This window comes from Canis lupus, chromosome 1, assembly GCF_048164855.1.
Source record: "Canis lupus baileyi chromosome 1, mCanLup2.hap1, whole genome shotgun sequence".
Lineage (NCBI taxonomy): Eukaryota > Metazoa > Chordata > Mammalia > Carnivora > Canidae > Canis > Canis lupus.
In genome coordinates, this window is record NC_132838.1 from 110,167,918 (window position 1) to 110,436,008 (window position 268,091).

The 268,091-nt window shown below is 51.9% G+C and overlaps 15 protein-coding genes and 2 long non-coding RNA genes across 40 annotated transcripts; 11 read left to right on the forward strand and 6 right to left on the reverse strand.

The window, feature by feature from the left end:
• The first annotated feature begins 21,628 nt into the window (after window positions 1–21,628).
• NANOS2 (nanos C2HC-type zinc finger 2) lies at window positions 21,629–22,705 on the forward strand. Its single transcript, XM_072811724.1, has one exon. It carries the CDS (start codon window positions 21,692–21,694, stop codon window positions 22,106–22,108), a length of 417 nt encoding a protein of 138 aa, XP_072667825.1. The 5' UTR covers window positions 21,629–21,691; the 3' UTR covers window positions 22,109–22,705.
• Window positions 22,706–32,765: 10,060 nt separating this feature from the next.
• On the forward strand, window positions 32,766–41,745 carry MYPOP (Myb related transcription factor, partner of profilin). Its single transcript, XM_072774193.1, has 3 exons — window positions 32,766–32,832; window positions 33,108–34,136; window positions 38,977–41,745. Exons 2-3 carry the CDS (start codon window positions 33,437–33,439, stop codon window positions 39,696–39,698), a joined length of 1,422 nt encoding a protein of 473 aa, XP_072630294.1. The 5' UTR covers window positions 32,766–32,832; window positions 33,108–33,436; the 3' UTR covers window positions 39,699–41,745.
• Window positions 41,746–43,377: 1,632 nt separating this feature from the next.
• Window positions 43,378–45,860, forward strand: IRF2BP1 (interferon regulatory factor 2 binding protein 1). Its single transcript, XM_072774183.1, has one exon. It carries the CDS (start codon window positions 43,700–43,702, stop codon window positions 45,452–45,454), a length of 1,755 nt encoding a protein of 584 aa, XP_072630284.1. The 5' UTR covers window positions 43,378–43,699; the 3' UTR covers window positions 45,455–45,860.
• Window positions 45,861–54,085: 8,225 nt separating this feature from the next.
• FOXA3 (forkhead box A3) lies at window positions 54,086–62,098 on the reverse strand. 4 transcript variants are annotated; one of them, XM_072774207.1, is made up of 3 exons: window positions 61,889–62,042; window positions 58,379–58,576; window positions 54,086–55,851 (listed from the first exon to the last, which is right to left on the reverse strand). In XM_072774207.1, exons 2-3 carry the CDS (start codon window positions 58,385–58,387, stop codon window positions 54,868–54,870), a joined length of 993 nt encoding a protein of 330 aa, XP_072630308.1. In that variant the 5' UTR covers window positions 58,388–58,576; window positions 61,889–62,042; the 3' UTR covers window positions 54,086–54,867. The 4 variants fall into 4 exon arrangements, with proteins under 4 accessions (XP_072630308.1, XP_072630314.1, XP_072630306.1 ...); XM_072774213.1 differs by having other exon boundaries at window positions 58,510–58,576; window positions 61,889–62,041; XM_072774205.1 differs by lacking the exon at window positions 58,379–58,576 and having other exon boundaries at window positions 61,889–62,098.
• Window positions 62,099–62,901: 803 nt separating this feature from the next.
• On the forward strand, window positions 62,902–100,434 carry SYMPK (symplekin scaffold protein). 3 transcript variants are annotated; one of them, XM_072774217.1, is made up of 27 exons: window positions 62,902–63,043; window positions 66,688–66,811; window positions 67,354–67,419; window positions 68,855–68,908; window positions 69,000–69,073; window positions 71,597–71,723; window positions 72,684–72,933; window positions 74,929–75,099; window positions 76,341–76,580; window positions 80,301–80,455; window positions 82,747–82,897; window positions 84,106–84,310; window positions 85,629–85,779; window positions 86,642–86,877; window positions 87,840–87,921; window positions 88,169–88,282; window positions 89,362–89,509; window positions 90,601–90,761; window positions 92,458–92,566; window positions 92,824–92,924; window positions 93,435–93,525; window positions 94,235–94,336; window positions 97,924–98,111; window positions 98,962–99,138; window positions 99,325–99,420; window positions 99,674–100,012; window positions 100,187–100,434. In XM_072774217.1, the coding sequence occupies exons 2-27, from the start codon at window positions 66,707–66,709 to the stop codon at window positions 100,319–100,321; spliced, it is 3,828 nt and encodes a 1,275-aa protein (XP_072630318.1). In that variant the 5' UTR covers window positions 62,902–63,043; window positions 66,688–66,706; the 3' UTR covers window positions 100,322–100,434. The 3 variants fall into 3 exon arrangements, with proteins under 3 accessions (XP_072630318.1, XP_072630319.1, XP_072630325.1); XM_072774218.1 differs by having other exon boundaries at window positions 62,920–63,031; XM_072774224.1 differs by lacking the exons at window positions 62,902–63,043; window positions 66,688–66,811; window positions 67,354–67,419; ... (3 more) ...; window positions 72,684–72,933; window positions 74,929–75,099 and adding an exon at window positions 75,756–75,933.
• Window positions 86,018–92,376, reverse strand: LOC140603753 (uncharacterized). The gene is made up of 2 exons (XR_012006747.1): window positions 91,239–92,376; window positions 86,018–90,928 (listed from the first exon to the last, which is right to left on the reverse strand). It is a non-coding gene; the product is annotated as an uncharacterized lncRNA (long non-coding RNA).
• A 145-nt stretch (window positions 100,435–100,579) lies between the features above and the next one.
• Window positions 100,580–122,956, forward strand: RSPH6A (radial spoke head 6 homolog A). Of its 4 annotated transcripts, none has more exons than XM_072774247.1 (7): window positions 100,580–101,424; window positions 104,368–104,605; window positions 111,789–112,556; window positions 113,651–113,795; window positions 114,527–114,644; window positions 118,981–119,249; window positions 122,820–122,956. In XM_072774247.1, exons 1-6 carry the CDS (start codon window positions 100,760–100,762, stop codon window positions 119,216–119,218), a joined length of 2,172 nt encoding a protein of 723 aa, XP_072630348.1. In that variant the 5' UTR covers window positions 100,580–100,759; the 3' UTR covers window positions 119,219–119,249; window positions 122,820–122,956. The 4 variants fall into 4 exon arrangements, with proteins under 4 accessions (XP_072630348.1, XP_072630351.1, XP_072630341.1 ...); XM_072774250.1 differs by lacking the exon at window positions 122,820–122,956 and adding an exon at window positions 119,604–119,802; XM_072774240.1 differs by lacking the exon at window positions 122,820–122,956 and having other exon boundaries at window positions 118,981–119,379.
• Window positions 121,162–128,311, forward strand: DMWD (DM1 locus, WD repeat containing). Of its 2 annotated transcripts, XM_072774274.1 has the most exons (5): window positions 121,162–121,636; window positions 122,820–123,002; window positions 125,209–126,477; window positions 127,343–127,417; window positions 127,765–128,311. In XM_072774274.1, the coding sequence occupies exons 1-5, from the start codon at window positions 121,196–121,198 to the stop codon at window positions 127,810–127,812; spliced, it is 2,016 nt and encodes a 671-aa protein (XP_072630375.1). In that variant the 5' UTR covers window positions 121,162–121,195; the 3' UTR covers window positions 127,813–128,311. The 2 variants fall into 2 exon arrangements, with proteins under 2 accessions (XP_072630375.1, XP_072630380.1); XM_072774279.1 differs by lacking the exon at window positions 127,343–127,417 and having other exon boundaries at window positions 121,163–121,636.
• A 1,060-nt stretch (window positions 128,312–129,371) lies between these two features.
• Window positions 129,372–140,149, forward strand: DMPK (DM1 protein kinase). 6 transcript variants are annotated; one of them, XM_072774280.1, is made up of 15 exons: window positions 129,372–129,805; window positions 132,079–132,170; window positions 132,455–132,538; window positions 132,629–132,724; window positions 133,296–133,444; window positions 133,782–133,875; window positions 134,540–134,746; window positions 134,831–135,094; window positions 135,770–135,855; window positions 137,119–137,230; window positions 137,931–138,142; window positions 138,237–138,334; window positions 138,500–138,546; window positions 138,833–138,918; window positions 139,256–140,149. In XM_072774280.1, exons 1-15 carry the CDS (start codon window positions 129,646–129,648, stop codon window positions 139,413–139,415), a joined length of 1,947 nt encoding a protein of 648 aa, XP_072630381.1. In that variant the 5' UTR covers window positions 129,372–129,645; the 3' UTR covers window positions 139,416–140,149. The 6 variants fall into 6 exon arrangements, with proteins under 6 accessions (XP_072630381.1, XP_072630386.1, XP_072630398.1 ...); XM_072774285.1 differs by having other exon boundaries at window positions 129,471–129,805; window positions 138,829–138,918; XM_072774297.1 differs by having other exon boundaries at window positions 129,471–129,805; window positions 134,831–135,079; window positions 138,829–138,918.
• LOC140603758 (uncharacterized) lies at window positions 137,489–139,440 on the reverse strand. The gene is made up of 2 exons (XR_012006752.1): window positions 138,974–139,440; window positions 137,489–138,405 (listed from the first exon to the last, which is right to left on the reverse strand). It is a non-coding gene; the product is annotated as an uncharacterized lncRNA (long non-coding RNA).
• An 822-nt stretch (window positions 140,150–140,971) lies between the features above and the next one.
• Window positions 140,972–145,090, forward strand: SIX5 (SIX homeobox 5). Its single transcript, XM_072774234.1, has 3 exons — window positions 140,972–141,844; window positions 142,721–143,523; window positions 143,775–145,090. Exons 1-3 carry the CDS (start codon window positions 141,039–141,041, stop codon window positions 144,392–144,394), a joined length of 2,229 nt encoding a protein of 742 aa, XP_072630335.1. The 5' UTR covers window positions 140,972–141,038; the 3' UTR covers window positions 144,395–145,090.
• Window positions 145,091–145,315: 225 nt separating this feature from the next.
• Window positions 145,316–171,193, reverse strand: MEIOSIN (meiosis initiator). Its single transcript, XM_072784059.1, has 16 exons — window positions 171,166–171,193; window positions 169,208–169,447; window positions 167,523–167,887; window positions 166,303–166,373; window positions 160,437–160,563; window positions 154,968–155,079; window positions 153,204–153,341; window positions 151,995–152,234; window positions 150,972–151,080; window positions 150,038–150,138; window positions 149,410–149,565; window positions 148,946–149,136; window positions 147,846–148,010; window positions 147,525–147,769; window positions 146,591–146,680; window positions 145,316–145,980 (listed from the first exon to the last, which is right to left on the reverse strand). Exons 1-16 carry the CDS (start codon window positions 171,191–171,193, stop codon window positions 145,812–145,814), a joined length of 2,547 nt encoding a protein of 848 aa, XP_072640160.1. The 3' UTR covers window positions 145,316–145,811.
• Window positions 169,233–184,223, forward strand: FBXO46 (F-box protein 46). 4 transcript variants are annotated; one of them, XM_072774341.1, is made up of 3 exons: window positions 169,276–169,365; window positions 180,343–180,667; window positions 181,234–184,223. In XM_072774341.1, the coding sequence occupies exon 3, from the start codon at window positions 181,312–181,314 to the stop codon at window positions 183,163–183,165; it is 1,854 nt and encodes a 617-aa protein (XP_072630442.1). In that variant the 5' UTR covers window positions 169,276–169,365; window positions 180,343–180,667; window positions 181,234–181,311; the 3' UTR covers window positions 183,166–184,223. The 4 variants fall into 4 exon arrangements, with proteins under 4 accessions (XP_072630434.1, XP_072630442.1, XP_072630458.1 ...); XM_072774357.1 differs by lacking the exon at window positions 169,276–169,365 and adding an exon at window positions 178,383–178,401; XM_072774347.1 differs by lacking the exon at window positions 169,276–169,365 and adding an exon at window positions 178,482–178,917.
• Window positions 184,224–188,594: 4,371 nt separating this feature from the next.
• Window positions 188,595–196,448, reverse strand: QPCTL (glutaminyl-peptide cyclotransferase like). 3 transcript variants are annotated; one of them, XM_072774385.1, is made up of 7 exons: window positions 196,163–196,448; window positions 194,925–195,068; window positions 193,677–193,958; window positions 192,064–192,225; window positions 191,877–191,976; window positions 191,292–191,408; window positions 188,595–189,349 (listed from the first exon to the last, which is right to left on the reverse strand). In XM_072774385.1, exons 1-7 carry the CDS (start codon window positions 196,343–196,345, stop codon window positions 189,204–189,206), a joined length of 1,134 nt encoding a protein of 377 aa, XP_072630486.1. In that variant the 5' UTR covers window positions 196,346–196,448; the 3' UTR covers window positions 188,595–189,203. The 3 variants fall into 3 exon arrangements, with proteins under 3 accessions (XP_072630486.1, XP_072630471.1, XP_072630477.1); XM_072774370.1 differs by having other exon boundaries at window positions 195,568–196,298; XM_072774376.1 differs by having other exon boundaries at window positions 192,064–192,216; window positions 195,568–196,296.
• SNRPD2 (small nuclear ribonucleoprotein D2 polypeptide) lies at window positions 196,076–202,011 on the forward strand. Its single transcript, XM_072774397.1, has 3 exons — window positions 196,076–196,592; window positions 198,347–198,526; window positions 201,744–202,011. Coding segments are annotated over exons 1-3 (357 nt in total). The 5' UTR covers window positions 196,076–196,590; the 3' UTR covers window positions 201,919–202,011.
• Window positions 201,750–214,608, reverse strand: GIPR (gastric inhibitory polypeptide receptor). 2 transcript variants are annotated; one of them, XM_072774362.1, is made up of 14 exons: window positions 214,533–214,608; window positions 213,188–213,315; window positions 212,697–212,796; window positions 212,143–212,250; window positions 210,973–211,076; window positions 209,763–209,866; window positions 209,418–209,562; window positions 208,549–208,708; window positions 208,279–208,339; window positions 207,890–207,959; window positions 207,684–207,772; window positions 207,454–207,592; window positions 205,474–205,515; window positions 201,750–205,377 (listed from the first exon to the last, which is right to left on the reverse strand). In XM_072774362.1, exons 2-14 carry the CDS (start codon window positions 213,257–213,259, stop codon window positions 205,171–205,173), a joined length of 1,401 nt encoding a protein of 466 aa, XP_072630463.1. In that variant the 5' UTR covers window positions 213,260–213,315; window positions 214,533–214,608; the 3' UTR covers window positions 201,750–205,170. The 2 variants fall into 2 exon arrangements, with proteins under 2 accessions (XP_072630463.1, XP_072630462.1); XM_072774361.1 differs by having other exon boundaries at window positions 201,750–205,515.
• A 7,473-nt stretch (window positions 214,609–222,081) lies between these two features.
• EML2 (EMAP like 2) lies at window positions 222,082–247,613 on the forward strand. 4 transcript variants are annotated; one of them, XM_072774403.1, is made up of 22 exons: window positions 222,094–222,444; window positions 225,191–225,409; window positions 225,501–225,624; window positions 225,796–225,900; window positions 227,781–227,809; window positions 228,001–228,130; window positions 231,585–231,734; window positions 232,236–232,305; window positions 232,408–232,518; window positions 233,578–233,673; window positions 234,563–234,697; window positions 235,533–235,632; window positions 238,312–238,466; window positions 238,614–238,739; window positions 240,606–240,737; window positions 243,208–243,275; window positions 244,143–244,231; window positions 244,468–244,565; window positions 245,005–245,092; window positions 245,561–245,656; window positions 246,738–246,868; window positions 247,201–247,613. In XM_072774403.1, exons 1-22 carry the CDS (start codon window positions 222,273–222,275, stop codon window positions 247,324–247,326), a joined length of 2,550 nt encoding a protein of 849 aa, XP_072630504.1. In that variant the 5' UTR covers window positions 222,094–222,272; the 3' UTR covers window positions 247,327–247,613. The 4 variants fall into 4 exon arrangements, 3 of the variants coding, with proteins under 3 accessions (XP_072630504.1, XP_072630514.1, XP_072630529.1); XM_072774413.1 differs by lacking the exon at window positions 222,094–222,444 and adding an exon at window positions 224,139–224,163; XR_012006784.1 differs by lacking the exon at window positions 244,468–244,565 and having other exon boundaries at window positions 222,082–222,444.
• Window positions 247,614–268,091: the final 20,478 nt, after the last annotated feature.

A 268,091-nucleotide genomic window follows, 5' to 3' on the forward strand; every position in this document is an offset into this window, starting at 1 on the left:
AGGAGTCACAGAGACGCTAAGTAACTTGCCTGAAGTCGTCCAGCTAGTGAGCCGTGAGCGGGAGTTGAAGTCCTGCAACCTCCTTCCCGAGCCTCTGCTCTGATTTACTAAGATTCAAATGCTCCCACGGACCCCAGGAGCAGACACAAGGTAACAAGCAACAAATGCACACAACGCACACTCCGACTGAATGAATGATCCCCTCACCCTGTCCACCTTGCCAGCGGTGGGACTCCGCCACTCGGCCTCCCCACCTTACAAGCCTGGGGTCCTCTCCTGACCCCAACAATGACAGCCCTTGCTTTGTCCGGCTTTCCTGGCACAGATGGGGTCAAATAACCAAAGTTTCTAGCCACTGAGCATGAGACCCTTGGAAAGACCCAGCATGGACTTCAGAGTGTCCTTGACCCCTGAGATTGGGTTAACTTGGAGGGAGTCCTCACCTAATAGTTAAGAAGAGATACTTCAGTCTTGTCACCCTTCCCTTGTCATTGACTACCTACCGGATCATGGAAAAGGCTGTCTCTGGTTCTCTTTTTTCCCATTTATATAATGGGGATCATGAAGGACCTTTATGGGTTGTTGGCAAACACTGAGCTGTTTATAAATCACTTAAAACAAAGCCTGATACAGATTAAGGGCTCTGTTGGTGCTAGTTATTAGGAGATGTGAGTCTCAGTTTATCTGTCTGAGGGGCGTGGCATGGACCAAACCAGTCTGAACCTGAGCACCCAGTGAACCCTCTGAAACTGCACACAAAACTGCATGTGTTTACCTACCCCTTTTGATTAGATCCCCCAGTGGGCCCCCCAAATGGTAAGAGAAGTCCACAGAAAGGCACCAAGAGGTATCTTTCTCTATAGCAAGGGATCCCTAATCCTATCACTTTCTGCTTATAACCCCTGCCCTGACCCCAGGCTTCCCGTGTAAAATCCACACTACCTGCTGTGGTCTGCAGAGTCCCACTCCACTGGCCAACTCATCAGTCTGATCTTGAGGGGACCTGGATTCAGCCTGGCTGGCTCTCCTTGCCCACCCCTCCCTCCCCATTCCTGGTGGTCTTCTCTCTCTGCTCATCAACACACCAAATTCTGTCTTGCCTCAGGGACCTTCTACATTTGCTTTTCATCTTCTTTCCGACTCAACAGCTGACCTAAAATAGCCACTCAACTTCACCTCACCCCAGAGTCTCTAATGAATATCCTAATTTAGAGTCTTTATAGCAGGAACACCATTCATTCATTGATTTCAACACGTCTTTATAAAGTGTAGGTGCCAGATGCTGTTCTAGGCAACACACACAGCAGTAAACAAGACAAAAGTCGTTGCCTTCAGGAGGCTCACACTCTGAACCTCTTAACTATTTGCTTATTTGCTGGTCTGTTGTGTTCCTCCTGCACTCCACCCCCAAGTAAAATGTTTACTCCTTGAGAGCAAGGAGCATTTCTGTCTCCTGCTCTCCAAAGCTTTTTAAAATGTTAAAATGTATCCTAAACAGGATCTTCACATAGTCTCAAAGTGTCATTTCAGACATTACTTGGTAATTCCAAAGGGGAGAAGGCACCTATATAGTGGTGAGATCCGAACACCGCCTTAACCAAGGCATGTGACACCTCTCCCCACACAGAAGGACAGGACCAGGATAGCACTTTTGCACTATGATTGTATGAAATGCATGCATCTACTCACGAGGAAAAATCAGACAAACCCAAATTGAGGGACACTACCAAACACCTGGTCTTTTTTTTTTTTTTTTTTTTTTTTTTTTTTTAGTATCAATCTCATGGGAACAAAAAAAGGCAGGAGAGTGTTCTAGATGAAAGGAAACTGAACAGACATTATCACTAAATGTAGCATGGATCCTGGATTTAGGAAAGTGAAGCTAACAGTATAAAACACATTATTGAAATGGTTAGGAAAATTTGAATATCTATATTTGATAATAGTGGTCTATTTATATTTTAAGTTCCTTGAATTGGATCACTGTACTACGGCTGTTTAGGAGAATGTACCTCCTGTTAGGAGGTGCATGCACATTGAAATATGTACCAGTGTCATGTGTCATAATAATCTAGCAAGGGCACCTGGGTAGCTGAGTTGGTTAAGCATCTGACTCTTGGCTTCGGCTCAGGTCATGATCTCAGGATTGTGAGATTGAAGCCCCTTTCAGGCTCTGCTCAGAGGGGAGTCTGCTTGAGATTCTCTCCCTCCCCACCACCTGTGCTCTCTCTCTCTCTCTCTCTATCTAAAATAAATAAATGAATCTTTAAATAATCTAGCATATGCAGGACACGTGGTAGAACAGAGATCAAATGAGAATGGCTATGTGTCAGGGGCGCCTGGGTGACTCGGTCAATTAAGCATCTCCTTTTGGCTCGGGTCATGGTCCTAGGGTCCTGGGATCAAGTCCCACATCGGGCTTCCTGCTCTGCAGGAAACCTGATTCTCCCTCTCCCTCTTCCTGCCACGCCCCCTTCTTGTGCTCGTGTTCTCAATCTCTCTGTCAAATAAAGAAATAAAATCTTATTTTAAAACCTTATTAAAATAGAGAAAGAGAGAGAGACTGGCCATGTGTCAATAACAAGTGGAGGGTTTAGCTTCACTAAACCATGTTCTCCACTTTTGTGTGCGTATTACTACTCTGCTCAGGCTGCTGTAACAAAATACCATAGACTGGGTGGCTTAAATAATGGAAATCTATTTTCTCATAGTTCTGGAAGTCCAAGATCAGGATTCCATCTGCTTTGGTTTCTGGTGAGAGTTCTCTTCCTAGCTTGCAGACAGCCACCTTCTCTCCTTCTCCTGGTGTCCTTATGTGGCCTTTCCTGTGGGCTCATGGGGACAGAATGATTGACAGAAAGAAAGAGAGTATGTTCTCAGTGTCTCTTTCTCTCTAAGGACACCTCATCCGATTAGGGCCCCACTCTTACTGTTCTCATTTAACCCTAATTACCTCCCCAAAGATCCCATTACCAAATACCATATGAATAGGGTGGAAAAGGAACCACAATTCAGCCCATAACAATGTATGCTTGAAATTTCCGTAATCAAAAGTTCTTCAGGATAATTTTCAAACACTGGTGTGCATTAGAATCACCCAGAGTGCTGGTCTAAAATGCAGCTATCAAAATAAATAAATAAATAAATAAATAAATAAATAAATAAATAAATAAAATGCAGCTATCGGGGTTCTCCAGGTGGCTCTGGGTTAAGTGTCTGACTTTGGGTCAGGTCATGATCTCAGGGTCCTGGGATCAAGCCGAGTATTGCGCTTTCTGCTCAGCAGAGAGTCTCCTTGTCCCTTTCCTTCTGCCCCTCCCCCTGCTTGCACCCTCTCTGTCTCTCTCTCAAATAAATAAAATCTGAAAAAATAAAATGCAGCTACTTGAGGATCTATCCTCAGAAACCTCTGATTCTGTGGTGTCGGAGTAGAGGCTGCATTTTTAACAAGCTCCCCAAGCTCCTCCTGATGACTCTGGGATAACCATCACCTTACTCCACTCCTAGCCTTGGAGAAATAGTGCCAAGAACTAAAATCCAGGAATTAAGGTGCAAAGCAGTCTTGCTGAGAGCAAGTCAGTGGACTCTGGGGAGCTACATGTATCCCCCACTGTTACTTCAAACATATTTCAGCCATTCTATCATTTCATCCGTATACTCCATGCAGGGAGTATTTTTAAAATAAGGGCTTTTCGGGGGCTGTCTGGGTGGCTCAGTCGGTTGAGCATCTGACTCTTGGTTTCAGCTCAGGTTGTGATCTCGGGGTGGTGGGATGGAGTCCCCCCAGAAGGGCTCTGTGCTCAGCAGGGAGTCTGCTTCAGGATTCTCTTTCTCCTTCTGCCACTCCCCACCATGTGTGCTCTCACTCTCTCCCTCAAATAAATAAATTATTTTTTTTATAAAAAGAGCTTTTTAAAACATCATGAAGATACAATGATCACACCTAAAATTTTTTAGAATAATTTCTAATACCACTTCATAAAACTGCTATGTCCCCCAGCATGTTTAGACTTTTAAGAGGAGTTGTTTTGTTTTTGTTTTTAAGATTTTATTTATTTATTCCCGAGAGACACAGAGAGAAAGAGACACAGGCAGAAGGAGAAGCAGACTCCCTGCAGAGAGCCTAATGAGGGACTCTATCCCAGGACCCTAGGATCATGACCCAAGCCAAAGGCAGACGCTCAACCACTGAGCCACCCAGGCACCCCAAGAGGAGTTTTTTTTAAGTGTCTTTTCTTCTTTAGTAATCTCTCCATCCAATGTGGGGCTCGACCTCATGACCCTGAAATCAAAATCACATGCTCCTCCTACGAGCAGCCAGGCACCCCAAGGAGCTTTTACTCTTACCGTGAAGAATTTTTCGTGGTGGGAAATTAGGCCAACGACTACAGACAGCAACTGTTCAATCTCATGAAAACAGAAAGTTATCCAAGAAAAATGTAGTCATAGCATACTATAAGGCTCAGCTGGGGACAGGATTTTATGTAATCATAATAGGGTAGGCATGAATACTGATCTAATAATAAATCCGGAAGCAATTCTTCAGTGAGGAAGGAGAGAGTAAGTGTCCTAGGGGGAGGGGGTGTGTGTGTATGAAACCCTATCACCTTCCAAACCAGTGGAAGTCAATGGATAACGTGAAATAGAAAAATAAGGGGTAGCAATTTAAACACATTATCTAGAATCCTGGGAGTAAAACACCAAAAGAAAGGATACAAGAGTTCAAAGCATTTGGTAAGAATAAAAAATAAATTAAAATAAATAACTGACATACAATGCACCAAGGGTCCTTAAAATGGAGTGTCCAAAGAGTCTCTCTGAAGGATGGGGGTCCTTGCATCATAGGGTTGTGTGTTTGTATGTATTTTGGTGAAGGAGCGGGGTGCTGGAATCTGGAAAGGGAAGGGTTCTCTGAGATGAGGCAGTGGGAGTGGGAGGAGGCAGGGCCTTTAGGATTTGTGAAGATCCCAGCATAAGTTCAGGAGACTCTCACTCCATCACCAAGAAAGCTCAGGAACCCCCAGGGAAGGCTAGACTATTGTCCTAAAAGGAAACAGGGCACATTCCATTTGGGTCAAAGTTGTCCTTTACAAATGTGTAGCTAAACCCCTAAGGATGGTGAGGTACCCTAGGGCAGTTAACTTCCAGGCTAGGAACTGTGAGGAGAGGGAATGGGGGAGGGGGAGGCAGACCTTGGCTGAATCCAATGGGAAGCTGGATCCCATTGAAGCATCAGAGACAGAAGAGAAGGGCAGAAGTGACCTGAGAGGAGCTTATGGAAGCTACCCACAGTGGGGGGGAAGTGCAGGTACAGACCAATATGTCAGATCCCATTTGTAATCAGAAGGGAGGATGGTGCCCCCCCCCCTTTCGACAGGTAAATGGTTAAACTCACTGAAGTACATCCATGCCATGGACCACGACTCAGCCATAAAATGTAATGAGCTATTGGCACGTACAACAGCTTGGATGAATTTCCAGAGAATTGTGCTATGTGAAAAAAAGCCAGTCCCAAAAGGTTACGTACCATATTATTCTATTTCTGTAACATTCTTGAAACAACAAAAATCACAGAAATGGAGACTAAAATATGTTGCCAGGAAAAAAATAAAAATAAAATATGTTGCCAGGGATTAAGAAGAGGGTAGGAGGCAGGAGAGAGGTGAGTGTGTTTATAAAAGGAGCAGCCAGGTGATCCTTGGGGAATGGAAATGTCTGTATCTTGATTATGGTGGTAGATATGCAAAACCTACACGTTATAAAATTGCATAGAACTAAACATACACACACATAGATGGGTTCAAGTAAATGCAAAATTTGGACAAGATCAGGGGGTTGTATCAATGTCTGCATCCTGGTTGTGGTATTATATTATTGTTTTGTATTATCATTTAGGCAAACTGATTTAAGAGTACACAGGATTGGGACACCTGGGTGGCTCAGTGGTTGAGCGCCTGCCTTCAGCTCAGGGCATGATCTCCAAGTCCAGGATCGAGTCCTGCATTGGGTCCCTTACAGGGAGCCTGCTTCTTCCTCTGCCCATGTCTCTACCGCTGTCTCTCTGTGTCTCTCACAAATAAATAAATAAAATATTAAAAAAAAAAAAGAGTACACAGGCTCTCTATTATTTCTTATGACTGGATGTGACTCGACAGTTTATCTCAAAATAAAAAGTTTAATTTGCAGGGGCAGCCTGGGTGGCTCAGTTGGTTAAGTGTCTGCCTTCGACTCAGGTCATTATCCCAGGGTCCTGGGATTGAGCCCTGCATCCAGCTCCCTGCTCAGCGGGGTGTCTGCTTCTCCCTCTCCCTCTGCCCCTCCCCTTGCTTGTACTCCCTCTCCCTCCCTCTCTCAAATAAATATTTTTTATTTTCTTTAAGATTTTATTTATTCAAAAATAAAAAATAAAATAAAAATAAATAAAAGATTTTATTCATTCATGAAAGACACAGAGAGAGAGAGAAAGGCAGAAACACAGGCAGAGGGAGAAGCAGGCTCCATGCAGGGAGCCTGACATGGGACTCGATCCCAGGTCTCCAGGATCACGCCCTGGGCCGAAGGCAGTGCTAAACCACTAGGCCACCCAGGCTGCCCAATAAAATCTTAAACAAAAAGTTTAATTTTACAGACGCCTGGTGGCTCAGAGGTTGAGCGTCTGCCTTTGGCTCAGGGCCTAATCCCGGAGTCCTGGGATTGAGTCCCGCATCCAGCTTCCTGCATGGAGCCTGCTTCTCCCTCTGCCTGTGTCTCTACCTTTCCTTCTCTGTGTGTCTCATGAATAAATAAATAAAAATTTTTTAAAAGTTTAATTTTAAAAAAATCATTTATGAGATGCAAACACAGGATAAAAACCTGCAGAGTTTACCGTATAAACAGAGATACAAAGGTGCTGTATCCTCAGAGTGTTTTCTGGGCGTACACAGATGGGTTTCACATTGTGGCCGCCAAAGTCAAGGCCCAGGGCCTGGCCAAGACAGGAAGTAGAATGAAAAACCCTTCCATATTAAAATGGGACCCCAAAGTGTCTTTCCAAGTTAGGGCAAGCCAGATCTGAACCTGCCTCCTTGCCCCAACTCCAGGAGCAACAGCCCTGATACTGAGCAAAGCAGGTGAAGGAAATTTTCAAAAGTCCCTGAGAAGTTGTGACCTCAGAATGACTCCAGAACAGATGGACACCCCTGGGATAGATAACTGGGTGAGTCAAAGAACATTAAGGCAGAACTGGATCGGAGGTGGCTCTGATTGGAAGGGTTGTCCCAGAGCACGGCCAAAGCAAACACAGCCTCTGGCGGTATCACATCCCTATCAGGACTAGGGGAAATCCCACAATTGAATGTAAACCTCAGTGATCATCAGTCAGAAATAATCACGTCACAAGGAAATACTACAACACCAGCAAGAGCCAAGAGAACAGAGCAGGTGTGGCCAGACTTCAGGTGCTAGAAAGATTAGACGCTGATTTTAAAGATTTATTTATTTATGATAGACATAGAGAGAGAGAGGCAGAAACACAGGCAGAGGGAGAAGCAGGCTCCATGCCGGGACCCCAACGTGGCATTCGATCCCGGGACTCCAGGATCGCACCCTGGGCCAAAGGCAGGCGCTAAACCGCTGAGCCACCCAGGGATCCCCCTCGACGCTGATTTTAAAAGTTACACTTACCATGTTGAAATAAGGACAGGCCCCCACCTGCTGGGGGCCATCTGCTGAGACAACATCTGCTGAGAATTAGGAAACTATAAAAAAGTGATGGTTTTTTCTAAAGATAACCAGACAACTAGAAATGAAAAAAAGACAAGGGATCCTGGGTGGCTCAGTGGTTTAGAGCTGCCTCCCACCCAGGGTGTGATCCTGGAGTCCCCGGATCGAGTCCCATGTTGGGCTCCCTGCGTGGAGCCTGTTTCTCCCTCTGCCTGTCTCTGTCTCTGTCTCTGTCTCTGTCTCTCTCTCTCTCTCTTTCTGTGTGTGTCTCATAAATAAATAAACAAAATCTTAAAAAAAAGAAGAAGAAGAAGAAGATTGGGGGATCCCTGGGTGGCTCAGCAGTTTGGCACCTACCTTCAGCCCAGGGTGTGATCCTGGAGTCCCAGGATCGAGTCCCGCATAGGGCACCCTGCATGGAGCCTGCTTCTCCCTCGGTCTCTATCTCTCTCTCTCTCAAATAAATAAATAAATAAATAAATAAATAAATAAAATATTTTTTTAAAAAGAGATAAAGAAAAAGAAAAAAGACAAGCACTGAAATTTAAAACTCAACAGGTGTGTTTAACAGCAGAATGGACACAAAAGATGAAAAGGCAGAAGAAGTCATCCAAGACATAGCATCAGGAAAGGGAGAAATGGAAAACACCGAGGGAGAGAGAGGCTAATAGATAGATAATGTAGGGAAGAGGAAAAAAAAATGTAGGGAAGAGGTCTAACACATATACTTAATGCCAGGCCTAGAAGGAAAGGAGAGAGAGAATAGGGCAGAAGTAATACCTGCAGAATGGTTGAAAATTTTCCAGAACCTATAAAAGACATCAGATTACAACTTGAAGAAGCCAGCAAATCCAAAACAAGACAAAGAGGAATACACACATTGAGAACTCATAATAAACCTGTTAAAAAGCAGCCAGGGAAGGAAATAGATTACTTTCAGCGAAAGTAGATTGTTAAACTGGAGGTGACTTTGGGGCACCTGTCTGGCTCAGTCAGAAAACTATGCAACTCTGGATCTTGGCGTGGTGAGTTTGAGCCCCCTGTTGGGTATAGAGAGTACTTAAATAAATAAAACAAAAAAACCCTGGGGGGGCACCTGGGTGGCTCAGTGGTTGAGCATCTGCCTTCAGCTCAGGTCGTGATCCCAGGGTCCTGGGATCAAGTCCCATATCTGGCTCCCTAAAGGGAGCCTGCTTCTCCCTCTGCCTGTGTCTATGCCACTCTTTCTGTCTCTCATGAATAAATAAATAAAATCTTTTTAAAAAATAGTAATGTTAATGTCTAGTGGGGTTAAAATAAAACAGAAGAGGGGGATCCCCAGGTGGCTCAGTGGTTTAGTGCCTGCCTTTGGCCCTGGGCATGATCCGGGATCCAGTCCCGCATCAGGCTCCCTGCAGGGAGCCTGCTTCTCCCTCTTCCTGTGTCTCTGCCTCTCTCTCTCTCTCTCTCTCTCTCTCTCTCTCTCTGCGTGTCTCTCATGAATAAATAAATAAAATCTTTAAAAAATAATAAATAAAATAGAAGAGGATAGACTTAAAATTGCAGACAGAAGTAACTCATATATTGGGAGCAAATTAAGTGGAGTTAAAGTGTTCTAAAGGCCTTATATTATCCAGAAGTGGATGAAAGTTTAAATACAGAATTCAATATGTTAATTATGCATTTGTAATTTCTAGGATAACCACTGAAAGAACAGAAACACATAAACTCCAACTTGTGTTGGGGGTGCGGGATGGGAATTTAATGATTAAGAAAAAAATACCCTGTCAAACAAACAAACAAACAAAAAGAGGAGAGAAACAGACAAATAAAAAGTACAAAATAAAATGGTAGGGGATCCCTGGGTGGCTCAGCGGTTTAGCGCCTGCCTTTGACCCAGGACATGATCCTGCAGACTGGGATCAAGTCCCATGTCGGGCTCCCTGCATGGAACCTGCTTATCCCTCTGCCTCTCTCTCTCTCTCTCTCTCTCTCTCTCTGTCTATCATAAATAAATTTTTAAAAACCTTTAAATAAAAAAATGGTAGATTTAATCCCAATATCTTAGTGATTATATTAAATGTAAGTCGATGAATAGGTAAAAGACAAAGACTGTCACACTGGAAATTTTATATGCAATAGCTCACTGGATATGACTCAATATATAAATGAGATTTTCTTTCACAAAACTTTCTTTTCTTTTTTAAAAGATTTTATTTATTTATTTGAGAAAGCACAGAGGGAAAAGGAGAAGCAGAACCCTGAGATCATTTAACTGACTGAACCACCCAGGCACCCCAGACCTCTTCTTTTGAAATAATTATTTTATTTTATTAAAGATTTTATTTATTTATTTATTTATTCATGAGAGACACAGGGAGAGAGAGAGAGAGAGAGAGAGAGAGAGGCAGAGACACAGGCAGAGGGAGAAGCAGGCTCCATGCAGGGAGCCCAATGTGGGACTCGATCCTGGGTCTCCAGGATCACGCCCTAGGCTGTAGGCAGTGCTAAACCACTGAGTCACGGGACTGCCCTGAAATAATTATTTTATTTTTTTTAATTTTTATTTATTTATGATAGTCACAGAGAGAGAGAGAGAGAGAGAGAGGCAGAGACATAGGCAGAGGGAGAAGCAGGCTCCATGCACCGGGAGCCCGACGTGGGATTCGATCCCGGGTCTCCAGGATCGCGCCCTGGGCCAAAGGCAGGCGCCAAACCGCTGCGCCACCCAGGGATCCCTGAAATAATTATTTTAAAGTAGGCTCCACACCCAGCGTGGAGCCCAACACGGGGCTTGAACTCACAACCCTGAGATCAAGACCTGAGCTAAGATTAAGAGTCAGATACTTAACTGAGTTGCTCAGGTGCCCCGAAATAATATTAGATTTACAGAAAAGTTGAAAAGACAAAGCAGAGAGCTCCCATGTATACTTACCCAATTTCCCCTAATTTTACACAACCACCTATGTTTATCAAAACTCAGAAATTAACATTGGCACAATACAAGTGATAAAACTAAAATTTATTCAGATTTCACCAGTTTTGACAACAATGTCTTTTTTCTCTTGCACTATCCATAATCTTTTTTTAAAAGATTTTATTTGTTAATTCATGAGAGACACAGAAAGAGAGAGGCAGAGACATAAGCAAAGGGAGAAGCAGGCTCCATGTAGGGAGCCCGATGTGGGACTCGATCCCAGGACTCCAGGATCACGCCCTGAGCTGAAGGCAGATGCCCAACCACTGAGCCACCCAGGCATCCCTCTCTTGCACAGTCCAACCCAAGATATCACACTGTATGTCATCTTTATCTCTCCTTTGACTCCTCAATCTGGCACAGTTTCTAGGTCTTTGCTTATTTTTCGTGACTTTGACATTCTTGAAGAGTACTTCGTTGAATCAGGTATTTTGTTGAATAGCCACCATCAATTTGGGCTTGTCTGATGTTTTCTCATAATGACTGTAGTTCTAGATTTGGGGGGAAAAGATCACAAAGGGATGATGCCATACTTATCTATCATATTATATACATGATATCAATGTGACTTCAGGGGACATGTTAACTTTGATCACCTGGGTAAGATGATGTCTACCAAGTCACAATATTCTAAAGTTACTATTTTTCGGGATGCCTGGGTGGCTCAGGGATTGAGCGTCTGCCTTCAGCCCAGGGCGTAATCCCATGGTCCTGGGGTCGAGTCCTAACTTGGGCTTCCCACTGAGCTTGTGTTCTCTGTTGCTCTCTCTGTCTCTCTCTCTCTCTCAAATAAATAAATAAAATCTTTAACAAAAATAAGTATGTCTTTAAAAAAATATGTTATGACTCTAACAAAAATATTGGATTTTTGGTACTTTAAACTCTAAAGCTGTACCAAATTACCAGAATGTTGAAAAGCTCCGTCACAATCACCACCAGAGTTCCCATTCACCTTTCCTCCAGTTCCCTCCATGTCCATCTTGATCTACTCAGTTTTTGCTCTGTCTAGAAGTTCTGGGTGGTAGCAGTGAAAAAGTGGCTCAAGATGAGGCTGGAGAAAAACTGAGAAACTATTTCTTGGAGTAAGAGAGTCAGTGATGTATTGGAAAAAGCCCTTGGCTGGGGTAGGTTCCTACCTCAACCCTCCCCAATTCTGTCGTAGTTTTGTTCTCATTCATTTAATCCCCACAAATTGCCCTGATCGTCCAGCTCCATGTAGGGCAGTGCTAGGGGCACAGCTGTTATCAAGACACTCTTGGTCTTGCACTCATGCGGCTTCCAGTCCTGTGGGGGAGACAGACTGGTCTCCCAGACAGTAATAACCTCGAGTAAGTAGGGCTGGAATGGAGTGAACACAGGGGGCTGCAGGAGCCCCAAGGGGGCCCCTGATCCAGCCTTGTGGTCTCAGAGGGCTTTCTGGAAGAGGGAGCATCCAAGTTGAGATTTTTTTTAAAGATTTTCCTTATTTATTCATGAGATACACGCAGAGAAGCAGAGACATAGGCAGAGGGAGAAGCAGGCTCCCAGCAGGGAGCCCAATGGGGGACTCAATTCCAGGACCCCGAGATCACATCCCTAGCCAAAGGCAGATGCTCAACCACTGAGCCACCCAGGTGCCCCCAAGCTGAGATTTGAAGGAGCAGTAGAAATTAGTGGGCAGGAATGTTTCAAGCAGAGGGAATAGTATATGCAATGGCCCAAAATGGAGAGAAAGCCTTGAGTGTTTTCTAAAGCTCAGATATGACCATGACCTTCTCCTGCTTACAGACCTTCCTAGGCTCCCCAGGGGCCTTCTTAATGCATAGTTCAAATTCCTTAGCTTGGCATTCATACATTCATTCAACATTTACCTACTCTGTGCTCTCTGATGAGTGTAAAGATCAAAGTAATTGCTAATATTTGTTGAAACAGCTACTGTGTGTCAAACACTGTTCAAAGCACACATTGATTAGCATGTGTTAACGCCTCACAACATCCTTAAGAGGTGGGTACCTTACTTTTCTCCTGTTCAAGATATAGCCAGATTGAAGAATTTGTAACAGCGATTGCAGGAAGTAGAAGAGCTGGATTTGAACCTGTGACTCCAGAGCTCATGATGGCTCTGTGTTGACTCACCCAAGGCACGGGCTGTGGGGAATTGTGAAGACCCATTACGTTCATTCATGCATCTATACTGTCCATGGTATACCAAGCCTGGGAATACTGTAGAGAATATTAGCCAGACACTGCCGTGTGAGACTCACACTCTAGTAAACTAGCTGATGTTAAACTAGCTGATAAACAGAGTAATGACAGAGTAAGGAAATGAGGGCAAGACAGGGGACGGGGGGGTGAGAGGGTGAGCTCTGTTGAGACTATGGCCATTGAAGACTCATTTGGGTTTGGGCCAAGATTTGGATAGAGCTAAAGAGCTGGTCTCAAAAAAAAAAAAAAAAAAAAAAAAAAAAACAACCACAAAGGTGAGTGGGGAAGAAGAGAAGTTCAGGGAAGGGAAAACAGAAAGTGCAAAAGCCCCATGGCACATCTGAGGGTCAGAAAGAAGGCCTGGATGAAAAGAGAGAGATTGGAAATGAGGTTTGAGAGATCACAGTAGAGGCCGTGGGTGCCAGAGGGGATTGTGGATATGGCATTTAGGGACCTGCAGGCCATGGCAAAATTTTGGGACTGAATTCTGAGGTTCACAGAGAATGAGAGAAAGTTTTAAGCAGGAGCGACAGAACTTGATTTGCATTTTAGAAATCTTATTCTGTTGCTATGCAATAGTCAACATCCAACCGCTTCCTTCTACTTCTTCCCTGCCCACACCTGCCCAAGCCTCCATCACTTCTCCCCCAGACTGAACCGGGCTCCTGGCATCTACTCTCAACTCCCATAGTCTTTTCCTCCACCCAGCAGTCAGAGGGACCCATTAGATCTTGAATCTAATCATGTCCCTTCTCTGCTCAGAAAACCCCACTGTCCATGGCTCCCACCTCACTCAGAGCACAAGCCAGATTTCTTACAGTAGCCCACAGGGCCCTGCATTAGCTCTCTCTTTTTTTTTTTTTTTTTAAAGATTTTACTTATTTATTCATGAGAGACACACACACACACACACACACAGAAAGAGAGAGAGAGAGAGAGAGGCAGAGGGAGAAGCAGGCTCCATGTTGGGAGCCTGACGTGGGACTTGTTCCCGGGACTCCAGGATCACGCTCTGGGCCAAAGGCAGGCGCTAAACTGCTGAGCCACCCAGGGACCCCCCTTGCATTATCTCTTACCACCTACTCCTGCTCTCCTTCTCAATCTACCCAAACCACAATGTTCTTTGAATACCTCAGTCATGCTCTGACCTCAGGGCCTTTGCACTGGCTGTTCCCTCTGCCTGAGACTCTCTTCTCTCCCCATATACCTGTAAGACACACTCTCTCTCTCTCTCTCTTATTTTTTTAAGATTTATTTATTTACTCATGAGAGCCACAGAGACACAGGCAGAGGGAAAAACAGGCCTCCGCAGGGAGCCCAATGTGGGACTCGATCCTGGATCCCAGGATCATGCCCTGAGCCACCAATTTGTCCTAAGACTCCCTCTCTTACCTCTTCCAAGAGACCTTCCCTGACCACTGTCTGTCTCCCTATCCCCGTTATCTTTTTTCTCTATAGGACATAGCCTTACACAATATATTATCATTTGTCTGCCTTATTTGTTATAATATAAAATTCCAGCTCTATGAAGGCAGGCGCTTTGGTGTGTTTTGCTCATCGCTGTATCTGTAGCACTTACAGCAGTGCAAGACACACATTAAGTAATCAGCAAATATTTGTGGAATGAATGAGCAAATAGTCTCCCATCGCTGTGCCTCTGCATAGCACTCGGCAGTGAATCTTTAGTGAGGGAATAAAATTAAACATAATGGCTAAAGCTCGCTATGTATGTACCTATGCTAATGACTTTAGCTGTGTCGTCAGCTGTCGTCCTCAAAACAGCCCCATAACAGCAGGTCTGCAATGATCTCCCTTTTGGTCAAACGGAGGAAACAGAAGTCCAGAGAGGGGACATTACTTGCTCAAAACCACACAGCTGCCAAGTGGCAGTGCCAAGATTTCCCCAAGGCCCTCCGTTTGCAGCGGCCACACTCCCAACCACCCGACTGCGTATCTTATTATTCTCATTTTCTGTCTCTTGTTTCCATCGTTCTCTGCTGGAGCCTCTCTCCTGCAATCACTCTGAGTGTGAGGGCGTCCCCCTCCTCTCTCTGCAGACCTGCATTTGAATCCAGGCTGACTGGACATCGGTGAGAGATGTTGCCTCTCTGTGCCTGTTTCCTGCTCTGTAAAATGGGGATATTAGAAGACTACTTGCCAGAGTTGTGAGGAGGCTTCCCTGAGATGCCACAGGCCAGTACTTAATAAATAGAGATCGTGGGGTGCCTGAGTGGCTGAGTGGTTGGGCCTCATCTGCTTTTGGCTTGGGGCGTGATCCCGGGGTTCCAGGATCCAGTCCCTCATCGGGCTCCCTGCAGGGGGCCTGCCTCTCTCTCCTTGTCTCTCACGAATAAATAAAAAATAAATTAAGGGCAGCCCTGGTGGTTTAGAGGTTTGGTGCCTGCCTTTGGCCCAGGGCGTGATCCTGGAGACCTGGGATCGAGTCCCACGCGGGCTCCCTGGGTGGAGCCTGCTTCTCCCTCTACCAGTGTCTCTGCCTCTCTGTCTCTCTCCCTCTCTCTCTGTCTCTCATGAATAAATAAAAAAATCTTTAATAAAATAAAAGAAATATTTAAATAAATAGAGATTGTGAAGACAATGACCTTGACTTCCTTGGTCCTGGGGGAATCTCTTTCACCTCCCCATCTTTCTTTCTTTTAAAAAAAAAAAAAGATTTATTTGAGAGAGAGAGAGAGAAAGAGCAGGAGCAGGGGGAGAGGGCAAGCAGCTTCCCCTGCTGATGCTGAGCAGAGCAGGAGCCACGGTGGGGAGGGGGGGCGCTCCATGCAGGGGCTCAGCGGGGACTCGATGCCAGGACCCTAAGATCATGACCTGATCTGAGGTCAGATGCTTTGAACCCACTGAGTCGCCCCGCCTCCCCATCTTGGTGTCTGCACAAGGGCACCTCTTGGTCCCTCTGGGAATCCCTGCCCCCTCTCCCCATCTCCCCCACTTTCTCGGGGTCCCCCTCCTCCTGACTCCCCCTCGCCCCGCCCAGCCCCTCTCTCTGGACTTCCAGGCACCAGGCTGAGAGGGAAACTCACGAGTAAACAGGGCAGCCTGGAGTCTGGAGAGTGGGGCTGCCATGGTGGGGGTGGAGGTGGCCATGGAGTAAACAGCATGGCTGATGAATTTCTCATCAGTATCATCTCCCACTTGCCCTCAGCCCCAGCGGCTCCATGGAAGAAGGCTGGTCTGGGGAGGGATGTGCTTCAGTTACTGTTCCAGTAAAACACCCCCAGGAGGGGGAGGAAGGGTAGCCATGGCCCTCATAACAGAGCCCTAGGAAAAAACCACTGGGGAACAGGGTTGGGGGTGAGGGGGCACAGAAGAAATAATAAAGAAAAAAAAAAAAACAGACTTGCAAGCAATAGAATCTGAGAGTCTCCAAACAGCAGGTGCCATGATTAAGGGGAGTCGCAGAACCTCCAAACCTCTACCTCCCCGTAGCCACCTCACACATGCAGGGGATGCCACAGCTTCAGGGGTTGGCAGTGGGTCCCCGCGTCCCTGTCCACACCCAAGGACTCACATCTGCTGAGCGTTGGTTCCCAGCTGTGACTTCATGGAAAGCGCTTCGTGCGGAGACCCCTGTACTCACCCTGGTTCCTCTTTCTAGGAGCCCTCTTCTTCCATATGGTCGATTCTGGTCTCTTCTGCCTTCAAAAAGGTCCCATCGATGGTCTCACGTGTTCTCCCAGTGGGAAAATCTGTGTGGCTCAGCTACCCCTGTCTTTGCCAGTTTCCCACCTGATCCTACAATCCCTACACCTGGCATGTCCGTCCCCACTCCCCTGCTTTCTGCTAACCAATTTGCAGACTTTCACAGGAGTCGGAGGATGTCCTGGGTTCGGCTCCAGGACACTTCGGCTTCACTCACTGTCCATATAACCTTGGACAAGCCCCTTGGCCCCTCTGAGCCTCCCGTTGCTCATCTGTAAAATGGGGCTCTTCATACACCCTACCTTACAGGGGTGACACAGAACATGGTGCTGACCTCCAGGAAGTGCTCAGTTGGTTAAGCATTGCCCTTAAAATTACTACCTTAATCGGAGCGCCTGGGTGGCTCAGTTGGTTAAGCATTGACTTTTGGTTTCGGCTCAGGTCACAATCTCAGGGTCATGAGATCGAGCCTTGTGTCAGGCTCCCTGCTCAGCATGGAGTCTGCTTCAGACTCACTCTCCCTCTGCCCCTACCCCCACCTCTAAAAAATAAATAAATCTTTAAAAAAAATATTGCCTTAACTGTGTCTTAATTATCCTGGTTAACATTTTTTTTTAAGATTTATTTATTTATTCATGAGAGACACAGAGAGGCAGAGACACAGCAAAGGGAGAGGCAGGCTCCATGCAGGGAGCCCGGTGTGGGACTCCATCACAGGACCCTAGGATCACGACCTGAGCCAAAGACAGATGCTCAACCGCCGAGCCACCCAGGTGTCCCATAGCTACCATTTAATAAACACATCCAACGAGCCAGGTTCTGTGCTATTTACAACCACAACTGGAGTCTGTTCTCTGGGGCATGTCCTGGCATCATTCCCCCTTGACAGATGAGAAACTGAGGCTAGGAGAGGTTAAGTAATCAGCCCACTTGGCAAGCAGGTGGTAGAGCCAGGCTAGAACCCAGGGCTGGTTATTGAGCATTTACCTGTGATGCTGTCCACCAACTAACCTGAGGTGTTTCATGCTCAAGTGACCCCACTGTCTGACCCAATGATGCCAACACTCTAGAACACAGAGGTCTGATTCACTTCTTCAGGGAGGTGAACCAGCAGAAAACTTCACAGCCTACTAGATAACCAGGGGTGTACTTTTATTTACAGGTTTCCAGAAAGTGCTTGGTGTGCACATGAATCCAGGGACCTTCACCAGGAACCATGACTTAAAGAACTGAATCTTGAATCCTTCTCATCCAGAGGTGTTTCTACATCTGCAAAATAAGAAAGTGGGGCAAGCTAGACCAGGTGGTCTGGAAGATCCTATGGAACTCTTGGATGCATTCATTTATTCATTCATTGTGTTGTCAAGTATTTATTGAGGCCGTATAGGGCAGTAGTTTAAGGGAAAGACTTTGGACTCAGGCAGACCCAGGTTGGAATCCCGGCTCTGCTGCCTGCCAGCTGTGTGACCATGGACAAGTCACCTAACCTCTCTGAGCATCAGTTGCCACCTCTGCAAATCATGACTACTAATAGCACTTAGCTGAAGAAAATGATGAGGGTTAAGTGACTTGAAATGCATACATGGCCTTGTTGGGGACAGCCTCAGCCCTGCCTTCAGGGGCACACAGTCCAGAGGGAGAGATAGACCCATTCCCAGTCAGTGGTAACTCAGAGTGGGCAGAGCTGGGACACCTAGAGAAGTTGACCCAGGGATTCAGGGTCAGGGGGGTCAGGAGGCCTTCCTGGAGGAGGAGACATTAGAGCTGAATGGTGACCGCCGTTGTGAGCACTCAAGATACAAGAGTCACCATGTGAAAACTTATCATTGGTCTGTGGACATTTAGAGCAAGAAAACAGAACATGGTCCTGAGACCTTCATCCATCGATTCATCTTTTTTTTTTTTTTTGTAAGTAATCTCTACACTCAACATGGGGCTCAAACTCACAACCCTGAGATCAAGAGTCGCGTGCTCCACCACCTAAGCCAGCCAGGAGCCCCCATTCATTCTTCTGGTTAATATCCCCTGCTCTGCTCAATGCCCAGCCCTGCACTGCACAATGTTGAGGCCACATTGCCCAAGACAGCCCTGGCCCTGGCCTCCCAGGGCTCACAGGTAACCACTGAGGACAGAGATTGAACAATTCATTATCTAAATCATGACTTCAAAAGGAAATGACAGAAACCTGGGAAATCATATGGCAAGAAAACCTTTCCCATGACATTGATGAATTTCCCCCTTTGTTGCCTCCCAACCATGAGCCCATCCACAGAAAAAATACATTCACTCAATAAGCATTTATTAAGGGGTGCCCAGGTGGCTCAGTCGTTTGAGCATCTGCCTTTGGCTCAGGTCATGACCTTGGGATCCTGGGACCGAGCCCCACATCAGGCTCCCTGCCCAGAAAATCATTTATTAAGCTCTTTTTTTCGCGATGAACTGATTTTTATTTATTTTTCTTTTTAAAAATATTTTATTTAAATGCAATTTTATTAAGCTCTTTCTGAAGGCACAACATAGTGTCTGCCATCAGGGTTTCTTAAGTGATTTGTTCAGACTTTGCTTCCTGACCAAACTGAGACAATGTGAACTGATGGGGACAGCCCCTCTGCCCCTATTCAATCAACAGCAAACAGAGTAGTGTCCTAAAACACATTTCTCCTATGTCCTTCCCCTGCTTATACCCATCAGTGGCTCCCTATTACTCTGAAGGCAAAGACCAATGGGCTGACTTTGGCCTATATCCCTGGTTCTCACTCTGTGAGACCCAACATTTGCTTTATCTAACATTTTGAAATGTCTCTCTGATGTTCTGAAATAGGGGGCATCTGGATGGCTCAGTCACTTAAGCATCTGCCTTCGGCTCAGGTCACGATCTTGGGGTTCTGGGATTGAGCCCTGAGTCGAGGGCTGTCTTCTCCCTCTCCCTCTGTGATTTTTCTCTCTCTCTCACTCTCTCTCAAATAAATAAGATCTTAAAAAAATAATATTCAGAAATTAAACTCATAGGTACTATAGCCCATGAACACACAGGTTGTATTTTTAAAAATTAATTTTGTGTCCTAACTGAACTCCAAAGGGGAAATAAAAGCCATTTATAATAAAATAATAATCTATTCTCATGTATGCATGCTCAAATAAGGCCAATCTAAAGCACATCTCATTAGGCAGATACTAGCATCTCTGTGTCGACTCCTACAAATGAGACAGGAGCAAACTGTGTTGTTTGGACAGTTGCCACAATCAGCATAGCCTCGGGTGGTGGGGCTTCTAGAAATAGTGAATAGCTCTGAATAACAATGTACACAGTGGTTGCATTCCAGGAAAAGGCAGTGTATCTGAAAATACCGTAAAAGCACTAGTGTTTATATGCAAGACACAGCTGGGTTCTAGACTTGGATCATCATAAATGGGTTTTCCTACATATATGGGTGTCCAGTGGGACATTGGGTGGCTAAGTGGGGCCCAAGAGCATGCGGATTGCTGAGGTATCCGGCATCTCTAGTCCATGCCCAGTAAATCCAGCCACACTGCCAATCACTGTGACAAACCCAAAGGACCCCACCATTTCCAAAACATCCCCTAAAAGCAATCGACAGTCTGATGGCTTCCAGCCTGTGCACACCAGGATGGCTTATCTTGAGATTCTCACTCTGTTCCGTCCACTCCACCCACCTCGCTGTCCCCAAACTTCAGGCCTCCATGTCTCGTGTTCTTCTTTTTGGAAGATTCTTCCTTGTGCTCTCAGCTTCTAGGCCACTTCCCCCAGTCCAGTCTCCCTTGGCGTCCCCTGTCTATATGTAGTTCAGTGGTTTGGGTCTATTATTTTCTCATTTGTTGGCTGTTCCTCAGCCCCCAACCCCCGCAATGGACTGGAAATAGGCACCAGATTAGTGTCGTCACTGCTGACCAGCATCCGACCTAAGGAGCCTCGATGACTCTGCACTAGACAAATGTCAGGGAGACAGAGGTTAGTGGAAGAAGAATTCCTGGAGGTGATGTGGGCAAGAGGCAAGGCTTTTCTTAGCTGCCAACCTCAGATAGGATTTGGGACAATGCACAGAGCCATGGTGGAGCACTCTAAGTGAGACTGTGCCATGCCATGGGCCTCTGCTACCTCTAAGATCAATTCCCAGCATTTCTAGAGTGAAAATGAGTGCAAATTCCAACTGTGCCATCTCCCTCCTGAGTGAACTTAAGTACATTCTTTAACCTCTCTGAACCTCATATTCTTCTCTATAAAATGTGAGTGATTATGCCCACCTCCCTGAGTGGTTATGAGGCTCAAGTCATGTTCATAGATCTCACGTATAAAACATTGAACACCGAAGTGTGCGCTCAAAAAGTATCTGTCGAATAGAGGGCTCCCAGTTCAGGACCTGGGTCAGAGTCCCAGCTCCGTGGCTTGCATGCTCTGTGACTCCAGGCCAGCGAGTTTCCCTCTCTGAGCTTCAGGTAACTCAGTCTATCCTGTGGGGCTCTTAACTGTGTTTCCCGCATAGATGTTGTGAGAGTGAGATCAGATCACACAGGTGCAGCACAGTAGGGCTCCTGGTAAGGACCTGTCATTATTATCCGGAATGTAGGGCGCCTGGGTGGCTCAGTGGTTGAGGGACTGCCTTCTGCTCAGGGTGTGATCCCGGGGTCCTGGGATCGAGTTACGCATAGGGCTCTCTACAGGGAGCATGCTTCTTCCCCTGCCTACTGCTCTGCCTCTCTCTCTCTCTCTCTCTCTCTGTGTGTGTGTGTGATGAATAAATGAATAAAACCTTATTATTAGGAATGGTTCTGGGGTATAGGGCAGCCCCCAGCCTTGGGGTAAATGAGGATGGGGAGCGAGGGGGCATTTGCACACATGGAACTTTATGGAATGGATAGGGAAATTGAGGCCCAGGGAAAGGAAGGGTCTTTCCAGAAGTCACAGGGTAGCCTGGAAGCAGAGCAAGGACCAGAGACAAGGGGAAGGGCCTCCTTCCGATCTCCATGGGGGATTACAGTCAGATGGGGATCCTGGGCAGGGAGTGGGCCCTTTAAATCTTAAGCTCCACCTTTGTTTAGAAGGGTCTTTGGGGGAGTATAAAAGGGGGTGCAGTTCCTCTCTGCTCCAGAAAAGCACCTGCTGCTCCTGCCCACTGGCCCCAGAGCCCTGGCCTTCCTCTAGCCACCCACCACCTCCGCCTGGGAGCCATGCAGCTGCCAGCCTTCGACATGTGGAAGGACTACTTTAACCTGAGCAAGGTGGTGTTGGCACTGATCCAGAGTGGGGGGCAAAGGCCAGAGGCCCAAGGGAATGGGGAGCCGAGACCTGGGCCCCAGCTGGGGCAGGATCAGGGTGTGGGAGGGCCGGGGGCCAGCCGAAGCCTGGCCACCCTGTGCAATTTCTGCAAGCACAATGGGGAATCGCGCCACGTCTACTCCTCACACCAGCTGAAGACCCCAGAGGGTGTGGTGGTGTGCCCCATCCTGCGGCATTATGTGTGTCCCTTGTGCGGGGCCACCGGCGGCCAGGCTCACACGCTCAAGTACTGTCCGCTCAACGGCGGCCAGCAGTCTCTGTACCGCCGCAGTGGCCGCAATTCAGCTGGCCGCAAGGTCAAGCGCTGAGGATCAGGAGGTGCCTACCCCCCTTCTACCCCCAACCCTCCTGGTTTGGTCCCTGCCTAGTCTCTGGACCCTCCCCCTGACTCACCCAGCCCTTTGGAACTTCTGGCTCCCAGAGCTACATCCCTGCGGGATCCTGAAACAACAGGCTGCTGGGGAGCCCCGCCAGCTCTGCCCCCCGGGGCCTCTCAGGCCTGGAGCTCTGTCCTGGGGGTGTCTGTGGATTCTTGGTGAGGCAGGACTGCTGCCCTCTGGACTGCAAGGCCTGGTGGCTCCTTCTGGACCACCGTTTGTGGATCTTTAGTCTTTCTGGGGGCCAGTGTCACCAGCAGCCCCATGATCCCATTCCTGGTGGACTTCTTGGATTATTGGACCTAGAGGACCCAGCGTGCTCTCCCAGGCCCAGCCTAAGAACTTGGAGAGAGTGAACGAGACTGGCTTGGACACTCTAGCCCAAGAACATCAAGATGTGATTCTGACTTGAGACCAGCTTTGTCCACCTGCTTCAGCCACCACATGTGAACTCATGGTTTCACCGTGGACTTCCCTGGATTGTTCCTTCCCAGCCCGGGCAGCCCATCCACCGGGAGCTGGGGACAGGAGGAGGCATGCGGCAGGAGGCAGGGAAGGGGGGGGGCGAAGGGGGGGACCTTGTCTTGGAAGGCTTATCTGGGAGTGGAGAGCTTGGGGTGCGCTGCTGACATCCTTCAACTCCCCCTGGTAGACCTTGTTGTTCATTCTGTTTCACTGCACTCCCGCCCCCAACACCCCCAACCGCAAATCACCAATGGGTGTTTCCCACAGCCGGAGGGCGGGCAGCTCTCCACTGCCTCCCACCCACCTTTCAAGGTAGTTTGCTAAAAGTCTTTTTTCTTTCTCCCAGTTTTCTTTTTCATTTTTTTTTTCGTCCTCCAACATTTAATCAATGAAGCTCCGACAAGAAAGGGGTTTTAGTGCCCAGATGGGAAAGGCAACTGCCTAGATTTTATTTTAGGGGCAAGGAAAAGAAAGAGCCCCGGTCAGATTTTTAAGTTGCTCCGTTTTTGGCTCAGGGCTGGGCCCTGGGTGTTCAGCACTAGTGAATAAAGAACGTTTCTGGTTGTCTCTGAAGTCACTCTGGTTCTGTCTTCTCACCTGGAGGCTGAGGGAAGGAAACCACGTCTGCCCCAAGGCATGGAAAAAGGGAAGGGGTCTTGGGGTCCTTTAACATGCCCCTCTTCATGTCTCCACGTCTCAGCCTCCACCTTAACCCCAGATTCCATTTTTTTTTTTTTAAAGCTTTTATTTATTGGGATCCCTGGGTGGCTCAGCAGTCAAGCGCCTGCCTTCAGCTCAGTGTGTGATCCTGGAGTCCCGGGATCGGCTCCCACATCAGGCTCCCTGCATGGAGCCTGCTTCTCTCTCTGTTTGTGTCTCTGCCTCTCTCTCTCTCTCTCTATGTCTCTCATGAATTAATACATAAAATATTTTTAAATTATTTATTTATTTATTCATGAGAGGCAGAGACACAGGCAGAGGGAGAAGCAGGCTCCCTGCAGGGAGCCCGATGCAGGACTTGATCCCAGGGCACTGGGATCACGACCTGAGCCAAAGGCAGACACCTAACCCCAGATTCCTTCTCCATGTCCTTCTTGGGGTTCCCCCCTCCCACCCTGCTAGACCACAGGTCTTCCAGGACCAACTTTATGGTAGTTCTTAAATTCTACTCCCAGACGCTCTTTGGAGAGGTGGTGAAAAATATGGTCCCTAGCCCCTTGGAAATGCCCATATGCACAAAATGTTGCTTATAACATCAGGGTTTCTTTTTTTTTTTTAAGATTTATTTATTTATTCATGAGAGACACACAGAGAGAGTCAGAGACACAGGCAGAGGGAGAAGCAGGCTCCATGCAGGGAGCTTGATGTGGAACTCGATCCCAAGACCGCAGGATCACACCCTGAGCCAAAGGCAGATGCTCAACCGCTGAGCCACCCAGGCACCCCTAACATCAGGGCACCTTGTACCCCACTGGTCCACACATATTTACTAGGCGCCTATTTTGTGCCAGGCACCTTTCTAGGCATGGATGGGTATATCAGTGAACAAAGCAGATGACACTTCTGGCCTCATGGAGCTGACTTTCTAGTGGGGTAGGAGGTGCACTGACCATCAATCAACAAACACATAATAAAATGGTGGATGATAAGTGCTCTGCAGGAAAACAAGGTAGGGTGAAGGGATGCAGGGAGAAAGAAGAAACTATTTTCCACAGGGCAGTCAGGGAAGGCCTTTCCGTGGAGGTGACATTTGAGCAAAACCCAAACGAAATGAGGAAAGCAGAGAATATCTGGAGGAAGGGAATTCCTGGCAGAGGGGACAACAAATTCAAAGGCCCTGCAGTGGCAGGAGGCCAGCTGTATGGTAAGAGTTAAGATCAGAGAGGTACATGAGGTGGGCAGAGAGTTGAGGATCTTGCAGACCCTGGTGAGAACTTGACCTTCATTGTGCATCCTCAGACTGTGCGTGGCACCATAGACCCCTCCCTATATATGCTAGTCACATAGAGAACCAAAGACCCCAGTTAAGGATCTCTGCTCCCAGGTTCTTTTCCAGAAACACAGCTCTGTCCACAGTAGAGACCCCTCCTCCAAGTTAAACCAAATGATACATAACAAGAAGATGCCCCAACCCCGGAGCCATGGTGTTCCCTGGGCAGCAGGTTGAGCCCCAGAAGAAGAGGGAGCTGCATGGAGCAGGAAGATGATGGCCTTTCAAATGGACCGATGGAGAGCTTCATAGTTTAATAAAGGGACCCCGTCTGACAAAGTGTGGGCAGCAGGTACAGAAAGCGACAAGTGGTGGTACATGCAGTATTTGGGGGCATTACAATGAGTGGAGGGGTGCATGTCAGACCCCGAGAACTGAGGGAGAAAGATACGAGGGTGCATCTGGAGTGTGGAGGATGGGAGGCTCTTGGAGACATCCATGAGCGCCTCACAAGGTTGAAGCATCCTGGAAGCTTCTGGACACCTGGGATGGGGCTCAGAGGAGAGAGCTGGAGATAAGCAATTAGTGGTTGTCAAGCTTGCAGGTTTTGTTTTTTTAATGACTTAAGTCATTTGTTCAACAGATAATTGAGTGGCACGGTAGATGACAAAAGGGAAGAACATAAAGAAGCCAAGGGAACAATGGACCCTGACCTCTATCACCTCCAGCACCTCACACCTGCAGAGCTCCGTGCTCCTCTGCCAATGGCTCCTTACCTGCAGCTTTCTCGTGACCTCCACACCAGATTTAGACCCAACTCCCCACTGAGCCCAGACTTTCAACGAGTCACAATATCCTGGCTGCCTTCCTTAGATGCCCAGGGTGAAGGGAGTTGTCTGGATGACATGCAGGGGTCTGGTGCAAATCTTGGCTGGGGGTAAGGGGTCAGTTAGGACATGGTGAGTATCAGGTGCTCAGGGGGTGTTATAGGTTGAATTTCATCCCCCCAAAAAGATATTTTGAAGTCCTAACCCCCAGTACCTCAGAATGGGACCTTCTTTGGACATGGGGTCATTGGAGATGTAATCCTTTTAGATGAGGTCATACTAGAGTATGAGGTGCCCTTAATCCAACTTGACTGGTGTCCTTATAAGAGGAAAGTAGGGGCCTGGGTGGCTCAGTCGGTTTGACATCTGTCTTCGGCTCAGGTCATGATCCCAGGGTAGTGGGATCAAGTCCCGTGCAGGGTTCCCTGATCAGCAGGGAGTCTGCTTCTTCCTCTTCCTCTGACTCTCCCCTTGATCCCCACCTGCCTCTGCCACTCCCCCTGCTCCTGCATGCTCTCTCACTCTCTCTCAAATAAATAAAATCTTTAAAAAAAAAATAAGAGGAAAGAGGTACACAGAGGAAGACAGAGGCAGAGATTGGAGTGATCCTGCCACAAGCCAAAGAAGGCCACAGAGCTGCAAGAGGCTGCAAGACGCAAGAGAGATCCTCCCCTAGAGCCTTCAGAGGGAATGCAGGAATGCCAACAGCTTGGTTTCAGGATTTCTAGCTTCCAGAACTGGGGGAGTACATTTGCGTTGTTTTAAGCCACACACTATGTGGTATTGTTATGACTGCCCTTGGAAACTGAGGCATCCCTAAAAACTAATACACAGGGGCACCTGGGTTGCTCAGTGGTTGAGCATCTGCCTTTGGCTCAGGTTGTGATCCTGGGGTCCTGGGATCAAGTCCTGCATCGGGCTCCCTGCAGGGAGCCTGCTTCTCCCTCTGCCTATGTCTCTGCCTCTCTCTTTCTCTGTCTCTCATGAAAAATAAATAAAATCTGAAAGAAAGAGAGAGAGAGAGAGGGATCCCTGGGTGGCTCAGCGGTTTAGCGCCTGCCTTGGGCTCAGGGTGTGATCTTGGAGTCCCAGAATTGAGTCCTGCATCGGGCTCCCTGCATGGAGCCTGCTTCTCCCTCTGCCTGTGTCTTTGCCTCTGTGTGTGTGTGTGTCTTTCATGAATAAATAAATAAAATCGTAATCAATCAATCAATCAGCTCATGAGAAGGCTGGAGGCGGGGAGCCACGGGCAGAAGTGAGAGGCACATGGAGCTCTGCAGGTGTGGGTACGTTGAGCCAGGATGCAGGAGGGCTGGCATCCTCTAGCATCTCCTCCATCTCCCATGAACACAGAGACAAGGCAGCTGGGCAGACGGTCAGCACACAAGGCAGCCTCCCAGACTCAGGGCAAGCACACAAGGGGCAGGGTGGTCTGGGAGGGCAACCAGAATCTTCTGCTCTGGGGCTTCATGCACCCACTCTGTGCCTTCTAGAACAGAAGAGAGGAGACAGAGGCTGCACTTCATGCAGAGAAGCAAGTGCTTAGAAGTGACCTCCTCCTTCCAGAACCACTGTGGGCTTAGGAGGGGAGGTTCTATACCCACTTCCGCTGGGGAAGGAGAATCAGATCCACTAAAGATGGATCTAGAACCCCCACAGTGTTCTCACTGTGCCCTGAAGTAGCGCAAGCCTGAGGTTGAATCCCTGAAACTCAGGTTCCCACCGTATGCATGGTGCCTGCCAGTGTCTGGGTCTCGGAAATTGAATTTGGGCCCCGTGGGAGGTCCACGTGTCCTGGTGAGCTGGAACTAGAAGTTAAAGCTGATTTCCACAGTTGACCAGAATTGGGGCCATTGTGGAGGATTTTATACAAAGGACAGGAAAAGGTAGCTCTGTTAACTAAAGTATTAACTTTAATCTGCATTGAGCATGCCAAGAGATCACTTTTTGGGTTTCCCTTCCTATTGCTTTATGTGTCTTTCATTTGTCCTTTTGGTCTCCTCCCGCCTTCTTTCTCTTCTCCTTTCTTTCTTCCTTCTGCCCTCTCCCGTCCCACCCTCCCTTCCCTCTCCTCTGTCAGTCATTCTGACAAATGCAAACCTTTCTCCCAGACTCCACTCTCATCATGCACCCCTGCCAATGCAATACCCACCCAGATGTCTCATCATGTTCAAAACAGAAATCCTATTGGCTCGGAATTCACCCAGAATCTGACCACCTGCCCCCAGCCCACTACTACCTACCTGATCCCCACCATGACTGATAAGTTTCCTTGTCCCTCGTGTCCCTGCTTCTGCTCTTGACCCTCCAGAGTACATGTCAAATCCCAACATAAGTGATCCCATTAAAAACAAGTCTGCTTGTGCTGCTCCTCAGCCCAGTCCTTCCATGGTCTCTGTCTCACTATGTAAAAGCCCAAGTCCTGGCCTCTCTCTGGGCTGGAGGCAGGGAGAGGCCAGGACCTCTTCTTCTACCCACTCTTTCCTCCCTCCCTCTTCCTTCAATGCTCCAAGAATATTCCTGCCACCGGGCCTTTGCACTTACCCTTTCCCCTCCTTGGATTGCCCTTGCCCCAGAGAGCCACATGGCTACCTTCCTTGCCTCCTGCAGTTCTTTGCTTACATGTCACCTTCTCTGTGAGGCCTTCCCATGCCCACACTCTGGATCTTTCTTACCTTGTTCTACTTCTCTTTCCTCCTAACACCTTCCACCATCTAGCATGCTTTACTGCTCATTTATTATGTCTGTGGTTACAATGGTCAGTTTCATGTGTCAACTTGGCGAGGCTACAGTCCCCAGCTATTGAAACACTAAATCCTGGTGTTGCCATGAAGGTGTTTTGTAGATGTGATTAAAGTCTATGTTTAGTTCACTTTAAGAAAGATTATCCTGGATCATTGGGATGGGCCTGATCCAATTAGTTGACAGGTTTAAGGAAGAGAGCTGAGAACGTCCTCTCTTAAATTCAGCTCCTTTCACTTTTTACTGCAAACGATAGTGAGAAGTCCATTTCACATCTTGATTCAACACGCGCACACACACACACACACACACACACACACCTGGTGCAAAAGTTTCACAAAATAATAATCGTAGTAATAATAATAGGACAATTATTACACACTAGGAACTGCTCAAATACTTGATACCTAGTGACCCATCACAGTCCAATGAGGTGGATTCTGAGGTTAACCCCCACTTTCTGGAGAGGAAAAGTAAGGCCTAGAGAGGTTAAGTCACCTGTCCAAGGTTACATAACAAGGAGAGGGAGAATTTGAACCCTGACAGGATGCCTCTGGAGTTGAGCAATTTCCACTATCCTGAGATGCATCTTATCTCCATACCGCGCAGTCTCATTTTTTCCTATTCTGCTTTATTTTGTTTCTTTTTTTTTTTTTTTAGATTTTATTTATTTATTCTTCAGAGACACACAGAGAGAGAGGCAGAGACACCGGTAGAGGGAGAAGCAGGCTCCATGCAGGGAGCCCGACATGGGACTCAATCTGGGACTCCAGGACCACACCCTGGGCTGAAGGCAGTGCTAAACCTCTGAGCCACCTGGGCTGCCCTATTTTGTATCTTTAATAGTTGTTGCATCCCATTAAACATTTTTTCAGGACCCACAGTTTGGAAAACATGTCTTAGAAAGGCTTCCCTGATTTATGCCCCATCGCAGGGCCTTGCTCTCTGACCTCCTACACACACACACACAAACACACACACACACACACCCCGGGGTTCCCCACGCCTCACCTCTGCCCACAGCTCCCTGCCTCCAGCCCTTCTCATGAGCTCCACAGCCCCCCAAACCAGTCTTCTTTGGTGTCACCAGCATCCTGGGTGCCTCATTTTGATGCCCAGCATATTAATTTTCCCCGAGTTGCCATAACAAAGTATCACAAACCAGTGACTAAAAAAAAAAAACAGTGACTAAAAACACAAAGGTAGGGATGCCTGGGTGGCTCAGCGGTTGGGCACCTGCCTTCTGCTCAGGTTGTGATCCTGGAATCTGGGATCAAGTCCCACACTGGGCTCCCCTTGGGGAGCCTGCCTCTCCCTCTGCCTCTGTCTCTGCCTCTGTCTCTGTGTCTCTCATGAATAAATAAATATTTTTTATAAAACCCCCACACACAAAGGTACTCTTCTCCATTCTGGAGGCTAGAAATCCAAAATCAAGGTGTTGGCGGTGTTGCGCTCCCTCTGAAGGCTCTGGGGGAGGATCCTTCTATGCCTCTTCTCTTGCCTCCTTGCTTTCTTCCTTGTCTCCTGCAGCCTCAGCTGCCCTGGGCCTTCCTTGGCTTGTGGCAGGATCACTCCTAGACCAGAGTACTGACGGTCACCTAGAGGGCTCCCTTCCTCTCCCCAGACCGATAGTTACATGCCCTGTACATACTACCTCTCAGATGTCTTCCAGTTCATTTCTACCCTTTGCACCATCCCTGCCTAGTCCCCTCCTCCCCTCTTTCTATCCCCTTTCTGCCCCTGTCCCAGATTTCTCCTTTGAGTCTAGCCAATAATCTTCCCCTTCCCACCTATTCTCTATACAGCTGAGTGGGGTTGGGGGGTATCTTTCTAAAGCACGAATCAGACCGTATCTTTCCTTGCTCAGAACCCACGGCCTGTAGGATTGTATTCAAGCTCCTTAATGTTGCCCATAACGCTCAGCAGGGGCTGTCCCGGACCCCTGGACTCTGATCCCTCATCAGACACATGGTGGGACCTCATATAAACCCAGCCCCGCTGAAAGTCAGCTTGTTACCCACTGTGTACCTGCACTCAGAGAAATGTGATCAGAGAAAACCCGATCTCACTTCAATTTCAACACCAGTAACCCTGAATGACTGGGTCTATTGTCTGTTTCCCTGGGTACTCACTCATTCTTTCAACACTTTCTCCTGTCTCTTCCCTAACCTCAAGACCTCCCTGTCATCTCAGACCCTTCTTCCTACTCTCCTGAGACAATCTAAGGAACTCCTCTCCCCTCCCACTATATTGTGTGGCTGAACAGCCCTTGCCCCTTAGACTACCCTCCACTCCTGCCCTCGGTCCCACTCACCATGCCCATTCCAGGACATTGATCCAAACACTCTCCCCTCCCTCATGTGCACCATCAACCTCCCTTCTTCTGAATCATCCTAAATTGGCCTACAACATAGTATTACAATTCCTATCTTACATAAACCTCTTAAGATCCCAGGCCCCCTTCCAGTAGACCCCTTTGCTGGGCTAGAAAGGATCATTGAGGCTGGCTCTCTCCAAATCTTAATCAATCAATAAGCCCTTTCAATCAATCAATCAATCAATCAAAAAACCCTCTCTTTTCAGATTTTATTTATTTATTCATGAGAGACACACTGAGAGAGGCAGAGACACAGGCAGAGGGAAAAGCAGGTTCCGTGCAGGGAGCCTGATGCAGGACTCGATCCCAGGACCCTGAGATCACCACCTGAGCCAAAGGCAGATGCTCAATCACTCAGCCACCCAGGTGCCCTGATTTATATGTCATTTAATCACTGACATCTCCTAAAGTTGTATCTCAAGACTGAACCTTTCCTCTAAGTCCAGTCTCAAATATCCAACTGCCGATCTGACAATTGTCCTTGGTTGAGTGAAGGGCACCTCAAGTTTGGGCAAACCTGAACTCTCGATCCTCTTGCAGCTCTGCCCATCTTTGCTTCTAGTAGCTCCAACCTTCCTGTTGCTTAAGTCAAAGATGTTGGAGTCATCCTGGACTCCCTTCTTTCTCCCACTTCCTATACCCAACTATACTTCACTTCACCTCCACAGCTACCACCCCAGCTGGAACCATCACCACCTCTCTCCTGAACCATCTCTCTCCTCAACTCAGCTTCCACTCTTGCTTCCTAAATTCAGTTCCCCCAGAGGAATCCTATTAAACCAAGAACAGTTAGATAGATCATGTCCTTCCTCTACTCAAGGGTCCTCCTGTGACTCGAACTCCTGTAAAGGCCAGTGTCCTTACAGGGACCCATGAGCCCTATGCCATCTACCTCCCTGCCCTGCCCTGCCCTCCCCATTGGCCTCCTCAACGTTCCTGGAACACAGGAGACACAGTCCCATCTACCTCCCTGCCCTGCCCTTCCCACTGGCCTCAACGTTCCGGGAACACAGGAGACACAGTCCTGCTTCTGGCTTCACCGGGTCCCTCACCTCCCTCACGTTGTTCACTCAAATGTCACCTTCTCAGGGAGGTCTCCCCTGGCCACCTTATTTTCAAATTACAGACATGCCCACAAGCACCATACTCCCCAACTCTGTTTCCTACCTCCATTTTTTCCGTAATACTCATCAATCACCTCCTCACTTATGTATCTTATTTATTTGCTTATTGTCTGTTACTCCCGACTGTGAGCTCCATGAAGGCACAGATGTTTGTCTCTCGTGTTCACTGCACTTGGAACCACATAGGTGCTCAGTAACTGTTTGTTGACTAGATGAATGAAGCGCCGTTTGTTGAATGACCTTGAGGACTCCTGCAAGATGCAAAATGCATTTCTCGGCCCGACTTAACTCCATCATCCTTTCCTCCAGCTCACCCAACCCGTGTTCTAGATTCAGTGCTGCCTCCGAGCATGCTTTAAGTCATACCTGCGCCAGGATCACCCTCCCCTGCAGACTCTCCCTCTAAATCCTTCCTCCCCGCTCCATGACGTCAGTGTGTGGACGGGCTCCCCTCTCCCACCTCCCGGCAATGCTGGAAGGTTGACGGGTTGCCCTGGTTACTGCACTCGCCCGGGGTGGAATATCCCCAGGGTGCCCCGCCCCAACGGGTAATAGTTGGTTGGCGGATCCAGAGCAGCCCCGCGCCGGGGCAAGTACCCGCGGGCGGCAATCGGGGTTTCGTACGCCCCCACGCCACCCACGCCGTTGTCATGGAAACGGAGCGCTTCCCTCCAGCGCCGTCTCCCTCCCCTTTCTCCTAGAGAAAGATACCCAAGTATAGTAAGAGGGTTAGGTAGGAAGACTGTCAGAGAGGCGAGGACGCCGCTCGTTCTCAGCGACGAGCTCTCCACTTCTCCCACCTCCTCCAAGGATTGCTACGCCTGCGCAGACACGGAGCCCCTGGTACCAAAGCGAGGGGGAGCGAGGGCGCGCATGCGTGGACAGTTTTGCGCGTACGCGGCTGTGGCTTCAAGTGAGGGAACCTAACGCCGCGCTAATGTTGCGCCTGCGCAGCTAAGCCCGGCTCGAGGAGGCCCTTGGAAAGCAATTCTGCGCTTGCGCCGTGGGAGGGGCGTGAAACTCAAGCGGTAAGGGCGTTGGGGGCTGACTGGCGCTAGGTGCGCCTGCGCCGTGGCTCTTGGGGCGGCCGGGGGCGGGGCCCAGAGGGGGCAGAGAGAGGAGGGGGGAGGGAAGAGGCCGCAGAAGCCCGAGCCTTGACCGACGGGCAGGCGGGGGCTGCGGCGGCGCCGGTGAGTGACCCGCGGCTCGACTCGGTCCCCATCCTCCACGACCCTCACTCTTCCTGGAGTCCCCCATCGCCTCCGTTGTCCCCTCTAACTCCCGGACCCCATTTCTCCCGGAGCTCCTCTTAATTCCTGGCAATCCCCAGAGCCCCCACAATCCCCGCATACCCTAATCCCTCGTATTTTATAGTCCCCGCGCCTCCACTGTCCTAGAAGCCCCCAGTTCACCGTTAATCCTGGGCATCCCTTCTGAGGACCCCTTCTCAATACCGTTCTTACAGACGTCCTATTGCCCCGGAACCCCCAAAGCGCTCCTCTGCTCCAGATCCCCCTTCTTGCTGCATCTCTCCTTCAGCATCTCCTGACCCCCATCACCCCCATGCTGCTTCGACCCCCGAGACACCCTCATCGCCCCTCCATTTCTCATTCTCCTGTCCCCCCATTCTCCTCTAACTCCTGCAGACACTCTCTCCTCCTTCGCTTTGCCTCCTTTCCCTCCACCCCTCCAGACCCTCCCCCAATTTCCGTCAACTCCTCGGCGTGGCACTTTGCGCCGCGCGAAGCACCGGAGGAGCGCTCGGCGGGTGTCAGCTATTATTAGGCACTCCGAATGTCCCGCGTGGCTCGTCGCCCCCAACCACTCAACGCCGCAACCCCTGGCCCCGGGGACACAGGAGGCGGTGTCGGGGCGGCCGGGGTGGGGCGGGCGGCGCGCGGACGCCGAGCCCCCGCCAGCGCCGTGCGCCCTGTGCCCGCAGCGCCGGCGCCCCCCCATGCGCCAGGCGGCCGGACGGCGGCGTCGGGGGGCGCCATGGCCTCGGCGGCGGCGGGCGAGGCGGAGGAGACCACCCGGCTGCGCAAGCCGCGCTTCTCGTTCGAGGAGAACCAGATCCTGATCCGCGAGGTGCGCGCCCACTACCCGCAGCTCTACGGCGCGCAGAGCCGTCGGGTGAGCGTGGCGGAGCGGCGGCGTGTGTGGGACGGCATCGCGGCCAAGATCAACGGCATCACCAGCTGGAAGCGCACCGGCCAGGAGGTGCAGAAGCGCTGGAATGACTTCAAGCGCCGCACCAAGGAGAAGCTGGCCCGCGTGCCGCACTCCACGCAGGGCGCGGGGCCTGCCGCCGAGGACGCCTTCTCGGCGGAGGAGGAGACCATTTTTGCCATCCTGGGGCCGGGCGTGGCGGGGCCGGCAGCAGGTGCAGGGGCCGAGCAGCCCTCCGGGGCCGCTTCCTCGCAGCCGCCCGCCCCGAGTGCCGGCGCCCAACGCTACGTGCTGTCCGAGGACCGCAGGGACGACCGACGGGCAGGTGAGTTCCTTCCAGCATCACCTTCCCCAGAGCAGACAGTCGCAAAGTCAGCCGCGTGCTCCGCACTGTTCCCCAGCCCTTTCCGTGGCTCATCACATCCTCACTACAACCCTGTGCGGTGGGTGCTGTAATTATTCCCATTTTAAATATGGGGAAACCGAAGCTCAGAAAATGCCCAAAGTCCCACAGCTCATGATTGTGAGTCATGAATGGAACGCAGACTTAAGAGGTCTGGCTCCAGAGTCCACACACCCAGGATTCCCAGCACATTCAAGATTTCATTAAACGCAACATAGGGTAGTGACGATGGAGGCAGACTGTCCAGGCTTCAGTCACAACTTTGCCACTCAGCTGGGTCACTCTGGGTAAGTTACTGCAGGTCACTTTCCGCCTCTGTAAAATGTGGATGAAAGAAAATAGTCCCTACTTCAAAAGCTTGTTGTGAAGATTAGATGAGTTAATATGTGAAAATTCCTTAGTACGGCTGGTGTCTCCTGCACAAGGTCATGCCATGAGTAGGGGAAGTGTGGAGAACAGAGTACAAAAAGTTCCACTTAGCCTTGACTTTGGATTATTCTTTCTTCTACAGCTATTTCCCCAACCATCTGCCCTGTGCTGGGCAGTGCTGGGGACCCAATGGTGCCTGAGACATCCCTAGCCCTGACCTCCTGGGGCTGAGCTGTGGGAGTCCAGCAGGGGCACCTGACCCAGACTGGGAGGTGAAGGAAGGCTTCCTGGAGGAAGAGACATCAGAGACACAGAGCAAGAATGAGGAGCTGAGGAGTGTTCCTGGGAGAAGGAACAGCATGTACAGTGGCTTTGAGACAAGAAAGCTTAGCCAGTTTAGGAATTGAAGAGTTTCCAATTTAGGGGAAGGGGAAAGTGAAAAAGATTGAAGAAAGGAAATGTTTTTGAGAAGAGGTCAGAAAAGTCAGCAGAGGCCAGACCATGCAGCAGCTTCTAGGCTGAGGTGAGGGTTTTATCCCAAGTGCTGTAAGAAGTCACCGAAGGGTTTTGAGAAAGAGAAGGTCATGGAAGTGATCAAACAAGTTCAGGACTATGTGATTCAGAGAGGTTCATTCACTTACCCAAGGTCACACAGCAAGTAAGTAGTAGAATTGGGACTCAAATACGAGTTGTGTCCAACTCACAGTGCATGCACTTAACCACTAGGCTAGACGGCCCGGAAATATCAGGAATGATTGATACTGACTGAGAGTTAATGCATATGCCGGAATTAGATCACCGGCAGTTTGTAAGTGAAGGTCAGCACTTTAGACTTTTTATCTTCAGGGTGTTTGGGAGGCCTGAAAGCCATTTTGGGCAGGAGAGAGAGACACAATCACTTGGGACCCTTGTTATCAGTATGAATGTCAAACCTCATCGTTTCTGTGAAATGGCCACATTGAACCAGAATGGAGATGGCAACCTTAATTTTTTTTTCAAGAGTTGTACAATTATTGTATTCATTCATTCATTCAACAAATACAAATTGAGCACCTGTTGCCAGGCAGGCATAGTGGTAGATGCTGGGGATACAGTGCGGAAAAAGGCAATTTCCCTTTCCTTATGGAGCTGGCATTCCAGTTATTGGAGACAGACCACAAACAAGTAGCCCCCAAACAGATCATATACCAGGAGATGATTAGAACTAAAAAGAAAAGGGGTACCTGGGTGGCTCAGTGATTGAGCATCTGCCTTCAGCTCATGTCATGAACTCGGGGTCCTGGGATCGAGTCTTGAATCGGGCTCCCCGCAGGGAGCCTGCTTCTCCCTCTGCCTGTGTCTCTGCCTGTGTGTGTGTGTGTGTTTCATGAATAAATAAATAAAATCTTTGATTAAAAAAAACTAAGGAGAAAAATAAAGCATGTGAAGAGAATAGTGAGTGATGAATGTCGGGGCTGCTATATGTAGGGTAGTCAGGGAGGGCATCTTTGAGAAGGTGGAATCTGAGCAGAGACCTGAAGAGAGAAACTGAGCCAAGCAGCTATCTGGGAGAACAGCGCTTCAGCTAGAGGAAACCACACATGCAAAGGCCCTGAGGCAGGAACATGCTTAAAGTGTCCTTGATTGGAACCTCACACAGAGATTACCCACCGTGTAAACTCATAAAAGAGGAACTGCTGTGATTGAAGGACTGGAACCGTGTCTGGGGCAGCCTGAGGCATCTCTGTTGACACTAGAGGGAGACCTAAGGATAATTTCCCTCTCACCCAGTATTTGAAAAACAACAACAACAACAACAACAACAATAACAGCATTGAAGATTTACTGTGTGCCAGGCACAGGGTTTGCCAGGCAGAGGCCTAAACCCTGTGCCTGGGGTGATTCATATAATCCCTATGATGGCCCTCAGGGAGATGTTCTGGTTATTGAGTCACTTGGTCCTTTGCTCACTACATACCTATTTACAGGTGGGGAAATTGAGGCCCAAAGTTTGCAAATAAATCCTTTTAAATCTTGTCATGACCCTTCTGTGACCCCCCATGAGCACAAAGGCTGGGCCACTTTCTATTGTTGAGTAGGCTAGAAGAGCAGTATTGCAGAGTCGCTGCAGTCCCTACACCCCTTATGAGGGAGGCTCACTGCCCTTGGGCCCACAGCCTGGTCCAAGGAGTGGCTAAGAGCATGGGTTCAAATCCCTCCTCTCCCATTCACTAGCACTGTGACATCTCTTGGGGCTTCAGGTCTCCTCATCTGTAAAATGGGTTAATAATGACAGCACCTACCCCCAGAGAATAGCTAAGAAGAAGCACCAAAATACTATAGGAGGAAAGCTTAGCTGGTTTGCCTGGGGCTGAGCCAGGAAACTGTCCAACAAGTGTTAGCTCTGGTTATCACCTCTCTCCCCACCTCCCCTGCCTCCCCCACCTGGCTGGCCCAGGGAGGCTGGGCCCAGCATTTAAGTCTAGAGGTGGCTGGCTGTGTCTGTGACAGGAGAGCTGGGAGATCAGATTTGGCCTTGGAGCAGGAGACAGGCTTCCCTGAGGAAGGAGTATCTGAGCTGGCCAAGAGGCCATGCAATGGGGCTGCTCCTGGTGGAGGGAACTGCATGTATGCTGGCTCTAAGCCAAGGAAGAGGGACAAGAAAGGGGTAAGAGCTGAGGCCTTACAGCCTTAAGGAGGGGCTGGACTGATCCCCCGTGGGTTCTGGGGGCCTGTGGGCGGGTTGCAGCAAGGACCTGGGGCCCAGTGCCCCAGTCAGTGCTGACTCCCTGGAAGCCACAGTTCCTTTTTCATTAAATAAAAAATTTTGTGCTGGACATTATTCTAGGCGCTGGGTAAACAGCGGTGAACAAAACAAAGCCCTGCCTGATGGAGCTGACATCAGGAGAAGGAGACAGACAACAAACACAGAGCGACCCCATGCCAGGTGGAGCTAAGTGGTATAAAAGAAATCAGGTAGGGTTAGGAGAGAGAAAAGGACAGAGACGGGAGCTACTGTAGACAGAAGGTCATGGAAGGTCCTCCCAAGGAGGCCACATTGGAGCAGAGGAGCTGAGGGAGGGAGCCAGGCAGGTATCTGGGGAAAGAGTTTTCCAGGCCAAGGAACAGCAAGTGCAAAGGCCCTGAGGCAGGAGCAGGCCTCTTGTGTTTGTGGGTTGACAAGCAGGCCAAGGTGGCTGGAGCCTGGTGAATGCGATACAGAGGGGAAGGGTGCAGATGAGGTCAGGGAGACAGTGGGGTAAATTGTGCAGAGTCTCGGGGGCCTCGAGGGCTTTGATTTTACTCTCAGAGATGAGAACCCCAGGGAACTTTTGAGCAGAGAAAGACCACCCATTTAAAGCATGAACAATGCAGTAGCTTTTCACATATTTATGGAGTTGTACAACCATCACTATCAATTTTAGAACATTTTCATCACTCCAGAAAGAAACCCTGCCTCTCTTAGCTGTCATCCCCAGCTCTGCCCAGCCCAAGGTGACCACTAATCTACTTTCTGTCTCTGGTAGATTTGCCTGTTTTGGACATTTCATATAAATGGATCATAGGCTATGTGGTCCTCTGTGGGTAGCATAGCTGACATGTTATTTTGGTGGGACGTCAGTAGTCCCAGGTGGGAGATGCTGGTGGCTGGACTAGGAGGGGCCGTGGAGGTGGACAGAACAAACAGGTTGGATGTTAAAATAGTTTGAAGGCAGAGCCAGTGACATTTGCACATGGACAACAGTGTCCTGGATGAGAAAAGGAGTGAAAGATTTTGGCCCAAGTGACAGGAAAGACAGGAGCTGTCATCAGGGGAGATTGGGATGGCTGAGGGAGGGGTGGGAGATGGAGGACCAGGAGCTCGGCTCTGGGCCAGAGAATTTGAGGCCTGGCTAGATGACGGAGGGGGTATGCTGTGTACACAACTGGAGGAGAGGTTTCAGGCTGGGCCAGGAAACCTGGGAGCCTCTGTTTGCAGACTGTACAAGTTCCTGAGCATGAATGAAATCTCGGGGGAGAGGAGTCAGGGAGAAGCGCAGCAGGCTTGGGGTTGAACTGGTACAGACACAGCTGAGATAGAACTCCTACCACCTGATAGGACAGAGCCCAGCTTATGCAGCCTGAGAGGTGTGTGATGGGGGGAGTGTCTAGAGCGTTCAGAGCCTTCTAGAATGTTGGTGCTGACTGGCTCAGCAGGGGACTTCCAGGACCCTGTCTCCACTAAGGCTGGCATCGGCCACCAGGTGGTCCTTAAATATATTGACTCTCTCCCCTGTGTTCTCCTCCAAGGCTTGATTTGCCTTGGGTTTTGAAAGGATGGCTCTGGGGCCTGGGTGGGTGGGAAGTGAAAAGGGGAAATCAAGATGGCAGTGGGGGGGTCACTGTCACCTTACCTACATCTCTCTCTCTACAGATACACCAGCCCACAGCAAGGGGGGTTCCAGCAGCCCTGAGCAGTGGGCCCGGCCCTCCTGCAGTCCCCAGGAAGGTGGCTGCCCCCCACCGAAGGAGCGTGAGTCCCCGCCCCCTCCAGCCCTGCAGACGGTCCAGTTGCCCCGCCTGGCCTTGTCTCCACCGCCCCCAGCCCCTCCACCACCGCCGCCGCTGCCACCACCACCCCAGGCACCTCAGCAGGTGCATGTGGCACCCTCGTCCCCCAGCCCACCACCTCCTCCACTGCCAACACCCACGCCCTCGGCCCCAGACCCCTCTCTGGACTTCCTGCGGGCTCAGCAGGAGACTGCCAACGCCATCCGGGAGCTGGCTGGCACCCTTCAGCAGGGACTGGCCAAGCTGAGTGAGGCCCTCAGCGCCCTACTGCCTCTTCTGCCCGGAACCCCAGTCGACAGGCTGCCCCCACCCCTGCCCCCACCCCCACCCCCACCCCCACCCCCCAGGCCCGTCCTGCCCCCACCTACCCCCAAAGTGGAGATCACCCCTGAGCCCGTATCTGTGGTAGCTGCTGTGGTGGACGGAGCGGTGGTAGCAGCCAGGGGGGTGATCATTGCCCCTAGGAGCGAGGAGGGGACCCCCCGGCCACCCCCAGCCCCGCTTCCTCCCCATGACTCACCCCCACACAAGAGGAGGAAAGGCTTTCCTACACGGAAGAGGCGGGGGCGATGGAAATCTCCGTGAAATCTGCTGTTGGGTTTGAGCTTGTCTGGGCTCCTCTGCCTGCACCTCCTCCCCCCAGCTTAGCCCAGTGGAGGAGGGCAATGCACCTTCCCCATCTCAGCTGCACCCCAGCTCCCCTGCTGCAGGGGCACAAGCACCCCACTCCCTATACTAGTTAGTGCCTGATTCTCAGGGGACCTCGTTGATGGGTGCCCCGGCCCTTTCTCCAGTACAGCGCTGTCTGCCTGGCTGCTTCCCTGAACCCTAACTTCTAAGCCATCAATTTTACGTTATTTATTATTGCCCTCTGTGGGTTTCGGAGGGAACCTCTCGGGTCTGCACATAACCCCCTTCCCTAACAACTCCTGGTCTTGACTTGAAGAGAATTGACCCGTAGTGGCCTCCTCGCTTCCCCGATCCAGACTTTGGAGGGGGTGGGAGTCTCGAGACACATCAGAATATGGATGGCAAAGGATATAGCAGTCTATACCCTAGGGAGGGGGGGTGGAGTTCTCATGGGAGGTATAGGTGGGGCCCTCTGCCTCCCATTGCTGTGTCTGACCTCCAGGGCCCATCCCCCTCGTTTCTCCCCCGTGGTGACAAGATATGAATAAACTTATTTTTAATACAATTACTTTGGGCTCCGAGACAGGCCTGGGGTTTCAGCACTGACGCCTGCCCCACCCCTCCATGAACACGTGGCATCCTCCCCTTGAAGTTGGAAGCTGGCCTTTCCTGAAAGCCATCGAGTCCTGTTTTCAAATCTTACTCCTACTTACTCATCCTTCTGACACCTCTAAGTGTCACCTCCAGGAGAACTTTCTGGATATCCTCCTCCAGGCTAGGATGGGTCTGCCTCAATTACTGTCTAGTATCCTGTGGTCCCTAACTGAACACATGCCTTTATCCGTTTAAAGCCAGTTCCTCCATCCCCACCCCCCAGATTCAGGAAGGCAAGAACTGGTTCTCTTTTTTACTCCTAAACCTGCTGCAAAGCAGAGTAGCAAAGTAGCTAATAACCACCACCCTGGATCCGGTCCTACCTGGCCCAGCCCCTGGTGCCACCCTGGCCAACTGTGTGGGCCTTCTTTTTCCTCATCTGTAAAATGGGCACAAAAACGTAGGAGGCTACAGCTGCATTCCATTGTCATTCTTCAGGTCTCGACTCCAATATTCACCTCCTCAGAAAAGGCTTTCCTGGCAATCTCTACCCACCCCATCAGTTAGGCAGGGAAAATCCAGTTAAATAATCATTTGAGTAAACTTAAATTGATTTGTCTGCCTCCATCACCAGGATGAGCCTTGTCAGGGCAAGCAAGGCCTGTACCTAGCTCAGTGCTGTGTCCTCAGCATTGCCCAACACAGAAGAGGGTTGCATCTTTGAGTTAATGGGCAGCTCAAAAAGCAGGGTTGCCATGTATGGTGCTCCTTTCCTGGGCCAGGCACCATGCTAAACATTTTTACTGGTTTTCCTTTAAACTTGAACCTGCCCAATGAAAAGCAGACTCTCCAGGGGTCTCTGTTTTTTTCCTGAGAAGTTTAGGGACTTTCCCTAACCTTGCCAGCGGCCAATCCCAATTCAGCCACCTGAAGCTGGACTCTGGCCAGAACTCTTGATCCCCCCACTGGTGTTTCCTGAAGAATGGCTTAAAGGCAATTCTAGGAGATATGTGGATAGCCTTTTTAATGATTCTATATGGTGTGTTAACTTGATTAAAATGTAGCTAGTACCCCAAAACTGCAGCTAGTACCTAAAAAAACCTACACTTGTGCACATAATACAGACATACCTCGCTTTATTGTGCTTTGCTTTATTGCACTTTGCAGATACTGCTTTTTTTATTTTTTACTAGTTGAAGGTTTGTGGCAACCCTGTGTCAAGCAAGTCAATTGGTGCCATTTTTCCAACAGTCGCTCACTTGTGTCTGTGTTACATTTGGTAATTCTTGCCATATTTCCAACTTTGGCATTATTACTACATTTGGTATGGTGCTCTGTGATCAGTGACTAAAACTCAGAGCTCAGATGACGGTTAGCATCTTTTAGCAATAAAATATTTTAAAATTAAGGTATATATGTTGTTTCTTTGGACGTCATACTAGCGCACGCGCATAGCGTAACCTTCACTTTTAGACGCGCTGGAAAAACCGAGAAGTTCATCTGATTTGCTTTGTTGCTAGATTTGCTGTATTGTGGTGGTCTGGAAGGAGCCTACAATATTTCCGAGGTATGCTTGTATTTCTTAGGATGAGGCAAAAGTAATCCGTTTTAACGCCTTTACACACACACACACACACACACACACACACACACACACACACACACACACACACCCCACCTCAGGGGAGTCAATTTCCAGAAAATAATCCAGGTGGTAAGTGAAATTGTGAAGCTGACACTGATTGGCTAGCAAAATCAGAGCTGCTAGGATAGCAGCAGGATGTGGGAGAGGAAGCAGACAATCCAATTAGTTTGAGAACTACTAATGAATGCAACTCTGACAAGCCATTCAGATATTTTTTGAGCGCTTATCCCAGCTTACAGAGAGCAAGAGGGTGATGGGTGTTAGAATCTGGAGACTTCTCTCCTCCCCTCCCTAACTCTTCCTGCCTGACTCGCACCGTTCCCGATGCTAGTCCGGGGGATGATGCGGGGTGTCCCCAAAACCTGGTTGGTCCGATCAGGTAGTAAGCACTCAAGGTTGTAGAAAAATCACCCCCCACAACTCTTGCTCGCCATCTCTGGCCTCTTTCTCTTCCACCAAATTACCGAGCCGTAGAGGATGAGGATTCCCTCAACCTGGTGCTCCCCCAAAAAGTAAAGCGCCCAGAAATTGAGCCGGGGGTGGGAGACAGCGGGAATGGGGAAGGCCTCCCCTCCACCTCCCAGACAGCGGAAGTGCGTCAGTTTATCCTCCCGGCAGAGCATTTTGGGAATTGTAGTGAAGCGGTGGCGGGGAGGCGGGAGGGAGAAACACCGCGTAACCCTTTGTAGACCGGAGCGCGCGGCCGAGCCGGAACGGAGTTCGAGGGCGCTCCACCACTCTCTTTAATAGATGAGACGACTGAGGCCAAGTCCTGGCCCAGAGGCCTCCGTTCTTCCCCTCGCTCCGGCTGTTCCCGGCCCAATTCAGAGAATGCTACACAAGACAGCAGGAAAACGAGGTGCCAAAGCAGAACCCTCCCTCCCCGAGTTGCCAGCTTTCCGTCCCCCCTACCCTGCAACCATCCAATCAGAGCCCCTCCGCCCCGCCCCAGAAGCTGCTGCCTCCCTAACCAGTCATTGGCCCACCTTTGATGGGCGGGGAATCGGGCTTCAGAGAGAGCAAGACTTTTGCCTGAAGGTGCACAGCAAGTCCGATCCGACTCTAGACGCCCGAAAGCTTGTCCACTTCCTACCATGTCTGAATCCGGGGTAGCTCTGACCATTCAGATATCATCTCCGCTCCCAAGCCCCAGTGCCCCAGCTCCTCTGAGCACGCCGAGCTCACCGCCGGGCAGCGTCGAGCGGTAGGATTTGCGCGGCTGAGAGACGGCGAGCCCGCTCCTCCGGCGCCAGCCGTCCCCTTTAAGAATCGGCCCCGGCGGGACTACGTTTCCCAGAAGGCTTTGCCGGCGCGTTATGTAACTTTCCCTGCGAAGCGGCCTCTGGGGCAGAAGGAGGTGGAGGCGGCGGCGGCCGTTGCAGCGGCGGCGGCGGCGGGAGCGGCGGGACCCCGAGGCGGCGGCGCCCGCGGCCCATCGCGGGGCCGGAGCTGTGCGCCTCGGCCGGGAGCCCGGAGCGGGCGGAGGCGCCGACGTGCCTCCTACAGGCTTTTCAAGGAGGCGGGAGTGAGGAAAAAGGCTTAGGGCCCAGGGGGCGGGGAAGGGGGGCCGGGCCTGGATCCGCGGGGAGGCCGAGCCGGAGAGGCCTGACTGTGGCTCGCGCGGTCCCCGGGACGCGAATCGAACGTCGGGCGGCGCGGATCGAACGTCGGCGGCGGGTGGAACGCCGGGGCTCAGCGGCGCGCGCGCGCGGGGGTCATGGCGTCGGTGCAGGCGTCCCGCCGCCAGTGGTGCTACCTGTGCGACCTGCCCAAGATGCCGTGGGCCATGGTGTGGGACTTCAGCGAGGCTGTGTGCCGCGGGTGCGTGAACTTCGAGGGCGCGGATCGCATCGAGCTGCTCATCGACGCTGCCCGCCAACTCAAGCGCAGCCACGTGCTCCCCGAGGGCCGCTCCCCCGGGCCCCCAGCCCTCAAGCACCCGACCACTAAGGACCTGGCTGCGGCCGCCGCACAGGGGCCTCAGCTACCGCCTCCGCAGGCCCAGCCCCAGCCGTCAGGGACAGGCGGCGGCATCTCGGGCCAGGACCGCTATGACAGGGCCACATCGTCCGGCCGCCTCCCCCTGCCTTCGCCCGCCCTGGAGTACACCCTGGGGTCCCGCCTGGCTAATGGGCTGGGCCGGGAGGAGGCCGTGGCGGAGGGGGCGCGAAGGGCCCTGCTTGGCTCCATGCCCAGCTTGGTGCCCCCCGGGCTGCTGGCAGCTGCAGTGTCTGGCCTGGGAAGCCGAGGGCTGACGCTGGCACCCGGCTTGAGTCCTGCCCGTCCAGCTTTTGGCTCCGATTTCGAGAAGGAGAAGCAGCAGAGGAATGCGGACTGTCTGGCAGAACTGAACGAGGCCATGCGTGGCCGGGCAGAGGAGTGGCACGGGCGCCCCAAAGCTGTGCGGGAACAGCTGCTGGCCCTGTCTGCCTGCGCCCCCTTCAACGTTCGCTTCAAGAAGGATCACGGGTTGGTGGGGCGGGTGTTCGCTTTTGACGCTACCGCCCGCCCGCCGGGCTACGAGTTCGAGCTGAAGCTTTTTACCGAATACCCCTGTGGTTCTGGCAACGTGTATGCAGGAGTCCTGGCCGTGGCTCGCCAGATGTTTCATGATGCTCTGCGGGAGCCGGGCAAGGCTCTGGCCTCATCAGGCTTCAAGTACCTCGAATATGAACGGAGGCACGGCTCAGGGGAATGGCGCCAGCTGGGGGAGCTGCTCACCGACGGGGTCCGCAGCTTCCGAGAGCCCGCTCCTGCCGAGGCCCTGCCGCAGCAGTACCCGGAGCCAGCCCCTGCAGCCCTCTGTGGCCCACCCCCGCGAGCCCCATCCCGGAACCTGGCGCCCACGCCACGCCGTCGCAAGGCATCCCCTGAGCCCGAGGGTGAGGCGGCTGGCAAGATGACCACCGAGGAACAGCAGCAGCGGCACTGGGTAGCGCCCGGTGGCCCATACTCCGCCGACACCCCCGGTGTGCCTTCACCCATCGCCGCCCTGAAGAATGTGGCGGAGGCCCTGGGCCACTCCCCCAAGGACCCTGGCGGGGGCGGGGGCCCTGTACGCGCTGGGGGTGCCAGCCCCGCAGCCTCCTCCACCGCCCAGCCTCCCGCCCAGCATCGTCTAGTGGCCCGCAATGGTGAGGCAGAAGTCAGCCCCACGGCAGGGGCAGAAGCTGTGAGCGGGGGTGGTAGCGGCACCGGGGCGACCCCTGGGGCCCCCCTGTGCTGTACCCTGTGCCGGGAGCGGCTGGAAGACACCCACTTCGTCCAGTGCCCCTCAGTGCCCGGACACAAGTTCTGCTTTCCCTGCTCACGGGAATTCATCAAGGCACAGGGCCCTGCCGGGGAGGTGTACTGCCCCAGTGGAGACAAGTGCCCCCTGGTGGGCTCCTCTGTCCCCTGGGCCTTCATGCAGGGCGAGATCGCCACTATCCTTGCTGGAGACATCAAGGTTAAGAAAGAACGGGACCCCTAGGCCACCACTGTCACCAGTCTACTGCCTCCCACCCCCTTGCTACCCACCGCTTCTGCGGATAAATTATTCCCTCTCCCCCAGCCCAGTGCTACCCCCACCTGTGTACATACCCCCTTCCTCATCCCAGATGGGTCCCCTGGGGTAGATGCATTGAGGGTGGGGGGAGAAAGCTTGTGGCTTCTGTTCGAGGGGGTGTTTGGGGTCCTACGGCCCCTCCAGTATCCCTCGCCCCTCCTTGGCTTGGCTTTGCTGCTGCTTGTAGTTGGGGGAGAGGTGCCCCCCTCCTCCTTGAGAAGGGGCCTCCTGAAATCTCGCTCTTTATAAACAAAGCAAAAGCATTTTATTGCCCCCCCTCCCGCCCCCTTTTCCTCCTTCAATAAACCGAAAGATGGTTTTTTTTTTTTTCCTTCTTGGTCCCTTAGTTGTGTGAGATGCTGCGCCCTCTCTGGGACCGAACTGGTCCTGCAGGGAAGGGACTTTGCGTTGTAGCCTCCAGGTGGCGCCCTTCACTCAGGCGGGCCCGTTGACTGTTTTTAGAAAGGCGGACCACAGCTCAAGCGTGCTAGCCATCTGCCCATTTTCCAGATGGCAGAACTGAGGCCCAGAGCACGGGAGGCTCCTTGCGTGGGAACCAGAGCCAACCTAGGGAAGGAGGTTTCCCTTCCAGGCCAGCCCCTGTATCTGCCCAGGACGTGAGGGTACTCCGCGCCCTCCAGGAGAGGGGAAGGAGGCATCAGGAGGCTTCCTAGAAGGGAAGGATAGTGAGTTCTTGCTCAGAGGCAGAGAATTAGGCTACATTGCTTAGGGGGACTGACCTAGGAGAGGAAATTTACCTCTGTGGGGTACCCTAACAGGATTCCTGGAAACAAGGGGACTGCTTCCTGCCTCTGGTGGTGCCCTGAACTGTGCTCCTCGCGCCCATCTTGGGAGACCAGTCTCAATAGTGGCCACCCTAGGACACCGTGACTGGCAGGGTAAAAGGCACAACCCTTGCGGCCGGCCGCCTCTGATGTGCGCGGCCTTGTCCCGCACCTGTCCCGATGGGCTGATCATTAACCAGGACTTCCTGCTCTCTGGCGTCAAGAGGCGGGGCCTGAGCAGCCTGCGGCAAAGCACGGGTTAAGGGGAGGGGGCCGCCCCAAGAGCCCAGCCCCCACCCCTGCAGTCTCCCTCTGCGACCCCAAAGTGGAGATTGCGGGAAGGGGCGATTCGGGGCGCCAAGGCCAGCAGATGGACGGAAAGATGGGGGAATGATAGTGTGTCCTGTGACCGCGCAGCACTGGCACACAGCCCTGAGACCCCAGACTGCCCCACATCTCAGGAACACAGGTGTCCCACCACCTAAGTCTGGAAGACCCTATAGTCTTGACTCATCCTCTTAGCTACCCACGTGTCCCACACATATCTGGCAGATCCACATGTCCCAAATCCCAAATATTAGGGACCCGGAGACTTTGTCCTCAACATCTGGAGGACCCTTAACTTTGAACCCCCAGTTCTTGGGCTGGAGGGAGGGGGTGCTCCCATCCCCTCCCCCAGCCATCAGGCCTCAGGTGTTGTCACCCCTGGTACTGCCAGCCTGGGCCCTGGGCTGGGCTGGGAAAACCAGCCCTGATTAAATATACCAGGCGATAAGCCTGGGGCAAGGGAGACACTGGCTGGAGCTCCAGGCCTGGGCACCCATCCCCAGCAATCTTGTGGCATCCCCCTGCCCCAGCTCTGCAGACCCCAGCACTAGGCAGTTTCCCCCCATTCTCAGGGCCTCCAAACACCAGGACCCCCTGGTGAGGGCTGAAGAGCTGGGGAGGACACCTGGTCCTTTAAGAACAGCTGGTGTGGGAGGGTGGGCAGGGGAGTCACCCCCAGCCTGGCTGGTGTGTATTCTAGATAGAGGTTGAGTTAACCATTAACAGAACAGACGGTCTGACCTGTGTGGGTGTGAGGGGCTGGATCCATCCCCCCTTCCCCCCTGTGCCAGAGTGGGGCCAGAGTGGAGGGGTTCTGGATTTATTGGGGGATCAGTGAGTAGATGAAGAGACTTCCCAAAAGGAGAAATGGACAGGGAGACCCAGGGAATGATGGTGAAGGTGGAGAGGGAGAGGTGGAGTAGGAGCTATAGAGATCAGCTCACTGGAAGAAGACAGAGACCCAGAGGGGGACAAGAGAGCTTGAGAGACCCTCCGAGATGGAGGAGATGCCGTGGACACAGAGATGCAGACAGACTTTCAGAAAAGCTAAGTAGAGAAATCCCCAGAGAGGTTCAGAGACACTGAGATGCACAGATGAGAAGCCAAGAACAGGGACCTCGAAGGAGGGAGAGAGAGGAATTGAGATCGGAAGAAAGAAAGACTGAAATCAGGGAAAGGTATGGGTTTGAAACAGAGAGTAGAGACATCCTCAAACTCAAGTCCTAGGAGACTGAGAGAAAGAACGCAGATCCATGAAGAAGGGCCAGGCTGGGTCTGACTTGATCACTTGGTCCCCACAACAAGGCCTGGCTCACTCCCACTCATCCCCCAGGTCTCAGCTCAGCTGACATCTCCTCCAGGAAGCCCTCCTGGATCCCCAGGCTGTGTCAAGTGTCATTTCTGGGTTCTCACAAACCCTGCATTCCCCTATCCCAGCCCAGCACATTCTGGATTATCCCTGGGGAATGAACTGTCAGCCCCATGAGGGCAGGGCCAGGGCTATCTCAGTCGGCGCTCTGAACCCAGCATCACCCAAAACAGAGTTAGTTAAAAGGGTGGATAGAGTAATGTGCTCCTTCCCTTCGAGAAATATTCAGCATTCTTTGTGTGACAAGCACTGCGGTAGGTGCTATGGATACAACAGGGAACCGAATGCAGCCCCTCCTCTCATGGAGCGAACATTGGGGTAGGAGATACAGACAGATCCATAAAATGTGACAGCCACGGAGTGGTAAGTCCTAAGGAGAAAAAGTAAACTGGGGGAAGGGGATAGAGAGTGATGGAGGTTGCTGCTGTCAAGAAGGAGGTAGAGGAGGTCTTGCTGAGGAGCTGACACTAAACTGAAAGAAGAGAGGAGGGAGCGAGCCAGGAGGAAATCAGGGGGAGTAGCAGATGCAAAGGCACTGAGGCAGGAGCCTGCTTGGTTTGTTCCAGCAGCAGCCAGGTGGCCAGTACCACTGTGCCAAAGGGGAGGGATGAGGTCAGAAGGGGCACCTGGCTGGCTCAGCCAGTAGAGCGTGCTACTCTCGATCTCAGGGTGGTAGGTTCAAGCCCCACGTTGGGAATAGAGATTAAAAGTGAGATTGAAAAAAAAAGAAAAGAAAAGAAAAAGAGGGATCCCTGGGTGGCGCAGTGGTTTGGTGCCTGCCTTTGACCCAGGGCGTGATCCTGGAGACCCGGAATCGAATCCCACGTTGGGCTCCCAATGCATGGAGCCTGCTTCTCCCTCTGCCTGTGTCTCTGCCTCCCTCTCTCTCTGTGTGTGACTATAATAAATTTAAAAAATTTAAAAAAAAAAGAATGAGGTTAGCGAGGTGGTAGGGGAAACTCGGGGGGCCTGTAGGCCGTGGTTAGGACTTCAGATTTTATTTTAATGGGAATGGGTAGAGGGTTTCATGTACTAAATGAAGAGAATGGAGGAAATGGGACAGAAATAGCCAGGAATCAGCTGGGGTGGACAGCATCTCATTCCCCCATGTCTGGGGCTTCCCAGACAGCCTAGCACCTGGGCCCGACAACACTGTGTGTCCAAGTGAACAAGCCCCAAAGCAACAGCGCAGAAGTCAGAATGACATTAGGTGGATGGACAGACTCCCGGAGAGAAGCCAGGTGAGGACCCGGGGACGCCCAGGGACAACAGACGCGCAGCTGAGACAGTCAGCCAGCCGGCTGAGAAGTCCCATTTCTTCCCCACCCGGAAAGCTTCCCTGGAGCTGGAAAAGTCCCCAGGCCCCCCTGCCCGCCTCGCCCGTGGCGTGCCCACTCACACCTCAGGCAGAGGAAGCTGGCAGGCCCCACAGGAACCTTTCTGTGGGTGGGGGGGGAGTGGAGGCGGGCGGGTGGCAGGGACGAAGGGAGAGGAGTGGCGGGCGGGCAGGCAGCGGGCAGCGGCTACACAAAGGCCCCAGTGTCTGCCCCTCCTGCCCCCGGGTACAGATATAAATAATATGTGCATATACATTTATATATATATATGTATGTATATATATATATATATATATACCAGCGGGCTGGGGGTGGGAGGCTGGGGGCCACACACTTCCCTAGGGGTCCGGGGATGGCAGCAGTCTGCTCCTGTGGGGGCTGGGGGCTCCGAGACACGCAGAGATGAGCAGCCAAGACCGACAGACACAGGCCGAGAGGGACACAGTGACAGGAGAGAGAAACTTACAAAGCGTGGAAAGAGCAACAGAAAGACCGAGACCCAGAGTCAGAACCCAAGGGGCAGGGGGAGAAGGCTGACTCCAATCCAGGCAGATCAGGAGGTGAGGGAGGGGCACCTGGGGGCTCCGTGGTTGAGCGTCTGTGTTTGGTTCAGGACATGATCCCAGGGTCATGGGATCGAGTCTGGCATCGGGCTCCCAGGAGGGAGCCTGCTTCTCCCTCTGCCTATGTCTCTGCCTCTCTCTGTGTCTCTCATGAATAAATAAATAAAAATCTTTTTTAAAAAGGGGGGTGGGAATTAAACTTCACTGCAGGGAAACAGAGAAAGTTGGACGTAGAGGGACAGTGACAGAAGGCAGATGGGGGTCATTCCAGAGAAAGGCGAAGCCGCAGAGTGACTCAGGTGAGAGGAAGTGAGGACAGCAAGGAACAGATAGAGAGAGAGAGAGGCCAGGAGATAGCCAGAGAGAGAGAAGCAGATGGAGAGGCAGACAGGGCCAGCCGAGGCTGGGGGCTTGGGGGAGGCTCGTGCCCATGGGTGACGGGCGGGTGAGGGCACATCTCCACTTTGGGGGCAGCACCTGTGGGACTCTGGTACAAGCCCAGTCCTGGCCAGGCCAAGGGGCAGGGAACGGAGGTGAGGGAGGTGGCCCTTGGGTTCCGGATCTTGGTGTTTACCTGTGGCAGGCATTGCAAACAGGCGCCCAGCCTGGCCCACGGCAGGCGAGGGTGGGATGGGCTGGGCCCTCGTCCTGGCACCAGTGGGCCCGACACGCCCACCTGTGGCCTGGGTGGTGAGTAACGCACACGGCGACACCTGGGTAGATGGTGACACATAAGGGAACAGACATGGTGACAAACAGGGACAGATATAGGCAAACCCAGAGTGACAGAGACATAAACAGACTCACAGCACCCAGTGACAGAGACACTGGAGCAGACACAGTGACAGACACACAGGAATAGACATCAGGGTACAATGATAGGCAAACATGAGGTTAGGCACAGAGATGCAGTGACAAGGCACAAAGAGTGACAGAGAGGACACAGTGACAGGCAGGCACATACGACACACCCTAAAATGCTGACCAGAGACACAGCACGAGTAACACATAAGCCTGCGACACAATGATCCTGACATGCTGACACCAAGATAGATGTGTGACATCCAGTGACACAGATACACACAGACACACTTGTAACCCCCCTGGACTGCTGGCTCCTGGGGGTGCTTCCCTCCTCCTGTTGCAGGTTGTGGCAGGGAATAGGGCTGACTCCGAGGGAGGACTCAGGACCCCAGGGCCCTGGCTGTGCTGTCACCCCTCTCATGCTCTAGAACAGCACAGTGATTAAGGGCACTGGCTCTGGGCCAGACTGCCAAGGGTTCAAGTCCTAGCTCCCCCGCTACACTACCCCTGTGACCTTGGGCAAGTGGCTTCACTTCATCCTGCCTCAGTTTCACCAATAATATATAGGGAGTGGGAAGGATTGAGTCAATCCATTCTGTAAGGTGCTCACACAATGCCGGGCAGATGAGAAGCCCCAGTAGCTATTATTATGAATATTCTTTTAACATTATTCTCACACGCCTTCCGATGTAATGGGACCTCTGCCCGCAGCTGGGACCCTGCCCAGGCCCTCTGTTTCCCCACCCATGGGCCCCTCCCTTGGACTGTGTCACCTCAGGCCCACAGGCTCTGTCCAGCTTCACCTGTCCCAGCCCTGGCTTCTCTGTCCCCGTGGCTATCCCTCCGTCCCTGATCCCTGGCATCCTCTGGTCTGTCCAGGCGTCCCACGTCTGAGCGTGGTATTTTTCCACGCTGGACATCAGCCGGCTGTCCCTGGGGTGGGGGTCACACCTGCCCACGCCAGCCGAGCTGGTGGCCACCAGACACCCTGACGGATGGCCCCACCCTCCCCCCAGGACCCTACAACAACACCCGCCCCTCCGGCCACCTGAGGTCCCTACTGGGGCGGCCTGAGGCCCAAGCCTGGGGACAGGAAGCCCCAGGCCTGGCCGCCCTGAAAGCCTCTTTCAGCCTGGGCCTCCTCCCGCCACCACCGACTCCTCCTGCGGAATAATATTTGGGCTGTTGGCCGGGGGGCGGGGGCCAGATCCGGAGGCCGCCTGGGAGAAGCCAGAAACCGCAGGGCTTCCTGCCTCGGGCCGGCCGACTCCGGGAGAGACCCCCAGGCCCGAGGGAGGGGGGCAGGCGCCCGGGGAGACTGAGGGCCTTTCTCTCGGCCCCAGTTGTTTTTTCCAGGAACCAGGAGGAATTCCCCGGCCTGCCCAGGACAGCCGAGGCTGGTGGGACGGCTGACGGGGAGCCAGCACGGCAGGGGGCGGGGGGTGGTGGTGACACGCAGCCGGGCAGGGCGGGCACAGCGACAGAAATAGAGGGCCTGGCCTGCGAGGTGGCAGGTAGAGGCAGAAACTCAGGAACTGGAGACCAGAGAAGGAGGAGTGAGGCTGGAGATCCAAAGGAGTGGGGGTGGGGAGGGTGGGGGACAGACCCGGGAAAGGAGTCACAGTCCCCAAGAGAAGGAGGGAGCCACCCAGGGCCCAGAGAGACGGAGGGACAGAGTCCAAGCAATGGAGTGAATGAGAGAGAAAGCACAAGGCCGACTGTCTAAGAGGTAGACTACAGAGGATGAGCAAAAGTGTTCAAAAAAGCCAAGAGACAACAGCCCAGCCCAAAGAGAGGGCTAAGGACAGAGTGACACAGAGAGAGGACACTAAGAGATAGAAATATGGACACACAGAAACTGGGGGGAGACACTGCGCACACACTCGTAAACAGGCAGCCTTTGGTCTCTGAACGAATGTCTGAGGAACAAATGAATGAGCCACTAGAGAACCAAGGACCGAGAAAGGCAAACCCCAAAGAAGGAAAGACAAAAATAAGACCAAACCTGCCCACCTGCTCTAGCCTGGCTGAATGACGCTGGCCCAGTCCCCTCCCTTCTGAGCCTCAGCTTCCACTCTGTGAAGTGAGAGGCAGGGTGTGCACACCCTCTTCCCCCCAGAGCCACGCGATTAGAGCATCTGAGCACCTGCCACCAGACTCGGGAGCCTAGGGAGAGACCTGGAGGAACAGGGACACCCAGACACCCACCAACCCCCAGAGGCCCAGAGCTGCCAAAGGAGGACCGAGCTCCTTCTCCACACACCTGCCTGCAGAAGAGACAGGGGACCCTCCACACAATAGTGACAGGCATAATAGGAGGGCACAAGCGGACTCTTTTAAACATACAGGCAGAAAAAAAAAAAAAACATACAGGCAGATGCTGACACAGAGGTACACAAAACACACAGCGACAGGCAGGTCTGTGACACCGACTGAGCCACATAGAGATTCCTGGAGGCATCAGGTACGCAAACTGACATATGGAGACGTGCGCCTAACAGTGTGAGACCCACAAGGACCCAGGGGTAGGTGTATAAAGAGAACCACATGCACAAAACAGTAAGAGACGGACGCCTGGTGGCTCAGTGGTTGAGCATCTGCCTTTGGCTCAGGTGGTGATCCTGGGGTCTGGGGATCGAGTCTTGTACCCGGCTCCCCGCAGGGAGCCTGCTTCTCCCTCTGCCTGTGTCTGCCTCTCTGTGTCTTTCATGAATAAATAAATAAAATCTTTAAAAAACAAAACAAAACAAAAAACAGTAAGAGATCCCAGGACACCCACAGGTAACACCCAGAGTGTGAACAGACATAAAAACCCACATGATGGAGCAATACAAAGCATAGGTAACACTCAGGGGTAACAACAGGCAGACCCCAGAGACCCCAGTGGGCACAGTGATATCCTATGACCAACGGAGGCCCACACTCCCCCACCCAGATAAGCCCCAACACACACACACACACACACACACACACACACACACACACACACACACAGTCTCCTTTAATTAACACCTTGTTTGTGCCTTCTCCTCCTCCCCAGTTTAACCAAAAATTAAGCAGCCCCTGGGCTCCTCGGGCCTCAGAGCTGGAGGTGTGTGTCTGGGGAGTGGGGGTGGGGAGATGGCCTTGGTCACTGCGGAGCCACCTCCCCCTGCTGCCCTGGCCCCACTGCTGCGGGGGCTGCTATCTGTGAGCAAACTGTCCTTGGGGTCAGGGACAGCAAAGAGCCAAAGGTCAGGTCGATGCCTCCCCCAGCCCTTCCCCCAGAGGCAGCCAGCTCTTAGGGGCAGGAAGGAGAGGGGACAGGGACACAGCAATTCAGGCGTTCAAGCCCCACAGGGCCCACCCGCCAAGGAAAAGAGACATTCAGCAAGAGGCAGAAACAGTGCCTTTAATGGTCAAACACAGCCAGTATCCCGCTTCCCAGGCAAGAACCAGACTTCAGTAGAAGTTCCCCACACCCTAGCCAGTCCATTCTGGTTTCTCCGGGACCAGAGGGGGGAATGGGCTCCAGAAAAAAACAAGGAGTATTCTCACCTCCATCCCTCACTCAACTCACACCAAAGAGACGGGGATGACAATGGCCAACCCAGGGGCTGTGGGAGCTGTCACAGTGCACAACGGTATACTGGTTATGTCAGCCAACCAAGATGGTGGCCATCATAGCACCCAATGTGCCAAAAGGAGATGTTATGCAGGATGGTGGCCAACTTGGTGTCTGGTACACCAAGAAGTCCACCAAAAAGGAAGTGATTGCAGCGCCCAACGGGCCAGAGAAGATGTCATTGAAATGATATCACCATCGCATCCAAAGGGTCAATCAAGAGGATGTCCATCGCCATGTCCAAAGGGCCTACTAAGATGTCATCCCAGATGGCGGCCATCAGAGTGCCCAATGGATGGATTAATCACATCAATCAACATGGCAGTCTTTGTAGTGCCCAGTGGGCACACCAAGACGTCAACGGCAGTTATCACAGTACCCAAAGGATTGACACGATGCTCACAGAGACAGCAGTCACCACAGTAATAGACCAACCAAGATGTTAACTGATGGGACAAGCAAAGTGTCACCAGGAGGATGAACCAGGCCCCAAGCGCCTGATGGTGTGAGCTACAGCCATACCCCGCCCACCATGCTCCCACACCCCTGCTAGGATGCGTTAAGCAGAGAGCGGGAATAGACACCCTGGTAGTACACCCCAGGCTCCCCACCCTCTGCCCCATAGCCCCCAAACCCCACGTCCAGTTTAGGAGGTGCTGGTGTCTGTTCTGACATCAGATTGTTGATGGAGAAAGGGTGGTTGAAGTTGTAGGGTGCATCCAGCTTCAGCTCCCCCGGGAGCTCCAGGCCAGTGAAATAGGGTGTGGAGGAAGGGGGTGAGCCACAGTCCAGAGCCCCCACATCTTCCCCGCCGGGGGCCTCCGGCTCAGGTGGTGGAGGCTGGGGTTGCGGGGGAGAGGTGACCTGGGCAGCAGGGGTGGTGGCCGAGGCGGCGGCCCCTGCACTGTTCTTGGAGGTGGAGGTCCCGCCAGTCCCTTTCTTCACCTTCTCTTCCAGCTTGAAGCGCTTCTGGCGGCGCAGGTAGCAGCCATTCTCAAACATGTTACCTGAGCTGGGGTGCAGGGCCCAGTAGGAGCCCTTGCCCGGCTTGTCTGGGGAGCGCGCCACCTTGACAAAGCAGTCGTTGAAAGACAGAGAGTGGCGGATGGAGTTCTGCCAGCGTTGCTGGTTCTCCCGGTAGTAGGGGAAGAGGTCCATGATCCACTGGTAGATCTCGCTCAGGGTCAGCATCTTGCCCGGCGCCTGCTGGATGGCCATGGTGATGAGCGAGATGTAGGAATATGGCGGCTTGGCGTGGGCCAGTGGCCGCCGGTAGCCTTTGGGCATCTCCTTCCCCGGCACCAGCCCCGCTCCCGGGCCCCCATACCCCGAGCTGCTGCCCCCACCACTGCTGGCACCCAGGCCCGGGAAGGTGGGCCCCAGGGGTGCCGCTGGGGCTGGGGGCGCCAGGGGTCCTGAGGGCAGTGGAGAGGCAGGGAGCCCCCCGGGGGGGTAGGGAGAGCTCAGAGGGTTCAGGGTCATGTAGGAGTTAAGGGGGGCCATGCTGGGCACTGGGGTCACCGGTGAGTAGACCTGCAAGGAAAGAGAGATGGGGAGAGGTCAGTGAGCTGCCGCTCTGCTGGTCAGCAAAGGGTTACCGGCCCCCCTGCTATGTGTCCATCTGTCTGTCTGTCTGCCTTGCTTCTTTTTTTTTTTTTAAGATTTTATTTATTCATGAAAGACGCAGAGAGAGAGGCAGAGACATAGGCAGAGGGAGAAGCAGGCTCCCTGTGGGGAGCCTGATGAGGGATTTGATCCGAGTACTCTGAGATCATGACCCGAGCCAAATGCACATGTCCAACCACTGAGCCTCCCAGGCATCCCTGTCTTCTACAAGTCCCTCCCATCCTTACCTCTGTCTGTAGATGGCTGTCTCTGGAAGTCTCTCTTCCCCATCCTCGTGTACCCCATCCCTGACTTCATCCTTCATCCCCTATGTTCCCATATATTGGAGCTCATGCTTCAAGTGGTTCTCAAAGTGTGGTCCAGGATGCCTTGGGGAATCTCCAAGACCCTTTTAGGGTGTCCAGGAGGTCAAAATTATTTGCATATAATGCTAAGAAATTATTAGCTTTTTCATTCTCTTTTTCTCAGGAGTGTACAAGTGAGGCCACCGGACATGTGACATTGCAACAGACCAAATGTAGAAGCAGCCACAAGAATCCAGCTGTCTCCTATCGAACCAGACACTGAAAAAATTTGCCAAAAATATAACAGTGCCACTCTTCTTGTTAAATGTTTTTAAATGTAGTTATTTTATTTTATTTTAATTTTAAAAATAGGCTCCATGCCCAACATGGGGCTTGAACTCACAACCCTGAGATCAAGACTTGCATGCTCTACTAGCTGAGACAGCCAGGTGCCCTGAAATATAGTTATTAATAAAACAAAATATTTATGCAAAAAATTGTTAGTTTAAAATGACTTAGTTTTAAATTAGTTTAAATTGTTAGTTTAAAATTAAGAATCTGCCTTCGGCCCAGATCATGATCCTGGGGGTCCCAGAATAGAGCCCCACTCCTCCTGCTCAGCAAGGAGCCTGCTTCTCCCTCTCCCTCTGTCTGCTCCCCCTGCTTGTCTTCTCTGTCAAATAAATGAATAAAATCTTTTTTTTTAAGATTTTATTTATTTATTCATGAGAGACACAGATTTATTTATTCATGAGAGACACACAGAAAGAGGCAGAGACATAGGCAGAGGGAGAAACAGGCTCCATGTAGGGAGCCCGATGTGGGACTCGATCCCGGAACTCGGGGATCACCCCTGAGCCAAAGGCAGACACTCAACCACTGAGCCACCTAGGCGTCCCAAATGAATAAAATCTTAAAAAAAAAAAAATCAATCCATATTTTAAAAATTTCTCAGTTTTAATTTCTAATGCGGTAACTTTTTTTACACGCAGTAACGATGGATAGACATAATTTACATGAACAAAAACTGTTTGGGGTCCTCAATAATTTTTAAGCATGAAAGAGGTCCTAAAATTGAAAAAATTGAAAACTCCTGATTTATCTAACCATCTCATCTACACGGGTACTCTCTATCACTTTTCGGACTATAGAATTACAGTTGTTTTAGATCAGAAATGTTTCAGGATATGGGGACGCCTGGCTGGCTCAGTCAGAAGAGCATGAGACTCTCGATCTCCCAGATGGTGAGTTCGAGCCCTATACTGGGTGTACAGCTTACTTAAATAAATAAAAGTCTAAAAACTTTTTAAAAAATGTTTCAGTCTGAAAAAATTACATTTCAACCTAATATATATCATCTCGTTACTATGTATCACTGAATCTAAGACATCACTATTTGTTTTTTTTTAAATATTTTTATTTATTTATTTATTCATGAGAGACACAGAGAGAGAGGCAGAGACACAGGCAGAGGAAAAAGCATGCAGGGAGCCCGATGTGGGACTCGATCCTGGGTCTCCAGGATCACACCCTGGGCCAAAGGCAGGCACTAAACCACTGAGCCACCCAGGGATCTGACATCGCTATTTGTAAGCTGCGGTGTTAATTTTAAGTACCAGTAAGCAAGGGGAAAAAAACATTCTCAATCCCTGGACACTGTTGACTGTAAAACCCATCCCATTTTCAGAAACGTTCAAATGAAAAACATGCATCTTAGCTCAGTGAAATACAGAGGCATTGCTAGGTCTAAGTAACCCTCTCTTCTTTCATCCATTGAACAAATATCTGTTGGCCACCTACTTTGTGCCAGGCCCTGCTCCAAGCACTTCACAGGAAAGGTCTCCCTTTCAACCTTTACAACCAACCGCACCACAGGGGAGGTGCTATGATGACACCCATTGTATAGCTGACCAAGCTGAGGCCCAGAGAGGTCGTCCAGGGTCAGACAGTAAGGAAGGGGCAGGACTCTGAATTTAGGCAGTCGGGCTCCAGACCAGCACTCTGGATCACGCTATAAAAGCAGTGACCAAGACAGACTTCAAGACCTGCCTTCACAGACCTGACAGTCTAGCAAGAAATGAACAAGATAAACACGGAAAACAGAAAGCATGGTGGGTGGTGTGTATTTACCCCTCGCTGTGTGTATTTACCCCTTCCATCCACTGTCCACCATCCTCTCTCCCCTAGTCCACCAACTGTCCTGCTCCTTTCCCATGAGGGGCTCTTGTAGCACTGCAGGGGGGAGCGGGGAAGGTGCTGCTATATTTCCAGTAGGAGCCACCTTTGCTATGAGTCAGTGGGTCCTGTCTCGTCCCCTGTCACTGTAAGGGTCTGCGGCTCCCAAGGTCCTGAGAGAGAAGGGAATTGCCAGGGTCACGCAGAGTCAGGGAGAGGTGACAACCAACTCTAGTCTGAGCGCAGACAGAGAATCTCTCTCTCTCTCTCTCTCTCTCACACACACACACACACACACACTTCCAGGGAGTTCTTTTGTCTCTGGTCTCGAGTCTCCCAGCTGGCTCCATGTGTATCTGTCCATCTCTTTCCCGTCTCAGTACCTCTCCGCTCCTCCCCTCTACTCCCCAGTCTCCTTCCAAGCTGCTTTTCCCAGCCCTATCTCTCCCCACCTCTTTCTTTTCTTTTTTTTTTTTAATTTTTTTTTTTTTTCATACAGAGAGAGAGAGAGGCAGAGACATAGGCAGAGGGAGAAGCAGGCTCCATGCACCGGGAGCCTGACGTGGGATTCGATCCCGGGTCTCCAGGATCGCGCCCTGGGCCAAAGGCAGGCGCCAAACCGCTGCGCCACCCAGGGATCCCTCTCCCCACCTCTTTCTTGCCCCTCTGCTTTCCCTCCTTCTCCTGTCTCTCTTATCTCTCCCCAAACCCCTGCCGTTCCCTCCTCATGACTCTCTCAAACCCCATCTTTCTCCCCCCACCATCTCTCCCTGTCTCTCTCTGCCCCACTCCCCTGCCATGTCTCTTTCTTTCCGGCACTTCTCTGTATCTCTGTCTCCTGGCCTCAGCATCACCGTCTCCCCAGAAGCCTCCCACTAAAACTGGAGTCACAGCTACCCCTCCTCCGTGCACTGGTATCCCCACCACCTTGGCGGATTGTACCCCCTCCCCAGAATAAGGGAAGCGGGTCTTTCAGAGCTGAGGAGAGGCAATGCACTCAGGGGCATCCACAGAGAGTTCCTAAATCCCTCTGTGACCCCCACTCCAATGCTCCAACCCCATCAGGCTCTTTTGTATCACAGAGGAAGGGTGATTGGGACCCCACAGCTGTCCTTTTCTGGGTCCCCACCCACCCGGAAGTCCTCCTTAAGGTCTGACCTTAAGCACTCCAGCAGCCCTAATCCACCCTAGGCTTTCCCACGCCCCAGGGCTGGGATGAACCCCCAGTGTCCGGGTGTAAGCCGGATCTCCCCTGCCAGGGCGGGGCTGAGATTGGGGGGGAAGCCCTCAGGGGATCTGCACCCCCATACCAGGAGGCTGGACTTTCTCTCCTTTCATTTCCTTATTGTTTCTGGGGGAGGGTGTGACAGGGAGTCCGGGAAGGCAGTGTGAAGCCAGAAGCCTCCTCCCAGTCCCAGTCCTGATCCTGCAGCAGCCCCTAACACTCTGAGAGGCTTCAGAGTTCCCATTTCTAAAAGGGGGGAGCTCTTGGACCAGCTGATCTGTGAGAACTGGAGCCCAGTGGGGACACCCCAGGGTGCTAACTTTCCAATTTCCTTCCTGACAGGGAGCCTGACCGGGGGTGTCAATCACCCCAGCAGGAGGGTGCTGTGAGCAAGAAGCAGTTTGGGGACCCTCTCAGTTCTTAGTTACTGAGCGAGTGCAAATGTTTCTCTCCCTATTGTTCAGACTCAGGGGGAGAGGAGGTGGCTCAGCTGGTGGGAAGGCTGGGGATACCCTATTTCCATTTCCGACACCTCATATGTTAACTTTTTCTGAAATATGCCCCCAAATGCTAATCAACTCTAGACGGTCCCTCAATTTCTGACACAATTTCCGTGCAAATTATTAAATTTCACCCTGTGCCCAGATAGTGACTCCTCCATCCTAGACCCGCACAACTTACTTCTTAAAGATGTACCCCAACCCCAGAAACACAGATCTGTAGCTGGTCTTTTAAAATCATGGCCCCAGGCTCTAACTCTCTAGGGGTTCAGCTAGGATTCCCCCCCAACCCCACTACCTGGGAGCCTCCACTTCCAACCAGGTCTCTGCCTTCCCCACCATACAAATGACACCTCCAGCAGTTCCAGCTCCAGTTCTCAGCACTCTCAATCCCTTCCCTGGTCGGCCTGCCCCACCCCACGTGCACCTCACACCTCCACAGCCCCAGGACTGGCCCCTCCCGGGCACTTTGCCAAGCCCCGCAGGCCTGGGGAACCAGGAGTCCCACCCCGAGCTTCAAACCCCAGCCCCAGAACTCAGGCACAGTGGGGGCCCCTGTAAACACCCAGATCTCAGAATCCGTGGAGATCTCAGACATTCCAGTCTCCTTCTGACTTGAAAGAAGCCTAAAGTCTCTTTCTAAGTTAGGAACCTAAATGTCTGGACCCCCCTAACCCTCCTACCCTCCCCTGCCATTTCATAATCTTGACGCTTGAAAGAACCAGCTAAGAGGGAGCCCTTGCAGCAATAGGACTGGGAGTTAGACTTGGGGAAGGACTTTCCGTCTGCTGAGGTGAGGGGATTAAGATCCACTCCGCCCCCTACTCCAAGGGCGGCCTTGTCAGAGATGGGACAAGAGAGGACATTAGCAATTACTGGAGATTACTGGAATGGGGGTGGTGGTGGTGTGAAATCTGAAACCCTCAAGTCTCCAACAGGGAGTGTCCCTGCTGAGGGTCTCTAAAAACAATTAAACCACTGAAGTTCAGTCGGGAGGGCTAAGGGTCATGAATAAGGATGGGGGGTGGAAATTGACCTCTCTCCTGACAATGCTGTTGCTCACATCTGCTCTCAGGCTCCCAACTCTGATCCCATCTGGGCCCCCATCTATCTGAGCCCCAACTCTTACCCACCTGTTATTACAGTTTCCCAAGCCATGTTTCATCTCTGAGCGCCTCTATCTCTTAACTCTGAGCACCAATACCTTTTTCTGACTCTTAGATCGCCACCCTCAAGATGCTTATGCCCAACCCCAATTCTGATTTCTACCCCCAGGACCCCTCATCTTTAACTATATTCAACCCCTGGGCTCCCACCTCGGACTTTCCTTAAGGGTGACCTTTCTTTTCTCTCATCTCCTTGTTCCAGGTCTTCCCTCCTCCACCCCTCTGCTTTTGGACCCCATTTCCCAATCCCCCAGCTCTGTCCCCTATCCTGGAACTCCGATTCCTATCTTTGATTTTTTCACTTTAATCTCTTGGGTTTGAGGTCCCCAACACCCAAGCTTCACGTTTAAACTATGACCTGACCCTTGCCTAAATTTTTCCGTTTGAGCCCTCGCTCCAACCAGCCGAAACCGCACTCCCATGCCTCCTTCCCCCATCCCTGACTCCTACACCTGGTCTCCGTGTCTCTGGTTCCTCTGCTCCTCAACAGCATCGGGACCCCCATTTGATCCCACACCCCATCCTTACCCCCATTCACGCTCGCACCCTGATTCCTGCCCCCCACTTCCCGCTCCGCCATCCCCGAGGACACACCTCGCCCGCCTCCGGGTAGTAGCTCCACTCGGCCAGGTCATGGGCCTCCATCTTCACCGAGCCCAGCATCCCCCGGGCCTGCGCCCCCTCCCGCCCTCGCTCCGGCCCGGGGGGAACCGAGCGCTTCAGATCTCTCAGCCGGCACGGCCCGAGTTCCGACCGCTGCCCGCCCGTCCGACCGCCCGGGGTCCCAGCCGTCCTGGGCGCCGCGGGAGGCGGCCACGCTTTATAGCTGGGACACCCCCACCCCCCCACCCCCCGCCCTTGCCCGCCCCGGGCTCCCCTCCCGCCTCCCCGAGGGCGGCGCGCTCGGCCTGGGGCGCCCCCTGCGGGATTGCGCGGAGACAGACCTCAGGCGCCGGGAGCCGCAGCCCGAGGCCGTGAGAGCTGGAGGTGGTGGAAGAGCAAGCGAGCCACGGGTGGGCGACACTGCCCATGCTAAAGTCCTCCCCAAGGGCAGAACCCTAAGGCTCTTCTGCCCCAGCGGGTTTCATTATTTGGACAGGAGTGGGCCAACAGCCAGAGCCCGGCATGACCGAGACGGAGGAAAGGGGCCTCAGAGCGCAGGGGACTCCAGAGGTCCGTATGCTACGGTGAGGACCATAAGAGACCCTCGGCCCCACATTCCGATTGGACGGACTGGAAGACTGAAGCTTCCGACAGCTGGAAATGCTCCAGACAGCGTAAATGGCCAGGACCTAAGGTGGAGGGGATCGGGAACTCTGCTTAGACTCCACTGGGGCAACAGGCCACCTCCAGGACCTCGGAGCTTCGCTGCCCGGACTCTCCGCTCGCTCTAACACCAGCCGTCCAGGGACTCAGAACCACCGTGTACTCCATTTCCCAGAAGCCTCTGCCTCCCTTTCCGTCCAGTGCCTCTGGTAAAGGACTACATATCCCCTAAGGCTTGGCGTTCAAAGGCCGGAAATAAAATGCTCCCGGGCCTCGTCGGGTAGGGGCGGGGGGGAGGCGTAAGGCCTCTAGCGCCGCAGGAGGTAGGGGAGGGGGCGGGCCTCAGTGTGGACTCCATTTCCCAGCGGCCCTGTGTGCGCAGCGCGTGCGCAGTGTCCCGGCGGCGAACGGAAGATGGCGACGGCGGCGTCTGTGAAGAGGCGCTGCTGAGGGGGCGCGAGGGGGACGGAGGTCGGCGCCGCGGTGAGCGGGGGGCGGCGTGGGGGCCCGGGAACGAAGGGAGGAGGGACCCTGACGCGGCAGGGGCGCTGGCCGGCGGGTTGGGGCGCTGAGAGGAAAGGGGAGCAGTGACGTTCGGGACCCCAGTTTCTTCCCCAGCTCAGGACCCTCCCGTGGCTCCCCAGTGCCCTCGGGGCAAAGTTCCAACGTGGCCCCCAAGGCGCGTCCGCCCCGCCGGCCCCGGCTCGGCCTTTCTGCTCGTTCCTCACTCCTCACAGCTGCACTAGCCTTCCGGTTCCTCAAACTCGCCACGCGCCTTCCCGCCTCAGGATTTTTGCACATGCTGTCCCCTCTGCCCGCAACATCCTTTTACCCATTCTGCCTGGCTAACTCCCATTCATCTTTCGGGTCTCGGCATCAACGTCACTTCCCCTGCAAAGCCCTCCTTTCCCGCCCTCCGTCCCGAAATTCGCCTCTTAAACGCTCTCATAGGTCCCTGTGCCTTTCCTTCATGTCACATGTGGTCTGATTTATCACTGGACCTTTATCTGTGGGGTTTTTTGATTAGGTCCTTGATCGTGAGCTCCACGGGGACAGGGGCTTAGAGTATGTGTTGGTTATCGCTGTGTTCCCAGCACAGCGCTGGTCACACTGAAGACACCCGGTTGATGTTCGTAGAATGAATGAAAGATACTTCTGGGGTTACTTCGTGTATGGGGGGAGTCGTCATACTCCCAGGTGGGATTGGTGTAGTGGTACTCCGTAAGGAGTACACCGGGAGACAAGGGGAAACAATGGTAGTTGGTAATAGCAAAAATGCTATAGACACCCCAAATGTTCTTTAATCGAGAGACTGGCAGAAAAAAAGCTGATAACATCTACATAATAAAATATGCAACTGTGAAAGGAAATGCGGGGTTTCAGGGAGGGAATCACGAAAATACCTATACACTGTGATTAACCCACTATGAGTGGGTTCCAGAATATATTCAGTGAAGACAAATGAAATAGAAGGTAGTGCCTATTATATGCTCCCTTTTTTACAAAAGAAAAGGGAAATGTAGATATACTTTTTTTTTTTTTTTTTAAGGATAAACCAAAAAGAAGAAGGGGAAGAACACAGGGTTACAAAAAAAAAAAAAAAAAAGTAGATCTCAATGTATGATTGTCATGGAGAGAGTGGAAAGGTTGGAAAGGTTGATCATGAAAAGGTTCATTATGTTCTGATAAGGGACAGCAGAATGCTGGTTGTCAGGTGACCATGCCTCTTGGCTTGCACAATAGATCTGGGATAGAGAAGGAATTCCTTTCAGAGAGGCGGTCCTGCACAGTGATGAGGAGGATAGATTCTGCAGTCCTACTGCTGCATCTGTATCTTAGAGGCTCTGAGCCTTCAGTCAAGTGACTTTACCTCCCTTGCCTTCAAATTTCCTCATCTGTAAAATGGAGCTTAAAAACCATACCTGCCTCAAAGAGTGGGTGTTGTGAAGTTTAAATAAGTTAACATGTGGGGTGCCTGGGTGGCTCAGTTGGTTAAGTGTCTGTCATGGGCTCAGATCATGATTCCAGAGTCCTGGGATCGAGGCCTGCATCAGGCTCCCTGTTCAGTGGGGAGCCTACTTTATCCTCTCCTCTCTGCTCGTGCTTTCCTCTCCCTACCTTTGTCTCTTTCAAATAAATAAATAAATAAAATCTAAAAAAAAAAAAAAAAAGTCAGCATGTGTATTAGAATTGTGCCCAGCACATATTCTTAAATATTAGCTATTATTTTTCAAGCATTCTAGAGCCAAAGGGGGGGGGGGGGATCCTGAGTCCAGTAATTGGGGAGGCCCTTTGACATTCACTCAGATATTTATTGAGTACTTACTAGGTGCTAAGCACTGTTCACATGATGGAGATCTTGAAAGTGAACAAACACACACAAATCCTGGCCTTCATGGAGCTTATATGTTGATGATAATAAATGTGGTGTAGAAAAACAGAGTAATAGAGGGAGAGGGAGACGGAATAGATGGAGAGGGAGACTGCCCAGTTAGGGCAGACGTGGAGCAGAGACCCTAGAAGAAAGTGAAGGAGTCCTCATACAAAGTCCTAGGCCTTGGTGAGGATGATGTCTTCGACTCTAAGCAAGGTGTAGCTGTGTGAGGTGACAAGGAGACTAGGAAGAACACTGTTGGATACTCATTCAGCAGACATTTGTTGAATACTGTGTACAATATATTGCATTCCTTTTTTTTTTTTAAGATTTTATTCATTTATTCATGAGAGACACAGAGAGAGAGGCAGAGACACAGGCAGAGGGAGAAGCAGGCTCCATGCAGGGAGCCTGATGTGGGACTTGAGCCCGGGACTCCAGGATCATGCCCTGAGCCGAAGGCAGACGCTTAACCACTGAGCCACCCAAGTGTACCCAATATATTGCATTCCTTTTAAAAGGTACATCTTTTTCACCCTCCTCAAATTGTCTTTAACAGTTTAAGCAACACCCTTCAGATATTTTTCAGGAGTATGTACGTAAAAATAGTAGCTGTATTGATCTTGTGTTTATTTTGGTATACTAACTCATCTATTCTTCAGAATAGTCCTGGGAGGTAAACACTGTTGCCATCCCTGTTTCACAAAAAAGGAAACGGACCCAGTTCATTTTGTGTATACATACACAAACTTGACAAAAATGGATTGAGTTGCTGTATTCTGTGATGCTATAGGCTGTCACAGACATCTTTTTATGATAATACATTGACACTCGCCAGATTTTTTTTTATTTTTCCCCCTCTTCTGCTTTTTGCTTTGTCTTTTCAGGGTCTTTAAAAAAATACGTGTGTATGTATATATCCCTTTATTAAGAAGGGAGCATGTGGCAAACATTGTCTTCACTTTGCGTGTTTTTACTTAATAGATGCTGGAATCCACTGTTCTAGCAATGTATAGAGATTTTCCTTCTTTTTTCATCCCTCATTCCTTTTTACAGTTGCATAGTCTTTTATTATGTGGATTTAACATGGTTTTTCAGCCAGTCTGCCTGTTTGAGAATGCTTGAGTTGTTAATAGTCTTTTGCTGTTAGGAATAATGCTGTAATGGATCCTTATTAAATAGTTTTGCCAAATGTGACTTTGGGGACAGATGCCCTAAAGTCTCTCCTTCCCCCATCCCCTTTTTAAAAAAGCAACTCCATAGTATTCCAGAAAATGGCTGAAATGTGATTTATTTTTAACTAGCCTTTTCTGTTGTGTTGAATACTTAGCGTGTGGAACTCTGTACCTGGTATTCCTCAGAGCTATGTTTTAGAAAGCTTGATGTCCTGACTGGTCCAGAGTACAGTCCAGATGGCAATATGAGGCACTGAAACCAGCGAGGTGGCTGCTGTGTGTTCATTTGTTCAGTCATTCAGCAGTTGTCTGTAGTCAGCCTGCTATGTGTAAAGTACTAGAGGTGAAGCCTGGTACTCCACGAGGTACTGCCTCTGACCTGGGAGACATCAGTCTCTCCCAAATTATAACCCCTACATATACAGTCTAAGACAGACTCTGGGATGGGAGAGGGGCTTCAGAAGATCCCACAGGACAGGACAGAATGGAAAGGAGAGTTGCGACCTTTGTGGATGGCAGAGTGAAGGTCCACCCTATCCACAGGGTCCCAGAGCTTGATCTATCCTCTTTTTCTCCAGGAAGTACCGGACAACAGCCATGGCAGGCAGCAGTGGAGATAGTGTCACTCGGCGGAGCGTGGCATCACAGTTCTTCACACAGGAGGAGGGGCCGGGCATCGATGGCATGACCACCTCAGAAAGAGTGAGCAAAGAGAGAAGGGCTTAGTGATGCCTGGGTGGTTCAGTGGTTGAGCATCTGTCTTTGGCTCAGGGCATGATCCTGGGGTTCTGGGATCAGGTCCTACATTGGGCTCCCTACAGGGAGCCTGCTTCTCCCTCTGCCTATGTCTCTGCCTTTCTCTGTGTGTCTCTCATGAATAAATAAATAAAATCATTAAAAAAAGAGAAAGAGGGGATCCCTGGGTGGCTCGGCAGTTTAGCGCCTGCTTTGGCCCAGGGTGTGATTCTGGAGTCCTGGGATTGAGTTCCACATCGGGCTCCCTGCATGGAGTCTGCTTCTCCCTTTGCCTGTGTCTCTGCCTCTCTCTCTCTCTCTCTCTTTTTTAAAGATTTTATTTATTTATTCATGAGAGACATACAGAGAGAGAGAGAGAGAAGGGCTTAGATGGGGAGGCACAGCCCCGGTCTTTGGGCATTCCGCCCTCAGTTGCAGGGCCCACAGGGTGCCAAATTGGGTGGGCTGGCAAAACTAGCACCATCACCTGCCTCTCCCCCTCCTTCCAGGTGGTGGATCTCCTGAACCAGGCAGCACTGATTACCAATGATTCAAAGATCACAGTACTCAAACAGGTGAGGAGATGGGGTGATGCTGGGCTAAGCAACACAAGGGTAGGGGTGGGAACATGTGAAAAAGAAGATATTGCTATAACACTAGTGTCCACATTTAAGATATGCTTACTGTGGTGTCCGGTGCCATACAAGCATGCTGTCATTTAATTCTCACAAAAGTGGGGCACCTGAGTGGCTCAGTGATTGAGTGTCTCCCTTTGGCTCAGGTCATAATCTCAGGGTCTGGGGATGAGTCCCACATCAGGCTTCCTGCGGAGAGCCTGCTTCTCCTTCTGCCTTTGTCTCTGCCTCTGTGTGTCTCTCATGAATAAATAAATAAAATCTTAAAAAAATAAAAATAATAATTCTCACAAAAGCTCTGTGAAGCAGGGTAATTTGGTGCCCAATTTCTACAGAAAGCAGCAGAGTCTCAGAACTTAGAATAATGAGCCTTAGGTCAGTATGCCAGAAGCTAGTTGAACTAGGACTTGAATGCTGGATTCCAGCTCCAAATCCTATACTCTTCATCCTTATATTTTCTCTCTGCCAGGTTTCTGTCTAGTGGGAAAGACATGCAGGTTACCACACAGTGGGAACAAAGTGGACAGGGCTGGGATGGAGGAACCCAGTTTTGCTGTGGGAGTCTCGAGGGGACTGCTGACCCAGCCTAGAGCTGGGGAGTCAGGGAAGGGCTTTCTGGAAGAGCTGGAGAATAAGGAGAAAAGCAGGCTAAGTGAGAAAGGGAGAGTGTCTTGAGAGGAGCTTATGCAAAGGCAAAAGAAGATAGGAAGACTTAGAGGGGAGGGGCCAGGTATGGTTCAGACCAGGAGGCAGGTGCAATTCAGAGGTCAGATTGCCTGGGTGAGAACCCTAGTTCTGCTCCTTGCTCATCGTGTGGCCTTGGGTAGCTGACCTGACCTCTCAGCAGTAGGAGCTGGGCATGTGCTGGCACCAGGCTTCTCTGAGGACATCTGTTGGAAGAGTTTATTCCAAAGAGCCTGGCAAGTCCAAGGACATCAGGAGATGGGTTCTCTCTGTCATGAAATGCCTGCTGAATTGCGGCAGTGTGAATGGGGAATAGAAACAGAAGGAGAGTGGAGAGAATTGATGGATGAGTCTCAGGAAGGAATTCGTACAGCATTTCCCTCTTCTTTAGCCCCCTGGTGTATCATGTGCTCACTACCGTTAGGGCCCTGCACCTTATAGGGTCTTCTTATTAAAGCCTCACAAGAGCCCCATGAGTTAGTGTTTAAGATCCCCCATTTTATAGAAGAGCAGACAAACTCAGGGCAAGCCACTTGCCAGGACCATGGTTGGGAGTGGCAAAGCCAGGATTTGAACTGAATTTCTCTGCTGCCTACCTCTATGCTGTTTTTTCCTACATGCTCCTATCTGTACTGATTGGAGCCTGGTTTTATATGTGTGGCTCTCCTCCTCATCCCCAGTGTCCTTCCAGGTCCAGGAACTGATCATCAACAAAGATCCTACACTGCTGGACAACTTTCTGGACGTGAGTGACCAATGAGGGAGAGAGGGTGTGAGTATAGGGGTAACGGGATGGATCCTGGTGCAGTCCTGACCCGCCTTCCTGATGTTGGCAGGAGATCATCGCTTTCCAAGCGGACAAGTCGATCGAAGTGCGCAAATTTGTCATCGGCTTCATCGAGGAGGCATGGTACGGGGTGGCTCAAAGGGAGCCCCTGGGAGTGCTCCTGGTGGAGACAGCCTCTTCAGCTCCCCTCCTGGCCCTGCCCTCTGCTTCTCGGACCCATTTTCTCTCCCATGCACACTGATTGCTCAGCAAATATCTAATAAGGTCGAAATCTTGGAATCATTCGTGATTCCTCTAGTTCCCCCACACTTCATATCAGTCCTTACTTCATATCAGTCCATACAGTTCTTACTGAGGACGTCCTCATATCTATGTCCTCAGTAAGGACTGTTGGCTCTACCTTCTAAATTTAAACAGCATCTGACCATTTTTCAACCACTTCCTTGGCTGTTAAGGTGCTCCAGGCCACCATTACCTCCCACCTAGATGGCTCCAGTGGCCTTCCATCTGCTTCCTCTGCTTACCTAACCCTCTCTCTTCTATTTAATTGAAGAGAAATGCACATAACACAGAATTAACTATTTTTAAATGAACAATTCAGTGGCATTTAGCACATTCACCCATCTAGTTCCAAAACATTTTTATCCTCCCCAAAGGAAATAGCAGACCCATGCCCTACTTCCTCTCACAGTAGCCGGAGTAAGCCTACTAAAATGTGAATCATCTCTGCACTCAATTCCACTGGCCCACTGTCTCACTTAGTTTGAAACCCAGACTCATCCTCACTGTCACCTCATCCTCTGGTGCCCTCCCTGATCTTCACTTACATCCTCCGTCCTCCCTCTTCCTCCTCCAAAAACACTGTTCTCTCAGCTTTCTGTACCCGCTCAAGGGATGCTCACCCCAGGGAGCCACCTGGCTCACTCCTTCACTTCACTCTGGTCTTCCTCAGCAAGCTTTTCCTGGCTTTGCACTATTCTTTCCAGTGTTCTCACTAGTTGAGATTACCTTGATGCTTCCCTTCCTCACAAAAATGTCCGCTCCACGAGAACAGGCCTTCTCCATATCATAGACCACCATATCCCCACACCAGAATGGTGTTGGCACACAGGAGCAACTTAACACATATTTGTTGAACAAAAATTTTAACGATAGTAGTGACCACATGGAAAGCTTACTCTGCCATGTGCTGTGTTAAATCCCTTCCTCTGTTTTCACCTGTAATCTTCACAGCAGCCTTGGGAATGGAGGGTTTGCTCTCCTTTTAAGGAAGGAGAAACTGAGGCTCAGAATGATAAAGTGACCTGTTCAAGCTGAGTCATTTGTTCATTCAACATTTTTTGGATGTTTTGTGACTCAGAGAAAGTAAAATATTTTGTTTTCTCTTTGTCAGGCACTGTACTAAATGCTTCACCTAGTTTGTTACATACTTCAATCTTAAAAAATAACACCATGGGTTAGTTATGTGACCCGTTTATCTAAAGACAGCACTGTGATTCAGAGAGGCGAAGTGAGATTCTTAAGGCCACACAGCCAGTATGTGGCAGGGCTGGGATTTTGACCCATATCTGTAATGCCATTGCCACAATTTGTAATCTCCACCTTTAACTGGGAGAATTTGTGATAAATTTTCTGAGTTTGAAAATAAAATAAAATGTTCAACAGGTATGTGCCAGGCATTTATGTCAGGCTTAGGAAGACAACAGTGAGTAAATACAGATATTGTTTCTGACTTCATGTAGCTGGCAGTTAAGGTTCTTTTTTTTTTTTTTTCTTAAGATTTATTTATTTGAGAAAGCACATGCACACAAGCAGGAGGAGGGGCAGAGGGAGAGGAAGGAAGAGAATCTCAAGCAGATTCCTTGCTAAGTGCAGAGCCTGACTCTGGACTCAGTTCCGTGATCCTGAGATGACCTGAGCTGAAATCCAGGATCAGTCACTTAACCGACTGAGCCACCCAGCTGCCTCGAGTTTCATTTTTTTGGCTGATCAGCTTAGTATTTAACTTCAGATTGTAGACTGTTGTAAAAATTACATTCATGATCTGAGTTCTAGGTGTGGACTTCTTGAATTTTTTTATTCATTGAACAAATATGTATTTCATTCTGCAACAAAAAATTGAGACTCTGCTCATATGACTAGAAAGGGTCCCCCACTTGCAGAGCCCTCAGACTGAAGTAAACGAGCGAACAAAACTCAGAATTGCATAAAGCAAAGTGCTTGAAGGTGATGACAGCTAATATTTATGAATGCTTTTTGTACCATTCCAAGTACTTTACAAGTATTGATTCAGTGTTCACAGCAAGCTACAAGGGAAGTACTCTCCTAAATGAGACAGTGGGTTTGTCTGCATTCACACAATTGGCTGGCAGTCCTGCCCCTGATGTGAATAGCAGGACCCTACTGGAGTGAAAGTGGGCATTGCAGGACAAACTCGAGAGAGGCTTCATGGGTGGCTGTGAAAGTGCCAAGCATTCTCAGTTTCTGGATGTGCTGACCAACGAGACAGATGCTGTCCCTGACCCTGCCCACCTCCACTCATCTCCTGACACACTGACCCCGATTTCCCTTTCCTTGTGGACCGCAAGCTCCCGTCACATATCCAAAGACCACCTTGACCTTGGCCTTTTTTCTCTATTCCCCCAGCAAACGAGACATTGAGTTACTGCTGAAACTGATTGCAAACCTCAACATGCTCTTGAGGGATGAGAATGTGAATGTGGTGAAGAAGGCCATCCTCACCATGACCCAGCTCTACAAGGTGGCCCTACAGGTAAGCAGTCCCTCCCACCTGGGGGTATCCCAGTCTGACAGGTCTCTTTTTTTTAAGATTGTAGATTTTATTTATTGAGAGAGAGCATGCACATGTGGAGCACAAGTGGAGGGCAAGGGAGGGAGAGGGAGAAGAAGACTCCCCGCTTAGCAGGGAGCCCAATGTAGGGCTCTACCCCAGGACCCTGAGATCATGATCTGAGCTGATGCTTAACCCATTGAGCCACCCAGGCGCCCCTGACAGATCTTACTTACAGCCTTTTCAGTTATATGGGGACAAGTCTGTTAAACCAGGGACAGATCAAATTCTTTATGGGCAAAATGTGCTATTGATCTTTGGGAACAGACAACAAAGGGATCTAATATCCTGATGGTCAGGGAATTGCCATTAATCTATCCTTCCATCCATTTATCCATTCCCCAAATACTTCCTTTGTGTCTCAGATGTGCTGGGTCCTACCTTTGTAGGTGCTCACAGCCCAGTGACAGAGGCAGATGCTTATCAAAGAAGCATAGAAGCTTCAGTATTAAAAAAAAAAAAAAAAAAAAAAAAAAAAAAAAAAAAAGAAGCTTCAGTATTGCACTGTAGTGAGTACTATACCGAAAAGCACACACTGTGGTATGGTGTTCATTAGCATTAATGAAATGAATCCTTTTAATCCCTGCCACCATGTTGTGACGTCAGTATTGTTATTCCTTTGTCTTAAGATCTGAGCTTCTTCACTCTGGATTGTCACTGTCTGTGAACCTCGTAAAGGCAGAACCAGACCTGTCTTGCTTACCCCTGGGTCTTGTCCCGAGTATCATCTAGCATAGGGCTTCAGGCAGAGTTGTAGCTCAGTACATGTTTCCCAAATGAATTTATTCATCAGTATTATGGGTCTTCTGCGTAGTGATAGAGTTGGCCATTGATGTCTTGTCCCCTTCTCTCTGTCTCCATTCCTCCTTGGCTCCCTCACAGTGGATGGTAAAGTCACGAGTCATCAGTGAGCTCCAAGAGGCCTGCTGGGACATGGTGTCTGCCATGGCTGGGGACATCATTCTGCTGCTGGATTCTGACAATGACGGCATCCGCACCCACGCCATCAAGTTTGTGGAAGGCCTCATTGTCACCTTGTCACCCCGCATGGCTGACTCAGAAGTGCCCCGACGCCAGGAGCATGACATCAGCCTAGACCGCATCCCTCGTGACCACCCCTATATCCAGTACAGTGAGTGCCACTCATCAACTCGTCCCATTTGTCAGTCACTAACTATGCTAACTTCCTCCCCCTCCTCTCCCTTTCCTTTCTTGGTTTTTCATTTCTGAAGACAGTATATATAAGACATTGATTAAGAGGGCACCTAGGGGGACACCTGGGTGGCTCAGCGGTTGGGCATCTACCTTTGGCCCAGGGCGTGATCCTGGAGTACCAGGATCCAGTCCCATATCAGGCTTCCTGCATGGAGCCTGTTTCTCCCTCTGCCTATGTCTCTGCCTCTTTCTCTGTGTCTCTGTCATGAATAAATAAATAAAATCTTTAAAAAAAAAAAAAAAAAAGAGCACCTGGGTGGCACAGTCAGTTGAGCATCTGACTTGGTTTTGGCTCAGGTTATGATCGATTGAGCCCATCAGGCTCCATGTTCAGCTGAGTCGGCTTGAGATTCTTTGTCCTTCCTCTCCCTCCCCCTTTACTCCTCCGAGTATTTTTTTTAGAGACAGAGCATGTGCATGTGTAAGTGGGGGTGGGCAGAGGAAGAGAGAGAGTCTTAAGCAGGCTCAGTACCCAGTGCGGAGCCCAAGACAGAGCTCAGTCTCACAACCCTGAGATCATGATGCAAACCAAAGTCAAGAGTTACCTAGGCACCCCTTAACAGTTTTCTTAGTTGCAAATTATAAACATATATATGTGTATACTGAAGTGTCAAGCAAAACATACAGAGTATGTGTAAGGGTGTAAAGGGAAAATACCACCCCCCAGTTCTGCTTCCCAGAGTTAAATACCATTAAGAGTATATGTCTTTCCAGACCTTTTCTATGCAGGGATGGATATTTTATATATGTTCATAGACCCTGTGATTGTTGGCTTTTTTATTATGAAAAACAAGATCCTGCTTTATATTTTCTGTGGAGAAGTTTAGAGTGGCTTATGTTTGAATCCCTGCTCTAACCTTGGGCAAGCCACCTGTTCTCCCTGAGCCTGTGTCTCCATTGGTAAATTGGGATTCATGATTGTGGCATCTACATGGTGGTATAGGTATGAGCATTTGGTAAGTCAACATGGTTGTCATGGTCAGCTATAAACGTTAGCTATTCTTATATATTGTTTTTTCCACTGAGTAGTATTATCTTTTTTTTTTTTTTTTAAGATTTTATTTATTCATGAAAGACACAGAGAGAGGCAGAGACACCGGCAGAGGGAGAAGCAGGCTCCCTCCCTGCAAGGAGCCTGATATGGGACTCGATCACAGATCCCAGGATCACGCCCTGAGCTGTAGGCAGACGCTCAACCGCTGAGCCACCCAGGCATCCCTTTTCCACTGAGCAGTATTATCTTAAGTGACATCTTCACTTATCAAAGTCATGTTCAGTTGCCCTACAGTGTTCCATAGTGCGGTCATATCTCAGCCTGTTTTTTATTTGCTATTTTAAATAACATGGTATCCAGTATGTTTTTGCATAGAAATCCTCAAGAAAGATATCCACCAAAGTTGTTAAGCATTAACCTTTGGGGGCCAGATCAAGGGGAGTGGTGGTACAAAAGACTTTGAGTGCTTTGTCCATGTGTACGTATGCATATCTTTGTATTCAGAGTTTCACCTCAACATCATTCGGATGATCAGATTCCTATAGTTCGATATTTAAAATCATTTTTAGTCTTTACATTGGAATCCCATGCTTTGAGCATCATCTCTATATTTTATACTTTTTTTTTTTAAATAAGCTCCACCACACCCAATGTGGGGCTTGAACTCATGACTAATCCCTAAGATTAGGCTTCGCATACTCTTCCTACTGAGCCAGCCAAACACCCCTAAATATTTATACTCATTAGTGGACCATCTCATAGGACTCAATCTAAGTTTTCTGTTTTCCCAGCCCTTCCCAACCATCCCAGCCCTTCCCAACCAGAAAGGTCTTTCTCCTCTTGGCCTCAGCACTGCTCTCTCCAGAGTTCAGTGGAGAAAGACCCCCTGCTAACTGGTACTCTTCTGTCCCTCATTAGATGTGCTGTGGGAGGAAGGCAAGGCGGCCTTGGAGCAGCTGCTCAAGTTCATGGTCCACCCCGCCATCTCCTCCATCAACCTGACCACAGCTCTGGGCTCACTCGCCAATATCGCCCGCCAGAGGCCCATGTTCATGTCAGAGGTGATCCAGGCCTATGAAACCCTGCATGGTAGGTTGGTCCCCTCCCTGCCCTTTGTCCGCTGGCCAGTCTGTTCTTTCCTGAGAAAACGTGAGCCAGGTAGTGGGTCCCTGAGGGGTTCATCAGTCTAGTCTGGATGCAGGAGGCATTGTTTCGGCTAGATGGGAATCTTTTGGAGGCATGGAACAGAAACCTGGTTCGAAGTTGGCTTTAATATTAAGGTATGTGTGGAGGAAATGGCATGACGTCTGCAAAATACTTTAAAATATTCTAGCCTTCCCTCACCCCAACAACAACAAAAAAGAGCAGGAAGGATAAGTATCCCAAAATAAGCAAAGTGTTGATGGGTACCTGGTTATTTCTTACAGTCTTTTGTGCATGTATGATAACTGAAGTGTACGGGGTTTAGGTGTGAATGTGTGCAGATCAGAGATCTGTCTCCATTTCTTGGCTCTTATTTTCTCCTTACAGGCTTTATTCTGTTCTGTGTCTCTTTCTTGGGGTAGCAAAGATGGCCCCCGATAGCTCTAGGCTTCCATTCCATCCACTTGGCAACCCCAAGGGACAGAGTGTTTCCTTCCCAGTCATTCCAGCAAAAGTCCAGAGGCTGATGCCTATTGTTCCTGATTGGCTGAGAAGACATTGGCAGCTTATCTCTGAACCAATCACAAGGGATTGCTAAGGGATTGCATTGTTCTTACTGGCCCTGAGTCTCTTGCCCACTTGAACTGAGAATGGAGCCCCGGTGGTTCCCTCAAAGGAAAATGGAAGCATTGTTGGCCGAGGAAGGAGGGAAGGATGCCGGGCAGGCGAAAATACAGGCATCCTCTTTCTCTGTGGAACAGGGAAGGCTTGTTCATCAAGGTGACTGTTAGACATTGGAAAATCATTCTGGTGGCAAGACCAACGAGGTGCACTGTTGTAGCAGTTCATTTGGGGCATTGCAGAGGTGAAGGTGGTGATGATAGCTGTCCCCAGGGGAGGCATGCTGGAATTTCCAGACCAGAGATGTGGGGGAGGTGAGGCTTCATGTTTAATAAAGGGTGGGTGAGCTTCTTCTTTGTTCTAAGGTTGACTAATCCTGATGGAGACCTCTTGAGGGTTTTAAGCATCAGCCCATACACGGGGAAGGCTACACATTAGACCTAAGAGCAAAGGAACTTTTCTAGGAGACCCTGCAGCTACCGCCCAAGCTGGGGCTTGGGCAGTAGTACCTGCAGGGCCCCATAAGCTATGTCCACAGAACAAAGCTCCTGCTTCTTTCCTCGTAGCCAACCTGCCCCCGACGCTGGCCAAATCTCAGGTGAGCAGTGTGCGCAAGAACCTGAAGCTGCACCTGCTGAGCGTTCTGAAGCACCCAGCCTCCTTGGAGTTTCAGGCCCAGATCACCACCCTGCTGGTGGACCTGGGCACACCTCAGGCAGAGATCGCCCGCAACATGCCCAGTGGCAAGGATGCCCGCAAGCGGCCCCGAGACGACTCGGATTCCACACTCAAGAAGATGAAACTAGGTGAGCTAAGGAGCTCGTCCAGGTGTCCCAAGAGATGGTGTCAGGGACTGACTACATTTACGATGTTCAGTTATTTACACTAAACTATGAACTTGACCTATATTGTATTAGTTAATATTGTGTTGTAAATTAAAGTGTATAAATATGACATAGCAGGTATCAGAATAGCATCACCGAAGTGTGTGATATACATGGAAGTAATTATGAAGTACTACACTTATGTTTTCTTTCAGAAGTACCAGAGTTCTCAGAAATATCCTGTTTTTTTTATAATTGGATTTTCTTTCTGAAGTAATTTCTTCTTTTTTTTAAAGATTTATTTATTTTAGAGAGCATACGTGGAGGGTTGGAAGAGGGGCAGAGGGAGATGGAAAGAGAGAATCTCAAGCAGACTCCCCATTAAGTGCAGAGCCTGACTCAGGGCTCGATATTATGACCTGAGCCGAAACCAAGAGCCAGACACTTAACCGACTGAGCACCCAGGCGCCCCTGAAATGATTTCTTAATGGTTGCATTATTTTGTCAATAGTATCAACCATGGCAGCCTTCCTTACTCCACAACTTTCTAAATCACTGATACTTGTTTCTAGAATATTTATGAGAGAATTGTTTTTTTTTAATTATTATTTTTTAAAATAAGGAATTTATTTTTATATAAGGAGTGAGGTGGAGATCTCTCTCTCCCATAATTAAGCATGCAAAGCAGAGTGTTCCATACCTTAATATATTTAGTACTTACCTTAGGGCTTCTTCCATATTGGCACTTAGGAATCTACTGCATCCTCTTATGGTGGTATAATAGTCTGTAGTGCATGTAGATCACTTTAACCAGTCCTCCTGTTGATGGACATTTCATCTGTGTCCTTTTTTTTTTTTTTTTTTTTTTTAATTTTTATTTATTTATGATAGTCCCAGAGAGAGAGAGAGAGAGAGGCAGAGACATAGGCAGAGGGAGAAGCAGGCTCCATGCACCGGGAGCCTGATGTGGGATTCGATCCCGGGTCTCCAGGATCGCGCCCTGGGCCAAAGGCAGGCGCCAAACCGCTGCGCCACCCAGGGATCCCCTTTTTTTTTTTTTTTAAGTGTAAAGGTTGCTATAGTATCAGAGTCTTGAGTGTATGTCCAGTTATAGGACAGATTGCTAGTAGTGAGATTGGTGAAGCAAAAGGTTTGTGCATTTAAAGCTGTTTTTTGCCCACCAATTTTATTGCTGTATTTCTTTAAACTTTCTATTCTGAAGTAATTTTGAATGTGCAGACATGTCACAAGAATAGTACTGAAAGCTCCTACATACCTTTGACAAAGTGAGGCTCACAAGTCACATTCATCACTCCCCCTTAGCTTCACTAATCAGTTCCTCAGCCTTCTGCTTCATAACCTTGCAATTGCAAAGAGTCCAGGACCACTGTTCAGTAAAATGTCCCTCTGTGTGGGTTCATCTGCTCTGGCTTCCTGACTGGATCTAGGCTCTGCACTTGGAGCTGGAACACTGCCAAACTCATGCCCTGACTGCTGCCTCTGTGTGGTGTCAAGGGGGCACATGATACCAGTTTGTCCCCTTATTGGTGATGGGAGCTTTGATTGCTTGGTCAAAATAGTGTCTATCAGGTTTCTCTAGTATTAAATGCACTTTTCCCTATCATAAATACTAAGTGGGGAGAGATACCTATACTGTGTAAAAATACCTGATCCCCTTCAAATTGTGACCCAGTGTTTTTAACATCTGTTACTGCTCTAATGATTATGAGAAGCTTTCCTTCTGCATTTATTAGTTGGCATTCTGTAAGGAAGAGCTTTCTTCTCTCTACTTTATTATCAGTTAGACTTGTGGATTCTTATTCTTTGGGTTGTTCCATTACTCTTGTTACTCATTTGGTGCTCACATTGCCTCATGTATAGCTAGGGGGAGCCTTTGAGCTGGCTGCTATGACCCTTTGATTTGTCCTGTAAGTTTTTTTGAGCATTTCTAATTTTCTAGCATAACAAGATACTCTGGACTCATCTTGTACTTTCTTACTCCAGTCTTGGAATCAGCCTTTTCTCTAAGGAGCCCTGGTTGCATTTATTTATTTATTTATTTATTTATTTATTTATTTATTAATTATTTTTATTTTTTTTAAGATTTTATTTATTCATGAGAGACACAGAAAGAGAGGCAGAGACACAGGAGACACAGGCAGAGGAAGAAGCAGGAAGCCTGCGGGGAGTCTGATACAGGACTTGATCCCAGGACCCTGGGATCATGCCCTGAGCCAAAGGCAGATACTCAACCACTGAGCAACCCAGGTGCCCCAGCCCTGGTTGCTTTTAAGGATGAAGTAGTTTCAGAAACCAAGATCTGAGCACCGGATGTGCCCATTGCTACTGGGTACATAGAAATTCTTGATAGCCATTGCCAAACTGTTTTGCAAAAAAAAAAAAGCCACACCACTGTATATAACCCCAGAGGTGTGTGAATGCCAGTTACCCCATTCTTACCAGTCCTGGATGTTCCATAAACCCTCTGGGTATAAACAGTATCCTAAGTTTAAATTCATTTTCTTGTACATGTTGGAGTCAGGCTGCACATCACTTTACATTTATTAGTCATTTGGGTGTCTGTGAAGTGCCCATTCTGTTCAACCTTTTGTAACTGAATTATATATGCCCTTGGTCTTGGTTGATGCTGGGTATCAAGTTTTTATTACATGCACTGCAATTTTTTTTTTTAAGAGACTGTATAACAACGGCGCCTGACTGGCTTAGTCAGTAGAGCATGAGACTCTTGATAATGGGGCTGTGAGTTGAAGCTCTACTTCATGCCCTCCAAGCTGGGCATGGAGCCTACTTTAAAAAAAAAAAAATTTTGGGCAGCCCGGATGGCTCAGAGTTTAGCGCCACCCTCAGCCCAGGGCCTGATCCTGGAGACCCAGGATCGAGTCCCACGTCAGGCTCCCTGCATGGAGCCTGCTTCTCCATCCGCCTGTGTCTCTGCCTCTCTCTCTCTCTCTCTCTCTCTCTGTCTCTGATGAATAAATAAATAAAATCTTAAAAAAAATTTATAACATTAGATCATATTTTTGCCGTTATCTACTTAAATTATCACCCTATTAAACATTCCAGCTTCAAGAAACATCTTTGTACGTAAAGCTTTTTCTCTGTATATTATACCTTTGATGTATATTTATGAGTGGAGTGTTTAGTGTTTATCTAGAAGTTGTCAAAAAGGTGTGCACATTTAAAAGTTTGCACTATGGTCAAATTACACTTCCAGAAGGCCATACCAGTTATATTTCCATAGTCTATACCCCTACTAACAATTGTCACTACCAGTCTATTAATTTTTTTGTCAATCCCGTGGGCTTACTGGGTTGTCTTTACATTTTCCTGATTCCTGGTGAGGTTGAGCAGTATTTCAAAGATAGAGGTTTTTCAGCAATAAAGCTTAGTGAAATTGTTAGGTAACCTTTTCATCTTCTTGGAGTTTAGTTTGAGCAGCGAGGCTGGTATGGCTTATTTCCATTTCCCAGATGAGAAAAGCAAAGCCTGGAGAGGCAGGTCATTCCCCAGGGTCACACAATGCTTTGATGGCAGAGCACGGCTGTGGCCCAGGTCTTTGCTCACTGCACTCCTGCTTGCTGAGGCCCCCTGGGGGGGGCAGGGACTCCCTGGGCTCCCCTGGAGGGGAAAGGGCATATTACTCACTCTGGCACCAGCATCTTGTCTCCTTCCCTCTCCCAGAGCCCAACCTGGGGGAAGATGATGAGGACAAGGACTTGGAGCCAGGCCCGTCAGGAACCTCAAAGGCCTCAGCCCAGATCTCAGGCCAGTCAGACACAGACATCACAGCCGAGTTCCTGCAGCCCTTGCTGACGCCTGACAATGTGGCCAATCTGGTAAGGAGGGAAGGGGGCTGTTTCCCACAGGGCAGGGAGGAAGGATTTCTAGTCCTTTTGCTGCCCTTCCACTCCATACTGCCCACCTCCTCCAGATGACATTGGTCCCAGAGCACCTCTCTGTTGTTTGTGTTAGGAGGGTGTGGTCCAGTGGGCCCTCTCAGTGTTGGATGGACCTTTTCCCTGATCTTTCCTGGAGATCACTTGTCACCATCCCCTGGGAGTCCCTCTTTGGATAATCTGAGTCCCATCTGAACCCACACCTGCCCCCTCCTTTGAAGGGACAATATATTAAGTGGAGAGCAAATCCCATGACTTGTTTTCTAAGTGGTGTGGGATTGGCATTGGTGGGACAGGATGGCCAGTGTTTTCCTTAGATTCTCAAAGATAGCCAGCTCTACAGTGAAAGAACTGCTGGTTTGAGTTGATGGTGGGGACAGCAGGGAGGGTGGTCTCACGTCAGTCCTCACACTATAGCAGCACCCAGACCTTTGCATTGGGTGCTCATGGACAATGTCTCTTCCCATGTTCAACAGCAGTCTCCCGTAGCCCTCCCTTCTCTCTGCCTAGAGGCTCCACAGTGCTTAGTTGTCAGGTGAATGAAGTGTCAGGAATTTTGTTGCCAGGGTAAAAGGAGTTTTCTTTTTTTTTTTTTTAAATTAATTTATTTATTTATGATAGTCACAGAGAGAGAGAGAGAGAGAGAGAGAGAGAGGCAGAGACATAGGCAGAGGGAGAAGCAGGCTCCGTGCACCGGCAGCCTGACGTGGGATTCGATCCCGGGTCCCCAGGATCGTGCCCTGGGCCAAAGGCAGGTGCTAAACTGCTGCGCCACCCAGGGATCCCCAGAAAGGAGTTTTCTACCCCATTCAGATCTCTTTGGTGAGAGCTCCAGGTCTGGAAATGTGTCTGCCCCCTGCATCATTCCTCCTTGGAAGTTCCACAGGCACCACAGACTCATTATGTCAGAACTGAATGTTTGGAGTTTCTACCCATGCCTCTCTGCAGGCCCATGGCCCTCTCTGTTCTTGGCATACTAGTGTCTCAGGTCCCAACTCAAACCTGGGAGTTGAACTCTTTGCCTCCCACCAGTCCCTCCTATCTTCTCCATCCCCCAGGGCCCCTGCCTGCTCCCTGGCTCTGGCTTCCACTCTCCCTGTGGCAGCCAGAGGCATCTTCCTAAAGTATAGGTTGTGACGCTCCCCTTCCAACCCTGCTGTGGCTCTCTCTTTCCTTCCAGATAAAATTTGGATGCAGCTTGCCTTAGGCCCTCTTTGATGATGCTTCCATTAACTCTTTGTATCTTGTCTGTCCTCATCACGCTGTTTTCAAATTATTCGCCTAAAGTTCTTAACAGGATTCTTTTAGTTTTATCATGCCTGCTGTCTCTGTAGTAGTGTGCAGCTCCTTTGTCCTTAATATTGTGTCCTTAGCACCTTTTTTTGTTGTTCAATCTCGCCATCAATTTGTTTGTGTTTGGTCATTTCAAAGAACTGGCTCTGAAGTTTTGATGATACTCTTTGTAACCTCTTCTGTTTTATTTCTGTTGTCTTTATTCTTTCCTGCTGCTCTCTTTGGATATTTTACCCCAGAATTTTAAGTTAAATGCTTGGCTTAATAGTTTTTGGTTGTCTTTTCCAGTATAAGCATTTACGGATCTGATTTTCCGTCTAAGAACCATTTTAGCTGCATCCCGCACATTTTGATTTGTAGTGATTTCATTCTCCCTGTTCTAATTAGTTTCTTATTTCAGATATATATTTATACCTTGGGAGGGATGCAGGGAGTTCGAAGTGACCTTTAGTTACCAATTCCTGACAAAACTGGATGGTCTCTTGTTAGGATACCTTTTTTTTTTTTTTTTTAGTCAGTTTCTGGTTCATAGGACATTCTTAACTGAACTTGCAGTCTCTGGGTAGGGTGTCACAGCTGCTCAGCCTTCCCCCATGCTGCTCTAATGCCTGGAATCCATAGCCCGCTCCCACTGTGAGGCATCACCCTGTGCCAGTCTGAAACTGGCCCTCCTCTCCGTTCTCAGCCTCGGTGCTGCTTCCCCGGAGAGCCAAAGCTGCCTCAGCCCTCCTGAAGCATCTTGTGGCATCCTTTACTTTCCTTCCTGGTGCACCACACTGCTTGTTTTCTCTCTGACTTCCCCAGAAATCTGAGCCCCACAGGAGCAGGCCCAGGACTTTCGTAGTCTCTGCCATTTCCCCAGCCTTGGCCTGGGTGGGGAACAGATCCTTGTGGAGTCCATGAGTAAGGAAAGGCTCCTCTCCCTGGGCATCCTGCAGGTACTCATCAGCATGGTGTACCTGCCCGAAGCCATGCCCGCCTCCTTCCAAGCCATCTATACACCAGTGGAGTCCGCAGGCACTGAAGCCCAGATCAAGCACCTGGCTCGGCTCATGGCCACACAGATGACAGCTGCAGGACTAGGGCCAGGTGAGTGTCATGTGGAGCTGACCTGGGCCAGGGGTTCGCACAGTGAGTGCTGGGTTCTCCTTACTGGAAGGGCATGGTGCTACCTTACCTCCTCATGGTGGTACAAATGAAACTCACATGAGATGGTAGGTGTAAATAATTCCGGTCCCTTAGATATATTGAGTGCTTACGATTTTCAGGCTCTGGGCTTTGAATCCAGCAGGCCTGGATTTGAGGTCTCAGTTGAACCAGACTACCTCAGCCACTTAATAAGTGTGTGACTTTGGTCAAGTTAACTGAACCTCTCTGTGACTCAGGTGTTTGCCTATGTTAACAATACTAGTGTAGTATAAATTACATACAGAGAAACACAGCTCTTCACTGTACATCTTAGTGAATTTTCGTAAAATGAACACTCCCACATAGCCACCACCCAGATGGAGATACAGATCACTTCCATCTTTCCAGAACATTCCTTCTTACTCCTATCCAGTCAGCACTTAGAGCATCCCACCTCCTGAGATAATCACTTTTCTGCTTTCTGTCTCCCTAGATTAATTTTTCCTGAACTTCATATAAATGGGATCATAGAGAGTCTGGCTTCTTTTGCTCGGCATAGGTTTTTGAGATGCCTGCATGTTGTCATGTGAACCAGTGGTTTATTTTGTATTGCTCAATAGTGTTTCCTCATGCAAATAGGCCATTGTTTGTTTATCCACTCTCCTGTTGATTGACCTGTGGTTCGTGTCCAGCTTTTGACTGTTGTGAATGAAGCTGTACAAGTGTTTGTGTATAAGTGTTTTTTGGGATTTGTTTGGGCTGTGGGGTGGGGGTGGGGGGTTGTTGGGATTTTTTGTTTGTTTGAGTATAGTTGGTGTATACAAGTTTTGGTGTACATGTGCCCTCCTTTATCTTGAGTATATACCAAGGAGTGAGATTGTTGGGTCATAGGTTAGGGTATGCTCAGTGCTACTAGAAACTGCTCATCAGTGTTCCACCATGGCTGTGCTGTTTGATACTCCCGCCCACAGTAAATGGCATTTCTAGTTTGAGCCCTGGTTGTATGCAAAATGAGGATAAAAAGTATGCCTGTTTCAGAATGGTGATTTGCAGACTTAAATGAGCTTTGTGTGTATAAGGCTTAGACTAGAACCTAGCACACAGGAGGTCCCTGGATGGGAGCAGAGGGGTAGAACATTCCTGGAGCCCGTTTGCTACCTCCCCCTCAGGTGTGGAACAGACCAAACAGTGCAAAGAGGAACCCAAAGAGGAGAAGGTGGTGAAGCCAGAGAGCGTCCTGATCAAGCGGCGCCTGTCAGCCCAAGGCCAGGCCATCTCCGTGGTGGGCTCCCTGAGTTCCATGTCTACTCTGGAGGAGGAGGCGCCCCAGGCCAAGAGGAGGCCAGAGCCTATCATACCTGTCACGCAGCCCCGGTGAGTTCCCTGGCAGGTGCAGGACTGAGGGCCTGGGTTTTATTTATTTATTTATTTTTTTATTTTTTTTTTTTAATTTTTATTTATTTATGATAGTCACAGAGAGAGAGAGAGAGAGGCAGAGACACAGGCAGAGGGAGAAGCAGGCTCCATGCACCGGGAGCCCGATGTGGGATTCGATCCCGGGTCTCCAGGATCGCGCCCTGGGCCAAAGACCGGCGCTAAACCGCTGCACCACCCAGGGATCCCAGGGCCTGGGTTTTAGTGTGTACACTAAGTGCATGTGTGTGTGCATGTGTTAAAGACAGACTGACAAACAGATAAACAGGTAGGGCCAGATGAGGATCTGTCTGATTCCCGAGTCAATGCCATACCACGAAACCTTGTCATTTTCTTTTCCATAAAAATACCTCCTTATTTATGTTTAAAGTTGGGATGATGGTATCTCTACGGATCAAGGGAGAATTAAATGAGTTCATAGTGATAGGTAATAAAATTAGATAATCCATGGGGATCCCTGGGTGGCTTAGCAGTTTAGCACCTGCCTTCGGCTCAGGGCATGATCCTAGAGTGCCGGGATCGAGTCCCACATCGGGCTCCCTGCATGGAGCCTGTTTCTTCCTTTGCCTGTGTCTCTGCCTCTCTCAGTCTCTCATGACTAAATAAATAAAATCTAAAAATAAATAAATAAAATTTTCCTTTAAAAAAAAAAAGATAATCCTTGAGGTTGAAAGTGAATTTGATGTAAAATATTTAGCATGATTCCTATATGCTAAATGCTTTATATACTTTATACAGGATGACAACAACCGGTAGTACTACATGACATACATGCTACTGGTTGTTGTCATCCTCCTCTTCATTATTATCCAGCTTAGAGACCAAAAACTCCTGCCAGTCCCTGCCCCTCCCCAACCAAGACCTGCTGTCTGGGCCTGATCCTGAACTCTGAGCTCTCCATTCCCCTCACTCCCTCCTCCAGTCACATGGGCCCTTGGTTCTCCTTGAACAGCCAGGCAGGTCCCTACTGGAAGGCCTTTGCACTTCCTGTTCCCCTGATATTTGTCTGTCTTGTCTGCTTGCTTCATTCAGATCTGCACTTCCACATAGCCTCCTCAGAGAAGTATTTCCTGAGACACACTTACAAAAACAAAGTGGCCCTCTTCTTATTACCCTATTCCCTGCCATGCCTGAGTCACAAGAGAATTAGAGAAGCAGTATAGTGGGGGGTGAGGTTCTCTATATGGCCTGAAGTGGGTCTGGGCTCCAGAAAGGATGTTTTCAGTCACCGTCTCCCTTTCCCTACTCTTTCATGTAGGCTGGCGGGCGCTGGTGGGCGCAAGAAAATATTCCGTCTGAGCGATGTGCTGAAGCCCCTCACAGACGCCCAAGTGGAGGCTATGAAGCTAGGCGCTGTGAAGCGGATCCTACGCGCGGAGAAGGCCGTGGCCTGCAGCGGGGCGGCCCAGGTGTGCTCCTGTCTCCCTAGCCCATGCTTCCAGACCCTCTCCCCATGAGCCTGCCTCACAGCCCAGGGAAGAGACAGCCCTGGGCTCAAACCTCCCAGGCTCTGGGTCCCAGCTGGGCTGCCCACCAGCCTTCCATGCCTCTCTTCTGTCCTCCTCCAAACGGGGGCAGCAGCAGCAGCTTCACACAGTAATGAGGAGGAGGAAACATACGGACGTGCACATCTTTTGCTCAGCGTGGGGCTGGCTGCCCAGGAGAGCCCTGCAAGTGAGGGCTGCTATTGTGTTCTATCTTCCTGGTGGTAGATAGTGTTCCTCTTCTTCTGTGGATTCAGATGGACCAGGTCTAAATCCTGATTCTCTCATATGCTGGCATTGTAACCTCAGCCAAGTGACTTTCCCCCCATATTCCCCCCATTTTTTGAAGTTTAATTTTAATTAACCAAGAAGTATATAAAGATATCCTCTCTGTTAAAAAAGAAAAAAAAAATTTCCAGGCCATAGAGGCCCCATAAGTCTTCTTTGGCCCCCACCTGCATCCCATCTGCTGCCTCAGAGGTGACCAATGTACAAGTTAGGGGAAGCCTTCAGGATCTTTCTCTGTGTACTTAAGTATATAGATACTACTTTTACAAACTCAGTTTTATTCTATGATGATTGATTTCCATACGTACCTACCCATTTTTTCCCTCCCACACAAATGAGACCTACGGGGTATAAGATTCTTCAGCTTGCCTTCCTTGCGTAACCCCCAGGTCTGCCCTGGAGGTCCCTGAGCCTGGGCAGGAAGATGTGCAAGGCACAATCATGAGGTGCCTGGGATTGCCCAGTGCCACACCAACACATACACCCACTCTCCTGTCAGGTGCGCATAAAGATCCTGGCCAGTCTGGTCACACAGTTTGACTCGGGCTTGAAGGCCGAAGTCCTGTCCTTCATCCTGGAGGATGTGCGGGCCCGCCTGGACTTGGCCTTCGCCTGGCTCTACCAGGAGTACAACGCCTACCTAGCAGCCGGTGCCTCAGGCACCCTGGACAAGTACGAAGACTGCCTTATCCGCCTGCTCTCCGGCCTGCAAGAGAAGCCAGACCAGAAGGATGGGTGAGAGGGACAGTCCTGGCTCTCCTGTGTCCTGCCTTTCTTTTGTGGTTTGATCACCTCCCTCTTCACCAGCCAAATCCAAGTGTCCATCCCCAAGACTCTCTGCTCTCCCTGCTCTCTGGAGACACATACAAGGCAGATTCCGGGTGGGCTCTGGGGCCTACTCCCTGGGCTTATTCTCAGCTCTGCTGGTTGCCCTCTGAGCCTCCATTCCTGTAGATAACAGTGCCTGCTTCATAGGCTTGTTTCTGAGGTTGGCTTCTCCCCAGCCCCATCTCACCTGAATTGCTCCTGTAGCTTCCCTCCTTGTTCTCAACCTCCTGCTGATCTATCCATTCGCAGCAACCTGGGTGACATTTTAGAATGTAAATACTAGTTTACCCACTAAAAACCTTTCCTGATTCTCCACTCTTAGGATAAAATACAGCTTTCTATCTGTGCTCTATGAAACCTGCATAACCCAATTCCTACCAACCTCTTTACCTTCTTTTTCCACTCTTCTACTCCTCACTTCCCCCCCCTTGAACATGCCAAGTTCAGAGCTTGGCAGTTCCTGTTTCTGTACCTGGAATGCTCTCCCCACAATTCTTTGCATGACTGGCTCTTTCTCATCCCTTGGCATCAACTCAGTGTTACCTCAAAACAGCGGTTTTTGTCCACCACATCAGAAAAGTGGTACCTGTCCTCATGCTCCATCATTCTCTCCCATTGCTGTAGTAAATGACAAAAGTTAGGAATCCCCATTTTGACAAAGGTGGGAAACTGAGTTTCAGAGAGAGAAAGTCTCTGCCTAAGTCCCCCAGCTGGCAGGGCTCGAACCCTGCTCTGTTTACCTCCAGAGCTCTGTATCCAGGGGGTTGAGCAAGCTGTATGTGACGGACAGCCCTGCCTGCTCCGAGCTCCAGCAGGATTGGGAAGCTTCTCTGCCTTGCAGCCTTTCCCTACCCCTTCTTTTCTGACAGGATCTTCACTAAAGTTGTGCTGGAGGCACCACTGATCACCGAGAGTGCCCTAGAGGTGATTCGCAAGTACTGTGAGGATGAGGTGAGGACAGCCAGCCCATCTCCCTCAGGCCCTAGGATCGTGATGCATGCAGGAGTCCTGCGGGAGGGGGCGGGGGGCACAGGCCTGTGTTGGGGGTCTGCAGAGCACACGGCCTAGACTTGTGGCAGGGGACTCGGTGAAGGACCCAGTCCTTCTGTCCAGTACCAGATATGAGGGAGGCCAGGGAGATATCCCAGAGGCACACTGCAAGTGGACTAAGCTCTGGTTTCCCTCTCTTCTGCATCAGAGTCGCACTTACCTGGGCATGTCCACCCTCCGAGACCTGATCTTCAAGCGCCCATCCCGCCAGTTCCAGTACCTACATGTTCTGCTAGACCTCAGCTCCCACGAGAAGGACAAGGTACCCCTGCCACCCTATGCTGGGCCATACTCAGCCTTTCCTCTGTCCTGAGCACCTAGCCCAGCCTCTTCCACATGCCCCTGAAAGTCCTCTCTGGGCCTGATGCCCTTCCTGCAATAATGTTTTGGTGGTGGATATTTTTTCATTTATGGGGGCAAGAAGCTGCCTAGGATACATATATACACTCATCCTCCCAGGGAGAGCAGTCGCATTCTCCCTCTTACTCCATGCGTGTTGGGGAGCCCCTTTAAGGCCTGATGCTATGCTGGGAGCTGTGCTGGGACCTTGTCGGGGAGCTGACAGGAGAGGAGCTGTGTGGCCCATTGGTGAGCAGTGAGGACACAGCAAGCTCATGGGGTGGAGCAGCATTAGAACAACAGCACATGCAGCTGTGGCAGCCCTGGGGAGGGGCCTGACCTACCTGATGGGGGGATGAGCAGGGGTGGGGTTTAAAGGCTTGTGGGGTGCAGGTGAGCCAGGACCTGAAATAAGAGTAGATGGTTGTGGCTGAACAGAGCCAACAAAATGTGCACATGCATGTGATAGAGAGGGCCCTTGACCCATCGCTGCCCAAGCATTTTGCCACCTCCTTTCCTGGTGTCACGGGTCCATTCATCCAGCAGACCCCTCACTGCAGACTCTGGCTTGGGCCTTTGGTGCTGCTGGAGACAAAGCAATGCCCAGAGACAGTCTCTGTTCTCAGGGCTCTTGGCAGGTGATGTCTGAGTAAAATGGGATATAGCCAGTGACAAGCATTCTGGGCAGGGGGATCCTTTTGTGCCAAGTCTCAAAGCCAAGGAGAATGCTGTCACTTTTGAGGAACAAAGGAAAGCTCATTCTAGTTGGAATGTAGCAAGCAAAGCAAGAGACAGTAAGAGATAGTGCTGAGCAGGTAGGTTAAAGTGATGCAGGGCCTGATTTGGGCCAGGAAACTTCTAAGCCAGCAATCAGCCTGTGGAACAGGTAATTCAGGTAGGCTAGACCTTTCTCAGTCTTGGGCTTGTTTTCCCACTGGTCCTGCCAAGCTCAGCATGGCAGTCTCCCTCTACTCCACCATCTTGCCCGCACTCTCTCTTCAGGTGCGTTCCCAGGCCCTACTATTCATCAAGCGCATGTATGAGAAGGAACAGCTGCGAGAGTATGTGGAGAAATTTGCCCTCAATTACCTGCAACTCCTGGTCCATCCCAACCCACCATCCGTGCTGTTTGGAGCTGACAAGGATACAGGTTTGGTGCAGCTTCATCAGATGTGTATTGAGCACCTGCTGTATCCCAGGCTCTGGGCCAAGTCCTGGGAATGGAGCTGGATTGAGGCTGAGGCAGCCAGGCAGTAATAACCAGAATGAGCAGGCCTAGGGGCTGTGAGAGTCCAAAGGGTTGTCTCACCCCATCCCCAGAGGTCAGGGAGAGCATCCTAGGACATGAGGTGGTGGATTGAGAGCCAGAGGACAAAGGACAAATAGGCAGGGACAGGGCTCCAGGAAGGGCCAGGCATAGGCCTGTTCCTTCAACAAAGCCTCAGGTCCCCCAGAATTACAGGTGGGAAGACCCAGGCCCCAGGGGAATGGACCATTAAACTGGAAGGTTCAGGGGTGCCTGCCTGGCTCAGTTCGTGGAACATGCAGCTCTTGATCTGGGGGTCATGATTTCAAGCCCCATGTTGGGCATAGAGCTTATTTAAAAAAAAAAAAAAAAGTTAAAACCTAGAAGGTTTAGGCTATGGCGGGAAGCACAAGGCCTTCTGGGAGAATAGGAGCCCTGGCATAGCCTGAGTGCCTGGAAGACCTCCCAGGAGAGACCTTGGTTATGTGGGTTGAGGAGATAAAGAGAGTGGGGTTGGGCAGCAGCATTTCAGGCAAAGAAGTGATATGTGCAAAGTGACCTGTTGCAGGCTCTGGGGAGACTGTCAGAAGTAGGATGTGGCCAGAGCACAGAGGCCCAGGGATGGGGGCCACCCCATACAGCCTCTGGCACATAGAGCAAGATGAGGCACTGAGACTTTATCCTGGGCATAGGGTAGTCATGGGAGCATGGAACAGGAGAAGGACAGGGTGAAAACTTCACTTTGGAAAGATTCCTCTAGCTGCTCTGTGAATTGATGGTTAGAGACTAATTGGGACATCAGAGCAGAGGCTCCTAAAAGGGGAGCAGTCCCGGTCTCACCCCATTTTCCTGATGATTGGCTTCCTGCCCCAGAACAGTTTGCTTCCCAGGCTGCCTCCCTTTTGTTCCAGCCCCTGCAAAGAAGGGACAGACAGTAGGGTGGGAAATGGTTCGGAAGAGAGTGGTCCCTGATTCCCCACCCCCTGCCCTATCAGAGGTGGCGGCGCCCTGGACCGAGGAGACCGTAAAGCAGTGTCTGTACCTCTACCTGGCTCTCCTGCCTCAGAACCACAAGTTGATCCACGAATTGGCAGCCGTGTACACTGAGGCCATTGCTGACATCAAGCGGACGGTGCTGAGGGTCATTGAACAGCCGGTGAGGCCCCTGAGCCCACCAGGCTCTGCCCCCCACCCCAAGGGCAGGGCTGAGGCCCCAAGTCCAGCCCTTACCCTGGTATCTCCACCTTGGCATGTGCTAAGCACCAGTGGTGGCCACTCTGGGCCAAGCAAGTTAGTAGCTTATGGGTGGTCCACATGCCCCATCTGCTGATGAAAGAACAATCCTGCAGTTACTAGCCTGGAGTTGGACAGACCTAGGTTCACATTCTGCCTCTCACTTTGTTTTGTTTTCTTTTTTTTTCTTTTCCTTTTTTTTTTTTTAGATTTTTAAAAATTTATTCATGAGAGACACAGAGAGAGAGAGAGAGGCAGAGACATAGGCAGAGGGAGAAGCAGGCTCTCCACAGGGAGCCTACTTGGGGACTCAGTCCCAGGACCCCAGGGTCGCTCCCTGAGCCAAAGGCAGACACAACCACTGAACCACCCAAGTATCTCTCTGCCTCTCATTTCTCACTGTGCAAACTGGCACCTCCTCGGGGAAGGATAATTCAGTCCCCCAAGCTTGTTGCAGGGGTTCCATGAGCTCATATATGTAAACATTCATGTCACTGTCACCGTTTATGAGCTGGGATTCCATTGCTTTGCCAATGGGAATCTTTAGTTGTCATTACACAAGTCCCTCCTGCTCCTCTCTCTGGAGCCACAAGGTCACCCGCATGAGAAGCAATTCTTCTTGCAAACTGGCACCTGAAATTCAGACTGTCTACCCTTCCAATTTGCAGCTAGATTTGAAACATTTTTTTTGTATTTCTCTGTTTCTGCCTTTTTATTATTATGGAAAATTGCCAACATAAAGAAAAGGAGAGACTATGGTATGCTAACCCCCAAATACCCACCAACCAGATTCGGCGGTGTCCTATCCCTCTTTTCAAGGTGAGCCCACCAGACTGTGAGCTCCTGGAGGGCAAAGACTGCCAATTCCATGGACCATTATAAAACCTCTGTTGACAGAGGAAGGCATGAGCCCTCAAAGCCTGGCTGTGCTTCCTGCATTTCTTGCTCACAGAGTGGGGCAGGCTGCAGACACAGGTCAATCCCTGATCTGAACAAGCTGCCATGCTGGGTGCTGGCTGTCACTGATGGCTTTAGAAGCCTGAAAAGTCTTCACCAAGGAATTGGAGGGCAGTTTGGGCATTAGAGGTCGAATTAGGTCAGAGGTGACAGAAAGGGCCCTGCCTGCTAAGTAGGCGGCCAGCACTGGTGAAGGCTTGGGAGCTATAGCCAGTCTGTGCCCTGTGAGATGGGGTAGAAGCAGCACAGGTGCTGCTGCCCTGCTCCTCCCTTCCCTGCATTTCCTCCAGTTCTCTGAACCCCGACACCAGTTCCCCCCCACCCCAGATTCACTGAGGTATAACTGACACGTAGCCTTGTGTTAGAGGCATAAAGCATAATGTTTGGGGATGTGTATATATTATAAGATGACCACAGAAGATTAGTTAACATCTAATTAGTTAACAAACTATAGTTTGTTTTTTTTTCTAGTGATGAGAACTTTGAGATCTCTTTAAAGAGATCTACTCTTTATGTTTCCAGTTCTTGCTTCAGAGTCCCATCATCCACCAGCCACCCTGCCTCTCACACCCGGGCCTCCCTGAGTTCTCCCCTTCGGCCCCCTTGTCGTCCCCACATCACCAGCCCCCTCCCCAGCCTGCCATCCCTCCCTCTCTCTCTAGATCCGAGGAATGGGCATGAACTCACCAGAGCTGCTGCTGCTGGTAGAAAACTGTCCCAAGGGGGCAGAGACACTGGTCACACGATGTCTACACAGCCTCACGGACAAAGGTGCCATCCCCCGGGACCCCCACCTTTCATCCTTTCCTCCATGTCTCAGACCTTCCCCACGTGCCCTTCCCAAGACCTGGCCATCAGAGCTGCTGCGTATATTGCTAAGTGCATTTGAGAAACTAAGGGCCAAAGATTCCTGCTCTGAAATGGAGTTGGCCCTCCCCTTCCCTCGCACACGGCCACCACCATTTCTCCTTCCTCTTGGTGCTCACCCTCACCCCACCTGTGCCTCCTGCTTACTCTCCTGCCTGCAGTCCCACCCTCCCCAGAGCTGGTGAAGCGGGTCCGGGATCTCTACCACAAGCGATTGCCAGATGTCCGCTTCCTTATCCCTGTGCTCAATGGACTGGAGAAGGTATGGCGCTAGATGTCCAGATGCCCCCTGATGAAGACAGGCCAGGGATGGGGAGGAGGCAGGTACCCATGTCAGACGCTAGTGAGCCCATCCCAGGTGCTTGTCAGACTATAGGGCGGTCTCAACTCTTGCTTTTGTCCTCTGTGACCTCAGCCAGGCCACCCCCTCTCTGTGCCTTGGTTTCCTCCTCTGTCAAATGAGGATCACCAAACCCCCCCCCCCCCCACACACACACACCAAGGCCTAAATGTGCTTCCCCTACCCAGGTCTTGTTCCTTACAGTCTGGGGGTCCTGGCAAGCCTTAGTCTTCTCGTTTGTAAAGGGGATGATGTGGGTGGCACAGGAAGGCTCAGATGGGGAGTGATGAGGGTGGGGCGAGTCAGGCCCAGTGATGGGGAGAAAATTCAACCCCAAGGGACCAGAGGGAGTGAGAGGAGGGAAGTATCAGAAGGCGAGCAGTTGGGATGGGGGTTGCTATCTGACCTGCCTCCCCTGCCCTCCCCCTGCAGAAAGAAGTGATCCAGGCTCTGCCAAAGCTCATCAAACTCAACCCCATTGTGGTGAAAGAGGTCTTCAATCGCCTGCTGGGCACCCAGCATGGTAGGTGACATCTTTGATGTGGTCAGAAAGAAGCAAAGCAGAACTTTTTTTTTTCTTGGTGGGGAACAAAGCAAAGTTTACCGAGCGATATAGTACACAACTCCTGAAGAGGGAGGATTCCCAAGAGTGTTGCTCAAAGAACTTTCAACTTAGGAAAACTACACAGTGACTGGGATGGATTCTTTTCCCTCACCCCAGGGGCTGGTGTTACGGAGGGAGTGGAGGCTGCCCATTGCACACATAGCATGTGATCTCGAACCCACACACAAGAGCATCTGGGACTCTCAAAACCGCACCAGCGGAGTGCCATGTCTCCTAGCTGTCTCCACGCAGCATCGCCTCTAAGTGCTGCCAATGAGCCCGTTGCCCAGCCTAGCCTGTGCTGTGCAGGGGTCCTGTCCTTCTGTGGTCACAGCCCAAGGAGGAGGGAGAGGACCTGCTGGAGCACATCAGATGTTGCCCTAGGAGGGAGGGACCCCACGTGGGGTGGGGAAAGGAGAGCAGCAAGGTGAAGGCCTCAGGCTGTGAAAGAAGGCTTCCTAGAGGGGGTGGCATTTTTCTTCCCCTGTTCCTCTGTCCTCCCAGGCCCATCGAAGCAGAGGGTGTCTCATCTTCATTCACCACTCCCCTAATCTGGGAGACCCAAACACACCTTTTAATTTAGGTGTCCACGCTGTCTCCTTCCCCTTCCTACTCCCTCCCACTGCAGGCGAAGGGAACTCGGCCTTGTCCCCCTTGAACCCTGGAGAGCTGCTGATCGCATTGCACAACATCGACTCGGTGAAGTGTGACATGAAGTCCATCATCAAAGGTGAGGCGCTCCCCCCCACTTCCCCCAAGTGGCCTGGCTGCTGCGGACCTGGGGAAGAACCTCAGTCACTCACATGTCCCCGCTGGAATCTGCCAAGTTGGAGATTATGCCACCTGCAACCCCATCTCGGCTCTGGACACCTACCCTCATTCCTTTGCCTCCCTCCCTTCCCTGCCCCCTCCTTCCCTTCCTCCATCCAAGGAACTGGTGCCTCTGCTTTGCGCTGGCACAGAGTAGTCCTCAAGAAAGGTGGGGAGCCCCTTCCTCCCGAGTCCTGGCCCAAGGAATGGAGGAAGCAGAGCCCTTGGCAAAACAGGGGCAGAAAGACACCAGCAGAGCAGATGGAGCACACCAGGGCAGTTGTTGAACCAGGAGTAGATGCCAAGTCCGGCCTGGGCTCCAGTTGAGGCAGGAGAATGTGCCTCCAGAGCAGGGGGTTGGGGACAAACTGGCTGCTCACCTCAGTCAGCAGTTTGCTAATAGCTGCCTTCACCACTCACCGAGCACTTACACTGAGACAGGCTATCCTGAGTGCCTTACAGGCCTGCCTGCCAACACACACCACCCACTACCTGGTGAGTATGCTGACTTCCATCTTATAGATGAGGAGGTGGTGGTTCCAGAGAGGTTGAGGAACTTGCTCAGGGCCATACACAAGCTGAGTGAGTGGTGTAGTGGAACCGCAGAGTCTGACGCCCGGTAGACCCGAGCTGGAATCCAGCTCTACCAGTTCCACTCACCTGGGGCACGCTGGGTCTCGGAGCACCACCTCCCGTAGGAGGACTGTTTCTGGCCCCAGAGTCATGCTTTCCCACCAAGGTGGAAGCCCTGACTATCGCCCGCTCTACTCAAGACACCTGTTCTTTGATTCCTCCTCTTTCCTTTAAGAGCAGGGAGGGAGTGACACCCCCCCCCCCCCCCCCCCCCCGGTCCATGACCACCCCCAACCACCGCTTAGCTTAGCATCTTGCCTAAAATAGCTCCTCCGTGACTACTTATTTCCTAGCCACCCTCAGCAAGTTCTCTCTCAGAATCTTTGCGGTCAAGAGAGGAGCTTGCGGAAGTCTAAAACTCACACTACAACTGAGGAGGAACGAAGGCCTCTAGTAAAAGAACAGTAAAGTGAAAAGAGTCTCAAAGGGGATCATCCAGAAGTGGCCTTTTTAAAGTTCATTTGTTTATTTAAGTAAGCTCTACACCCCACATGGTGCTCGAACTCACAACCCCGAGACCAAAGGTCACACACTCCTCCAACTGAGCCACTCCGGTGCCCCAGAAGTGGCTCTTTTGCAGGCTGTGGCCCCTTTGATGGTGTCGGGGAAGCTGGGGCCTATCCCAAGGATGATAGCCTCACACAGTTTTGCATACAATGTGAGGGGATTCACAGATCCCACTAACCCCTTTAACAGACCCATATTAAGCCCCAGGGGAAAAAAGAACCTTGCCATAGGTTGCTCGGGTGGCCAGCAGCCAGGTCCCTGGAGATGTCCTCAAGGCCCGGCCTTTAGAGGCCCACCGATTCCTTCCTTCAAGCCTAGGCCTATATAGAGCCTCCATGCTGCTAAGCATGAACCTTCCAGCCACTCTCCCTACCTGCTGTTCATCCCCAGCACCCAATCTGGTGAATTCCCAGAGTACATTTCTCTGCTCAGGCTCCCGTGGTTTTCCTGGATGCCCTAGTAACCCCTTTCAACTCTAAGCTCCAGATCCCAAAGTCCAATCCTGTTTTGTACACCATTGGAATCTCCCATGCCTGATAGTATAAGCATTCAGTCATGGCATGCACTCCCCACTTAAGCCACGCTCTTTCTCTGGTGAGCTGGACCTGTCCCCAGTGGTCTGGTGCAGCAAGTAAAAAAAACTGAGTGCCTCTGCTGAGCCCTCTGCCCATGCAGTGCTGGGGACACAGCAGTGATAGAGACAGCCCTGGTCCTGCTCTCCGAGGCTCACAGACCATCTCCAGACAGTAAGAGCCCACGCAGTGAGCAGGGCTGGAACAGGGGAGCCCCAAGAGGACACCGGAGCTGAAACCACAGGGGGATGAATAGGGGTGAGGTAGACCCTGACCCCAGAGAAAGGAAGAATATTTCAGGGGCCAGCAGATGTGCTGAAGAATATTTGCAGGGGCCAAGAGATGTGCTAGCGTGGCCTGGTTCTAGAACTGCAGAGATGAAGTGGACTAGATCTTGTGGTTTAGGGGACGGGACCTGGTTAGGAGAGGTCAGGCTTTAAGCAGTAAAAACAACCATGCCTGGGCCCCACCCACACGGGGTTTCATAGGTCACAGTAGTAGATTGGACTTGATCTCTTGACCTCTGGGAGGTACAAGGTCAGGTGAGCTTCTGAAAGGAAGGACCCCTCCACCTGCTATGGAGGATGGATTAGAGGGCTGGGTGGGAGGCCCAGAAGGAGACTGAGGCTAAGGGGGAGAACGGGGGTTGGTGTGGACCTTTTTAGGCAGAGCAGCAGGAGCCAGCCACTAACTGGAAGGGAGAAGAAAGAGCTTTCTTGGTTTCTGGTAGGTTCACTCTGGCTTCTGTGCTGTCCTTCTACACTCTCCTCTGCTCCGTTAGCCTAGATACCTGCCCTACCCCACTCTAGTCTCCTTCCTGCCTGTGTTCCTGTAATCCCTCCATCCTTCCCCTGTTCCTTATAGGAGCCCCCTCATTCCTTATAGGCACCCACTCCTGTTCTCCATTAGCCTCTCAAGGATTGGGGGCCTCTCTTCTGGCTCAATAAAGACTTCCTGGTTGACAGACTCACATGGCAAGTGGTGTTTGGGGAAGAAGGGATTCAGAGGCAGTTCCTGGGGTCTCCCCATTAGCACAATGGATTGGAGCACCGCCAATCCCACTGGTTTTGGGGTACCACGACCCATTCATGAGGGAACAGACCCCACGGTCTGCCCTGGCCTGCCTACCTTTGTGGATCTCCTTATTCTGCCAGCCCTCCTCGGGCCCTTGCTGGCACTGGGTGTTGAACTGGGGAGCTCTATGTATGCCCACACTTCTTCTTGCTCCTTCCTCCTTTATTACTGTGCCTCCCACATGGCCCTACCCCTGGTATCTCCAGCACCAGCACAAATCCTTAATGCTTGGTCAGAATTGGGAGTGGGCAGTCCCTTGACCATCCTGCTGGTGGACAGCATCTCCCTTCTCCAACAAGGGGACTTATGGAAGTCACAGCTGCCTTCCTCTCTGGTAGAGATGGAAAGGGGAAGCCAGAATGGGCCTCCAGGCACTGGCAGCCTGTCTTTCCTGCCTGAGCCTTTCCATGGGTTGTCCCCAAAGAAAAAGGGCCAGGGCCAAGGTCTGCCCACTCTGCCCAGCCATAGGGCTTTTAGCAGCTGGATCTGTCTCTTCCCATGGACCAACAGCTTAGGCCTTCCAAAGACCAGGCCACAGTGTCCCCTTGGGGACTTGCTGGGTGAGAAAGTCTCTGTCATCTGGAGCTTCAGGAATGAGGGTGAGACCTTCACTCGCATGGGCAGATGAATGGGCTCTTCAGGCTCTCTAAGGGTGGTGGGGCTCCCACCTCCCAGGGGTTGCTGGGCAAAGGGGATAGGCCCACTCTCCGCCTCCTCACAGCCACCAACCTGTGCTTTGCGGAGCGGAACGTGTACACATCGGAGGTGCTGGCCGTGGTGATGCAGCAGCTGATGGAGCAGAGCCCCCTGCCCATGCTGCTCATGAGGACCGTCATCCAGTCTCTGACCATGTACCCCCGCCTGGGGGGCTTCGTCATGAACATCCTGTCCCGCCTCATCATGAAGCAGGTAACCCGCCCCTGAGCGCCGTAGTCCACTGCCTTCAGTACACTGAGGATAGATTGGAGACAGGACCCCAGGCTTTTCCAGCCTGCTCAACCTCCCCCGCTGCAGAGGGAGCCAGGATGAGGCGAGTGCGCTCTATGAGATCAGCCAGCTCCTTTGCCCTGTCCTGAGCCAAGACAGTACAGCCCAACAGAGGTCGCTAACTCAGCTCAAGGATGCAGTTTGATGGGTGATAGGCAGGAACAGGTGGTAGGCTTCACGGACGTCCCAGGAGAGGTGTAGTGCCCCAGGCTGCCACCTCTGCACCCAGCCAGGATGCGTATTAGAGCTGAAAGGTGGGCCTGTTTCTCATGAGAAGCTACAAATCTGGGTTTCTAGAAATACCATGATCAAATAAACCCCTCTCACAAGCTCTCAGATTAGATTCAGCCTACAGGTTGCATGCACACTTTGCAACATCTGGCTTAGAGGTGAAATGCAGATTCAGACAGCGCTGGGTTCAAACCTTGGTTCTTCCTCACGGTACCTGCCTGACCCTAGACAAGCCCGCACACCTCCCTGGGCCTCATGGTTAGCAGGGCTGATGTCACCCATCGGGGCTGCTGCAAGAGTAAAATGACCCAGTGCTCACATGAATGGGTGCTCTGTTTTCTTTCTCTGAGCTGCCCTGATGCCTCAGCTGCTTGGGATCAGGAAGAGAAAGTCCTCTGGAGGGCTGGAGGTCAGGGCTGGAGGTAGCCAGGACTCTTGGATAGTAGGGATTTGGGCCCCATCTTGGTAAGGTCTTTCTTTCAGTTTCTGGGGTGGCTGCCTGCGTGCCCCCTCAGGACCACTCCCTCCCTGCCCTGTCCAGGTGTGGAAGTATCCCAAGGTGTGGGAGGGCTTCATCAAGTGCTGTCAACGCACCAAGCCCCAGAGCTTCCAGGTCATCCTGCAGCTGCCACCCCAGCAGCTGGGTGCCGTCTTTGACAAGTGCCCAGAGCTCCGGGAGCCCCTGCTGGCCCACGTCCGATCCTTCACCCCCCACCAGGTACCCCAGGGTGTGGGATGGGTGGCCCCATGGGTTCAGCCCTTGAGGACTAGATGGGGGTGGGCCGAGGGGAGCCCTGCACTGCCACAGAAGCCCAGGGGCTCTGCAGGGTCAGGGACCAGGGATCCGGGGTGTCCACTAGGGGTCTGAGCACTCCATAGAGCCCCCAACCTGCTCTTCCCCTAGCAAGCACACATCCCCAACTCCATCATGACCATCCTGGAGGCCAGTGGCAAGCAGGAGCCAGAGGCCAAGGAAGTGCCTGCGGGGCCCCTGGAAGAGGTGAGGGCCCACAGCCTCCCACCCCCCAAGCCATCAAGGCCCACCCTGTCCCCCTCCTCACCCCAGCCATCTCTGTCTGGTGGAGGCTCCTGCTGAAAGGGATGGGAGGTGGGGAAACAATTGCCCCTTACATACTCCCTGTGCCCACCCTGCTGTCTGCCTCAGGGTGCTTTCTGGGTCCTTGACAGCAGCCTATGACCTGGTCCGCCCTCCCCCCGACTCTGAGTTTCTGTGTGCCATTCCCCACCCCTAGGACGACCTGGAGCCTTTGGCCCTTGCACCAGCCCCAGCCCCGCGCCCCGCTCAGGACCTCATCGGCATGCGGCTGGCCCAGGAGAAAGCCTTAAAGCGTCAGTTGGAGGAGGAACAGAAGCTGAAGCCAGGAGTGGGAGCCCCCTCGTCGTCGTCGTCATCGTCGTCGTCGTCCTCTTCCTCCACCCGGCCAGGCCCTCCCCAGCCCGAGGAAGCCATAGATTTCCGGGAGGAGGGGCCCGAGTGTGAGACCCCCGCCATCTTCATCAGCATGGATGACGACTCGGGGCTGACCGAGGCCGCACTCCTGGACTCTAGTCTTGAGGGGCCCCTACCTAAGGTAGGGATGACAACCTCAAAACAGCAAAGGAACAAAACAATTAGGGCCCCCGGGTGAAGGGTGTATGCCAAGTGCCCAGGGTCTTGGGAAGGGGAGGGTATAGCCCTAAGGAAGCTATGGAGGTAGGACCACGCTACGCTATCCTTGACCCGCTCCCCCTTCTCCTGTCACCAGGAGGCAGCGGGCGGGTTGACCTCAAAGGAGGAGCGCAGTCCCCAGACCCTCGCCCCTGCCGGAGAAGACACCATGAAGACCCCCAGCCCCGCCGCCGAGGAATCCGGGGAACCCGAGACCAAGGGGAACAGTTGACCGGGCTTGGTGGGGAAGGGGAGTGGGTCAGGGAGCTCGGGAAGGGCGGGGCGGGGCCTAGCCGGCGGGGCTTTGCCTTTAAAATTAAAAAGATCGCGGGTCTGGGGCGTGGATGCAGTCTCTCCTCTCTACCTACCTGTCAGCTGTGAGACTGCACAGATCAAGTGAACGCCCCCAGGTGCTGGCGGGAAGACTGTCAGGCCCTCGGTCGTGGGGGTGCGCCTGCGCAAAAGCCAACCCCTGGCCCCGGCGTCCCCGCGCGCCCCCGCGCGCCCCCGCGCGCCCCCGCGCGCCCTCCCCTGGTAACGGCCCGCCCCCTCCCTCCTTAGAAACGGGCGCGGCTGTAGAGGCTACCGGGCTTGTGCCGGCAGGTGGGCGACTGATCTGGCCTGCCTGTCTGCAAGCCTTCCTCCAGGAAGCTGTGACCCTTTTTGAACTATGGGGGACCCACCGCCCGACCCTGAACCCCCCTCCCAGCAACCCTCAAGTTGGAGGAGTTCCCAGACCTCCCAGCGGCGCAGTTGGGAAGTCAATCAGTTCCAGCCCAGCGTCTCTGAGGAGGTGCAGCAGATACCCCTCGATGGCCTGGACCTGCAAAGCAGTCAAGGGATCCCCGCGAGCCAGACCAACCTGCGGGGCTGGTCATCAGGGGCCAGCCTGACCCAACCGGAGAACTTGATGTACCAGCCTGAGGAAGCCCCGTTGGGTGGTCTAGAGTACCCATCCCTGAATATGGGCTTTCCCTCCGAGTTACAGCCCCAACCTTACCTGGAAGAAGGCGAGAGCCAGGCCACCCGAACGGCCAGCCTAATGCTGCAGCAACTACAGCAGGGCCAAGGCAACCTCTTCCAGCAACTGGACTCTTCCTACCAGCCCGACTTATTGGGCCAGTTCAACATGTACCAGAGAGAAGACCTACAGTTCGACCAGGGTGCCCAGCATGGGCCCTACATGAGGGATGACCCCACCCTCCAGTACACGCCCTCTGAGCTGGGCTTCATGCCCTTCAGTATGGAGGTGCCTGAGCCAGAGCCTCGGGAGCTAGCTGTGCAGAATGCCAAGGCCTACCTGCTGCAGACCAGCGTCAGTTGCAGCCTCAGCCTGTGAGAAGGGGCTCATGAGTGGGGAGGGGGTGTGACCCAGGCAGGGAGAGGCCCCACCCACCCCAGCCCCATCTCTGCCTAAGGTTCTGGGGTCTCTTCAGACAGGAGATCACCCCTCATGGGTCACCAGTGCCTGTTCCAGGGGCATCTAACTCAGACCAGGAGTCAGGGGATGAAACTGCTAACAATAGCTAACATTTACTTACCAGACATTGTGCCACCATTCACACATTAGCGCCTGGTTCTCACAGCTGAGGTTAGCACACCTACCTTTCCTGTTTTATAGAGGATAAACCAAGGCAGAGAAATTAGGTCCCATATCCAAGATGATAACAGCTAGGATGTGGCAGATGCATGTAATTTGGCTCCTGAGGCCCAATTATCCACTAATTTTTTTTGCCTGGAGAAGGAGCTTGCCAAGGCCACTTAGCTGTCCCCATTACATCTTTGTAAAACTTGCATTCTAGTGGCAGAATGGACAATATAAAAAGTGATAGGCAATGTTAAGAGCTTAGGGGAAAAATAAGGCAGGGTAAAGGGGGGGTTAGTGAGTACATGTTACAATAGCATGAGGTCAAGGAAGGCCTCAGAGGGGGTAACTTTTGGTCAGGGACTTGAAGGAGAGCATCTTGCACGTAACTGGAGGAGAAGTTCAGGTATAAGATACAGCACGTTTAAAAGCTTTAAGGCTCGCTGTGTTTGAGGAACAGCAAGGAGGCTGGTATGACTGGAACCAAGCAAGAAAGGGGCAGCAGGAAGAGACAAGGCTGGAGAAGTAACAAGACTTGCTAAAGGACAAAACTGACCCCATGCCTCTCATGTGCAGAGCTTGCCATGGCCCCCCAGTGCCCTCAGGGATAGGTACATGCCTCTCATAACAGCCATTCAAACCACTATTGGCTCTCCAAACTTCATCTCTAGATCCTAAATCAGGAGTTTAGTCAAAACATCTAGCTCTTCCCCACAGTTCCTTCCCACCCTTGGGAGCTTCCTATTGAAAAGCTGGCAAAGTCTGACCTCTCCTTACCTTTTCCCAATTCAGTGATGGCTCTCCAGCATAGCCCAGACTGCTGCCAAAGGGTTTCCATCCAGCAGAAGGTTAGACATACATGCTTTGAAATCAGACCAGCCTGGTTTCAAATCCTGGCTGTGCAACTACTGTGTGACCTCATGACTTCAACTCTTCTGAGCCTCTGTTTCCTTAACTGAAGAGTAGGGATCATGATTGTTTCTCAGATGTATGATTGTGGTGAGAATCCTGCACTGCTCTCAAGTGTCCAGCATAGTTCTGGGCTTGGGTGCAAGGAAGCCATTACTGTCATCACTCTGCCTCCTCTCCTCCCACAACCCCTCCGCCCACTCCAGCCACTCTGACCTCCTCAGTGTTCCTCCACTATGCCAGGCTCAAGTCATCTGCATGTGATTCCCAATCACATCCCCTGCAAACCATGGCAGTTTCAGTACTTTCTTTCCAATCCTTTTTACCTTTCCTTTCTTTTTCATGTCAGATTGCATTGGCTGGGACTTCCAGTACAGTGTTAAATACAAGCCTTGAAAGCAAGCATCCTCATTCCCAGTCTTTTCACCATGTTTGGAGTGTGCTGTAGGTTACTTGTGGATCCCCTTTATACAATTATAAAAATTACCTTCTATTCCTAGTTTGCTGGGCTTTTTTTTTTTTTTTTTATCATAAATCGGTGTTGTATGTTATCAAACACTTTCTCTGCACTGGTTGAGGTTATCTTATAAATGTGTTTTAAGATTTATTATTTTAGAGAGCACACACAAGTATAGGGGGAGGGGCTAAGGGAGAGAATCCCAAGCAGACTCTCTGCTGAGCAGGGAGCGAGCCCCTCTCAGGGCCCCATCCCAGGACCCTTGAAATCATGACCTGAGCTGAAGTCATGAGTTGGATGCTTCTGACTGAGCCACCCAGGTGCCCCAACTTGTTATATATATATTAACATGATGAGTTATATTTTTTCTACTTTTCTATATCAGCCCAGTCCTGTTATTAGCCCAGTTTAATCATGGTATGTTGTCTTTTTGAGAGCAACTTTTTGCTGGATGCCAAATGCTAATATTTAGCTCAGGATTTCAGCATCCAGGGGCCCCTGGTTGGTTCAGTTGGTTAAGTGTCTGCCTTTGGCTCAGGTCGTGATCCTGGGATCTCCCTGCTCAGCAGAGAGTCTGCTTCTCTCTCTGCCTCTCCCAACCTGCCACCTGTCCCCTTGCTTGTGCTCTCTCACTCTCTCTCTCTCTCTCAAATAAATAAAATCTTAAGGGGCAGCCCTGGTGGCTCAACCATTTAGTGCCGCCTTCCACCCAGAGTATGATCCTGGAGACCCCGGGTTCAAGTCCCACATCAGGCGCTCTGCATGGAGCCTGCTTCTCCCTCTGCCCCCCCCCCTTTCTCTGTGTTTCTCATGAATAAAATCTTTTAAAATCTTAAAAAAAAATCAGCATCTATATTTCTAAACGAGATTGGCATGGAATTTGCCTGTCTCCTAGTTTCCTTGAGTTTTATTAAGATTCTGTTAGACTCATGAAATGTCTCAGGGCCTATATACCAGTTGCCCCCTCTGACTGAAACACCCCTAATATCTGTATGATTTGGCTCCTCACATCATTCAGATCTCAGCTTAAATGTCACCTTGGTGTGACTTTCCCTGGCCTCCCATATTCACAATGGGAAGCCATCTATCCCTGGCATTCCCTGTCCCCATTCCCTGCTCTGTCTTCACAGAAGGACACACTATATATTTTGCCTATTGGGTTAATGTCTGTCTCCATCAACGAATGTCAGCTCCACCAGGACAGGGACAGTTTCTCTTCTCCACGAGGGTCCCCAGCGCCAGGCACAGGACCAGGCACATAACAGTGAGCTCACTGAGCTGAGCTAGTGCTGTTTCCCACCTCCCACTCCCTCCCCGCGGGAGGCAGGTATGAGCACCTGGTGAACCTGCTGACCAAGATCCTGAACCAGCGGCCCGAGGACCCCTTGTCCATCCTGGAGTCGCTGAACCGCACCACGCAATGGGAGTGGTTCCACCCCAAGCTGGACACCATGCGGGACGACCCCGAGATGGAGCCCACCTACGAGATGGCGGACAGACAGAGGGGGCTGTTCCTTCGGAGTGGCGCGGGAGGCGAGGGTGAACAGGAGTTGGAGGAGGAAGTGGTAAGTGAGCCGGTGGGAGGGGCGCGCGGCGCGACGGGCGGTGGCCAGGGCTTAGGCACCCCTGAGCTCAGGTCTGCAGGTGAGGGAGCGCACGCGGTAACCACCCAGAAACACAAACGATTTCGGTTTCATGTGCGCACCGGTCCGAGGGGGCCAAGACCAGTCACTGAGGGCTTAGAGTGCTCGGCCCAGGGGCTCGGGCTTTTTCCTGAGCGCCCTGGAGTGCCCTGCAAGCATCTGAAGCAGAAGAGCTAGTGGGCTCTGCTTTTTAGAAACCTGACTCCTGCAGCCGCCTCGAAGTGGAGACTGGAGTCTCTTACTGTCTTTTCTTTAATCCTTCCTCCCGAGAATAATCTGCTTGCAGACCTCCTGGAGTCTTCTCAGGACTGAAGTGCACCACACCCCCACCCCGCGAGTCCTTGGACGCAGTTTCCCCTTTTGTTAAGTTGAGACCCTCTAAGAATTCTTCCACTCTTGGCCCCTTAACATTTCGCTATCCTCAGAATATTTAATTCCACAACTATTGCCAGAATTGGTCAACAGCCGAGAAATCAGGTAAAGTGTTCTTTCCCTCTCATGCAAGAAACATTTGTGGAGAACCCTTGTTTAGATCCTTCGGATACCTCCTAGGCCCTTGCTAAGAGCTTGAAGAGCACTGTCTCCTTTCATCCCTGAAGCAACCCTGCAAGGCAAGTGCTACTTATTCCTATTTGTGGAGGAAACACGTAGGGTCAGAGGGCACAGAGGAAGCACCATGACCTCCAGAGCCCCTGCCATACACAACCTTTGCCCTGTCTGCAGCTGCTGCTGCTCTGTGCTCACTTCCAGCTATGATTCTGAGACTCCAGGATTCTGGGGAAGGAACGCGCCACCCATGGGCGAGGAGAGCCCAGGTGGAAATCCCAAGTCTTGGGCATGAAGTTTTACCTGGGAGTGTGGTTTTAAATTTCAGATCTGGGGGCAGCCCGGGTGGCTCAGAGGTTTAGCGCTGCCTTCAGCCCAGGGCGTGATCCAGTAGACCCGGGATCCAGTTCCACATTGGGCTCCCTGCATGGAGCCCGCTTCTCCCTTTGCCTGTGTCTCTGCCTGTGTGTGTGTGTGTCTTATGAATAAATTTTAAAAATCTTAAAAAATAAATAAAATAATAAATTTCAGATCTGGAGGCCCCACCCACTTAGAACTTCACCTTTCCTAACCCTTCCTACCCTGCCCCCGGATCTAACCCATATCTAAGGCACTATCTAAGGCAGAGAGGGCCCTGCTGCACTCCTGGGAAATTCTATCCCTTGGGAGGCTCTGCCCCTTTATATGTGTGTCTGGACAGGGGTGGTCCCCTGAAGGCCCCACCCCACCCCTTTAGAACTTGGGAGCTGGAATTCTTTTTTTTGTTGTTTTGTTTTTTTTTACTTTTTTAAGATTTTGCTTTTATTTTATTCATGAGAGGCAAAGGGAGAAACAGAGCAGGGAGCCTGATGTGGGACCCGATCCCAGGACCTCAGGACCACGACCTGAATCAAAGACAGACACTTAACTCACTGAGCCACCCAGGTGCCCTGGAGCTGGAATTCCTTTATATATATATATGTATATATACATATATATATACATATATATATATTTTTTTTTATTTAGTCATGAAATACACACAAACACATAGAGGCAGAGACAGGCAGAGGGAGAAGCAGGAGCCCCATGTGAGACTCCATCCCAGACCCCATGATCATGCCCTGAACCAAAGGCAGAGGCTCAACCACTGAGCCACCCAGGCATCCCTGGAGCTGGAATTCCTAATGCGAGGTCTGCAAAAGGGCAAAATTGTGGGCATTTGTGACATGTACATGTCTCTAAGAAAAGACTTAAAGAAATTCAGCTTTTTGTGTTTATTTTTCTGATAGAAATGAGGCTCTCATTTCCCTTTTCCTATTTCTTCTAAATTGCTAGCTGAGATCCTCAACAGCCTTTGTGGAGTAATGCATTCTTTCCTTACCGCTTCCTTTGAAATGCCATCTCTATGATTTATTTACACCTATATGGACTTGATCTGTTTGTGGATTCTCTTTTCTTCACCTTCACTCTGTGTATGGCTCTCTGCTCTAGAACTCTCCAGCTTGCTGTGTAACAGCCACTGCAATGCAGATTTGGCTATTTGGTAGCAGAAGGCTCCCTGTCACTGTGCCTCTGTTTCGTAACAGAGGCTGGTTATTCTTCCATTTATAATTTCAGACTAACTTAGGGCACACCTAGCATGAAGTTGGCCTGGGGTTCCCTCTCTCCCTCTCCCTCTGCCTCTCTCACCTCTCGTTCTCTCTCTCTCTCTCTCAAAATAAATAAATGATACCTTTAAAAAGTAACTTCAGACTAACTTTAGTATTACTGCATCACATTCCAAAAACTAACACTTTACTGTACCTGTTTGACAGCATAGATCACATTAAGGCAGGAAGTAGATGATGTTGCAGAACTGGAGACAAGTGGTTAAAACAAGATAGAAGTTTCTCTCACACCTGATATTCACACCTGATATTCAAGCAGTCCACAGCTGAGAAGGTTGGCTCCCCTGGGAAGGGGCACTGAAGACTGTCTTCTCCCCCATTCCCAACCCCCTTCCTTGTTTCTACACCAAGAGAACAGTGGTGGGGTTTTTTTTTAAGATTTTATTTATTTAGGGGATCCCTGGGTGGCGCAGCAGTTTGGCGCCAGCCTTTGGCCCAGGGTGCGATCCTGGAGACCCAGGATCAAATCCCATGTCGGGCTCCTGGTGCATGGAGCCTGCTTCTGCCTGTGTCTCTGCCTCTCTCTCTCTCTCTCTCTCTCTCTCTGTGACTATCATAAATAAATTAAAAAATTAAAAAAAATTTTTATTTATTTATTCATGAGAGACACACAGAGAGGCAGAAATATAGGCAGACAACCAGGCTCCCTGAATGGAGCCTGATACGGGACCCAATCTCAGGACCCCAGGATCATGCCCTGAGCCAAAGGCAGATGCTCAAGATGCCTGAGAGGCTCAGTGGTTGAGCATCTGCCTTTGGCTCAGTGCAAGATCCTGGGATCCTGAGATCTTGATTGAGTCCCACATCGGGCTCCCTGCAGGGAGCCTGCTTCCACCTCTGTCTGTGTCCCTGCCTCTCTCTCTGTGTGTCCCTCATGAATAAATAAATAAAATCTTTAAAAAATACAAAACAAAACAAAACAAAAAACAAACCAACCAAACAAAAACAAAGGCAGATGCTCAACCACTGAGCCACCCGGGTGTCCTGAGAGAACATTTTTCAGCATCATAGAAGCCTGGGTATAAATCCCCTCTCTGGCCAATGCAGTCAGTAAGGCTTGCTTCTGGCCGCAAATGCTTAATTGCATCAGGCTCCCTGCAGGGAGCCTGCTTCTCCCTCTGCCTATGTTTCTGCCTCTCTCTGTGTGTCTCTCCTGAATAAATAAATAAATAAATAAATAAATAAATAAATAAATAAATAAATAAATAAAATGGACCAAGCATTTCAGAAAAACATTTAATTACTTCATTTGGCCAAGAGTGGGCAGAGTTGGGGCATCTTGTCTGTGAGATCACTAAGAATCCGGCTTTTCCCTCCCCTCTGCTCTGTGTTTGGTCCTAGAGCCCATCACTTGATGTTCAAAAAACCATTGCTACAGCCTCAAACATCATATCCCCACACCAGTGTCCCAAAAAGGAAGGGAAGGAGCTTGTTTTTGTATGTCTTTAAAAAAATTTTTGGGGGGTGCCTGGCTTGCTCAGTCTGAGGAGCCTGCGGCTTGATCTCAGGGCTGTGAGTTTGAACCCCACGTTGGGGTAGAGATTACTAGAAAAATAAATAAACTAGGGGCACCTGGGTGGCACAGTCAGTTGTGTTGACTCTTGGTTTGGCTGGGTCGTGATCTCAGGGTCATGGGTTCAAGCCCCCAGGTTGGGTTCTGTGCTCAGCACAGAGTCTGCTTGAGAGTCTCTCTCCCTCTCCTTCTCCCCTTCCTGCTCATGCTCGTTCACTCTCTCTATATCTATCTCAAATAAATAAACAAACTTTAAAAAATAAAAATTAAAAATAAAATTTTAAAATTGGGAGTAAAAGTTTCCCAGAAGCCTCTCAGAAGACCTCTGCTTGCATCTCATTGCCCAGATTGAGTGACATAACAATCCCTGGCTCCAAGGGAGGCTGGGAAAACAACCTTGGAGCAATGGAGAAAGGGCTTGGGGATGGTGCTGGCTCAGCCAGCTGACAGGACTGATTGACCCTTTTCAAGCCAAGAGTAGAGATGTGGCTGGGGCCCACGGCAGAGCTGGTATTCAGGGACCCCAGTGCCCATACTTCACTTTTGCCCCTCTCTCCTCCTGGCCCTCTCTACTTCACAACATACAGCTGCCCCATAGCAGCTGAGTTTACTTTTTAAAAAATACCATCCAGTTGCCATCAGGAAATCCTTTCTCCCAGATCATAGATGGGATCTTCCTGGAAACTGGGAAGAAGAAAAGAAGAAGAAAGAGTCTGGCCAGAGAATCTGGGTTCAAACCCAGTGTTACCAAAGGAGTAATTTCTAGGCAGGGTGAATGCCAGCTGTACTCTAACTCAGTCACACATTATGGGCAGTGAGGGGAGTAGAAAGAGAAGCAGAGTCTGATCTGTCATTTTAGGTCAGTTTTCCACTCTTGCTGCAATCAACAGTGGCCAAGGTGGAGAGATAATAATTTAAACATGATTGGTAAGGGCACTCCATTGCCGTGTGGACTGGGGGGCGGGGGGTGTGGATTAGGCGGGGAGGATTCTCAGAAAGAAGGTGATGCCACTGGTCCATGGGCCAGGCACACACTCCCAAGAAAGTTTCCTAGGCTCATTCCTTTATCTTCCTTCCTGTCAGCAAGGTGTCTTAGAATTAAGTTGGACTCAGCCCTCCCTGACTTGCTGGTGTCAACATCAATTAGGAAGACAAGCTTTAAATAAATAAATAAATAAATAAATAAATAAATAAATAAATAAATAACTAAATAAATAAATAAATAAATAAATGGATCCCTGGGTGGCGCAGCGGTTTGGCGCCTGCCTTTGGCCCAGGGCACGATCCTGGAGACCGGGGATCGAATCCCACGTCGGGCTCCCGGTGCATGGAGCCTGCTTCTCCCTCTGCCTGTGTCTCTGCTTCTCTCTCTCTCTCTCTCTGTGTGACTATCATAAATAAATTTTTTTAAAAAAAAGGAAGATAAGCTTTTGCATTGTGTTTACAATTGAAGGAAAGTACCAACTACTTTCAAAAGAACAATTCTCCTATTCTAGAATATTGGGCTGTGCCTCTATGGAGCTGAGATAACCAATAGCACAATCTCAGTGGCTTAATATTACACAATTTATTTCTTGCTCACATTACCTGCCCATCCAGAGTTGGCAAAAGAACTTTTTGCTCATCAGCTGCTTGAGATCCGAGGATGATTTCTTGATGGAGATTGCATTGTGCCACAGGCTTCCACAGTTGCAGAGTAAAAAGCACATAGCCAACCCCACATTGGCTCTTACAGCTTCTGCCTGGCTGTGACATGTGTCCCTCTCTGTCACTGCTGCTTCAAGTATTCAGAACAAGTGACACGGCCCCTCCCTGAGTACAATGGGGATAGAGGTGGGAGCCTATCATTCTCCTTTGGGGAGGGACTGCAAACACTTGCAGACCATAGTATGCCTATGTCCAGCAGGCATAGGGAGAAGATGCAATAAATTGTTCATCTTTTTTTTTTAAGATTTTATTTATTCATGAGAAACACACAGAGAGAGGCAGAAACATAGGCAGAGGGAGTAGCAGCTCCCTGCAGGGAGCCCGACGCGGGACTTGATCCCAAGACCCTGGGATCACACCCTGAACTGAAGTCAGATACTCAACCACTGAGCCACCCAAGTGTCCCAATAAATTGTTCGTCTTAACACTATTCACAATTGGAGCTTTTATGAAAATGAGAATGCAATATATAAACCTTTAGGAAAAAAACCTCAGTATGCTTGTCACCAAATCTTTCACAGCAACTGTTGTGATTTAAGCATCAGCATCATATTTACACCAAACATCTGTTATGGATTGCATTGTGTCCTCCAAAAATTCTTGTGAAGGAGAAAGTATCCCTCCTCCAGGTGCTTCAGAATGGGACCTTATTTGGAAGTAGGGTCACTGCAGATGTACTTAGTTAAGATGGGGTCATTGTGGAATAGGGTGAGCCCCTAGTCCAATAAGACCAGCGTCCTTAAAGGAGGTTAAATGTGGACACAAAGTCTCAGTCATCCACTGTGTGGCTCCCACACTTACCTATTTCAGTTTCAGTCACACACTTAAGGTGAACCCATGTTGTTTTCTTATTTTTTTTTTTTTGTTTTGTTTTCTTATTGATGCTCTAACGAATTTAGTGGCTTAGATTTCTGGACCTGAACAAAAAAAAGTATTCAGGTTAGCCTTGTGGCCATATGGTTATGGGGGTGGCTGGACCCAAACCTCAATGTTTTCTAGTCCCAGTCCTCAACTTACTTACTCAACTTACTTGAGTCTCAACTGTCTCTCTGTCTCTCCCCTTCTGTCTCCCTGAACAAAGCAGATGGTGAAGGAGGAGGCAATGAGGGCAAGACTTATCATGCCCATCCTCTGACATCATTGATTCCTGAACTCAAAACCAGCCTCTTCCCTTAATTTGCTATATGATTTAGGGTATCTGTTAAGGGTGCATTTGGCTGCAAGTAACAGAAAACTACTATAAGTGGCCGCTTTGTCCCATAGAACAAGAAGGCCAGGAGGTAAGGCAGCTTAGTGATGCCACTGGGGAGAGGCAGTTTCCACCTTTCAGCTCTACCATCATTAGGGTGTGGGACATTGTCTCCCATTTGTTGCCTCATGGTCCCAAAATAGCTGCTGTGCCTCCAGATTTCACATCCTGTTCCAGGCAGAAGGAAGAGGGAAGGATGAAGGAGTAAAGGATTTTCTCCTAGTGGTTTTTCGTTGTTATTGTTGTTGTCGTTTTGCCTTTTCTTTCATATAATGGACATCCTCCCCAAGGACTCGCCCCTACATCTCACTGACCAACCGTGACCAACCCGCACATCAGCAGCTGGGTTACAGAGTAGTTCCCTTCTCTGGATTTTAGAAGAGTCAGGCTGGGGAGCCAGGCTTCAGCCTTCCCTCTGCCCTCCACCCCACCCCTCCGCAGGTTGAGACAGCGGTGCCCAACATCATGGAAACGGCCTTCTACTTGGAACAGGCTGGTGTGGGCCTGAGCTCAGACGAGAGTTTCCGCATCTTCATGGCCCTGAAGCAGCTGGTGGAGCAACAGCCCATCCACACCTGCCGCTTCTGGGGCAAGATCCTGGGGCTCAGCCGCAGCTACCTGGTGGCTGAGGTGGAGTTCCGGGAGGGCGAGGAGGAGGCGGAGGAGGAGGAGGTGGAGGAGATGATGGAGAGCACCGAAGGCATGGATGCTCATGGCGGCGAGGAGGAGGGCGAGGAGGACGAGGAGAAGGTCATTGACATTATCCCCAAGCCCATGTGGAAGCCACCGCCCATCGTCCCCAAGGAGGAGAGCCGCTCAGGCACCAACAAGTACCTGTATTTCGTGTGCCAAGAGCCGGGCCGGCCGTGGACACGGTTGCCGCACGTCACGCCCATCCAGATCGTGCAGGCCCGCAAGATCAAGAAATTCTTCACCGGCCACCTGGACGCTCCCGTCAACAGCTACCCGCCCTTCCCGGGCAACGAGGCCAACTACCTGCGGGCCCAGATTGCACGCATCTCCGCCGCCACACACATCAGCCCGCTCGGCTTCTACCAGTTCAGCGAAGAGGAGGGTGATGAGGAGGAAGAGGGCGGCGCAGGCCGCGACTCCTACGAGGAGAACCCTGACTTTGAGGGCATCCCGGTGCTGGAGCTGGTGGATTCCATGGCCAACTGGGTGCACCACACGCAGCACATCCTGCCGCAGGTGAGGACCAGGGACCCCAGCCTCTTCACCTGGGGCATAACCAGGGGCTCCCCAGCACTGCTCTCCGCCAGACGCAGTGCTGAATAATGTGCATTCGCCCGTTGTTTCATTCACTCTGGGGAAATCCGCTGACAGTGGCAGAGACCTTCCGGGGCCACGTGCATCTTGGTGGCCTGCATTTTTCAGATTTTTGAAAAGGTGACAGCACACACATTCTAGATATCATGCAGCAGCTCAAGCTGGGGTTGGGACTGCAGTACCGCTCAGAGACTTTATTTCTATTGCAAATTGCTTCTCATTAGTTCAGGTTGGGGTTGCTGCCAAATGACACACACACAAAAAAAACGTGTGCTTTTCACAGCTTTTCAGAATTTGGAATTGTGGATAAGAGACTGAAGACCTGGCTTTCTCAAATGCCCGACTTGTTGGACTCTACATTCATTCATTCACTCATTCAAGGAAACAGCTGCTGTGTGCTAGGAACTTTTTATTCATTCATGTATTCAACAAACTTCTATTGACTCCACCTACCTCACTCCCTGTTGCAATATTTTATTGAATCCAAATAACTTTTTAGATTGTTATGACTATCATTCCCATTTCATAGTTGAGGCAACTAAAGTCTGCTCTATGCTGTGCACTTCGGTTCACTCATTCAACGAACATGAATCAGCCCTCCAGTGCCTCATGGAACCCAACAGCAGTCTAATGAGAGAGGCCCCTATGACACCACTATTTCACAGGTGAACAAACAGAAGATCATATGGGCTGCAGAATGTCAGCTCCACAGGGCAGAGATGGGAAGGGTCTCTTCTCTCGAGGATGTATCCCCAGCACCTACCTGTATATAGTAAGCACTCATTAAATACATGAAAAATGAGTGGATGAATGCACAGTTGGGAGCCACACAGCTAGCAGATAGCACGCATCTCCACCTCACCACTACAGCTCTCTCAGGCTGTCCTCCCTCCCGCAACGCTGCCCATACCTGGGTCCCTGAGGACAGGGCCAGTGCCCAGTGTCCTTCCTGGCCCCTCACCCCCTCCCAGAGTCCAGATGCCGACTGACCTTCCCCTTCTTCTCCTCCCCTTCAGGGCCGCTGCACTTGGGTGAACCCTTTGCAGAAGATGGAAGAGGAAGAGGAACTGGGGGAGGAGGAAGAGAAGGCAGATGAGGGGATGGAGGAGGTGGAGCAGGAGGTGGGGCCCCCGCTGCTCACCCCGCTCTCAGAAGATGCAGGTAATGGTCCTCTTCCTTCATACATGCTAGCCCACCAGCCCAGGTGGAGCCTGGGGAGAAAGTAGGGGTGGGGGGGACAAGAAGACTGCCGAGGGCATCTCTCTGAGCCTCAGATATTGTCTTCTCTATAATATGGGGCTGGTGACAGTGACCCCCTCTTGGGGTTATGGGGACACGTCCATCTTGAGAGTCATGTCAAGCACATGGCCATGTTGCAGATGGGAGGAATATGATGTTTTGAGCCCCATGTGGGTTTGGGGGAGAGAGGAAGAGAGAGAGTTAGAGAGGCTTTCCCCCAAGGAGGCAGGACCTGAGTTGGATTTTGGAAGCCTGGAGAGGAATTTCCTGAGGTCAGGGCCTCAGGTCCCTGGAGGAAGGGAGAAGGAGAGGCTGAGAGTGGGTGAGTGGACACAGCACAAATTTGAACCCAGATCTCCGGGAGCCCAGGGCCTGTGCTGTGCCCTCTGCACTGTGGCCCAAACCAGTAGCCAACCTGGAAGGGAGATCATAGCATCTCCTGCAAGGGAGGTGAGGTAAGTATACCCACTTCTTGGGTGTGGTCACTGAAGCTCAGAGAGGTGCGGTGGCTTCCTGGGGCCAGCCACAGTTCCCTTCATGCCTCTTCCCTATCCTCCTCCTTTGCTCCCTCCCCTTTTTCTGTCTCCCCTCCAGGGGGCTGTGCAGGGCTTCAGGAAGCTCTGACCTCCCTGGTGCTCTCCATTCCCCTGCAGAAATCATGCACATGTCTCCCTGGACTGCCCGCCTGTCCTGCAGTCTCTGCCCGCAGTACTCCGTGGCTGTCGTACGCTCTAATCTTTGGCCAGGGGCGTATGCCTACGCCAGTGGCAAGTAGGTCTTCTCCTAATCCCTTCCAGCAGAGAAAGCCCCTCCAACTTCTTCAGAGTCAGGGTGAGGACAGGGGGCGGGGCGGAGATTGGCAGGACCCCCTTCAGGAAGCCCCCAGGGCCGACTCCCACACTCAGCTCCAGGAGTTCCACTAAGGCTAAAATGAGAAATCCTCGGATAAGAGAATGGAGAATCAGAGAGAGAAAGGAATGGACCCAGGGTCACACAGCACATGCAGGATTCAAACCCTGGATCTCTGGCCTCCCAGCCCAGGCTTCTTGGCTATATGGGTCACAGAGCTTGAAAGGACTCAGGAGTCCACTTTGAGGTGGCTGTGACAGGAGCAGAGGCTTGTGTCTGGGGGAGTCTAACTCCTTCCCTGGGCCCCCTGGACAGTTCTTCCAATTTGAATGTTCTCCTCTACTGGGCAGAAGTCCTCCCAACCAGGATCCCCCACCAGCTGCTCCCAAAAGGTCTGCAGGCTGAAGTCACTCCTGCATCTTCCCACCTGCAGCTACACACTCACCACCCACTCACTACACATCAAGAGTCCCTGGGTCTCGCCCACCAGGCGCATCCCAGCCTTCCTGCTTAACCACTTAGGGAGTGCACCCCGCAGCCATCGGGCGGGCGCACTTACCAGCTCTGTCCACCAGATGGCATGATAAGTTTCCAGAGATTTTTTTAATTTTTCCATCTCTGTGATAAACCTATACTTTGTTGGATCCTATGATGAGATTTCAAGTAATCTTGATACTTCAATTACATTCTTGGCATTCTCCCCTCTCCAGAAACAAGGAAGAATCTCGCCTGCTTGTTTTTGCCAACCCCCTTCTTCTGGCCACATCCCAATTTGCCAACATCTGTTCTTTTCTTTCTTTCTTTTAAGATGTTTTTTTAATTTTATTTTTTTTAATTTTTAAAAAGACTTTATTTATTTATTCATGGTGGGGGGGTGCAGAGGGAGAATCAGGCTCCATGCAGGGAGCCCAATATGGGACTTGATCCCAGGACTCCAGGATCATGCCCTGGGCCGAAGGCAGGTGCTAAATGGCTGAGCCACCTGGGAATCCCAAGACTTTATTTTTAAGTAATCTCAACACCCAATGCAGGGCTCAAACTCATAACCCTGAGATCAAGAGTCACATGCTCCATCAACTGAGCCAGCCAGGCGTTCTGCCAATATCTTTCTGAAAGCAACAGATCCAAATTTGGAACTCCATTCACTCATCCAACCTTCACTCACCCAAACACCACTCAATCATTCATCCCTCCAACTATTTTTTTAAAAAAGATTTTATTTATTTGGGAGAGATAAAGAACGTACACAAGCACAAGTGGGGGGGGTGGGCAAAGGGAGAAGCAAGAACAGATTCCTCACTGAACAGGGAGCCCAGATAGGGCTTGATCCCAGGACCCTGGGATCACAACCTAAGCCAAAGGCAGACACTTACCAATTGAGTCACCCAAGTGCCCTGCTCCTCTTTCTTTTTCTTTATAAAAGACTTGGATGTTACTGTTTGATAGCTGTATTTTAGGTCCCAGGCCCTTTATTGAAAAGATGATGTGGATCGTGCCTCTGAGCAGACAGAAGAAGCATAGACATTAATCATACAGCACACACCCCCTCAGCTGAATAAATACCCCGTTACAAACTAAGTACCACTGGGGACAGTGGAGGGACCAATTACAGTTGGAAATTGTCATCTTAAGGGGATCAGAGTAGATTCCTGGGAAGAGCAGCCTTGATGTGAAATCTTTGGGAAAAGAGAAGTAACAAACAGGGAGAAAAGCAGATAGAGGACACTCTAGACCAGAGGTTCCCGGACTGGGAGTGCACAGGATCTGGTTAAACTGCAGGATCAGGTGGGCAGAGGACTGGGGTTGGGGCCTGAGAGTCTGTCTTCCTTGCAAGTTCAATCTCACGGGTGAGGTTTCCAAGGAAGTAGTATATTTGAAGGCTCTGAGAAAGACCTGGAGGAAAACAACTGTCTCCAGAAGACCAAGGCTGTGATAAAGGGCAAAGCCACAGAGCCTTCATGGCAAACTCTCCATTCCCCTTTCCCCCCAGCCCCCTGCTATTCCTCTCTGCCTCTCTTCCTATCTCCTGGTCCCCTTCCTTTTCTCCCATATTCTCTTCTAATTAAAATTCTGGGAACAGGTAGACTGGGAGGCTTGGACGCACCCAATTATGTTTGTGTTTATTATCAGTCTCCTCCTTCTAGAATGTAGGCACCACAGCAGGGATTCTTGCTTAACGTGTTCACTGCTGGGTCCCCACATCTAGACCAGCACTGTCCAACATAAATAAAATACAAGCCACCTGTATCACTTTCGATTTTCTTTTCTTTTCTTTTTTAAGATTTTATTTATTTATCCATGACACACAGAGAGAAGCAGAGACATAGGCAGAGGGAGAAGCAGGCTCCCAATAGGGAGCCTGATGTGGGACTCGATCCCCGGACCCCAGGATCATGACCTAGCCAAAGACAGACGCTTGATCACTGAACCACCCAGGTGCCCCCCGCCATTTTTTACTTTTTTATTTTTAATTTTTTCTATTTTTTAAATTAAAAAAAATTTTTTCCAGTGCTAGTCACATTCAAGAATAAAAACAAAATTCATCTTAATAATATATTTTATTTCACCCTAAATATCCTAAATGCTATCATTACAACATGAAATCAGTAATGTAAAAATTATCAAGCTGTTTTGCACTCTGTCTTATTTTCATACTATGTCTTCAGAATCTGCTGTGAAGTTGACACTTACAGTACATTCCATTTGATGCTACCTTTTCATCAGAAGTACTTGACCTGTATTCATTTTTTAAACGGATTTTATTTATTCATGAGAGACCCAGGAAGGCAGAGACATAGGCAGACGGAGAAGCAAGCTCCCTGCAAGGAGCTCGGTGTAGGACTCGATCCCAGGACCCTGGGATCACCACCCGAGCCAAAGGCAGACGCTCAACCACTGCCACCAGGTATCCCTTGACCTGTATTCAGATTTCACAACATTTACAGTTGACATAATAGATTCGGGTACCCAAGTTGCCCCAGGCATGCTTAGACATTTGCCAATAACCCTACTGAGTATCAGTTTTATTGCTTAAATGTAAGTTCATTAAAATGAAATAAAATCCACTCTGACAACAACAGAACACACATTCTTCTCAGGTGCACATAGAACAGCTTCCAGGGGGATCCCTGGGTGGCGCAGCGGTTTGGCGCCTGCCTTTGGCCCAGGGCGCGATCCTGGAGACCCGGGATCGAATCCCACATCAGGCTCCCGGTGCATGGAGCCTGCTTCTCCCTCGGCCTATGTCTCTGCCTCTCTCTCTCTCTCTGTGACTATCATAAAAAAAAAAAAAAAAAAAAAAAATTTAAAAAAAAAAAAAAAAAAAAAAGAACAGCTTCCAGGACTAGACCGTGAAACAAGTCTCAATACATTTACCCAGATACTGGTCATACAAAATATGTTCTCTGGCCACATTGGGGTGAAATTAGAAATCATTAACAGAAGGAATTTGGGGGAATTTCACAGATATGTAGAAATTAACACATTCCTAAATAACCTGGGGTACTGAAGAAGAAATTGCCGGCAAAAATAGAAAATCAGGGCAGCCCGAGTGGCTCAGAGGTTTAGCGCCACCTTTGGCCTAGGGTGTGATCCTGGAGACCCGGGATCGAGTCCCACATCGGGTTCCCTGCATGGAGCCCGCTTCTCCCTCTGCCTGTGTCTCTGCCCCTCTCTTTCTCTCTCTCTCTCTCTCTCTCTCTCTCTCTCTGTCTCTCATGAATAAATAAATAAAACCTTTAAAAAATAGAAAATCAAATACAATTTAGGCACCTGGGTGGCTCAGTGGTTGAGTGTCTGCCTTTGGCTCAGGTCCCGGGATCGAGTCCTGCGTTGGGCTTCCTACGGGGAGCCTGCTTCTCTCTCTGCATATGTCTCTGCCTCTTTCTGTGTGTCTCTCATAAATAAATAAAATCTTTTTTTAAAAAAAAAATCAAATACAATTAGAAACTTAGTGGTAAAAAAAAAAAAAGAAAGAAAGAAACGCGGTGGTTTGGTCACACTAGCCACATGTCAAGTGCTCAGTGGTTATATGTGTTGTCTTAGAGTGTGACTCTAGACACGCCTGGCACTTAGGAGTCAGATGCTCAAAAAAGATTGAAGAACAAACACCCAAACAAGAGAAACCCTGTGGGCAGATATCACCCCACCACCCATCACTTTGCAGTCATGCTGTGCCCCCAACTGGGCCCTACTTTCAATGAAAGCCCAGGCTGGGGCCTTCAAGAGAGGATTTCCCAGTATCTCTCTGCCTTTGCAGGAAGTTTGAGAACATCTACATTGGCTGGGGTCACAAGTACAGTCCCGACAACTTCAACCCACCCCTGCCAGCCCCCATTCAGCAGGAGTACCCCAGGGGCCCAGAGGTCATGGAGATGAGTGACCCCACTGTGGAGGAGGAGCAGGCCCTCAAGGCAGCCCAGGAGCAGGCCCTGGCAGCAGCAGAGGAAGAAGAGGAAGATGAGGAAGAAGATGAGGATGAGGACCTGGATGACTGAAGGGGACTCCATAGCCCCCTCCCCCAAGCAGGTAGATAGCAGCTTTTCCCTTACACATTGTTAGCAATGCGTTGGTTTTTTCACGGTTGTTTTGATTTCTGCCCGTGGAGGGCAGGAGTAGAAGAGGAAGGTAGCTGCTCTAAATAAAATTTCCCCCAGCATTATGGCCTAGCTCTTCATTTGTTCGTTGACATGGCCTCCAAGTTAGGGCTATGGGCTCTGTTGGGAACAGACATGGCCCAGCAGAGTCTCTCTGTTTCATTTCTTCCTTCATCTGGCCATCAAACAGCTATTGAAGGGCTTTTGGTTAGCTCAGCCCTGCACTGGGGACACAGAGGTGGCCAAGGAGCCCCAGCTCTGCTTTCCTGGGGCTCACATTCTGCAGGAAAGATGGACACATCCTCCAGCAGTGACAAAGCAGATGGGGGAGCCCAGAGGACTGACAGAGCTCCTGAGCCGACTCTTGAAGGGTCAAGGACAAAGTGAAGAAGAGCATTCCAAGCAGAGGGAACAGCATGTGCAAGGACCCAAGGGCAAGAGAGAGTTGTATTGATGTCATTTCCGGAATCTCCATGTTTGGACATGATGTGAGGAGTTAGTGGTGAGTGATGATGTTGGAAAGAGAGATTGGCTGGAGCAGATCACTCAGGGCTTTACTTTGCCCTGAGAACAGTAGGGAGCCACAGATGGGCTTGGAGCAAGGGAAGGCCCCAGTCACATTCATGCATTAGAAAGACTTTTCTAGATGCCAAGTGGAATGTACATAGAGGGGCAGGAGGAGAGTCTGGGGAAGCAGAGACAAGGCTGATGCTGAGATGGCCCGAGCAAGAGAGGAGGACTTTGGACCAGGGCTATGCAGAGAAAGGGACTGGAAAAGAGGACTTCAAGTGACAGAATGAAAAAGACTTGGGGTCCGGAAGCAGGGGGTGAAGGGAGACGATACAGATCTAGGGAAGTCTGCAGCCTGGGTGACTGGGGGCATAACAGTGTGAGCTCTCAGGTGGGGGGATACAGGAGAGGAGCAGGATTTGCAGAAAGATGTCAGTTTCATTGTGGGACTTGTTGAGTGTGAGATGCCTCTGGCACCTTCCGGTGAGAAATCTGAGAGACCACTAAGAATGGGTCAAAGAGGTTCTGTGTTGGGGCAGGGTGGCTTCAGGAGAAGTGAGGGGCACTGTCGATCAGCGGAGGCTCGTGGGATCAGCAAGAGCTTTTGGGATTACTAATCAGGACATGCAGGCATTGTGGAGACCCATGAAAACTCTGGAGTCAGAAGAGAGTGTTGGAGGACCAAGTGAGACTGTTGAAGATAGTGAAGTCGTGGAGATACGCACCGGAGGCTGGTGGGAAATGTGGAAATGTTTGGGGTTAACGTTAATTGGTAGTAGGTTGGATGAAGTCCTTGGAGTTTTATGGAGACGCTGGAGATCATCGGGATTTGGGGGATCATCAAGGGTGGGGAGGAATGTCTGGAGATGCTGTCGCCTGTCGGGGATTTTAAGACGTCAGTGGGAAACACTGAAGGTCAGGAAGGTGTATGTTGGGAGTCTAAGGAGGCACTGGAATCCCTGCGGTCGTCTGTGTCGTGATGGCAAAGCCAGGTTATGAACCAGGCCATCTCTTGAGGGTCCCTCCGTTGTTAGGCAAACGGTTCCCAGGGCGCCAGTTGCTAGGGATTTGTGCTTTTCCCTGACCCCGCCCATTTTCCCTCTGGGCCGCGCCCCCCAGCCAACCACACGTCGGACGCGGGCACAAACGCCACGCCCACCTTTCGCCCCGCCCCCTAGCCCCCGAACCGTTACCCGAGCGACAACCGGAGCTCATCCCGCCTTCAGATCCTGTTGCCAATCGAAGAGGCGTCGCTCGGGTGACCACCCCACCCCTTCCGGCGCGGGCCCGCGGCTTCCGGCAGGGGGCCCGGCGGCGGGCGGCGGTCCGGCAGCGGCGGGGCCCGGGCTGGGGGGGGGGGCGCCCAAGATGGCGGCGGGCGGCGCGGAGGGCGGCTCGGGCCCCGGCGCCGCCATGGGGGACTGCGCGGAAATCAAGTCGCAGTTCCGCACCCGCGAGGGCTTCTACAAGCTGCTCCCCGGCGATGGCGCCGCTCGCAGGTCGGGTCCGGCTTCCGCCCAGACCCCGGCGCAGCCCCAGCCGCCGCAGCCCCCGCCCGGCCCTGCCTCCTCCTCCGGCCCCGGCGCCGCGGGCTCCGCGCCGTCCCCGCCGCCCGCAGGCCCGGGGCCAGGGCCCGCGCTGCCGGCCGTGCGCCTCAGCCTCGTGCGCCTCGGGGAGCCCGACAGCGCCGGGGCCGGGGAACCGCCCGCCACGCCCGCGGGGCTCGGTGCCGGAGGAGACCGCGTCTGCTTCAACTTGGGCCGCGAGCTCTATTTCTACCCGGGCTGCTGCCGACGCGGGAGCCAACGGGTGAGCGGCCTGCATCGTGGTGGCCTCGGTGCTGGCAGAGAGGATAGGGCCCCTTGAGGTGATCCAGAAGTGATAGGAGGGGCCCTGAATTGATATGGGGTTCTGAGATAGGCATCCTCGATGTGACAGACCTCCCAGGGGGATGGGTGCCCCGAGGTAATGCAAAACTCTAAAAGGTGGTGGGAATTTGGGAGGCCCTCTGGTTATGCGTAGGGCTTCTGGAGTGGTATTTTGGAGAGATTCGGAAGTGATATGGGATCCTCCATGGTTCTGAGTGGTAGGGAATCTGCAGGTGATAGGGAATCATGAGGTGATGCAAGCTTGAAAGTGATGGAAAGCCCAGGGATTTTGCAAGTCCAGAGGTGTTAGGAGGGGATCTTGAAACTTTGGGACCCCAGAGGAAGAATAATTGTGGAATTGATGGGGCATTTAGAGGTGATGGAGATCCTGCAGGGGTCCTGGAGATCATGAGGGTCCTGGAGAGAATGAGAATCTCTGAGCTGATGGGGAGCTGGGAGTGATAAGAGCCCTAAGGGGACATCCTCAGGTGTGATGGGTGTCTCTCGAGTGATGGAAGTCCCCAAGAAAATGAGACCCCTGGAGGTTATGGTGGTCCCCAAAGGTGATGAAGATCCTGAGAACCCTGAGGTGATGAAGGACCAAAAATGTGGAGGACCATGAGATTTAATGCATCCACAAACTGTAATGGGAGCCCTGAGATTTAGGGACTCCAAAGTAAGGAGAATCCTGGGATGTGAGGCCTTAAAGTCCTGGGGATTGGGGTGACCCTGTGTTTTGGAGAGCTTGGAATATTGAATTGCTAAGATCGGAGTTGCTGAGTTTACGGGCCAGGACTGGAAAGGAATTGGAGCTCAGGGACTGTGGGGACCCCTAGCCTTGATATTGCATGCAAGGGTGTCCCTAAAGTTAGGGGATCCAACTTTGGAGGGAGGCACTGTGGTCTCGTATGGGGTGGAGGAGGGGGGAACCTTCCTGCCTGTTTTTACTGGCTTTATGATTTGGGTCCCCCTTCCTGTCTGTGGTTGCCCACTCACCCACCCACCTACCCGCTTCACTCAGGGATTTCACCCTGCTTCCTCTTAGTGGTTTCCCCTGACCTCAACACCCTCTTCCTTCTTCTCAGTGGTAAAAGCTGTTAACTCCTTTTCTCCCATTGCTCAAGTCCATTGACCTCAACAAGCCAATTGACAAGCGGATCTATAAGGGCACCCAGCCCACCTGCCATGACTTCAACCAGTTCACTGCTGCCACAGAGACCATCTCCCTACTGGTGGGGTTCTCAGCTGGCCAGGTGCAGTACCTGGATCTCATCAAGAAGGACACCAGCAAGCTATTCAACGAAGAGGTGATTATGGGCCCCAGGGCCTATATCGGCTCCCCCTCCCCATTCACCACCCATACACCATTGCCATGAGACTGCAGCTGCCTGGGGAGCTGCAGAGGCCTGAGAGGGGCACGATACAGGAGAGACGGGACAAACTGACAGATGGTGCGGGTTCACAGAAAGCAGCTAGCATGATAGCAGCGAGTAATGACGGTGGCACCTGCTGTGCTTGGGGCCTGCGCTGTTAGCCCTTTGTGAACACATTACTCCTTTGTGTTCATCCTTGAGTTAGGGATTGTGCCCATGCTGCAGGGGAGACACCGGAGACCAGTTACTAGTTGAGACTTGTTTCAAGTCAGAGTTCTTGGTCTTCAAATTCTAGGCCCTCGGGCATTGGAGTCAAATCCTTACAGCACTGTTTACTCACTGTGTGGTGTTTGGAGAGGTGACTGTCCCTCCTGAGCCTCAGTTTTACTTCTCTGCAAAATGGGATTCTCATCCCTGCCTCACAGGACTGTTATTATGAATTCATATGTGGAGATAACGCAGTCCTGGCTAGACCTGGTGCCAAAGGACATGCCGAGGAACGATCTTACCCGTGGGCGAAGGCTGCTCTTGTCCTCTGTCTTCTCTCCATTCGGAGGAGGTGTTCTCAATATACAGAATATACAAATGGCAGAAGGGATCGAGGTCAACAACAGTAAATGGATTAAAAATGCCCTAGCTCATCCATTCACAAAATATTTATCGAGCGTTTGTCCTGTGCCAGGTCTTATTCTAAGTATGGGAATCTCACATCTTAGTGAACAAAACAGAGGGCCCTGCCTTTGTGGGGCCTTCATCTAACAGTTACCAAGTTAATTATGCTGTATGTCAGAAGGTGGTGAGTGCCACAGAGAAGAATCCAGCAGGGAAGGGAGATGTAGAGTGCTTGGTGAGGTTTAAATTAAGTAGGCTGGTCAGGAAAGGCTTTACTCGGGGATGGCATTGAAATAAAGACCTGGAGGAGGCAAGAAAGTTATCAGGGGAGGACATTCTGAGTAAAGAAAACAGCTAGGACCAAAGCCTGGAAGCAGGACAGCAGAAAGGCTGTGTGGCCAGAGCAGTTATGGAGGGGAGGGTGGTAGTTGGGTCCTGAGAAATAACTGGGAGAGACTTGCCTGTGGAGGGTCTGGAGGGTCATGGAAAAACCTTGGCTTTCAGATCCTTTCTTGACCAGAGTTCATTTTAGCCAGAGAACACAGAAATCGTTTAATTCTTTAAGATTTTATTTATTTGAGAGAGAGCACGAGTGAGATGAGGGGCAGAGGGAGAAGCAGGCTTCTTGCTGAGCAGGGAGCCCGATGTGGGGCTTGATCCCAGGACCCTAAGATCATGACCCGAGCCAAAAGCAGATGCTTAACAGATTGAACCACCCGGGTCCCCCAATTTGATTATTTTCAAATGTTCCCAAGAATGAGAAGCAACTTAGATGCCTGGGGAAGAAGTTAATTCGTTGTGTACAGTGGGTGCCAAGGAGCTTCAAGGCTCAGTTCTCTCTGGAACTCTGCTTGAGAACAGCTGCCATTGGTTAGTGTTAGAGTGCCTGGTGCCAGCTTACCTTTTAACAGCATCTGTCTGGCAACAGAGTGGCAGTGGTGGCCTAGTGGCCAGTTAGGCCAGTGCAGGGGTGGTTGAAGTAGATTGGGGGGCAGGGGGAAAAGAGGGCAGGTTCTGAGTATTAGCGGAGGATTGGATATGGGTTGTGGGGGGGAAAGGAGCAGAGGCACATGAGCAGCTGGCAGTTGGGGCTGTCACTCCTGTGTCCAGCAAATCATTTCCAGGCACCTCCTGTGTGCACAGGTCTGTGCTCTGGGGCTAGACCAGTGGGCCACACTGATAAAGATCCCTTCTTTGGGGGAGCTGATGTTCTGTGAATTGATCTCTTGCTGAAGCCTGACACAGTAAAGACAGTGGACATAGTTAGATGAGAGTTCTCTGGAAGGCAGGACTGTCCCCATACTGAAGACGGGACAACAAGGCTCTGTAGAACTCCCTGTGACTGCTTCATAGGCAGCCCTGCTTCCTTGGCATTCCTTTGGCCTGGTGTCCATCCTTTGTCTCAGTGTGGGGGCCCTCTCCGAGGAGGTCCAGGCCATGTGTGAGGGCCGTTTCAGGGAGCCAGGTCGGGGAGGAGGTCTGCCAGGAGCAGACTGCCTTCCCCGACCCCCACCGTCTCTCCTGGCAGCGGCTGATCGACAAGACCAAGGTGACATATCTGAAGTGGCTGCCTGAGTCAGAGAGCCTGTTCCTGGCATCACATGCCAGCGGCCACCTGTACCTGTACAATGTCAGCCACCCGTGCGCCTCGGCCCCGCCCCAGTACAGCCTGCTGAAGCAGGGCGAGGGCTTTGCCGTCTACGCTGCCAAGAGTAAGGCGCCCCGCAACCCTCTGGCCAAATGGGCAGTGGGCGAGGGGCCCCTCAACGAGTTTGCCTTCTCGCCCGACGGCCGGCACCTGGCCTGCGTTAGCCAGGATGGCTGCCTGCGCGTCTTCCACTTCGACTCCATGCTCCTGCGGGGGCTCATGAAGAGCTACTTTGGGGGCCTGCTGTGTGTGTGCTGGAGCCCAGACGGGCGCTATGTCGTGACAGGTGGTGAAGATGACCTGGTCACCGTGTGGTCCTTTGCTGAGGGCCGTGTGGTGGCCCGAGGCCACGGCCACAAGTCCTGGGTCAATGCTGTGGCCTTTGACCCCTATACCACAAGGGCCGAGGAGGCAGCGGCGGCCAGCGGTGACGGTGAGCGGAGTGGCGAGGAGGAAGAGGAGCCCGACACGGGGGGCACGGGCTCAGGTGGGGGAGCCCCCCTCTCCCCACTGCCCAAAGCCGGCCCCATCACCTACCGCTTCGGCTCTGCTGGCCAGGACACACAGTTCTGCCTGTGGGACCTCACCGAAGACGTGCTTTACCCGCACCCGCCCCTGGCCCGTACCCGCACCCTCCCTGGCACGCCTGGCACCACGCCCCCCGCCGCCAGCAGCTCCCGGGGTGCCGAGCCAGGCCCCGGCCCCTTGCCCCGCTCACTGTCCCGCTCCAACAGCCTCCCACACCCGGCGGGCAGCGGCAAGGCAGGTGGCCCAGGCGCCGCCACGGAGCCAGGCACACCGTTCAGCATCGGCCGCTTCGCCACGCTCACACTGCAGGAGCGGCGGGACCGGGGGTCGGAGAAAGAGCACAAGCGCTACCACAGCCTGGGCAACATCAGCCGGGGCGGCAGTGGGGGCAGCAGCGGGGGGGACAAGCCCAGCGGCCCCGCCCCCCGCAGCCGGCTGGACCCAGCCAAGGTGCTGGGCACTGCGCTGTGCCCACGCATCCACGAGGTGCCACTGCTCGAGCCCCTCGTGTGCAAGAAGATCGCCCAGGAGCGCCTCACGGTCCTCCTCTTCCTGGAGGACTGCATCATCACCGCCTGCCAGGAGGGCCTCATCTGTACCTGGGCCCGGCCGGGCAAGGCGGTGAGTGGCCCCACGCCAGCCCCCTGGGGCCCAGGAAGAGGCAGGCATTGGCAGGAGGGCCTGTCACAGCCACAGCCTTTAGCCCTGAGGGATGAGGGGAAGCCAGGGAAATCTCCAGTGTCCTAGAGCAAGACTTCTCAGATCTTAGAGTAGTGGGCTTTTAGAACTCTCCATGGCAGCAGAGAGAGGCTTGGGTAGAAGAGACAGCTGGGAGTGGTGACGACCATGGCCAGCTATCTGAAAGGCAGCCAGTGGACCCGGCACAGGCAGGTCTTATTGCTTGTCACTCGAAGCCAGATCTGTGTTTCTCCTGGAAATAGGATTTTTGAATTGTGAAACCCTTGAATGCGGGTCAAATTCTGTGGGCAACACTGAGTCTGTGGGCCCACTTTCTGGTATGGATCTCAGACTCTGGATCTAAGCCCGTCCACTGGAGTCACAGCTTGTGGAATCCCACTGGAATCTTGGGTTCCAGTGCTGCTCCCTCTGTGACCCTGGGCAAGTCACCGTTCCTCGCTGACCTCCGTCACCTCTTAGGGAGCCTGAAAGGTGGGTGGTGGGTGGATGTATCCATCTCCTGAAGTAGCCATGGGCTTCAGGAAGGTGGGGAAGATTCCAGTAGGGGAAGCACAGGCCTGGCACCTTCCATCTTTGGAGCTCTTGTCTCAGGTGGTTCAGCTCTGCGGGTTTGGGCTTGTACACCCAAGATGCTAGGTCTGAGGGCCGAGGCTTGGTTCCCTCAGAAAGTGGTTTCAGAACTGTAGGGCCTTGAATCCTTAGAACTTTCTAATGCAGTCTCAGAGGCAAGGTCGTTGGGATTTGGGGAGTCTGGTGAGTCCTGAAAGAGACCCCTCTATCTCCCTAGTTCACAGACGAGGAGGCCGAGGCCCAGACAGGGGAAGGAAGTTGGCCCAGGTCACCCAGCAAGTCAGTGGTAGAGGTAGGATCGTCCCTGAGTTCTCTCCCTGTAACCCCCAAGTCAGAAAGAGCCCCAAGTTATCCCCATCCTCTCCACCACTACCCTATCCTTTCTGCTCAGGACCAGCTGAGGATTTCAATTATTGTCTGAGAATACCACCTGTGGGGCCAGGGAAGCTAGTGGAGATGGGAGTTTTCTAGAGCAGTGGCCTGGGGGCGGGGCTTGGCCTCTGGGGGTGCTTGGGTGGACCGAAGGGCAAGGCCAGGTGGCAGCTGCTTTGGGAACTCCTGGCTGGCTCCCTCCCTGGGGGACTGATGGGAGCCCCAGGCGGCCTCTAACCCTCCTGTCTCCCCTCTCGTCTTCCCCAGGGCATCTCCTCCCAACCAGGCAACTCCCCGAGTGGCACAGTGGTGTGAAGCCATGGATGTCGGGGTTCCTCACCCATGTTCCCTGCCTCCTAGCCATAACCCTCCCGCTGACCTCACGGATCAATGTATTAACAAGACTAACCATGATGGATGGACTGCTCCAGTCCCTTGCCCTGCACAAATATGGGGGTCAGAGGGCCCCCCAGACTGGCCCAGACACTTGGGGGGATGTAGTGGCCCGTGTGGCCTCAGCCTTGTCCCCACCCACTGCCAAGTACAATGACCCCTTCCTCTGAAACATCAGTGTTCGCCTCCTCCCTGTCCCCAGCATGTGACTGGTCACTCCTGGGGGAGAAGCTCCCCACCCACAAGCTCTGCAATGTGCCCCTCATCCTGTGGGCAGGGTGGGGGTGGCCCACCCCTGCCCTGGCCCCCACCCTGCCCCTGCTGTTGTTTGTGCTTTTGAAGAGTGTTAAATTATGGAAGCCCCTCGGGGCCCTCCCTGTCCCCCAGGACCTCTTATTTATACTAAAGTTCCCTGTTTTCACAGTGTCTCTGTTCCCTTCCGGGAGGTGTGGAGGGAGTGTGCAAGCGTGCATGCGTGCACTTTCACAGCAGTCCTAGAATCCGGCTGCTTCAACCAAAGCAAGAGTTAGGCCCAACCTCTCCCCAGCCTAGTGCCCGCCCTGCTCTATTCTAATGCAGGAACAACTGAAGGCTAGGGAGGGACGCACTCCAGGCACACAGCTCGTGCGGCCTGGGTACCGAGAAGGACGGAGCCGCAAACGGAGGAGAGTGCCCCTAGGGCCCCCTTCCCAGTTGTTTGAAAGTGCCAGAACTGGTCAGTTCAGGGGGTGGGGGGGTCTGCCCAGATGGGTCCCCCAGGTAACTCGCGAGATGCCCAGAGTGTGCAGAACTCCTGGCCTCCTGCTGCCTCCAGGCCTCCTGGCCCCTGGGGCGCAGGCGTCCAGAGCCAGCTGGAGATCGTGGCCGCCCCCCCACCCCAGCACTGTTCAGCCCTACAGAGAACAACAAAAAGCCCTCAAGGCTGGCTCTCCGGAGCTGCAGGGAGTGGTGTCTTCCCGCTCTGCCCTCCACCCCCCGAAATGTTTCTGTTTCTAATCCTAGCCTGGGCAGGAATGTGGCTGTGCGGCCTGGGTCCAAGGAGCTATTTTGGGGGCTCCTTTGCCTCCCCCCGAGGCTTTGGCCAGCGGGTCACCCCTGGTCCTGGCTCCTGAGGGCCTCCCTTCCCAATTCTCTCACCACCCCTTCCCCACCTCCTGCCAAAAAAAAGTCAGTGTAAAGCAGAGGGCCTGAGGGCTAAATTTAAACCGTCCCAAAGTCTGAATCTGCGGCTGAGTCACCCGCGAAGCTCCCCTGGCCTCCTGCCCCCCCCTTCCCAGGCCTCACCCCTTTCTCCCCCACCCCAATTCCAGGGCTTGAGAGGGGTGTTACACAATCCTCCTGAACCTCAATTGGCCCCCTCAGAATGGGAGGGCTCATCTTTGGCATCTGCCACACCTGTAGCTTCTGCTGTGCTCCGCCTTTTTTTGGGGGGGCAGGCATAGTGCAAGAGTTGAAGTTCTCCACCCCCATCTCACTCTGAAGCTTTCTGAGGGGCCCCGGAGGGGAGGGAATTGGGGGGCCTGGCTCATGAGGGGTTAAGGCTGGGAGGCGGGAGGGGGCCGTACCCAGGGGTGGGGAGAAGGGGAGGAGGCCTCAGCAGCAGCCGAGAAGTGGCCAGAGAGGCCCAGGGGACAGCTGGGGACAGGCAGACATGCAGCCAGAGCCCCAAGGCCTGGACAGGGGCTGCCAGGCCCCATAACGGGAAGACCCCGAGCCCCCGGCCCGGGGAGGGGGCCATGGTGCTGCCTGGCCGACATGTCAGCCGAGGTGCGGCTGAGGCGGCTCCAGCAGCTGGTGCTGGACCCTGGCTTCCTGGGGCTGGAGCCCCTGCTCGACCTTCTCCTGGGCGTCCACCAGGAGCTGGGTGCCTCCGACCTGGCCCAGGACAAGTATGTGGCCGACTTCTTGCAGTGGGGTGAGTGCCTGCCTGCATGGGTGCCCCAGGTTGGGGGGGCGTGGGGGCAGGGCAGAGGCAGAAGATGGGTCCGGGCACAGTGGCTGATAGTTGGGGGCAAGATGGACGTGGGAGAGCCTCCCATTCAGGAGCCCAAAACTTGGCCTGGGTCCCAGGGTTGCCATGCCCCTACCCCTGTGCACCCTGGCAGGGCTGGTTGGGGTCAGCAGAGGCTAGGGCAGCCGTGACTCAGAACCATGACCTGGGAGCCCTGGGTCAGGCTGGACTGGGCACAGCCTCCCATGGTCCTCTTGTGCCCCCTCCCCAAAGTCTAGGCGTAGAGACATGCCAGGAACACCCCCCCCCCCGCCCACCACCAAAATGGGCCCCATGGCCCTCCACCCTGGTTTCCCAGAGCACTGGGGCAGGCGGAAGGGACGGCATGGGGCAGCTGCCAGGGGCGCGGCCAATGGGCAGGTGTTTGGCGCCAGCCTCTCCAGCTGCCCCAACAGGTGCCCAGGCACTGGGAGGGTGCGGTGACTCAGGCCCTGGGGGAGAACCAGCTCTGCAGACAGGCGCTACCCAGCACCCCCACCCCCTGGATGGAGGAGAAATAGTTTAGGGTTCCTCTGGGTGTACCCACTTTCCACCCCAGCCCTGGTTGTTCCCTCTTGTCTACACGGGGCAACCTTGACTCCTTCCAGCATCCTAGGGCCCCTGTTCTCCTGATTTCTGACCTTCCAACTCTCCCACAAAGTCCCTCCTGGCCAGGTCTTTCCCTGGAGACCGGTCTGGAGGGAAGATGCTTCCACCTCAGCCTCTGGCCTTGTCTGCCCTCACCCTCTCCCCCCAGGGACTCAGGCTCACTTGGTTTTCCGTCTCTCTGACACTCTGACACTCTGCCCCTGCACTGGTTCATGCCTCGGTGGCTTGCTCTTGGTCCTTGGGCTCTGTATGTCTCTGCCTTCCTGCCCTTTCCCTCTCCCTCGTTTCTTGTGTTCATCTCTCTCTGATCAGGCCCCGCTCCTGTCCCTCCCATTTCTCAGATAGGAAGGTGGAGACCAAAGGCCAGGCCATTCAGCCCCTGGAAGAACTTTCTGCCCACCTCCCCCAGCCCTTAGTAACTCTCTCAGCCTTAACTTTGCAGAGCATGAAGTTGAGCTAGCAGGGTAAACTGAGGCCAGAGCGTGGGACAGGGGTCTGGCTCTCTCTTAAGGAGCACTCCTTTTGTGGCCCGAGCAGCATCCTGCGGCCCCTCCCCTGTCAGGCTGCCGGGGAGGGGGAGGGGGCCCGGGTTCCTGCTGCCTTAAAAGGGCTCAACGTCTTGGCTCTCTCCTCCCTCCCCCGTTCCTGGGCCCTGGCTGGTTCTTCCCTGCCGGCCCACTCTCCCGGAACCTGCCATAGGCCCACTCTGTCTCCCCTTACTGTCCCCCGAGCCCCTCCCTCTCTCTGTCCTGCCCCCCTAAGTCCCCCACCACCTCCCGGGCCTCCCTCTCCCAGTGGCCGGGTCTCTCCTCCACCCGCCCCTTCCGCCCCCCCCCCCCCACCTGCCCTCTTGAACATTCCTAGCTGTAGGACTTCGGGCTACTCTCTTCACCCCATCTCAGCCCTGATCTCCCCACCCGCAAATGATGGGCAACTAGAGAAGCCCGCTTCCTGGAGATGAGGATAGATCGAATGCACTAGAGCCCGGAATTTGGGTCCATGCTGCCTTTGTCTTCCTCTCCTGTTTCTTCCGGGGCCCCACCCCCAAATCCAGTGTTTCCCAAAGTGTGGTCCAAAGCCACTAGCATCTAAATAGACCTGGAGGTACTGGACTAAACTGAATGTTCCAGGACAGGATCAGAGACAGATTGAGAACCCTGGGGTGGGGGGCCTGTCCGGCGCTCCCACTCCCGCGGGAGTAGGGGTGGGGCCTGAAACGGGGTGGGGGGCAGCCTGAGGACTAGCTTACTATCTTCCTTTCTTCAGAGCCTCCTTTTCCCAGAGCCCGCGCTCTCCACCTGCACCCACTAGAGTCCCTCCTGTCCAGTGCACTTCCCCTAAAGGAGTTCCTCAGGCATCCCACATTTTTCTGTAGGAGGGCAGTTTGGGGTCCCCCAAACCTCACTTAGTGTTTTTGTGGGGAAGCCCTCGGGAGGCTGACAGTCCCAGGAGAGACACAGAGAAGAGAAAATGAGGGAGAGGAGACCGAGGGAGGGGGTGGAGGAGACTGAGGGGCAGGGGGTGGGACGTCCTCCTGACTCCCGGGTCAGTCCCAGTTAGCCTCGGTTCTCACCTCCCCCGCCCCCCAGTGGAGCCCATCGCGGCGAGGCTTAAGGAGGCCCGACTGCAGAGGGATGACTTCGAGATTCTGAAGGTGATCGGACGCGGGGCGTTCAGCGAGGTGAGCCTGGAGCGGCGGCTGCAGGCCCGCGGAGCAGGCGACACGACTTTCCGTGCTGTGGGCGGGACCCAGGGGTTTGGGGCGGGACCTTAGAAATTGATGAATGACCGAGTTGAGAAAGCCTACACCAGCTGGGCGGGGGCGGGGCTTGAGGTCGTGGGCGTGGCGTTAGCCGTGGGGCGGGGCCAGGACTTGGTTGTGTCAGGGGCGGAGAAAAATTCCTACGAGCCCGGGGATTGCGCCTGCCATCTCCGCCCCCCCAGTCACCCCGTTTCGGCCTTCAGGTAGCGGTGGTGAAGATGAAGCAGACGGGCCAGGTGTATGCGATGAAGATCATGAATAAATGGGACATGCTGAAGAGAGGCGAGGTGAGGGCCAGGGCTGGATGTGCAGGGCGCTAGGATTACCCACCCTGGCTCCCGCTCCCTGCCACTTAAGTGCCTCTGGGTGCCCCGCAGGTGTCGTGCTTCCGCGAAGAGAGGGACGTGTTGGTGAACGGGGACCGGCGCTGGATCACGGAGCTGCACTTCGCCTTCCAGGACGAGAACTACTTGGTGAGCCTCAGGCCAGGGGGGACTAGGGAGACCGACCTAGTCCTGACGCTGTCAGTGAGGCTGACAGTGAACCAGGCAGATTCAGGGAGAGGAAGTTCTAGGCTTTGGGAGCTGCCTCCAAATGGCTGCGGGTGTCTCTGGGTGTGGTGGGAATTGGTTTTCCTTTCCTGGGATGGGAGATGTCCCTTACTGTTTTTTTCCTGGACTGATTCTGGGGGATCCTGTAAAGATGCCACTGTCGGGGGGGAGGATCTCTTACCTGGACTGGGATAACTCTCTACAATCTATATGGGGGGCCCTGGGCAGGGTATCTAGCCTCTGTACTTTGGCCACTGGGAACTCTCTGGGCTTTTTCCCCTCTCCCTGTCTAGTGACATCCTGGGAGAATTAGGTTTTGCGGGGGGAGGGTGTGTGTCTCTGATTTGGCCTGGGAGATTTCTTGGGCTCTCTAGGAGCTGGGGTTGCGGGATCCCTGCCCAGGGATGGGGCATCTGCGGCAGTCTTTGTCCCGGGCTGTCAGCCGTCAGTGCCGAGGGGTGCGACTGACCCCCCATGACACGCCCCCTGCCAGTACCTGGTCATGGAGTACTACGTGGGCGGGGACCTGCTAACGCTGCTGAGCAAGTTTGGGGAGCGGATCCCGGCCGAAATGGCGCGCTTCTATCTGGCCGAGATTGTCATGGCCATAGACTCAGTGCACCGGCTGGGCTATGTACACAGGTGGGCGCCGCAGGGGCTGAGGGGCGGGGACTGGGGGGCGGGGCCCAGAGAGGGAACCAGAAGTTGCACCCGGGTGGGGGGCAGGGTACCGCAGAGGTTGGAGCCCAGAGGGGGCGGGGCCCGGGGGGAGAACTCATTGGTCTACTGGGAACAGGACCCGAGGAGTGGGGTTCAGAATCCCCTAAGGGGGGTTGAGGGGTAGGGCCCTGAGAGGCCACAATTGGAGAGCAGGGTCTCCCTAAGAGGGGAGGACCTTGGCCGTGGGGCCTGCAGGGGTGGAGCCTGGTGAGATGGATGGGAGAGGCTCACTTTTCCCCCTTACCTTCCGTTTGCGCAGGGACATCAAACCCGACAACATCCTACTAGACCGGTGTGGCCACATCCGTTTGGCCGACTTCGGCTCCTGCCTCAAGTTGCGGGCAGATGGAACGGTGAGCGGTGCCCCGCTTCAGGCAACTCGGGCCCCCAGTGAGGAGTGGGCTCAGGTGGGGGGACCGGAAGTGCAGAGTGCGGGGGCAGGGCTGAGGCGCACAGGTAGTTAGGGTGGGGGCCCCATAGATGTGGAGGGGGAAAGAGGGTGAGAGGCTCGGGGTTAGAACAGGCCAGGGGGGATCCCTGGGTGGCGCAGCGGTTTGGCGCCTGCCTTTGGCCCAGGGCGCGATCCTGGAGACCCGAGATCGAGTCCCACGTCGGGCTCCCGGTGCATGGAGCCTGCTTCTCCCTCTGCCTGTGTCTCTGCCTCTCTCTCTCTCTCTCTGTGTGACTATCATAAATAAATAAAAAAATTTTTTTTAATTTACTATTTATTTTTATTTTATTTTTATGATAGTCACACAGAGAGAGAGAGAGAGAGAGAGAGGCAGAGACACAGGCAGAGGGAGAAGCAGGCTCCATGCTCCGGGAGCCCGACATGGGATTCGATCCCGGGTCCTCAGGATCGCGCCCTGGGCCAAAGGCAGGCGCCAAACCGCTGCGCCACCCAGGGATCCCAATAAATAAAAATTAAAAAAAAGAACAGGCCAGGGGAGGGACCAAGCACTCGGGGCGTGGCTAGGAGGGGCGGGGCCGAGCCCAGCTGTGGACCTTTTGGCTCAGGTGCGGTCGCTGGTGGCTGTGGGCACTCCGGACTACTTGTCCCCCGAGATCCTGCAGGCCGTAGGCGGTGGGCCTGGGATGGGCAGCTATGGGCCGGAGTGTGACTGGTGGGCGCTGGGAGTGTTCGCCTATGAGATGTTCTACGGGCAGACGCCCTTCTACGCCGACTCCACGGCTGAGACCTACGGCAAGATCGTGCACTATAAGGTGAGGACGGCCAGAGAAACCCCTGATCTCCCTCCACATGTACTGCCAGGCTTACGTCCCCCGCCTTCCCTCTCCCTCGTGCAGGAGCACCTGTCTCTGCCGCTGGTCGATGCGGGGGTCCCTGAGGAGGCTCGAGACCTCATCCAGCAACTGCTGTGTCCCCCTGAGACGCGGCTGGGCCGGGACGGAGCAGGTGATTTCCAGAATCATCCTTTTTTCTTTGGCCTTGACTGGGACGGTCTCCGAGACAGCGTGCCCCCTTTTACGCCGGATTTTGAGGGTGCCACTGACACGTGCAACTTCGATGTGGTGGAAGATGGGCTCACTGCCATGGTGAGCGGGGGCGGGGTAGGTACCTGCAACCCCTGCTGGGCAGAGGGTATCCCCCCTCCATCCCTCACCCATAAAGTTGGGGTTAGAATAGTACCCATCTCCTCGGGTCTTGAAATCATTCCTCCCTCAGAGCACCTGTTCTGTGACCTGCCCCACGCTGGGAACCCAGCGATGACCTGGGTTCACAGTCTAGTGGGGAACATAGACTGGTCCCCAATGACTCCCCAGAGAGTTCAGAGGTGAGATGGGGGAATGCAGGGGGTGGGGCTCCTGGATTCAGCATGGAAAGTTTTGGAGGGCTTCCTGGAGGAGGTGTTATTTGAGCTGGGACCTGGAGCGATGAGAAGTGAGAGGCAGGAGAGCACTGTTTTGTGGAGAAATCTCTCTTAGGCCTTCTCTCAATTGTGATACAAGCTATCCTGAGTGTGTGTTCAGCTTGGGTGCCTTGTGCTGGGTGCTGCTGGGGACACACAGGGACCGAGCCAGTCCTGGTCCCACCCTCATCCACTTACAGCCTAGAGAAGTATATAATTACAGTGTGGAGAGTGTCCCGAGGGAAGTTATAGGATATATTGAAAGAAAATGAGGGAGGGGCCACTTCAGATAGGCTCCAAGCTGGGGTGGGGTGAGGAGCAGGAGACCAGCCCTGACGAACACCGGTCACTCCACATCTGTGTTTCTCTTGTACAGGAGACGCTGTCTGACATGCGGGAAGGCATGCCACTGGGAGTCCACCTGCCATTTGTGGGCTACTCCTACTCCTGCATGGCCCTCAGGTAGGCACTGCCCCTGGGCAGCCTGTGAGGAGTGGCAACACCCAGTGGAATTGCAGGATCAGTCTTGGAACTTGACTGCCTTGGGACCAAGGACTATTAGGACTCCAGAGGTGTAGGACCTTGAAATCTCAGACTATAAGTAATGCAAAATTACAGATTCAGTTGTAAAGCCTCAGAGCCACAGACTCAGCCTTCCAGAAGCTTCCAACCTTCCACTTTTTGATTTCTAGTACAGTCATGAGAATCAGAATTCTCAGAATCTTAGAAAATAAGAATTTCAAGAATAAGAATTTTTTTAAGTCACTCTTAAAGGAATACAAACTCGTTGGACCACTCGTATAACCGCAAGCCTTTTAGAAACATTAATTACACAAACAATACCTTGCTTGCACAAGTAAATTAGAACATTTGGACAAGGAAGAGGAAGCCCACCATCAACGATGGTCCTTGGCTCACATATACGCACTCATACCTGACAACTGTGAGAATGTGCTGTGTTCTAGTCTGTTTTGTTACTGGACAGTGTATAGCAAATGCCACGTCTTATTCTGAATGAATGAATGAAAGCGTGAGCCACTGGGCAGTATTCTCACAGGGCGGGGCAGGACTCAGTTGATCTGGCTTCTCTGTTATAACCCAGGCTGGATGAACAGCTTTGGCTTGGTCTCGGTGAGCACCCAGGCTCATGATCGGGCCTTTGAGACCTGTTTACACGGGAGGGAGCCCTGGGCCGGAGGGGACATCCACTTTTACTGCAATTTCATATTCCTGGAGAGGTTGTGACCCCTTCCCAGCAGCTGGGTATGGCAGGGGTTGGGGTGCTGATGACTAGAGTCATTGTCCTGGGGTCCCACACCCAATCTAAATACCATGTCTTTGGAGGTGGCTAGAGGTGGGTGGGGTCCTCCTCCCTGTCCTGACGCCCTAAGGAGAGGAGTCCGCAAAGGTCCAATGGAGAGAGATGAGCAGACCCCAAAGCATGGGTGTCTGGACCCCAGGATCTGCCAGAAGGTGAGGAGAGGCTGGCTCCCAGGGGCATGAGGCCACGTGAGTGGCAGGCCTTTACTAACAAGAAGGGGACTTGTCACACCAACCTGGCAACTTGGCCCTTTCTCTCTGCCCCTCTCCCCTCACACTAGGGGGTCTTCAGGGTCTGGCTCTCCCATGACCACAGGAGAGGGAGTCCTGGCTCTGAACCCAGGGGATGGGCAACCTCCCCAGGGGGCCCAGCTCTCCGTCCCCTGGCCCTGTTCCTCTCTCCAGGGACGAGGAGGTCCTAGGCCCCACGGCCATGGAACTGGAGGCCGAGCCATTGCCTGAGCCACCTGTGCAAGCGCCCAGTCCGGAGCCCCCAATGTCCCCACCAGAGGAAACAGTGAGTCTTTTTGAAGGAGAAGGCCAGTCAGGGACGAACTGGAGAGCAGGCAAGGGCTTCCGGAGTCTTGTGTGCTGTGGAGTGCTAAGCCCTCTTGGGGCTCACTTGACAGAAGGGGACAGAAAACAGTAGAGACAAAATTACTTCAGTCAGAAATGATCGCTATGAAGAAATTAGAACAAGTCATTGTGTGGGGGAGGAGGGGGACTCCACAGGAGGAGGAGGAGGATTGCCCATGGGAAGAAACATACCCACTGGTCAGCAGACAAAGCCTCAAGGCAAAGGTTTATTCTGGAACAGGAAAGCAGGGTGGTAAGGTGACTTGTTCTAGGAGCAGTGGGAGGTGGAGGGTGAGGGGAGGGGAGACTGAGGCCCACAGGAAACAACCAAACAGGGCCTTTTGATGAGGTAGGCCTTGCCCTGAGGGTGCTGAGGGGCCCGAGGGGAGAGGGACAGGGACAAACTGGGCTAGAGTTTTAGGAACAGCCCTTTGGTTCCTGGGTGGAGGGTGGGTGGGAAGGGCCAGGACCAAAGGCTGGAGACAGGGACAGGAGCTGCGGTTGGTTAGGGGAGGAGGAGAACTGGGTCAGCACAGGAGGTGTGGGGTTCCAGAAAGTTCTAGAGGACAAGGGAGGATCCTAGCCCAGGTCCTGGGTGCCGCAGGAGCCACGGGCAGCCCTAAGTGCGATCGCGCCCGCAGGCTGAAGCTGCGGTTCTGGAGGCCCTTCCGGAGGCCTTTCCGGCGGTGGCGGCGGCGGCGGCGGCGGCGGCCGCGGTGGAAGCCCAGGTGACCCAGGTGACCCAGGTGACGCTGCGGGAGCTCCAGGAGGCCCTGGAGGAGGAGGTGCTCACACGGCAGAGCCTGAGCCAGGAGCTGGAGGCCATCCGCACAGCTAACCAAAACTTTGCCAGGTCGGGGTCAGGGTCGGGGCGCCGGGCTGGTCTCTACCGCCAGCAGCCTGTCCCGCTCGGGTCCGGAGTGCTCACGGCCTTTACCTCCCCACAGTCAGCTCCGGGAGGCCGAGGCCCGGAACCAGGACCTGGAGGCGCGCGTCCAGCAGCTGCAGGAGCGGATGGAGCTGCTGCAGGCGGGGGCAGATGCAGGCGAGTCCCTCATGCGTCTCCTTTCCCGAGGGCAACGCGGGGGAAGGTGGGCCCACGGCGTGTGTGGACACCTGGGGGAGGGCGAGGGGCCCAGGCTGGGGCACGCCGCGCCACCGCCCTCCTCCGTCCCTCCACGCGCCCTATGCCTCTCTCTTCTCCTTCCAGCTGTCACGGGGGTCCCCAGTCCCCGGGCCACGGATGCACCTTCCCATGTAAGACCCCTCTTTTTACCCCTGAATCAAGCCTGCTGGCCCCTCTGCAGACCCCGTACCCCCATCCAGGCTTAGGGACTACCCTATCTCTTGGGGCTCCAGGAGGCAGACACCCTCCAGCCCCACGTCTACCAGATATCCCTCGGTCCAGGCCTCCAACCAGGTCCCCTCTAGGATCTCCCTAGATTCCTTCCCGACTCCCTCCACTGTCTCTCGCCCCCTGCCGAGGGCGGTCGGGCCGGGCTGGGCTCGGATCGGGTCACCTGTCCCTTCTCTCTCCAGCTAGATGGCCCCCAGGCCGTGGCTCGGGGCCAATGCCCGCTGGTGGGGCCAGGCCCCATGCACCGCCGCCACCTGCTGCTCCCTGCCAGGGTACGTCCGGCTGCTCACGCCCGCCGCCGCCGCGCCCCCTCCTCGCTCCACGTACCCCCAGCCGCCTCTGCTTAGCTGCGCCTCTGTCGGGCGGGGCCCGCCGCGGGGAGGGAGGGTGCCCGAGCAGCCAATCAGCACAGGCCGCTAGGAAGCAGCCAGTGGCGAGTTCGGACAAGACTTAAGGCTTGGCCAGCGGACCAACCGCAGCTGCCCGCGGGGGCGGGGCGGCGTGCAGAGGCCTGTGGACCCTCCTCCGGGCGGAGGCGTGGCGAGTCCCAGGAGCCAATCGGCGGGCCGTGTCGCGGGGGGGTACCTGATCCCGCCCCTTTGTCCGCAGGTCCCTAAGCCTGACCTATCGGAGGCGCGTTCCCTGCTCCAGTTCGCCGTTGCTCTGGCTGCTGCCGCCTCCTTGGGCTGCACTGGGTTGGTGGCCCGCGCCGACCATCTCGCCCCGGTCTGGCGCCAGCCGGGAGCCGCCTTCGCCCCCTGAACCCTAGAGCCCCAAGCCGGAGGGTTGGGTGACCTGGGCACGGCCCAGAAGCCGCTCCCGCCGCCTCCCCGTGCGCACCGCTCCAAGCGTGGGTCTCCGCCCCAGCTCCAGCCCTGTGATCCGGGCCCGCCCCCTGGCGGCCGGGGAGGGAGGAGCCGGGCCCGCGGTCGGAGCACGGGGCTCCTGGAAGGCTTGTAACCGGGAATGCCGCAGCCGCTGCCGGGGGGGATGGCACGCCGCTTCCTTCCTACGGCCTGGCTGAGCCCCGACACGGATGGGCAAACTGCGACCTAGAGGAGGCAGCACAGGGCCGGGGTGGGCCGTCAGTGTTGCCTGCCCCGCCCCCTCGGCTCGCAGACCACAAGTCCTTGTGCACGAGGCCCTGCTGTCCCGTTCTAAGAACGTTCTCTTCCCGCGGCGAACGTCCAGTGCGAGCTCAGCCCGCTCTCGGGAACCTTGTGCTTTTGCCAGCCCCGCTTTTTCGGGGACTCCCGCGCCCTCCTCACGTAGGCTGCTCTCGGAGCCACCGCAGGCTCCGCCTGCCCGCCTCGGCAGTTTGGGTATTTATTGACCTGTCTGTCCCCCGACCCGCTGACAGGCTCCAGGACCCCAGCGCCCTAACCCACGTTTTGGATGCACTGAGACCCCGACATTCCTCAGTATTTATTGTCTCTCCCCACCTAGGACCCCACCCCCGATCCTCGCAAATAAAAGGCCCTCCCGTCTGCCCAAAGCTCTGAACTGCGCGGTGTCCGCTCTCTTGGCGTTGCGGGAAGGAGGCTGCTCGGTGGGCCAATCGGAAGGCGAGTGGAGGCGGCCAATGGCCTGGCGGGAAGCTAGCGGGGACGCCGAGCGGACGAATCTGGGCTGGGGGTGGGGGTGGGGACGGCGAGGGGCGTGGCCCCGGCCCCCGGCCAATAAGAGAGGGCTAGCGAGCCACCGGGAGGCACCGCCCCCTGTCCAGCTGTGGCCCAGCTGTGCCACCCGCTCGCCTGGAAGAAGGGGGCTGGGCCGCCTGCGCGCGCGGCCATCCTCCGCCCACTGCGCCTGCGCGGGCCACGCGCCTGGGTTCCAGAGACTTGCTCAAGAAAAGTTGCTGCAAACTTTCTAACCCGTTTCCCTCCGCCCCTTCTCCCTGCCAGACCCGCCCCCCTGCGGAGCCGGGAATTCCGAGGGGCGGAGCGCAGGCCGAGATGGGGAGTGGGGGGGCCTTCAGAGGACTCTGGAGACGGAGGCGTGCAGAAGCTTAGTCTCGGGGCGGAGGTGGCTTCGCGCCCTTAGCCCTCCCGGACGGCCCGTTACCTTCTCCGTTGTCCCGATGGGGAAACTGAGGCCCTGAGCCTGAGGCACACGCGGGGGGAGGCAAAAAGCGCGGCCTGAGGCGGAGGGAAAACAAAAGGAGAATCACGGAGAGACGGGGAGGGGGGCGGGCACTCACACAGACACCGGCACCGAGACCCAAGTGGAGAGCTGGGCCTTGCATTGCTGCGGGAGACGCGGGGTCGTCGGCGGGGGAGAAGATCGGGGAGCGCGAAGGGGAGGGCGGAGAGGGGGGACGGGCGGGGGAGGGGGCTGGGGAAAGCCCGAGGGAGGAGGAGAAGGAGGGAGGAACTTCCCAAAGTTGCAAAACATGGCTACCTTGCCTGCGGAGCCGAGCGCGGGGCCGGCGGCCGGGGGGGAGGCGGTGGCGGCGGCGGCGACCGAAGAAGAGGAGGAGGAAGCGCGCCAGCTCCTGCAGACTTTGCAGGCGGCCGAGGGTGAGGCGGCGGCCGCGGCCGCGGCCGGGGCCGGGGCGGGCGAAGCGGCGGCGGGAGCGGAGGGCCCGGGATCCCCGGGCGTCCCCGGGTCGCCCCCCGAGGCCGCTGCCGAGCCGCCCACGGGCCTCCGCTTCTCGCCCGAGCAGGTGGCGTGCGTCTGCGAGGCGCTGCTACAGGCGGGCCACGCCGGCCGCTTGAGCCGCTTCCTGGGCGCGCTGCCCCCGGCCGAGCGCCTACGTGGCAGCGATCCGGTGCTGCGCGCTCGGGCCCTGGTGGCCTTCCAGCGGGGCGAGTACGCCGAGCTCTACCGGCTGCTCGAGAGCCGCCCCTTCCCCGCCGCCCACCACGCCTTTCTGCAGGACCTCTACCTGCGCGCGCGCTACCACGAGGCCGAGCGGGCCCGCGGCCGCGCGCTGGGCGCAGTGGACAAGTACCGTCTGCGCAAGAAGTTCCCGCTGCCCAAGACCATATGGGACGGCGAGGAGACCGTCTACTGCTTCAAGGAGCGCTCCCGCGCCGCGCTCAAGGCCTGCTATCGCGGCAACCGCTACCCTACGCCGGACGAGAAGCGCCGCCTGGCCACGCTCACCGGCCTCTCGCTCACGCAGGTCAGCAACTGGTTCAAGAACCGGCGACAGCGCGATCGGACCGGGGGCGGCGGCGGCGCGCCTTGCAAGAGGTGAGGGGACCCGGGCGGCGCAGGTCCCGCTTTCCCGGGGACGCGCTACCCACCAGCTACCCCCCCCCATGCCCACCGCTGGAGTCCGCGCGCAGAGCTCCTGGGACACCTCCGGCTCACACCTTCGGGCGCCCCCCAGGGCGCGAGGGAGACGTGTGGACGGAGCAGGCGCGCGCCCCGGGCCCTCGCCCCGACCCCACCGCGCCTGTCGCGGAGGCTGGGAAACCTTTTCCCTCCGCTCCGCTCAGAGCTCCGTCCCCTGTCCCATCCGTGTTCGTGGCTGGGGCGGAGGGGGGGGCGGGAGGCATTGAGAAAACGGGGGCCGGGGCCGGGCCCTTGCCCCCCACCCCGCGTGGGGGCATCAGCCTTTCGGGGCCGCGGCTCTTCCTCACCCCCCAACCCCCCTCTGGGCCCAAACAGCGTGGTCCGTCGTCTGTCTTTGTTGTGAAACGTGAACCTTCCCCAGCTCCGGTTTCCCTGTAACCCAAGCCCTTCCCCTCCCACCCTGCGCGCCGGCCTCTCGCTCCCTTTTCTGACGCCCCGGGCGGGGGGGCGGGGGGGGGGAGGCACCGGGAACTGACGGGCGGCAGCCTCCGCACTCTCCCGGCGGGCGCTGTGCTGCTTTCAGCCCGACCCCGGGGCGCCGGGCGGCCGAGGGGCCGGGCGAGGAGCCTCCCGGGGCGCCCGCTTTAGCTTTAAGAGCAGGATCAGTGCTCCTCTGCAGAGGCTCCAACTTGGGTGGGGGAGTCTATGACCCCCTGAAGCCTTTGGCTGCCAAAGATTGGCCTGGGGAGGAGGTGGGGCGGCGAGGGGCTTGCTGGCCAGCGGGGAACCCCGGCGATCGGGGCCACAACTCACAGTCCTTTCTCTGGCCAGCGAGTCTGACGGGAACCCCACCACGGAGGACGAGTCCAGCCGCAGCCCCGAGGACCTGGACAGGGGGGTGGCTCCGGTGGCCGCGGAGGCCCCCGCCCAGGGCTCTCTATTCCTGGCCGGGGCCGCCCCGCCCGCGCCCTGCCCCGCCTCCTCGTCCATCCTGGTGAACGGGAGCTTCCTGGCGGCGGGCAGCTCCCCCGCCGTGCTCCTCAACGGGAGCCCCGTCATCATCAACAGCCTGGCCCTCGGGGAGGCCTCCAGCCTGGGCCCCCTGCTGCTGGCGGGCGGCAGTGGCGCCCCTCCTCCGCAGCCCGGTGCCCCGGGGCCCGGCGAGGGCAAGACCTCCCTGGTCCTGGACCCGCAGACCGGGGAGGTTCGACTAGAGGAGGCTCCGCCCGAGGCCCCCGAGACCAAGGAGGCCCAGGTGGCCGCTTCTGGGACGCCTGCAGAGGAGGCCGCGGGGCCGCTGCCCCAAGTGGTGCCTGGGCCCCCACCGGCTGCCACCTTCCCCCTGCCCCCGGGACCGGTGCCTTCTGTGGCCGCTCCCCAAGTGGTGCCGCTCTCTCCCCCGCCGGGGTACCCGGCAGGCCTGGGCCCCGCCTCCCCGCTGTTGAACCTGCCCCAGGTGGTGCCCACCTCTCAGGTGGTGACCCTGCCCCAGGCTGTGGGGCCGCTGCAGCTGTTAGCCGCCGGCCCGGGCAGCCCTGTGAAGGTGGCGGCCACTGCGGGCCCTGCCAATGTGCACCTGATAAACTCCGGGGTGGGCGTGACGGCCCTGCAGCTTCCTTCGGCCGCTGCGCCAGGTACCTCTCGCCTTGCCGGGGCCTCAGGGTGGGTGCGGGCAGGGGCTTCTGGGAGGTGGGCAGCCCCTCCCTGGCACCACCTGAGTCAAGTGGTGGCAGGAGGCCCAGGCCACGCAGCCCCGGCGCCACCCGCAAGGGGGCTCCGAGAGGCCTCTGGCTGGTCCCCTTCCCACCCCACCCCCCCCCCGCTGGTGCCCCCCAGAGCGTTGTCGTCTTCACCCCCACACCTGGCCTACCTCTCGTCCCCACAGGAAACTTTCTCCTGGCCAACCCGGTGTCCGGCAGCCCCATCGTGACGGGCGTGGCCGTCCAGCAGGGCAAGATCATCCTCACCGCCACCTTCCCCACGAGCATGCTGGTCTCCCAGGTCCTGCCGCCTGCCCCCAGCCTGGCCCTGCCCCTGAAGCCAGACGCGGCCATCTCGGTGCCCGAAGGAGCCCTCCCGGTGGCCCCCAGCCCCGCTCTCCCCGACGTCCACGCCCTCGGCCCGCTTTCCGCACAGCAGCCGCCGCAGCCACCGCCCGGCCCCGCCACTGCCGCCGCAGCCACCAGCCTGCCCTTCGCGGATTCCTCGGCTCTCCTCCCGGGCTTCCCGGCGCCGCCGCCCGAAGGGCTCATGCTGTCGCCCGCGGCCATGCCCATCTGGCCGGCAGGGCTGGAACTGAGCGGCGGCACAGAAGGGCTGCTGGAAGCAGAGAAGGGGCTGGGGACGCAGGCCCCCCACACTGTGCTGAGGCTGCCGGACCCCGACCCCGAGGGGCTGCTCCTGGGGTCTGCGGCAGGGGGCGAGGCGGATGAGGGGCTGGAGGCCGAGCCGAAGGTTCTGACGCAGCTCCAGTCGGTGCCTGTGGAAGATTCCCTGGAACTGTGACCCCCGCCGGGCCTCCTCGCCTCTCCTGACCATGGTGCTCAAGATCCAGGACGGCCCGGGAGGAGGGGGCCGCTCACACACAATAGCTGCGAGCTGAAGATGCCACACACTACGGTCCCAGATGCCCGGCTCCCCGGCCGCTGAACCTCTCTAAGCCCTGCAGGTGCCGGGGGACTCGCCCCTGTCCACTCCTGCCCGGGGACACTGTCCTCGGGATCAGTGGCCTCCTCTGTTACAGCCCTCTCCTTGCTCTGTGCCCCGAGTGAATGGGGGAGGTTTGGGGGTCCTGACTCGGGGGCTATGCCCCCCTCAACCTGGTACTAGCTGTGAGCTGAAAGCCCTGCCACATGGCTTGATGGCCAACCCCTCGAGCCCTCTCCCTGTCACTCCTTAAAACACTATTAATAGCTCCACCACCACTTGGAGCCGGAGGGCGGAGGCCAGACAGTCCTGTGCCCGAGCCTAACCGAGCCTCCCGGCTGGGCCCTTCCTACTGCAAAGTGAGCAGGTGTGTGGGGAGGCCCGGCTGAGGCTCCTCCTGGACTAGAGCCCTCCCTACCACATCCAGCCCCAGACCAAAGATCCCCCTCCCCCCTGGGGCACCCCTGACCCTGTGTCTAGTTTGTATCATAAATCTTTATTTTTCTAGGATATGTTATGCCTCCGTTTCAATTAAAATAAAGTTAACAACTAGAATCTCCTGGGGTGTGTGTTACCTTCTAAAGCACTTGCCCAAAGGAGACACTGAACCCTAAGAAGGCCCACCTGAGATTGGAGCTTTCTGACGGCTGCTCCCTGACGGGGCCGGGGGCCGGAGGTCAGTTCTGTGCTGACCGCTTGAGAAGCTGCGGGTCCTGGGGCCTCTGGGTCCCGCAGAAGGGGCACCCCCGCACCTCCCAGGTTCTGAGGAAGCAGGGGACCAAAGGAGCCTGCCTGGTCTTTCTTGCTGGTAACAAGGGTTCCACTTTATTTTGTTGCGAACAATAAATAATCTATAAATAGAACAGGGGAGGGAGGCGTGGGGTGAAGTAAGAATGAACAGGGTTGAAATGGCTGGACTCGGGTGGGCGCAGCAAACCCCTTCTCTGAAACTTCACCTTGCTGCCTTTCCCGCAGGGCTCCCTTCCTGCCACCTCTGCGGCTCCCAGGATGCAGCCCAGGCTGGGGAGGGGCGGTGGGAAGGGCAGTGGGCTAGGCAGGGCGAGTCCCAGCCACTCTAGCACCAGGCAAACGCACACAGTAACGGGCTCCAAGAATCGCCCCTCTCAGCTGCCCAGGAACTGGCCGAGGGGACCTGCTCCAGGAGGGGTGAGGCCCCAGGAGGACAACCTCTTCACAGGCTCCTGGTTGCAAACCAGAGCCGCAGGAGCGGCAGGGCCAGGGCCGGGGGGGGGGGGGGGGGGGGGGGGTCACCCTCTCAGTAGTGTTGAGGGGGCAGCTGAGAGGCCAGGTCTGGGGACCGGCGGGCCTTCTCGGCCAGCAGCTGGTAGAAGGGCTTGGGGGTCCCCCAGTCCTCGTCCTCACTGCTGGAGCTGTCCTGCTTCACGATCCGGTTGTGCTGGAGGCTGAACCTGCGAGCTTTGATGCTGGGGGCAAAAGGGGGGTGGATCGGGGTCACTCCTTCCTTCCCCCTCTGGGGTACCTAGCTCACCCCCCAGAAACTGGGCTGATGGGGAGGTGGCAAGGGCCTATTCCTTCCTTGGTCCCCTCAGAGCAACCCCTGGGCCTCCCAGTCCCGTCTGTACAATGGGGCCGGAGCCCTCCCTGCCCCTGCTACAGGGCGATCTAGGGCTGTGTGCTTCAGGGCCCATGAGAAAGGAGCAGGTGGCAGCTGTGCCACCATGGACGGGAGAGGGCGGCAGGGAGGGGCCAGGAGGGAGGGCGGAGGGGTAGTAGCAGGGAAATGAGACCCAGCTTCCTGCTCTGAGACTCCCTGTGGCAGGAGGGGCCCAAGGGGTCCCGACTGAGGCCATTTGCCCTTCCAAGCTCCGCCGCAGAGGTAGAGCACCTCCTACCACCGTCATCCCCGCCCCACGGATTTCATAAGAGCTCTCAACACCCACATCTTCCACCCCAGTAAACTCCAACCTGTTTCCCACATCATGAGGCCCGAGGCTCTGAAAATCAGAGCAGGAGTGAGGAGCCCCGGAGGCCCCTTTGCTCTGCCACCCGCGCCTCTGGGCTGGGGCCCCTCACCAGTACGGTCTCCGCTCCTGCTGGGTCATCACCCGCCAGAGCTGGGCCAGCTCCTTGGTGGCAGCCGTGGATGCAGTCCCAGGACAGGCTCTGGGACAGGAGGGAGGGGGTGAGGAGAGGCCTGCAGGGCAGCCCAGTCTGGGCGAAGGCCAACAGTCTGACCGCAGGAGGCCCCCTGCCCTCTTGGGGCCTTGGCTTTCCTGCCTGAGAACCCGGGTCTCTTCTATCCACCATGGCCTGAAGGAGCTCAGGGCACACCCCCTGGTGCTGAGGTGTCACAGGGGGCTGGATGAACTGGTTGTTGGGAAGGGGAAACTATGTCTCGGGGCCTGTAGGAGACCCGTATCCACGGCTCCGGGTGCCAGGGCCTGGACTTCCTGTCAGGGCACCAGCTCTTCGCTGGCCATCGAGAGGCCCCACCCAACCCCCACCCCACCTTCGGGGCTGGGTGCCTCATCTATCCAGTCAGCCCCTAGAACTTTGGCCAGAAACCTTAGAAACGAGGGGCTCTCCTCCCACCGGGTTGCTTGCTGGACATGACCTTAGGGTGACTCTTCCCCAACCCCACCCCACGTGCTTGAGAATAGAGCCGAGCCAGGAGAGCAGAATGGAGAGAGGAACGAAACTTCCAGAGGCTTCGCATCATCTGAGCCCCAGGCCCAGGCCCACCGGGGGGGCAATCTACCTCCTCCCCTTCTTTCAGGCTGTGGTAGCCCTTTTCCTAAGCCTGAGTTGGGTCTTGCTGCTTACAATTCATAGGCTTTGACTGCAGCACCAGGACCAGGGGGCAGGGATGTGGCTGAGGAAGGGTCAGGGGGTCATGTCTGGAGGGGGGCAAACGTGCCAGATGACAGGAGCAACACATTCTGGGGGCAGGGAGGGGTGGACGGTGCAGGTCAGGCCCCACCCAGGGCCCAAAAGGACCCCCACCCACCGGATGTACTGCTTCCGGTTCATCCTGCAGAACATGATGAAGCCGTTGACACACTTTTTCTTCATCTGGGGCTGGCAGGGGGCTTTCTTGTTTTCCTTGGGCTTCGTCGGGCCCCTGCCTGCACGGCCCTTCTTGGCCTTCCTTCCAGCCGTGGGCAGGGTTGTGGTCCGCCGGGTGGGGGTCCACGTGCAGTCTCTGTCCTCGTCGCTGGAGGACGGCAGGCCCTCGGGGTCGGCCTGAGTGTCCTGGTGGGGGACAGGGAGGTGAGGGCAGGCCGGGGACGGGGAACCATCCCACCACTGCCGCGGCTGCCCCCCTCACCTCCTGCTGCTTCCATTCCGACTCAGTGTCCGTGTCTTCAGAGCTGGAGCTGGACGGCACCTTGCTATTCTCGCTCAGTGACAGGTAGCAGTGGTCTAGCGACACTGAGGACTGGCACAGGCCATGGGGGTCGGGGGCATCTTCGGGGGCCTCCGAGGGCATCTCCTGCGGTGGAGGGGGGGCGATGGAGAAAGCCGGGGGGTGTGAGGGGAGACCAAGGCATCCCTTCACATCCCCACTCACTGCTCTCCTAGGACGTAACATGAGCATCAGAACCAGCTCAAATCGAAGACTACCTCGTCCATATCACCCCTGACATTCAAGCAAATGTTCCCAGGTTCCCACTGTGGGTCAGAGAGGGGCCGGCTGGGGCTCACCCCCGTTCTGGGGCTAGAACTCTTAACGCCAGAGTGTGGCAGCCCCGATGCCCCAGGCAAGTCTTACCTTCTTTGAGCATCGAGATCACCTACAGTGTGGCGGTCACCACACAGGCTTGCAGGGCTGAGAAGCACCTAGCACAGTGCCTGGCGCTTACTAAGGGCTCTGCTAAGAGTGTCCACTCTGGTCTCTGGTGCAGATTCAGTTACTCATCGGAGGAAGCAGGGGAGATGGAGGAAGAGTCATCTGGGGACCCGAGCTGGGGCGGGCCTCTGCCAGCCAGGCGATGAGCCGCTGGGGAGAACGGCAGCTGGAGCTCACCCCTGGGGCCCGGTCGGGAGGCTCCTTCCAACCGAGGATTACTGAGCTTATTCTGTTTTCAGTTTCCTCATCTGTAGACTGGGGTCACAGGAGACCCCAGCTCACAGTTATGTGGGGTCTTTTATGGGCACCTGGATTTTAGCTCTTATTCTGTGCCTGGTTCCTTCGAGTTCCCGGCACAGAGTGGGGTGACTGGGGGCCAGCAGTGACTGTTCAAAGGGTGGGCAGATGGGGGCACAGACGGTAGACATGTCTCCAGAAAGACGAGGAGAGGTGCGAGCAGATGGACAGTGAGAGGGTGGGGGAGGCAGCTGGCTGGTGGTGGAAATGGATGAGTCAGTGAAGCAGGAGAGCGATGTACATGGAAAGAAGGATGGACATGTCTGTGGACGGATGCCTACCTTGTTCTGTAGCGCCTCAAGCATGCTGTCAGAAAGTGAAGGCATGGGATCTAGCCACACTTCTTCAAAGAGAGCTGTCGGGGAGGGAATGCAGGGTGCCAGCTGGAGTGGAAACACCTCCCTCCAGGCACCCAGGCTCCGTCCTGCCGTCCCATCCAGGATCTCCTGCTGTCCTTCTCTGGATCTCCTGTCTTAGGTCCAAATCCGGCTCACAGGCCAGGTCCCCTGGGGCACCTCCATGCTGAGCGGAGGGAGTAGGTCCCTGACGTGGGCTCCTGGAGGCTTCCCCTTACTGAGGGGCTTCCAGGACCACTGCCCCACAAGGCCACAGGGTTCTGGAGGTGGGGCCTGGATGAGATGCACCCTGGGGTACCCAGGACTCCCGAGCCCAGGGCGGCACACTTGGTGAGTATCACCATGTTTTCTGAATGGACCAAGTGTCAGGTCCAGCCCCAGATGCTCACCTTGGGTCAGGAACTCGGTGCCATCCTCCAGGATCTGTTCTGGCGGTAGTTTTCCTGGGGAGCTGAAGAGGGAGGGGCTGAACCCTAGGATCTCGCTTGGGTGTCCTGTCACACTCCAGTTGGCAATCTGGGGAGGCCCCAAGTCCAGCAGGCTCCCTGGAAAGGAAACATCAGGATGTGTCAGAGATGACCCTCTCCCCCAGCACAGCAGCTGGCTTTGGAGAGATGATGTTAGATGTCAGGGAAGGGTGACTCTGTCAATTGTTCATTTTGAGTGCTTCAGAGAGGAGATTAAGAGACACAATGCCTGGCGCTATGTCATGGATGACCAAAAAACAGCAACAACAACAAAAAAATCAGTATCTGGTGTGCCAAATCTGGATAGACTGATTATAGCTACCTGGAGCTCTGTGTTAAGAAAGATTCTGAGGCAGTGTCTGGGCTCCACAGAAGCAATGTGTGCAGGAGCACCTGCTGGCACAGACCAGCAGGTACACTTACATACCGCTATGCTCACCAGATGACTAGACCCTGGCCCCCTCTCCTCCCACCACGGTACTGCTCAGAAGGAAGTGCCCAGGAAGGGCCGCACCCTAGCGACAATAAGGAGAGATGGAGTTTTGGTCACCATGGGGGCTGCCCTCCGGGGTCCAGGCAGGAAGCCAAGGGTCAGCATCTGGGGAGTCCTTGTCCAGCTCCTCACTGGAATCATAGAACACCAGCTTCTGCCTGCAAGAGGTGGAATTCAAAAGGTAGACCAGGACCCCTGGGCCAGGAGCTGCTGTGCAGCCTGGGTCGAGCCATGTCCCCCGGGGTGTTGCCCACTGTGCCATGAGATAGAGGTCCCTCTGTGCTGGCTGCTGGGGGGTTGCAGGGGGGCAGTCAGGAAGCTTAGTCAGCTGAGGCACCTGCCCTCAAGGGGCTCCAGGCCTGGGAGGAGAGGCAGCTGTCATCATGTGCTGCCACCTGGGGAGCAGGGCTGTGAGGGGCCGGGTGGGTTCCAGTTGGACAGAGGGGGTGTGGTCTGGGGGAGGACCACACTGTGCTCAACCTGAAGGGTGGTGGTTTTCTAGGTGGACAAGAGAAGCAGTCTCATCAGGAAGAGGAATCAGAGGGTGAAAAACCTGGAGGGGCCAAGGCCATGGCTCCCGTGGAGGGTGAATATTCAGTGGTGTTAAGGGTAAGATTCATGGGAGATGGATGGGGAGGGGGCTGGCAAGAAGTTCTCAGATGCCAACTAAGATATTTGGGCTCTGCCCCATGGGCACTTGGGAGAGCTTAAAGCCATGAACTGTCATGACCGCCCCTCAGGCAGCTAGGGAGGACGAGCTGGAAGGGTGAGATCGGAGGCAGGGAGGCTGGCCAGGGGCTGCAGCTCTGCAAGGATGGCCCAGAAGCAAGGCTCTCCTTTGAGCCTCTGCCGCCTGCATGAAGCCAGGCCCACGGTGCTCTCTCCACAGATGCCAGAGAGGATGTAAATTGAGCTCATTTCTCACTACCCCTCAGCCATTCCAGACCAGACGCCTCAGCCTCCTCCACTCAGAGCCCTTGGGTTCTCTTACCTGGGATGGGGCTGGGTCCTGTTGAGAAAATGGATCCTCTCGGCCCCTTGCTGGGCCTTGAAGGCACAATAGAGGCCATCACCCGGGCCACCGATTCTGCAACAGCAGCCTGTGGGGCAGGGGCCGGGGGCAAGTCGGGATGCTTACTCCTGTGCCTGGAATAATCCCGGGAGTCACACATACAAGGGTGGAGAGGTGCTACCGTCTGGCACAGCCTCTGCCTCCCTCCTAAGACCTCAGGCGCGGGGCCTCTGTGTGCGGCTGTGGGGTGCCCCGAATGATCCCTTGGTTTCTGGAACCCCATGTCCCTCTCAGAAGCTGTGAGGAAGCCAAAGTCCTGCAGTGGAATAATGTCAATGAAGACGATGAGAGCAAACAAGCGGAGAGGGCTTCCCACGCCAGCTCAGTTTTAGGCGTTGCATAGACTATTCAGTAGCCCTTTGCTGCAGGGTACCATTATTAGACCCAACTGAGACACTGAGATACCAAGTAACTTGCCCGAGGTCATACAACCGGCAGAAGGGCTGAAAAGCCCTTCCTCCCCTGGTGGGTCAGGGGCCTCCTCTGGGCTCCCACGGCCTCCTCAGCAACCACGGGAAATCTGGGTCACCTTGGACTCCAGCTCTTGCACACGGCCTGGTCCAGAGATGCTCAGGGTGAGCAGGTGGGGGACAGGATGGCTCGGGGCATCTGTTGCCTGCCAAGTGCCCCAGTCTCGCCTGGCGCTCTGCTGGGTGTCACCACACCCTTTCAAGATGGCCCAGGGATAGGAGTCACAAGAGTGACTGCCTGCCTTCCTCCGGTTCTGTGACCCACAGCCTTGCACGAGGGCCACGCTGATGCCATCCTACCCTTCCGTCCACAATGGGGCCCGAAGGGAAGAAGACAATGGGAGAGAGGCCCAAGACAGCATCTCTCTTGTCCACCTCGGAATCCCCAGCTGCTGGACTGGGCTCAGAAGACAGCAGGTGCCTGACAGGTAGTGTATAAATGACTAAGTTAATGGTGAGGGAAGGGAGCAACCTGAGAAGTCACAGTGGATACTGTTCTCAGCCATGTCCAGCAATGTCAGCTGTCCTCCCTTTCTGTCACCTTGAGGCAGGGATGATGCAACTTTGGGGTGACAGCAGGAGCTGGCACATCTTGAAGGGGTGGCAGTCCCCACCGCATTTCTTCCTTGCTGCTCTGGAGATAGGGTCATCCATTTCTTGGGCTTGTCCAGGGCCAGAGAGCGGCGAGGGTTCTGGGCCCGGGTCTGGCGTTCTGGGGGAGCAGACAGACAAGTGTCAGAAGGGGCCCAGAACATGGCTCAGGTTGGGGGCGTCTTTGCTCTGGGCCCCACAGCCTCTTCCAAACTTTGTCTAGCCTGGTCACTCACCAGCCCTTCCCAGGTAAGCCTGGATCCTCAGTTAGAGGTCATCTCAACTGAAGCTCCCTTCCCCATCCACACGTTCAAATCACCTTACAAGCTCAGAGAAAATACTCATGCCCAGGCTCCACCCAAGGCCACTGAACCTGACTTTCTGGGTGTGAGGTTTAGGCATGGGCATTCTTTTTTTTTTTTTTTTTTTTTTAATTTTTAGGCATAGGCATTCTTTACAGTACCCTGGATGAGTCAAAGGAATATGCAGCCAAGACTGGAAATCATTGATTAGGTCACAACTCCCATTTTATTTTATTTTATTTTATTTTATTTTATTTATTTATTTATTTATTTATTTATTATTTTTTTTCACAACTCCCATTTTAAAGACAAGTCAACTGAGGCTTGCAGATGGGAAGGGACATGTGGTCCATTAGTAGCAAGACAGAGGTTGGCCTGAGGATGCTTGCTTTCCACACTCGGGTCTTTCCATCAGCCCATGCTCCCTGATGCCCTGGCCCAGGATGGATGACTGATTGTAAAGACAGTTAAGTGCTAACAGCCGCTTACAATCACTGAGCATTGACTGTGTGCCTCTCCACTCAGCATTGCTCCAGGGGTGTGGACGCAGGCTCTTTAAGATCAGCCTGTGTCCACCCCCAGGAAGCAGAGGCTCAGAGAAGGAAAGCAACCATGCCAGGCCCCAGAGCTAGTGAGATGAGGGGCCGGGAGCTGAACCAGGTAGGTCTCACTGTAAAGCGCTGTTAGGGGACTCTGGGTAGCTGACTGGGCCTCCCTGGAGTAAGATGGCTCTGGAAAAGGAGCTTTGCTCCCATTTGACCTGGCTTCCTGTCCAGCCTCACTTGTACCTGAAAACCCTGTCAGTTTCTTCTTCCGGGGTTTCCGGCAGGCTCCCTGAAGACGGGACTTCCGAGAGTGTGGGGAGCTTGAAGGGGTGGAGTGTCGCCGCCGCATTGCGCCTGAGGCCGAGTTCCGACCTGCACAGCCTGGAGAAAGAGTCAGGTCAGAAGTCCCCAAATTCATGATGTCCCATCTCCTCCTTCCAGACCATGCTTCCCAATCCTGGGCAGAGGGCTGGACAGCTCTGGTCTCCAAGCTGACTTTACAAATGTGGAAACTGAGCTCCCAGGGGGAGACTGCACTGGTCTGAGGTTGCACGGCCAGGCAGCAGAGGTTACAGGGTGAAAATTCAGGTTTCCACAGGACCATTCTGGGTTGGCCAAGAAGGAAGATAGACTCAACGCTTCCCAAATGCTTCCCCACCATCAGCATCCCAAACCAATTCCTCTTCCTACCTTCCACAGAGCAGTGAAGGCCACCCATCCTGGCTCACCCAGGGCCTCTCCATCAGGCCTCTCAATTCTCCCTCATTAACCTCACCCAAAGGTACCACTTCTGTCCACAGCCTGACCCGCAGTGTGAGACCACTCTGTCTCTTGTCCAGATCACTCCCAAAGGCCTTCCTACTGACCTCCCTGACTCTAATAATCAACAACCAATTAATAATCAATCCTGCTCACTAGATATCAGGCACCTCTTCCTAAAAAAAAAAAAAAAAAAAAAAAAAATCTGATCGTGGCTTTCCCCAGCTTTTAAAAGTCCACCAGTTTTTCTCATCTTGGTCTCCCTCCCTTAGCCAGGCGCTCAAAGCCCTGCAGGGTCTGGTACCTGCCTCACCTCCCCTCACTCCCGCCTATGGATTTGTCATGCCAGCGACAGCAACAGCACCCAGCACATCATGCAGCACTGGATGACCAACTTGTTGCAGGCACCAGGTGACAGCACTTTCCATGGGTACTAACTCATTTAATCCTCACGACAAACACAGAAAGGAAGTACAGTGACCCTAGAACAAGCAGGGTTTAGGGGAGCTGAACCCCGTGCTGTGGAAAACCCCTCTCTAATTCTGACTCCTCCAAAATCTGACTATTAATAGCCTACTGTTGACCAGAATCCTTACCAATAATATAAACAGGTGATTAGCGTATATTTAGTACATTATACGTGTTATATACTGTATTTGTACAATAAAGTAAGCTAGAGAAAAGTGAGTGTTAAAAAAAAAACTCATAAGGAAAAAGGCTTTACAGGACTGTACTGACTGGATTTATCTAAACACATCTGTGTGTAAGTGGGCCTGTGCTGTTCAAACCCGGGTTGCTCAAGGGTTGGGTATACTAGTATTGGTTTCATTTTGCAGCTGAGCAAACTCAGGCACAGAGAAGTTAAGGTCACAAGACACGTGTTTGCATCAGGACCTGGTTCACAAGCCTGTACATATCGTCTTGATGCGACAGTCTCTCCAAGCACACCAACTGCCTGCCTGTCCCAGACATTCCACACACATCTTCTCGGGCTTGCATTCTGCTCACTGCTGCTCTGGCCTGCCAGGGCGCCCCCTGCTACTATTTGCACAGGCCCAGGTGCAAGGCCCCAGACACTCCTTCTCTGAGTTCACAGCATCTTGCACGTCTCTCTGACTTTGTCTGCTCTGCAAGGCTCTGGGATCCCTGGGGACCTGGGCTCATTCATCATGTAAGTCAGTTGGTGTCCCTGACAGCCAGGACAGTGCTTGGTATGTAGCAGGCCTGGGCCATGGTGACTGCACTCACCCCCATGTCCGCCTTCTCCATTGGTGGTGTGGAATTTGAGCAAGGCCTTGGCCACATCGATGCTTCTCTGGAGGTACTGAATGTAATGCAGGACATGCAGCAGAATCTCCTTCTGCTCCCAAAAGAAAGACAGGATTGGGCACAAGAATGGGGGCCCAGGACAATGTGAGGCTGCTGGGGAGCCCACTCCCCACCCCAACAATTCCTCCATTGGCAGACATACTTCTATTCTGTTTAGACCTTGCTGTAGCTCAGGGAGGGATTTGTTATAGCTAAGGAAACTGAGGCTCAGAGTGGTGGTGTCATTTGCTAAGGTTAGAGAGGAAGGGGCAGAGCTAGGATCCGAACTCAGGCTGCCTGCCTCCTGGCCCAGTTTTTTCAATACGTACTGTTTGGTTTACCAGCCCTGGCCCTTTGCACATGCTGTATTCTCTATCTGCAAAGCTGTCCCCTTCCCCCGCAGGCCTCCACCTCCCACACTGAGGACTTATCCTCCTCTGAGCCTTAGCACAGTGGTCTCCCCTTCCAGAAGCTTTTCCACCTCCCTGACCCCTCTTACACAGGCTTGGTCAGATGTCCCTCCTCAGCACTCTTGTAATGCCCTGGGCCTATTTTATAATTATCTGTTCATGCATTATTCTCTCTCTCTCATAGACTTTGAACTAGTTGAGGGTAGAGGCTGTAGCTAAGTGATTTCTGTATCCCTCGCTCACAGAATTAAGAGGTGGCTTAGCCAGTGATCGCTGAGGATTATCTCCTCACTGGCACTGAGCACGATGCCTTCTGCCCACCAGGCATCACCCAGTCAGCCACCCAGTACTAAGTCAGTACCAGAGACACAAAGCTAAAAAAACTACTACCCACCAAGGGCCAGGTATGTAGGGGTGAACCAGAAATACTTTTGTTTGCCTTCATGGAATGTATAATCTATTTTTTAAATATTTTATTTATTTATTCATGAGAGACACACAGAGAGAGAGAGAGAGGCACAGACACAGGCAGAGGGAGAAGCAGGCTCCATGCAGGGAGCCTGATGTGGGACTTGATCTGGGGTCTCCAGGATCACACCCTGGGCTGAAGGCGGCGCTAAACCGCTGAGCCACCTGGGCTGCCCCTGGAATGTATAATCTAGTGAGGACAGTGACCCTTAGTAAATTTGTAAGTCATACAAAATTATCAATGGTGTGATAAGCATTATGAATAAGAGTGTAACAAGAGATTCTGAAATTGGACTTGAGTGTCTGGAAAGACCTCCAGCATTTTTAAAAAAGATTTATATATGTTAGAGAGGGGGAAAGAGCAGAGGGAGAGAGAGGATCCAAGCAGACTCTGCCCTGAGTGCAGAGCCCAACGTGTGGCTTGACGCGGGGCTCAATCTCACAACCCAGAGATCATGACCCTAAGACCACAACCCTGAGATCAAGCCTGAGCCGAAACCACAGAATTAGACACTTAACTGACCCAGTGCCCAGGCCTTTAGCATTTAAAGAGACCAGAAGAATGACAAGAATTAGCCTGGTGAAGAGGTGAGGGAAGAACACCAGTAAGTATTTCTTGGATTGAACTGGATCTATAGAACACCAATAAAACTGTTAGTAGCAATCTTCCAAACCCTAGATGAGGAAACATGGTGCCACAGAGGGACTGGTGTGAAACTCTTCATAAGCTTGAATACTGATGGTCACTGAAACAATGTGACCTGATCCACGGAAGGAAGCTATAAGGAACATGGGCAGGAGACTGTCACTTTTTTTTTTTAATTTTTTTTAAAAATTTATTTATGATAGTCACAGAGACAGAGAGAGAGAGAGAGAGAGGCAGAGACACAGGCAGAGGGAGAAGCAGGCTCCATGTACCGGGAGCCTGACGTGGGACTCGATCCCAGGTCTCCAGGATCACGCCCTGGGCCAAAGGCAGGCGCCAAACCGCTGTGCCACCCAGGGATCCCGAGACTGTCACTTTGGAAGGACCTGGATCCAATCTGCCACTTCCTGGCTGTGTATCGGGAGCAGGCCATTTTAGCTTTTTGAGCCTCAGTTTTCTCATCTGTGCAATGGGAATGAGAATATTTCTTGAGGCTCAGACAATTATCGTTAGGACTGAATAAATTAGCTTGTGTGAAATCGCCCAGCACAGAGCCTGATACGCTAGTTGCCTAATAAATACTTCATCGATGATGGAATGAGAATACTTTCATCAGGTTCTCAAAGGATTAAATGAGAACTTTTTCTAACTTTGAAAACCGGACCACAGGATTTTCAAGAGCAGACAGACATTTTATCTCCAACATCAGGCTTGGCACATCATTGGCACGCACTAAAGCTGAAGTGTCTATAATCTGTAAAGTAATATGAAATTTTTTTGAAACATTATTATTAATAATATAAAGGTTTTATGCAGAACGTAATTGGATTCAGTATATTCCAATTAGAGATCAGTAATTGATGCTTCAGGAAGGTTAGCTTGTGGGCCACAGCAAGGTTTCAGATCCCAGAGACCTTCTGAAGGGAAGATCAACGGGTCCTATAAGTATCTCAGCTGAAGGAATTCACTCTCGCTCATTCATTCATTCAACAAACACCTATTGAGTGTTGAATGACCAAGCAGATGAGGATGTGTACCTTTGGAATGACACACATGTGACTCTTTCTGCCATTAACCAGCCGTGTCCTCTGGGCAACATGACCCCTCTGCGCATCAGTGTCCTCACACTGGAATATGAGCACACCCAGATGCACCTCTCAAGCCTTGGGGTGGGGGGGGTTAAATGAGAAAAATGTATATAAAATGCTTGGCACTCAGGATCTGACACCTAGAACCCTCAGTAAATTGGGAGAAGTTGTAGTTGTTGTCTGCTCTGTGCTGGCCCCACAGATGCTAGGGATAGAGTTGTTTCCACTATGGCAGTATGGTCCTTACCCCTCATAAAACCCCTCATCTAAAGGGGTCAGAGGTAGGGCACCTGGATTGTTCAGTGGTTGAAGGTCTGCCTTTGGCTCGGGTTGTGATCCCAGAGTCCTGGGATCGAGTCCCACATCGGGCTTCTCGCATGGAGCCTGCTTCTCCCTCTGCCTATGTCTCTGCCTCTCTTTCTTCGTGTCTCTTAGGAATAAATAAAAAATATATATACAAAAATAAAGGGGGGATCCCTGGGTGGCACAGCGGTTTAGCGCCTGCCTTTGGCCCAGGGCGCAATCCTGGAGACCCGGGATCGAATCCCACATCGGGCTCCCGGTGCATGGAGCCTGCTTCTCCCTCTGCCTGTGTCTTTGCCTCTCTCTCTCTCTCTCTCTGTGTGACTATCATAAATAAAAATAAATAAATAAATAAATAAATAAATAAATAAATAAATAAATAAATAAATAAATAGATGGGTCAGAGGTAAAGAAACAGTCACAGGATTGTGCCGAGGGCTTTGATGGTCAGAGGGAGAAGAACTCCCGGGACCATATGGGGCAGGAGCCCACTTCATCAGTCAGGATGGCGAGGAAGGATGACACAGACTTAAGCCGTACCCTAAAACGCAAACATAGGAAAGGCAACACATAACAGTTCAATCCATTCATTGAGCGTCAGGCTGAGCATGTCGCATAGCCTTGGCACAGGTCGTGGCGACGTGCTTCAGGCAGACGGGTACATGGGGAGGCTGGGGAGTGACCAGGACACAGGTTATATTTGGAACAGGAGTCTCAGGATGGAGCCTAAGAAAGGATGATGGTGGAGAGGAAGAGGGATCATTGAGACATCAGAGGATTGATGGTGATGAAAGCAGCCTGAAGCCTGGGGAGAAGTTCATGAGGTGCAGTCATCTGGTCAGTGATGAAATGTCACCCATCACCTGAGTCGACTGTTACTCCTTTGGGGCGGGAACTATGACCCAGTCATCTCTGCCCTCCCCCCCAAGAGTTTATTACAGTACCTATGCACACCACATACACAGATGTTTGAGGACAGAGGAAGAAATTCCTCAAGCATTTCTGAGCACCGTGGTGGTCTGCTTAATGCCTGTCCCCGAGCACATCCATGTCCTAGACCCCAGAGGCCTGTGAATATGCTGCCGAATATAACAAAGGGGACATAGCAGATGTGACTGAATAAGGATCCTGAGATGGGGAGATTGTTCTGGATTAACCGACTGGGCCCAGTGTGGTCCCAGGGGTCCTGACAAGCAAGAGGCTGGAGGCCGAAGGCAGAGAAGAGGTGAAGTGAGGATGGAGGTGGAAGAAGAGCAGGAGACAGCTTGGAAGATGTTATGCTGCTGGCTCTGAAGGGGCCGTGAGCCAAAGAACACAGGCGGCTTCTAGAAGTTGGCAAAGGGAAAGGAAACGGATGCTCCCTGGGAGCCTTAGAGAAGGACCAACTCTGCTGACACCCTGACTTTAGACCTGCGTGGCTTATTTGGGGCCTCTGCCCTCCAAACCGGGCGAGAACAAATTTGCGTTGTTTCGAGCCACTGAGTATGTGCCACTTTGTTAGAGCAGCTACAGAAAGCTATGGTACAGGCCGACCACCACGAGACATGTAGGAGGGAGAATCAACACAACCTGGTGGTGATCCGAGGCACCAAGGAGGTTAGGGTGGGGGTCTGGCATTGTTCCCCAAACACCCACTCTCTTGAGCCTTTCGGAAGGCAGGTAGCCCATTCTAGGTGGGAGTCAGTTATTCTTAAGTTCGAATCCTAATTGTCCTGACCACATTCTGAGTTCCCGGAGGATGAGGAGCCGGTCGCGGGTTCCTTTGGCTCCCCTCGTTGCAACCAAAACATTCAGCTTTTGACCTCCAACAGCCTTTCCAGAAATGATGATGAGTGAGTGAATATGTGACGGAATGAGAGGAACTATGGTAAGAAAACACGGCACCAAGCCTTCAAGATCTCTGAATCCCTTTATACAGTGTTCCCACTGGCGGCAGCTCAGCACAGTATAACATTTCCCCAGCAGCCACTGGGGACATACAGTGGCTTTATCTCTTGTTACCTTGTGAAGGTGATGCCCCCAGGACACAGGACTAGGGACCTAGTGAGGGAATTGACATTTCTTTGAGGACTGTCATGGCTCATATGTCATTCTGGCCTCAAAATATCTCTGGGTAGTAGATTTGTCTTCGTTTTGACTGAGAAACGTGATGCTTGAGAGGCTGATAGGCTGAGGGCCCTGCCCAGAGTCCGGCCGTTTCGGGCCATCGGGCTCGAACCCAGGGCTGTTTGACTCCCAGAGTGATGGCCCTTACCCCATGGTTTGCAGATCTTCCCTCTCCCACTTGTCCCTGCATCCTTTGCAAGAAAGGATCCTGAAGGGTCCTAGTGGTGGGACCGCAGAAATGCCCACTCTGGGCAGGACCATGCCCATCTCAGCATTGTCATTGAGAGGGTCTGCATCGGGGCCCCGGAGAAGGGAGGGTAAGCTGGGTACTGATATTTGCAGACCTGCTCCCCTCACCCTCCCGCCTCCTCTCCTTCAATCCCCGTACCTTGGTGAGCTTCTTAATACCCGTCTTCAGGGCTACAGGTAGCAGCAATGCCAGCTCATGCAGTTTGCTGGTGTGGTTTTTCCTCTGCCTCCGGGTTTGGGCCGAGAGCTGGTTTTGGTGAGGACATCTGAAACAGAAACTGGCCCCTGATTCCCAAACCACCGGCCTTAATGTTCCTCATCTCAGAGAGGCTCCCCGTCCCCAGGCCCCCAGACAGAATCCTGGGCATCATAGGTCTCATCAAATCTTGCCCATTCCCCTCCCAATCCCTTCTCTCCTGCCCCTGCCCCTGCCCCTGCCCTAGGTCACGTGTGGACATCCCCCTAGCTCTCCCAGCCTCCTCCCTGGCCTCCTCCAATCCAGCCTGTTTACTAGACCCAGGGTGATCTCTGAAGCTGCAGATCTGGCCACGGTTTTCTCATCTGTGCAATAGGAATGAGGATATTCCTTAAGGCTCAGAGGATTATCAACAGGACTGTGTGTGTGAAATCGCCCAGCACACAGCCTGATACTCAAGTTACCTAGTAAGTGCTCTGAACCTCTCGATACCATCCTATTATTAAGGACCAAGTGTAAACTCAACATGGCTTATAATGCCCCCTCCAGACCTGGCTCTGCTGACCATACTGGTCTCATCTCTTACTTTCTTTGGTTCTCTCAAATCAACTGGCTCTGACTCCACTGGACAGATGAGGTACCACTGCTAAGGGCCCTCAGCCCCATGCTCATACATTTCTCTGAGAGCTGGGGAGGGGGTGTGGACCACTGTATCTCTAGCATCCAGAACAGGGTCTGGCACACTGTGGGAACTCACTGAATATTTGCTAAATAAATAAAAAGGGTATGACAGAAGTTGACTCCTGGGCTAATGCAAAACTTCCAGGATCTAATCCCTGAATTCATAATTTATAATATACCTCCCCACATACACCTCTACCTCTCTCTTGACAGATGGGGACACAAAGACATTGGAGTCTCTCTCCCAAATTACAGGCCACTGCCACTACTCACATGACTCCTTTGGGAATGCCCAGACATCCCCATCTCCACCAGTCCCTGTGTCACCTTCCCTCAGGGCTCTGTTCAATTGCCACCTGTCCCAGGAAACCCCTCCCTCACCCTCTTCTCCTGTTCTGAATGTCCATAACACTTTGTCACCTGCGGCCTGGCCACGCCCAAAATACTCTATTGATTATCCAGCGGTGTTTAGTTCCTACTCACACCCACAAACTGGCACCTCTTCTTTGCCAGACCCTAAAATAATTTTTCTCATGCATTCATTCAGCAATTACTCATGGAACACCTACTAAGTGCCAGGAATGCTGTTAGGTGAGGGGATAAAAGTATAAAAGCCAAAATCCCCTTCTAAGTGCCCACAGTCCCGTCAGGGATAAAGTCATTAATCAAATTGTCACACAAACAAACATAAAATTCCAATTAGGACCAGAACCAGCTATATAACTTGTTGGGGAGGGGAGCCTTATGAATGAAAATGTGGGGCCCCCTTTTTAAAAATGAAGAATTTCAAGATGGTGAGAACAGGGCATTAAACCAAGCCTCAGGCTCCTCTGTAACTGCATGAGTCACACACCCAGGAAGTTGGCCCTGATGGAGACAAAGAAGTGCTGCTTGGTGCTATGGAAGCTTGAAACAGGTGGCTTTGAGCCACTCTATTTTTTTTTTTTTTTAAGATTTTATTTATTCATGAGAGACACAGAGAGAGAGCGAGGCAGAGACACAGGCAGAGGGAGCCCGATGTGGGACTTGATCCTGGGTCTCCAGGATCATGCCCTGGGCTGAAGGCGGCGCTAAACTGCTGAGCCACCCGGGCTGCCCTACGTTTTCCCTCAGGAAGTAAACCTGGCCAGAATTAGTTCTGAAAGATGAGTGGAGATACATAGGTGAAGAGGGAAAAAGCACATTTCGGAGAGAGGGAACCTGTGCAAAGGTCCTGTGGCATGAGGAAGCATGGAGAACTCAAAAGAACTAGAGCTGCAGTGTCTGGCATACAGTAAACAAGGAGTCTTGTGGGGTGAGACAAGGCTGGAGGAGATGGGGCCAGATGAGGCAGGGTCTCAGAGGCTCATAGTAGAAAAGTTTTGCTTTTATCTGAAGCCCAACAGGAAACCACAAAGGGGCTTTATGCAGGGAATGATACTATTAGTGCCCCCTCTCAAAACCACTACGAATATAGAAGACTATACATATTTGTCAGCTAAATGAAGGAATGAAAGAGAAAAAAACAAACAAACCCAAATCTCTGGTCTCCAGTTACCTCCTGGTAGAAACCATAATTTTCAGAGGCAAGGGCATTGGGGTGCTATCTTTGGAGGTAAACGAGGTAGGGGGCACTCTAAAGTCCTGTATAGCCCTGATATTTACTTTTTGTACACCACTTGCCTTCTGTTCTAGAGGACTCCCTGGAAGCCCCAGCGAGAGGACACAGAAAGCAAGGAAGAAAAAGCATCCAGGCTTATTAAAGAGATAGGTGTTCCCTGAGCGTGTCTGAGAAAAAGAGTTGCGTACAGTAGTCCTTGGGTGTTTACTTGGGGTTTTGGCAAAGCATTGAGAGCCTTCTATGTGCAAACACAGAAGTTGCAGGGGGAAAAAAATTCGAGGGAGGAAGAGGGTGACGAGGCATCACAAAATCTTGGCATCTGCTAGGCAGTAGTCCTAAGTAGGTGTGACCTGGGCTGTGCTCCTAGAGCAGGAGGCCTCCAGGAGCTGTACTTCCTCCCAAGGCCGTCCCTTTCCTTGCTGGATGGTTCTGGTTTCAGACAAGTTCTTTCCTCATGAGATTTGTAATTTTCACCAATCCCAGCTCTGCCCTCTGGGTCTTCAAGGAACAGGCCAGCTCCAGCCACTTGGGTCCTTTTTCTGTTTCTCTAAACTGCCAAGTTTCTTTCTGCCCTAGGGCCTTTCCTATTCCCTCCACCTGGAATGTTCTTTTGCCCTGATTGTTGTATGGCTGTTTTTTTCTTTGCCATTCAGCATTTAGCCTAGATATAACCTCCTCAGAGGGGCTTTTCATGACCAACAGATCAAACTAAGTATATTCTTGGTCACATCCCCGTATTATTTATCAAAATCTGAAATCTTCTTTCTCTGTTATAAACACCACAGGGCAGGGATTTTTGTCTAGTTTATTAATTGTCATATCATAGATTGACTTACCCTTTAGACACAGTAAGCACAGTACCTGTCTGGTGCCACTTTTAAGAGCTCATAAAAATGCTTTCTTTCTTTTTCTTTTTTCTTTATTTATTTTTAAGATTTTATTTATTATTCATGAAAGACACAGAGAGAGGGAGGCACAGACACAGGCCCAGGGAGAAGCAGGTTCCATGCAGGGAGCCTGATGTGGGACTCGATCCCGGTCTCCAGGGTCATGCCCTGGGCAGAAGACAGGAGCTAAACCGCTGAGCCACCCAGGGATCCCTCTTTTTCTTTTTTAAAGATTTTATTTTGGGGCACCTGGGTGGTTCAGTGGTTGAACATTTGCCTTTGGCTCAGGGCATGATCCCAGGGTCCTGGGGTGGAATCCCGCATAGGGGTCTGCACAGGGAGTCTGCTTATCCCTCTGTCTATGTCTCTGCCTCTCTCTCATGAATAAATCAATAAAATCTTTTAAAAAAAGATTTTATTTTTAAGTAATCTGTATACCCAATGTGGAGCTCGAACTCACAGCCCCGAGATCAAGAATCGCGTGCTCCACCGCTGGAGCCAGCCAGGCATCCTAAAAATGTTTTATTTTCTTTTAAAATCTATGCTGATGGGCAGCGTGGGTGGCTCAGTAGTTTAGCGCTGCCTTCAACCCAGGGTGTGATCCCGGAGACCTGGGATTGAGTCCCACATCGGGCTGCCTGCATGGAGCCTGCTTCTCCCTCTGCCTGTGTCTCTGCCTCTCTATCTCTGTGTGTCTCTCATGAATAAATAAAGTCTTAAAAAAAATAAAATCTATGCTGATGTTGTTGTAAACTAAAACTTTAAATATGTTTTTAATGGAGGAAGGGTCCCAAGAAGGCAAAATTGCTTAGGGCCCATGATAAGTTGTATGTGGCCCTGGCCAAATCCCTAGCTTCTAGAATAACAACCAGCACTTAGTGTTTCCTCTTCCCTGAGCTAATCAGCCTGAGCCCTCCCTAGTTTATTTTACAGGAGCTGGAAAAGCCAGTCCAAATTTCTCATATTAAATAAAGGAAAACCAAGGCCCAGACCCTAATTTGCTTTAATGTGTGCAGAGATTTAAGAATAAGAGCTGTCCCAGGGACACCTGGGTGGCTCAGCAGTTCGAGCATCTGCCTTCGGCTCAGGGCATGATCCTGGAGTCCTGGGACGAGTCCCGCATCAGGCTCCCTGCATGCAACCTGCTTCTCCCTCTGCCTGTGTCTCTGCCTCTCTATCTCTCTCTGTCTCTCATGAATAAATAAATAAAAATCTTAAAACAAAACAAAAAAAAGCTATCCTAAAGTGGGACATAATGGGGGACGATCCCAAGAGGCAGCATAATAGTTGGTTTTAAGCTCTAGCATTTGAATAAGACAGACTTAGAGTGAAATCCCAGCTCTGCCCCTTGCTGTGTGACTTTAGACAAATGTTTTAACCTCTCTGAGGCGGTTTTTCACTCATTTCTAAAATGGAAGTGGCTAGAAAGTTGACAAATGGAGTGGAAGTACCGTGTTGGATAATTATAGTTGATAAAATTGTTTTTGGTTGACCAACAGTTAATCCCCCTTGTCTGGTAATACTTTCCTTTGGAACCACCCCTCCCCCACTCTAGGTCCATGTGGTTCAGAGAGGTCGATTCCAGCCTCCCGCTCCACTAGGCAGCACAGAACTAAGGTCCAACTGGGAAGAGTCACAGTGATTGGATCAGGATTGGGGTCATAACCCATGTTTGGCCAAACAGAATCAAGGGATTCCTAAAAGAGACTCTCTGCTGGGGTTTTCAGGCTGGTAGGATATGGCCCTGGAGCTTCTGGGAGCTATCTTGCCCTCACAAAGGGAAGGCCTGCTTGAGAAGGAAGCCAACACAGGGCAACAACAGAGCCAAGAGAGGCAGGTTCCTGGCAACATTATTTAGCCCTCACCCAGAACCAGCCAAGCTTGATGCCCCTGAATTTTTAGTTCAAATGACCTGATGAATCTCCTTTTATGCTTAAGCTGGTCTTAGCTAGGTTTCTGTTACTTGCAACTAAGAGTCTTTATTAATATAGTGACCCCTCCCCACATCTAGAAAGGGGGGAAAAGACTCCCTCCCAATTGTTGGTAACCTCTGGGATTCCAGGAGGAATGGGCTGCACGGGACAGGCCTTCTTCATTTTCTTCATCGTGCTCCTTCTGAGCACAGTACCTATGTAGAGAACCTGAACAAAGCAGATGCTTAAATTGGAAGTTAATAAATGAATGAAGAGATGGATGGACAGTAAGTCATTCGGGGAGATAGTGAGGATAAGATGAACTCTGGCTCTCTTTTCTTTATCCAGGCTTGGGAGGGAAGGAGAAATCTGATCAGACTCTCCATTTGCTGTGAACATCCCTTCTATGAGATTCCTAACACTTAGGAGGTGCTTGATGAATGAATATATGAATAAAAGAAAGGAAGGCAGGGCATTTACAAAACTCAGAATGTCAAAGCCTGCAGGGCCTCTGAGATGATCTTTGGCAATTACCCAGAGTTCTCTCATCTTAAAAATGGTGGTAATATTCACACCTACTTCCTTGTGGAGTTGTTGTAAGGATTAAAGGACAAACAAAAGGGCTTAGCAAAAGTCTAACAAACAGTAAATGCTCAGTAAACATTATTGTTATTTTTCAACCAGAGTTTACAAAGCTGGAAGGGAGATAGGCAGGGGAGAGCCCTTACCTGTCACTGGAACCTAGGGAACTGGCTCTGGGCCATTCAGGGGAACACAAGTTTCTGCTGGAGCCCCACATCTGCAAAGAGGGAAAAAGAAAGAATTATTAGTTACCTCTGGGATTCCAGGAGTAATTGGCCACAAGGTGGGCAGCCTTCATTTTCCCCATGTGGTTCCTTTGAGCTCTCAGAGATCCCAAGAGTCCCCAACTCCTAAGAATATGGGCCCAGAGACCAAATTCAAACTCCTAAACTCTAAACTGAAATTCATGAATCCCAAATTGTAAATCTGGGTCAAGTCGTGATCCGCACCCAAAACTAAAAGCAGCAAATTCCCTAACTTTAACTTCAGAACTTTGGTCTTAACATTTAGATATTAGACCGTCAGACCTGAAAACCGTGGTTTGAGATTTCTAGACTTCGATGTTAAGACACCAGAACTATGACTTTAATCTCCCAAAGTGAGGATCTAGAACCCAAAAAGGTGCCCTCCCAAGCCTAAAAACCCTAAACTCTAATATTGAGATACTCTAGACCTCCAAACTGTCCACTTTTGATCTCCAAAGACAACCCCCATCGCAATCCCATTAAGATCACAGACTACAAACCTTAATAGAGAACCCAAACCCTAAAGTAAGAAACCCAAGTCCCCCATCTCCCCCCTCCCCACCCCGAGCAAACAAGTCTCCCAAATTGACCTCGGGTCCAAAAATAAAGATCTCTAGACCCCTGAACGCCACTTCAGACCTTCAAATTGTGTCCCTCCCAACCCTAAAATTGAAATCTCACATGTGAGTCTCAAAATTGAAGCCCCATACTCAACATGGGGACTTCAGGCCCTAAAATTTAATCCTCAAAGTCCCTAAACCTCATACCTCATACTCTATACTGAGATTCTAGAACTTGAATCTATCCTGAGGCTTCAAACTTCCCAAATCAGACCTCAGGCCCCCAAGTTATATTCCAGAACTCACAACTAAGACTTCTAGATCCTAAAATTACGATCTCCAGATTTCAACAGGAAAGCTTCCAGTCACAAAAGCCAACACCTTCAGATTCTAATCCAAATTATATCTAGATACAAAGCTGGAGATCCCAGATCCTATCTCGTGACCCTAAAGCCCCCACACTGTTCAAACAGAGCCCTCCCTATCTCAGACTTGAGCCTGGATCCCCAAACCCAGGCCCAGCCTCAAACCCGAACTCCAGCTCTGCTGCCCCTGGCCTGCCTCGCTCTGAGCACCGGGCTCGCCCGCCTTCCTGTCCTCCTGAGAGCCCCCGAGGGAGGCCACGACCACAGACTGCTGCTCCTGAGGGGACCCCAGGCTCCCTTCTGGCGGGTTGGTGGCGGGGCGTCCCCCGCCCCGTTCTCCTCGGCCTCTAGCACCCGCCTCAGGACGTGCAAAATGGCGTGAGGCCCCCCCTTCTGGTTTCACGCCAGCCCCACACTCGGGAGCCTGATCAGATAGCGTCTCGCGCGCGTCCCGGGAGGCTGGTGGTGCGCGCGAGCCCCAGGCAGGCCTCGGCCACGGCGTTCCCCACCCCGGCGTGGGGTGGGCGCGAATCCCCTTGGCTCGAGGCTTCTGCGCGAGGCCTGTGGAGGAGACCAAAAGTGAGCAGCTGAGGCCAGGCCACGCCCCCAGCAGTTCCCGCCAAGGTGTGCTGGGCGCGAGACTGGAGAGGGGAAACGGCAGGGTGCAAGTGGCCGTGCGCAAGCGCGCCTGGGGAAGCGCCCTGTCTTCCAGCCCGGCTCGAGCTTGGCCTCGCGCCTCACGACAAGGCCTTTGCTGGAGCGCGCCAAAGTGCCGGCCAATCAGCGCTCAGTCAGCTGCCCGCCTTTTCCGCGGGCCACGCCCCCGACTGGCCACGCCCCCTCTGGCTCCAGCCCGCCAGAGACCGGGGATCCTAATAAGGAGGCGGGGTCTCCCCAACTGCCAACTCTCAGGAAGAAAGAGAGATCTAGTCAGCCTCCTTTCTGGCCCTCTTTCCACCATTTTCCTTCGCTACATATCTAATGAGGGCCTACTGTGTGCCAAGGATCGTGCTAAAGTTGGGAATTTCGCCGCTGTCTTTCCGGTGCATTCGGGAAGGCTCACAGATCTTGAGAATCTAGTGATGTTAAAGAGCAATAAATTGAGAAAAGATTCAAAGAGGAGAGCCATTGGAATTGGCCCTTAGAAGCTGCTCTCCGCACAGAGACATATATTCATTCCTTGACAGCAAACGCTCTATTTTAGAAACCTCTTCCTCACGGCGGCCGGTGAGGATGGCCTGGAAAATATAGCTTGAGGGGAAGGGATGTAACGACCTAGTGGAGAGTAGAGGCCCTGATGTCCAACACACTTACGTTCAAACCACCTTCTTGCTCTGTTGCCATGGAGAAGAGGCGTCACCTCTTCTTGCCTTAACTTTTGCAATTTTGGGATAATACTTGCCTTGTCTGCAGGGTGTCTGGCAGGTGGTTAGTATGCAGTAAATATTGCACAACACTTGCTCTGGGTGCTTGAACGAGATATGCAAAAGTGTCTGTCCTCATGGAGTTTCTGTGATGTTGACTAATTCCTAATTCACGGGAACAAGTGAAAAATTAGTGGAGGTGATGGTAAGAAAATCGGGGGAGGAGATGGAAAAACGTTGGAGAAAGTACAAGGCACTATTAATTATTATGTTAATGTGCAAAAGTAACTCGATACACTTGCTCCTTCTCAAACCCTTCAGCCCTCACAAATGTCTCTGCAGTTTGCTCAATTTCTTTCCAAGGGCCCCGGGCCAAAATGGAGGAGGCTGGACTCCATCTCCCAGTGCGCCTGGCGGGGGCGCTCTCCCGCGCCTGCGCCGCAAAGCGCCCTCTCGGCCTCCGGGGAGTTAGAGTAGTTCCTGTCCTCAGCCCGCCCAATTTGCTTCCTTTCCCCACCTCCAAGCGGGATCATGCTGCCTTCTGGGAGGTGTAGTCCGTGGCCGCTCGGACTCCAATTCCCAGCGGGCTTCGGGGCGGGAACCCGGAAGGGGAGGCTGGAGAGGAGCGAGTGGGGGAAACCCGCGTAGCCGAGAGAGCTGCGGCGCGGGGAGATGGTGAGAATTTCGAGCGGGGGCCGGGGGCGCTTGAAAGCTGGGGCGGGGGTTCGAACCAGGTGCGAGAAGAAGGAGGCAGGGGCTAAAGAAGGGGCTGGACGAGGAGAGATCGCTTTGGGGAGGGGTTCGGGAGGAATGGGAGCCGGAGGGAGTAGTAGAAGAATGGGGGCTGGGGAGGGGTCTTGGAGGTGGGGAGGGAGTCGAGCTTTGGGATTGATTGTAAGGGAGGTCAGAGCTGGGGAAGGGAGTCCCGAGTTGGAGAAGGGGCTGGGCGTCCTGGCAGAGGCCCTGAAAGGAGCAATTTCGAGGCAGGTAGCCTAGGGGATGCGGAAAGGCTTGGGGGTCAGGGCTAGATGGATAAGTGGGTCTGTAGGCTCCGAGAGAGAGACCAGCTGAGGATGAGGTGGGTTAGGGCCTCCTGATCGGATTGGGGGCAGGAGGGCAAGCTGAGGTGGCGGGGGAGAGAAATCAATGGTAGAGTGCTGTGTTGGTTAGGCTGCCGTGCTGGGCATGGGGTGGGGAGCATGGCATTAGGCGCCTGGATGTAAGGATAGTTTGCCTAGACTAGCCCGAGACTCCAGAGAAACTGGACAGAAGGGGCCATAGAGAGACTTTTTGCACTCTCATTTCTTCAGTGGGATCTCAGAAAGTATAGTGCTTTCTGTGCTTTGACAGTCCAGCATTCAGATCTCTTACCCTGTCACTCCTTTGTGACCTGGGCAAGTCTCCCCTCTCTGGAACTTGGTGCCCTTATCTGTGTTGCGGGAACAACTTGGAACAACTTGCCACCGAGAAGAGGGGAGGCTCCTTAAGATTGTTACCCTCCCTTGGCAATAAGTCTTTAGTCTCCGGAGCTCTTGGTGGGAAGTTCCCCACCCCAGGAATGTGACTGGGTCACAGGTGCTAATGGATTCCCTCCTTATCAGGCCAACCCCAGAGGCGTTTTTCTCAAAACCTGGCACTGATCTGGGCACACCCCAGCTTAGAAGCATGCAGGGGCTCCCCACAGTAGATTACAGCTAACACTTACTGTTTAGGAAGTGCCTGGCTCTTTTCTTAACTCATTTAATTCTGACAGCACCCCAAAGGTATAGGTGCAGTTAGGTTGCAGAGGCACAGAGAGCTTAAGCAACTTTCCCAAGGTCATCCAGCATTAAGTGGTAGATTCGGGATTCCAACTGAGGCATACTGGCTCAGAATCTGCTTTCACCACTCTGATTTCTCCCCTCCTCTTATACTGAAATACAATGTTATGAGTAGGGCAGAGACTCCAGAAGAGAAGTGGTCTTCAGTTCAAATTTTAGTCCTGCCATCCATTTGCCGTGTGTCCTTGGGCAAGTCTTTCAGCCTTTCGAGAACTATAAAATGGGATCAGTAATCCTAGGAAGGTTAGAGGCTCCAGAGAGGTAATAAGCACATAAGGTTCTTGGAGTAAGTGCTCAAATACACATGTGTTGTCATTTTTTGAACAGGGAGTGGGAAACAGACTTGAGAAAGAACATAGGAGACAGAGACCAGTGAGGGATACATTAGCTAGGTTGCGTTTTCTTCCTCCCACAGGCTACCCCCATATCTGGCTCGTCTTTTTTCTCACCCTCTACCCTTGGGCTTCAAGTCGAAGGGTGACTCCCCGATGGGGTGCTCAGAAACTCAATCTGTCCCCATCCCGATCCCCAGCCAAATATAAATAATTCACTTGCTGATGCCCAGCCTGGCCCAACTCCAGGTATTTCAGTGCATAGGAAATATTTCTGACAACTCTATTTTCTCCCTCCAACATTTTGGTTATTCCAGCCTTACTGGGCAGTTTGGCAACTTTGTAATTCATCTTGAAACAGTTTGGTTCATTTGTTGTGAGGCTTCCTGAGTTTATCACTAAAGTTCTCTGGCACTGATAGGAAAGCTTGTGGTTAAAAGTATTGGCCTTAGATAGGCCCGGGTTCAAATCCCTACCTCTGCTGCTGTATGTCCTTGGCCAAGTTGTGTTCCCACCCTGGCCCTCAAGTTTTCTTGTGCAAAATGGGGCCACATTCCAAACATGGGGCTCTTGTAAAGAGTTGATGAGGTTAACATCTATAAAATGTGTAGTACATATGAAGTTCTCAAGAAGTCTGAGGTCTTTTTATGATTTTTATTTAAAAAAAATTTTTTTAAAGATTTTTATTTATTTGACATGGGGAGAGAGAGAGCACAAGCAGGGGGAGCAGCGGAGGGAGAGGCTCTCTGCTGATCAGGGAACCCAATGTGGGGCCCAGCCCAATGCTGGGATTGTGACCTAAGTCAAAGGCAGATGCTTAACTGACTGAGTCACCCAAGCACCCTAATTTTTATTCTTTTAAGAAAAAACTATGGAGCATGTGCTTTGGAACCAGAACGCTGAGATTTGAATCCTGGCTCCATCACACACACTTAGGCAAGACACTTAACCTCTCTGGACCTCAGTTTCTTCTAGAAAATGGGCATTCATTCCCTGAGTGCTCCACAGTGTTGATAGAGCACCTACTCTGTGCAGACAGACACCCTGCCTTGGGGAGCTCCTTGTTGTCACAACGCTGGTGGCATTCGTGCTTATTTTTCTGATTTGGGTTTCCTCTTACTGATTCATTTGCAGCCCCTCATGCTAGCTCTGCCTCCTTGTCATTGCATCATTACTTTCAGGGGTCTTTAACACTTTGTCTTCAGCTCTCAGTGAATTATCTGAAAGCCTCTTGATCTGGGGGAAAGTTTGGCAGCCTGTATGTCACATCTGGGTCTCCTGGGGTGATGTGACACCTCCCCCCCCCTTTCCTTTATTTGTCTGTCTTAGGAAATTTGTCTGCTTTCCAAGTCATTTTGCCTTTTCTGAAAATCTTCAGTGTGCTTTCAGCCTGTGCTTGTCCGAAGCTTACTCATACAAAATGATATTTTTACCATTTCTAATGGTGTATTTCTAGCAGCTTGGGTAATGCCATATGACTCCTAAAACCACAAGTTTTCTGAAAGGCTTGGCTCATCACCTGCTCCATGATGCCATCCTGACCCCTCGATTAAGATCAGAACTGCACTTCCAGTCCTCTTACTTGCTATATTTGTTTCCCCACAGCCCTTGCCACCTTGGAACTTACTCAATTTTTACTGTCCCTGTCACCAATTAGTATGTCAGTCCCACGAAGGCCCAGGATTTTTTGTCTCCTTTTCCCCGTATACTCCTAGTGCCCAGAGCAAGTGCCTGGCACACAGTAGCTGCTCTGTAAATATCTGTTTGATTAATAGTTTGGAGACCTAAAAAAAAAAAAAAAAAAAAAAAAAAAAATAGTTTGGAGACCTAATACCCACCAGTATCAAAGGAATGACCATACTTTGGTGACTGTGAAGGACCAGGAAAACAAAGAGGGTTCAGAACATAAAGAGGGTTGAAATTTTGGTTTAGTCAATGATTTCCAAACTCCTAGGTACTAAGTCTCCCCTTGCCTTACTTAATAAGCCCAGAGCCTGAATATTGAGCCTCTCCTTGGTACCTAGCTGACACTGAGCCCTCTGCTGGGTTGATTGTGAATCATCAGGCAACCCGTGGGTGGATACTGTTATTAGCTGCATTTTACAGTGGAGGAAACTGAGGCACCAAGGGTTAAGCACCCTACCTATGGTCACACCCCCAAAAGTGGGAAAGTGGGGTGTCTGCAGGCCCTGCCTGGGTTCTGCCTGCATCCCAGATCTCTAGATCCTGAGGATTGGATGATTCCTACCGTTGGGGAGAGCCGTTGGAAAGGAAGATTTGAGAGGGAGAGAGGCCAGCAGACCCTGAGGTCAAAAACCCAAGGGAGGGATGAATCAAGATTATGGACAGAGTGGGGGTGAGGGTCCAGGGGGTGGGAGATGGAAGGAGCAGGACCAGGAACAGAGCCCCAGTATCCTGCTACCAATTCCCGTGTGACCGTGAACCAGTGCATTCCCTGACTGCCTGCTCTGTGCCCGGCCCTATGCTGACCTGACCCTGACAGCCCTGACCCTGGGACAGAGGCACCCCAAGGAGGGGGCGGGCCTCACTCGAATCAGAGTGAGGGGGGCCAGGCATCCACTTTGTATTCCCTTCTTTCTTTCTTTGCTTTATTCTTCTATAGTTGACATTGTTTCCAACTTTTTTCTTTTTAAAAGATTTTAGTTATTTATTTGAGAGAAAGAGTGAGCATGCACCAGTAGTTGAAGGGGCAGAAGGAGAGAGGGCATCCCAAGCAGGTTCCATCCTACTACCCTGAGGTCGAGATCTGAGCTGAAATAGTCAGAAGTTCAACTGACTGAGCCACTCAGGCACCCCTTGTTTCTAACTTCTTGGGGTGCACACTTAGCTTGTTCATTGCTAGCCTTTTTCTCTGTGCATTTGTGGAAACAGGTTCTCTCTAGACCTCCTGCAAGCTGTCCTCCCAGGCTCTCCTTTCACCTTTATCTGGGGATTCCTTTTGCCTCCCTTCCAGGCTAGACCTGTTTCTTTGATCTGATAGCTCCTTTTCTTCATTCACTGCTTCATTTTGGGGAAGCAAATCCTCCGGTAGTTTCCTGAGAAGGGCTCCCAGACATGGTATTTTTGTTTGTGCAAACTTACACCTCTCACAGAAAGGTTTTAAGCAGGGGAGTGATATGGTCCGATTTATGTTTGAAGCAGCAGTCTCTCTGGCTACAGGGAAAGGATAGAGCCTAAAGAGCTAAACTAGGCCAGTGAGCCAAGTGCGGAGGCTGGAGCAGCTGTGCTTTTGAGGAGAGGTCCCAGCCTTTCAGAAACCCACAGGCTAGAGGGGGGAGAGGCCCTTACCCAGTTCATTGTCATTCAGCAATGACGGTGACAGGTGCTGCCAGCGGAAGTCTCAGGAGGAAGAGAATCCTGAATAGCTTGGGAGGACACTGGAATAACTCCTGGAGGAGGTGCCATCCTGCCTCCATCCTGGGAGCAAGATTTCCACACGTGGACTTGGCTGGAAGCAGCCAGCTTTTCCCAAGAGGTCCCCAGTAGCTCCTGTGAAGACAGACAGTAGGGTGGTGTTAGAGGAGTCTGTTCAAATAAACATGCATTGCACACCTCTGATGTGCTAGGGCATGACTTCTCAGATGTGCCTATGAATACCCTAGAGAGCTGTCAAAGTGCATGTTCTGCAGGTGTAGGGCAGCAAGAGAGACACCATTCCTAATGCATTCCCAGGGGCTACTGTTCCAGGGAACTCACTCAGAGGAGCCAAGAGCTTGGTGCTAAGAGTTGGGGATCCAGCAGTGAAATTAAGTAGGCAAGAATACTGGTCCTGGGGGAGCTTTCCTTTTAGTGAAGGGAAACTGACAATAAACTTTATAAATAGGGACTCCTGGGTGGCTCAGCGGTTGAGCATCTGCCTTCGACTGGGGGTGTGATCCTGAGTCTGGGGATCAAGTCCCGCATCAGGCTCCCCACAGAGAGCCTGCTTCTCTTTCTGCCTATGTCTCTGCCTCTGTCTCTCTCTATCTCTCACGAATAAATAAATAAAATCTTAAAAAAAAAACTTTATAAACAAAGTTTCTAGTACATTAGATACTGATACGTGCTAAGGAAAAAAATAAATGGGGAAGAGAAAGGTGAGTGTGTATGGCCATAGGTGAAGGGCACTGCAGTGTTGGAGGACCCAATGAGATGATCCGGACAAAGTCCTACTCAGTGACTAAACCTGCTGGCGCTTCCGGAACTCCTGCCACAAAGCCAAGTCTGAGGGCAATTGCTTCACCATTCCGTGCCTCCACGTCCTTGAAATGAGGTTAAAAATAGTGAGATGATAATGAAAATCCAATGAGTTAATATTTGTAAAATGCCTGGAGCAAAGCCTGGCTCCCAGTGCTGGGGTGTGAACTGCCATTGTGATCAGTTTCTCTCTTGATAGATTCATGTGGGTCATGATGGTTTACTTGGATGTCTGCCCCCCTTTCTCACAAGCTCCTTCTGGTGAGCTCAGCGTCATCTCTGCATGCTCAGCGACTAACTCGGAGCCAGCACACAGGAGGGCTTTGGAATGTCAGATAAGGGATGTAAACTGGATTCTGGAATGGCTGGGGGCATTCCACCGAGAGTGTTGATCTTGTGGTTCAGTTCCTTATCAATTTTATCTCTTCAGCTCATCTCTTACGGAGAGATCTATTGCAGTTTCTCATAAGAATTGTGGATTTGCTAAAGTGTGTACCAACAAAGCGTATTGCTTTTTTGCTTTATATATGAAGCCATCATGTTAGCATGTATATTGAGAACTTTTGTGTGTAACAGTTCAGTTTGTTTCGTTACCACCTATGTGCCTACTTCTACTTTTTGCTTTTGTCAGCTGTTACTTTTTTTGTTAAGATTTTACTTATTTATTCACAAGAGACAGAGAGAGGCAAAGACATAGGCAGAGGGAGACGCAGGCTCCTCACTAGGAGCCCCATGCAGGACTCGATCCCCAGGCCCCAGGATTACGCCCTGAGCCAAAGGCAGACACTCAACCGCTGAGCCACCCAGGCGTCCCTGTTACTTTTTTTTTTTTTTTTTTTTTTTAAGATTTTATTTTGAGTCAGGGCTTGAACCCACAACCCCGAGGTCCAGGGCTGAGCCAGCTGGGCACCCCCCATTACTGTTTTGTCTTTTTAATGATATTGTCACCCTTCTACTTGTCTCTTGATTCACATTTGTCTAGTCTTTTTCCATTTTTAAAATTTCCAGGCTTTCTGTGTCATGATGTTTTACAAATAGATGGATCTTCATGGAGCATTTTCTGAAAGCAGACCTAGTAAAGGGCCTTTTTGTAGAGAGCTCAGTGTGGGGGAATTAGAAAATTGTGCCCCAGTGACCTAGGACACAGATGGAACCTGGGTGTGAAACAAGGTTTACACTTTATGTTTAAAACATACATTTTTAGGACATGTTGCTGCAAGGGAGGGAGCTTTGCTCTATTCAGTCATTACCATGCTGGCCAGTGCTGCTGGGGACACCTGATGACCCTGATTACTCTGGCCCTTCTGGGTTCCCTGTCCAGTAGAGGAGACTGATCCATCCCTACACAGTGATAACTCAAAGTGGTCAGGGCTAGGATTTGGGACCCAGAGGCCCTCCTCTGGGCGAGTGGCAGGTTTCCAGGAAGGGAGCTCAGGCAAGCCCTCTCTGTTAAAGCTACATTTGAGCAGAGACACAAATGAAATAAAGAACTGAGCCATATGGATATCTGGGGGGAAAGCATTCCGGTTAGTGGGAACAACAAAAAGACCACGGAAGGGGAGAGCTTTGTGACTCTGGAGTAAAAAAGCAAGTTGGCCAGTGTAGGAGCCTAGAGGTGGAGTCTGACCCAGCCTGGTGGATCAGCTTCTTGGAGGATGGAATGGCTGAACTAGGATGCCAGAGAATAGATAGCAAAGCAATAATAGAGCACAGTGATCCTGAATCAGATTCTTTGGGTTCACATCCCTGCTCCAACTCATACCAGTTCAGTGCGAGCAACCTGTCCTGCTTCAGTTTCTTTATTCCTACAGTGGAGAGGCTAATAGCTTCTACTGAGGATCAGACAAGGCCCAAGTACTCTAACTTCTCTCTTTGCCAGATCTGGTGCCCACCTGGGTCCACTGGGGGTGTGGAGGAGTGGGGAGGGAAGAGGTTGGACCTGCTGGGTACCTGGGCTTTTTTCCCAAGGGCACTGGATAGAGTCGTGGTAGGTTTTGAACAGGATAGGGTGGGGTCTGGTTGGTGCTTTAAGACCCTCTGGCGGTCAGGCACAGGATGATAGGAAGCAGGCAAGGGGGGGGGGGCAGGTTGGTGGGGGCACAGCTGACTCCTGGATTGATGCTTGCGGTGGAGCCACCTTGGGGTGTCTCTTGAATTGGCCTGGCATTGAAAGGATCTAGACCAGCAGTGTTCAACAGACATACCATGCTAGCTGTATGTGTAACTTAAAAACTTATAGTAGCTACATTTTAAAAAGCCGAAAGAAAGAGAAGTTAATTTTTTCTTAAGATTTTATTTATTTTTTCATGAGAGACACAGAGAGAGGCAGAGACATAGGCAGAGGGAGAAGCAGGCTCCATGCAGGGAGCCCGATGTGGGACTCGATCCTGGTATCGAGTGATCCACACGTATTTCCTAATTCGTAACAGAAGCCCCCCCACCGCCAACTGCAAAAAAAAAAAAAAAAAAAAAAAAAAAAAGCAGTTGAGCCGAAGGCAGATGTGCTTAACCGTTCAGCCACCCAGGTTTACCGAGATGAAGTTAATTTTAAGTATCTTGTTTAACTAAAGTATATCCTAAGTATTATTTTAACAGGTAATTAGTATTTAGAAAGCATTATTGAGGCATTTAATATTCTTTTCTTGTACTGAGTCTGAATCAGATTTGGGGGGCTTGGTTGGAAAGGCTGAACAGAAAGGTGCGTTTGGCCACACAGCCTGAGCCTTGAATGCCAAGCCCGGAGGCCGAACCCAGTGCCGCAGAAGTCGTCGCAAAGTTGTGCCATTTGTTCTTCAAGGATGAAGTGATCCCGTTGCCCAGTTTCCCCCGCAGGGAATCTCGCTCTTCAGGGTTCCCAACCAAAACCTGGGCGCACCTCTCTGCCCGGTTTCCTTCCGCCCTCGAATCTCCATCCCCGAGCCGCTTGGCCCTTTAAATCTCAACTGTCAATCAGAGCTCCTGTTGAGAGGGAACGTCGTGCAATAAACCTCTCCTTTGAATACCGTGGCCTCTGTCCCGGCCTTGTTCCTCCGTTTTAGCAAGAAGTTGGGAATTGTTCGACGCTCTCTTACACTCGGCCCTTTCCACACCCCCGTCACCTCTCGCCTACTCCTCCCTCTTTCGAAGTTAGGCCCCTTCGCCAAGGCCTTCCTTATATGGGCACGGCCCCGAACGGCAGCCGCTCATTGGCTGGGGGCGTCACGCGCGGGTCTGTCAACAAAGGGGCGGAGGGAAACTAGTCGCCCGCTTGGCCGCGCGACGTCTGGAGGGAAGGAGCGAGGGGGCGGGCCCTCTCCCTCCCGAGCGCCTGCCTGCGTGCGGCCACCCTCTCCCGCCGCAGGGGGGCGGGGCTCAGGGATGGGGTACTTTGGGGGCGTGTCTAGCTTTCGAGGGTAGTCTGAGTGGTTGGCGGGGTGGGGGGGGTTACAAAACTGAGGGGCTCCCTTTGCACTTAAGCGGTATTTGGGGGCTTGAAGTGTTTGTGCATGGATGTGGGGGATTCTTGGGGTTCCCTTGGGGTTTAGGTTTTGGGTTGTTTTGTAACGTGGAAGTTTCAGTTGTATTGTAGGGGTCTCCTTTGTGGTTTGGGATGGTAGGTGGGCGTGTGATTTGGGGAGCTCCCGGAGAGACTTAGAAGCAAAGTCAAGAAGCCAGGAGTGCCCGTGTTGGAGCCGGAATGCCTGGGCTTTCGCCTTTCTCGAGTTCTTCCTACCTGTCTGACCCGCGATTTGGGGTTAAACCTTTCTGTGCCTCATCTGGACACTGGGACTAATACACTGCCTGCTTCCTGGGGACCGGGGAGGATTAGCAGGAATTGTTAGAACAGTACCTTATAAGCTCCATTGAGCCATGCGCCTTGCAATAAGCACGTGTCATTGGTGAGGATTCTTCGGGAGTGTTTGCGGGGGTGGTATTTGGGGCTTTGGGAAATACGTGGTTTGGAATTAGTCTTATGTGTTAGGGAGCTTTTATGTTTTCATGAGGTTTTTTTTTTTTTTTCAGTTGGCGGTGGGGGGCTTCTGTTATGAATTAGGAAATGTGGAGATTTAGAAAGTGTTTGAAGGGGAGTATAGGATTTCAGGAAACTGGTCTTTTGGGGCATGTGTGAGGTTGGGAGATTGCTGTGTGTGTTGGAGTAGTCGGTAGACGTGGGATTTGTGAGGCTTCCTTGAGATTGGGGCCTTCTGTGCTAAGGGGATATTTATAGGTTTGGAAGTTTAAATTAGGATTTGAAAGGGTCTGGATATTTGGGGGAGGGCGTTTGTATTCTGGAGATGAGGGTAGGAACTGATTGGAGGATTTCAGGGAGTAGCCAAGTTGTAGAGATTGTATCTATAGAAAATGGCTTTTGCTGTGTTCATGCCTGTTCCTGGGCATTTAGATGTGTTGGTGGCTGGTAAATTTAGCCATCTATAGGTGGGCTCAGTCCATACTACAGGGGTCAGCAGACTTTTACTATAAAGGACCTGATACTGACTATTTTAGGCTTTTCTTTAAAGCCATATGTCCTCTGTTGCAACTACTCTGCCATTGCAGTGTGAAAGCGGCCATAAAGAGATGAGCATGTTTCAGTAAAATTTTACTTGGAAAGATAGGCAGGGGGCCGTATTTTAATAAGTAAAACCTTAAAAAGAGAGAGAGAGAGACAGAGAGAGATGGAGGATTATGCTACCTGTTGATCCTGCAGTGGAAAGTGGTCATGTCAGACTCATTAGCAGAATTGCCTCCAGATTAGATCATGCACGAAGTCGTTGCAAAATAAAATGGTCATTGTTGAGAGAGCCCTGAATTAAAACGTTCTAAAACCAAGTTTGAGGGGCTATTTTTTTCTTTTCTTTCTTTTTTTTTTTTTAAGATTTTATTTATTCACGAGAGACACAGAGAGAGAGGCAGAGACATAGGCAGAGGGAAAAGCAGGCTCCCTGCGTGAATCCTGATGCAAGACTCGATTCCAGGACCCCAGGATCATGATCTGAGCCAAAGGCAGACATTCAACCACTGAGCCACGAGGTGCCCCTTGAGGGCCTGGTTTTATGCTAAGTAACCCTTCCCTACTCAGTCTGCCAGTGTCCAACTGGAAGAGAAAACTAGACTAGAAAAGGCTTTCTTCTCTCAGAGCTCTGTGCCTGTGCTTAAGGGAATTAATTACCTACACAGTCTTATCAAGTGTGTGCATTTTTCTGGGTGAGGATACACAGCTTTGAGAGATTCTCAGGGAGCCCTGGGACTCAAACAAAGTAAAGAGCCGATTTCTTTTTTCTTTTCTTTCTTTAAGATTTTATTTATTTATTTATTTATTTTAGAGAGCGCCAGAGAAGGCGCACGAGCTGGGGAGAGAAGCAGAGGGAGAGGGACAAGCAGACTCCGTGCTGAGTGCGGAGCCCGACGCGGGGTTCGATCCCACGATCCTGAGATCACGACCTGAGGCGAAACCAAGAGTCAGATCCTCAACCGACTAAGCCACCCAGGCAGCCCAAAGAGCTGATTTCTTAAGGGCCTGTCTGGCTCCTCTCACCTCAGATTTTCTTCTTCCGTCCAGCCTACTTCATTCCTTCCTCCGTGGGCTCAAGTAGCCATAGCTGTGGGCAGGGCTGGGAATTCTTGTCTTTTCAGGAACTGGCCTACTGGGTGAGCAAATGGAAGAAGGAGGAACTGTTAGTTGGTACTTTCACTTAAGTTCAAGGTTATGGCAGCAGGAGGCCTCTGGATCATGAGTCGAGGCAGTTGGGCCATGTAGTATGACCTGCAGGGTTGGAGCAAGGTGCTAGCTTCAGTTACATTCTGGGTGTTTATTTTATTTTGTTTATAGATATTTTACTTATTTATTTAGAGAGACAGTGAGTGCAGGCAGTGCGTGCGTGGAAGGGGTAGAGGGAAGGGGAGAGAAGCTCAAGCAGACTCTATGCTGAGTGAGGAGCCTGACGTGGGGCTTGAGCTCAGGACCCCGAGATAATGACCTGAACCAAAACCAAGCCGCTCAACCAGCCGTGCCACCCAGGCCTCCCTGTTCTGGGTGTTTAAAGACCAGCTCTCATTCCCTCTATAAACCCTCCATTTGCTCACCTGTGTAGTGGGGCAGGATTAGAGTTCTTAGTGGGCTAATTTGGTCTGTCTCCTCAGAAGTTAAAGTTGGGGTGGTAGGAAGAGGGCAGGCTAGTCCCCCAACTCCCCAACCTTCTCTTCCCTGTCTCCAGGTAGCCTGTGGAACCTCCCCTGACCATCCAGGTCCTGCGATGCAGTGAACCCCTGCTTGTCTGCCACCGTTCTCCGGAATGGACCGCAGCAGCCTCCTGCCCTTCCAGCTGTGGTGCCCCCGGCCCTTTGGCACCTACTCGCAGAACCAGCCGCGCCCACCTACTGCAGCCCTCAAGCCATCGGCCTGCCCAGAGCCAGGCAGTGGGGCTGAGCCAGACCACGGGCCTGCCCACTCAGAGAACACCCCGCCTGCCTTGGCCACAGAGGCCCCTGCCTCCCAGCCTGCTCCACTCCTCTCAGCAGCTGCTGCTGGCGATGAGGGCCGAGTCCTGCTGGACACGTGGTACGTCATCAAGCCCGGGAATACAAAGGAGAAGGTGGCCTTCTTTGTGGCCCACCAGTGTGGTGGGGGCAGCCGGGCCAGCTCCATGAAGGTTAAGGGGCACTGGGGCAGCGACAGCTCCAAGGCTAAGCGGAGGAGGCGCTGTCTTGAACCTACCAAGGCTCCACCGGACCCAGGGGGCCCAGAGGGGCCCCCCGCTGCTGAGGGGGCCCCAACCTCAACTGGTGAGGACGTCGACCTGCTCTCTGTGGCTGAGATGGTAGCCCTAGTGGAACAGCGGGCCGCCCTGGCCCTGCAGAACTACCCTCGCCCCGGCACCCCGGCGCCTGTGGTCTTTGTGTCAGCTGAGCAGGGTGGGCCTGCCAAGGGGCTGGGATCTGAACGGCGGTCTGGTGGTGGGGACTGCAGCCGTGTGGCCGAGGCGGTGGCCCACTTCGAGGCCCAGCGGGACAGCCCTCCATCCAAAGGCCTCCGCAAAGAGGAGCGTCCTGGGCCAGGTCCAGGGGAGGTACGCATTGCCTTCCGCATCTCCAATGGCCGAGAGCCCCGTGCACCCGATGGCAGCTTGCCCAACGGGAGTGGGGGCCGGCCCGGTTGTGCCTACCCTGGCAGCCCAGGCCCCGGGGCCCGAGCCAAGGACAAGATCACCTGCGACCTGTACCAGCTCATCAGCCCCTCCCGGGACGCCCTGCCCAGCAATGTGGAGTTCCTTCTGGCTCGGGCGGATGAAGCCAGCGAGGGGGAGACACCAGTCCCTGCCAGGCCTGAGGACACTCCCCCAGCACCCCCTCCACCCCCTGCCCGGGACTGCGGAGCATCAGGCTTCCATGTGGATGTGGTGGTGACGGGTGTGGTGGATGAATGCATCTTCTTTGGCAAGGACGGCACCAAGAACGTCAAAGAGGAGACAGTGTGCCTGACGGTCAGCCCCGAGGAGCCGCCCCCACCTGGCCAGCTTTTCTTCCTCCAGTCCCGTGGTCCAGATGGGCCCCCTGAGCCACCCCCGGCCGACTCACCAGCCACCGCACCAGGCCCGGATGATGCCGAGGGGACAGCAGACACCTCTCTGTGCCGCCTGTACCGGCACGTGTCACACGATTTCCTGGAGATTCGCTTCAAGATCCAGCGGCTGCTAGAGCCGCGACAGTACATGCTGCTGCTGCCCGAGCACGTGCTGGTGAAGATCTTTAGCTTCTTGCCCACGCGGGCCCTGGCAGCCCTCAAGTGTACCTGCCACCACTTCAAGGGCATCATTGAGGCATTCGGTGTGCGGGCCACAGACTCACGCTGGAGCCGCGACCCACTGTATCGCGATGACCCTTGCAAGCAGTGCCGCAAGAGATACGAGAAGGGTGATGTGTCGCTCTGCCGCTGGCACCCCAAGCCCTACCACCACGACCTGCCTTATGGACGTTCCTACTGGATGTGCTGCCGCCGAGCTGACCGCGAGACGCCTGGCTGCCGCCTGGGTCTGCACGATAACAACTGGGTGCTGCCCTGCAATGGGCCAGGTGGCGGCAGTAGTGGTGGCGGTGGTGGCAGCACTGGCAGCAGTGGGGGCCGGGCTGGCAGGGAGGAAGGGAGGTGAAGCCGGGGGAGGGGAGGGGAGAGCCCACCATGCCCACCCCTCCCCCCTCCCCCGGGAGCTGAGGGCCAGAACTGGGTCACCAGCCTGTGCCCCCCAGTCCGGGCAGTGTTGATCCCCACCCCCTCCAGAACTGAGATGGGGTTCAGGGGGATGATTGAGAAAGCACTCTGATCAACTGACCCCTATTGATTTTCTACTCTTCAGACCCAGGGCCGTTGACCCTCAAGGAGGGTGTTTTTTATCAGCATCTCAATTTCTCCTCCATTCAGCCCCAACCCCCTCCCTGCCACTCTCCACCCCAGGGACCCACCAGCAGGGAGCAGAAGGCAGCTAATTTTGGTACTCCGCAAGGGTTCCCCCATTCTGGCCCCCTCCCGCCCCCTCCCCCAGGTCTCTGTCTCTGGAGCCATGTTCTCCCTCAAGAGGCTGCAGCATGCAAGGTTGGCACCTTTCCTGACCCACCACACCCGGGCTCACCTCCTCTTTAGGAATTGGGTCCCACGGGATCACAGATCAGATGTGGCGGCCCTTTTCATGGCAGCCTGCCATTTCTAGACATTGGCTCCGTTAAAACAATAAAAATCACTGTTTTCTCCTTAACCTAAAGCTACCAGTTTCTTCACTTCCCCCAGAGGGGAAGAGAAGGGGAAAAAAAAATTGAAGTATAGATTCCCCTCCCCCATCACTGAAGCTATTATCATCGCTTCTTCCCTCCCCCAAAAAGCTGTGAAGCCCTTTGCCTCGCTCTTGACAGCGTGGGGGGCCGGTGGGCAGGGACTGTGAGTTTGCATCTCTGGATTGTTTTTACTTCCACTCTGGGTACTCATTCAGGTGTGGGGGTCTCTCCAGCCTCAGCCATACATGTTTCTTCAGAATCCTTTGGTCAACGGAGACCTTGATTTTCAGGCAGTTTGGTCTGGGGTATTTTCGTTTGTTCTGTTTGGGGTTTTTTGTTTTTGTTTTTTGTTTTTTCATCTTTGTGGTTCTGGAAGCTTCTGGTGTGTGGCATCTGACCAGTTTTGAATTGGTCCTTTCTATAAAATCGATATTTATAAGGCTGGGCCCAGACTGGTTTGTGTGTTGTTCAGGGAGGGGTTTGGGGAGAGAAGGGAGCCAAGGATTACTGCATGGTGAGCTGGAAAAGATTGGGAGAAGGATCCTTAGCCAAGTCCCTTAGCTTGAGATTATTTTTGACTCTTCATCTGTGTCGGTTTGGATTCAAAATCTCAAAATAGTAGTAGCTTAAGCAAGATAGTTTTCATTTCTTTAGAAATCCAGAGTGGGCAGCTATGGTGGCCCTGAAATTGTCAGAAACCCAGGCTGCTTCCAGCTCACTGTCCTTTGGCTGTGGCCCCGCTAGAACTCCAACCATCACCAATTTGCAGGAAGAAAAGGCTCCTTCCTCGCAGAAGTACTATATTATACCTATATGTATATCTCACTGATCCAAACTTCAGCCATATGGAAGGGCTGTGAGGGAGACTGGGGACATGCAGTTTTTCAGCTGGGTACATTATGCAAAAAAAAAAAAAAAACACCCCTTTTACTAAAGATCCATATAATCAAAGCTTCAAAAAGTCACTTAATTATTTACTAAGTAAAAAGGGGAATTGAGTGATTTTAAAAATTCAAATATAAAGGAAGAGGGAAGGATGGATATTGAGAGATAATTAACAGTATGGTTTTTGTTTTTGTTTTTGTTTTTTGTTTTTTGTTTCGAGAGAAGAAGAGAGAATCCCAAGCAGGCTCCACATTCAGTGTAGGAGCTGGACACAGGGCTCGATCCCATGACCTGAGCCAAAATCAAAACTGGGATGCTAACCATCTGGGCCATCCAGGCACCCCAACAGTCTCTGACATCCTTTTTTTTTTTTTTTTTTTAAGATTTTATTTATTTATTCATGAGAGACACAAAGAGAGGCAGAGACACAGACAACTCCCACAGGCAGCCTGATGCAGGACTCGATCCCAGGACCTGAGGCAGGCACTCAACCACTGAGCCACCTAGGCGCCCCAACAGTCTCTGACATTCTTATCAGGAAATAAAAATGACCAGAGAGACTAGGATGTTTCATAGTAGTTACTTTAATACTTAGATTTTAGAATCAAGAGACCTGGGTTTGAGTCTTGGCTTGGCTTTGTGGGACTTCAGTTTTCTCTGGAGGGGCCAGATTATTTAGACTCTCCTGCTGAAAAGAGGTAGTCAAAAAATCAAAACCATCAGCTAATCAATATAATACAGTTAAAGGATGCACCACGCCAAAAATGTAAGGGAAAGTTATGTGGGTCCCTGAAGCCACTTTTGCTCTGAGGGCATTTGCTTGGGCCAACAGACCTGGGTTTCCTATTGGTAGTCTTAATGGAACAAGCAGGGGGAAGTCAAGGCCAAGGTGGCGGATTCCCCCAAGGTGGGAAATCTAATAGGAGCTGGGATCCCACCAGACTACAAGCTCAGGTGAGGATTATGACCCAGAAGACTGCAGAGAAGATGTTCTAAACTGCGAGGAGGACGCAAGACCAAAGGAGGGAGAAAGTGGACCCTGAGAATGTGTGGACACAGGCTGACCCTAGGCTCAGGTTTGTGGCATCGTCCGTGTGTTCCGGGGTACTTCTAAGCTCGGCTGTCTGGCAAACACAAACAAATCCTCCAGGTTAAGGAACTGTCTTCTAGAAGCCCCACAAATGATTTTTCAGACAATGAGTATGGTTAAGTGATCAAACATGTATGGAAATAAAGCAGCACAAGCAAGAATCAGCAGAGACAACAGAACGAAAGACGACTCACAGGGACTTCGAATGGTGAACCTATCAGTCACAGATTAGAATATGGGTTTCCCCAATTTTCCAGAAACTCAAATTACACCACTTTTCTCTTATAGAAGACCTACCTTAATACGGAAATAGCTTTTTTCATAAAAGTGAAAATCCTCTTTAGATCACTCCCTTAGAACATGTACTAAGGTAGGTCTTTTGTGAAAGTGCAGTGGCGTGACACAAACTTTTGGAAATCAGAGAATACTCTGCTTACAGTTTATGAAAGATTCCACAGGGTTGCTCTGCTTTTCTTTTCTTTTCTTTTCTTTTCTTTTCTTTTCTTTTCTTTTCTTTTCTTCTTTCTTTTTTTATTTTTTAAAGATTTTATTTAGTTGAGAGCATGAGCAGGGAAGAGGGGCAAAGAGGAAGAAGCAAACTCCCCACTGAGCAGGGAGCCTGACGTGGGGCTCGATCCCAGGACCCTGGGATCATGACCTGAGCTGAAGGCAGACACTTAGCTGACTGAACCACCCAGGCACCACTGGATTGCTCTGCTTTTGGCTAGCAAGGCAAATGTGTACAAGAGCTTGGAAATCTCTGCAGGCAACCCAGAACTAGATAATGGCCTAGCAGATGGAAAAGGAAAAAAGCCACAGACACAATAACCTAAAGTAAAAATTCAGTGCTTGGCCTCAATAGTAAATAAGACACAAGTGAAAAAAAGATTTATTGAAAATCTAGCTTTTTGGACCTAGCTCTAGAGCTAGGTCCAAAAAGTAGCAGAGGCAGAAACAAACCAAAACAAAAAGAAAAAAAACTGAAAGAATGTTACAAAGGATAGAGTGAGACTAACACATTCAGTTGCCCTTCTAGAATCAGAAGAGACAATGGTGCAAAGATAATATTTCAAGACAGGATGGTTGTGAATTTCAGACTGCTGAATGACACCGATAAACCCAATGAGTTATAAGTAGAATGAATTTTTTTAAAAAGTGCACCTAGACACGTTGGCAGTGAAAGTGTCCAGCCATGTGATCTACAGCCATTAATTGCTCTGAAGCTATCTTTTAGTGAAAAATGAGAATACCGACAGTCTTTTAAGATTGATTTGTGAGATGCTGGCACCTAGAGTGTGCTCAGCCTTTGTGTTTATCAGGTAAACCTAGTGGCCTCTTTGGAGTGCGAAGTTTGGGGGATGGATGGAAGTTGGGGAAAACACCCTGCCAAGCACCAACAGCCTCATCTATGGAATGGGTCTAACAATCCCTGCCCCACATTCAAGGGGGAAAAGTGCATCAGGCCCCCTTCCCCGGTGCCTAGTGTGCAGTACTCAACCGGGAGGTCTTGCAAGAATGCACTGAAAGCCTGGGGCATAACAACATGTGACTCCCAGTCTCTTAACACAAGAGGTGATGGTCTCACCTACTTTCAGGGTGGCTGTGAGGCTCAGGGGAGAGAGGGTACTTTCACATGTCTGGCACTACCCTGCCACACAAAAACAAACAGGAACCATCCCTGTGGTTTGAGAGCCTTGCCACCCTGGCTGTTGATGTCTGTCAATTTCTAGTTCTAAACTTGGGACTCGGGGATCCCTGAGTGGCTCAGTGGTTTGGCACCTGCCTTTGGCCCAGGACTTCATCCTGGAGTCCCAGGATCGAGTCCCACATCGGGCTCCTGGCATGGAGCCTGCTTCTCCCTCTGCCTGTGTCTCTGCCTCTCTCTCTCTATGTCTATCATGAATAAATAAAAAAAAATTTTTAAATCTTAAAAAAAATAAACAAACTCGGGACTCATGCCACCTCCACCTCAAAGAGGTCATTAGCCTCCCCCAACCCCCCTGCCCCTCCCCAACCCCACTCTAGCTTGCAGTCAATTAAACCTCAGGAGGAGCTACTTTTTGCCAACCATCTGTTGGTCTAGCACAGGTGATCTCTGGGAGATGGGACATGGTATCAGGAGCCCAGGTTTGTGTGAGCATGTGGGTGCTGTAAACAACTGGATCGTAATTCTCAGCCCTACCCACCTCCTTTGCAAAAGAACAGAAATTGTACCTACCTCAGGACTTGGACAGAGACCACATGGTCTCCCTGTTAACCTACCAAGGCTCCAGCAGAGTCACAAAACTGGCAGGCACAGAGCCCAGCAGAGGTCTCCCTTCCTAGGTGCCCTCCCTTTTATGGTTTTCTTTTGAGTAGGTTTGCTAAGTCGCAGGGAACATGCCACTCTATCCTTATGGACATCATCTCCCCAACTTCACTGATCAGGAGACTCCCTCAGGTGCTCATGAGAGTCCTAGCCCCTCCCTGGAGTTCTGATTCAGCAGGTCTGGGGTGAAACCTAGGAGTCTGCATTTTTTTAATAAGCACCCCAGGTGAGTCTGAACATGAGCTGGGTTGGGAAATACTTCCTCAAAGCCATCACTGGGGTTGCAGTGACATCCACCATCTCATACGCCTATGCCCACAACTGAAAGGGAAAGGATGGTTTGGTAGAACTAGTTGGCAATAAATCCATCTTACTCATTCTTTCTATGAACACACTCAAACTGTCACAACCTAGTGTTTCCCAAAGTATCCTTTGTGGTACCCTAGTTCTATGAAGTTCCGAATAAAGGGGTTCCGTGGGGGAAATACTTTGGGGAAACAACACTGCATTCATTGTCTTACACTTGAAAATTCACATTGTGCAATGAAGAAACTCATTTAATGTCTCATCCTGCATCTTTGATCCCCTTTTTCACGAACCACCTAGTTATGCTAATTCTGTAGAATATGTTTCACAGAAACACTGGTTTATTGCTCTTGGGTCTGACAGACTCGAGTTCCCAACTATTGGCTTCTACCTCCTCTGTTCCTGCTTACCAGCACATCCCCTGTGGACACCACACAGCAATCTGTATGGACATTAAACCATAAGCCACAGAGAATTCATTTGGTGGGGTAGTAGTGCTGCCCCAAATGCCAGTCCAAGATGTGCTAACTATAAAACAGCAGCACTGGCCCCTTGCAAACCTTCAGACCAAGAGCTTCCTTCAGGACAGGGTCTAAGTTCTTACTCCTTTGGCTGTCACCCTCACAGCAGTCTCGTCTCTTTTGTGTCTTTGAAGAGTGACAGCTTGAAAGAGCCAAAGGAAAGAGGGTCTTCCAATCATTGCACAAGTGGAACCAAAAAAAAAAAAAGGATTATCCAGCATATCCCAGGCAGCCTGGCCTGAGCTCCACTGGTTCCAAGTGTCCTTGGTGCGTCCTGGCTGGGCACTGCTCCTTCTGAATCAGCCAAGGAGGCTAGAGCCCCAGATATTCGGCCAGGAACACGGCGAGGATGCGGCTCAGATTGTGTACGGTGGGTGGGTGCAGGTTGGCCTCAGAGTCATCGGGGGTGTGCCAGACGGAGGGGAAGGGCATGGAGATGAGGTGGAGCACAGGGACCCCTGTAGGGGAGAGGGGAAGCTTGGTCAGATCTGTGCCTGGGTAAACTCGCCTCAGCCCCACCCTGAAGATACTCTGTCCTGGCATGTGAAGAACCCTGAATGATGATTTTAAGAGTGTGAGGGCAACATGTTAGTTTTTTAAAAAGATATATCCAGTATATCTATTGTTCTCACACACAAATTGTAGAAACTCAAAACCTAATGGATTATGCAAAAGGCCAGAAGGGAAAGAGGTCTTTGACATCATATTGCCAAGTATATCATAGGTTCTTTTTCTCTTCTTTATTTATAGCTTGCACCTTTAAAACATTTTTCTTTTTTTAAATAACTTCTATGCCCCACGTGGAGCTCAAACTTACAACCCCGAGATCTACTGACTAAGCCAGCCAGGCACCCTTAGCTTGCACTTCTGTCATACATAGTTCTATTCCAGGCCTTCATCTAAGGCCACACACACCTCCACACACAATTTTACCCATACAGTAATCCTTTACAATAGTCCTATATAGGGCATCTGAGTGGCTCAGTCAGTTAAACGTCTGCCTTCAGCTCAAGTTGGGATCCTGGGATTCTGGGATCCTGGGATCAAGTCCCACATCAGACTCCCCACTCTGAGGGGAATCTGCCTCTGTCTCTCTGTCTCTCATGAATAAATAAATAAAAATCTTAAAATATATATCCAACATTTATCCCTATTTTATAGATGAGGACACCAAAGCACAGAGGCGGGCAGAATGATTTGCCTGAGGTCCTGCCTCTAGCAAACAGCACAGTGAGAATTTGAACCCAGGCCACCTATCTCCAAAGTCTGTGATCCTAATCCCTGCACTAAGATGGCTTCCCTGTCCTTGGAGCACTTCCCTTTGTGTGTGTCAAGATTCACTAAATGTCTGTCCCACCACTAGACAGGACCCAGACAGATTATGGCCCATCACTGGACTGCTGACACCTGGCCCAGGACCTGCATTGGGAAATAATCACTGAAAGAATCAATAAAGAAGGCACTCTCAGGAATGGCATATTTGTTGAATAAGTAAATCATAAAATTTATTTTTTATTTTTAAAGATTCTATTCATGAGAGACACAGAGAAAGGGACAGAGACATAGGCAGAGGGAGAAGCAGGCCCCATGCAGGAAGTCCCATGTGGGACTCGATCTCAGGACTCCGGGATCACGCCCCAAGCCAAAGGCAAACACTCAACTGCTGAGCCACCCAGGCATCCCGAGAGTAAAAATTTAAAAAGCAATTTTTAGCACTTACTATATTATGACATGTACTGTATGAGAAGGCATTCTATGTACCTAATCTCATTCAATCCTCCCAACCCCATGATTATGAATATCCACATACAGGTGTGTTTTCCAGAAGACACACAGGAGACAGGACCAGAGAGCCTGAGTAATCTGCCAATGGTAAGTGGCAGACACTAGAACCCAACCTTGTCTGATTCTAAAACCTATATTCTGAACCCCTCTACCAGAGGTCTTCAGTCCTGGTTGTGCAACACAATCATCTGGAAGTTTTGTGAAAATAACGCAGAGACCCAAGAGTGTGGTTTAGCAGGCCTGAAATGCAACTGAGCATTTCTCGAAGCTCCTCAGATGATTCTGCTGGGCTGCCAGGACCTTAAAAGCCAAGTACTGGAATCTGGGTTCATGGAGGCACTGACAGTAGTAGCTAACATTCTTTGAATGCTTACTGTGTGCCGGGTACCGTGCAAGTAACGTCTTTAAGTATATGAGCTCATTCGATCCCCTCAACAACTCTGAGATAGGAGCTATTAGCATCCCCATTTTACAGATGAGAAAGATAAGGCAAAGAAAAGTTTAGGCACTTACCACTAGTCCCCAACCCTGGGAAGCGGTCAGGGCCAGGTCCTACCTGTCCTTCCCTTGGATGCCCCCCACCTACCTTTTACCCCACCCCCCCAAAGCAAGTACCTCGGCGGAGGAAGGGGATGTGGTCATCTTCCACAGAACCAGGGGGCTCCCCGGGCTGGAAGTACATCACTTCCTGGGGATGAGACTGCAGCAGGTTCATGCGGTGAAGGCGCTTCTCTGCAGGTGGTGGGGATTAGAGAGCAAAGGTCAGCGCCTCAAGGTCAAACGTTCCCCTGCTCACAGATCAGGGCCTGGCAGGAGGCTTGGGGTAAAGCACTGATAGTCCCCCAAAAGGATGTAGTTAGCTAGCCCTACTACAGGCTGTATTCCCAGTTTCCTCTATTCTCTCTGAGGCTAGGAGGGAGATACCTCTATTATTGTTACTATCATGCCCATTTTACAGATTGGAAACGGAGGCTCAGAGATGAATGAAGCCACTTGCCCAGGTTCACATGCTGGTAAGAGGTGGAGCCAGAATTCAAACCCAGGGCTACTGGACCCCAGAGCCTGTGTGTAATCACGACACCTGATTGCCATGGGATCTTTGTGTTTCTGCCCTAGTGCCTTGGGGAGAGAGTCAGGAGGTAGAGGGCAGTCTGGATGACCCCTCAGAAAGCAGGTGCCCCCCTCCACCTTCCCCCTTACCGATGCTCCTCAGCCGATGGAACCAGCGGGCTGTATGAGGGAAGTGACTGTAGAAGTTTGGATTCGGGGCACCCAGGAGATCAAGGAGCATGAAGAGCTCCTAGGGAGAGAGAGTCCAGGTGGGGTGTTGCAACCTTGCATCGCCCACTCCCTCCCTCACCGGAACCCAACGGGGCCCTGGTCTTACGATAGCCTGGATCCTGGTGGGGCCCGGGCTGTGGGGTGCAGACTCCATGAGCTGGGCCAGGTGCCGGGAGCCATAGAGGGAGTCTGTGGGTCCCCACTCCTTCAGTGCTTCTTCACCATCCAAAAAGAGCAGCTGCAGAGTCACCGGGGCTTCCTGTGGGAGCTGGTGGTCAGGGCCAGCTTGGTTCCAGGCCTCAGCCTTGACCAGTCCACCTTCCTGCCCACTTGCACCACTGAATAGGGCAAACTAGGTGTCCTCACTCGTAGAACATGGTGGCCAGAAGTGTAGACTCTGAACCAGACCACTGGGGTTCAAATCTGGCTCGGCCACTTTATAGCTGAGTAGTTTTGGGTAAGTTCCTAACATCTCAAAGTGTCAGATGACAAAATGGGGTTAATAACAATTCTAATCATACAGTAGGATGCGAATCCAGGTCCTAGAATAGTGCCTGACATAGAGTAACCAAAAAGAGTCAGCCCTATTATTATTGTTACTCCTTAGGCTCATTTAGCAGAAGAGACAGACTCACAACGAATCCTCATACAGTGAAATGCACATGGGACGAATGCTTCCAAGAATTATGGGATTCTAGGGGCACCTGGGTGGCTCAGTGGTTGAGCATCTGCCTTTGGCTCAGGTCGGGAACGAGTCCTGCATCAGGCTCTCCCTGCAGGAAGCCTGCTTCTCCCTCTGCCTATGTCTTTGCCTCTCTCTCCATGTCTCTCATGAATAAATAAAACTTAAAAGAACTATGGGGTTCTAAAAAAGCATAGGAAGGGAGTTGGGGAGCATGTTGAGTCAGCTGGGAAGGGATGTCTGTATGGAGGTGAGTGGGAGCTGGCCTGGTGAAATGGGGCAGAGGGAAAGGTGTTCCCAGGCAAGAAGCAACATGGCCAAGTGCCGGTGCCAGATCAGAGAGCTTTGTGAAAAGGCCTGAGGGATGAGCAAGTGCCAGGGAGCTTGGGCTTTGTTAGAGGGGGTTTGAGCCATGGAAGGGGCCTGAGCAGGAGGAGGAGATTTGTGTTTTCTTTCATTTATACATTCCACACATTTCTCTTGACATCCTAACTTATGCCAGGTAATCCTCTGGGCCCAGGGAATACAGCAGAAGACAAAAGCAGCAAAAACCCTGCCTATTGGGAAGATAGACAAATGCAACAACATAAAACACCACAATGCTTGGGACAGTGACAGGGAGCTCTTTCAGGGTGGATAGGAAACCATCTCTGAGGGGGTGACATCAGAGAGGACATTTGAATGAAAGGTGACATTTCTAGCCAGGAAGGTATCTGTTGAAAGAACATTCTAGCCAGAGCAAACAGCAGGTACAAATGCTCTCAGGTGGGAGTAACCCTTGTGAGTGATGAACGCAAAGGTTCTACATGGCCCCATGAGGGCTACTAGAAGGCATAAGGTTTATGCCTGCAATGAGGTGGGAACCATGGGAGGGTATTGGGCAGAGGAAAGCTGGGATTGGACATTCAGGGGATGAAAAGTCCCTGTGACTACGTGTGTGGAAAAGAGGTAGGAAGACATGTCCAAGCAGGGAAGGATGGGGGCTTGGACTAGGGTAGAGTCAGCCCCAGCCCCCCACACCTTCCCTCATTCCTCACCTGCTCCTTGGCCCTACTCAACTCCCTGTCGAGGGCCTGAGCCAGCTCCAGCAGCAGGGCGCAAGGTACAGCCGAATCTGTTGCCCCCACAAAGGGAACCGACTCAGATGCGAAGAGCTTGGAGTCATAATGGCAGGCAAGGGTGAGGTGACGGGCAGCCCCTGGGTCCAGCGTGGCCACCACATTGCCAAAGTCCAGTGGCCCCAGGGGTGTCAAGGCTGTGAAGGGGTCCAGTTCCACATGCCAGCCTGCTGTCAAGGTCCGTAGTGTAGCCTCCAGGAACTAGTGGCAGGAGAGAGGTGGGAGGATGGGTGGGGACTGGGGAGGAGGTCAGGAAAAGGGCCATGTGACCTGAGCCATGCACAGCAGTTGGGCTGACTCATAATCCTCACTTTGGTTTCAGTCATTCCCTTGACATGCTTTTGCTGAGACCCTACAGAATGCCAGGTGTGCCGTGACTCTGCAGCTCGATGCCAAGATAATCTTCAAATCACTAACTGTGTGCCAAAGCCCTGTTCTAGGAGCCCTATAGGAATGAGGACAGTCAATGGCTCCATTTCACAGATAAGGAAACTAAGGCACAGAAGGTTAAGAAACTAGTCCAAGGTCACACTCCAAGTGGCTGATGTGGGATTTGAACTCAGAGGGTAAGTATTCAAATGACTGGATGCTTTCTGGGAGGCAATATAGAGATGTTCTTGTGCCAGCTCTGGAATCAACCTGAAGTTTGGGTTGAAACCCTAGGTATACCATTTATTAGCTGTGGGATTTGGGTAAAATGCCTAACTGCTCTGCTCCTCAGTTTCCATATGCAGAGTGAGGATTACATTGGTACTCACCCCACAGAGCTGTTGCCTAGCACACACTCAGCTTTTGGGGGCCGTACAGAGGGCAATACAGTTGTGGTTACCAAGGTGGGATTCTAGATTCCGATTAGCTCCAGTCAGAGCCTCAGCTGGGGGTCTTAGCTGCTTGGGGGATTTGGGGCAGAATGCCTATTCCCACCTGTGTGGCTCAGTGGTTGAGCCTCTGCCTTTGGCTCAGGTCGTGATCCTGGGGTCCGAGGATCGAGCCCCAGCATCGGATTCCCCGCAGGGAGCCTGCTTCTCCCTCTGCCCATGTCTCTGTGTCTCTCATGAGAAAACAAATACAATCTTAAAAAAAAAAAAAAAAAAAAAAAAAAAGAATGCCTAGTTCCAATACCCTGGCAGGCTGCTTGGGTCAGAGGTGGGAGGTGGAGCCCTTTACCTTTCTGACTTGGAGATTGCCGGGGCTGCCCGGGGTCCGCACAACCAGCAGGGGGCGCAGATAAGTGTTCCAGAGACGGTGTGGGTCCAGTTGCCCCACCACCCGCCGCAGCCGGGCTTCGGAGAGGCTTCCGATCAAGCGGCCCTTAGGAGGAGGGAGCAAGGAGAGGGAAGAGAAGAACCGAACGTGAGGGCAACCCCCATTCCAACCCTAACCCGGACGCCATCGCACCTAAGAAGCCCCGGTTCTTCTTCCTAATTCGAACCTCCAGCATCGGAGGTTTCCAGAAGAAATCCTAGGCTAAGGAAAGTCCCTCTAAACCCACCAGGTCCAGCCCACCTCAATCCTGATGGGGAAATCGAGGCCGAGAGAGAGGAAGGGACTCTTCCAAATAGCTGACTTTCAGATTGGAACCCAGAACTCCCAGTGTTACTACTGCAGACTCTCCCTCTTAGGTAGAACCACCTATTACAGAACAAGCCCAAAGCCTCAGTTCGTTAGCAACGGGCATGCGCTCTATCGACGGAGACCGCAGCACCTGCAGCTTGGGCCAGACGACACAGCCACGTCAACCTGAGACCTCAGGGAAGGGGAGGCGGGGAATGAGGGCTCCCGCGGTGCCCGTGCCCCTGCCGGGCCTCACCCGCAGCTCCCGGCCCCGCGGCAGCTCCTCAGTCTGGTGGTGCCAGCCGCTCCAGATGGTGTAGGTCGCCGAAGCCAGGGCCAGGGCCAGCAGAAGCAGAGGCAAGAAGTGCGCCCGCGGGAGCAGGCGGCGCTTGGGCGGGGAGGGCGGCTCCAAGAGGCCACGTTCCCCGAGCCGTAGCCGGGACCGCCCGCGGCCCCCGGAAGGCATGGCAGCTTCGCCCCGAAACCGGTCCCGGACCGCGGATAGTTTAGGCCCAGCCAAATCCCACCCCATGGAATCACCGAACCAATAAACACGAAGAGCGGCTGCACCATCCCACCCACCCTCGGTCAGTGAAACCAATGGCGACCCTCACTCTGAGAACACGCCTTCCTGTCTCCCTGGGGCTTTGGGGTTGGTTCCCCTGAGGGTTGCACAACCCAAAAGGGTAGTGCGAAAGGGAGAGGCTCCGCCTCAACGGAGGAACGGAAGCCAATGAGCAATGTTTGATCCTGAAAAACGTTGGACCAAGGAGCAGGTCTCCGCCCCTCCCGTAGGAAGGCAAAGGATTGGTTACTCGAAGTCGGAAAGATCAATAGACACGTAAACGAACCGACACCGATGGAAAAGGGGCGGTGCCCGTCCCAGAAGCGAGGAGCCGATTGGCTACACGGAGGCCGCGCCCCCGAGGGCGGAGCCGGCGGGCTTTTGGAATGCCGTGTCCTGTCCCTTCTTCAGCTTGTGCCGCTCTACAACGAAACGATTTGAGTCGGACCCGCTTTATTCTTCTCTCCATTGTCTTCTCTCCATATGGTCCTGAAAGACCCTGAGCTACTACGCAGTGCTTCTACCCCACGTCTGCGCGGGGCCGGCGCGGATTGCCACGGCAACAGGCCTCGCCCACACCGTGCAGGTTGGGATTGCGCAGGCGCCGACGGAAGTCGGCCACAGGAAACGGAAGTCCCGCCTGTAGCCCTCTCTTCAGAGGCAGGAGCAACGCGGGGAAGACGGAGCTGATCTGCGAGCGCAGCCGCTACCACCATGTGAGGCCCGGCGGGAGTGGGGTCGAGGGCGTAGATGTGGCCGTTTGCCGGTGGTGGGCGAGGCGGGATCGGAGGCAGAGGTTTTAGGGGTAAAGTACGCACCGTTCTGACGAGTTTGAGGATGGGCATGGGGCCTTTTACGGGTCCTGAGTTCGAGGGAAGGCACTTGATCAGTTAATGAGCCGGGATTTCCCCGATAATGAGTCTCGCTGAAATGGATTTTAAGGGGAAGCAAAGAACCTGGGAAACGGGAGTGCGGAGTTTTAGAAATAACGGTTTGAGGTACGGGACTTACCCGGACAATTTGAGCTGGAGAAGTTCACCTCATTCGCGACTTTTTCGGCTCACGAATCGCCTTAATGATTTTCCTGATTTGGTATTCATTCAGCAATTATTTATTGAGCACTCATGTATTAGGCACTGCTTTAACTACGTGAGATACATCAGTGACTGCGACCCCCATCCCGCAAGAAAAATGCCCTGCTGCAGCTTATGGGTGTGGGAAAAGGCAGACAATGAACACACCGGTGATAAAAATGTAAAGTGTATGGCGTGTGTTAGGTGATCAGAGCTAAGTGAGTAAAGAAGCAAAAGAGCAGGATCCAAACAATGGGGAGTACTAGTTTTGAGAGAAAGTAACTCAATAACCAGTGCAGGACACATTGAGAAGGCAGCAGTTGAGCAGAGACCTGAAGAACCTGAGAACCACAAAGATACCTGGGGAGGTATCCAGGCAGAGGGAAAACGAAGGGAGATGCCCAAGGTGAAAGTCTGTCTAATATCTTATATATTTTTTAAAGATTTTATTTACTTGTGAGAGACACAGAGAAGCAGTATCCCCACAGGGAGCCCGATGTGGGACTCGATCCCAGCATCCCTGGGTCAGGATCTTTTTTTTTTTTTTTTTTTTTAAGATTTTATTTATTTATTCATGATAGACATAGGGGGAGAGAGAGAGGCAGAGACTCAGGCAGAGGGAGAAGCAGGCTCCATGCAGGGAGCCCGATGTGGGACTTGATCCCGGGACTCCAGGATCGTGCCCTGGGCCAAAGGCAGACGCTAAACCGCTGAGCCACCCAGGGATTCCCCCTGGGTCAGGATCTGAGCCGAAAGCAGATGCTCAGCCATTGAGCTACCCAGGCGCCCCTTGCCTAATATCTTAAAGGACCACCTTCAAGGCCACTGGCTGGAACAGAGAAGGATGGGAAGATGCCAGGCATTGTAAAAACTTTGGGTTTTACTTTTTACACAGAGATGGGAGCCATGGGAGGGTTTCGAAGAGTGAAATGATATGACTTAGATTTTGATACAACCTCTGGGACTGCTGTGGAGAACAGACGGTCAGCGGCATGGGCTGAGGTAGGGAGACAAGTAAGGCTCTCAGGAGAGAGATGATAGAGGTTTAGGCCATGGTAAGAAACAGATTCTGGGTATATTTTAGAGGCAGATGACAGAATTTGCTGACATTGAATGTAGGATGTGAGAGAGAAGAGTCAAGTTGATATCAGGGTTTCTGCTCAAGGAACTAGAATGATGGAGATGAGGAAGGCTGTGGAAAGAGTAGGTTTGAGTGATTGGGAGATCTGGAGCTCAACTGAGGATGTATACGGTTGGAAATGTCTATTCAGCATCCAGCTGGTGATGCCATGCAAGAGGGACTGAGCAGGGGGGTGGGTGGGTTGGGGAGACATCATGTGACCACCCACGCTCTAGCTCTGGGCCTCTCACCTACGGGTTCCATGCTTGCCCCTCAGGAGCCTCCTCAACAAACCCAAGAGTGAGATGACCCCAGAGGAGCTACAGAAGCGGGAGGAGGAAGAGTTTAACACGGGTCCGCTCTCTGTGCTCACACAGTCAGTCAAGAACAACACCCAGGTGCTTATCAACTGCCGCAACAACAAGAAGCTCCTGGGCCGTGTGAAGGCTTTCGACAGGTAAGCACCTGGGTCCTGGAAGGTGTTCTGTCTTGGAAATGCAGACACAGTTCCAGTGTGAGGAACCCAAATACAAGGTTTTCAGAGTCCTGGGGCATAAGCATATTCAGACCTCAAAGTGCAATGGTGTCTTGTTGTCCTTCCAGCTGTGCAGTACAGTAGTGATGGGCATGTACTTGGGAGCCAGGCTTCCTGGGTTTGTGTCTCGACTCTGCCTCTTAGCAGCCATGAAACCTTCAACAAGTAACTTTATCTCTTCCATTCAATGGCAGTAATTCTGGTGATTGCAGAGATTCAGTGACTTAATACATGTGATGTGTAATACAGTCATTAGAAGTACAGCATCTGGCACCAGGAAGCTCTTATTAATCAGGTTTTGCAGTTACGATATAAAGTACCATGCCCCAAAAGAAAAAAATAAAGTACCATGCCCAGTACTTTTTTTAGGCTCCAGAGACACAGCAATGACTGAAAGAGGACTCCTATACTTAAGAGAGCTTATGCCATAGGTAGGGAAACCAACAGCAAGCACACAAACAATGTGTCATAAGAATAGTAAAGGCAGGTGAGAGTGTGGAGTGCTGGGAAGGAGGTGTTGTCCTAGACGGTAACGCTAGGGGTTCCATAGGAAGAGACCGTGATGAACAGACCTAAATACAATGAAGGAGGAAGCCAGGGTCTGAGTGTTTCAGCCAGAGGGAACAGCAAGTGTTATTTCCTCTCTCGGCCTCAGTGTCCTTGTCTGCAAACTGTGCGTCATAAAAATACCCCTCATAGAACAGTTGTGAGGATTAAATATTTCTGTAGGAAGGGTACTTGGCTCAGTAGCTAACATGATAAATGCTCAATAAACATAAAACCTGCAGCCTTCAGTTAGCATTTGGGAAGTGGTATGGCGAAGTGTAAGTCTAGAATGTTTTTGCCACGAGCTGTTACATGACCATGAATAAGTCTTTTCACTTGGAGCCTCGGTTTCTTCTCAAGGAGAATAAGAGTGAGAACAGGAAGTATTGGGCCCAAAAAGGCAGATAGACCTAGATTTGAACAGGGCTGTGCCACTTCTAAAACATCATCCCACTGCGCCAGTGTCCTGCTCTGCAAGCTGGGGGTGATACTAGTGTTTACCTTCTGGGGGTGAGATGTAGTGAGAATTACTGGCTTACTGCTTCGAAGAGGGCACCTGGGTGCTTAGTAAGAGCACAATCGGTGGTGGTTTATTCATATACATTTGTGTGTCCACATCTTTTTAAAGATTTACTTCATTTATTTTGGGGGGAAGGGGCAGAGAGGAAGAGTTCCAAGCAGACTATGCTGAACAAGGAGCCTGATGTGGGGCTCACTCTCATGACCTGAGATCATGACCCAAGCCAAAACCAAGAGTCAGACATTCAACCAACTGTACCACCCAGGTGCCCCCCCCCCATTTTTTTAAGAGGACTTTCCCCCAGTTCTTCCTCATATCCCCACATCAGCTTCCCACCCTAGTGTGTATCCTGCCACAGTTCACTCACTCACGCTCAGCACACACACACACACACACACACACACACACGGGCTTCTTTGTGGTGTTAAATAACAGCTTTATTTTTTATTTTTTTAAAGATTTTGTTTATTCATGAGAGACAGAGAAATAGAGACATAGGTAGAAGGAGAACCACACTCCTCATGGGGAGCCCCATGCAGGACTTGATCCCAGCACCCCAGGATAACGACCCAAGCCAAAGGCAGATGCTCAACTACTGAGCCACCCGGGTCCCCAGCTAACAGCTTTATGGAGGTGGAATTGACATGTTGTCATATCATAAATGTAATTGTTTTTAAGATAGAATCTTCCATGTGCTACTCTGCATCTTGTTTTTCGTACTTTTCAGTGATCTGTGAACATCCCTGCAGGTCAGCTAAGGCATTCTTAACCCTGTTACTTATTGTATTAATTATGTTCCTTTCTTGAGTGAGCAGTGCATGCAGTTGAGGCAAAATTCAAAAGAAACGAACGTGCTCAATGAGGAACAAGTCTTTTTTCTCCCTGTCAGTCAGTTGCCCTCCCCAGGAATCCTTCCACGGTAAATTCCTCAGGTCCCCTCACATGACATCAGACCAACAGACACAAGAGTGTGCTTTACTTTATTTTAAATCACTGCTAATAGCAAACCACACAGTTTTAGACCTCAGCTTTTTCACTTGACAACATGCCTTGAAATGTTTCCATGTGGGTATGCTACTTCATTTTTTTTTTAAGCTTATTTTTCTCTGAATTGCTAATGTATTCACAGGATTCCAAAAACAGTAATAGCAGTCCAATGATAACATTCCATGCAGCTTGTCCCCGGCCTCCAAGTGTCTTCCAGGATTCTGTACTGTACAAAGCAAAAGGAGGCAGGCAGTATAGATGCTTCTCCTACCCCCTTTCTTCCCTTCAAAAGATCACTTGCATACTTGGTTTTGTCACTCAACAGTCTCTCGTGGATATTACTCCACAGCAAGGCACAGAGCTTCCCCACTCTTAAATACTTTATTTTTCTTGCCACTCAGTAACATTTCCTTCTATCTTTCTATCCCTTCACCTGGCTTTAATTTTTCTTCATAGCAGGGGTTGTAACCTGACAGTGTATCAGATCCATCTGTTTACTTGCTTAGCATTCTTCTCTCCTCACATCCCATCAGGGCAGGGGTTGCATCTGTCAGCTTCACTGCTGTATTCATTGCAGGTGCTTGCTGAGTGGGCTAATCTGTACTGTCCTCAAACGTGTCCACCTGGCACCCTGAGGAGATAGGGACCAAGCACAACTGCGGCGGAGGCATCACATTCCTCCATAGGCCCCAGGGACCTCTGGCTCCACAAATAGCAGCAGTTCCTTTGCTGATGCTTTCAGAAGTACTTAGAGTTGAGAAACACAAGCAGACCCATTTTGCTTACCTTTCCCCTGGGTCAGGCCCCCTTCTAAGTCTTTGCAAGAATGCTGTATTGGTTAATTTATCTTCACAGCAGCCCTATGAGGGAGGCACTGTGAATGACTCCATGTCAGAAAGCAGGACATTGAGGCACAGAGGAGTGAAGTCCTTTGGCCAAGCCTCAACCTGAAGACTGGCAGAGGTGGTGTGGGGGGTCCCTGGCTGTCCTTGTCCCAGGCCCTCACCTTCATCCCATGTGAGCTGCTGGAAGAGGGGTGGGCAGAAGGCTTCTCCCTCACTCCTGGTGCCTGCCCTCTACCCCCAGGCACTGCAACATGGTGCTGGAGAATGTGAAGGAGATGTGGACCGAGGTCCCCAAGAGCGGCAAGGGCAAGAAGAAGTCCAAGCCAGTCAACAAGGACCGCTACATCTCCAAGATGTTCCTGCGTGGGGACTCCGTCATCGTGGTCCTGCGGAACCCACTCATCGCTGGCAAGTAGCGGCCTCCTCCCCGCCGTCAGAATTTGCTCCCTCCTGCGAAGACCTGCCCTTTGTAATGGGAATAATAAAGTCCTGGGTTTTGTCTAGTGGCATCTGTCTGTTCCCAGAGCCTTGTGACAGGGACAGGCTTGGGGAAGGGAGGCAGCTGGGTGTGGCGCCAGGTGCTAGGGTGCAGACTTCTCTGATCCCGTGAAGAGGCCCTGTCTCTGCCCCTCCTCAGGCCTCTTTTTCCCCATCTGTGAAGTGAATGGGTTGGATACAGAGGGCTCTCTTTCCCTTCTTAATCTTTTCTAGCTTCTCATCGCTGCGTCTCTCTTCCCTTCCTCTGCCTCTCTCTCAATAAGTTGAGGTCTGGCTGCAGTGCTGGGGACACAGCAGTACCCAGGAGAGCCCTGACCAGCCCTCACTGAGAGGAGAAGGAGGATATAGTTAGAGTAGTCAGTACCCAAACAGTGGTAGTGATTGCCACTAACACCTGCCAGCTGTTAGGGTGCCAGGCCCTTTCCTCTGTGCTGAGCAGACACTGTTCATTATGACCTCCATTGCCAGAGGAGGGAACTGAGGTACAGAAAGGAGAGAGCATTCCCCCGAGGGGATCCAGCCAGGAAGTGGTGATGGTATAATTCAAACCTCCCCTGTGCCAGAGCCTGGGGCTTAACCCTGAGCTCCACTGCCCACAAATTACAACTTAATTACCCTTGGGAGAAATTTTCTGACACGTATGGAGATAGAGGTGGGACGGGGGGGCTCACTTATTGTGGGGGTATAAGGAAGATCCTTGTCTTGCTCTGATTCGCACACATCGTGCTCTCCCCCACCCATGTCTCTGTGTTCTGTCTCTACCTGCATCTCTTGCTTTGTTCCCCAAATAAGACCAAATACTGGGTGGGTGCAGGGGTTTGCAGGCCTCAGAAAAAATGAGACGTCTGATACACTGAGTTGTGAAAGCACATCCTGAGTTAGTCCATGAGTCCGTAAGTGACAGAGCAAGGGACCCTGTAGGAGAAGGCTTGACATAGGGCAACAGCTATGAGGTTATAAAGATGCACGTTTACTGAGTGGCTCACATCTAATGAGAATAGTCATCTGGTGGGTAGATACTAGAGCTATCTGATTTTATGGGTGAGACAGCTGAGACCCAGAGAGAGCAAGTGCCTTGCCCAGGGTCACTCAAGAAATGATGGAGCCAAGTTATCTGTGATGTGGCAGTAGTGGTGCTGCTGCAGGAGATACTCCTGCCCCACTCTCCACCCTGCAAGGATTCAATTCTTGTGCAGGAGCTGGGATAGCACAAGCCCTGCAATCACAGTCCTGGGTTCAGATCCAGATCCTTGCCCTGCTTCCCCTTCTTGTTGACTTATCCTCCCCCAGGAAATGGAATTTGGTTTCCCTGCCCTGCAACCTGGCAGCAAAGTTCCAGCCTCAGGCACCCTGCCTGGCATCAGTCTGTATTTCCTCACATCTTCACCCACCCCTGCCAAGTTGTCATTGGGTGAAAACAAAAACAGAATGCAGGAAAAGCATGCACCATGCACCAGGAAGTATCCTAAGAATAACTCACTGGAATCTCAGGCAACCGCAGAATATAGGTACCATCACTACTCGCTTGCCAGAAGTGGAAACCGAGGCACAGGTTGGGAATGTTTCCCAAGTCACCCAGTGAATAAGTAGCCAAGTGAAGTTTAAACCAGGCTGGTTTCTGCAGCCTTACTATTCCTATACTATCTTTTAGAGAAGCAGCCCTCAGAATTGTTTGGCACACACACAATATTTTAATTGTATACATTGCAAATAGTTAAGTATCAGGAAATCACATGAACAGTCCCAATCAGGATTTCTTTTAGGCATGGGGGACAGTGGTGGTGTAATGTCCCTGTTCTTGTGGCAACACATGACTGAAGGGGTTGCAAGGCTACCACAAGCACACAGCCCACCTCTCATTTCTCTTGATGACCTAGGGGAGAAGATTGACCCACCTCTCATACACAAAAAAGTACAGCTATTTCTCATGCTTTATTTACAAGGCCCCTACCTTAGCACCACACCCACACACACACCCCAAACCTATGAAGAAGGACTCCGTTAAGCTGCTGTGGGGCACATCTGTCCAGGGGACTGGGGACCCCAAGGGAAATAACACCCAGGTACTAACTAAATCTAAGTGCAGTTCTAAGTGGGGGAAGGATTTAGGAGTGAGGGTCTTGTGTGTGTACAGGTGGTCCAGACACAGGCTGTCGGTTTCTCTCCATCTCTCCCAGTCTCCAAGGGCTGCCCAGGAGGGTGGAGAGGTGCGTCCATACCCGCAGCCGGCAGTGGTCTGTCCTAGTTGCAGCTCTGAGGCCTGCCTTGAATGGTTCATGTTTAGTCTACACATGAAGTCCTCCTTTCTGGCCCCCAGTGCTGCTCACATTTCTCTTTCCATCTCTCACCTGTCCTGTGAGCTCCAGGGCATTTTTCCCAGCCCAACATGTCCAAAGAACACTCTTGGCTCAACCCCCACTGAACGTCATCTCCCTCTCTCTTTCCACCATCCCAAACCTAGGAGTCTTCTTTGACTTCTCTTGCTGCACTTCCCTCATGCAAAACATCAGCAAATCCTCAGCTCTACCTTTAAAATAGTGCCAGAGCCCAACTACTTCACATGCTTCTGAAGCTGCCACTCCTGCCCCTAATAATCTGTTCCCTCACATAGCAGACAGAGGATCTGCTTAAAACATTAGCCCAGAAAAAAGAAAAAAAAAAAAAATTAGCCCAGGAGACGCTGCTGCTAGGAATCTTCAATGCCCTTGCCTGCTTCTCTCTCCCCACATCTCTTGGCCCAGATTCATCCCACTCCAGCCATGCAGGCCACCTGTCTGTTCCTCATGCATGGCTGAGCTCTTTCTTGCCTCAAGGCCTCTGCGGATGCTGCTGCTTCTGCCTAGAATCCTCTTCCCAAAGCAGTCTCCTTCACCTCTTGCAGGTATGGCTTAAGTGCCACCTCCTTGGAGATGCCCTCCTGCCACCCTAGGCTCCCTTTAATTGTTCTTCTTTAGCCAGTTCCACAGTGTATGTATAACTTGTTCTGTCTTTGCTGCCCACCCCCCTCAGTTGTGAACTGTGAACTCTAGAAGAACAGGGACTTTGTCTTCTGTTTTCCTCCTCCCACCACACCCCAATTTCTCTAGCGCCCTCCACACCTCCACACTGGGCCTGGTACACAGCAGGTGCTCAATGAATACGTGCTAAAACGGACACAGGATCTCCACTGCCTAGCAGTAGCTTTCCAAGACCCGGCTGGCCTCGTCCCCAGACCCCGGCAGGGTCCCCAAGGACCGGGCACCGTCAGCGGCGACCCGGCAGGGGCCTGAGTCCAAGGGCAGGGTCCTGGAGGCGCGCTCCGGTGGCTGGCGCTGCTCCTCCCCGAGGCTGTGGCGCAGGCGGCAGCGGTGCCAGCAGCGGCGGATCTCCGACTGTACCTGCAATGCGACGGCGCTCAGAACCTTCCCTGCGTTCCCGGCCATTCCCTGTGCGGCCGCCAGAGGGCGCGGGCGGCGAGCCGAGGCCGTCCCTACCTCCTTGTTGATGAAGCAGTACAGGATGCTGACCAGGAAGCCCTGCCGGAGGACGCAAGGGGTTAAATCACAAGTGGGGGCAGGATCACAGACACCCCCTGAATGAGCTCGGACCCTTACCTGGTCCCAGGCAACCTAGGCTGCCACTACCCTGGTCCTAGGCCATATCAGTCACCCTCGAGCTCCAGGCTCCCCTTTGCCTGCCTCAGTTTGTTGAGCAAGAAGGGGGTTAATTAAAAGGGAACCTCCGAGGTAGGCCACCTAATTATGATAACAGCTTCCCCATTTTCTGACCCACTTGGGCAAGTGCTTAACCCCTTTGTGCCTCTATTTCTTCATATGTAAAATGGGGTCATATTATAGTGCTGGTTGTCAGAATTAAGATAATCCTATGCAAGAAGCTGGAGTGCCCAGCACACAGTGTAAAACCTTTTTCTTAAGCTTCTTATAACCTTTTATTATATATATTACATATTATTAATAAATTAATTTACTTAAGAATTATCTTTATATAAGTTTATACATTTTGCATATAAACTTTAAATATAAAATATATAGGGACACCTGGGTGGCTCAGTGGTTGAGCATCTGCCTTTGGCTCAGGTCATGATCCTGGGGTCCTGGGCCAGGATCGAGTCTCACATCAGGCTCCCCTTGGGGAGCCTGCTTCTTCCTCTGCCTATATCTGTGCCTCTTTCTCTGTCTCATGAATAAATAAATAAAATCTTTAAAATATATATGTAATATATAATTACAAATAAATTGGTAAACTAGGACAGCCCCGGTGGCACAGCAGTTTGGTGCCGCCTGCAGCCCGGGGTGTGATCCTGGAGACCCGGGATCGAGTCCTGCATCGGGCTCCTTGCATGGAACCTGCTTCTCCCTCTAACTGTGTCTCTGCCTCTCTCTCTCTCTGTGTGTGTCTCTCATGAATGGATAAATAAAATCTTTTTAAAAATTAAATAAATTGGTAAACTAATACAATGAATTATTTATGTTAAGATCTTACAAATCTTACTATTCATTTTCATGATCCTGTTAAAATCTACCTCTGATCACCTCCCTCTGCTCCCGTGGCTCCTGAATCACTCACGGAAAAGCCAAGGTACTCACTTGGCCCAGGGATCTGCCCGGGTATGTTACCTCACTGTCATGTCTCCCCCTTGCTCCCTGTAGCTCCCACCACTTCAGGCATGTTGGCCTTCTTCCATTGGGAAAGGTACTCTCTTCCATGTTAGGGGCCGTCTTCTCGGTGAGGCCCTCACCCACTGTCTATAACCCCATATTTTGTCTGCTTCTCTATTTTCTTGCTTCCCCCTACCCCCACTTCTAGGAATATCTCTCCATCTGACATTCTGTATATTTTATTTACATAGGATGTTTAGCAATCTGTCTCTCCTGATAGAGGGTAGGGACCATTTGGTTCTTGGCCCGGAAAAGTGCTTGGTACACAGTAAGTGTTCAGTAAATTTTTCCTGAATTTAATGAATGAATGAGCCTTGTGAGGTGAGATCAGTATTGTTTCCACTTAGAGATGAGGAAACTGAGGCCCAGCAAGGAAAAAGCATGGCAACTAGGGTTAGGCAGGCAAGCACAGGGTTGTTGGCCTTGAATTTTGGTGCCTCCTTACATTTTGTGCCTCAGGCAACTCATTTACCTACCCTAGACTTAGACCCTAGGTGAAGGCCACAGAGCTGCAAAGTTGGCCCTGTGCTTGCCTGGGCTGCAATGCCCTCCATCGTCTCTAGGAGGCAGTACTGCTAAGCCTACCTGCTTTGTTCTCTTGGTCCTTCCTACCTCCCCAGCTCTGGACAGAGCTAGCTCAGTATTTTGCCCAGAATATATGAATGAACTTGTGAACATGTTTACACCCTATTGGGTGGCCGCATCAGTGGACGATTGCAGCCCCATGCTCCTCTGGGGAGGAGGGCCCCAGGACCAGGGGTGTAACCCCGGCACCCCGACTTATCGCCTTAGCACCTGGAATGAGCTGAGGAAGATCTCAAAGCCGAGCTTGGTGAAACGGAGGGCACCCCGGGCCTGTTCCTCTGTCACCGGAGCAAACACCACCTCGTGGACGCCCAGCAGGGGCACCAGCGTCAATGTGGAGCGAGCCAGCCTGGAGGTAGAGGGTGGCAGTGGTCCCCCTGCCCCAGGTCCTCTGTCTCGCACCCCGCCCCGCTCCCTCCACGCCCGTCCTGCTCCCTCACCTCAGCCGGTAGTCCGGGCAGCGCATCTGTCGCGTCCTCAGCTTGGACACGAGGATGCCAAGAATGCGAATAAAGATGAGAAAATTAATCTGCAGGGAGAGATAGAGGCTGAGCCGACCCAATCCTGTCCTGGGGACAGAGGGTAGGCCCCCATTTCCCAGGGTGGGAAATTCCAGAGGGCCAGGAGGAGTCAGAGTCGGCCGTACCAAGATGGTCATGAGGATAGGGGTGCGTATGATCCACCAAATGGCCTTGACATCGTTCCGCTCCCAGCACCTGGGGGTGGGGGGAGTAGAACTAAGAGAAAACCCCAGGACTCACAGGGTCACGCACCCTCTCTCGCCAGCTCCGCCCACTTTCCTGAGCGCCACACCCCCGTTCCTTTAAAGCTGCGCCCGCTACGATCCAGGCCTCGCCCCCATCCCGCCCTCTTCCAGGACACCACCTTTCCTAGCTCCCCATTCCTTTAAATCCCATCCACACCCTCCCAGCCCCTACTTGCCCTCCGAACCTCCCCACGTTTCCATCACAACCCGCCCAAGTCCCTCAGAACTCCGCCCGCCTCCCAGGCCCCACCCCAGACCCCAAGACTCACTGCGTGTTCTCGTACAGGTACCTGACGATCACCCAGGGAATGACGAAAAGCGCGGGGGCCCCTGTGCAGACCCCGACCCCCGCCCCCCACCCCGCCGCAGCTGTCAGCGCGCGCACGGGCCCCGCCAGGCCCAAGACCCGCGGAATTTCCCCCGCCAGGATGGGGAGGCGAAAGCCCAGAGAAGGAAGGAGCACCCCTGAGGTAGACCAGCAGGGTAGTTGGGGGAATGGAGACGTGCCAGGTTGGGCAGGGGACAGGGTCGGGGCTCACCCCAGCCGAGGAGCAGGTAGCAGCGGAAGTGGCCCCCCTCGGAACCTCCCACGAGCACCAAGAGACTGTGCAGATAGACACCCTCCACCAGCAGCCACGTGTAATTGGCACCCACGCAGTACTGGGTCACGATCTGGGCCGTACGGCAGGCAGCTAGGGCCTGGGGGAGGGGGCAGTCAGGGCCTCCAGGGTGTCCCCAAGCCTTCCTCCTCCATCCACCTGGTCATTCTTCCACCCTATCTCCTGCCCTCGACTATTTACCTCCTGCTCTGCATCACCAGAGGATGGCGTCTGTGATAGATTTCTCTCTCCTATTCTCTTTCCCTACCCCCAGAGCTGTCCAGCTCTTACCACTTTAACAATTGGTATTTCCCATCTTGTTGTCAGTTTCTCCCCCACCCCAAATTCCCCCCCAACTATGGCCTCTCTCAGGGACAGCACCAGGACTCCCCCAGCACATAGCTTCTTCACAATCGGCATGACCCAGCTCGCTACGGGAAAGTTTTTCTCACCTGAAAGTTTTTCTCACCTGAGCCCCCAGCCTCTAGCCTCTCCACCTTTGTCTCAAGTAACAGATTGGTATCTACCAAATCCCACCCCCACGGGTTAGTTTCTCCCATCCTGCCACACCCCACCTCCAGCAGAGGGACCCTCTCTCCTTTGTGAAAAAGTCCAGGGAGATAATGAGGAAGGAGGTGATGGGGTGGACTAGGAGGAGGCTGAGTTGGAAGGACCCCTCTTCAAATGTGTTTGGAGAGCTCCAGAGAGATAAACTGTTGATAGTGTAGGAGGTAGTAAATGGGTTGGGAATCTCTTGGCCCCACCAGAGGAGGCAAAATCCCAATTTAAGAAAGAGGGGAGATGCTCACCGGGTTCCACAGGACGGGGCCCTGGTCCCCAGGGTAGGGGCCAGGTGGAGGTAGCAAACGGTCTCGCGTGAGGATGGCCGCCGCCCGCAGCATGAAAGACGTGAACAGGTTGATGTGGATGTAGTTGCGAGTGCAGCGCAGCCGCCTAAGGGATTTGGGGCACAGTCTGGGGACCCCTGGATACCTGTCCTTGGCCACACAGAGCTCCTTAAATCAAATCACCTCCCAGCCTGTCCCACAGAACCACCATTGGATGCTTGTTGCTAGGGGAGCCTGACTACCCCATCTTACTAGGCAAACTGGAACCCAGTCTCTGCTGCTGTGACTCAAGGCTAGAGGTCCCACCTGAAGAAACTCAAGATGAGCAGGGCTAGCAGCAGTGTGGCCAGGGACAGGGAGTAGCCCACGGTGTACATGACCTGCAGCCGCTCCAAAATCAGCCGTTGATCCTAGGTTGGGGTAGGAGAGTTCAGGAGGGTAGGAGGACACAGGAACAGAGTTCAGTGTTTCCCCCAGGGTCAGAAAGGGGCCCTGCTTTTTGTTCCTGGCTAGCATCCCAGTTTCCTCTTGGGGATCCAACAACCCTTGTTTGAGTGGGGCCGACTCCACCTCTCACTCCAGGGCTAAGCATGTGACCAGCCAATCAGAGCATTCTATATAACCCCCTACACACACAGACACACACACACACATACACAGTGATTAATGCAGAGTGGATGCATGACCCAAAGTGGCAATCCTTGGACATTACATTAGAGCTATTAAGAACAAAGTTCAGTCTCCTCACAGTCTTGCTTGGTTGATGGTATGTGAGCCTCATGCTAATTAAGAGGACCACACTTTTCCACCCCACAGAAAAGATGAGACCAGCACAGAGGAAAGCAAAATCATGGTGTGGTGAGAGACAAAAAGATTCCCAACAATATCTTTTGAGCACTAGATCCAGCTATGCCTGAAGCTGTTGTCCTATACTTTTCAATCACAGAAGCCAATATATTTCTCTTCTTTCTCCAACTTATTTAAGTTAGATTTCTATCAGGCAGCCTCCTTAGCTCAGCAGTTTAGCTCCACCTTCGGCCCAGGGCATGGTCCTAGAGACCGGGGATCACATCCCACATCAGGCTCCCTGCAAGGAGCCTGCTTCTCCCTCTGCCTGTGTGTCTGCCTCTCTCTCTTTCTCTCTCTCTGTCTCTCATGAATAAATAAATAAAATATTTTTTAAAAAGTTAGATTTTGGGATCCCTGGGTGGCGCAGCGGTTTGGCGCCTGCCTTTGGCCCAGGGCGCGATCCTGGAGACCCGGGATCGAATCCCACATCAGGCTCCCGGTGCATGGAGCCTGCTTCTCCCTCTGCCTATGTCTCTGCCTCTCTCTCTCTCTCTCTCTCTCTCTCTGTGACTATCATAAATAAATAAAAAAAAATTAAAAAGTTAGATTTCTATCACTTGGAACCTAGAGTCTTTGAATAGTACAAGGGGTTTCAAGTTTAGCCTGAAGCAGCTGCCTTTTCATCTCTCCCTGCACATTCTGACCTGAATCCCTCAACACTTCTTACCTGAAAAGCCCCATTCTTCTCTGGGTTCTCACACTGAGAATGGTCTCTCCAAGGTCCCCATTGGCCATCACTGCCACACTGGCGGAGGACAAAGCCTGCAGCCACTGTGGGGACACAAAGGAAGGGGTCAGAGGCACAGAGAAACAGAGACTGAAACAGAAAGATAAAAGTAAGACAAAGGCAGAGATAGCCAAAGTGATGTGATGATAATACACCCTTATGCATATTAATTAAACTAATATTCCTAACAAGCCTATGAAAATGACACTGTTATCAACCACATCTTACAAAAGAGGAAGCTGGGGCACCTGGCTGGTTCAGCAGTTGGGCGTCTGCCTTCGGCCCAGGGCATAATCCCAGAGCCAAAGGATCGAGTCCCACATAGGGCTTCTGCAGAGCCTACTTCTTCCTCTGCCTCTCTCTGTGTGTCTCTCATGAATAAATAAGTAATTTTTTTTTTTTTTTTTTTTTAAAGAAGGTGGGCAGCCCGGGTGGCGCAGCGGTTTAGCGCCTCCTTCAGCCCAGGGCCTGTTCCTGGAGTCCTCGGATCGAGTCTCACATAGGGCTCCCTGCATGGAGCCTGCTTCTCCCTCTGCCTGTGTCTCTGTCTTTCTTTCTCTGTGTCTCTCATGAATAAATTTTTTAAAAATTTTTTTATTTATTTATGATAGTCACATAGAGAGAGAGAGAGAGGCAGAGACATAGGCAGAGGGAGAAGCAGGCTCCATGCACCGGGAGCCTGACGTGGGATTCGATCCGGGGTCTCCAGGATCGCGCCCTGGGCCAAAGGCAGGCGCCAAACCGCTGCGCCACCCAGGGATCCCTCTCATGAATAAATAAATAAAATATTTATTAAAAAAAAAAAAAGGAGCTGAGGCATAAAGAAGTTAAATAAATTGCTCCAGGCCAAATAGCCAGTTAGGATGGAAAGACCAAGACGCCCAGAGAAAATAAGAACTCCGTGATCCTCAGAGAGATGGAGAGAGAAGGGGCACTAAGTGGCAGAGCCAGGGTTGGTCAGGCAGACGGAGACACCCAGCCAGAGAGGAGCAGGAGATCAAGTGTAGGCGAACTCGCAGTGGGGGGGTGGGGAGGGGTGCAGTGGTGTCTGGGGCAGGGTTAGAAGTTAATTTTGTCAGGGAAGGGCCTGGGGTCCAGGGGGCACCTCACCGTGACGGTGCCACGGCAGGTACCAGGGGCAGGACGCACGGGCGGTGACGTTGGGTGCAGCGTAGTCCCAGCAGACGTACATATCGAAGGACGCGTTACAGGCGAGGTCTGGGGTGGGCGTGGAGGCCGGACGTCGGGAGGACAGACTGAACATAACCCAAGGCTTCTCGGCGGATCACAAGCAAGCTCCTCCCTAGCCCCGCCCACCTGGAGTGGCCCGGGGCCGGCCCGGCCGCCGCCCCTCTCACCAGACCCCAGGCTCCGCCCCACTCGCGCCCTTCGGCCCCGCCCACCGCGTGCAGCCCCGCCCGAGGCCCCGCCCATTTCAAGCTTCTTCCCAGGCCTCTCCCACTGGTCGGAGTTGCGTCCCTCCGCGCATTCAGGTCTAGGTCCTTCCCACCCAAGCCAAGCATCACTCAGGCAGCTCCAACCCAGCCCACCCCTACCCCAGACTTCCTTCAGGCCCCCCTGAACCGTCAGCCCTAGCCCGACTCAAGCACACCCCCCTCGGCCCTAGTCCTTCCCGCACCCCCGGTCCCCGCTCCCAGTCACACCTGCTGGGGGGTCCACGGCTTCCAGTGTCTCCTGGCACTCTCTGCGGTACCGTTCCCAGCGCTGGTACAGCTCCCCCGCCGTCTGACCGACAGAGTCTGTCTATGGAAAGAGAGCAGGGAGGACACCCCACACACACTCGACCGATCCCCACTCTCAGGCAGCAGGGTTCAAGTGGGCTAGAGACACGCTACAGGGATTTGAAGAGGTTGCCTTGTTTTGTCCGGGAGTCTTGGGTGGCTTAGAACTCTCTTCTGAGTCTGGAGGGGTGCCTAGACCAGCGGAGTTGCTGTGGAGGGCTGAAAACTTTCAGCAAAATTAGGGGAAGGAGTGGCTGGAAATCATCAGGAGGATTTGAAGGGGAAAGAAGAGAGACTGGAAACAACTTGAATCTAGGCAGTCTTAAAACTCTCTCTTGCAGCGCGGGGAGACTTAAAACCGTCCCTAGACCTCCCTTCTAGCCTTGAACTCCTGCGGCTCCTCGGGTCCTCACCTCCGCCCTCCCGAGCAGCGGCCTCCACGACGAGAGCAGCAGTAGCAGCCGCCAAGGCGGACAGATCGACATTGCGAGGGCGGCAGGGCATGGGGGGCGAGGGCCTGGTCGCGTAGGGGCAGTCCGGCCTGAAGGGTCAGGAGGCAGAGTCAGGAGCCTCTGACCTCCGCCTCCAGCCCCAGCGCCACCCGCTCTGAGCTTCAAATAAGCGGACTAGGAGGCAGGGGCCCCCTCCCCAGGCCCCCAGAAGTGATGACTCGAGGGGTGGGGGAGGGTGGGCGAGGCCAAGATCCAGCACGTGATTCCTAGGCCCGCCCCCAACTGTTGCTGGGGCAGCAGCGGTGGAAGGGGGGTGTTTGCTGAGGGCGCGGTTGCCCTAGAGCTGCTCCCAGCGGAAGCGCTAATGTCACCCTGAGTCTAGACCTAGAGGTTCTGGAGAATCTGGGGGCTGCCTTGGAGAGGAAGGCATAGAAACTGTCTGGCATGAGCTAGAAATAACCGTCGGAGTTCCCACTCTCCAAGCCCAGAAGGTTTTCAAATGGCAGATCGGGAGGATCCCGACCTTATAAAACTTGACCGCTGTAGGGGCACCTGGGAAGCTCAATAGGTTAAGGGTCTGCCTTTGCTCAGTTCATGATCCCGGAGTCCTGAGATCAAGCGCCATATCGGGCGGGCTCTGAGCTCAGCAGCCTCGGCTTCACTCCCTCTGCCCCTCCCCCTATTTGTGCTCTGTCTCTGTCTCTGTTTCTCTCTCTCTCAAATAAATAAATAAAATCTAAAAAAAAAAAAAAAAAAAAAAACTTGCCCGCTGTGGATAAAGCCCAGAGTCCATGGAACAACCCTCTCCCTAGGGACTAGAGAGGAGCCAGACTCTGGGCTTAGGTTTGCAGGGGCCCACATGCCTGAAAATCCGTCTAACCCCAGTAACTCCCCCACAGCACCATGTGAAGAAAGGGGGAAGCGGGGAAGATCTCAGAGGGAGCCCCAGAAATGGTTAAGACAGAAATACATAAACTGAACAGAATGAGATAACACAGCAAGAGACCAGAAAGCAGAAGACAGACAAAAATGTGGGTTAGGAAACAAACAGGGGATAGAGACCTGGTGAGAGACACAGAAAATGATCCAAGGAGAGATAAACGTAGAGAAACCGAGCCATCCAGAGGCTAAACAGAGATCGGAGACACGGAGACAGAGATATGAAGAGACGGGCAGACGGAACGATGAGGGGCACGGAGAGACAAAGAGACAAAAGCATGAGCTAAGACACAGAGAAAGAGGGGACCCCGGGGACTTGAGTGGGACATGAGGGCAGGGGAACGAGCTGGGATGGGGAAGCCCTCACCTGTCCCCAGATCTTCCCTTGATCACTCACTCGGGCTGCTGCTGCCTCTGCTGCTGCCTCCACTGCCTCTCCTGGGCTCTGGAGGAGTTGACAGCCTGGGGTGGTGGGAGAGGGCGGGGCCAGGGAGCAGGAGGGGGAGCTCTGGGGCTGAGACCCAGAGTCTGGGGCCAGCAGCACGTGAGGATCATTGCCGCTCAAGGTCACGTGGAAGAGCAGTCACAGAGCCGGGCCCACAGTCTTTCACACTGTCCCACCCATCCCACCCATCCCACCCAGCCATGGCACACAGCCAGAGTCACGCAGCCACACACAGTGTCACACGTGGTCCCATTCACCAAGCCATGGAGAGGCACAGCACAGAGGCACACACTGAGCCTCACTGCAAATATATTTTGCTGATGGTCACTTACAGTCACGCAATCCACAGTCACATTCAGAGAACCAAGGTCTCTCCCCTACAGGTTGACAGGCATCCACAGTGACAGCCGTGCAGCTGGAGTGCAGGCTCCTCCACTCACAGAACAACACAATCACCACTTCCCACAGTGCTGATGATCCTGGGCAGTCACACACGCAGTCACACACGCAGTCACACAATCATTAGGTCCCGTCACAAACGCCTTCTGTCTCCTCACTGGCAGTCACCTCTAGGTCCCCAGCATCACTCAGCAAGCTTTGGCATAGAGCAGAGGCTAGAAGAATGACCGTCGATGACAGACACGCACCCATATGTGGTCCCTCACAAACATGTAATCCTTTGGTGCCATCACCTGTGACACACAAGGTCACACAACCATACCCATTACCACTCTCACAGTTCACACGGTCACCAGAGTCTACAGTCATATCCCAACAACATACCTTCTCCAACTGTCACTAAAGTACACACTCTCGGTGTCACGTCGTCACGCTGTCACCCTCACAGGGTCACATCCAGAGCCATGAGGATACGGACACTCAACTCTGCACCCTGTCCTCACCCGCACTCATGAGTCCTACATAGTCACACACACATCACATGCCACGATGCCACCATCACAGCATCCTACGCATCCCCACAGATGCACAAAGGATCACACACCATCATGTTGTGATCACACTCGAACCCACAGCCTCACTAGGTCTCACGGTCACGGTCACCACCAAATCATACACCTTCCCACAGTCTCCATTTCCAGTCTCTTCCTTTGCCCTAAAACACAGGGAACATCTCATCTACATGAGAGGGGAAGCCTTAAAAACCGAGTTCCAGTTCTCAGCGTTCTCATCCCCAGTAGTCTCATCCCCCACTAGCACAGATTCGTGCACATTAGTCAACTAGTAACACTCAGGAACACACACTCCCCTGGGACCTAGGAGATAAGTGGGGCAGAGGTGAATATGCCCACTTTGCAGAAGAGAAACTGAGACCCCAAGGCACAGCCAGGGCAGGGAGTAGGGGGGATGCGTACTGCACCAGGAGACGGAAGGAGACAAGTCTAGGAGAGCGGGGTGGCCAAGGGGGGGGGGTCCTGGCTCCCTGGCCTCCAGCTGGCCTTCCTGCTCCTTGCCCCACATTCCTGGCGCCCTCTGGGTCCTGGGAAAGGCTCAGTTCATGGAGTGGAGAGGGAGAGGGGTCTGAGATAACCCAGCACCTCAGGGAGAGGCTGGGGTTGGGAGGGAGTCTCTCCTTGGCCCCAAGAGAGCCTGGGGGGCCACTTGGTTACGGTTGGGAAGGTGGGGCAGTGGGGGGTGGCTGCGTAGGGGGAGGGGAGAGACTGGGGAAGAGGGGAGCTGTGGAGAGGAATTAAGGTGGTGAGAGAGACAGGAAGAGAAACCAAGGGCCCAGAGAGACCAGAGACAGACAGACAGGAAGAGACTGAGACGAGAGAGACCAAGAGAGACAGAGAGGAAGAGATCAGAAGAGACAGAGAAAGATACACAGAGAGACAGGGAGAGAGACATAGACAATGAAAGAGAGAGAGACAGAGAGTTAGGCGGACAGGGACAGTGAACAGGCCACACTGAGAGGAAGATGGGGAGAGTGGAGGGAGAGAGAGCCTGAAAGGTGGGCCCTGAGGAGAGGCGAGCCAGCTAGGATGCTGCTGTGGCTTGGAGCTCCTCACTCGCCCCTGCAGGGGACCCCGGTTCACGAGGTGCACAGGAGAGGCAGTGTCCAGGTCCCAGACTGGCCCTCTGCCCACTGCAGCCCTCCTGGGTTCTCTGCATTCTCCCAGGGTCCGGGGAGAGAGCAGCAGGGACACACACACACACACTCACACACATGTGCACATACATACACATGCATGCACACGCAGCCTTCTCTGATTCCCACACCTCTTTCTCTGTGTATGTCTCTCTCTCACTGTCTCCCATCTTTAACCTTTCCCATTTCTCTTCCCCTTGTCCCATCTCCTATCAGCTCTCAGGGTGCCATCTCTGGGTGTCTCTCTCTCCATTGCCTCTGGTCCTGTGGCCTGGTGGGTACTGTGGTCGTCCCACCCCCCCGCTGGGAGCAGGCAGTGACCCCCAAGGGACAAGGTGGCTGGTGGCAGGGAAGAAGCTGGAAGGCCTATGCCTGCCCTGCTGGGGCTGTGACCAAGCAGAGCCTGTGGGAAGCAAGCAGGCGCCTGGTGTGCCAGCAGATGGTACAGGAGAAATGAGGCAGAGAGAGATGGGAAGAAGGGGCACCCCATGGGGGACCAAGGCCAGAAATGGGAGGCTGCAGGGCCCCCCCTGAGATTCAGGACTGCAGATAGATGAGGCCTGAAAGACCCACAGAGATCTACAGAGACGCGTGCGTGCTTGCACTTGCAGATACACACAAATATGGTCCAGAGAAAGCAGGAACCCAGAGACAGAAAAGAGACAGAGATCCAGAGACAGTGGCCTTGAGAGACAAACACAGACATGGGATCCAAGTGAGAGACAAAGACCCAAAGAGAAACCAAGATATAGTGACATGAAACCCAGAAAGAGACAGTAAGAAACAGAGACAGAGACCCACAGAGATGAGACGTGAGAGATAGAGATAAACAGACAGGAATCCAGAGAGAGAGAGATGGAGATAGGGATGGAGGGATGGTTCAGATAGAGAGGTTTGGAACACAGATGGGGGTGGGGGTAAACTCTCAAAGACACAATCAGACAGAGATGAGGCAGAGATGCCTAGCACCCCTCGCCCTCTTCCGGGAGGGGTGCTTCTCCCCGCCCCCACCCCAGCAGCCCGTTGCCATAGAGACCTCCCCAGATCCTGAGGGCAAATATTGTCCTGGCTAGAAGCAGCGGGGCTGTGTTGACATAATCTCCTGCTGGTGGGGTGGGGGCTCTAGGGGCCCAAGAGGCCAGGATGGGGACAGGAGAGCAGAGGGGCTCTCAGCCGGGGCCCCAGACAGCTCCAACTACCCCCTACCCACCTTGGAAGCAATGTGTAAACCTCCCCACCCTGGGAAAAGACACTGAGAGATTAAAACCTGTAGCCCTGGCTGCCCCCTGGTGGTAGCGGGCCAGCCCCGAAGCTCCTTTCCCAGCGTCAGGAGCAGGCTGGGCTGGGCATTTTTCTCCAGGTTTCTAGAATCTTCCCCCAGCCTCTGTTCTGGCCCAGGACCCTTCTCAACCGAGTCACATCCCTCTTTTTTTCCATCTGCAGCCCCTCGCATAGGACAGCTAGGTGGCCAGAGTGGTCATACTAAGGCACAAACTCTCTCATCCCTCTCCAGCTCAGAACCTGCCATGGCTCCCTAGTGCCCTCAGGAGGAAGCTCAGGCTCCCCTCCACCACCTCCAAGGCCTTTGCTGAGCTCCCCAGCCTCCTCTCCAAGATGTCCCAGCTCTTCAGATTCTTCCCCAGCCCTTGACCTTTGTACCCACAGTATTCTCTGCCTCAACTGCCTCCACCCAATTTCTGTGGAGTTTCCCAAGCCTACCTCAAAGTTAGCTCACTCACTCACTTATCCATTCAACCAATAACGACTTCCTCTCCCGGACTCTGAGCTCTGTGAGGACAGGATCAGGGTTCTTTCAGTCGCTTATGGGGCCCCACGGATCACCCAACACTGGTTCGGCACAGAGCAGGGCTCTATTCATTTTATTGGGTACTTATGTATCAGGTTCTGGACTCTGGAGGTCCCAGAGGCCCGGCCCTCCTGCCCAGCTCAGTCATAGACCCAAATAGGGAGACAGATTTTTTTAAAGATTTTATTTATTTATTTATCCATGAGAGACACACACACACACACAGAGAGAGGCAAAGACACAGGCAGAGGGAGAAGCAGGCTTCATGCAGGGAGCCCAACGTGGGACCTGATCCCAGGTCTCCGGGGTCATGTCCCAGGCTGAAGGCTGCCCGGGAGACAGATTAACAGAAGGAGAGATAGAAAGAGAAACACAAAGAAAAAAGAAAGAATCAGAAAGATGGGGGAAATCAAGCTGACAGAAAAGCAGAATGCAGGCTTAGTAGCAGTAGCAGAGAAGGGAGGTAACTTGCTTTAGGTGACATAGCTCCTAAGGGATGGGGATAGAGGACCCATTTCCAGCCAGAGACATAAAAGGAGACAGGCGGAGAAGAGAGAAAAGTGGCCCAGAAGGAAACCTAGAGGCAGAGAGAAAAGATGAAGCCAAACAGGGAGCCCTGCCCCCTCTGCCCTGGCACAGCCGCCCCCGGCCCCACTCTCTGTCTTTCAGGCCTTTGACATCTCCCTGCAAAAGTGCTTGTAATTAAACTAGCTCCATTAGCTGTACCCAAAAGCCACTGTGCTGAGCACTTGACAGGACTGAGCTCACTGAACCTGCTCCTCTCCCCTGGGAAGTGGGTGCTGGAATGGCTCCCATTTTTCAGAGAAGCAAAAGCTAGTGGGCCAAGGTCACTGAGCTCACACAGATCCTGACCCCTCGAGGGCAAGGACAGATTCACTTTGTGTGTCACACCCGGCCCCCCAACACACACACACACATACACACACATACATACAAGCACACAACCCACTAGGCTGGACTCCTCTGCCTATAGTTCCACATCCCTCCCCCAACATGCGGAGCTTACAGGATCTGAACTCTGGGCTCCCACTGGTAGGTATCCCCTACTGGGGGCACTCCAGTAACAGCCCTTAGCACACCACACGCAGCCTGTGTAGACTTCTGAGCTCATGGAAGTAGAGGATGGGACAAGTAGGAGTTTGGGAGGTGGGATATCTGGGTTCCTGGTTTGCTTCTATCAACAACACAATCAGCTGTGATCATAGAATGATAACGGCCCAGATCTACTTTGGTGTTACTTTGAACTCATTATTTTTAATCTTCGTCTCAGAGCCGGGGGCTGTGCTTCAGGCTGAAAAGCAGGGAAGACCCTGCCCCTTCCAATCTTTCTGCATCCCTATTAGCTGAGGGGCCTGTGCGACAGGCTTTCATTGGTCCCTGAGAAATGAATAGGAGTTGCTATCATTTACGTGTGCCTAGGTGTGCCAGGCACTGCACTCCTGTGTGATTTACATCTGTGGCCTCACGGGGGCTCACAGAGGATACGGTAACAAATTGCAAGCATCTTCCCACATCTTGGAGGCCCTACAGGATCTGATGGGCCCATCACCTCCCTGACCTGGTCTACCTCCTGCTCTCTTCTCTCTCTGCAGCACCAGCCTCACCAGGCTTCTTGTTGCCCCAGGAATATGCCACACTCATACCTACCTCAGGACCTTTGCACTTACTGATTTCTTTGTCTGGAAAGCTCCCCCCACCCACAACTTCATGCATGATTGCTTCCTTGTCATTCACATCTCAGCTCAAATGTCACCTCCTCAGAGAGACCTCCCCTTGCCCCACTCTCCCCAAATTAGCCTCACCCTCCTGCCCTTGGTCACAACACTCATTCTTATCTCTGGAATACCAGGTTCTGAAATTATCTTACCAGCTCTGTGCCTGTTTCTTCATCTGTAAAATGGTGGCAAAAATAGGGCTCGTAGTGAAGGTAACTGAGTGTTTGGCGTGTAGTAAGTGCTCATTAAATGTTAGCTATTATTACTTATTTGTTTTGTATATGATGGCCTACTTCCTCCATCACCCTGCAAGAGCCATGAGAAAAAAGTCTGGGGCTGACTTGGTTTCCTTCTTTCTTTTTTTTTTTCTGACTTGGTTTCTACTGAAATTCTAGCACCTAGAACAGAGCTTGGCACACCAAAGATGCTCAGTAAACATTTTTGTTCCCCCTCTTTTTTTAATCAGTAAGATTTTTTAAAAAGATTTATTTATTCATGAGAGACGCAGAGAGAGGCAGAGACACAGGTAGAGAGAGAAGCTAGGCTCTCATCGGGGGAGCCGGATGAGGGACTCGATTCCAGGACTTCAGGATCATGACCTGAGCTGAAGGCAGAGGCTCAACCACTGAGCCACCCAGGAGTCTCCAGTAAAGATTTTTGAGTGAATGAGATTGGGAGGCACGATATGACCGCCCACTTTCCAGATGCGGAAGATGAAGGTCAGGGTCACAACCAGAAATTGGTGGAGTCAGGTCCATCGGATTCCAAAGCTCAGGGCTTTCATGGCCTGCTGGTGCGTACTGTAAATAAATCTCTTCCCGCTTTGGGCTCTCTTCTCCTTCTTATAAAACATGGCCTGGTTAGGACTAGGTGCTGACCTTCAATGGGGACTGGGGGAAGGTGGTCCACTATTCTTTAAATCCATTGTCAGGTTTTCTCCCCTCCCCTCCTCCCCCAACATCAGAGCCAGCTCCGACTGACACCGCCAGCTTTCCCCGGCGTCACAGCGGGGCCTCTGTCAAAACCCGGACTGGATAATGAAGTTGTGGGAGATGAGGGCTGTAGGGGAGGAACCAAGGGACCTATAAGAAAGGAAGGAAAGGTTGGGGATGGACAGCCAACCTGGGGGGAGGAGCCTAGATCTCGGGGCGGAGCTAATCCTATAAGAGGACCAGGTCAAGGGCTCTGGGGGCGGGACCCTATGTACTATAGCTCCCGGATACCTTGGGGGCCGTGCCAAAAGCTCTGGGGGCCGCAATAGAACTTTGGCTCCCGCAGGATTTTTTTTTTTTTTTTTTTTTTTTTATTTATTCATGATAGTCACAGAGAGAGAGAGAGGCAGAGACACAGGCAGAGGGAGAAGCAGGCTCCATGCACCGGGAGCCCGACGTGGGATTCGATCCGGGGTCTCCAGGATCGCGCCCTGGGCTAAAGGCAGGCGCCAAACCGCTGCGCCACCCAGGGATCCCTCCCGCAGGATTCTTAAGGTGGAGCCAAGAGCCTGGGGGCGGGTCTACATCTAATAAACAAGGACTCTAAGAGGGCGGAGCTAGTGGATATCTAGGAAGATTTGAGGCTTTGGAGTTGGCTCCGGTTCTGAGAGGGGGCTTTTGGGAAATTCAGTAAAAGATCAGAGAGAAGGTTTGGGGCTTCTGGGAGTGTCTTGCTTCACCCTATCTTCTTCTCAGAGCCGGGGGCTACGCTTCAGGCTGAAAAGCAGGGAAGACCCTGCCCCTTCCAATATTTCCGCATCCCTATTGGCTGAGGGGCCTGCGCGACAGGCTCTCATTGGTCCTGAGCTGGCGAGGAGGGGGTCTAGAGAGAATACGCGCCGGTTGTGGGCGGGACCAGACAGTACCTAGGGGGATCTAAGCTCGACCAATCCCGGTTCAAGGATTGTGTTGGGGGGCCTGGCAGGGGGTGTCCCGACCCCCCTTTCCCGGCATCCTGGGGGATGACCCCGGTGCCAGGCCCGGCGCCGGCCGCCTGATGCCGGGCGGGCCGAGCCGGGGATGCTGGAACGAAGGGCGTTGCTATGGCAACGGGAGGCAGGGCCTGGAGGGGGGGACCGGGCCCAGGCTGGGGCTGGGGGGGCCGGCGGTGGCTGTGGCGGGGCGATGGCGGAGCGCGGCCCGGCCTTCTGCGGCCTCTACGACACGTCCTCGCTGCTTCAATACTGCAACGGTGAGACCCCTCCTCAGTTCCGACCCTGGCTCCGCCCAGGGCCGGACCCATTTCTTCCTGCCCCAACCTCCTCCTTCCAAGTCTCCATCCTCTCCCCTTGCTGAAGATCCTCCTTCCTTACCCGCCGCCACAGAGGACCCCGACCCCAGAGCAAGGTCCCTGATCCCCAAAGCCCTGATCCCAGTTCTCCACCCATCTCACCCTCCCCTTCTCCCCAGGTGGCTGGATGAAGAGGAGAGGACAGAACGTTCAGGAGCTTGGGGTTTGAGGGTGGAGGCCTGGAGACCAGGAACTCTGTTCTATCCCCTCCCAGTCCTCTGGGACCCTTCCCCTTCTCCCTGGCAGAGGGACTGACAGATTAGGGGGGGTGGCATTTGGTGTTGTTTTGTGGGCTGGGTGTGGGAGCAGGTAGGATGACCAGAGGATTTAGCCTCCACTCTACCCCCAAATCCTCAGGCCCCACCACTCCCAATCAAGACTCACCCCTTCTTCCTAGACACCCTTTCCTTCTGCGTGAAGGGCCACTGAGGGCCACTGTGAGCGTCAGGCCCAGATGAGGGGAGCAGGAGGTGGAGGGGAAGTGGAGGAGAGGTGGAGGTGGAGGGGAGAAGAGAGCGCTGGTCTCTGGGCAAAAGGGCTGCGGGTGGGTGGATGCTCAGAATGGAGCAGAGGGCTTGAGTTAAGGGGGGACGGGGTTGGCCCAAGAATGCAGCTGTGGCCTCTCTGCGAGGGGGCTTGAAGGACCTAGGTGAAAGCACATCCATTTCACTCAGGGGGCCCTGAGAAGGGACTCCAGTTTGGAGGCTCACTCCCCTGGTCACGCTGGAGTTGGCAGAGGACCAGGATGCTTACTTTGGCCCCCTTTGCCCCTCTAAGAGGCAGGCTGCCTAAGCCTGAGTCCAGGATCTGTTCTGCGGCTGCAAGGCTGTGTGTCCAAGCGCAAGTAACTTCATCCCTCTGGGCCTCAATCCGCTCCCACCTCCCCTCCTTCTCAAATGGATATAATACTACCATTACTAGAATTGCCTGGAGCAGTAGGTACCACAAGAATAGTTAATTGCATTCTGGGTTTACTGAGCATGTACCATGAGCCAGGAAACTGTGCTAAGTGTTTTGTATGAAGCGTCCTGCTCACTATAACGTTAGAAGGGGTCTCTCTTTTTCTCTCCCTCTCTCTTCTTTTTTTTTGGGGGGGGGTATTAGTAATGGTAGGTAAGAGGGGGCCTGGCACAACGAGGTGATTGGGCTCTCCTGCCCCTTCATCGAGTGACTGGGTGACCTTTGGCGAGTCTCTGCACACTCCCCCGGCCTCCATTCTTAGTTTCCTCCTTTGGAAGACGTGATGCCAGCGGGACGGGACCCCTTCGGAGTTCTAAGTCCTGACTGCTCCCTTCCTCCGACTTCGGGAGGCCCCCACCTTCCTCTGCAGGGCCAAGCACCGGACCAAAGAGGCGCTGGGTGGGGGGCAGGGCGGGCGAGGCCGGGCTGGCGATTGGGCCGCTAGGGGTGGCGGGGGGGGGGGGGGGGGGCGGGGGGGAGACGGAGGGGAGGGACGGACCCGGCTGCACTGCGGAGTCCAGCGGGCGGGCGGGCGGGGCGGCCTACGGACGTGGGATGGCAGGTGCGACCTCCACGTCCAGTCCTTGTTAATGATACCACCTTTACTTCCACCCGGCTGGGAGCCAGGTCTTCCTCGGTTGTTGGCAGCAATGAGTCTGGGTATGAGTGGTCTGGGAAGGAAAGAGGAGGGGGACACCTCAGCCCCTCCCACTTGGGGAAAATGGATTGGGTGTGTGTGTGGGGGGGTGATGGAGGAGTTTTTTTGGCTGCACCCATGGGCTGGAGAGGAGAGGGAGAGAGAATCTGGGGCGTGGAATACAGAAGCGGAATAAAGAAGAGGAACAGGGGAGAAGCTCCGGCTGGGATAGAGAGTTTGGTTGTCAGATCCCCGCCCGCATCTCCCTCCTGTGGGTCTCCTGGGTCTGAGATGCGCTGCCTGCAACCCCCAAATCTACCGCCAGGGGCCGCAGAAACTCTGTCCTTGTAGCCGACTCTGGGGTCGAACCCCTTGGTGAGGAGATAATGGGAAGCGGAGGGACCAGGCATGACATTTTGGCTCAGAAAGTCGTAAGAAACAGAAAGGGAACGTTAGTACCTGCGATAAAATATTAATATTCGTCAGAGGATGTTGAGAATCAATTCTAGAGCGATAGTGTCACTAGGAATAAGTTGGTGTCATTTAAAAAATATTGATATGGGGGCGCCTGGCTGGCTCAGTCGGTAGAGCGTGCAACTCTTGATCTCAGGGTTGTGAGTTCAAGCCCCACGTTGGGCGTGGAGCCTACTTAAAAAAAAAAAAAACTAAAATATTGGTATCACTCACAGATATTTAGCATCTTAGTCATAGAATCTTAAAATCAGAGCCGAAAGGCTCTTGACTGTTAGAATCTTAGAAAGTAAGAGAGGAAGGGACTTCCCTAAAGGTCACACCTCCAGGGCGGGCAGAGGAGTGTGGGGGCATATATGTCTGAGAGCGGTGGGGATTTCCTTCCCCTCGGAGCCCTCTTCCTGGCCCATCTGCCAGCGTCCCAGGCAGCTGCAGGTTGAGGGAGAGGAAGGGGCGGTGGCTGGCCCCTCTTTAACTCGGGAAGGTGGAGGGCAGGGGGGCGGGAAGGCGCGCGGGGGAACACCTTGGGCCTTGGAGCTCCGGAGTGGCCCCCGCAGCCCGCGCTACCCTTCCTTCCAGATGACAATTTGTCGGGCACGAGCGGCATGGAGGTGGACGACCGCGTGTCGGCGCTGGAGCAGCGGCTGCAGCTGCAGGAAGACGAGCTCGCGGTCCTAAAGGCGGCGTTGGCTGACGCGTTGCGTCGCCTGCGGGCATGCGAGGAGCAGGGCGCAGCGCTGCGCGCGCGGGGAACCCCCAAGGGCCGCGCGCCTCCACGCTTAGGCACCACAGCCTCGGGTATCTTTACCGGACCAGAGGGATGAGATGGGGAGAGGTCAGGACCTGGACCTCATACTCACTCCTTCTGTCCTCTAACCCCATCCTCTAGTGTGTCAGCTCTTGAAAGGGCTTCCCACCAGGACGCCCCTCAATGGTGCGGGACCCCCGCGGCGCGTGGGCGGCTATGCCACCTCTCCATCCTCCCCCAAGAAGGAGGCGAGCTCCGGGCGCAGGTAAGGCACGGAAGCCGGGGTCCCTAGCCTTCCTCCAAGACCTGTGGGAGATGGGGGAACTCCTGTGCCCGAACTCCAGCCACGGAAAGCCCCAGGAGGGTCTCGCTCGCCTCGGACCCTGGTCTGCTAACCTCAAGGCTCCGTCCCTAACTACGTGCTCTCTCTTCGCAGCGCCCGCCGCTATCTGTCACCAGAGCGCCTCGCCTCCGTGCGCCGCGAGGACCCCCGCAGCCGCACCACATCTTCCAGCAGTAATTGCAGCGCCAAAAAGGAAGGGTAGGTGTCTGGGGTGGGGTCACGTCACGGAGGGTGCGGCCAGGACCCCAGATGGTCATGGAAGAGGGGATGGGGAATTTGGGGTGAAGCCCCAAGCCACGAGGTGATGACTTAGAGCGAGGCCATCTAGCTCAGAATGCGGGCACAGTGACTGAGGCTTGGAGAGACCGATCCCGAGGCAGCATGGTCCAAGTGGAAGGCGCAGCCAACATTGAGGGGTGTGGTCAAGCCTTAAGGGGCTGGGCCAGGATTTAGGAGACATGAGGGGTTAGGGTCTCTAGGGAAATCAGGGAGGAGCCAGGCTTGTGGGCATGGCCCTTAAGGTAAAAGTCCATATTGAATCTTAGGGGTGGGGCCAAGAGCAGAAGCCTCAAAGGAGTATCTGCAGGGAACAGGGGAATAGAGGGAGGGGTATGATCTGGATTTGAGAGCATGGCCAGAGTGTTAGCCAAGGCAGAACCAGAACCTGGGCTGCAGATCACCGGGCGGGATACCAGTTGGTGACATGTGTGATACTAGAAGAGAGTGGAGCAGAGTCTGAGACTAGGCCAGAGGGGCGGAGCCATATATGGACGTGGCCAAAACTCCAGGAGGCGGAGTCAACCTGGAAGCTTTGAAAGGACTCAACCCAGGGTCTGGATCCCGGTAAAGAGGTAGTAGTCAGAATGCCTGGCGGACCCGAGGCGGGGAGAGGGCCGGGAGGAGCAGTCAATTATCAAGAGAGGAGTCAACTTTGGGGACGGATCAGAAAGGGAGGTGGGTGTGATCACAATGTTGGGCGTGGTCGATTCCCTGGAAGCTGGACCACACTGAAGGTCTGGGAGGAGTGAAAACCTAAGGATGGAGTCCCGATGCTGTGGGCCTGGGGGCTGAACTAAGGCTGGAGCTGAGTCACAACCACACGTTTCAACCCCACTCAAATAAGAGCAAACATGCATATAGTGGCTATGTGCTAGGCACCACTCCAGGCACTTTGCGTGAATTAACCAATGTAATCCTCGCAATCACCCCGCGAGGTGGGTACTCTTGTTATCCCCATTCTTAAAACGGGGAAACCGAGGCAGAGGTTGGGCAACTTGTCCACACTGCTAGGAAGTGGAAGAGTTGGGGTTTGAACTCAGACAGACGTGCCCCCTATCCCTGTTCTCAAACAACACTCTCCCCCATCCCCCCCACCCAAAGAGCCTGGTGTCAGGACCCCACAGCCCGGGATCTGAGACCCAGAGTGACCGGCCTGCTCCCGGGGTCGGCCGCGGAGGGCGGGGCAGGGCGCGGCGGGGCAGGCGCCTCCCAGGGCCGGAAGCGGCGGAGCCCGTCCCGGCTCCACCCCCGGCCCCGAAGCTCCGCCAGCCGCCGCCATGAGTAGCTTTGGAGCTGGGTGAGACCCTCTCGCAGACCCCCTCCTCCCTGCACTCCCGGGGCCTGGATCCCCGGTTTCCCCTCGGCCCCGCCAGGGACCCACCCAGGCCCGCGAGTATCACCCGGTTCCGCCGGCGAAGGGACTGTGGAGACACGCCCCTTCACCGCTTCCCTTGCTGCTTGAAGTTTGGGGCGCTGTGGGACTGGGGGTGGGGAGCGCTGGGAGCGCGGTGCTGCTTAGGAGGGAGGGGTCCCTGGTGACTCCCGTCTTCCAGGATCGCGTCCCTGCCACTTCGTGCTGTGTGATCTTTGGCGATCACTGCCTCTCTGGGCCTGTGTCTTAGGCTCTGCAAGATCAACCGAGCAAAGCACACGGCCTGCAGAGAGGCAGCGCTCCGCTCCTTACGCGGCCCCCATTATTCATCAGAGACCACCCGGGAGCGGTGGGGGGGGCAGTGGTTTCTCCCCTTTGTCTGACCTGCCTGCTAATTAGGGCGCTTTCTCTCCCCATTTCCTGACAGCAAAACCAAAGAAGTTATCTTCAGCCTGGGTGAGTAGGGACAGGGGGAGGGGCATGGCTGGGGATGGCTGGAGGTCAGGAGACCCGGCTTCCTGAATCTTTGCCTCCTTGGCCTCAGTTTCCCCGCCCATTTTTTTTTTTTTTAAAGTGAAGCCTGAAGGGGAGAGGGAATAGGGATGGGGGCTGGTGCAGGGGCCTGACCTCTGGGGGTGTCCTGGCAGAGGAGGGCTCCGTGAAAATGTTCCTGAGGGGGCGCCCTGTGCCCATGCTGATTCCTGATGAGATGGCGCCCACCTACAGCCTGGACACGCGCTCCGAGCTGCCTCCTAGCCGGCTCAAGCTGGACTGGGTGTATCCTTTTGCCCTAATCTCTTCCCCGCCCTTCATCCCCCAGTCTGGAGGGGCCATCTCCAGATGTCTTTCTGGTTTGAGACTCCAGGAGGGAAGGTCTTTGCTCTGAATCAGGTGGGACTGGCAGGGGTCTGTGGCCTGAAGGGTCAGGATGACCTTGGAGTCCGGAGGAAGCAGCAGGAAAGCAGGTTAGCTGAATGACCTTTTATGATTCAGGAAAGCAGCAAATGTTTGCTGAGTGCCTTCCATATGTCAGATACTCTCCTACATCGCAGCCATCAACCTGAGCTCACCTTCTAAGGAGGGGGCGGGGAAGGGGTGGGGAGAGAGCAGAAGATACCAGAAGCCAGTGGTCAAATAAGGTAATTTCAGTTAAGTAACGAATGCTGGTGGGTGCCTGGGTGGCTCAGTGGTTGAACATCCACCTTCAGCTCAGGTCCTGATCCTGGGGTCCTGGGATCTGAGTCCTGCATGTGGCTCCCCACAGGGAGCCTGCTTCTCCCTCTGCCTATGTCTCTGCTTCTCTCTCTGTCTCTCATGAATAAATAAATATATACTTTTTTATTTATTTTATTATTTTATTTTTTTATTATTTTTTTTAATAAATACTTTTTAAAAAATGTAATAAATGCTGGGAACACAGGAACCCAAGGTCATGTGAAAGGAGTCACTGTTTCTCTGAGGAGGGGGCCTTTGAGCTGCGTAAATTGAACAATTAGGAGCCAGCATAGGAAGAACTAGAAGAATGTTCCGGAGGGATGGCAGGTACAAGGGCACTGCAGCCACAGCGAGCTTGATGTATTTAAGAAACAGAAATTGGAAATGGCGAAGAAGAATCCTATCTTCGGAGCCTGGCAGGAATGGGTTGAAACCTCCGCCCAGCCTCTGGCTGGCTGTATGACCCTGGGCGAGTTGCCTCGCCTCTCTACCTCAGCTGTGTCCTCTAAAAAATGGGTTTCGTGATCTCAGATTCGTAGGGCTATGAAACAGTGCGTAGGGTGCCAAGCTCAAGATATGTGGTTTATAAACAGAGATTGATAAAATAGTAACTACTCATTATTGATGACTTAGATGCCAGGCACTGATCTAAAGTGTTTTATGTATAGATATGGTGAATGATATGATCCTTCTCTTGTAGAATTGAGAATATATTTGTACAATGAGCAGCATCTGAGAGCTCTCTGAAGCCTGCAGTTTGGGAATTATGACCACCACTTTCTGGATGAGAAAACAGTCCAAGAGGGGGCACTGAGCACTGTCCTGGGGAGTCAGAAGTGTTCTGAGGCAAAGAACTCTTGATTCTGTGGCCCAAGCTTTTTCTAAAAAGCCCAGTGGGGCTAGGGGTCAGCATCCTAGGGACCCAGTATCTGTCCTCTTCTCTTGGCCTTGGTTCTGCTCTGGAGGAGGCAGGGATCTTAGAGGCCAGGGTCTCTTTGAGACAGCTGGAAATATTCACGAGACTCAAAGCATACTCAGCTGTTGTGCCAGGCTGGATCAGCTGAGGCTGCAAAAATCAGTATGGACCTCAGATGCCCCATCTCGGAAATAACTGCAGGGTAGAGCAGTTTTCTGTGGGGTCAAGATACACATGTCAGCATTCATTCAGATATTTTCTTTTTTTAAAGATTTAATTTATTTGACAGAGAGAGAGCACAAGCAGGAGCAGCAGCAGAGGGAGGAGAAGCAGGCTTTCTGCCAAGCAGGGAGGTCGATACAGGGCTCCATCCTAGGATGCTCGGATCATGACCTGAGTAGAAGCAGAAGCTTAACCAACTGAGCCACCCAGGCGCCTCTGGATAATTTCTGAACATCTGGGGCCAAGGGCTGGGGACTTAGTAGTCACCATGACCTCTTCCCCTCCTAGGGCTCCCCATCCAGTGTGGAGACAAACTCTTTGACAGTGACAACCCCCCGTGAGTGAGGCTGGGATGGGGGACCCCAGTTGGGCAGCTGGGTCAGGGAGGGCTTCCCAGAGGAGGAGTTAAAGAAGTGAATGAAACAGCCCAATCTTGGCCACCACGGAACTCACAGTCTCATTGGGGAATAGGGACAGTTAACCAATTAACCAGATAATTACTGAGTGACATGAGGCCAGTGTTCGAGGAAGTGACAGCTGAGAAGAGTAGCAGGTAGAGTGTACTAGGCAAAGGGAAAGGTCATTGTCAAGGCCAGAGTCATGATCTTGGCATTTTGAGGAATTCCAAGATCAGAGAAGCCCTGTTGAGATCAGGAAGGGACCAGCCAGGCCAAGATGGGGGGAGCCATAGAAAGTTCTGAACAGAGGAGTGTCAGTCATTCCTTTCTCAATACTGAATTCTTATGTCTGTTCTGATCTGGGCATAAGGGAAATAGCAGTGAACAAAACCGACAAAGATTCCTGCTGTCCTGGAGCAGATACTCTAGTTGGGGAGACAGTTAAGCTGGGTGGGATTCCAATGAGTGTACAACAGAAATATGAGTGGGAGAAGGGAGTGGAGGCAGTGAGGGTCCATGAGTTTGCAGTTTTAAATAGTATGGGTAGGAAAGGCCTCTCTGAGGAGCTGGCAGTAGAGCAGAGACTTGAAGAAGGTGAGGGAGCCATGGAGAGATGAAGGAGAGGAGTACTCAGGTAGAAGGAACAGCAAGTGCAAAGGCCCTGAGGTGAGAACAGAGAGGGAGGCCAGTGTGAGTGGAACCAGACTGAGGAATGAGGAATCGGCCCAGATCAGACCAGGCCTCGTGCCTGGGCTTTCGTAAGGATTTTGACTTTTGCCCTGAGTTAGTTGGGACCCATGGGAAGGTTGGAGCAGATGTGAGCTAACTTAGTGTTCACAGGTCTTAACAGGATCCTTCTGGAGAAAGGCTGGGAGGGGGAGGTTATATCCATGTTCTGTGGCTGCTGTAACAAAGTACCACAACTTGGTGGCTTAAAACAGAAAAAGTTTTACTCCCAGTTTTGGGGGCCAGAAATCCAAAATCAAGGTGCCAGGAGGGTCACAGTCCCACCAGAGGCTCTGGGGGAGAATTTGTCCCATGTCTGTCTTCTAGCTTTTGGTGGCTGCCAGCAGCGCTTGGGGCTCTTTGGCCTGTAGCCACTGCACAGCACTGCAGACTCTGATTTTCCTGTGGGTCCTATCCCACCCCCTTACATCCCCCGGCCTGTTCTCGGCTTTTCCTCTCTGATTCTTAGAAGGGCACTGTCTTTGGATTTAGGGCCCACCCAGATAATCCAGGATAATCTCATCCTGAGATCCTTAATTACATCTGTAAAGACTCCCTTTTCCAAGTAAGGTCATATTCATAGGTTGGGAGGGTTAATATTTTGGTAGACCTAGTGTTGGGGGTGGTGTACCCCCGGCGGGGGAGAGGGTCTTAGTAGAAGCAGGAAAACCTAACCCAAGTGGGTGCTCCCTGGTAGTCAGTGCACATGTGGAATGATAAACAGGCTCCTTGACCGGCCCCTGGGCATCTCCAGCTATGGCTACCGCGGCCGGGACTGTCGGGCCAACCTTTACCTGCTGCCTACCGGGGAGATCGTGTACTTCGTGGCCTCCGTGGCCGTGCTGTACAGTGTGGAGGAGCAGAGGCAGCGGCACTACCTGGGACACAACGATGACATCAAATGGTAAGACCTGGGAGGGGCGGTGGGGGCGTGGGGGGAGGGGCCAGGACTTTACTGGGCCGACAGGCTGAACTCAGGGGGAAAAAATGTGGATTGATTATCAGTATCTTAAAGGTCAGTAAGTTCCCTCAGATGCCTGGATGTTGCACTTCTTTCGAAACCTCCTAGGTGGTGCCCCCAGACAATCCCACAGCATGTTGGAGCCAGGTAGAGAGAGCCCCTATAAGTGGGGGCGCTCTCCTGGCCACCATTTGGGTGCAGGCCTGAGCCTGGCAGGCATTTGAGTTAGAGACCCCAGGCTTGCTTCTGAGGCTGAGTACCCAGAGAGTGCCCCCCTCCTCCCTTACCCTTCCGGAAAGACAAAATAGATGTTTATCACTCAGCCAACTTGTGGAATGAATAGCCCAGGCCCTGTGACTTCAGCCTGCCACGGGAGGGGTGTCCAGGGCCCGCCGTGAGCCTGCTCCCTCCCACTGAGCCCTGTCCATCTGTCCTCTCTCTCAGCCTGGCTGTCCACCCTGATATGGTCACCATTGCCACCGGGCAGGTGGCAGGCACCACTAAAGAGGGGAAGGTAACAGACTGGAGGGGGCAGGACTTGGAGACTCGGGCGGGGTGGGGGTGGGGGCAGACAGTTGGGCCCCCCCCAGGTAACAGGCCTCTTTCTTCCTTGCAGCCACTACCACCACACGTGCGCATTTGGGACTCAGTCTCCCTCTCCACCTTACATGTGCTGGGCCTGGGGGTGTTTGACAGAGCTGTGTGCTGTGTAGGCTTTTCCAAATCTGTGAGTCCTGCGCCACCCTTCGACTGCCCCCCACCTCCAGAGTCAGGAGTTAGCGCCTATCTTTGTGACCTCACGGGGATGCTCTTAGCCCATGTGAGGGGGACTCACATGTCCTGATTGTCCCCAGACGAACTCCTCAGCAATCCTTTGATCAGCCCATGCTCATGCTCATGCTCGTGGCATTATTTTTGGCACCAACTTTCATTCTTGAAAGGTCCTTATCCCTTAGGCATTGTGAGCCAGTGTGTAGGGCCAGCGTGGTTCCCTGTGGGCGGCCTGGGTGGATGTTGGCAGGATGGGCGTTGGCAGGTCTGGGTGAGATAAGCACAGAAATGGAGAGTAAGCCTTTAGGAATTTGTAGAGCAATTTGATATTTCCCACAACATCCAAGTCTGAGATCGGTGGGCTTTTTCATCATATTTTACATTTTTATCAAAATGTAGTTTACCTAAGTATTGACATGCAATGGATTGAGGAATAAAAAACAACTGGTCCTCCCACCGATTGTGTAAGAAACACTTGGATTAGAGCCTCAGAAGTTTTCTGAGGCCTCAGGAGTGCTTTGAGAGCACTGGCTGTGAGGGGAGAAAAGCTAGTTTGTTGTCACACGGTGTGTATATGGGGGTGGGGTGGGGAGCCCTACAAAATCAAAACCTGTTCAATCAAAAGTATAAATACCCAATATTTTACCAACTTGATTGTTGAAATTCATGTACATAAAAATCATGCCATCTAAGAGGGCAGATTAAATGGTTTCAGGATTCCTGACCACGTGGTGGCTGCAGAGAAAAAGTAGCTGAGGGCAAATGAGATTAATTTCTTCGGGAGCAAGTCATTTCAAAAGGGAAAATTATAGAAACCCTTTAAGATGTGTGTCTGGCTGCTGGATAGGGAGAGTATTTGAATGTGTTTCATATATCGTGGGCCAGGAGCTTTGAAAATCTTAAAACAAGCCTGAGTGGGGAATGCTTCTGTGGGCAAAGTGTTGGGATGGATCCTGACCCACCTTCTCCGCCCTCCTCCCACCCCCACCCCCTGCCACCTCTCTCCCCTTTCTAGAATGGGGGCAACCTGCTGTGTGCAGTGGACGAATCCAACGATCACATGCTCTCTGTGTGGGACTGGGCCAAGGAGGCCAAGGTGGTGGATGGCAAGGTGGGATGATTGTTCTCATCCTCTCTCCTTGGGGTGCCTCTGTGGGACTGGCTGGATCTCAGCAGTTAGGAGTCTGGAATCGGATAGACTCATGTTTACGTCCAAGCTTTACCATGTGGTAGCTGTGTGACTTCAGGCAAGAGGCTTACCTTTCTGAACCTTGATTGCCTCATCTGTAAAATGGGGATAATGGTAAGATCTTCCTAGCAGGGCCCTGACTTTGATGTTGTGATATGAGGTGGCTGAACCAGGCCTACCAAAAAGGTCCATACGAGGCAGCTACTGACCGGAGCCTTGCAATGTCCAGGACATTGACTTGGATCTCTGGTGGTGGCCTGACTTCTAGCTGAGTATGAAGCATGGTAGAGGGGACAGCTACTTGCCCAAGGTCATGTGCCTATTTTTGTTATGGGGCAGAAGATCTAGGTGCTGGTTGGGGCCCACAGTTCGGGGATAGAGACTCAGTGATTGAGAAGCCAGGCTCTGGAATCAGATCTATGTGAGTTGATTCTGGATTTGACTCTTTCTTACCTGGCTGCATGGCCTAAGGCAAGAGACTTCCTCTCTTTGAGCCTCACATCTTCATCGGTAATGGAGGGCACTAATGAGCCTTACCTCACAGGGTGCTGTGAGGATTACAGGAATTAATGGATAAAGTGCTTAGCACAGCACTTGATGGAGAGTCGGGGCTCTCCAAGGTCTGCTTTTATATTGATGAAGATGGCAATAACACTTTACTGGCTGGCCCTGCCTCCTGTACTTTAGTTTGCCTTATACTAAATATAAGGTTGTGGAGTGCGTAACCCATGCAGCTATATAGGGCAGTCCTACGTGGGGTGGCCCTGGTGGCTTTGAGGTCCTCATTCAGAATCTCCCCCACTCCCCAAAGTGCTCCAACGAGGCTGTGCTGGTGGCCACCTTCCACCCCACAGACCCCACCCTGCTCATCACCTGCGGGAAATCCCACATCTACTTCTGGAGTCTGGAGGGGGGCAGCCTGAGCAAACGGCAGGGCCTCTTTGAGGTGAGTGCCAGGGGTGTGGGAATGGGCTGACCCTGAGAGAGGCAGGCAGAGACACCCAGGTAGACAACAAAACGAGGGTCCCAGAGGCTGGAGATTATGGGGATGATGAGATGTTACCTCAATTTCCTTATCCATACCGGGAAGATAATCCTCCTTAACTCTAAAGTTGTAAGGATTCAATGGGGTAAAGAGTATAGCAGCTCCTGACAGGTAGTAAATGCTCATTAAGCAGTGCTGTGCTTGCTGAGAATATGGAAAAACACAGAGGTCAGAGGCTGACTGGCCGACCGAGATATGTACCCAGACAGAGAGATGCTGAGCAGGAAGTAGGGGGCCTGGAAAGGAAGATGCAGGGGCACCTCCGACAGGGCTGGCCTGCCTTTGGTAAGAACTGGGGCCCTGAGGCACAGATGAAACAGAGAGATTGAGGAGAGGGAAAGTAGGGTGAGGTAGAGAGAGGCGCAGGGGTGGAGCGGGGAAGCCAGGGACAGAAAGAGGGGGAGACCTGGGACAGACGGGGGACCCTGGGAACAGAGGAGGGAGACCTGGGGATGGACAGAGGGGGAGACCCAGGGACAGAGAGAGGATAGAAGAAAAGTCAGAGAAGAGGCAGGAAGTGGGCCCAAGGTTGGGCAAGGGAGACGAAATGGTCAGAAGCTCTAGACCATGGAGCAATCCATGCAGGCAGGCTGGAGGCAGGATGCTCCACACTGGGTCTCACCCCCAAAAGCATGGAGGGATGTCCCCAGGACCACGGTCCTGGATGGCAAGTGAGCTCTGGGAAGCTGTCTGCTTCAGCAGCCTTCTGACACCTTCCCCTCTTCCTCCACCCTAGAAACACGAGAAACCGAAGTATGTGCTGTGTGTGACCTTTCTGGAGGGTGGCGATGTGGTCACCGGGGACTCTGGGGGGAACCTCTATGTTTGGGGCAAAGGTCAGTGTCACCCCACCTGTGTGGTCCAGTCCTCCCTAACTCCCTTTGGCTCAGCCTCCCTCTGTCCTAGCTTGTGTGGAACGTAAGATAACCCAGGCCGAATCTTCACTTGCCTAATTCCCACCCCCAGTCGAGGCCCAGCTTCCCTGTCCCCATCTCCACGAGCTCTTGACTTACTCCCCAGCCTTGTCTTCTGCAAATCCCATGGCAGGGAGCAAGTTTGAATTATAAACGAATGAGCTGGTTAACCCAGATGCAAGTGAATGGACGGATAGGTGTGTGGATGGGTGTGTGGAGAGGTGGTTTGTCCCAGAGCTGTGAACGAAGAATAAGGGAGTGAATGAAGGGTTGTTCTACCCAATGAGTGGAAGATTAAGTGTCTTCCACTGTCCTCCTTAATGGCGAGTGATGAGGTGAATGAACAAGTAAATGAATGAATTGTTGTCCCAACCGATGGGTTGGTGTGTTGGCCCAGCAAAGGCTAATGGGGTGAATGAAAGCTTGCCCCAGCCTTTGCATGAATTGTGAAGGAAGAAATGAATGGCTTGTCCCAGCAGATGGATGGCATGAACCAATCAGTGAGTTTTTTGGCCTGGGTACGTTTGCTTTCACATACATGATGCTCCTTATTCAAGGCTGCACAGATGAAAAACCATAGGCTCCTGGAGCGCCTGGCTGGCTCAGTCAGTAAAGCGTGTGACTCCTGATCTCAGGGTTGTGAGTTGTAGACCCATGTTGGGTGGAGAGATTACTTAAAAAAAAAAAATCTTGGGGCACCTGGGTGGCTCAGTGGTTGAGCATCTGTCTTCGGCTCAGGGCGTGATCCCAGGGTCCTGGGATCAAGTCCTGCACTGGGCTCCCCGCAGGAAGCCTGCTTCTCCCTCTGCCTATGTCTCTGCCTCTCTGTGTCTCTCATGAATAAAGAAAGAAAAATGTTAAAAAAAAATCTTGAAAACAAAACAAAGAAAAAGAAAAACCATAGGCTTAGAGAAAGGGAATGACCCAGCAAATGACCAAGCCAGGCACCCTGCCCCACCGCACATGAGTATATGGGAGACAGGCCTGAGTCAGGTGTTGCTTTATGATGGAGACTCAGTTGTCCTATCAGTAATATGGGTGTAATACCACTACCTCCATTACAGTGCTGTTTGGAGCTTCCCTTGAGCTTAGACAGCTGAGAATAAGCTCTGAACAGTTGGCAGTGTGTCTTTCCCAGCAGGCTATGAGCTCTCCAAGGGGAGAGACTGGGTCTGATTAATTTCTGTATCCCCAGACCCACCACAGAGTCCGTCCCATGGGACTGCGGGGTGGTGGAGAGATAAGAGGACAGGATGGTATATGTACCCGTGATACCACATCTAAGTTGAAAGATGGGCACTGAAGAGGACTGTCCCTCTGAATCGCTGCCCCAGCCTCTTCCCTGGTCCCTGGTCTTCAGTCTTGCCTCCTGGAATTCCCTTTCTTCTCAACCAAGTGTAAATCTGACCCCATTCTTCCACCAAACTCTTCCATTGCTCCTTAGTTCCCTCCAAACAAGGTCCAGGTTCCTCACTGAGTCCTCTGAGACCCTGTGTGGTCTGGCCGTACCTTCCCTTGCCCCTCGTATGTTACATGTAATCACACCTGAATTTTTTTTTTTTTTAAGATTTTATTTATTTGAGAGTGAGAGCGTGCGCATGCGTGTGTACAAGTGGGAGAGGGGGGGAAGAGGGAAAGGATCCTAAGTAGACTGCACTGAGCACTGAGCCCTAGTTGGGGCTCTAGGCTCAATCTTACGACCCTGAGATCATGATCTGAGCCGAAACCAAGAGTCAGACGCTCAACCAACTGTGCCACCTGGGTGCCCCAGACCAGGTTTTTTATGGTTCCCTAAACAGTGCATGCTCTCTCCTCCTCTCTTCCCTTTGTGCACATTGTTCCTTCTGCCCATAGTGCTTTTCCACCCTCTGTTGTCCTAGCCGACTCCTACTCATCCTTCAGATCCTTGCTCAGCCATCTTCTCCTCCAGGGAGCCTTCTTCAACCACCAGACTGGGTATCCTCTCTGGGATCCCACAGTCCCCTGGGTTCCCCCCCATCCTAGCCTCAACTACCTTGGGTTGCCACTGACTAGTACTAGATCTGTCTCTGAAATTGGACTCTGAGCCCCGTAACAGCAAGATCTGACATCATCTTGGTCACCACTGTGTCCCCAGCCTGAAGCTGGGCCCAGAGTAAATTCAAGTTAAATAATTGTTGATTGAGTGGATTAATGGATGAATGAGTGGATGGTCAAATGGACAGATGAGTGGATATATGGGGAAATGGGTAGATGGGCTGGAAGGCAAATGGGCGGATGTTTGGATAGAAGGATGGATTGGCAGGTGGATGATAGTTGGATGAAAGGGGAATGGATGGATGAGAGGTGGATGAATGGGTGGTTGGGTCAGTAGACAGACGGATGGGTAGAGGAATGGATGGGTGGATGAGGGGGTGGATGGATCAAAAGTGGAAGGATAGATGGGTAGACATTAGTTCAGATGGTTTAATGGATGAATGATAAGATATTAGAATAGATAGGTAGTGAGTGAGTGACTAGCTGAATGTAGGATTGGGCATTCTAGGTACTTTCAGGGGTCAATACAGGGACAGCCTTCCCATGCTTATCCCTGCCCCTGGCCCCCCCTCTTCACCCTCACAGGTGGGAACCGCATCACACAGGCGGTGCTGGGCGCCCATGATGGTGGTGTGTTTGGGCTCTGCGCCCTGCGGGACGGGACGCTGGTGTCCGGAGGAGGCCGTGATCGTCGAGTGGTCCTCTGGGGTTCCGACTACAGCAAGCTGCAGGAGGTGGAGGTGAGGAGTGGGGAGAGGCTACTAAGAAGGTGAGGGGATCTCCTACCCCACCAAGGCTCTGAATAGACCCTCCTCTCCGGCTGGTCTCCCCTCACCCCTTCCCTGCATGGTCCTACACTCATCTACCCCCACCCCCTCCACCCTCAGGTCCCAGAGGACTTCGGCCCAGTGCGCACCGTGGCGGAGGGCCGGGGGGACACCCTGTACGTGGGCACTACCCGCAACTCCATCCTACAGGGCTCTGTCCACACGGGCTTCTCACTGCTTGTCCAGGTGAGTGCTCCTCCTATATCTGTCCTCCTCCTCGGATCTTCCCATCTCTCTTCCCAATTCTATTTCACCCCACCTTCCTGCCCCATCCCTTTTCCTCTGGCCTGCCAAACCCCACTCAGCTCCCCTTTACCTGCACCCACCCAAGAAACCCACCCCTGTCCCAGTACCCCCTCCCAGGGCTCTCTTTGCTCCAGCAGCGAACGAGTTACCAGCTGGCGCAGCAGAGGGTCCCCAGGACCCTGCCACAACCATGCCACCCCTGCCCTTCTGTTCAGGGGTGGCGGCCCTTTCTGTTGGTTAAGTGTCCTGGCTGGTGGTCACATGGGCGGCAGGTGCCTTGGGCCGCACACCCCGCAGGTGCCATCTCCACAGATCTGAGAAGGCCCTCTGGAGTCTGCCAGTTTTTCTTCTTGCAGCTTAAATGTGACTCCTCCCTCCTAGTGTGCCCAAACCCTATCCCACACCCAGTTAACACCCCTCCACCCCAACCTACCCCTACTTGGGGGGATAATAGTATGGTAGTTGTGAACAGGAATTCTGGAGTGGGACTGCCTGGAGTCGAATCGCAGCCCTGCTGCTGTTTAGCTGTGTGATATGAGGCAAGTGAGCCACCTGTGTGCCTCCATGAAGCGAGACAACCACAGAACCTGTCTTCATGGGGGGTTTGTAAGAACCCCATGAGTCAGTTCATATATAGTTTATCTATCTATCTATCTATCTATCTATCTATCTATCTATCTATCTATCTATCATCTATCTATTTTTCATATACAGCATTTAGAATGGTGCCTGGCCCAGAAGTCCTGGCCAAAATTACTCCTTGATCAGTAGTTCTGCTTCCCCCACTTATCCTTTTGTGCATTTTCCCCGTCAGGCTAGCTGAGATCCCTGCTCCTGCATTTAGATCTCATTCTGGCTCTGGTTTCCATAGAACGTGAAGGAAAACAAGGGTTAGAGGGATTTTCTAGATGACTCAAGGCCAGAAGGGACCCAAGAGACTCCTAAACATAGTAGCAATATTACGTATTATTGATTATATTATTAATAGATTAATGTATTAGAGCTTTATTATCAACATTAAAAATTACACTAATGTCAATAATTATATTATTACTGCTCATTGTTATCTAATATTAATAGTGTATATTAATAATAATAGTTAGCCATTTCCATTTCGTGAGCGCCTCGGACACTTTGCACCCATGATTCGAATGAGCACAACAGTGTCATGAAACATATACGGTGATGAGTCCCCTTTTACAGAAGATTAAACTGAGGATCCAGGGAGAAGTCATCTGACTGTCAGTAAGATGGGGCTGAGGTCAGACTGACCAGGCCGGGTACCTTCCATGGGATCCCACAGCCTTCTGGAAGCCACCTGACTGCCAGGGTTGAGCCCCCACCCGGCATGTCTCTTGTCCCCCCAACTGGAGAAGACAGGCCTGGGGGGAGGGGCAGCATTTGCCTCAAGCCATATACCAGGGCCAGGATCTGCTGTCACAGCCTCCTCCAGACACTCTGGGGAAAGGATCTTCTGTGTGGGGCACCTGTGACCCCAGTGTATTGCTGGGGCTAGTCTAGCTTTTTTTTTTTTTTTTTTTTTTTTTTTTGAGAGAGAGAGAGAGAGAGAGAGAAAGCACAGGAGGGGAAGCAGAGAAAAAGGAAGAAGCAGACTTCCCACTGAGCAGAAAGCCTGACGTGGGGCTTGATCCAGGACCCCAGGATCATGACCTGAGCTGAAGGCAGACTCTTAACTGACTGAGCCATCCAGGCACCTCTGGTCTAGCACTTCTTTCTGCCACCAGGCTTAGTGGGGAATGGACATGGATTGGCGGTCTCCATACATCTGTCTCCTATTTCTGCCAGGGCCACGTGGAAGAGCTGTGGGGCCTGGCCACACACCCCAGCCGGGCACAGTTTGTGACATGTGGGCAGGATAAGCTGGTGCATCTGTGGAGCGCGGAGTCCCACCAGCCCCTGTGGAGCAGGATCATCGAGGTAAGGGGATGGGGCCCCGGCACCCTGGTCTAACAGAACCGTGTGTCTCAGTGGGTCAGGGCTCAGTGCATCAAATGGAAACCACATCTGGTGTTTTTAAGCAGACAGGGATTTTGATATATATAAAATTTTATTTTAAGATTTTATTTATTCATGAGAGACAGAAAGAAAGGCAGAGACATAGGCAGAGGGAGAAGTAGGCTCCTCACAGGGAGCCCGATGCGGGACTCGATCCCCAGGCTCTGGGATCACACCCTGAGCCAAAGGAAGATCCTCAACCGCTGAGCCACCCGGGGCATTCCAGTTTTTTTTAATTTTATGTATTTATTTGAGAGAGAGAGTATTCATGTGTAAAAGCGCAGGAGTGGGGGGGGGCGGGGGAAGGCAGAGGAATAAGCAGACTCCCCCACTGAGGGCAGAGCCTGACACAGGGCTCTTTATCCCAGGACCCTGAGATCAGGACCTGAGCCAAAGTCAGATGCTTAACCAATTGAGCCACCTAGGCACCCCTAAGCAGAGGGGATTTTTTAATTTTTATTTAAAGATTTTATTTGACAGAAAGAGAGCACAAGCAGGGAGAGTGGCAAGCAGAGGCAGAGGGAAAAGCAGGCTCACCTCTGAGCAGGGATCCCAATGCAGGGCTCCATCCCAGGACTCCGGGATCATGACCTGAGCCGAAGGCTTAACTGACTGAGCCACCCAAGGTGCCCCAAGAAGGGGATATAATACAGAGAGTTGGGTGCTTTCAGATTTACTTACTTAGAAGTTCTGGGAGCAGGTTCTCCCCTGGAAGGCGACCCAGAGCACCATCACAGAACCAATCTACCAGGGGAGCCTCTGCCTCTCCAGTCAGGAGGGTGGGGTCAGGAACACTGAGTTCAAGAAAATGCCATCGTCTTAGCTGTAGCCCAGGATCCAGGAAACTGTGGTCACTGCGAGTGCTAGCTCTGTAGCTGCTCTGTTCAGTAAGTGTGGCTTATCAATTAACTTTAAAATATAAATATAATCAGGAATTCAGTCCGTCAGTTGCACTAGCTACGTTTCAAACAAGTGGGTAGTGGCCACTGTATTGGGAAGTACAGACCATGAACCTCTCCATCATTGTGGAGGCTTCTGAGGGACCGGCTTGCCCTAGAGCAACCCACCACTGGCTACATTTGCACTGGATACTGGATACTCTGTGCTCTTACCCTTCAAGGCCAGTGACAGCTCAGGAGCATAGCAAATGCCATTGCTTTCAGAGCCCAAATGCTGAGTGGAAATAGAAGGGCAGGACCTCTGCCTTCTGTCTTCCAGAGCCCACAAGAGCACAACGGATCACCTGACCCAAATCACAGTGGGACCCTAGCTGCAAAGGATTCTGGGCAGTGTAATTTTTAGGCTCCCCTGCCTATACAGTGTGGGACACTGGAACCTCAGTCCAGCATATCCCCCACACCACTGTTTGAGGCTTTGCTCCGGGAATGCAGGGTTAACTCTGATCTGGGAATGCTTAATGGCCTTTGAACTTCTCTGAGTCAGGGATGGTGTGGTCTGGAAATTGTAAGGGCCATGTATCATCGTCCTCATTGTGGCATCGAACCACCTGGGAGCTGATAGAAACACAGAATCCTTAACCCCGTCCACAGAGTCTGATTCAGGAGGAGATCTGAGTTTGGGACCAAGAAATCTGCAAGTTGGTAATGAGCTCCCTTAGATTCTTCTGATTCGGGTCTGTTGACCATGCACAGAGAAACTGGCTTAGCACTTTACCCCACTTCATCCTTTTAATTTCTCACAACCTCCACAGGGCAGTGGGGATAACTGATCCCGCTTTGCTTAGAAATAGATGTAGAAAGGTAAAATCACTTGCCCATCATCCTGTGTAATTATACTCATAACCAGCCTTTGTGGGGCACTTCCTGTAAGCCATCTTGCAGTGTGTGGCAGCGGGTTACTAGAGGGTAGCACAGGAAGGTGAGGGCCCTCGGGTCAGGCTGAGTTGGCTCTGAAGTCCGGGATTGATGGCCAGGTAGACTGGAGACCCCAGTTCTCAGCCCTGCTTCCTTTTTTTTTTTTTTTTCTTCCTTTTTTTTTTTAATAATAAATTTATTTTTTATTGGTGTTCAATTTGCCAACATACAGAATAACACCCAGTGCTCATCCCGTCAAGTGCCCCCCTCAGTGCCCATCACCCAGTCACCCCCAGCCCCCGCCCCCCTCCCCTTCCACCACCCCTAGTTCGTTTCCCAGAGTTAGGAGTCTTCCATGTTCTGTCTCCCTCTGATATTTCCTACCCATTTCTTCTCCCTTCCCCTCTATTCCCTTTCACTATTATTTATATTCCCCAAATGAATGAGACCATATAATGTTTGTCCTTCTCTGATTGACTTATTTCACTCAGCATAATACCCTCCAGTTCCATCCACGTTGAAGCAAATGGTGGGTATTTGTCATTTCTAATTCAGCCCTGCTTCCTGTCTTCCCTTAGGACCCTGCCCGCTCTGCTGGCTTCCACCCCAGTGGCTCTGTCCTGGCCGTGGGCACGGTGACTGGCAGGTAAAGCTGAGTAGGGGATTTGGGGAGGGCCTCTCTGCTTCCCCTGAGAAGTGTCCCTTGACACCCACCCCCCTACCCTATGTCCCCAGGGCCCACAGAATCTGTGATTAAGAGACTGTTCACCAATGACTGTTCTCTCAACATTTCTCTGGAGTCTGCCTCTCTCTCCCAAATCTTTTTTTTTGTTTGTTTTTAAGATTTTATTTATTTATTTGACACAGAGAGGGCACAAGCAGGGGGAGAGGCTGGCAGAGGGAGATGGAGAAGCAGGCTTCCCGCTGAGTGGGAAGTCTGATGTGGGGCTTGATCCCAGGACCCTAGTCATGACCTGAGGCGAAGGCAGATGCTTAACCTACTAAGCCACTCAGGAACCTCATCTCTCTCCCAAATCTTTTTTTTTTTTAAGATTTTTTTTTTAAACAAAGATTTTATTTATTTATTCATGAGAGACACACAGAGTGGCAAAGACATAGGCAGAGGGAAAAGCAGGCTCTATGAAGGGAGCCTGATGTGGGACTCAATCCCGAGACTCTGAGATCATGCCCTGATCCAAAGGTAGACGCTCAACTGCTGAGCCACCCAGGCGTCCCATTTTTAAGATTTTATTTATTTATTCATGAGAGACATAGAGACAGAGACATAGGCAGAGGAAGAAGCAGGCTCCATGCAGGGAGCCCAATGTGGGATTCTATCTGGGGACTCCAGGACCATGTCCTGAGCTGAAGGCAGACACTTAACCATGGAGCCACCCAGCCGACCCTCTCTCCAAATCTTTTCTGGGGTCCCTCCCTTAAGCCCCACAGATTGCTGCCCCACCCCCCCAGATCAGCTCCCATCCCCTCCCCCAATCATGCTTTCTCCTTAAAGATGGCTCCTACTGGACACAGAGACCCATGACCTGGTGGCTATCCACACCGATGGCAATGAACAGATCTCGGTGGTCAGCTTCTCTCCAGGTAAGCGGCGGGGCCCAGCGATCTTGGAGAAACCAGGCCTGGAAACTGATGCTCAGTTCCTAGCAGGGGGCAGGAGTGGAGCTGTGTGGCAAGGCCTAAGGGCCGGTCTAGGACTGTAGCGGGGCTGGAGCTCGGGACAGCTGAGGATTCTGGAATAGCGGGGTGGGGGGCTGAATCTGACAGAGAAGGGGGTAGAGCCTGGGTGCCTCCTCATAGCCCCCCTCCCCCTCCCCCAGACGGGGCGTACCTGACCGTGGGCTCCCACGACAACTTGGTGTACGTGTACACGGTGGACCAGGGCGGCCGCAAGGTCAGCCGCCTGGGCAAGTGCTCGGTGAGTGGGCAGTGGCCCCCAGCCCGCGCCGCCACCCCGTCCAGGGGCTGCAGAATTAACCAGTTTTCTCCTTCAAGGGAGCACAGCTTCAACGCTACTGACTCTGCCCTGATCACTTCCAGGCGTCCTAGCCCCGCCCACACATTGCCCACCCCCCCTTACCCCCCCAACCCCTGTGTTACAAGCCCGCCCCTCTGTGTCTAGCTGTGCCCACCTGTTCCAAACCCCACTGTGTTCTAAGCCCTTTCTGTCTGGCCCCGCCCATCACGGTCTGGCCCCGCCCCCGGTAGTCTGGCCCCGCCCCCATGCTCCAAAGGCTGTGTATCCTTCCTTTAGCCCCCTTGTGTTCTCACCCTACCTCTGTATTTTGCCTTCCACCTTTCCTGGTCTCATCCCACCCCGTCCAGCTCTAACTCCACCCCTTCCCCTCCCCCCTCAGGGGCATTCCAGCTTTATCACCCACCTGGACTGGGCCCAGGACAGTAGCTGCTTTGTCACCAACTCCGGCGACTACGAGATTCTGTACTGTGAGTTCTCCAAAACCCAAAGGCGGTGCTCCTTCAGCCTCCCTAACTTACCTGTGCGATTTGCAGACACTTCTTACCTAACTTACGTGTGCGATTTGCAGACACACTTACCTGTGCGATTTGCAGACACTTCCCAACTTCTAGGGAAGGGAAACAGGGCTTTCAGATCTCTGTCCTCTGGCTCCCGTACTCAGGGGCTGTTCTGATTGATTGGTCTCCTGGCTTCTGATTTCTTCCTCTTCCTGGTTCAATGGGTAGAGTCCGGGTTTCTAAGCAGATGCCCCTGCTCAGGCCTTGAGTCGTCACCATCTAGGATCCACCCCTTCAGCCAAGTCAGGAGAGGTGGAATGAGCCCTAGGACCTTAGCCTCCTGTCTCGGACCTCTGTGTCCCTGGCCTGTGAAATGGATGGGTTAAGTCAGTAGTTTTTCCTGCTCTAAACCCTCAACACCCCTGTTTTCTGCTCCAGGGGACCCGGCTACTTGTAAGCAGATCACCAGTGCAGATGCTGTGAGGAATGTGGAGTGGGCCACAGCTACTTGTGTCCTGGGGTTTGGTGTGTTCGGTAAGTTCTGGAATGGGGGAGGTCCCATTGAGAGCAGGAGTTCCAAGAAACATCATTGACTGGTGGCCTTTGTAATCTCTTGGTTACCCCCAGGGCAAAAAATTCACTCTTTTATACACAAGGGCAGTTTTTGGGTAAGAGGAAGGGCAGGGTGAGGTGACCGTTTAGGGCCCTTGGAGCTGTAATGAAGTGAGACCAATAGGTGGTGGGCCTGGCCCAGAGACGGTCACACTGCCAGTGTCCCAGCTACCCATTTGTTCAAGCATCAGTGCAGCCAGCAGTTTCCCTGAGCACCTCTGTGCCCAGCCCTGAGCGGGCCAGAGCTGGCACACAGTGGTGACCGTGACAGCTCCGGCCCTGCCGTCATGAGCCTCACAGTCCAGTGGTGGAGATGCACCTGTCCCCAGACAACCCCTAGTAGACTAGGCTGGGACTGGGCTGACACCTGGCCCCAGCCTAGGAGGGAATCATGGAGGGCTTACTTGAAGGAAGGGCTGTCGAAGCTGGACCTGGAGGATGAGGAGGTATAGTGAGGAAGGAAAGCAGTCTCTAGGCACAGGGAACCATAGCATGTCTCCCACAAAAGCAGGGAGGTGCCATAAAACTTGGCATTTGGAGAAATCCAAGATAGGAGGGCTAAATCATTGCAGAATTCAAGGAGAACTGCAGGGAGGAGGAGGCTGGAGCAGCGTGGTGCAGAGCCTGGGGATCATACTAAGAAGCCTGAGCTTTCTGGGGTTCCTGGCTGGCTCAGTCAGAGGGCATACGACTCTTGATTTCAGGGTCATGAGTTCAAGCACCATGTGGGGCGTAGAGATTACTTATATAAAATAAAACTTCAAAAAGAAGCAGCAGCAGCAGTAGCCTGGGATTTCTCCCAAGACCAGCTAGAGCCACAGAAGGGTTTTGAGCATTGGAGAGCCAGGATCAGTTACGCATTAATAAAAGATCATTCCAGTTCTCGTCCCTGGCTAGAGACAGGCTGGTAGGAGGAAGGCAGGGAGGCTGGGGCCTGCTCACCTCAGTGGTCCCTGCTCCCAGCTGACATCTCACCCCACCCGCCCCCTCGTCTTGCCCACAGGGATCTGGTCTGAGGGAGCGGATGGTACTGACATCAATGCGGTGGCCCGCTCCCACGATGGGAAGTTGCTGGCTTCAGCTGATGACTTTGGCAAAGTCCACCTGTTCAGCTACCCCTGCTGTCAGCCCCGAGTGAGTCTCTCTGGGGGGCCGGCAGGGTGGGGATACCACGGCACTGGGAGCAAGAGTGAGGCAGCCCTCTTCAGGCCTCAGTTTCCCCATCCGTTCAGGGAGCCAGTGGCTTGGTCCCAAGGGTTATTCTCAACCTCAAAGTTGGTAAATTTCAGAGTCTGTAGTAGCGCTAACGCTCTGCTCTGAGAGCCTATGATTCTGAGCTCTTTGCTTCTTTGAGCCTTATTAACACAAGACATATCCATTGAGCACCTACTCTGTGCCTGGCACAGGGGCTGCAGCAACGAACGTGACAGATCACCTCCTTTCACTTCTTTCTTTCCGTCTCACAGGCCCTCAGCCACAAATACGGCGGACACAGCAGCCATGTGACGAATGTGGCCTTCTTGTGGGATGACAGCATGGCCCTGACCACGGGGGGCAAGGACACCAGTGTGCTGCAGTGGCGGGTGGTCTAAAGGGGGCAGGAGAATCCCAGGGATGCGGGGCCAGGGGAGAGTCGGGTGGCAGGGCTGGAATTCTATTTTCGGGAGATGTCTATTGCCGAGTAGAGTAATATATACCCAGAGTATGTCTATAGCAGAGGGGGTTATGGGGGTGGGAGGGTAGGCTGACAAAAGTCGCTATTTATCGGGGCGGGAAGAGGGGTCACATTGCTTTGGGGGAGCCATTAAAGTATTTGATTTGGAGTGTTTTTTAAGTTTATTCTTTTATATCATCCAGAAATAAAGACACATGCACTGAAGTGGAGCGTCAGGGTCTGTGTACATGTGTCCATAGATTCGGTGTCCTTAAGCACGTGCATGGGACGGGGTGTATGGCGATGACAGTGCTGCGATGAGGGACAAAAGAGGACTCAGTTGGCCCACATCGCCAAACAGGAAGGACAGATGTGCCTCTGGAGGTCAGGGCCATCAAACCAAAGATTGGAGGGCAATCAGGATGCTCCCTCCATGACCTTCTCTGACCTTTTGCGAATCAGCATCTTTCTCAGACCAGCATCCTCCACACCACAGACACAAAGGGGGGAGGGGGTGCTTCAAGGTGCATTAATTGCCAGCCTTTGGCCTCAAATCCGAAAAATCCCAGGGAGAAGTTGTGATTGGCGCATCTGCAGATCCTTCAACTTGGCCTGCTGCTTGGGCTACTGTGATTGGCTCCATTTGGGTGAAGATCAGGCCCGGGACCCATCCTTGTGGCCAGGGGGATGGGATTGTGTGAGAAAGGGGAAGCCTCCCCCTGAGCCACAGGTTAAAGCAGAGCAAGGAACCCTTTCAGAGAAGCGGGCAGATGACATTAAGTGTCTGGGAGATGGCATATGAGGGCTCTGGGTTGCAAGAGCCAGAAACCCAACTCTCCGGCATAAATAATAATACGTTACCAGGTCATGATAGTGGGTAGTCCAAAAGGGGCCCAGCTGGATCCAGGAGACTCAACTGTGCTTATCAGGGTTCTCCTCTTGGGGATTTCTCTTAGTATCCACAAACTTGAGCGCATTTTTTTAATATATTTTTTTAAGATTTTATTTATTTATTCATGAGAGAGAGGGAGAAGCAGACTCCATGCAGGGAGCCCGACATGGGACTCGATCCCGGAACTCCAGGACCACGCCCTAGGCCGAAGGTAGTCACTAAACCTTTGAGCCACCCAGGGATCCCAACTTGAGTGCATTTTTAACTGTTTATTGACATTGAACAAACATGCAGAGAAGCACACTCATCATCAACGCGTCTGCTGAACTCGCAGACTGATGCTATTCATGCAGCCAGCTCCCAGGTGGATGAACAGAACATCCCCAGCCCCCCAGAAGTCCCCTTGTGCCCCCTTCCAAGCGCTGCCCCCCAGAGCGACCGCTACCTCAACTTCTCACACCACAGAATGGTTAAATCAGAGGTCGGCAAACTGGTTCCCTGCAGGGCCAGGTAGTAGATACTTGAGACTTTCTGAGCCACCCATTCTCTGTCCCAACTAACTCTGACACTGTGAAAATGGCCACAGATAATGCATACATGAACAAGCCTGGCTGTGTCCAAATAAACCTATTAATGGATCCTGGAATTTTAGTTTCTTGTCTTCATCTGCCACAAAATACTATTGTTTTGATTTCTTCTGAACATCACGAAATTCATAAGCTATCTTAGTGCACGTGCCATATAGATACAGACCAGAGAGAGAGGGAGCAAGGGAGAGAGGGAAAGATTTCTTATAAGGAATTGGCTCATGATTATGGAGGGTGAAAATCCCAAAGTCAGTAGGGTGAGTCTGCAGGCTGGGGACTCAGGAGAGCCAGTGGTGTAGCTCCCATCTGAAAGCTGGGCTGGCTGGAGACCCAGGGAAAGCTTATGTTTTTGTTTCAAGTCCAAAGGCAGGAAATAGCCACTGCCCTAGTTCAGAGGCAGTCAGATAGGATTTCTCTTTTACTCAGAGGAAGGTCAGCCTTTTCTATTCGGGCCTTCAACTAATTGGATGCGGCCCACCCACCCTGGGGGGAGCAATCTGTCTTACTCAGTCTAACCATTTAAATATTAATCTTGGGATCCCTGGGTGGCGCTGCGGTTTAGCGCCTGCCTTTGGCCCAGGGCACGATCCTGGAGAGCCGGGATCGAATCCCACGTCAGGCTCCCTGTGCATGGAGCCTGCTTCTCCCTCTGCCTGTGTCTCTGCCTCTCTCTCTCTCTCTCTCTGTGTGACTATCATAAATAAATAAAAATTAAAAAAAAAATAAAAAATAAATATTAATCTTGAAGGACACCTGGGTGGCTCAGTGGTCCTGCAGGCTCAGGTCTTAAACCCAGGGTCCTGGGATCAAGCCCCACATCGAGCTTCCCATAGGGAGCCTGCTCCTCCCTCTGCCGTCTCTACCTCTCTGTGTCTCTCAGGAATAAATAAATAAAATCTTAAAAAAAAAAAAAAAGTAAATGTTAATCTCATCCAAGAACATCCAGGATAATTTTGACCAACTGCCTGAGCACCTCATGACTCAGTCCAGTTGACACAGAAAATCGACCACCATAATAAGTACGATCCATCAACCAAAAAAAATAATAGAAAAAAAATAGATCAGAGTTCTCAACAGGAGTCTCTAAGTAATCGGAGCTAGAGAAGTTTCTCTTATGGAGGCAAGACCCTTGTGAGGTTCCTTTTCTTCTGGTGAGGTCAGAGGAGCCGCAGGATTCAGGGTGTTGTGGCAGTAAATAGAAACGTGACAGGAAGAGCATAACGATCTCAGAAGGGGTTGACTGGCTGGCTGAAAGCTTGCGTGTTTTTGGTGGTGATGTCTGTCCAGCATCAAGGAGCCACAAGGTCAAGAGGGGCACCTTGAACTAGCTCAGCAGAAACATCAAGCTTAAAAAAAAAAAAAAGCATCAAGCTTTGAGGGCCCCCAGCTATTGCCTTTGGACGAGGAGGAGAAATCTTTGCTTTTATTAATTAGCAACTATTTACTCTGGAATGCAGCTGTTTCAGCAATTTAACTGTTGTGGCATCTTTTATGGTGCAACACACTATTTTTTTTCTTCAAGTAGCACGGGAATAGGATTTATCTGGTGCTTATCATTCGGTTTAATATCAGCTGTCTGTGAGATGTATGGCCAGTCTCAAGACTCTATAAGAACATAGAAACCAGGGGCACCTGGGTGGCTCAATCCGTTAAGCTCAGGTCATGATCCCAGGGTCTCCGGATGGAGCCCACATCGGGCTTCCTGCTCAGTGGGAATCTGCTTCTCCCTCTGCCTCTACCCTCCCCCCAACCTATGCACACTTGCTCTCTCAAATAAAATCTTTTTTTAAAAAAAAGATTTTATTTACTTATTCATGAGAGATAGAGACAGAGGCAGAGACATAGGCAGAGGGAGAAGCAGGCTCTCCGCGGGACTTGATCCCAGGATCACCGCCTGAGCCAAAGGCAGACACTCAACTGCTGAGCCACCCAGGTGCCCCAAGAAATAAAATACCAAAAAAAAAAAAAAAAAAAGGAATGTAGCAACCAGTACTTATTTGATCCTTATCAAAACTATGCAGGTCAGCCTTGTGGGCTAAAGGTGATCATTTTTCTGCTTCTCTCCCTCATTCTTTCCTCCACTGACTTTGAATCTTTTTTTTTTTTTTTTTTTTTTTTGACTTTGAATCTTTAAGGTTATTGAAAGGCAAAGGGCACAACACCTGTAAATTCTTCAAGCCGGCAGGGGTCATAGAGATGTCCCTACAAGCAACTATTATGGAAAGGCCATTGCTATAGAGTCTAGAGGGGGCATAGGGTGAACCCGTTTATCTTAGGGTTATGAGTTCAAGCCCCACCTTGGGTGTAGAGATCACTAAAAAAATAAGTAAATAAAGGGTTTTTTTTGGTTGTTTTCTTTGTTTTTGTTTTTGTTTTTTTTAGTAAATAAACTTTAAAAAAGGATCAATATTGGGCACCTGAGTGGCTCAGTGGTTAAAGCATCTGCCTTTGGCTCAGGTCATGGTCCCAGGGTCCTGGGATCAAGTCCTGTATCGGGCTCCCAACAGGGAGCCTGCTTCTCCCTCTGCCTATGTCTCTGCCTCTCTGTGTGTGTGTCTCTCATAAATAAATAAATAAATAAATAAATAAATAAATAAATAAATAAATCCTTTAAGAAAAAGGATCAATGTTATAATAATAATGTCTGGTAAGAAGACCCTTTGAGGTGGACCACAGTCTATCCATTTAACCAATCATTAAGTGACATTGTAGAGTTTTTAAGATAATCAATGTGGTTATCTATATCACTAAGTAATCCTGTTATATTTTTGTCATAGTCTGGAATGTAGATGCAATATTCCATTTTAATAATGGCACACATTCCTGCTTGTGCTGCTGTTCAAACATCTAATGCCATTCAATTTTTTTAAAGATTTTATTTATTTATTCATGAGAGACACAGAGAGAGAGGCAGAGAAGCAGGCTCCATGCAGGGAGCCCAACATGACTCGATCCCAGGTCTCCAGGATCAAGCCCTAGGCTGAAGGCGGCGCTAAACCGCTGAGCCACCCAGGCTGCCTGGTTATTCAGTTTTGTAGAATTGTGTTACACATTTGGGTTACTGTAGCATTTAACAATGTAAAGCTACTGAGGCACCTGGATGGCTCAGTCAGTTAAGCATCTAACTTGATTTTGGCTCAGGTCATGACCTCAGGGTTGTGAGATCGAGTCCCCTGTTAGGATCATGCTGGATGTGGAGACTACTTAAGATTTTTCTCTCTCCCTTTGCCCCACCCTCCTGCTCATGTGTTCTCTCTCTAAAAAGTAAAAAATAATTTAAAAAATAAAAAAAAGTAATGCTACTTTGAGAATCATTTAAGGTCTTAATTGTGTATTTATTAAAAGCCTCCATGTGCCATTTGAAATCTTCTAAACCTACTGATGAAAGAAAACAGATGTCAGATGGTCATAGCAATGGAACAGAGACCTTGGTTCATCATGGTTTTCTTTTTTTTTTTAATTTTTAATAGATTTATTTCAGAGAGAGAGAGAGAGGGAGCCAGTGAACATGAGTGGGGGAAGGGGCAGACGGACAAGCAGACTCCCTGCTAAGCAGGAAGCCTGATGAGGGGCTTGATACCACAACCCTGAGATCATGACCTGAGCTGAAGTCAGACACTTAACCAACTAAGCCACCCAGGTGCCCTTAACCTTTTTTTTTTTTTTTCAAAGGTTTTTTTTTATTTATTTGACAGAGAGAGAGCAGAAGCAGGGGAAGCAGCAGAAGGAGAGGGAGAAGCAGGCTCCCCACTGAGCAAGGAGCCCTGATGTGGGGCTCAATCCCAGGACCCTGAGATCATGACCCGATTCAAAGGCAGATGCTTGACCGACTGAGCCACCTAGGCACCCCTAAATTGAACTCTTAATAGCATCTTGAGGGCCAGAGCCAAGCCAAATACATGTTGTCAGCCTTGCCTGCAATTCCTGTAGAGTGGGTGTGTTCCTTTTCTGGAGGTCACCCAAATATCCTCAGGTTCCTGCACCTTCCAGAAAGTGATATTTTGTACCCACTGATAAGGCTGCTGGGGACTCTGTAAGCAAGGTATCAGGACAACATTTCCAAGAGCTCCATTGGTTCCATACAGTCAACTTTAGTACCTTAAAACTGTCCAGTCATATCTGATTCTATGCATGTTTCTCTCAAATGTGATGTTCCAGTCAAAGCCTTGGTAATATAACCCGTGTTTCCAATGGTATCCTGTTACAAGGAGAACAGATTCTCATTGAACTTATGCAAATAACTGGAATTGTTATGAAAGAAAGAATACCCACAGAGAGCTTCTGAATTCTGGAGGGTTCAGGTAGGGAGAAAAGTTAAACGTTCTAACTTGTTCACAAAGGAATACTTTATCATATTGCTGTAAGTCATTCATATCTTAAGAGAAAGTTTCCTAGGGGCGCCTGGCTGGCTCAGTCGGAAGAGCATGTGACTCTTGATCTCGGGGTTGTGAGCTCAAGCCCCACATTGGGTGCAGAGATGACTTAAAAATAAAAATCTTTAAAAAAAAAAAAAAATCTGATAAGAGACTTCATTATAATGCAAGTGACAAGGAAATCCGGTTGTTTCTGTGACACATATTTCAAGAATTCAAGTAATGACCTTTACCAGGACAAATTAAAATTTCAGGAATTTCATATATTTTCTGGATAGTTATCTTATTTACCCATTCAGGACAACCTAAGGGTTATCATTATTTGTTTGACATGCTTTCCAAGTAACTTAATGGGGGAGGAGGGGCCTCGGTGGCTCAGTTGGTTAAGCATCCAACTCTTGGTTTTGGCTGAGGTCCTGATCTCATGGCTCTTGAAATCATGCTCTGTATCTGGGCTCTGGGCTCCGCTGAGTCTGCTTGGATATTCTCTCCCTCTGCCCCTTCTCTCTCTCTCTCTCTGGAATAAATAAATACTTTTAAAAAATGAAACAAAAAGGCCACCTGGTTGGCTTAGTGGTTGAGCCTTTGGCTCAGGTCATGATCCCGGAGTCCTGGGATCCAGTCCTGCATCAGGCTCTCTGCAGGGAGCCTGCTTCTCCCACCTATGTCTCTGCATCTCTCTTTGTGTGTCTCATGAATAAATAAATAAAATCTCTAAAACAAAACAAAACAAAAATGAAACAAAACAAAAAACTCCAAGTAACTGTAACATACCAAATAAACAAGCCTGATTAGTCAAAAGGCATTCATTTGGAATTTAAATCTTGGGAATTTTGTGAAAAATCTCGGAAGGTTTTAAAGCACATGCCTAAATAGGATTACAGGTCATTACAAAACTGTATTTCACCAAGATGACAATAAGGAATTCTGCTGGAAGTTATATAGCTGTTAGCAAAAGTCAGTTCCTTTAATATTGAGCCATTTTAACTTTAAGTAATCAAAGACCTAATAAAGACAAAACATAGAAGCTTTGGTTTTCCTGGCAGATAAAGAAGAGGGAAAAAAAAACTGTGTTTACATTTTCATGTCAAGAGCAGACCAACCATCCAAGAAAACTCTGTAAGAGAAAGAAAAGCAGAATTTCAATCTTATACCAGTGTACTTTTAAAATCCTATTCATTTCAATCTTAGTCCTGACCACACGTAAAATTCTTCCCCAAATATTTCCCTTCACAAACCTTCTATAACTTTCTTTTTTCTTTTCTTTTCCTTTTTTTTCTTTAAAGATTTTTTTTTTAAGTGATCACATCCAACGTGTGGCTTGAGCTCATGATCCCGAGATCAAGAGTCCTGTGCTCTACCGACTGACCCAGCCAGGCACCCCTATAACTTTCTTTTTCATTCAGATTTTGTCCTAACTTTTCTCTCCAAACAACCATTTTTTTAAAAGATTTTATTTATTTATTCATGAGAGACACAGAGAGATGCAGAGAGAGAGGCAGAGACACACGCAGAGGGAGAAGCAGGCTCCCTGCTCCATGCGGGGACTTGACCCCAGGACCCCCGGATCACAACCTGAGCCAAAGGCAGACACTCAACCACTAAGCCACCCAGGCACCCAACCAGTCTTATTTTAGGGCACAATTACTTTCTTTTTTCCCCTCAACAAAATATATTGTCATTCCTTATGTCTTTCTTTTTAAAACCACACCATTTCTTGCATAAGGAGTTCTTCCCTTATTTTTGTGAGTCTTAATTACATTTAGCAGAATTTTTTAACTCTTAGAAACCTTAGTCTCTAGTGAAAATTAAGTAGTAAGCCATTGTGAACTGTTAGGCCAGAATTCTTTAGATCTGAAATCCATGAATACATTTCATAATTTCTAAAAACATGTGTTTTTCCATAGTACAACCTTTTAATAAAGCATAATGCATGTTTACAACAGACTCAAGTATCCTTGGTTACTCTTACTAAGAAGCCAAAAGCATAAACCTCTGTTCAGTAATCGATGCTTCCGTATTTTATCTTATTTGGAAAAGACTTAGATGTCCAATAAATTCAACCCCATTACCATTTAACTTAGCAACACTTCAAAGTTTCAGGTTACCAAAGATTTTGAAAACTATTTACAAGTTTTGCCTATAAACTTTTTTTTTTTAATTTTTATTTATTTATGATAGTCACAGAGAGAGAGAGAGAGGCAGAGACACAGGCAGAGGGAGAAGCAGGCTCCATGCACCGGGAGCCCGATGTGGGATTCGATCCCCGGTCTCCAGGATTGCGCCCTGGGGCCAAAGGCAGGCACTAAACCGCTGAGCCACCCAGGGATCCCAACTTTTTAATTTATTCAATGTACTTGTTCTTAACAGTTACTTAACAGAAAAATCTTGATATAGACAAAATTAACCATCATTTAAGTTATCTTTTTGTTGACAAATTGCAACAGAAATAATAAATAGCTTATTTGACCTTTAAACTTTGGTAGAGGGATCCCTGGGTGGCGCAGCGGTTTGGCGCCTGCCTTTGGCCCAGGGCGCGATCCTGGAGACCCGGGATTGAATCCCACATCAGGATCCCGGTGCATGGAGCCTGCTTCTCCCTCTGCCTGTGTCTCTGCCTCTCTCTCTCTCTCTCTGTGACTATCATAAATAAATAAAAATTAAAAAAAAAAAATTTTTTTAAACTTTGGTAGAATGAAAGTTTTTGGGTTTTAAAATTTTTTTAAAGATTTATTTATTTATTCATGAGAGACACAGAGAGACAGAGGCAGAGACATAGGCAGAGGGAGAAGCAGGCTCTTTGCAGGAAGCCAGATGTGCGACTTGATCCCGGATCCCGAGATCACACTGAACTGAAGGCAGGCGCTCAACCACTGAGCCACCCAGGCGTCCCAGATTTTTTTTTTTAAAGATTTTATTTTTAAGTCATAACTACATCCAGCATGGGGCTTGAACTCACAATCCGATATCAAAAGTCACAGGCTCCATGGACTGAGCTAACCAGGTACCCCTAGAATAGTTTTTATTTTTTAATTTTTATTTTATTTATTTATTTTTAAAGATTTTATTTATTTATTTGATAGAGAGAGAGCATGCACACAAGTAGGGAGAACAGGAGAGGGAGAAGCTGACTCCCTGCTGAGCAGGGATAGGATGAGGGGCTTCATCCCAGGACTCCGGAATCATGACCTGAGCCGAAGACAGATGCTCAACCGACAGCCACCTAAATGCCCCTAAAGAGGTTCTTATATTTAATGCTGATAACTCTACAGATGTTTACCTTAATTAAACCAACAAACTTAAATTAGTTTAAATACTGAATGTTAAAAAAAAATACTGAATGTTGCACCTGGGTCCACTAAAAGTCAGTTTGTCCCCCAGTTGGTCAATTTTAGGCACCTGTGGGGAAATCTAAAGTGGGCGGTTTAAGTCCAGGGAGCAGTGCTCTTCACTCTTTGATAGTGAGGGGAGCAGGAGCAGGTGCCAATGGTCTGAGGCACTGAGGATAGAATAGGAGCCAGTTATGCAAGTGGAGCCCATGGTGGTGCAGAAACAGGAAGATGGGGGATGGAGGCAGAATAGGTGAGGTGCCGCCAGCAAGGCTGGAGGCAGATAAAAGCCCAGAAGGCAGAGAGAAAGGACCCTGCATCCTAAAGCTCATCATCTTGGACAGATGAACAGACACGTTTTTTTTTTTCTAGCAACAAGAAGTAAAAATAGGCAATCCACGTCCAGCCAGAGAAGACAGGCAACCTCCCCGAAACAAAAAAAGGTGTTTTGGCAGCTGCTGGGGAATATTCCTTAAAGTCCCTGATCCGAGGTGGACTAACTAGACAGTTGGCTCCAGTTATCCTGTCCCTTAACCCACAAACGAGAGAGGGAGAAAACCTGGCATAGAACCAGAGGCCCGCAGCAACTTCCATCCGGTCCTCTCTATTCCAGATCCATCCACAAAAGCAGAAGCAAACAGAGAGGAGCCGAGTGGCTCAGGAAGGACAGAAGGGAGGAGGCAGGTACAGGATTGTGGCAGCCACCTGTTCACAGGACATGGTGGGGGCGGGGCAGAGGACAGGCCAGAACACAGGTGACACAGCCAATCAACAGCAGAGACTGAGGCAACTGGGCTGCTGATGGATTGAGGACCAGAGGGTGAAGACAGGGGTGTCCTTGAGTGTGAACAGATCAGAGTTTGGGGTACGGGGCCTTAAAGACCTGACCATAATAAGGGATTCCGGTCTATTTTTCTGATCAGACTTTCCATCCCGTAGCTTATATCGAGGCCAACTGTGTTACAAAAGGAACAGAAAGGAAGGAAGCACACGAGGTGTCCTTTTTAGCCTCTTCCTGGTAGATCAGAGAGAGGAGAACAAGAACAGTGACTAAGCAACTCTCCAGCAAGAGTGGGAGACTCGCCGGGGAAGAGGGTCATTGAACCTGCGGCTCTTACACTTTGTCCCTTTGCGGTTGCCAAAAAGATGTCGCCTGGCGAACTGGGGAGAACCCGGGGACCCCCGGGGCCACCTGGATGTAGACACCAGACCCCAAGGAGTCCCCCGAGGTTTTTGGTCTTGTCATGAGGAAGAATTCGGGGACAGACACAAGCAAGCACAGTGGGAAAGTGTATTAAAGCAAAAAATAGGCTCTTGAGATCTGGGAGCAGGTGAGCTCACCAGGGAGAGTCGTGGACCCTGGGGGTTGGGTTTGGTGCTTTTTCTTTAGTTTTCTTTTTAATTAATTGATTATTTATTTTTAGGTAAACTCTACACCCAGTGTGGGGCTCAGACTCACCACCCCAGGACCAAGGGGTGCACACTCTCCCGACCCAGCCTGCCAGGCGCCCCTGCTGCTTTTCCTTCGAAACCAAATTCACTCCAGGGCACCTGAGTGGCTCAGCCAGTGAGCCACCTGCTTTCAGCTCGGGTCATGATCTCGGGGTCCTGGGATCGAGTCCCACATCTGGCTCCCTCCTCAGCGAGGAGTCTGCTTTTCCCTCTCCCTCTTCCTCTATGCTCTCTCTCTCAAATAAATAAATATAATCTTTTACAAAGTGTGTGTGTGGGGGGCAGCCCAGGTGGCTCAGCGGTTTAGTGCTGCCTTCAGCCCGGGGTGTGATCCCGGAGACCCGGGATCGAGTCCTACGTCAGGCTCCCTGCATGGAGCCTGCTTCTCCCTCTGCCTGTGTCTCTGCCTCTCTCTCTCTCTTTCTCTCTGTGTCTCTCATGAATAAATAAATAAAATCTTAAAAAATAAAATAAAATAAAAAGTGAGGGGGGGGAGGGACTGCTTTTTTTTTAAGATTTTATTTATTTATTCATAAGACACAGAGAGAGAGGCAGAGACACATGCAGAGGGAGAAGCAGGCTCCCTGCGGGGAGCCCTATGTGGGACTCGATTCCCAGACCCCGGGATCATGCCCTGAGCCAAAGGCAGATGCTCAACCACAGAGCCACCCAGGCGTCCCTAGGGACCGCTCTTTCATACTGCATTAAGTGTCATTTATCTAAGCTAGAAGTACTTTCAATCTGAGAGCAGGATTGAGAACACCAGCCAGCCCATGGGTAAGGACAAATGAAAGATATGAAAAAACCCCCATGGTGGCCCAGGTGGCTCAGCGGTTTGGCGCTTGCCTTTGGCCCAGGGCATGATCCTGGAGCCCGGGGATCGAGTCCCCCATCGGGCTCCCACGATCCAGCCCCAAAGGAGTGGTCCCCCCTTAGATGAGTGCCCCAACTGGGTAACAGTTCCAAATCTGTCCCTTCCGGGAAGCACGCAGTCAGACATAGCTAGGATTTAATGTTCATCAAGGGTTGAGTGTCTGCCTTCTGCTCAGGTTGTGATCCCAGGGTCCTGGGATTGAATTCCGCATCGGGTTCCCCACAGGGAGCCCGCTTCTCCCTCTGCGTGTGTCTCTGCCTCTCTCTCTGCATCTCTCTGTGTCTCTCATGGATAAATAAATAAAATCTTTAAAAATAAATAAGTATGCAAATAAATAAATAAATAAATAAAACAATGCAGGCTATACATCAGGCTTCTGGGCTGAAGATCAACTTTCTGGGGTGCCTGGCTGGCTTAGGCGGCAGAGAATTCGACTCTTGATTTCGAGGTTGTGAGTTCAAGCCCCATATTGGACACAGAGCTTGTAGAGGTTGCTTTTAGGCAAAGAGGCTTGAATGAAGGAATGTAGAAAGGGTCCAATGTGACCACCTGGCTGAACAGGGACAGGCCCATTAGGTGACCCAGCTCAAAATATCCATAGGCTCTAACTGATCAATGGGCTATTTGAAACCAGGTGTAGTTTCCAGAAAAGGAAGAATTCCGTATATCGTCAAATCTCCTCATCTTCTCCATTTATTTATTTATTTATTTATTTATTTATCTATCTATCTATTTATTTTTAAGATTTTATTTATTTACTTGAGAGAGAGAGAGAGCGCACAGGAGCAGAGGGGAGGCACCGAGGGAGAAGCAGACTCTCCACTGAGCAGAGAGCCCGACCCTGACCCTGACCCTGACATAGGGCTCAATCCCAGGACCCTGGGATCATGATCTGACCTAAAAGCAGCTGCTTAACTGAGCCCCCAGGCCGTCATCTTCTCCCTTTAAAAACCACTCCCCCCCCCAAAAAAAAAACATGCCTCCACCCCCTGCCTCCTTGCAGAGGAGGTGTATTCAAGAAACTTTTATCTCCTTTTCTGTGCCTCCGGCGAATTCTTTCACTGCCCTCACCCCTGGCTTCCGTCTAATCGTGGCCCCATATTTCGGGGCCCCCATCCGATCGAGAGACACCCCTTTAAGACACCAAAGAGCTTACTTAAATTAAAAATAAGACAATGGCCCAGAGCCTTAAAGAAAATAAGTGAATATTTTTCTGTTTCTCTCTGTCCTTGTAACAACGGATACCACCGTGTCAGGGCAAACCAGCTGAATGTCATCCGTGACTACCGAGTTAGGGGTGTGGATTGAGTAGTTCTAATTTCCTTGGTCTTTTGTAGCCAAGATCATTTATAGTGATGCTATTTAATTACATCTTGTTTTGGGGATCCCTGGGTGGCTCAGTGGTTTGGCGCCTGCCTTTGGCCCAGGGTGCGATCCTGGAGTCCCGGAATCGAGTCCCACGTCGGGCTCCCGGCATGGAGCCTGCTTCTCCTTCCTCCTGTGTCTCTGCCTCTCTCTCTCTCTCTCTCTCTCTGCCTATCATAAATAAATAAATAAATCTTTTGAAAAAATAATTACATCTTGTTTTTAATGTTGGGGGCACTTGGAGTTGCTTTGGGGATTTTTTTCCTATTCTCTTAGTAGTTCTCAGAGTTGAAGGTGGATTAGAGTCACCTGCAGAGGGATGCCTGGGTGGCTCAGTGGGTTGAGCGTCTGCCTTTGGCTCAGGACAAGATCCCTGGGGATTCTGGGGTTCTGGGATTGAGCCCCCTATTGGGTTTCCTGCTCATTGGGGAGCCTGCTTCTCTCTCCTTCCAGTTTATGTTCTTTCTCTTTCTCACTCTCTCTCTGTCTCTCAAATAAATAAACAAAATGTTAAAAAAAAAAAAAAAAGTCACCTGCAGGGTTATACTGAAAATGCATTTTCTCCTAACCACCCATTCTGAGTTTCCACTCCAGTCAGTCTGGGGTCCTCCAGAAAATTTGCATTTCCAAAGAGTTCTCAGATAATTCTGATGCTGTGAGCACCACACTTTGAGAACCACTTTTCTTTTTTTTTTTTTTTTAAGATTTTATTTATTTATTCATGAGAGACAGAGAGAGGCAGAGACACAGGCAGAGGGAGAAGCAGGCTCCCTGCGGGGAGCCCGATGCAGGGACTTGACCCCAGGACCCCGGGATCACTACCTGAGCCTGAGGCAGACACTCAACCACTGAGCCACCCAGGGGTCCCAAGAAACTTTTCTAATAAACATTTTAAGGTATCAAACATACAGGATTTTTTCTGGACAAAACAATAGATAGGAATTTTGTGCAGGGGCTCCTGGCTGGCTCGGCTGGCAGAGTGTGTGACTCTTGATCTGTTAGGATCAATAGTTTGAGCCCCACATTGGGTGCAGAGATTACTTAAATAAAACTTAAAAAAAAAAAAAAAAGAATAAGTGGAACATTACACATTTGTGTTTTTATTCCTTGTCTCAACTGTAAAGATGATCTCTTCGGATGGAAAGTTCAGAGCCTTATAGTTTCAGAGAGGCAACTTAGCAAGCCTACCTCTTCCTAAAAGAGGAAAAAATTATTGCAGGAGAAATCTGCAAAACCCCATTTGGCAGTAAGAAAGATGTCCGTGAGTCTACAGGGACAGTTACCTAAGTTGCAAGGCTTCAAATTTCCATATCCTTCAGAAACAACAGCTCCCAGCACCAAACATGAAATTCTAGGAGGGCGTTCAATCATGTCAAAGGGATCCATTCCCTCTATCTTTCTAGCCAAGGATCTGTCAACATAAAATGAACAAACCTTTTAGAATCTCTCTCTTTTAAAAATAGGCTCTATGCCCATCATGGGACCCAACACAGGGCCTGAACTCATGACCTGGAGATCAAGACCTGAGCTGAGAGCAAGAATCGCTCAACCAATTGAGCCACCCAGGTGCCCCTCTCAGAAACTCTCAGAGTAAGAAAGAGAGTTTTTTTTTTTTTTTAAGATTTTATTTATTTATTCATGAGAGACAGAGACAGAGAAGAGAGAGAGGGAGAGGGAAAGGCAGAGACACAGGCAGAGGGAGAAGCAGGCTCCCTGCGAGGAGCCCAATGGGGGAGTTGATCCCAGGACCCCGGGATCACGCCCTGAGCCAAAGGCAGATGCTCAACTGCTGAGCCACCCAGGTGTCCCAGAGAGAGTTTTTATTCAAGCCCAACTGAGGACAGCTGCCCGGGAAACCTGCTCTGGAGAATGAACAGCCTTATACACTTCTTTACATCTTGTCAAGGGGTCCTGGGATGGAGCCCTGCATCAGGCTCCCACCTTAGCAGGGAGCCTGCTTCTCCCTCCCCTCTGCTCCTGCACTCTCTCTCTCAAATAAATCAATAAAATCTTTAAAAAAAGATTGTATCTACTGTGTCTAGCATGCAGTTAAGGCTTTACAAATATATGTTGATCAGTGAATGAATCCTTTAATATGGGCAAGGAGCATATTTATTCTTTAAAATTTTAATTTAATTTTAATTTTAGGAACATCTGGGTGGCTCAGTGGTTGAGTGTCTTTTTAAAAATTTTTTTTTATTGGAGTTCAATTTGCCAACATTTAGCATAACACCCAGTGCTCATCCTGCCGAGTGCCCCCCTCAATGCCCATTACCCAGTCACCCCCACCCCCCCGCCCACCTCCCTTTCCACTACCCCTTGTTCATTTCCCAGAGTTAGGTGTCTCTCATGTTTTGTCACCCTCTTGATATTTTCACTCATTTTCTCTCCTTTCCCTTTATTCCCTTTCACTAATTTTTATATTCCCCAAATGAATGAGACCATATAATGTTTGTCCTTTTCCAATTATTTCACTCAGCATAATACCCTCCAGTTCCATCCATGTAGAGGCAAATGAGCCACCTTCTAATGGCTGAGGAATATTCCTTTGTATACATAGACCACATCTTCTTTATCCATTCATCTTTCGATGGACACTGTGTCGCTATTGTGGACATTGCTGCTATAAACATCAGGGTGCAGGTGTCCCGGCATTTCATTGCATCTGTATCTTTGGGGTAAATCCCCAACAGTGCAATTGCTGGTCGTAGGGCAGGTCTATTTTTACCTCTTTGAGGAACCTCCACACAGTTCTCCAGAGTGGCTGCACCAGTTCACATTCCCACCAACAGTGCAGGAGGGTTCCCTTTTCTCCGCATCCTCTCCAATATTTATGGTTTCCTGCCTTGTTAATTTTCCCCATTCTCACTGGTGTGAGGTGGTATCTCATCGCGGTTTTGAATTGTATTTCCCTGATGGCCAGTGATGCGGAGCATTTTCTCATGTGCGTGTTGGCCATGTGTATGTCTTCCTCTGAGAGATTTCTCTTCATGTCTTTTGCCCATTTCATGATTGGATTGTTTCTTTGCTGTTGAGTTTAATAAGTTCTTTTTTTTTAAATTTATTTATTCATGATAGTCACACGGAGAGAGAGAGAGAGAGAGAGGGAGGCAGAGACACAGGCAGAGGGAGAAGCAGACTCCAAGCACCGGGAGCCCGATGTGGGATTCGATCCCGGGTCTCCAGGATCGCGCCCTGGGCCAAAGGCAGGCGCCAAACCGCTGCGCCACCCAGGGATCCCGAGTTTAATAAGTTCTTTATAGATCTTGGATGCTAGCCCTTTATCTGATAGGTCATTTGCAAATATCTTCTCTCATTCTGTAGGTTGTCTTTAGTTTTGTGGACTGTTTCTTTGGCTGTGCAGAAGCTTTTTATCTTGATGAAGTCCCAATAATTCATTTCTGCTTTTGTTTCTCTTGCCTTCGTGGATGTATCTTGCAAGAAGTTGCTGTGGCCAAGTTCAAAAAGGTGTTGCTTGTGTTCTCCTCTAGGATTTTGATGGAATCTTGTCTCACATTTAGATCTTTTTTTAAAAAGATTTTATTTATTTATTCATGAAAGACACACACACACACACACACACAGAGGCAGAGACAGAAGCAGGCTCTATGCAGGGAGCCTGATGTGGGCCTCACATTTAGATCTTTCATCCATTTTGAGTTTATCTTTGTGTCTAGTGTAAGAGAGTGGTCTAGTTTTATTCTTCTGCGTGTGGATGCCCAATTTTCCCAGCACCATTTATTGAAGAGACTGTCTTTTTTCCAGTGGATAGTCTTTCGTGCTTTGTCAAATATTAGTTGGAGTGTCTGACTTTGGCTCAGGTCGTGATCCCGGGGTCCTGGGATCAAGTCCCACATCGGGCTCCTCCCCGCCTCGGGGAGCCTGACTCCCCCTCTGCCTATGTCTCTGCCTCTCTTTCTGTGTCTCTCACGAATAAATAAATAAAATCTTTAAAAAATAATAATAATTTTAATTTTTTGGAGCATATTTATTCTCAGCCAGGCCCTTGAGTTAGGCATCGTTGGACACAGTGGTGAGACAGCCCCGGTACTGCCCTCAAAATACTCACAGTCCAATGGGGAAAGCAGACAATGATGACCCTGAGGGCACAGAGGAAGACCAAGGGGGCATCCAGGAGGGCTTCCTGGAAGGGATAACCGAGTTGAACATTGAAGATGAGTAAGAAATGAACCAATTGGGGGAGTGTTTCAGGTGGAAGTTCTGACAGTTTTGTCTTCCCTCCTTCCTCCTCTTTCCCCAATAAACTGTGACAAAGCCCCTCTGGGTTCCAGCATCCCCCCGACCTGAGGTGTCTCAGTAAGGGACAGATCTGTCACCCCCACACTGGCTGCCAGCCCTGGGAGGGGAATGCCATGGCCTTTGTGATCACTGCTGGGTTCCCAGGGCTGCCTAGCACTATAGCGGGGGCTCAGGAAATGTTTGCTGAATGAGTGTCAGTTTTACATGTGTGTTGAAGTGTCTGAAATAGTTGTAAGTGCTTTATATGAAGGGGTCAAAGTTCAAACCCCTCAACACTCAATTTCCAACCTGAGAAATAGGAGAACAGTGGTAAAAGCATTGGAGCCCAGCTGCCAAAACTCCTGCCCTTCGACCTCCTCATCTGTGCCTCAGTGTTCTCATCTGTGAAATGCTACTACCCTGTAGGTTTTTTGAGGATGAAATGAGATATTCACATGAAGTGCTTAGAACAGTGCCTGGAATGTAGTAAATGCTCATTGCATGTGAGCTGCCTCCCCCTACTTTGTAAAAATCCTGTCTTGTCTTTGCTATTTCAGCCAGAATCCTCTCCTGTCCCCATCTTTTATCTCCAGCCATTTGACTCACCCATATTTGGGCTCCTGGGTGGCTCAGTGGTTGAACTTTGGCTCAGAGAGTGATCACGGGGTCCTGGAATCGAGTCCCGCATTGGGCTCCCTGTAGGGAGCCTGCTTGTCCCTCTGCCTGTGTCTCTGCTTCTCTCTGTATGTCTCTCATGAACAAACATAAATATTTAAATAAAAAAAAGAATCACCCGTATTTGCCCTTCTTTGTGACATTTGGTGTCTCTGAACCTCCCTATATGCTATTTTCTCTGCACCTGCCACCACGTCTAGAAGTGTCCATTCAGAGAACTCCTACTCAACTGGCAACACTCAGCCTTCAAGTCACCCCTACAGATCTCCAGGTTTCAGAAGCCAGTTTCTGCAGCTCTCGGATCAAAGTCTCCTTTACTGCCCCCCACCTTTTGACTTTTTTCAACCATCCAAGCTCTGGAAGTGGTCAGGGCTGGTGACGCATCCTTTTCTTTGGTTCCCTTGGTGCTCTGTCGCCCCCTTGTGCCTAGTCTTAGACCTGCAGGGAAGAAGCGCAGGCGAGTCTCTCCACGTGCCCCCCCCCTTCCTTCTCAGCCTTCCTTCTCCTGCTCCGGACCTTGGGAGGCTGCCCTGCGTGGACTCCATCCGTGGGGATCCCTTGCCCTCCGCCTTCCGGTTGAGTTTTGCCCATTGGAGGCACTGACAGGAAATCGGAATGTGGGAGGAGAAAAGGTGGGAGTATTTATTTGGGCGCCCCTCCTTGCATCCCTGCTGTTCTGGCAGTGGCCCTGTTCTCTACCTAGAGTTCCAGGTTCTATGGGCTCCCCCCCAAACTCCAGCTTCCTGCCCTCGGGTGGTAAAGGCTTGCCTCTCCCTGTGGCTGGTCCCCTGGTGCCCTTCATACTATGTGGATTCCTTCATCCTGCCCACCCCTCTGAAATGTACCTTCATAAGTGCTCCCACTTAAGCTCCCAATGGGTACCTATTTCCTACCAGGACTGGATCAGCACAAACCTAGGGTGAGCCCAGGAGAGAGAGGGATCCTCCCCTACCAGTGGACCCTTAGAATTTCTTTATAGGAGGAGATTGAAATGACCAAGGTTGTGACAGGTGGGCTCTATGGGACTTGGTTTGAAACTGATAGGATGTGTATGGGGTTACTTGGGGAGCGGCCACAGCCTTCATGATACCTCCCTTGGTGCTTTCCCTGTCTCCTTGAGGGAGGATGAAAGGAAAATGCTTTTATTCCCTCGTGCATTGCAGGTTGCTTGGGTGCTCAGTTAACTCTCACTTTCTGTGCCTCTCAAGAGCCCTGAGAAGAAGTAGGTAATATGGCTCAGAGAAGTGAAGTCACTTGTCTGAGGACACACAGCAAATGACTATTAAGAATAGGTGCCTGGGTGGCTCAGTTGGTTAAGCATCTGCCTCTGGCTAAGGTCAGGATCCCAGGGTCCTGGGGTCAAGTCCCACATTGGGCTCCCCGCTGGGTGGGGGGGTTGGCCTCTCTCCCTCCACCCCTCTCCATGGTTGTGCTCTCTTCTCTCTCTCTCTCTCTCTCTCTCTCTCTCGCTTGCTCTATCAAATGGATAAATAAAATCTTAAAAAAAAAGAATAGCTACCTTAAAAAAATCCCAACTGTATTGCTTCATTTATTTATTTTTAAAGATTTTATTTATTTATTCATGAGAGACACAGAGAAAGAGGCAGAGACATAGGCAGGGGGAGAAGCAGGCGTTCTGCTGGGAGCCCGATGTGGGACTTGATCCCAGTATCCCTGGATCATGACCTGAGCTGAAGGCAGACGCTCAACTACTGAACTACTTGTATCGCTTCATTAATATGAAGTTCTAGAACAGGCAACACTAATGTCTGGTGTAAAAAGAAAGAGTTGCCTCTGAGGGTGAGGTAGACTGTATTACCTGGAAAGGAGCGAAGAACAATGCTCTTAGGTGCTGGACATGTTCTATGTCTCGATTTGAGTGCTTAGTCACACGAGTGTATCTGTTTGTCACAATTCATTGTATTGTTCCTTAAGATCTGGATATTTTCGTTTTTATTAACGATAAAGAATGAGGGGCGCCTGGGTGGCTTGGCAGGTTAAGCATCTGACTTCGGCTCAGGTCGTGATCTCAGGGTCCTGAGATGGAGCCCCATGTGGGGCTCCATGTTTAGTGCAGAGTTGGCTTAAGATTCTCTCTCCCTTTCCTTCTGCACTCCCCCCCCCCCAATCGTTCTCTCTCTCTTAAAAAAAAAATTGGGACACCTGGGTGGCTCAGTGCTTGAGCTTCTACCTTCGGCTCAGCTGTGATCCTGGAGTCCCTTGATCGAGTCCCGCATCAGGCTTCCTGCACGGAGCCTGCTTCTCCTCCCTCTGCCTATATCTCTGCCTCTGTGTCTCTTGTGACTGAATAGATAAAATCTTAAACAAAAAATTTTGTGAACCCAATAACTGTCATTTCTGAGTGCTACATGATCCTAGGTCTGTCTGAAGTGCTTTGACCAAGAATGAATTCTCACGACCACTTTATGAAGGACGTGATAGTCATGATAAAAATCAGCAAATACTTTTGAAGCACTTACCCTTCACGTATTCACTCCCTGGAAACATGTGTCTTGCACACCTATCATGTGCCTCCTCGTCTTCCCCCGGGGCAGTGGGCAACAGACACACAACAGTAAACAAACCAGATGCAGACAGGAGCCCTCCCCCCATGAGGGGGAGGGGACAGACAGACAATTTTAAAAGTTCTGTGGGGAAAAGTAAATAAAACAGGGAGGAATAGAAGGATCGGGGCGGGGGGCCGGGGGCATGTTTTACAGACTTGATAGTATTGACACTGAAATGACATCTCCATGCGGAAGACAGTGAGTGACCGCTTTGACAGAAGAGGAAACTGAGGCACAGAGAGGCCATCAGCCTTAAGGTCTGGCTGGCCAAGAGGTGGCCCTGACCGCAGGAGCGGGGACTTAGACTCGTTTGTTCTCTCCCTTGGGAAGGAAGGCGTGCAATGACCACG

Bases quoted from the DNA above. Each gene is read 5' to 3' on its own strand.
- NANOS2 (XM_072811724.1), top strand. From the start codon at position 21,692: ATGCAGCTGCCAGCCTTCGACATGTGGAAGGACTACTTTAACCTGAGC.
- MYPOP (XM_072774193.1), top strand. From the start codon at position 33,437: ATGTCCCGCGTGGCTCGTCGCCCCCAACCACTCAACGCCGCAACCCCT. The intron at 34,137-38,976 runs GTGAGTTCCTTC...CTCTCTCTACAG, and splicing joins CAGGGACGACCGACGGGCAG to ATACACCAGCCCACAGCAAG.
- IRF2BP1 (XM_072774183.1), top strand. From the start codon at position 43,700: ATGGCGTCGGTGCAGGCGTCCCGCCGCCAGTGGTGCTACCTGTGCGAC.
- FOXA3 (XM_072774205.1), bottom strand. From the start codon at position 61,957: ATGCTGGGCTCGGTGAAGATGGAGGCCCATGACCTGGCCGAGTGGAGC. The intron at 55,852-61,888 runs GTGTGTCCTCGG...CTTTCCTTGCAG, and splicing joins ACTACCCGGAGGCGGGCGAG to GTCTACTCACCGGTGACCCC.
- SYMPK (XM_072774217.1), top strand. From the start codon at position 66,707: ATGGCAGGCAGCAGTGGAGATAGTGTCACTCGGCGGAGCGTGGCATCA. The intron at 72,934-74,928 runs GTGAGTGCCACT...GTCCCTCATTAG, and splicing joins CCACCCCTATATCCAGTACA to ATGTGCTGTGGGAGGAAGGC. The intron at 84,311-85,628 runs GTGAGTTCCCTG...TCTTTCATGTAG, and splicing joins ATACCTGTCACGCAGCCCCG to GCTGGCGGGCGCTGGTGGGC.
- RSPH6A (XM_072774247.1), top strand. From the start codon at position 100,760: ATGGGGGACCCACCGCCCGACCCTGAACCCCCCTCCCAGCAACCCTCA. The intron at 101,425-104,367 runs GTGAGAAGGGGC...CGCGGGAGGCAG, and splicing joins GTCAGTTGCAGCCTCAGCCT to GTATGAGCACCTGGTGAACC. The intron at 112,557-113,650 runs GTGAGGACCAGG...CCTCCCCTTCAG, and splicing joins CGCAGCACATCCTGCCGCAG to GGCCGCTGCACTTGGGTGAA.
- DMWD (XM_072774274.1), top strand. From the start codon at position 121,196: ATGGCGGCGGGCGGCGCGGAGGGCGGCTCGGGCCCCGGCGCCGCCATG. The intron at 121,637-122,819 runs GTGAGCGGCCTG...CCATTGCTCAAG, and splicing joins GCCGACGCGGGAGCCAACGG to TCCATTGACCTCAACAAGCC. The intron at 126,478-127,342 runs GTGAGTGGCCCC...CTATCTCCCTAG, and splicing joins GGGCCCGGCCGGGCAAGGCG to TTCACAGACGAGGAGGCCGA.
- DMPK (XM_072774280.1), top strand. From the start codon at position 129,646: ATGTCAGCCGAGGTGCGGCTGAGGCGGCTCCAGCAGCTGGTGCTGGAC. The intron at 132,725-133,295 runs GTGAGCCTCAGG...GCCCCCTGCCAG, and splicing joins TCCAGGACGAGAACTACTTG to TACCTGGTCATGGAGTACTA. The intron at 137,231-137,930 runs GTGAGTCTTTTT...TCGCGCCCGCAG, and splicing joins TGTCCCCACCAGAGGAAACA to GCTGAAGCTGCGGTTCTGGA.
- SIX5 (XM_072774234.1), top strand. From the start codon at position 141,039: ATGGCTACCTTGCCTGCGGAGCCGAGCGCGGGGCCGGCGGCCGGGGGG. The intron at 141,845-142,720 runs GTGAGGGGACCC...TTCTCTGGCCAG, and splicing joins GGCGGCGCGCCTTGCAAGAG to CGAGTCTGACGGGAACCCCA. The intron at 143,524-143,774 runs GTACCTCTCGCC...TCGTCCCCACAG, and splicing joins TCCTTCGGCCGCTGCGCCAG to GAAACTTTCTCCTGGCCAAC.
- MEIOSIN (XM_072784059.1), bottom strand. From the start codon at position 171,193: ATGAATTACAAAGTTGCCAAACTGCCCA. The intron at 151,081-151,994 runs GTTGCTCCCTTC...CCTGCCCCACAG, and splicing joins TATCCACTGTGACTTCTCAG to GCTGCTGTTGCAGAATCGGT. The intron at 149,566-150,037 runs GTGACCAAAACT...TTTCCTTTCCAG, and splicing joins CCCGGAGGGCAGCCCCCATG to GGAGCCTGCTGGACTTGGGG.
- FBXO46 (XM_072774333.1), top strand. From the start codon at position 181,312: ATGGACCGCAGCAGCCTCCTGCCCTTCCAGCTGTGGTGCCCCCGGCCC.
- QPCTL (XM_072774370.1), bottom strand. From the start codon at position 195,843: ATGGGGTGGGATTTGGCTGGGCCTAAACTATCCGCGGTCCGGGACCGG. The intron at 195,069-195,567 runs GTGAGGCCCGGC...CCTCCTCCTAAG, and splicing joins CGCGGGGCCGGGAGCTGCGG to GGCCGCTTGATCGGAAGCCT. The intron at 191,409-191,876 runs GTAAGGGGGAAG...CACCACCTGCAG, and splicing joins CCATCGGCTGAGGAGCATCG to AGAAGCGCCTTCACCGCATG.
- SNRPD2 (XM_072774397.1), top strand. The intron at 198,527-201,743 runs GTAAGCACCTGG...CTCTACCCCCAG, and splicing joins CGTGTGAAGGCTTTCGACAG to GCACTGCAACATGGTGCTGG.
- GIPR (XM_072774361.1), bottom strand. From the start codon at position 213,259: ATGTCGATCTGTCCGCCTTGGCGGCTGCTACTGCTGCTCTCGTCGTGG. The intron at 208,709-209,417 runs GTGAGCATCTCC...CCCCTCCCCCAG, and splicing joins GCCCCGTCCTGTGGAACCCG to GCCCTAGCTGCCTGCCGTAC. The intron at 207,593-207,683 runs GTGAGGGAGCAG...CTCTACCTCCAG, and splicing joins TGCCCGGACTACCGGCTGAG to GCTGGCTCGCTCCACATTGA.
- EML2 (XM_072774403.1), top strand. From the start codon at position 222,273: ATGCTGGAACGAAGGGCGTTGCTATGGCAACGGGAGGCAGGGCCTGGA. The intron at 225,625-225,795 runs GTAAGGCACGGA...CTCTCTTCGCAG, and splicing joins GAGGCGAGCTCCGGGCGCAG to CGCCCGCCGCTATCTGTCAC. The intron at 233,674-234,562 runs GTGGGATGATTG...CACTCCCCAAAG, and splicing joins CCAAGGTGGTGGATGGCAAG to TGCTCCAACGAGGCTGTGCT.